The sequence below is a fragment of the Brassica napus genome, chromosome C2 (assembly GCF_020379485.1).
Source record: "Brassica napus cultivar Da-Ae chromosome C2, Da-Ae, whole genome shotgun sequence".
NCBI classification, from domain to species: domain Eukaryota; kingdom Viridiplantae; phylum Streptophyta; class Magnoliopsida; order Brassicales; family Brassicaceae; genus Brassica; species Brassica napus.
The window spans coordinates 52,721,019-52,981,024 of NC_063445.1; the positions used below are offsets into that span (position 1 = coordinate 52,721,019).

The 260,006-nt window shown below is 36.3% G+C and overlaps 36 protein-coding genes, 1 long non-coding RNA gene, 5 other non-coding genes and 2 pseudogenes across 48 annotated transcripts; 22 read left to right on the forward strand and 22 right to left on the reverse strand.

The window, feature by feature from the left end:
- Nucleotides 1-766: 766 nt before the first annotated feature.
- Nucleotides 767-6,427, reverse strand: LOC106378762 (protein SUPPRESSOR OF npr1-1, CONSTITUTIVE 1). The gene is made up of 6 exons (XM_048747022.1): nucleotides 5,743-6,427; nucleotides 4,584-5,664; nucleotides 4,166-4,480; nucleotides 2,783-3,337; nucleotides 1,092-2,225; nucleotides 767-989 (listed from the first exon to the last, which is right to left on the reverse strand). The coding sequence occupies exons 1-6, from the start codon at nucleotides 6,339-6,341 to the stop codon at nucleotides 957-959; spliced, it is 3,717 nt and encodes a 1,238-aa protein (XP_048602979.1). The 5' UTR covers nucleotides 6,342-6,427; the 3' UTR covers nucleotides 767-956.
- Nucleotides 6,428-8,044: 1,617 nt separating this feature from the next.
- On the forward strand, nucleotides 8,045-9,856 carry LOC106378764. The gene is made up of 3 exons (XM_013818843.1): nucleotides 8,045-8,705; nucleotides 8,967-9,352; nucleotides 9,521-9,856. Exons 1-3 carry the CDS (start codon nucleotides 8,045-8,047, stop codon nucleotides 9,854-9,856), a joined length of 1,383 nt encoding a protein of 460 aa, XP_013674297.1.
- Nucleotides 9,857-11,056: 1,200 nt separating this feature from the next.
- On the reverse strand, nucleotides 11,057-13,083 carry LOC106379891 (GTP cyclohydrolase 1-like). Its single transcript, XM_013819741.3, has 2 exons — nucleotides 12,420-13,083; nucleotides 11,057-12,337 (listed from the first exon to the last, which is right to left on the reverse strand). The coding sequence occupies exons 1-2, from the start codon at nucleotides 12,631-12,633 to the stop codon at nucleotides 11,274-11,276; spliced, it is 1,278 nt and encodes a 425-aa protein (XP_013675195.1). The 5' UTR covers nucleotides 12,634-13,083; the 3' UTR covers nucleotides 11,057-11,273.
- Nucleotides 13,084-20,960: 7,877 nt separating this feature from the next.
- Nucleotides 20,961-23,992, forward strand: LOC106378767 (chalcone synthase-like). Its single transcript, XM_048747023.1, has 3 exons — nucleotides 20,961-21,176; nucleotides 22,126-22,236; nucleotides 22,321-23,992. Exons 1-3 carry the CDS (start codon nucleotides 21,098-21,100, stop codon nucleotides 23,247-23,249), a joined length of 1,119 nt encoding a protein of 372 aa, XP_048602980.1. The 5' UTR covers nucleotides 20,961-21,097; the 3' UTR covers nucleotides 23,250-23,992.
- Nucleotides 23,993-28,208: 4,216 nt separating this feature from the next.
- LOC106382267 (chalcone synthase-like) lies at nucleotides 28,209-29,653 on the forward strand. Its single transcript, XM_013822267.3, has 2 exons — nucleotides 28,209-28,497; nucleotides 28,582-29,653. Exons 1-2 carry the CDS (start codon nucleotides 28,308-28,310, stop codon nucleotides 29,574-29,576), a joined length of 1,185 nt encoding a protein of 394 aa, XP_013677721.1. The 5' UTR covers nucleotides 28,209-28,307; the 3' UTR covers nucleotides 29,577-29,653.
- Nucleotides 29,654-32,195: 2,542 nt separating this feature from the next.
- On the forward strand, nucleotides 32,196-37,860 carry LOC106378769 (annotated as a pseudogene).
- On the reverse strand, nucleotides 37,705-39,556 carry LOC106382268 (cyclin-C1-2). The gene is made up of 9 exons (XM_013822268.3): nucleotides 39,307-39,556; nucleotides 39,073-39,179; nucleotides 38,936-38,975; nucleotides 38,797-38,841; nucleotides 38,593-38,711; nucleotides 38,396-38,510; nucleotides 38,287-38,337; nucleotides 38,054-38,201; nucleotides 37,705-37,969 (listed from the first exon to the last, which is right to left on the reverse strand). The coding sequence occupies exons 1-9, from the start codon at nucleotides 39,336-39,338 to the stop codon at nucleotides 37,865-37,867; spliced, it is 762 nt and encodes a 253-aa protein (XP_013677722.1). The 5' UTR covers nucleotides 39,339-39,556; the 3' UTR covers nucleotides 37,705-37,864.
- A 3,988-nt stretch (nucleotides 39,557-43,544) lies between these two features.
- On the reverse strand, nucleotides 43,545-43,651 carry LOC125582733. The gene has a single exon (XR_007320188.1). It is a non-coding gene; the product is annotated as a small nucleolar RNA R71 (small nucleolar RNA).
- A 21,912-nt stretch (nucleotides 43,652-65,563) lies between these two features.
- Nucleotides 65,564-66,529, reverse strand: LOC106378864. The gene has a single exon (XM_013818924.2). It carries the CDS (start codon nucleotides 66,527-66,529, stop codon nucleotides 65,564-65,566), a length of 966 nt encoding a protein of 321 aa, XP_013674378.2.
- A 323-nt stretch (nucleotides 66,530-66,852) lies between these two features.
- Nucleotides 66,853-68,934, reverse strand: LOC106382484 (cyclin-C1-1). Its single transcript, XM_013822509.3, has 9 exons — nucleotides 68,781-68,934; nucleotides 68,576-68,682; nucleotides 68,311-68,350; nucleotides 68,115-68,159; nucleotides 67,884-68,002; nucleotides 67,685-67,796; nucleotides 67,537-67,587; nucleotides 67,262-67,409; nucleotides 66,853-67,158 (listed from the first exon to the last, which is right to left on the reverse strand). The coding sequence occupies exons 1-9, from the start codon at nucleotides 68,810-68,812 to the stop codon at nucleotides 67,054-67,056; spliced, it is 759 nt and encodes a 252-aa protein (XP_013677963.1). The 5' UTR covers nucleotides 68,813-68,934; the 3' UTR covers nucleotides 66,853-67,053.
- Nucleotides 68,935-69,396: 462 nt separating this feature from the next.
- Nucleotides 69,397-71,001, reverse strand: LOC106382485 (E3 ubiquitin-protein ligase RNF4). 2 transcript variants are annotated; one of them, XM_013822510.3, is made up of 5 exons: nucleotides 70,741-71,001; nucleotides 70,296-70,540; nucleotides 70,149-70,206; nucleotides 69,739-70,079; nucleotides 69,397-69,651 (listed from the first exon to the last, which is right to left on the reverse strand). In XM_013822510.3, exons 2-4 carry the CDS (start codon nucleotides 70,533-70,535, stop codon nucleotides 69,772-69,774), a joined length of 606 nt encoding a protein of 201 aa, XP_013677964.1. In that variant the 5' UTR covers nucleotides 70,536-70,540; nucleotides 70,741-71,001; the 3' UTR covers nucleotides 69,397-69,651; nucleotides 69,739-69,771. The 2 variants fall into 2 exon arrangements, with proteins under 2 accessions (XP_013677964.1, XP_048602982.1); XM_048747025.1 differs by having other exon boundaries at nucleotides 70,296-70,639; nucleotides 70,741-70,952.
- A 201-nt stretch (nucleotides 71,002-71,202) lies between these two features.
- On the forward strand, nucleotides 71,203-72,711 carry BNACNNG49520D. Its single transcript, XM_013822508.3, has 2 exons — nucleotides 71,203-71,887; nucleotides 72,131-72,711. Exons 1-2 carry the CDS (start codon nucleotides 71,602-71,604, stop codon nucleotides 72,502-72,504), a joined length of 660 nt encoding a protein of 219 aa, XP_013677962.1. The 5' UTR covers nucleotides 71,203-71,601; the 3' UTR covers nucleotides 72,505-72,711.
- Nucleotides 72,712-72,810: 99 nt separating this feature from the next.
- Nucleotides 72,811-72,882, reverse strand: TRNAK-UUU. Its single transcript has one exon. It is a non-coding gene; the product is annotated as a tRNA-Lys (tRNA).
- A 7,213-nt stretch (nucleotides 72,883-80,095) lies between these two features.
- On the forward strand, nucleotides 80,096-82,176 carry LOC106379974 (protein XRI1). Of its 4 annotated transcripts, none has more exons than XM_013819813.3 (8): nucleotides 80,096-80,251; nucleotides 80,380-80,430; nucleotides 80,787-80,857; nucleotides 80,932-81,069; nucleotides 81,139-81,278; nucleotides 81,384-81,541; nucleotides 81,632-81,672; nucleotides 81,745-82,176. In XM_013819813.3, the coding sequence occupies exons 2-8, from the start codon at nucleotides 80,411-80,413 to the stop codon at nucleotides 82,086-82,088; spliced, it is 912 nt and encodes a 303-aa protein (XP_013675267.1). In that variant the 5' UTR covers nucleotides 80,096-80,251; nucleotides 80,380-80,410; the 3' UTR covers nucleotides 82,089-82,176. The 4 variants fall into 4 exon arrangements, with proteins under 4 accessions (XP_013675267.1, XP_013675269.1, XP_048602984.1 ...); XM_013819815.3 differs by having other exon boundaries at nucleotides 80,110-80,251; nucleotides 80,796-80,857; XM_048747027.1 differs by having other exon boundaries at nucleotides 80,118-80,251; nucleotides 80,397-80,430; nucleotides 80,796-80,857.
- A 4,024-nt stretch (nucleotides 82,177-86,200) lies between these two features.
- LOC106378863 lies at nucleotides 86,201-87,187 on the reverse strand. The gene has a single exon (XM_013818923.2). The coding sequence runs from the start codon at nucleotides 87,185-87,187 to the stop codon at nucleotides 86,201-86,203; it is 987 nt and encodes a 328-aa protein (XP_013674377.2).
- Nucleotides 87,188-90,549: 3,362 nt separating this feature from the next.
- Nucleotides 90,550-92,419, reverse strand: LOC106382482 (60S ribosomal protein L13a-4). The gene is made up of 4 exons (XM_013822507.3): nucleotides 92,105-92,419; nucleotides 91,296-91,412; nucleotides 91,123-91,210; nucleotides 90,550-90,921 (listed from the first exon to the last, which is right to left on the reverse strand). The coding sequence occupies exons 1-4, from the start codon at nucleotides 92,374-92,376 to the stop codon at nucleotides 90,778-90,780; spliced, it is 621 nt and encodes a 206-aa protein (XP_013677961.1). The 5' UTR covers nucleotides 92,377-92,419; the 3' UTR covers nucleotides 90,550-90,777.
- Nucleotides 92,420-102,953: 10,534 nt separating this feature from the next.
- On the reverse strand, nucleotides 102,954-105,279 carry LOC106379973 (flavonoid 3'-monooxygenase CYP75B137). The gene is made up of 2 exons (XM_048747028.1): nucleotides 104,062-105,279; nucleotides 102,954-103,770 (listed from the first exon to the last, which is right to left on the reverse strand). Exons 1-2 carry the CDS (start codon nucleotides 104,998-105,000, stop codon nucleotides 103,150-103,152), a joined length of 1,560 nt encoding a protein of 519 aa, XP_048602985.1. The 5' UTR covers nucleotides 105,001-105,279; the 3' UTR covers nucleotides 102,954-103,149.
- A 4,993-nt stretch (nucleotides 105,280-110,272) lies between these two features.
- On the reverse strand, nucleotides 110,273-111,973 carry LOC125581492 (the record flags this gene model as incomplete). Its single annotated transcript, XM_048747029.1, has 1 exon — nucleotides 110,273-111,973. A coding segment is annotated over exon 1 (858 nt), but the record flags the coding sequence as incomplete, so codon positions are not given.
- A 13,305-nt stretch (nucleotides 111,974-125,278) lies between these two features.
- LOC106379972 lies at nucleotides 125,279-126,670 on the forward strand. The gene is made up of 2 exons (XR_001276221.3): nucleotides 125,279-126,129; nucleotides 126,246-126,670. It is a non-coding gene; the product is annotated as an uncharacterized LOC106379972 (long non-coding RNA).
- A 3,556-nt stretch (nucleotides 126,671-130,226) lies between these two features.
- LOC106382481 lies at nucleotides 130,227-132,609 on the reverse strand. 2 transcript variants are annotated; one of them, XM_013822506.3, is made up of 7 exons: nucleotides 132,494-132,609; nucleotides 132,133-132,296; nucleotides 131,772-132,068; nucleotides 131,485-131,701; nucleotides 130,927-131,397; nucleotides 130,608-130,852; nucleotides 130,227-130,517 (listed from the first exon to the last, which is right to left on the reverse strand). In XM_013822506.3, the coding sequence occupies exons 2-7, from the start codon at nucleotides 132,234-132,236 to the stop codon at nucleotides 130,349-130,351; spliced, it is 1,503 nt and encodes a 500-aa protein (XP_013677960.1). In that variant the 5' UTR covers nucleotides 132,237-132,296; nucleotides 132,494-132,609; the 3' UTR covers nucleotides 130,227-130,348. The 2 variants fall into 2 exon arrangements, with proteins under 2 accessions (XP_013677960.1, XP_022567465.1); XM_022711744.2 differs by lacking the exon at nucleotides 132,494-132,609 and adding an exon at nucleotides 132,377-132,482.
- A 43-nt stretch (nucleotides 132,610-132,652) lies between these two features.
- On the forward strand, nucleotides 132,653-132,738 carry TRNAM-CAU. The gene is given in 2 exon segments: nucleotides 132,653-132,690; nucleotides 132,703-132,738. It is a non-coding gene; the product is annotated as a tRNA-Met (tRNA).
- Nucleotides 132,739-132,846: 108 nt separating this feature from the next.
- On the forward strand, nucleotides 132,847-132,968 carry LOC125582828. Its single transcript, XR_007320277.1, has one exon. It is a non-coding gene; the product is annotated as a U6atac minor spliceosomal RNA (small nuclear RNA).
- Nucleotides 132,969-133,336: 368 nt separating this feature from the next.
- Nucleotides 133,337-135,331, reverse strand: LOC111210937 (annotated as a pseudogene).
- Nucleotides 135,332-135,822: 491 nt separating this feature from the next.
- On the reverse strand, nucleotides 135,823-138,319 carry LOC106382480 (protein SULFUR DEFICIENCY-INDUCED 1). Its single transcript, XM_013822505.3, has 4 exons — nucleotides 138,076-138,319; nucleotides 137,070-137,282; nucleotides 136,769-136,924; nucleotides 135,823-136,372 (listed from the first exon to the last, which is right to left on the reverse strand). The coding sequence occupies exons 1-4, from the start codon at nucleotides 138,193-138,195 to the stop codon at nucleotides 135,956-135,958; spliced, it is 906 nt and encodes a 301-aa protein (XP_013677959.1). The 5' UTR covers nucleotides 138,196-138,319; the 3' UTR covers nucleotides 135,823-135,955.
- Nucleotides 138,320-141,906: 3,587 nt separating this feature from the next.
- On the forward strand, nucleotides 141,907-150,679 carry LOC111210939. Its single transcript, XM_048747031.1, has 2 exons — nucleotides 141,907-144,791; nucleotides 144,874-150,679. Exon 2 carries the CDS (start codon nucleotides 147,175-147,177, stop codon nucleotides 148,384-148,386), a length of 1,212 nt encoding a protein of 403 aa, XP_048602988.1. The 5' UTR covers nucleotides 141,907-144,791; nucleotides 144,874-147,174; the 3' UTR covers nucleotides 148,387-150,679.
- On the forward strand, nucleotides 145,518-146,237 carry LOC125582484 (glutathione S-transferase T3-like). The gene has a single exon (XM_048749227.1). The coding sequence runs from the start codon at nucleotides 145,518-145,520 to the stop codon at nucleotides 146,235-146,237; it is 720 nt and encodes a 239-aa protein (XP_048605184.1).
- Nucleotides 150,680-151,252: 573 nt separating the features above from the next.
- On the forward strand, nucleotides 151,253-152,687 carry LOC106382479 (sm-like protein LSM5). The gene is made up of 4 exons (XM_013822504.3): nucleotides 151,253-151,507; nucleotides 151,602-151,725; nucleotides 152,208-152,280; nucleotides 152,450-152,687. Exons 1-4 carry the CDS (start codon nucleotides 151,471-151,473, stop codon nucleotides 152,483-152,485), a joined length of 270 nt encoding a protein of 89 aa, XP_013677958.1. The 5' UTR covers nucleotides 151,253-151,470; the 3' UTR covers nucleotides 152,486-152,687.
- Nucleotides 152,519-156,083, reverse strand: LOC106382478 (3-ketoacyl-CoA thiolase 5, peroxisomal). Of its 2 annotated transcripts, none has more exons than XM_013822503.3 (12): nucleotides 155,903-156,083; nucleotides 154,760-154,824; nucleotides 154,604-154,688; nucleotides 154,402-154,528; nucleotides 154,214-154,312; nucleotides 153,990-154,063; nucleotides 153,800-153,907; nucleotides 153,650-153,727; nucleotides 153,446-153,578; nucleotides 153,272-153,368; nucleotides 152,964-153,196; nucleotides 152,519-152,878 (listed from the first exon to the last, which is right to left on the reverse strand). In XM_013822503.3, the coding sequence occupies exons 2-12, from the start codon at nucleotides 154,792-154,794 to the stop codon at nucleotides 152,700-152,702; spliced, it is 1,248 nt and encodes a 415-aa protein (XP_013677957.1). In that variant the 5' UTR covers nucleotides 154,795-154,824; nucleotides 155,903-156,083; the 3' UTR covers nucleotides 152,519-152,699. The 2 variants fall into 2 exon arrangements, with proteins under 2 accessions (XP_013677957.1, XP_013677956.1); XM_013822502.3 differs by lacking the exon at nucleotides 155,903-156,083 and adding an exon at nucleotides 154,947-155,700.
- An 805-nt stretch (nucleotides 156,084-156,888) lies between these two features.
- Nucleotides 156,889-157,934, forward strand: LOC106382477 (protein LATE FLOWERING). The gene is made up of 2 exons (XM_013822501.3): nucleotides 156,889-157,245; nucleotides 157,361-157,934. The coding sequence occupies exon 2, from the start codon at nucleotides 157,371-157,373 to the stop codon at nucleotides 157,869-157,871; it is 501 nt and encodes a 166-aa protein (XP_013677955.1). The 5' UTR covers nucleotides 156,889-157,245; nucleotides 157,361-157,370; the 3' UTR covers nucleotides 157,872-157,934.
- A 3,658-nt stretch (nucleotides 157,935-161,592) lies between these two features.
- Nucleotides 161,593-165,671, forward strand: LOC106382476 (probable pectate lyase 20). The gene is made up of 4 exons (XM_013822500.3): nucleotides 161,593-161,972; nucleotides 162,366-162,431; nucleotides 164,197-164,943; nucleotides 165,126-165,671. Exons 1-4 carry the CDS (start codon nucleotides 161,893-161,895, stop codon nucleotides 165,484-165,486), a joined length of 1,254 nt encoding a protein of 417 aa, XP_013677954.2. The 5' UTR covers nucleotides 161,593-161,892; the 3' UTR covers nucleotides 165,487-165,671.
- A 2,155-nt stretch (nucleotides 165,672-167,826) lies between these two features.
- On the forward strand, nucleotides 167,827-171,137 carry LOC106367035. The gene is made up of 5 exons (XM_048749228.1): nucleotides 167,827-169,186; nucleotides 169,304-169,780; nucleotides 169,975-170,497; nucleotides 170,572-170,671; nucleotides 170,754-171,137. Exons 1-5 carry the CDS (start codon nucleotides 167,827-167,829, stop codon nucleotides 171,135-171,137), a joined length of 2,844 nt encoding a protein of 947 aa, XP_048605185.1.
- Nucleotides 171,138-172,376: 1,239 nt separating this feature from the next.
- LOC106347575 lies at nucleotides 172,377-174,048 on the forward strand. Its single transcript, XM_013787147.2, has 5 exons — nucleotides 172,377-172,627; nucleotides 172,779-172,905; nucleotides 172,993-173,280; nucleotides 173,347-173,559; nucleotides 173,716-174,048. The coding sequence occupies exons 1-5, from the start codon at nucleotides 172,377-172,379 to the stop codon at nucleotides 174,046-174,048; spliced, it is 1,212 nt and encodes a 403-aa protein (XP_013642601.2).
- Nucleotides 174,049-174,718: 670 nt separating this feature from the next.
- LOC106367044 (probable pectate lyase 20) lies at nucleotides 174,719-176,316 on the forward strand. Its single transcript, XM_013818918.2, has 2 exons — nucleotides 174,719-174,864; nucleotides 175,037-176,316. Exons 1-2 carry the CDS (start codon nucleotides 174,719-174,721, stop codon nucleotides 175,395-175,397), a joined length of 507 nt encoding a protein of 168 aa, XP_013674372.1. The 3' UTR covers nucleotides 175,398-176,316.
- A 6,639-nt stretch (nucleotides 176,317-182,955) lies between these two features.
- Nucleotides 182,956-186,688, reverse strand: LOC106367055 (UPF0725 protein At1g23960-like). Its single transcript, XM_013806747.3, has 7 exons — nucleotides 186,591-186,688; nucleotides 186,305-186,451; nucleotides 185,992-186,214; nucleotides 185,788-185,887; nucleotides 185,745-185,751; nucleotides 185,630-185,704; nucleotides 182,956-185,550 (listed from the first exon to the last, which is right to left on the reverse strand). Exons 1-7 carry the CDS (start codon nucleotides 186,669-186,671, stop codon nucleotides 185,197-185,199), a joined length of 987 nt encoding a protein of 328 aa, XP_013662201.1. The 5' UTR covers nucleotides 186,672-186,688; the 3' UTR covers nucleotides 182,956-185,196.
- Nucleotides 186,689-189,316: 2,628 nt separating this feature from the next.
- LOC106367066 lies at nucleotides 189,317-189,844 on the forward strand. The gene has a single exon (XM_013806757.1). The coding sequence runs from the start codon at nucleotides 189,317-189,319 to the stop codon at nucleotides 189,842-189,844; it is 528 nt and encodes a 175-aa protein (XP_013662211.1).
- Nucleotides 189,845-194,554: 4,710 nt separating this feature from the next.
- LOC106367081 (meiosis-specific protein ASY2-like) lies at nucleotides 194,555-197,109 on the reverse strand. Its single transcript, XM_013806781.1, has 4 exons — nucleotides 196,290-197,109; nucleotides 196,090-196,224; nucleotides 195,157-196,010; nucleotides 194,555-195,085 (listed from the first exon to the last, which is right to left on the reverse strand). Exons 1-4 carry the CDS (start codon nucleotides 197,107-197,109, stop codon nucleotides 194,555-194,557), a joined length of 2,340 nt encoding a protein of 779 aa, XP_013662235.1.
- Nucleotides 197,110-215,270: 18,161 nt separating this feature from the next.
- LOC106347590 (UPF0725 protein At3g19520) lies at nucleotides 215,271-217,224 on the reverse strand. Its single transcript, XM_048747033.1, has 6 exons — nucleotides 217,079-217,224; nucleotides 216,770-216,916; nucleotides 216,438-216,669; nucleotides 216,263-216,342; nucleotides 216,084-216,170; nucleotides 215,271-216,003 (listed from the first exon to the last, which is right to left on the reverse strand). The coding sequence occupies exons 1-6, from the start codon at nucleotides 217,160-217,162 to the stop codon at nucleotides 215,659-215,661; spliced, it is 975 nt and encodes a 324-aa protein (XP_048602990.1). The 5' UTR covers nucleotides 217,163-217,224; the 3' UTR covers nucleotides 215,271-215,658.
- A 6,509-nt stretch (nucleotides 217,225-223,733) lies between these two features.
- LOC106347606 (5'-nucleotidase domain-containing protein 4) lies at nucleotides 223,734-227,609 on the forward strand. Its single transcript, XM_013787184.3, has 16 exons — nucleotides 223,734-224,153; nucleotides 224,612-224,706; nucleotides 224,793-224,912; nucleotides 224,992-225,081; nucleotides 225,177-225,292; nucleotides 225,379-225,478; nucleotides 225,573-225,644; nucleotides 225,717-225,764; nucleotides 225,852-225,929; nucleotides 226,005-226,230; nucleotides 226,318-226,481; nucleotides 226,571-226,705; nucleotides 226,802-226,932; nucleotides 227,018-227,080; nucleotides 227,169-227,247; nucleotides 227,347-227,609. The coding sequence occupies exons 1-16, from the start codon at nucleotides 223,898-223,900 to the stop codon at nucleotides 227,413-227,415; spliced, it is 1,842 nt and encodes a 613-aa protein (XP_013642638.1). The 5' UTR covers nucleotides 223,734-223,897; the 3' UTR covers nucleotides 227,416-227,609.
- Nucleotides 227,610-228,111: 502 nt separating this feature from the next.
- On the forward strand, nucleotides 228,112-231,532 carry LOC106347615 (probable histone-arginine methyltransferase 1.4). The gene is made up of 15 exons (XM_013787193.3): nucleotides 228,112-228,400; nucleotides 228,551-228,613; nucleotides 228,711-228,813; nucleotides 229,002-229,145; nucleotides 229,275-229,378; nucleotides 229,457-229,555; nucleotides 229,641-229,710; nucleotides 229,854-229,950; nucleotides 230,067-230,121; nucleotides 230,227-230,310; nucleotides 230,394-230,471; nucleotides 230,615-230,718; nucleotides 230,826-230,998; nucleotides 231,090-231,229; nucleotides 231,302-231,532. Exons 1-15 carry the CDS (start codon nucleotides 228,197-228,199, stop codon nucleotides 231,371-231,373), a joined length of 1,590 nt encoding a protein of 529 aa, XP_013642647.1. The 5' UTR covers nucleotides 228,112-228,196; the 3' UTR covers nucleotides 231,374-231,532.
- Nucleotides 231,533-231,854: 322 nt separating this feature from the next.
- On the reverse strand, nucleotides 231,855-239,457 carry LOC106347630 (isoleucine--tRNA ligase, chloroplastic/mitochondrial-like). The gene is made up of 22 exons (XM_048747034.1): nucleotides 239,176-239,457; nucleotides 238,290-238,476; nucleotides 238,066-238,220; nucleotides 237,890-237,991; nucleotides 237,732-237,801; nucleotides 237,499-237,611; nucleotides 237,286-237,354; nucleotides 237,051-237,158; nucleotides 236,598-236,742; nucleotides 236,166-236,397; nucleotides 235,790-236,076; nucleotides 235,567-235,703; nucleotides 235,173-235,320; nucleotides 234,922-235,053; nucleotides 234,701-234,829; nucleotides 234,464-234,591; nucleotides 234,202-234,366; nucleotides 233,940-234,065; nucleotides 233,378-233,451; nucleotides 233,025-233,274; nucleotides 232,626-232,805; nucleotides 231,855-232,229 (listed from the first exon to the last, which is right to left on the reverse strand). The coding sequence occupies exons 1-22, from the start codon at nucleotides 239,254-239,256 to the stop codon at nucleotides 231,984-231,986; spliced, it is 3,264 nt and encodes a 1,087-aa protein (XP_048602991.1). The 5' UTR covers nucleotides 239,257-239,457; the 3' UTR covers nucleotides 231,855-231,983.
- A 1,081-nt stretch (nucleotides 239,458-240,538) lies between these two features.
- BNAC02G38920D (universal stress protein PHOS34) lies at nucleotides 240,539-241,339 on the forward strand. The gene has a single exon (XM_013806805.3). The coding sequence runs from the start codon at nucleotides 240,647-240,649 to the stop codon at nucleotides 241,181-241,183; it is 537 nt and encodes a 178-aa protein (XP_013662259.2). The 5' UTR covers nucleotides 240,539-240,646; the 3' UTR covers nucleotides 241,184-241,339.
- A 383-nt stretch (nucleotides 241,340-241,722) lies between these two features.
- On the reverse strand, nucleotides 241,723-243,484 carry LOC106380100 (probable 3-ketoacyl-CoA synthase 21). Its single transcript, XM_013819920.3, has one exon. The coding sequence runs from the start codon at nucleotides 243,289-243,291 to the stop codon at nucleotides 241,918-241,920; it is 1,374 nt and encodes a 457-aa protein (XP_013675374.1). The 5' UTR covers nucleotides 243,292-243,484; the 3' UTR covers nucleotides 241,723-241,917.
- A 93-nt stretch (nucleotides 243,485-243,577) lies between these two features.
- LOC125582816 lies at nucleotides 243,578-243,700 on the forward strand. The gene has a single exon (XR_007320266.1). It is a non-coding gene; the product is annotated as a small nucleolar RNA snoR86 (small nucleolar RNA).
- A 14,088-nt stretch (nucleotides 243,701-257,788) lies between these two features.
- On the reverse strand, nucleotides 257,789-259,315 carry BNACNNG69290D. The gene has a single exon (XM_013787237.3). The coding sequence runs from the start codon at nucleotides 259,028-259,030 to the stop codon at nucleotides 257,981-257,983; it is 1,050 nt and encodes a 349-aa protein (XP_013642691.1). The 5' UTR covers nucleotides 259,031-259,315; the 3' UTR covers nucleotides 257,789-257,980.
- Between the last annotated feature and the right edge of the window lie 691 nt (nucleotides 259,316-260,006).

A 260,006-nucleotide genomic window follows, 5' to 3' on the forward strand; every position in this document is an offset into this window, starting at 1 on the left:
CTGTGCTGCCAATGTCTCCCCAATTTTAAGTGACTTGTGTTTTGTATTATAAAATATTCAACGAGAGAGGATGAAAAAATGAACAAAACCAAAATTCATAAATAATCATTGCATTGGTATAAATTTTCTTTTACATTTGAGTGACTGAAGCAAACTCCAGCAGTCATCAAATTTGTTTCTTTATGACGGAAATAAATATTTCATCTAGGTGAAAAAGTCTATAAGCTGTGGAGAAAATGAAGGATCCTCAGTCGGATGTACCTGTGTTTTGTTGCTCGATCATCAAGGGTTCAAAATGCAAAGATTCTCCGCCAAGACACGGGTGAAAAGAAGATGCTCCATCACCACAGAAATTCCTGGAAGGTGAGGGAACTTTGCTTCCAGAAAATACCTCACCATATGCTCCAGCCAACCCCAAGGAAAACTCCAAATTTGGAGCCACCGGTTTGGAATCCACTGCAGTTTGGATGGAAAGAGAGTTGAAATGTTCTTGAGATGTCAGAACCAGTGGCTAATCCTAGAAAAAATTTAAGTGGGGTCAAAAGAATAATAAAAGGGTCATTAAGGGTGTAGAACCCGGATTTGGAGGTTCACTTACATGTCCAACGGTGGATTGGACATGAGTATCTCAACTTTTTAAATAATGAAAAAATGGCAAAAGAGGAGAGAAAATGTTAGAAAGTATGTATGCAGGATATTTTAAGAACTCCATTAAAAACTACCTTGCCGAATGTCACTATATGATTAATCAGATTTCTGTTATCACTTAAAATTTAATTCAATAATTTATTTAAATCAAAATATTGTTATTATAATTTTTACATACCCATTTAAGTTTCCAAACCGTTGGACATGTTCTTACACCTTTTATAACCAAATATCCATCACATGTTATGTTAGTGCTTACACAAAAAAAAATTATAGTTATTTGTGGTGTCAAGTGACACCGCAATGATTCATGTGGCTCCGTCCCTGGTCAGAACTGTCATCTGCATAACAAAAAATCAAGTGAATATGATTTTTCTTTCTAGTTGAATCTGACAAAAGAGATAGCATTTGAAGTTTTCAGTTCAATATATGATAAAGCTAACCCGCATCTTCTTCTTGCTTCTGTTGCTCTCTTCATCACTTTCTTCGTCGTCTGTTTTTGAGATATTCATGACTCGTGCACCGCATCCTTTTATCTCTTCAAGGGTAGGATTTTGTTTGTGGCCGCCAAAGCTGCTGCCGCAGGAACACCCTTCATAATATCCATCATAATGGCTTTTATAAAACTCAAGTAGTAGAACGTTGTTGTTCGGTTCAGATGGCGAGTCATCCACTCGTTTTATTTGTAAATGTAAGATGAACAAAACCAGATGATCCATCTTGTACGTGCATGTGTCCACTAGAACATCACAAGGAATCTCTTCTTTTTGGCCTCGAAAGGACTGACGAACTGTTAATCTGGCGGGGTAGTGTCTTGAAGGTCCAACCACGATGCAAGTTTTAAGTAATATATATTCTTGAGAAAGAGAGCTCTCAGACAAAAGGATACTTAGGGAACTTCCACAAGCTCGATGCATGAAATACATAGGCACTTCTCCACCTGGTATAACGGCCATGTTTCGGTATGATTGTATAATGATTTCCTGTGCATCTTGATCCAAATTGAAGCAATTATGGAACTTGAAAGGAGCCACTTGCGGAAATCTGAAAGAAATATATGAAGACATATCAAAGACATCATTGTGTGGCCGTCCTGGTAAGTGGTCACAGATTGTTGTGATTCCTCCACAGTCTGAAAAGTCTGCCTTATCACATTCCAATTTAAAAATCTCTGCGGATATGTTCTTTAAATTCTTGCACCGACGCATCGTTAGTTTCTTGAGACGAGACATGTTCTTAATCCAGGAAGGAACTTCTTCAATCACAGTGTCATCTAGATAGAGAAGTACAATGCTGGTTGAAATCTGAGGAAAAATTCTCAGTTTTGAGCATCCGCTGAGATAGAGCTCTTTAAGAGTAACCAAGTTGATGTCGACTGGTAGAGCCTCGAGCATTGTGCATCCTTCCATGTTCAAGCGCTTGAGTTGGTAGAGATTCCTAATTGAAGAAGGAAGCATAACCAAGCTTTTACAATTTTTGAGTTCCAAATACCTAAGGCCGATGGCCATTGAAAGATCTGGAATTTCAACGAGGCTTTCACATCCTGACAAATGCATCCCCCAGAGTTTTCCAAGCGACTGAAAAATGAACAAGAAACATATCATGTCTTCGATTTAGAAAGGCTCTAGGTAAGAACACCAAATTATAACATTAACAAACTTTATACTAGTTAAAAGTGTGATGAGCACAAAGATATTAATAGAGAAAAAGACAAAAATAGCATTAAATCAAGTTTTTGTTCCCAAACTAGCACTCAAGGTCAAAAGTCACAAAAATAACACTTAATGTTTTATCAAAAGTCACAAACTTAGGGTTTAGAGTTAAAAGGTGGGGTTTAGGGTTTAGGGTTTAGGGTTTAGAGTTTAGAGTTTAGGGTTTAGGGTTTAGGGTTTAGGGTTTAGGGTTTAGGGTTTAGGGTTTAGGGTTTAGGGTTTAGGGTTGAGAGTTGAGAAATGAGGTTTTGGGGATAAGATTTCAAATTTTGAAAAATAAAAAAATTAAAATTTTCAAAGGATAAATTTAGAAATATGCTATTTTAGTCATTTTAGTTTTTGAGTGTTATTTTTGTGATATAAACTTAGAAAGGTACTATTTTGGAGATTTGTCATATTAATATGACACTAACAAAAGTTACCTTGACCCCTCCCCATAACTTCTTAAGCCTGCCACTACTCATAACAAGGTACTCCATATCTTCTGGGTTGAAATTAGGTGGCATACAACTCAGTGGTACATCATCCCAATAAAGTTCTTTAAGGTGAGGGATATTCTCAATCCAAGAACTATCTTCTTCTCCTTCTAATGCAGTTTCCTCTAAGTAAAGCGATGTAATGTTCCTTGATATACGAGGAAACGTTCTCAACTTTGAGCATCCGTTAAGATTGAGGACTTCAAGAGATTCCAAGTCGACATCAGCTGGCAGAAAGTTAAGGTTTGAGCATTTCGACATGTCCAATTCAGACAGTTTACTGAGATTCCCAATCGAGGAAGGTAATGTCACCAAAGATGTGCATCCCGAAAGCCTCAATCCATACATTTTACTGAGATTCCCAATTGAGGAATGAAGAGCCACCAAAGATGAGCATCCCCAAAGCTTCAATTCCTTGACATTTATGGCTTTTGAAAGATCTGGAATCTCTTTCAAATCTGCAGAATAACTCATATCCATCTCCTTCAGACTTCCAAGAAACTGACAAATAAAAGGGGGGAAATCAATACAAAATATATTCACTAATTGAAAAATGCAAAATTACAATTTTTTCCATGTTCTTTTTTTTTTATGTTGGATGTTGCATGCATCTAGATGCAAATGTTCTAATATTGTTTTTTTTGTGCACTATTACATTTGCATTTTGATGCAAAATCAAGAACATCTTAAAATTTAAATATTTGTATAGCTTGAATGCAGAAGAAGAATATCAAAATCCAAAATACTTAATACTCTTTAGTATAAATATAAAACAATTATTTTCTATCAATAATAATTATTTTTATTATATATAAAATTTTAAACAAAAAACATGTTTCCTCGCTAATATATATATATATATATATATATGTTTCTGCTAAAATTATAATATAATTTTTTTGTCAAAACTGCAGATCATGTTTTCCGGCAAATCGTAAAATAAAATTTTCCACCAGAATCACAAAATCAAGATTTTCCATAAAAATTTCTGATCAAAACCTGAAGCGCATTTTATTTAAATACATTAATTAATTTATAATTAGTAATATAAATTATGTACTTTTAATCTTATTACTAATAGCTTTTAAATGTTATTATAAAATCAAAAAGAGAACAATTTAGCATCATAATATTGTATCATGATGCAATTACTAACTACAGAAACAACTACATTTGGATGCAACATCCATATACTATATTAAGATGATGCATTTAGATGCTACATCCAAATACAAAACAAACATGATCTTTACTGTTTTAAAATGGAAAATTAATTGATCTTTTTTTTTGTGTTTCAAAAAAAAAAAAAGATCTTTTTAAAAGTAATACCTGAGTTCCTTCCCACAACTTCTCAAGCTTACTATACTCCATTCTAAGTTCAACCAGACTTTCCACTCTAAAGTGAGAAGGCATACACTTGGATGGATATTCATCCCAACGTAGAAATCTGAGTTTGCGTGGAAAATAATTCAGGCCTCGATCAGGTAAATACAGTCTGCCTTTTCCAGTCTCCCTTGACCACAAGGATTTGTAAAAGTTTAGAAGTTTCAGATTATGCATTCCGCGAAATGAATTTTTATCTATAAACAATTCCTCGTTGATTTCTGACATGTTCAAGTACATGGCTAGAGTATTCTTTGGGCCCTGGAAAAAAACAAAAACAAATATACTCATTGTACCGTAACAATCCCATATATTGATAAAACACCAAATAACAATCACAATACAAAGCCATGTAAAAACTCACAGTATTATCGGTAAGTACATCACATGTATCCTCAAGTTCCGTCAAGAACCTACGATTGTTGATGGTCTCTGCACGATCGATTTCTTTACCCAACATCTGTAACAAACTGTGCATTCCAACAAATTCTGTTGATTCCCAACGTATTAGGGACTTGTCATTCAGTATTTTGAGCCCAATTTCAGCACTATCTCCAAGCAAGTCTTTTAAGAAATTGACGTTACGACAATCGGATAAGCATGCAATCCAAAGGAACAATTCTTGCTCTTTGACATCTAACCTATCATAGCATACTTTTAGTGTATTCTTGATTTTACCATCCAAACTATTCAGGAGCCTGGGCCGCATCTTCACCCACTCCTCCTTGTTCATCCCTTTCAACGACGAACCCAAGACACTTAGACCTAAAGGGAGATTACTTGAATGCAGTACAACTTCCTCTGCGAGTTCTTCGAAACCATAAGGCGGAGAGTTTTTCCCAAACGCAGATCGACAGAACATCTGCATAGCCAGATCATACGATGGGAGCTCCACCTCATAAATAAGCTCAATCTTTTGAGACTTTAAAAGTTTCCTATCTGGAGTTATCACAACGATTCTGCTCCCGGATCCAACCAAACTAGTTTGATCCATCAAGGTCTTTAGCACTTCAACATCATCCACATCATCAACGATGATAAGAACTTTCTTATGCATTAGCGTTTGTTTTGCCACACCTGGATGACGTATCTTTACGTCCTTTTGACATGAAATTTCCGACAGAAGTCGTTCATCCAAACACAACTTCATTTTATTATCATCCCACTTTTTTTTACGCTTGTAAGAGACGAAGAAAGCATGTTTGTGGAATCGGCTAGAGAGTAGACTAAAAAGAGCACTTCCTATAGTACTCTTACCTACCCCTGAAGGCCCCCAAATTCCTAACTTCATAACCTCCTCAGACTCCAAACACAAAAGCGAATTCAACTTCTCAAAATGAGCTTCAATCCCCACAATGTCACTAAAATCATTTGATGGTATCATAAGTTTATTGAACACATCCTTTGCTATATGCTCAATCATTTTTGCTTCGCCTTCAACAGTCCTGAAAATTAATAGATTAGATGTCACTAACAGACACTTGAAATATATTCAAATCAAATTGATAAAGAAACAAACGTACCAATTCTTAGAATCCTCTCCGGCCAAATTTGCTACATCAGCAAGTGCTCGAATCCACCTTTCTCTGTCACCTTCTGTTTTGTCTTTGCATGTTTCTTTAAACCTCTCGCCGAATTCTCCAGTCTGCTTTCTAACCTCAGAGGGATCGACATGGTAAAAAATCGGTATGACCATCTGATCCAGATCCTTAAGGCAATTGTGGATCTCCACCAGTTCGTTCAAACACCATGTTGACGAGGCGTAGTTCTTAGAGAAGATGACGATTGAGATCCTAGAGTCTTTTATCGCCAGTAAAAGCTCAGGTCCGATAGGGCGGCTTCTGTCGATGCCATGGTCGATGAATGTAGTGATCAAGTTGCGTTCAAGTTCCATGAGAAGATGGCTGAGGAATGTGTTTCGGACATCTTCTCCACGAAAGCTCGGGAAAACATTGTACGTCCAGTTGCGAGAAGTAGTAGTAGAAGAAGAAGAAGCCATGGAAAAAGGATAGAGAAGAGAGCTGTTGTAATTATTGTGGTGAAGAACACAGGAAAGGGTGTATAGACATACGTAAGAGTAAAGGAAGCGAAGACCAAGACTTGTAGGATTCCATTTTTCCATTCAAACCACACAACAAATTTATCCCTAATTTGAAAGAAATGTGAAAAGCAATAATGGTCACATCCAACTTTAACTAAAAGAAAAGACAAAACTCATGGGCCATAGCCATAAATTGTTAATTAACCTGATGAGCCGATAAATTTACATAAAATTATAATCCTTTAACTATCAACAAAAAAAATATTTGATTAGTATTGCTATAGTTTTGTAATTGTTAATGCACACTTACAATTATTTTGACAAAATGTATATATTATACAAAATATAATATATAATTTGATGTATGTATATTTAGTTTATTTTTTATTAACATGATATATGTATATATATATATATATATATTTTTTTTTTAATGATGAGATGATATATAAGGTATATATGATGTATTAGTTATTAATATATTTCATAACATTTACCAAAAATAAATATTTATAAAAAATTATAACATTGATATAAGATTTATTAGTCATTACCATATTTGAAAAATTATACCAAAAAGTATAAATTTTATATAAAAATTATACATGTCATTATTAAATTGAAGCTATGTCATATTTTCGAAAGTCATGTAATATTTTTAGAGAGAATATGATGATTCTAGCTATACAAATCATTGCTTGAATAGTGGTTCTATTATTAAAATTTAATTTTATTTATAGTTATTAAATCATTTTTTATGGTTTTTAAAAATCTAAGTTTTGATAAATGTGGTATTTGTGTTTAGGCCTCAAAAGCAAAATATCATAAAGGTTTGTAGCAATTTAAAGGTTAGGATTTACGTGGCACTGGGCTTTACATGGCGCTAGGCTGTAGATCGTGCTTGTGAAGATGATTATGATCAAAGGAACGAAAATCATATGTAAAAACAACCACATTTCCTGCGTAATGGGTTTCCTGGCTAAGTACTAAATGAGGCGCGTAATGGGTTTCCTGGTTAAGTACTAAATGAGGCACGGCGTAAGGATGTTTTACGGCTGTTGATGTTGACCACGTGAATGTTTTTTTTCTTTTTTAACTTAAAAGGATTAAACCTGGGTACACCGACAAAACTATCAGATGAGAGGTGCAAATTACAGATAAACTCTCTCCCGAATATTCAAATGGGCCGAAATGCAATAGTTCATATCCATGTAAAATGACCAGGAAAATATGACTACAAGCTCCCGGTACAGATAAATCAAACCTGAAATGTGGTGACATCCCAACTCTTTTCTCTTACCACTTGACTACAAGCTCCCGGTCTTGACCAAGTGAATATTGTTCTCCTTGTTTACTTCACTGTGATACTGAATTTATAAAATGTTTAACATTTTCAATTTATTATTTAACCGTTGCTATATTTAGTAATCAATTAGTCATAATTATCTTATAAACGCACCAATTTCTAACTGATGTGCTAATCGTACAAATCATTTAATAACGTTTAAAATTGTTTTCAAAAAGTTTATTTGATTATGAATGTTTAATTAAATAATATAAAATTAATCAAATATGGTATTTTGTCATATTTTTGATTGCTAGATATACTACGTTTGTTTTGTCTTTGTGTTTATTTAGTTTTGCAATTGATCGTCAGAGTGAACTAAGCTTTTCATCTTTTAAGAAAACAGTGTTTGCTATTCATGGAGACAAAGCACCGGGGCCGGACGGTTTCTCAGCCAATTTTTACCAAGGTTTTTGGGACATTATAGGGGGGAGTTTGCATGGAGATCAGAGACTTCTTTGTCTCCGGCCAACTCCAAAGACGATTTAACGAGACTCATGTCCGTCTAATCCCAAAAATCAAAAGCCCGAAGACGGTTATGGACTACAGACCCATTGCACTCTGCTCCACGCATTATAAAGTTATCGCCAAGATTTTGTGCAAGCGGCTGAAACCTGTTCTTCCTACTCTTGTGTCCCCTCACCAGTCGGCGGCAGGCCGATCAATCTCGGATAATGTGTTAATAACCCATGAAATCCTCCACTACCTCCGAACCTCATCAGCTAAGAAGCATTGCTCAATGACCGTTAAAACGGACATGAGCAAGGCTTATGACAGATTAGAGTGGAGTTTCTTGCGAGATGTGATGACCCGGTTTGGCTTTCATCCGACTTGGGTTCACTGGATAATGGAATGTGTCAGCTCCGTATCGTACTCTTATCTCATTAATGGTAGTGCGAAAGGTTGCGTTAAGCCATCCCGAGGGATCCGCCAGGGAGATTCTCTCTCCCCATATCTATTTATTTTATGTTCGGAGGTGTTGTCAGGGCTCTGTGTGAAAGCACAAGAGCAGGGAATGTTACAGGGCATTAAGGTGGCCCGAAACTCTCCATCACTAAATCACCTCCTCTTCGCGGATGACACTATGTTTTTCTGCAAGAGTAAACCAGTTTCATGTCGAGAGTTAGTTAACATCCTGGAAAAGTATGAAATTGCCTCGGGCCAAAGCATCAACCACGTTCTCCTCCAAAACACCCGTCGAGTCAAAGCTACAATAAACATTATGGGAAAGGGGGGCATTGGAAAGTATCTTGGCCTACCATAGCATTTCACCCGAAAAAAGAAGGATGTATTTGCGGGCATAGTGGACCGCATTAGACAGAAGTCCCATAGTTGGACGTCACGATATCTTAATGGTGCAGGAAAGCAAGTTATGTTGAAAGATGTGTTATCGGCTATGCTGTCTTGCGCCATGTCGCGTTTCAAGTTACCTAAATGCCTTTGCCAACAGATACAGATAGTCCTCACCCGTTTTTGGTGGGACGCTAAACCGGATGTTAGGAAGTTGTCCTGGGTTGCCTGGAGTAAACTCACCTTACCGAAGAGAGAAGGAGGCTTAGGCTTTAGAGAAATTGAAAAGTTTAATGAGGAGTTACTCGCAAAGCTTGCTTGGAGAGTACTCAAGTTTCCCACCTCCTTGCTGTCTCAAGCACTGATCGGTAAATACTGCCACACTAACCATTTTCTCACCGCAGCAGCACCCAACTCTGCTTTGCATGGCTGGAGAGGTGTACTGGCAGGAAATGAGGTCCTCTTAAAAGGATTAGGATGGATCGTTGGCACCGGGCAGAATATTAACATCTGGTCTGATCCCTGGCTTTCGACATCCTATCCACTCTGCTCCATGGGACCTCCGACTGAAGCTAACAAAGATCTAAAAGTCTCTGATCTCTTAGAAGTGAATTTGATGGAATAGGACTTGAGTGCAATCAGACTGCATTTGCCTCAGTATGTGGATCTGATCAAGAAAGTGATTCCTAGTGAATACCAAATGGAAGATGAGATGGTTTGGTTACCAGAAAGGTCCAAAAACTACTCGACCAGAACGGGTTATGCTCTATGCAAAGTGAACCGAGATCAAGAGAATGGAGACCTCAACTGGTACCCTTGCATTTGGCAGGTTAAAACATCACCAAAGCTAAAACATTCTCTGGAAAATAAAAAGCAATGCTCTTCCGGTATGGGCAAACTTATTGAGAAGAGGGGTGGAGGTAGAAGGGCGTTGCAAAAGATGTGGACTTGTGGAAACTGAACGTCATGTCCTCTTCCAATGCCCTTTTGCAACTAGAGTTTGAGACTTAGTTCCCGCATTACAAAAACCTGACCCAACACTCGCCACTTCTACTGACTCCCTACTCCAAGCGAGCAGACGAATCCTCAACCTACCGCCGACGGGTTTCAGTGAAGCAGCTTAGTATCCTTGGATCTTTTGGTACCTGTGGGTTGGGAGAAATAAATTATTGTTTGAGAACAGGGAAGGATCAGAACAAGAGGTGGTTGTGGCAGCAATTAAAGAAGCCATAGTATGGCAAGCAGCTCAATAAGAGAAGGAAAAGACAATTCGGGAGAAACGAGTCCAGATCCCGATTGGTCGTACCAATTCATTGGAGACTCAGTGCTTTGTAGATGCAGCGTGAAATGCTGGCACCAGTGGTGGAGGATTTGGCTGCATCTTTAAAGACAAAAACGACAAGGTCCTCCATCAAGATTCATCAAACCGCAGCAATGTCGGCTCTGCGCTAGTTGCAGAAGCTCTTGCGGTTAAAGATGGCCTAAAGGCAGCTCGGTCTTGGGGTTTGTGTAACCTGATCATTCAATCAGATTCCAAGTCCCTTATTCTGGCCATCACGACAAAGGAAAAGATATTAGAAGTCCAAAGAGTTCTTTTCGATATTTTTCATTTGTGTAAGGTGTTTTCGTCTATTTGTTTTCGTCTATTTCTTTCTATTATGTACTCAGCGGAAATAATGCCGATGCAGATGCCTTAGCTAAGGCCGCTCTGCACAGGCTCTCTAACTTTGTGTGAGTTTTCTATTTAAGTAATGAAGGTTTGTTCAAAAAAAATATATGGTCAATCGTATTCGTATCAGATGCATTATTTGTATTCTGTCAAAACTTGGTCGAAGTCTATGTGAATAGCTAGATAAATGGAGTTTGGTGTATATTAAAGGACAAGTGTGTTGTCTTCTAGTTTGTACTGAAGTCCGTCCATGTGGTTAATAAAAATGTGTATAATGGGCTTACTTTTCTCCTATAAATCAACTTAAAAAGAGAGTGAGTGAGAGATCAACACTTCCTTTTCTTTATTTTTCACACTACATTTGTCTGTTCTTACAAGACATTGGGTTATGCTACACACCCTTTTGTCTGATCCTAATAGTTTTGAACCGTGGAGTAAGCCAAAAAACCTTGTAAGCTACCATTGCTCTCACTCACACTAGTACTATACGAATTTCAAGATGTAATTTATGTATCATAATCAGAAGAACGTAACAAATATATTTCAAAGCCAAACATACTTAGGCATGAGAAATCAGAACACAAAACAATGGTAGAAAACAGGAAACAAGTCAGAACCATAAGTAGACAACACAAACATGGAACACTGACTTATCTTGATCCCCAATTCTAAAGATCTATCTAATCCTGTGAGAGACAATATGCCTCTTCTAATCTGTTTTCTGAATACTCTCTAGGAACTTGGTTCTTACAGAAAGGTCACTCGAAAACCGACCTAAAACCGCAACTGTAGCTGTGCTACTCCCAAACTTCTCAATCCCCCTAGAGATCATACAAGTATGCTCAGCTTCCGCCACCACAATTATATCCCCACTAACCTGTGGTGACAATGTCTCCGCTATTTGCCGAGTCATGCTCTCTTGCACTTGCAGCTTAAACCCATAAAAGTTTACAACAGACTCCACCAACGACCTCTCAAGAGCTTTTGGTCCATCAGCACAGTAGCAGCCAATATGCACAACTCCATAGAAAGGAAGCAAATGGTGCTCACACATTGACCAAAACTGAATATTTGTCTCACAACTCAGTCTCCTCTCCTTGAGTTTCCAGTCAAATCTGCTCAGTTTCATCTCAAAGTTAACGTTCTGAAACTTCATCATCCATTTTAGAAACCTGGTTGGAGTGGAAACTAGCTCTTTCCTTGAGGGATCTTCTCCTAAAGCTTTCAGAATAGAGACTACAGCAGAAACCATTTCTAAGTCTGCTTCTTTGGATGAGTTCTCAATAACAAACGGGCACCAGTCTTTCACAGAGACATCTCTACGCAGTTTGAACTTCAAAAGACTCAGAAACTCACACCAAAGCTCAGAACTTTCATCCCCAAAACTCCCTGAACCGGAGGTAACCGTTGCCTCCACAAAACCGGGAAAGTGGGGATGCGAGCATTGGAGAACAACAGCGACTCCAGATGGTTCCACCCAATGCTGCAGACCCGAACATATCTCCTCAGCTAAACGCTGAGGCTCCTGGAGCCGCTTAGCAAAAACGTCGGCGACTCTAGAGAACTTGCTTAGTCCAAGAACGCGCCCCCCAGAAGGGACGTATCCTATATGACACTTGACTCGAAAAGGAAGCAAGCAGGATTCACAGTAAGAGTAATGGTCGAGGTCTCGGATCACAACAAGACCACCAACTCCTCCCGCTTGCCCATCGTCTAGTCCCGTCTCTGGAAACAGAGCACTCTGTACAAAGTCCTTTACTTTTTGCTTATAACCTGAGATAAAAGAACATTATTAATCAAAACCCACAAAGCAAAAACTAAACTTTAAGACAAATCAGATCCAATAGATATATACCTCTGGTTCCTTGTCGGAGAGCCTTGGCGACACGAAAGGGAGTCTTTTTAATGCCTTCACGGTTGATATCCTCGCCGAGACCTTTTAGTATAACTTTGACAGCTTCCTGGATCGCTATGGTCTCTGGTTGTAACTCGAAAGGAAGATCGAGGCAACCGTTTTTCATCCCATTCTCAATCTCCACATTGAAATGCTCTTCATCTAATAAGTTCATTGGCAAATCCGAATCTAATCTCTGGACAGAACACCACTTAAGTTTCCGAATCTCTAAAAAAGGAACCGACTTGATAAGACTCTAATTACAAAGAATCTCTTCTCTAAAGCTCTATATATTTTTGGATAATACGCGGAAGGTGTACAAGGGAGAGAGAAGGCGAGTGGTGGGGTCGACGTTTGATCCGTTCAGGAATGTGTGGATTCGTTAAGTCAGTTTGATGGATCTGAGAGGTTTAGCCTATCACCATCAGCAAAAAGAAAATTTCCTTTTTTGAACGTAATGGCGGCGAAGACCTTTCTTTGTCCCTCTCCCTTTATTCTTTTTTTTTCTCTTGCCCAACCCTACCCTAGTTCGAACACGAAACATTTACGCAATATGTCACATTACCTCTTATTTATTACATTCTAAGGCATTTAAGGCATTTTCTACTCTTGAAACACTTGAAACACTTTTTCTTGATTTTCTTTTGTTTCCTAACTAATCTAGTTACATCATTTGAGAAAATAGATATAAATAAACTTGCATTAATTAATAAAGTCACGTGAATTGCTGTAAGCCATTGATTCAATTACATATTGGATGGTCAAGATTTGTTCTCTCTCCCTTTCTTCTGTGAATCTCAGCCGCCGTCAAAACCATCACAGCCCTCGTTAAAACTCTCCGTCACGAATATGATAGAGTCACGAGCGCACGAGCTCGAATGCGGGTAACCCTAACCACGGTGAGGTTCTTCAACCGAGCCGCTGCACTCGTTGTCACCGTCAAGCTCCGGTCACAGAGAAGCTTCTGGTGCTCCTATGTACCTATTTTCCTTCTTCATCTTGTTTCATTTTACCACCGACAATCGCATCTAACAAATCAACATGAAATCAAAAGCAATAAGACCAAGTCAAATGATTTGAGGTTGTCTTTCATTTTGTTCCTACCAATGAGCTAAGAATCCCCAAATTTTCTGCAAAATTCGTAACCCTAAGGAACTGGGGAAAAAGATGAAATAATTACGATAATGCCATTAATGAATGAATTATTAAAAAAATTGTGCACACATAGACATGTGTACATTCTAAGTGTACATGTAGATGTTTGTGAAAACTATTAAAATCACCCATATATTATGTACACTACTTTATATTAGACGATTTTAGTTGATATTAGATGATATTGACCCTTAAAATATTCAAACTTGCAATTATATGTTAAAATCAAATAGATGTACCGATGAATTGGTGTACATGTGGAAAATAAAATACATGTGTACACGTTGACAATATAGACCTTTCAAATACTTAAATTTGTAAATGTATAAAATTTATACGGTGTATATAGAAATCATTGTATAACTGAACTTATGTACATGTGAATCATTGACCATGATATTGAACTTTTTGGTTTTTGATTAAAGAGAGATCTTACAATTTTTCTACATTGGTCATTACTTTGTACAATTTTAGCTTATATGTACACTACAAAAATACATATCAATGCGAAAAGTTTTACTTAGAATCAACAGTCATCTTGCTACTTTGCATTATGTGACCAAAACATCTAAAAATATTATAGTATCATGCAAAAAACATTCATCCTTCAACACCAACAAACATGTCAAAAATAAATCACTTATGTACACGCCCAAAATTGTACATATACTCGCTTACACATGTAAGCACTAGGTGTTGTACACATGTACATATTTGCTTGTACACATGCACACACTTGCTTGTACACAATTAACATAGGCTCAAATGCATCACCATCTCTCCACTCATGTTTTCTAAATTTGTGCCCAACCTTTCAGAAGCTCAACCATGTTGGCAACTTTATGATAAAAAAATTGACTATCAACCCCAACCATCCTCTTTGTCCTCCCCACACTCCACCATAGGTTGCACAGTCAGCAGCAAACATAGAAACACGGCAAACCAAAGCAAAATCAATACACACCTCAACCACAAACCATATAAGCATAGTATATAAAGTACACATGTACACATATGTACATCACATGTAATGTGTACAACCTTAAACGCTCGTACAAGTGTACAAATAGTTACCTGAGGAACATGCTCAGCCTCTTGCACCTCCGCCAAAACCAATCATAGGTTGACAGTCAGCAGCAAACATTGAAACACGGCAAACCAAAACAAAATCAATATACACCTCAACCGCAAACCATATAAGCATAGTATGCAAAGTACACATGTACACATATGTTCTTGTTGTACACATGTACATCACATGTAACGTGTACAACCTTAAACGTTCATCGTCTCCATCTCTTCAAATGCCTAAGCCAGGCCGGTATAGCTTCAAATGCCCACAACTGAAGCTTGTCGTCTCCATCTCTTCACTACATTCAAGCACAAATCCCAAAACTGAAACCCTTTGCTGCATCCCAAATTTTGAAACCAAAATCCCAAAACTCGGAATTCACAAAACACATCAACGATCTTAGATAACTCCCAAATTAGAGTCCTCTCGCGGACCAAACCCTAATCCGAAACTTAAACCTGAACGCATTCGAGACGAGAAAAAGATTTAACCTTTGTCTTTCTCCTTTGATGTCCGCGACGACATCGTCTTCTCCGTCAGTTTCCACCGTATAAACATATTCAGTCGTCACCTTCTCCGCCAGAACAGTCTCTCTGTTTCTCTCCCTGTGAAAACAATTTTACCAAATCAGATCTACTTTTTTACGGGTCCAAAGATAAAATATAAACATATTTCAACTTTATTTCGTGTCCACCATCCATTATCCAATATTTTTGAATTTTAAATTTCCTAACCAGCCTAACTAAAAATAAAATATTAATTTACCTAAATGTCCATCTCTGGTTTAGCTTTTCTGAGGCTAAATGGGTCTTCAACTACAATAAACTACCTCAGTAGCACATTGTGTTCTATGGTGTAATAAAAACACAAAATGTTTGTATTTCTGTTAATAACTCATGCCACTCCCTCTCTCAATGTTTGGATTAATACTGCGGAAGAAATTCCTTTAAAACATTTCATGAATTATAATAAGATTCTGGCCAAGGTAGAAGGTCTTGGTTTAGCTCAAAAACCGAAAAGATTGCAGATTAAGTTACGGTTGGAGTAAAACAAAGTTTCGGCTATAGAAGTGAAACACTCTAGATAATTGAGAGGGTTTGCATGGCGACCTAGGATATTTTCTTGTTCATTACGCTGCACATAATCCGGTTCAAATTTAATTAAATATTCGTTGATTAAAAATCTGATAAACCCAGTAAAAACCCAAAAACTCACTATTAACCCGCGATCTGAACCATTGATCTGATAAAACACACAAAATATCTGATAGTATTTTTTTTAAAAAAAAATTGATTAAACTACTCATATTTTTTTTAATATAACATAAATTTGTGATTCTTTAGAATATTATGAAATTTTATTATGTTATCCAAATAAAAAATGATAATATAAAAAATCTTATTGATATGACAATATTATTTTATTTTCTTTATTAATATTATAAGTTTGTATTTTTATTTCAAATTTAAAAATTGATTTTAAGATAATTTTTAAAATATTCTTAAACACTCGTAATTGCCTTATCATGTACAAAATGACATTATACACAGAAAATGATATTCAAATATGTATATGATATATGGTGTAGGATATAGGATATTGGTTTGTATTGAAAATCTGCATAATATTCGAATTATCTATTTTGAATATTGATACATAGATTTATGAAAATAATAGTGTTTGTTAATTTATTTATTGTTCATGATATATTTATACTTAGAATATTTATATTAAATTTAAAGTTAACATAAATATTTTAAGATATTTTTTAGAATCCATTTAGGTATATATGTATGCCCAGAAACAAAATATTTAAATGTTATTAATGAATTTTATTAATTTCTTATAAAAATAAAGATATTTTTGAGAAAACTACAATTTTTATTAAATATATAATTTGAGAATAATCCTCTTTTAATAGTATTGATTCAACATCATTAACAAGTGAATATTATCAGGACGAGGAACAAAAGAGATGAGTATGACAAAAAAGATCGAAAAATATACCTAAACAAAGGGTGGTCTCATTCAATTCAGACTGATTTCAGAATAACGTCTGAGAAGACTTTCTGTTTCGATTTGGGTGAAAACGTGAAGTATTATTAGATAAAAAGTTACATATCATAACTTATTAGGATATTTAAGATGAACATTTAATACAAAAATAATATATCAGTAATGCCAATAATTTGGAAATATTTTAAACCTGTTTATTAATAAAATGCTCATATTTTGTATAAAATAGTTTCAATTTTGGAAGTCGAATTTATTAAAATATTTTTTTTTTGCAAACAATTTTGAATTTATTAAAATATAATATGAACATTCGACGAAATTGTTAATAGTTGATGTTTATATATTGAACTGTGTTATTTAAAAATAATTTTTGTGATATATATAAAAGTTATGGAATTCAGATTTGGTACAATAACAATATTATATCATAAATATTTTGGTTTAATTATTGGATTCTTTAATTTTATTTAAAAGTATTTTTGCGTGATGGAAATATTTTATAAAATTTTATGATTATTAAATAAGATTAGGAAATACATTGTAGTAAATTTTGTTCATGGAAAATGCATATGAATGAAAATATACTTAAATTTATGGAAAATTTAAGGAAAAAACTTAATACTAACTCTTATAATATCACATAACTCTAAGTGATAATTATATTAGTAATAACAATTATTGCACCATATTAAAATTGCTAAAATAAAGCCAGAAAAATATTTGTTGAAAAATAAATAGAATACAGTTTTTTTTTTTGCTCTACCAAACTGTAAATTTTATTCAAATTGATTAAATTTTATATTCTTCAAAACTATGGTTGTGTTAATGAAGATGTAAGCAATATTTTAGTTGAAATATATTTTGTTAAGTATATATTTAGTTACATGATGAAAATCTCTTTTAGTTTGAAGTTGAGCGCTAAGTAATTTTGTTCTAGATCTTTTTTTGGTCGAATTTTTGTTCTTGATCTATAATGTTGATTTTGGATAGAGGTGAATTCAGTATTTCTTTCTCGAATTTTAAATTTGATTTTGGAGTGTTTAGTCTAACATAATACCATTTTTTAAAAATCACATGGTTTGTACAATTAAATATGTATTTATATATCTAGGATAAAAGAGTCATTTACCTCTTTAATTAAATCTATTTTGGTCATTTTCCTCGTTAGAAACTTTTTTGTGACAAAAACTTAAATAGTATATTTAAGAAAATTGCCCTTAGATCTTACCCTTAGTGAATTATCTAGTCAATATTTTAATTTTAATAATAATTATATTTTGATACGCATTTTCAAAGCGCATAAAAAATTTTCGATGAAAACTTTACATAATCACATTTTCTCTTTATTTAAAGCAGTTTTGAGCATAAAATTCGTAACCCAAAATCTGAATCGAACCCAAACTAAAAAACTCGATCTATACCCGGTCTGAAATGTAAAAAATACCAGAAATAGTCTTGTAGGATGGTACAAACATATCCTAAGCCAAAGTGTTATTAGCCAAACCCGTACATATAATCTGAAAATTTTAAAAATCCGAAAAAATCCAAAAATCAATCTGAATGTCTAAATTAATCATAAGTATAAACATTTGAATCTTTATGTACTTCAAATATTCAGTTCTATATTTATTTTGAAATGATATATAAAAATAAGTATTTAAATTTTAAATAAGTGTCTTAAATATCTTATTGTATATTAATAAATATTTACTTCTTATCTTTTGCTTTTAAATTTTGGATTAACTTCGGATATAATCCGCAAACAAAACTAATATAACCTGAATCCGAATGATATATGATAACTTTATGAGTTTTCTGATGTGATACAAATTATAACAAAAACTGATGTATTATAACCTAACATGATCCATGCTTATAATATGAAATTATGTTTTATATTTGTCAAAATTTATTTCACTAAAATATTAATTCAATTTTTATTATAATATAAGTTAATTATATAGCGTTGAACCCGTCTCATACTTGATAAATGTTTACATTTTTATGAAATAGTTGTAAGAAACTGTAATTGTAAATCATAATATATAATTCAATATACCATATAATCAAATAATATTAATGTCAACTAAATTTAGTATTGTATGTATCAAATTCAATTATTTAAATTATATTTTAATATTCTAATTCAATATTTTAAATATCTTATTTTAATATTTTGCAGTAATAAATTGAAGTATGTTGTAATCTGTATGAATATATGTTATTATGTATATGTAATTCTTTTTATTTATAACTTATAAAACAATCAGTAAATCGATTAAGTTATGTTATATATTATTTACTATAATAATTTAATAATGAATATGAATTATGTATATATAAATCTTAAAGAAATTTTGTTTCTTATCCAATAAATCAAAATGAATTAATATGCATATGTAATAAATGAAAATAATTACGAATTTTAGTTATTTAAAATAAATATTAAAACAATAAATATCTATATTTTAAATAAAAAGATATTAAAATATATTGTTAAATGCAATATTAGAAAAGATACTCAATAATATATTTTGATCTTATTTTGAAAATATTTAAATAATATATTAAGATTTTGTGTATATTTAATAATAACTAAGTTTGTTGTATTCAATAAAACTAAATAAATGAAATGGTTTAGCTTAGACTATTTGCAAGTAGATAAAATTTGCTTATGTTTTAATAGTATTAATTTTCGAAATGATACAATAAATAAATGTTATTTCTATATTATACCTAATAATAAAATATATATCTAATTTGATTGTATTATAATATTACGGTTCAGAGCCATGTATTATATAATATACTATATACAAATGTTATATACATGATGATTTATTATGGTAAATTCTTTACCATTTTGACATCTCATCTTTACTTTATCACTTATGAAAGCATGATAAATGTAGATGCAATATAACATGGTATAGAAATACATGACTGGATTACGATTGTTACTCAATTGGAATCACTAAATATAAAAAATTCGTACATAAGATAGAATCATTTTAGTCACTGATTTATAATAAATGTATTTATAATGCTCCAAATACTGTTACATATTTTGTTGGACCTAGGGGTGTTCAATCCGGATATCGGTTCGGTTTCGGTTCGGTTTTTTTCGGTTTTCGGTATTTCGGTTAGTAAAATATAACTACCATTCTAAATCCATATTTACTTCGGTTCGGTTCGGTTTATATACCGTCGGTTTTCGGTTTATTCGGTTTTATACCAAAAAACATAATTATTTAGTTTGAGATCATATAAAATGAATTTTAGAGTCATATTGTCAACACAATCATTTATTAAAAATATATTATATGTTCAAATAAATGAACAAAAACGTAAAAATGCTTCTACCATCAAATAAAATCATCAAATCTATAATTAAAACCAGAGCCTAATTAAATTTTGAAAATAAAAGTATGAAACAAAACAGAAACATGAAAGAAAAGTTTTTTCACTCTTTCATATTTGGTGTTCATTAAAGTCATGTTTTTTCGATTGAACACGAAACTCTGTTTGTTTATAGATAAGAAAAAAATTGTGAAAATTTTCCATTAATTATTTTTCATCAAATTTTTCATCTTCATATTAATTTAGTGAATACTAAAATAAAGCAAAAAGATATAAAAAAACTTAGAAAATAAGATGTCTAAATTGCGATGTATTGTTATTTAATTATAGTTCAAGTGTTTTACAAATTATATAAGGTTCTTTATTACTATAACATTATGGTAATAGTTATTAACACAAATTTAACTTATATAACAAATAGATTTTCATGTATTGTTATAAAATAGATATATATTTACATGTTTCTACTTTTAATCGGTTTTATTCGGTTTATTCGGTTTAATCGGTTATATACCAAACCATATCCAAATCCTACGGTTTTTATAAAATTATATCCATTCGGTTTATATGGTATATACCAAAACCAAACCATATTGTCTATTTCGGTTCGGTACGGTTCGGTTTTACCATATTGAACAGACCTAGTTGGACCATTTAAAATTTAAATGACAACCTTTTAATAATAAGTAAATAAAAAAGAAGAATCTAAATTAATAGAGTAGATCTTAAAATAAATCAATAAATAAGCAGAGATTTTGAATGTCTTTCGAATCTCTAGTCATAAATATTTCTTATGATTTTATTGAAATACTTCTAGATTTCAAACAGCAATAAACAGGCTTTTCTGCCCAAAAAGGAGTATAAATAAAACATAACAGTACCTACCTGACTCCCACCTTTTTTCATTTCTCTTTGTTAAATTTTCATAATCTCATGGTTTATTGTACAATTACTCCGCTTTCCACTATAAATATTGCATAGTACACAAAACCAAAACATCAAACTCCAATCAAACCAAACTGGTATCAGTATTACTATGGTGATGGGTGCATTGTCGTTGGATGAGATCAGAAAAGCACAAAGAGCTGATGGACCAGCAAGCATCTTGGCCATAGGCACCAGTGCCGTCCCGAATTTTTTTGTGGCCTAAAACATTTTTGTAAAAATGTGGCCTTAATAAAATAAAATAATAGAAGTTTTTGAAAATGTTAGAATTATAATATAACATATTCTTTTGTTATTTTTTTTTCATGTGACATTAATTCATTCAATTTTCTGTGGATCATGAACCTACATTAAGTATTTGAAAGTTTTATATGTAAAAAATTAACAAAGAAAAAACTAGAATAAGACATCTTTAAAACAATAACTATGTATGTAGTCAAATTCAAGTTAATTTTTCTTTTAATTGTGTTTTGATAAATACAACATAAAAATAGAAACGGATAAAAAGTTAAATTCCCTTCTAATATTGTTTTGGAAACTATAACATAAAAGTTGAAACTAGTTAAAGAGATGAACAAAGCACTCGAAGTTATGCTAAATTTCCTTTTAGGTTTATTTTGATAACTACAACATAAAAAAATGGAATCCGACAAAAATTAAATTCTCTTTTAATGCTGTTTTGAGAACTCTGTTTCACAATACTTGATTTTTTGTAGTAGTGCACAAAGATTAAGAAAATTACATTTATCTAAAAATGTATTTTAAAGATATAATTTTAAAATCAGTTAACCAATTATAAAAGAGACAGTAAAATCTAATTGATTGAATAGTTTCCAATAAAGTTAAAAACAACCTTAAAATCTCAAAACTTCATGTAAATTGAAACAAATTAATCTTTCTAAACATCATCTATATTGAAACGGATGGAGTATATCATAAAATTGAAACTAGTAAAAGAGATGAACAAAACATGTTGATTTGTTGTATAACTTGTATTGATCAAACCAAATAAAATGAAAATTATTGTACACAGAATAATAAAATCTGACCCAAATTTTTTTTTAAATGTGGCCTAAAGCATTAGCTTTAGTTGCCTTATGAGAGGCACGGACCTGATAGGCACTGCCAACCCTCCCAACCAAGTGACCCAAGCAGAGTATCCAGACTACTACTTCCGCATCACCAACAGTGAACATATGACCGATCTCAAGGAGAAGTTCAAGCGCATGTGTACGTCTTCATATTCATTCTGCCACACATTTATATTATATTCATTCACATTTACTCATAAACTTTATCTATTATCTATCATAGGCGACAAATCAGTGATAAGGAAACGTTACATGCACTTGACTGAAGAGTTTCTCAAGGACAACCCCAACATATGCGCCTTCATGGCTCCTTCCTTGGACGTTAGGCAGGACATCTTGGTGGCCGAGGTCCCTAAGCTTGGCAAAGAGGCTGCAGTGAAGGCTATCAAGGAGTGGGGCCAGCCCAAGTCCAAGATCACTCATCTAGTCTTCTGCACTACCTCTGGTGTGGCCATGCCTGGTGCTGACTACCAGCTCATCAAACTCCTTGGTCTGTGTCCTTCTGTTAAGCGTGTCATGATGTACCATCAAGGCTGCTACGCTGGTGGGACTGTCCTCCGTTTGGCCAAGGACATAGCTGAGAACAACCGTGGCGCTAGAGTACTTATTATTTGCGCTGAGATTACAGTAGTCACCTTCCGTGGGCCCTCTGAGACCCAACTGGATTCCCTTGTTGGACAGTCCTTTTTTGGCGACGGCACCGCTGCACTCATTGTGGGTTCAGACCCTGATACCTCTGTGGGAGAGAAACCAATCTTTGAGATGGTGTCTGCTGCACAGACCATTCTTCCTGACTCTCAAGGAGCCATAGAAGGACATCTGAAGGAGGTGGCACTCACATTCCATCTCTTGAAGACTGTCCCCGGTCTCATCTCAAAGAACATTGAGAAGTGTCTTGAAGAAGCGTTTAAACCGCTGGGGATAAGTGACTGGAACTCTCTCTTCTGGATAGCTCACCCTGGAGGTCCATCCATCTTAGACCACGTTGAGATAAAGCTAGGACTGAAGGCAGAGAAGATGAAGGCCACTCGTCATGTCCTCAGCGAGTATGGAAACATGTCCAGTGCCTGTATCATTCATCTCAGTGGACATTGGTTTTGGTTCAAGCATGTCTTGACTATGCACAATATACAATGGTGGCAAATTGGCTAAAATATGGAAATAATTGAGTTGCAAAAAATCAAAAACTCTTATCTTGTAGCAAGTTTGCACAAGATAGTTATCAAAAACATATTTTTCTCAAGAGGAACAAAAACATAATACAAATCAAAAACTCTTATCTTGTAGCAAGTTTGTTGAAGGCGGCTATTCTTCACCTGCAAAATGGTCAGAACATACCAAATGAATTATTTAAACAAGACCTTATGATCAAAGGTGCAGTTTTGAAAGCTTACAATGTTCATGTCCACAGAGAGCTCTTCAAACCATGTCCTTATGTCTTTCTCTTTGTAAACAGAAGCAATGTAAATGCAAGCGAGCGTGATGAGATAAAGTGGGTGTATAAGGATAAAGGATGAGGTCCATCCCTGTAAGTGTCGTTGACAAGACCCCTATAGTTTTCCACAAAACATTTTAAGCATCAAGAGACCATTTTAGCTTAACTAAAGGACAAAAGTTTTGGATACTTACCAAGTTAAATAGGTCATATATACTTGTGTCATTGAGTCCAGAATCCTGCAAGAACCTGTAAAGCAAAGAAAAAAAGAATCAAAACGAATGCATAGTGAGTGTCTAGTTGATTTGGAAGATCTCTTAACCAAAGATATGCAAAAGACTCACTCAGGGAGAGATCGGTATGGGTGGAATACAACAAGATAGAAGTTCAAAGCTTCCAAGATCTTCATCTCCATTTCCAACAAGATAAAATTTAATAATTAGTAACTAAAATTTTTTTTGACCAATCACTGGTTTACATGTTCTCCTTTCTTCTTTGTTCTCTTCTCAGATGTCCACAATTAACATCTACATTTGTTTATTACTTTGTTTATACTCTCATCATCAATTTATCTCTATTAATTTTTTCCAATGGTGTATCCAATTAGCCATTACTCCATGGAATCAAAAGATCAATTCCTTCCACCTTTTGTCTTCATGCTCTGTTTTGCTTATTAATTTGCAAGCAAGACTGGAACAAACACATTCTTAACTTGGACATGGGTTATTATGTAAATCTGGCGATGAAGAGTAATGGTGGTGGACCGATGAATGTGTGCCGTGTCGGGAAAAGATGAGTATATGTAGAAGATGACTCACAACTATACTATGTTTAGTGAAAAAGATATAACATAGCATTATTTGTGTAAATGTAACTATTTCCATAAAACTATTATACTATTTAATATATAGATTCCCGTTGTATTTCTATACTTTTCAATGAAATGGAACATGATGGCGTACCTTTTCTCTTCTTCGCAATATTCATTAATAAGTAATATAAAGTTTATTATGTTCTTTTTTATTTAATGATTGAGAAATATTATTCTTTTTCTCTCTTTAAACTACCAAATTATATAATTTACAACGCTCTCGTATTTCTGTACCATTTGCATCAAATGGAATTCCTTATTTTTCTTATTCACATATTCTTCGTATTATAACTATAGATTATATTTATATATAGTTTTAGGGTTAATGATTAAAGTTAAAGATTTAGATTTTATTGATTTAGACTTAGGGTTAAGTAGGGTTTACAATTATACTATATGTAGAATCTATATACTATTTATTTATTTATTAATTCAGTATCAGTTCTCTACTATCTTTATATGACGCTTACCTTTATTAATTTACGTATGCAAATGAAATAAATAATATATTATATACTATTTTAGAGGATCTATACTATATATCGTACATGAAAAATAAAGTCTTCAATTAATTATCCTTCATCGTTGTTCTTCTGTTTACGTCTTTTTCTTTCCTCTCATGTTTAAGAAATGAAGTTCATGTATGTGGTAATTAATTGAGTGATGTCGTGTTATATGCATGATTTAACTCGCCATTGTGTCATATGAGTAAAAATAAAAATGTTGATTAGCCGACTATACTATATTCAACGAGATGTAGTTTAGTATAATACAACCATGTTCTTTTCCTAGCCACATGTGTTAATCGTCAACGTCACCAACTTTCTTCTTTTGCCGAATACCTTCTATGTACAAGGTTAAAAAATCTGCATGAAACGGAAGAAAGTGTTATTCACTTAATAATGTCAAAATCATAGATATATTTTTGACTATGCTTCCAAAATTGTCTATTTGACAATAAGCCCTCATAACAGGTGAATCATAATTCTTCTTGTCGATGATGGGATGTCACTTTCCACTACCTTAAGCTTAAGAAGCTTTACCATCCTCTGAATTAAGATCTCAATTCTTTTCATCTGAAGTTTTATTAACTTTCTCTCAAATTTTTGTTTCTGATTTTTCTCTTTCTTTATATCCATGGCAACAAGAGTGGATATATACATTGACAAAAAGGAAAAAAGAGTGGAATTATACAAAATTTTCAGACGGAACCATGTGTCATCCTCGGAATTTCCGATGAATACTTGACAATGTTTTTAACTTTTTCTTTTTTTTTTCAATGTTTTTAACCTTATTCCAAATAAACTTAATATCTGCCAAATTTCCATCAAAATTTGCGACCACTCACGGAGACGATCGTGGCCTCGTAACGTTCCGAGAAAGTACCAACGAGAATTTCCGAGAACATTCTGACCAAACACTTTCACGAGAAAGTACCGACGAGAATTTTCAAAAACATTCTGACCAAACACTTTCATCGGAAATCTCTGGCAAGATGCCCAGAACAATTTCCTTTACTCGCTATAACGTCCCTAATCTGTCAATTATTTACCGATGACCTCTATTCTCAGAAGTAGTGGTCGGAGTTCGTGATGTTTCCTTGTAGCTGCAAGCGCTATGGAAATCAAAAGAGCCAGGTGTCCGGATTGGGAGAAAACCTAAAACGTGCTGGTAAAAGCTCATGGAGTCCTCCACAGATTGACATAGAAGAGATACGTGGTTCAGAGACTTGAGATGAAGGGTTTCCCGTATTTTTTTTCCATTATTCCCGACATGCAAATCAAAACCAAGAATGATCAAAAAGCAAAACATAACAGAACAGAAGAGTTTCCTTCTCTTGAAGATACGAACGACGACAACCTTTGAAAATTTAGCTCCTTATCCTTCTTCGACCATATCATCATCACGTTTTAGTTTACCACTTGAGATTCATAGAATAATGCATCCATGATGCCATACCGTCATTCAACTTTGGACCTACAACTTCTCAAATAATTCTACCATATAAACACATGTCCTTGTGAATTTCCGATAAAACAACAATTCAAATAAAACATTGTTTGCTTTCTCATTTATCATCACAAAAGTTTAATGTATCTATTTTCATAATACAAAAAATGTTGTTTGATCCAACGAAAGGAGGTGTTTTCATCCTAAACATTGCATTTGTTTTTAAGAAGTTGTCAAATGTCTAAGCATATTGGTCTTTTTATTTTTTAAAGTTGCTAGATTTTCAAGGACTTATTTTTCACGTAAGTATATGCTTTTTAAAAAATTGCATATATTTTAAAAGGATTGATAACATGTTTAAAGATGTGTCTTTTTATCCTATAAATTGCATAAGTTTATAAGCAATTGTCTTTTCGTTCATTTTCATATCAACTTCTATATACATTTAAAGAATCTTAATTTTGTTTAAAAATATTCATGTAACTTGATTTCATCAGTAATTTAATTATTTTATAATATTATATATTTATTAATTATTGCTATTTTTAGTGATGATATTTTTTTGTGATGAACCATTACAACTATGATAAACCATTGCAACTATTGGTAATGGTAGAGTCTACTTATGAACATTTACAATTTTTAGTGCTAATCCTTACAACTATTAGTAATGATAGGTTTTAGCGATGAACCATTGCAACTTTTGATGCTAATCGTTATATAACTTTTGGTTAACCATTGCAATCTTTGGTTGTTAACCATTGGAACTCTCAACTTTTATATAGAAGTTGTAGGTATTGACAAATAGTAATTAAAAACAAATAACTTGTAGAAATAAAGAGAGATATATCCATTTTTTCAAACCATTACCAAAGATTTTGAATAAACATATATAAACACAAGATATTTTATTTGTTATTTATGTTCTTAGCTTAAAATACGAAAAACTTTTTTTATCAAATACTTTTTGACTGTACATACATTTTATATGATTTCAAAAATATCATGAATATGTTACTAAACAAGATATCTTAATTTTATAATTTATATTATAAATTTAGAAATGATTAGACATATCTTATTTGGTCTTGATATAATTGTAATTTTACTACAACTAACTTATAAATAAAATATAGATTTTTAATATTATCAATAAAAAATATACAAAAAAAATATAGTTGTATACAAGATAAAATGTGGTATGTTTTTCTATAAAATGAGTTCATGTGTGATATCACACGTGTTCCTTACCTAGTTATATCTAATAATAAAAAATATATTATACCCTATACTATATACATATGTTATATACATGATGACTTATTATGGTAAATTCTTTACCTTTTTGACATCTCATCTTTACTTTTATCACTTATGAAATCATGAAAAATGTAGATGCAACATGGTATAGAAAAAAAACATGGTATAGAAATACATGAATGAATTACGATTGTTACTCAATTGGAATTACTAAATATAAAAAAAAAATCGTACATAACATAGAATCATTGTAGTAACTGATTTATAATAAATGTATTTATAATGCTCCAATTACGGTTACATATTTTGTTGGACCATTTAAAATTTAAATGACAACCTTTTAATAAGTAAATAAAACAGAAGAATGTAAATTAATAGAGTAGATCATAAAATAAATCAATAAATAAGCAGAGATTTTGAATTTCCATCGAATCTTTAATCATAAATATTTCTTATGATTTTATTGAAATACCTCTAGATTTCAAACAGCAATAAACAGGCTTTGCTGCCCAAAATATATATAAATAAAACATAACAGTTACCTGACTCACACCTTTCTCATTTCTCCTTATTAAATTTGCATAATCTCTAGGTTTATTATAGATTACTCCGCTTTCCACTACTATAAATATTGCATAGTACACATAACCAAAACATCAATCTCCAATCAAACCAAACTGGTATCAGTATTACAATGGTGATGGGTGCCTTGTCCTTGGATGAGATCAGAAAGGCACAAAGAGGTGATGGACCAGCAAGCATCTTGGCCATAGGCACTGCCAACCCTCCCAACCAAGTGATCCAAGCAGAGTATCCAGACTACTACTTCCGCATCACCAACAGTGAACACATGACCGACCTCAAGGAGAAGTTCAAGCGCATGTGTACGTCTTCATTTTCATTCTGCCACACACATATATTATATTCATTCACATTTACTCATGAACTTTATCTATTATATATAATAGGCGACAAATCAATGATAAGGAAACGTTACATGCACTTGACTGAAGAGTTTCTCAAGGACAACCCCAACATATGCGCCTTCATGGCTCCTTCCTTGGACGTTAGGCAGGACATTTTGGTGACCGAGGTCCCTAAGCTAGGCAAAGAGGCTGCAGTTAATGCTATCAAGGAGTGGGGCCAGCCCAAGTCCAAGATCACTCATCTTGTCTTCTGCACCACCTCTGGTGTGGACATGCCTGGTGCTGACTACCAGCTCATCAAGCTCCTCGGCCTCTCTCCTTTTGTTAAGCGTGTCATGATGTACCATCAAGGTTGCTACGCTGGTGGGACTGTCCTCCGTTTGGCCAAGGACATAGCTGAGAACAACCGCGGCGCTAGAGTACTTATTGTTTGCTCTGAGATTACTGTTGTTACCTTCCGTGGGCCCTCTGAGACCCACCTAGACTCCCTTGTTGGACAGTCTCTCTTCGGTGACGGTGCGGCTGCACTGATCGTTGGTTCAGACCCTGATACCTCTGCGGGAGAGAAACCAATCTTTGAGATGGTCTCTGCTGCACAGACCATCCTTCCTGACTCTAAAGGAGCCATAGAAGGACATCTGAAGGAGGTGGGACTCACCTTCCATCTCTTGAAGACTGTCCCCGGTCTCATCTCAAAGAACATTGAGAAGTGTCTACAGGAAGCGTTTAAACCGCTTGGGATAAGTGACTGGAACTCTCTCTTCTGGATAGCTCACCCTGGTGGCCCTGCCATCTTGGATCACGTTGAGATAAAGCTAGGACTAAAGGCAGCGAAGATGAAGGCCACTCGTCATGTCCTGAGCGAGTATGGAAACATGTCTAGTGCCTGTGTCTTCTTCATACTTGACGAGATGAGGAGGAGGGCAGTAGAGGATGGTGCAGAGACAACAGGAGAAGGGTTGGAGTGGGGTGTCTTGTTTGGTTTTGGACCTGGTCTCACTGTAGAGACAGTGGTCTTACACAGTGTTCCTCTCTGAACAGAACACTTTCTTCCTATATTACTGAGATGAATGATTCTATTATAATTTCTGTTTGCAATTCAATTACTTCTATATTTTAGCTAATTTGCCACCACTTTATATTGTGCATAGTCAAGACATGCTTGAACCAAAACCAATGTACAACACACGAAGTGATCTCATGACAGAATCTTCTGGCAAAACATATATTTTCTCAAAGGAACAAAAACATAAGACAAATCAAAACTCTTATGGACTTGTAGCAAGTTTGTTGAAGGCGGCGTGAACTCTCTCTTCAGTGAACATTCTGTGGTTTTCATAGATATCTAATATCTCTATTGCGATATTCTTCACCTGCAAAATGGTCAGAACATACCAAATGAATGATTTAAACAAGACCTTATGATCAAATGTGCAGTTTGGAAAGCTTACAATGTTCATGTCCACAGAGAGCTCTTCAAACCATGTCCATATGTATTTCTCTTTGTAAACAAAAGCAATGTAAATGCAAGCGAGCGTGATGAGATAAGGTGGGTGTGTAAGGATGAGGTCCATTCTGTAAGTGTCGTTGACAAGACCCCTATAGTTTTCCACAAAACATTTTAAGCATCAAGAGACCATTTTAGCTTAACTAAAGGACAAAAGTTTTGGATACTTACCAAGTCAAATGGGTCATACTTGTGTCATTGAGTCCAGAATCCTGCAAGAACCTGTAAAGCAAAGAAAAAAAATCAAAACGGATGCATAGTGAGTGTCTAGTTGATTTGAAAGATCTCTTAACCAAAGATATGCAAAAGACTCACTCAGGGAGAGATCGGTATGGGTGGAATACAACTAGATAGATTTGGATTTAGGGCTTAGTTTTTATAGGGTGTTTGGGGTTGGAGGTAGGATTTACAATTATACTATACTAGGTTAAGACCTGCGCCTTGCGCGGGATTAACATTATATATATAAATTATTTTATGTATTAAATATTTTTACATATTATGAAATAATAAATATATATTATATAATTAAAAATCAGTAACTATTATATATATAATTAAATTGATGCGAACATATAAATCAATTTTATTAATCCAAAAAATATATTTTTTTTTTTATATTTGATAGGATATGTTATTAAATTTAAATGATACTAATATAGATAATATATTTTAGTATATTTTTAATATTAATGTCTATTAAATGATGATTTCTACTCATATAGTTTTTTGATCATTTGTATCTTTTATAGAAAAAAAAATTAAATTACTGATAACAAAATTTTCATTGTGGGACTAATAGTTTTAGTAATTTATAATTTAAAAAAAAATAAGTTGTCAATGATTGTTCAAAATTTTTATCAAAAAAATTGTTCAAAATAAATTTTGAAACTAAAATATTGTATTTTATATGGTTTATAGTTTAATTTAAAATGATATATATATTAATCTTAATAATTAATTAAATTAGACTTTTTACTTATATAATTTTTGTAATCATTTGTATTTTGTCATAACAAAAATTTTAAACCATGGATCATAAAATTTGAATGTGAGACTTTTAACAGTTTTAGTAATTTATAGCCGTTTGTAAAAATTCAAAATATAACATATACATAAAAAAATAAATTTTTATTATATAGTTATTGTGGTTGTTTAATTTATTTAATAGTTTAAAATTAAACAAATATGATAGAAAATACACTATTTTTATCAAATCTTTATTATTCAAAATCATTAATTGTCATATATACTTTAGCCACATTAGACAATTCCGTAAATTTTTTTTGAGGAAATAATAAAGTACATTAATGATGAATTTATTGTTAGTTTAATAAAAAGCTTATTATATAATTAGATGGACCAACATATTTCTCTAATAATTCTAATAATCATTCTAGTGATGACATGTGGATACAAAAAGAAGTTGTAATGTTTCTCAAATAATATATAGGGGATTAGTCTATATACTATTTATTTATTAATTCACTATCAGTTCTCTACTATTTTTATATGACGCTTACCTTTATTAATTTACGTATGCAAATGGAATAAATCGTCCATTATATACTATTTTAGAGGATCTATTCTATATATCGTACATGAAAAATAAAGTCTTCAATTATTCATCTTCGTTGTTCTTCTGCTTACATTGTTTTCTTTCCTCTAATGTTTAAGAAATGAAGTTCATGTATGTGGTAATTAATTGAGTGATGTCGTGTTATATGCATGATTTAACTCGCCATTGTGTTATATGAGTAAAAATAAAAATGTTGATTAGCCGACTATTATACTATATATTCAACGAGATGTAGTTTAGTATAGTACAACCATGTTTTTTTCTTAGCCACATATGTTAATCGTCAACATCGTCATGAACCGGAAGAAAGTGTTACTCACGTAATAATGTTAAAATCATAGATATATTCTTAATTATGCTACCAAATTGGCTATTTGGCAAATAAGCCCTAATAACAATACCACATTGATACATTCCATTCTCGTTTCTCCTTGTTAATTTGTTTTATAATCTCTCAGTTTGTTTATACAAATCACTCATTTTCAACCTGCTTTCTAATATAAAATTTGCATAGTATACCAAAACCATAACATAAAACTCCAATCAAACCCAATTAGTATTATCATTACTATGGTGATGGGTGCATTGTCCAAGTCCTTGGATGAGATCAGAAAGACACAAAGAGCTGATGGACCAGCAAGAATCATGGCCATAGGCACTGCCTACCCTCCAAACCAAGTGTTCCAAGCAGAGTATCCAGACTACTACTTCCACATCACCAACAGTCAACACATGACCGACCTCAAGGAGAAATTCAGTCCTTGATACCTCTCTGGGAGAGGAGCCAATATTTGAGATGGTGTCTGCTGCGTAGACCCTCGTTCCTGACTCTAAAGGAGCCATAGATGGACATCTGAAGGAGGTGAGACTCACCTTCCATCTCTTGAAGACTGCCCCCGGACACATCTCTAAGAACATTGAGAAGTGTCTAGAAGAAGCGTTTAAACCTCTACGGATAAGTGACCGGAACTTTCTCCTGGATAGCTCACCCTGGAGGTCCTGCCATTCTGGACAAAATTGAGATAAAGCTAGGACTAAAGGCAGAGAAGATGAAGGCGACTCATCATGTTTTGAGCAGGTATGGAAACATGTCCAGTGCCTGTGTCTTCTTCATGCTTGATGAAATGAGGAAGGCAGTGGAGTATAGTGTAGCGACTGTTAGAATGAGAGAATTATTGAGAGTTTATTAATGGAGAATGAAGAACATGAAGAACATAGAGAGAGAGAGAGAGAAAGTAGATCTCAAGATGTAAGAGAAAGAAGGAGATAATAGTTTTCTTAATTTAATTGTGGATCTGGGTACAAGTATTTAAAGACAAGTTACCTCAGTACACAATATTAATAAAATATCTTCTTCTCTCTTCTTTTTCTCTTCAATAAAATCGAGCTTATAAAACCCTTATAAAGCCTTATAAAACCTTATAAAACTTTATAAGTCTGGCAGCTTAATTCTCAAGTCTGGCAGCTTAATTCTCAAGTCTGGCTGCTTAATTCTCAAGTCTAGCTGCTTAATTCTGCTTCATGTCAACACTCCCCCTCAAGCTTGACCATGTGGAACAAGTCAAGCTTGGAAGCCATGAAGTATTCCCTCATTAAAACCTCAACTAGGTAAAACCCTTTGGGAGAAAATCCAAGTCAAGAAAAAAGAGTAGAACACTTCATGAAGGAGAGATCATTGACATGATAGGTCTACGAGTCCCAATTTTGGATGAATGAACTCACATACCTTAGTGCTTGCTGCCTTGGTGAAGATATCAGCTAGCTGATCTTCACTCCTTGTGTAGCACGGCAATATGATCTTCTGCTCCACGGCTTGTCTCACTTTGTGGCAATCTACCTCTATATGTTTGGTCCTTTCATGGAAGACTGAGTTGCTAGCAATGTGTATAGCAGCCTGGTTATCAAATTGCATCGTGATTGGCGTTGTAACTTCAATTTCCAAGTCCTTAAGAAGTCCCTTGATCCAAATCAACTCGCTTGTGAGCTTCCTCATAGCTCTATATTCTGCCTCAACACTTGAACAAGACACCACCTTCTGCTTCTTGCTCTTCCATGTTACCAAATTGCCTCCAATGAAGGTACAATATCCAGTAGTTGATCTCCTATCAACTCGATCTCCTGCCCAATCCGCATCACAGTACCCAACAATCTCAGTGCTTCTATTGTATCCCATCCATACTCCTTGGCCTGGTGCCTCTCTTAGGTACCTGAGAATCCTCTCAACCATGTTTCAGTGGTGTACCTTGGGAGCTTGCATGTGTTGGCTTACTTGGTTTACTGCAAAGCATACATCTGGTCGGGTAATGGTAAGATAAATGAGTTTTCCCACCATTCTCCTATAATGCTTTACATCTTCATATGACTTGTCTTCAATCTCCCCCTCACGCATCACTTTGTATCATTCCTCTAGAGGTGTTTTGGCAGCTCTTCCACCAAGATCTCCAGCCTCATTTAGTAAGTCAAGGGTGTATTTCCTTTGAGATAGAAACAACCCTTCCTTAGACCTACACATCTCGATCCCTAGGAAGTATATGAGCTCTCCCAAGTTCTTGATATCAAATGAAGCCTTAAGGAACGCTTTGGTCGAGATGATCCCTTTTTTGTCACTGCCTGTGATGATAATGTCATCAACATAGATGAGAATGACAATGATTCCTTGCTGGCTAGTGAGGGTGAATAGGGTATGATCAGCTTCAGACTTGACAAAGCCTCTTCCATTGAGGGTGGTGCTCAACTTATGGTACCAAGCCCTTGGAGACTGCTTCAAGCCATAAATTGTCTTCTTTAATCTGAGAACATTTCCTGGCTTCCCCATGTTCTCAAGACCAGGAGGTGGTCTCATGTAGACTTCATCCTCCAATTCTCCTTGAAGAAAGGCATTCTTCACATCCATCTGCCATAAATCCCACTCAAGATTGACAGCAAGAGATAAGAGAATCCTTATAGTGTGAAGCTTGGCCACTGGTGCAAAAGTGTCTAGATAATCTTCACCATACACTTGAGTATATCCCCTTGCAACCAGTCTTGTCTTCTTTATTTCTGGTTTTCCATTGGCTCCATACTTGATAGTGTAGAGAAGCCGGCTTGTCACTGCCTTCTTTCCTTTTGGAAGTTCAGTCTCAAACCATTTATCATTCTTGATCATGGCTCCCATCTCATCTCCAACAGATTCTCTCCACTCCTTGTGTTGCATAGCTTCTTCATATGTTCTTGGAATGTATTCCTGATCCAATTCACTGATGAAGACTTGATGATCTTTTGGATATTGAGCAAGGGAGCATACTGCTCTTATTGGGTGAGCTACAGCTTCAGCATTGAAGTAAACTTCTGTGTTGATCCACTGTGAGGGTTTCCTGATCCTTGTACTCCTTCTCAAAAGTTGTATCTGCTCAGGTTCTGCTTCATTTCCTTCACTTGGCGCCTCTACTTGAGTCTCAACATCTGATTCTGATGGCATCTCATCTTGATCATGAGCTACAGAGCTCTCTTCAGGTTGAGCTTGTGTAGACTGCTCAACATTTCTACTGCCCCCCTCATGATTAGGATGAGTGCTCTCAACACTATCAGCTGCAATAGATGATAAATTTTCAGGGACAGGTTCCACACTTGTTAAAGAGGGCAGGCTCTCCATTACTCCCCTAAGGTTATTTGCTCTATCTGAGGCTGATTGAGAAAGATCTTTGAGCTCATCTCAACTCTTTCCATCATAATAGCCTCTAGATTCTGCAAACTTCACATCCCTCGAGACAAGAACCCTTCTTGACTCTGGATCATAGCACTTATACCCCTTCTGAGTTGGAGAGTAACCAATGAACATAGCTTTTGAGCTTTTAGCATCAAGCTTGTTCCTTAGCTCCCCAGGTATCATCACAAAACAGAGGCATCCAAACACACGCAAATGGTCCAAAGATGGTTTGGTCTTATTTAGAACCTCAAAAGGAGACATGTCGTTGAGGACTTTAGTTGGAGTTCTATTGATCAGATAAGTAGCAGACATCACAACATCACTCCAGAATCTTTTTGGAACATTGGTGTGGAACATCATTGATCTTGCTACCTCCATCAAATGTCTGTTCTTTCTCTCAGCAACTCCATTCTGTTGAGGAGTGTAAGGACAGCTTGTCTAGTGAGTAATCCCATGTTGAGCAAGATATTGCTTAAATGCATGACTTGTATACTCTCCACCATTATCTGACCTTAGAATTTTCATCTTGGCATTGAAATGGTTGCAGATATGGGTCTGGAAATTCTTGAAAGCATCCAACACCCTGTCCTTAGACGGAATCAGTGTCACCCAAGTGTATTTGGATTTCTCATCAATGAAGGTGACAAAGTATTTGTGGTTCTCTCTGGACACACATGGAGCAGTCCATACATCAGAGTGAACTAAGTCAAAACATCTTTCATAGATGGTGCTAGACTGTGAAAAGACTGTTCTACAATGCTTCCCCAATATGCAAGCTTCACAATCATCATTCTTGAAGACCACACCTGGAAGCATCAAGTTTAGGGCTCTTGTATGAGGATGTCCCAACCTAGCATGCCATAGTGTGCTATCAACCCTGCTGGATGTACTAGCCAAACACTGAGAAGTGGATGGTCTTGACATCTCTGTCTTCTGAAGATGATATAGTTCATTGTGAACGTGCCCCTTTCCAATCACTTGGCCTGTCTTTAAGTCTTGAAATTCAACCTCATCTGGTCTGAAGACAACCTGATAACTCAGATCAACAGTAGCCTTTCTCACAGATAGCAAGTTTGATGTAAACTGAGGCATATACAAGGCAGTAGATTCCCTATCAAACAACCTCAGGTTCCTTATCCCTTCTATCTTAATCTTATCACCATTTGCTATTTGAACATACCCTGAGGCAGGCTGGACATCACTCATCAAGTTTCTATCACTAATCATGTGATGGCTTGCTCTTGAATCTATAATGATAGGTTTAGGGTCAAGAGAGTGTGTACTAGCCTTCTTGAATGAGATAAAGGCTTGGATAAGGGAATGTAGGTCACTCATGGTTGCTGGACCATCAGTGTTGGCTGCACTATCAGTACTTCTCCATGTTCCTTCTTCATTTGAACCACCAATGACAGATGAATACATGGTTCGACCTTGAATCGATGGATGCTCAGACTCTTTGATTACATTCCTGGCTTGATTCAAGTCACTTCTTCTTGGCATATTGTGGTTCTTATGTTGTTCCTTAGCCTTCTTGTACTCTGGAAACAACACCATGTTGGAGTTCTCCCTCATGGAGAGATATGGACCAGTGGACAATAGATTGTTCCTACTGATTTTGAGATAAACTAGATTTTGAAGAAGTTTTTCCTGATATGGTTGAAGCTTTCTTGAGTTCCAGAGAATAGGGTACTCTATCTTGAGTTCTGGTGAGGTTCTTCCCTTTTGAAAGACCTTTGGACCAGTGGATTAAAGGATGTATCCAACAGATTTTGAAGATAATCTGAGAAAGAAAGAAAGAAATTTGCGGAAGCTTTTGTGAGTTTCAGGAGCTTAATGCTCTGATACCATGTTAGAATGAGAGAATTATTGAGAGTTTATTTATGGAGAATGAAGAACATGAAGAACATAGAGAGAGAGAGAAAGTAGATCTCAAGATGTAAGAGAAAGAATGAGAGAATAGTTTCCTTAATTTAATTGTGGATCTGGATACAAGTATTTAAAGACAAGTGACCTCAGTACACAATATAATAAAATATCTTCTTCTCTCTTCTTTTTCTCTTCAATAAAATCGAGGTTATAAAACCCTTATAAGCCTTATAAAACCTTATAAGTCTGGCAGCTTAATTTTCAAGTCTAACTGCTTAATTCTGCTTCATGTCAACAGCGACAACAGGAGAAGGGTTGGAGTGGGGTGTCTTGTTTGGTTTTGGACCAGGACTCACCGTAGAGACAGTTGTCTTGCACAGCGTCCCTCTCTAAGCAAAACTTCCTCTCTTGCCTTCCCCTTATGTGTGCTCTTCCTCCTCTTCTTCCCTTAGCCACCAATGTCATTTGCTCTCTTGATACTGAGATGAATGATTGTAATTTGTTTACTGCAATTTAACTAGTTCTCTCTTTTTGAAAATTTGCACACCACTTTATATTGTCCATATAGTCAAGACATGCTTGAACCAAGACTAGCAAAACCAATGTACAAATGATCTCACGACAGAAACTGCTGGCAAAACATATATAGTCTCAGGAGGAACAAAAACATAGACAAAACAAAAACTCTTTATGGACTTGTAGCAAGCTTGTTGAAGGCGGCATGAACTCTCTCTTCAGTGAACATTCTGTGATTCTCATAGAAATCTAATATCTCCATAGCGATATTCTTCACCTGCAAAATGTTTCACAACACAAACCAATGAATGATTAAAACAAAGACCTTATCACCAAAAATTTGCAGTTGACAAAAGCTTACAATGTTCATGTCCGCAGAGAGCTCTTCAAACCATGTCTTTATGTCTCTCTCTTTGTACACAGAAGCAACGTAAATGCAAGCGATCGTGATGAGATGAGGCGGGTGCGTAAGGATCAAGTCCATTTTGTAAGTGTCGTTGACAAGACCCCTATTAGTTCAATGAAGGACAAAAAGCTTTGTAACTGTTCTGGATACTTACCAAGTAAAGGACACAAGTTTTGTTGGATACTTACCAAGTTAAATGGGTCATGCTTGTGTCATTGAGTCCAGAGTCCTGCAAGTACCTGTAAAGCAATAGATTTAGTGTCTGGTTGATTTGGAAGATCTTAACCAAAGACTCACTCAGGGAGAGAACGGTATGGGTGGAAGACAACAAGATAGAAGTTCAAAGCTTCCAAGACCTTCATCTCCATCTCCAGAATATCCTTAATCTCATACCTAAACTTCTCATCAGCATCTGCCATGTGAGAAGCATCCAAATTCATCAGAAGCCAAGTAAAAGATAGAGCAAAATCAAAAGAAAGTTTGAAGCTAATTACACAATTTTTTGATGTAGAAGACAAGAATCTTGGCATGGACCACACTCTCCTCTGCTTTGCAAGCCAGGTACAAGCAGGTGGGAGCAACAAGCCTAGGCTCATACTCTGTCAAACTCTTTCTGCCAACAAACAACAACATTACACATAAACAAATCAATGACCAAGCCTTGTTGTCACAAGATTACTAATCATCAAAAGCCATACCTTGTGTAAACACGGCGCATATAGGTTACAGCAGTTGCAACAACTCTGAATCATATTAAAAACAAAAACAAAAAAACAAATCAGTCAGCATTGTACAAAGATAATCACAGAGTGGTTATCTCATCAAAAAAGACTTCACCTTTGCCTAATCTTAATGTGTTGTGCCAGCTTCGATATGTCTGAAACGAACAAAGAATGTGAATTTGACAATCCATACATACAGAACAAGATTCAAGACATAATAGATGATTAATGAGATCAAAACCAAAGACATACAGTTCGACATGTGAAGCTTAATGAGTCTGAAATCTTCGAGAGAGATTCCTCTCTGAGCATCAAGAGGATGAACAACATTAATCTCTTCTGGGTCCTTAAGCTCTTTGCTGTCCGAACAAAACCCGGAAAACAAAAAACAAAAAGATGTAAGGAAACATATGATTACAGAAACTGAAACAATTATCTCTAAAGAAGAACGATCTGTAATATCTGATTGAAAGTTTGAAACTTTACTAGTGCGTTGATGTCCAGAAATTGGAAGCCATTTTCTCTCCTTGATCCCCTCAACAAGCAGATACCATCAATAAAAAGGGCTTCCCTTTTTCTTTTCTTTTAATTTGTGGTGGAGTATGTAAAAGTTAGGTAACACAGAAGCTTAGCCAGACTCAACATTTCCGGCTTCTAAACCAGAATCAGAATCGGAAATTTGTAAAAGTTTCAGGAATTTTGATTTCAGTAAACTTCTAAAATGTTTTGAATCATCAATTTGGATGGTCCATAACCTACCCATACAAGTTCAACGCTAGAGTCCATTGGATTTACATCCAGCCACATGGTAGACCCATTCAATTTTATGTCTTTATGAGTTTGATCATGTCATTATGTAGAGTATCTTTGTAATCAATTCTCCCTTTGACACCACCTTGTATGAACCACTATATATAGTGATGTAAACAATAAGAAATAGACAACACATTCTCACAAATTTTCTCTCAAATCTTAAGACGTTATCAGCACGAGACTTTCTCCACCTAAGCAATCCCATCCGCCGGCGGTCATCTCTTTTCCGGCCATCTCTTCCGGCCCTCAGCTATGCTCCGCCGGCCAAGTCTATCCCTCTCACGGTTTTCCGGCCAGCTCCTCCACCTCTCTCTCAACCAGCTCATCCGCGGATTAGCTCTCTCTCACGGTGGTCCATTCAGATCAATTTGGTGTTTTCTAAAAAGATAAACTAATTTATCCATAAAATCTAAGAACACCACATATCTGAATCCTGATTATTAGATCTATTTGAATCATAAAACTTATAAGATCTAAAATTATCACAAATATTAATCTTGAATCTAAGATCTATATGAATCTTGATTCTACAATTATTTGAATCTCTAAAGATCTAAGAATCTCTAAAAACTTATAAAACTTATTAATAATCTAAGATCTATATGAATCTTGTTTCTAAGAACTATTTGAAATTATAAAAGATATTAGAGAAAATCATAAACCCCTTTTAGCTAGCAAGCCTTAAAATCGGTTCCCCTTTCTCCTATTTTGATCCGGCCATAAATCTGGATTGACTAAAGGATTGAAACTCATAATCTTTGTTTGGCCGTATTACCGGCTGTATAGCCGGATGAATAAGCTGGCCATCAAAATCTTAATCCCATTCGATGTGCTTACCGATCCAAATCGACCCTTATCCACATCAAAATCTCAAATCCCCTTGTTTGTTTTATAACCGGATATGTATCTTGATGGCCATTATCTAGAACCTTAATAACCTTATAACTTGGCGTCCCAAGCTATATGGTATGGTACATAGTTGTTCAGTTGGCCAGCCTTATATCTCAATGTTTGGAATGGTTTCCTTTAATAAAACTCAGATTTTATCTCATGCACCTTTCTTTCTTTCCGAAGTTCCTTAGAATTTATGGAACTTTATTTGGAACATTTATTTGGTCTATCTTATATAGATTTTGTAGCAACTTGGTTGTGTCTTTAAGACATCAAAACTGTGTGGTGCTAAGCTGAGATGACATAGTCATTCTTTCTCTTGGGTCAATGTGTCTGGCATTTTATTTTGCTATCATTGTAGCATATGGACGTCTATAAATTATTTTCTAGTCCGAAGATCTTTGCCAAGACATTGATGGTTGATACCAGATGGTAGATACCACTCTTTATCATTCTTTATACCAGCTTATTACTTTTCTCCTTTTATTGTTGGATATTCGTATTCATAAACCTTATGTAATCCTTGTTCTTTGGCCTATAATGAGATCACCCATTTTGGCTCAAAGTTTCTTTTAAACTTATGGAGAAAGTATATTCATAATACATATCCAACATATATTCCCAATCCTCTTTATGAGATTCTAAGATCACATGATCTTAGATGGCACATATATTTGTGGTGGATTCTTTCGTAATATCTTAAGATGATATATGTCTGGACTCATGACCCGTATCAGTCTGAGGTGGGAATATCTATGATCACTTATATTGCCTGATATAATTGCTATGGCCTGATGCAGGTTCATTCTTTTATAACTCATGGTGTCCCCAAGCATATGGACTTTTAGAATTTGAACCTTATAGGTAATGGTCTTTATATCAAATTCAACCAATATGTAATATGGTTGTGGACCATGTTTCACGGATTTTAGTATGGTCATGTGATATTCCGTGTTTTTAACGGTTTTAAACTCGTTTTGGAGCAATTAAATGGTCGGTTTTAATTAATGTTTTGGTCTATTTGATGCGTTTTGGTGTTCTTAAGTGTAATATGCAGGTTACTATATAGCTTGAAAGAAAAGAACGCATTCGGGATTTATTCAGAAGCAAGATGGACCGAACAATGGACCGAATGAAGTATTGATCGCACAGAGCACGAGATCGACCGATCCGGGCTACCTGGATCGACCGATCCCAGGCTTTCATACACGAGATCGACCGATCCGAGCCATGTGGATCGACCGATCTCAGGCGCTACGGGCTCCACACGCACAAACGAGCTTTTCACTCCTTTTTACCCACTCCCCTCAATAATTCACAGAAGAACTCGACCTTAGAGACTCAGAAAAGACCAGGGGCGACCAAGGAGGAGATTTAGAAGTTCTAGAGAGAAGATTTGAGTGTTTTGTACTTGTTTTGGTGTGATTTGTGAAGATTTGTAAAGGAGTCCATCTCAAAACCATTTGGAGAAGATCTTCTGAACCTTTACTCTGTTTTAATACAATCTTATCATGTTTTCTTCATCAAAATCGTTTTGTTCTTGCTTAGTTATGTGTGAGTAGTCATCTAGTTGGGTTTAGGGGTTCTCATAGGGGATTTCTTGATGTTTTGATCCATAAAACGTGTGTAGACTAAGGGATTACGTTTTGGTTCTTCATCTAATGGATTTCTTACTGCTTGAACTGAATTGATCACTTAGTTCATGATTTCAGATTGTTTGATGCACCGAAAGTGATTGTTTGAACTTCCGAAAATACTTTAGATGAGCAAAGTGTCCTTAACCCTCGGAAGTTGATGTTATTGCGCTTTGTGAACATATTGAACCTGTTCTTAATGCTTGTTTAGAAATTGAAACTCAGCGGAAGTTAGTGTGGAGATTTCTATAACATAGAGAATTAGCGCTACGGAAGTAGGTTAATTCTAATATCGTGTTTGAGTTCTAGACGGTTCTTAATATATCCCTGTGTCTTCCATTAATTGTATCTTGATTAAAAAGAAATCCCTGAGAATTCCCAATGCCCAACGTTTGTTTTAAAATAGTTTTCAAATCGTTTAAATCATCTTTTTACAGCTTGTTTATGTTTTGTGACACTAAGAAAATTAAATAAAAACCATCAAAAATATATCTTGATTCGCTGTAGCTATTAACTTGTCTGCAACTCTACGTGTGATCATCGGTCCCTGTGGATTCGATCCCGCATTACTACTGCGTACTTTACTGTGCACTTGCAGTTAGATAATCGGGTTAAAACTCGAGACATCAAGTTTTTGGCGCCGTTGCCGGGGACCATTTGGTCACCCTAGAGTTAATGATCAGTTTAAGACTATAGCATTTTCTTTATTTTGTCTAATGTTTCTGTCTTTCTCTTTCTGTTTGTGTTTTCAGGTGAATGAGCGGATTTCATACTAGAAGCAAAGGATCATCGAATTTAATACCTTTGGAGTTAGAGCTCGGCCGCCTAGAGAGACAAGTGAAAAAGAAAAGACTTGAGTCCGCTGAAGAGGTTGAAATGGCTGAACACCAAGAAGACCAATTTCAGGACAACCCGCAAAATCCAATTCCTGTAAATGAACGAGAAGGCAACAATGCTGGTGATAATCAGCAGGCTGGTGTAGCTGCAAGACAACAGGCTGGAGACTATGGCATGCCTAGGATGACGCTTGCACATTATGATACACCAGATGCATTCTATGCCGATCGTTCTGGGATTCGCCCACCTCCCATTGAGAGAAGAGACTTTGAGATCAAGACTGGTCTCATTAATTTGGTGGAGAAAAATCCGTTTCATGGAAACCCGTCTGAGGACCCGATGTATCACTTGGAGCATTTTGAGCGAGTCTGTGACACCAGCAGACATAATGGAGTTCCTCAAGGCGCTTTGAAATGCAGGTTGTTCCCGTTTTCCTTAGCTGATAAAGCTATCAGATGGTTAAAGTCCATCCCTCCAGGATCTCTTACTACATGGGAAGAGACAAGAGCTGCTTTTCTACAGCATTTCTTCACCAAGTCAAGGTCCACATATCTGAGAAGCAGAATTGGAAGCTTTCAGCAACTTGATTCAGAAAGCTTTCATGAGGCTTGGGAGCGTTTCAAGGAGTACACACAGGACTGCCCTCACCATGGCTACACTGATGTGAGTTTGCTGAACATTTTCTATAATGGAGTTCATGAAGAGAGTCAAGATGCCATGGACACAGCAAGTAATGGTGATTTCATGACCAAGACTGTTGAAGAAGCTTACACCTTGTTGAACAACCTGTCATCCAGCAAAGCAAACCGCAAGTCAAGGTTTGATACCAGCCAGAAGGGTGTTGGTTATGAATCCAAGAAGATAGATGAGTTGAATGCCAAGATTGAGATGCTTCTCAAGAGAGATCAGAAATCTGTGAAATTTGTGGAGGAGCAAGGCTATCGTTCCTCACAAGAAGCTGTTGGTGATGATTCAAGTGATATGCAGGCTGATGTGAACTACATTGGTGGTCAAGGAAACTACAACAGAGGCTACAATCAGAACCTTGGGTGGAATCAAAATCAGCAAAATAATCTGTCTTACCGGAGCAACAATGTGGAGAATCCACAACATCAGTCCTACCCTCAGGCAGGAAACAGGCAGAACCAGAATCAGAACCAGAGTGTGTTCAACCAAGGATTTCAGAACAGAAATCAATATCAGGGGAACAACTCGGGCAACTCAGGATTTCAGCAAAGGCAGCAGTACAACAACTATCAGAATCAAGGAAATGCCTCTTCGTCACAGCCTTCTCAGGATAACGAAATTAAGAAGATGCTGCAAATGGTGCTAGAAGGTCAGAAGAATAGCACTGCAGAGATAAACACCAAGGTGGATAACATGTATGGAGAGCTTAATGGGAAGTTCGAAGCTTTGAACACCCATTTGAAAGTTTTGGAAAAGCAAGTTGCTCAAACCGCCTCCAGCAGCAGAACAGCACCTGGATTTCTACCAGGGAAGTCAGAGACGAATCCCAAGGAGTTTGTGAATGCTATAACACTTAGGAGTGGAAAAACGATTGAGGAATCGAAAGAGAAAGAGATCGACCGATCTCAAGAACAGATCGACCGATCCAAGGGGAAGGAGATCGACCGATCCGGTCCATCTGGATCGACCGATCCCGTGTCGACGAAGCCAAATTCCTCTGAACCTGAAGAGGTGTATGTGGCGCCTCCTGCTTATGTTCCTAAGGCTCCATACCCATCCAGACCAAGGCAGAAGATCAAAGAACGTGAGTACGAGAAGCTAAAGAACCTTGTTGGGGAGTTACATGTGAGATTGCCATTTGTTGAAGCGGTGAAGATGGTACCTTCTCTTAAAAGGTACATGAAGGAGATTCTTACCGATAAGATGAGCCTAGAGCGGGGTGTGTTGATGCTCAATGAGGAGTGTAGCGCAGTTCTACAAAATGTCATGCCTAAAAAGCGTGAAGATCCCGGAGCATTTGTTCTACCATGCCGCATTGGATCACTTACTTTTGAGAAGAGTCTCTGCGATCTGGGTTCAGGAGTGAGCCTAATGCCTTTCTCTGTCTCTGAGAGGCTAGGCATGACGAACTACAAACCTACAAGGATCTCCTTGGTCCTTGCTGACCGATCAGTGCGAAGACCAGTCGGTGTACTAGAGAACATCCCTGTTGGTGTTGGAAAGGGATATGTGCTTACCGATTTTGTAGTTCTGGAGCTGGAAGAGGAACCTAAAGATCCTCTCATTTTGGGCAGACCGTTTTTAGCTACTGCTGGAGCCATGATTGATGTACAGAATGGGCATATAGACTTACGTCTAGGAGACATGGCGATGAGATACAATGTGGAGAAGGTGCTGAAAAATCCGACTATTGATGGACAGACTTTCTGGGTTGATACATTGACTGAACTGGTGGAGGAAATGGATGAAGAGTTGCACACTGATGATCCTCTACAAGTCGCATTGACCCAAAGGGAGAGTGAGTTCGGGTTCATGAACCAAGAAGTGGTTGGATTTTCTGAGATTTTGGATTCAGCCTCACCGATTGAGAAGCATGTCGCCTATGTCAGCCTTGAAGACTCAGGCACCGATAAAACCGTCAAACCGTCATCCTCCCAACCAGATTGGAGTGAGGAGAATGCTCCAAAGGTGGAACTTAAAGCCCTCCCAGCTGGGCTGAGGTATGCATTCTTGGGACCGAATTCCACATATCCTGTTATTATTTGTGCTAACCTGAATAATGTGGAGACCGCTTTGCTTCTTTCAAAATTGCGAAAGTATAGAAAAGCATTGGGGTACTCTTTGGATGATATTACAGGTATTTCTCCAGATCTTTGCATGCACAAGATTCACTTGGAGGATGAGTCAAAGACGTCCATAGAGCACCAGCGAAGACTGAATCCCAAACTGATGGAAGTTGTGAAAAAGGAGATTCTAAAGCTGTTGAGTGCAGGGGTGATCTACCCAATTTCAGACAGCACTTGGGTGAGCCCGGTTCATGTGGTTCCTAAGAAGGGTGGCATCACTGTCATCACAAATGAGAAGGATGAGCTGATTCCTACCAGAACAGTCACAGGGCATAGGATGTGCATTGACTACAGGAAGCTAAACTCAGCCACAAGGAAGGACCACTTCCCACTTCCTTTCATTGACCAGATGCTGGAAAGACTAGCCAACCACCCCTACTACTGTTTTCTCGATGGCTACTCCGGGTTCTTTCAGATACCCATTCATCCAGACGACCAAGAGAAGACAACATTCACCTGCCCATACGGTACTTTTGCCTACAGGAGAATGCCTTTCGGATTGTGCAATGCTCCTGCCACTTTCCAGAGATGCATGATGTCGATCTTTACTGATCTTATTGAGGACATTATGGAGGTTTTTATGGACGATTTCTCAGTCTACGGTTCTTCATTTAGCGACTGCCTTGCTAATCTGTGCAAGGTGCTGGAAAGATGTGAGGAGAAGAACTTGGTGTTAAATTGGGAGAAGTGTCATTTCATGGTGAAAGATGGCATTGTTTTGGGTCACAGGATATCAGAGCAGGGTATCGAGGTTGACAAAGCAAAGATTGAAGTTATGACCAGCCTACAGCCTCCCAGGACAGTGAGGGATATTCGGAGTTTTCTGGGACATGCCGGTTTCTACAGGAGGTTTATCAAAGACTTCTCTATGATAGCGAGGCCACTCACCCGTCTGCTGTGCAAAGAAGCGAAGTTTGTTTTTGATGCTGACTGCCTCGCTGCGTTTCAGATTCTCAAGAAGTCTCTAGTCAGTGCTCCCATTGTGCAGCCACCAGATTGGGACTTGCCATTTGAAATAATGTGTGACGCAAGTGATTACGCGATTGGAGCTGTTTTGGGGCAGAGAAAAGACAAGAAACTCCATGTGATCTATTATGCCAGCCGAACGCTTGATGATGCTCAAATCAAGTATGCTACCACTGAGAAGGAGTTGCTGGCAGTAGTTTATGCTTTCGAGAAGTTCAGGTCCTATTTGGTGGGCTCGAAAGTAATTGTGCACACAGATCATGCAGCCTTGAAGTACCTGATGACGAAAAAAGATGCTAAACCGAGACTCTTAAGGTGGATCTTACTGCTACAGGAGTTTGATATTGAGATCAGAGACAAGAGAGGAGCAGAAAATGGAGTGGCAGATCATCTTTCCCGAATGAGAGTGGAAGCTGAAACACCACTGGATGATACATTACCCGAGGAGAATGTCTATGTGATCACCTTGCTGGAGGATGAGTATTTGGATCAGGCTGATTGCTGTGCCATGAGACAAATTCAGGATGATCTCCCATGGTTTGCAGACTTTGCAAACTACCTATGTGCTGGAATTGAACCACCGAACCTGAAGGGATATGAGAGGAAGAAGTTCATGAGAGATGTGAACCACTATTACTGGGATGATCCCTTCCTCTACAAGAGATGCTCAGATGGTTTATTCAGGAGATGCGTTCTGGAGAATGAGATGCAAGGGATTCTTTTCCACTGCCACAGCTCAGAATACGCAGGCCATTTTGCAACATTCAAGACGGTTTCTAAGGTCCTGCAGGCTGGTTACTGGTGGCCTACACTTTTCAGAGACGCCCATGAGTTTGTCTCAAAGTGTGATGCATGTCAGCGGAAGGGTAACATCAGTAAGAGAAATGAGATGCCCCAAAATTTCATCCTTGAAGTTGAAGTTTTTGATGTATGGGGAATTGATTTTATGGGCCCTTTCCCATCTTCTTATGGAAATGAGTACATCTTGGTTGCGGTTGATTATGTCTCCAAGTGGGTGGAAGCAGTAGCCAGCAAGACAAATGACTCTAGTGTTGTCAAGAAAATGTTCAAGACAGTCATTTTTCCAAGATTCGGGATCCCGAGAGTGGTTATTAGTGATGGAGGCTCTCACTTCATCAACAAGACGTTCGATAAACTGCTGAAGAAACATGGAGTAAAGCATAAGGTAGCTACACCTTATCATCCTCAGACAAGTGGGCAGGTTGAAATATCGAACCGAGAAATCAAGGGAATTTTGGAGAAGGCTGTAGGCAAAACAAGGAAAGACTGGGCTGTGAAGCTTGATGACGCCTTATGGGCGTATAGAACCGCCTACAAGACTCCCTTGGGCACCACTCCTTTTAATCTGGTCTATGGAAAGTCTTGTCACCTACCTGTGGAATTGGAGTACAGTGGTTTTGGGCAACGAAGTTGATGAACTTCGACATTAAAACCGCTGCAGAAAGGAGGATGGTTCAGTTGAACGAGCTGGACGAGATTCGGTTGAACGCCTATGAGAACACCAAAATCTACAAGGAAAGAACTAAGGCGTGGCATGACAGAAAGATAATCCCGAGAGACTTCGCTGCTGGAGACAAAGTCCTTCTGTTCAACTCTAGACTCAAGCTATTTCCTGGAAAGCTTAAGTCTCGTTGGTCCGGACCTTTCACCATCACAGAGGTTAGACCTTATGGAGCTGTTGTCTTGGAAGACAATGGGAGGAAGTTCACAGTCAATGGGCAGAGGCTAAAACCTTACTTCACAGATGCAAAACCCGAAGAAGGAACCAACATTCCTTTATCGGAACCCGATCTCGCCTAAGGACAACAAAATAGTCAGGCTCGCGACTTTAAACAAGCGCTGAGTGGGAGGCAACCCACATGGTTTGATTTTCTTTCTCTTTTTGTGATTATGTTTTCTTGTGTGGATTGATTTTTGGTTGTGTTTTTAGATGATTTTTAGGCATGTATCACGATCAGGCATAGATCGATCCGAAAGAAACGAACGGCGATCCAGGTAAGCGATCGGTCGATCCGGCATACGCAGATCGGTCGATCCATGGAACGGATCGGTCGATCCTTACGCGTGAGATCGGTCGATCTCGGGTAAGTCTTGCCCGGTTTGATTTCACTCAATTTAAACCGGAAAACACCCACAAAAAAAATCCCACTCGCGAAAATCAGATCAAAACACTCATAATTTCATCTTCCTCTCTTCTCAAACTCTCTCAAACCTCTCAAGAACATGCAAATCGATTTTCATCATATCTCAACCGATTTTTGTAATTCTTGGTGCTAAACTCATTAGTTTTTCGAGCTCTATCCATTTCTACCATCAGTTTTCATCAAGACACAGGTATGACTCTCTAAATTGGGAATCAAAAATCGCCCTAGGGTTAGATTTAGGGGAATCTCCGAATTCTAAATGGAATAGCATCTAGGATGGTTTATTTGTGATGATTATACTCATGGGTTACCTAAATTGCCAATTTGTAGGATGAATTGCGAATTTGCCTAAAAAAAAAAAAAAAAAAAAAAAATTTAATTTTCGAGTTTAATTGAAAAACGAAAATTGGAATGGAGTGTGATGTGTTATTTTGTGTTTAGAGAAGAGATGTGTGCTAAATTTTTACATGTTTAGGATGTTGATCAGAAATGATTATATAAGAGTGTTTTTCTATATGTCTCTTACTTGGGTTTTGATGAATCAATTTTGCAGATAATGCCTAAGAGACAGAAGAAGCAGGGTGAGCGTGGGAGTTCCTCGGTACAGACTGCTAGGCTCAGCACAAAGGGCAGGTTCCGAAAGACGGATAGGTCTCATCCTGCGAATCGAGAGATAACCCAGCAGTGGGATATACATGATGATGATTTCTATGAGCAGATGAGGGGAGTGGAAATATGTCCGTCGCGCTTCGCTCACAGAGACACTACAGATGCATTGGGGATAACCGAGGATATTGAAGCCTTGTTCGAGAAGATTGGCCTGGGGTACATCTTCGATCTCCACTGTGATTGCTATGCTGATTTGACCAGGCAGTTCCTCGCATCAGCCCGCCTCTACCATCCTGACGAGGACAACCCGGTAGCTGATAAGGCGATGTTCTCCTTCATTGTGAACAGGCAGTTCCACTCCATGACCATCTTTCAGCTGTGCGACGTCTTTGGGTTCGGGAAAGGACGTCAATCTTGTGTTCCTGACTTCCCGGAACACAATGATTTCTGGACATTCATCGCTTCAGGAAACTTCATCTCTCGAGAGGCCAAGCAAGCTAGAATTCGTAGCCCTGTTCTGCGATATGCAGTGAGAGTGATCAGCAGTGTTATCTATGGGAAGACGGACCCCGCTGCAGTGACAAAAGATGAGCTAGCTCTTCTGTTCATCGGGGCTGGACACCTATGGCCTCAAGGCGCGGAAATTACCTATGTTAGCGGGAAGGACATAAACATAGGAGCTGTGATCGCGGAGAAGCTTGCGTACTTCAAAGTTTCAGATACGAAGAGATGTGGGTTTGGAGCGGTTATCACACAGATCTTAAGGCATTGTGGAGTGTTTCTTCCACCTGTTGACAGAGTGGTGGATAAGAAGGGGATGTATCAGAACTTTTTCGACATGAGAGCACTCATTAGCAGCCACTACCTCACCGGCCCTTGGCGAGGAAGCATCGACAAGTCCGCCCCTCATATCTACCAGTTCCAGAACCAACAAGGGAGAGAGCAATTTGTCAAGCTACCCGATACCGCCATCACCGAGCTGACTGATCCAGGTGCCCTCATATTTCTACCACCGCCTGCATCTCTCTGCACCAGACCCGCGACACTGAAGAAGAAAGGAGTCGCATCATCATCGACACACCAGCAGGCACCACATGATGATATAGAGGAGGAACCTGAAGATGAGGAAAGTCTTTTCCCCACGGATTTCACTCCGTATATGCTGCCACCAGCACCTCCCGCTACTGCATCCGCTGCTGAGATCAACGCTTGGTCCATCAAGAGCCATCAAACCAACAACTCCATACTGCTGAAGATGTGGAAGGGAATCTGCAACATTAAGAAGGGATGCGCATCACAGCCAGCTGTTTCTGGAGATAGCGATGACGACTCAGGCGCTCACGACACCGCTGCTGGACCTGAGGCAGCGGAGGACTCTGATGATGATGGAGCCTTGGAGAGGCGCTCCAAGAGGCGTACTGACCGCAACGCCTGATCGGTAATCTCTCTTGGAATTATTTTCACACCGAGACGGTGTGAAGTAAGTCTGGGGGAGGATGCTACTTATGTACCATATTGCTTTTATTTCTTTTATTTTCTTAGTTTATCGGATTTGATTGTTTTTAAAAAAAAAAAAAAAAAAAAAAAAAAAACTCTCTACGTATTTTTCTCAGACCCTGTGATGATTATTAGACTATTTCCTTGTGTGTTGTGCATTACATTTCATATTGACCATTTTTCAGGACTGTTAGCGCAGACAAACCGAGGAACCACTTGACCAAGCAACCTCTCCTTAAATCTTTTATCAAGTCTCGGTGAATTGTAATCGACTCAAATATTTTTGACCATTAATGAATTTAATTTCTTTTGACCAGGAATCAACATCAGGAAACGGTACACCATATACACATTCAGGATTTTCTTTACCACATTTTACCACTCTTTAATAATCCTGAATGGCCAGACTCATCAATAGTTTGGTACCACACCTACACCTTACCCTTTTATTTCATCTCCATGCATTCTTACACACTGATCATATGTGCATACATGTGCAAAAACAATGGAGAGATTAGGGTAGACATGGTTCATCCGACTGCTTAGGTAGGATCGGAACATTTAGGTGGTTAGACACGGACCTATGTGTCTAGAGGTGTAAATAGAAAAATTGGGTGTTGTAAGTGTGTGATTGCATCGCAGTGTATATATTCGATTTCGGTTTGTATAAGTTTTCGTTTAAAAAAAAAAAAAAAAATAATAATAATAATGAAAAAAAAAAAAAAAAAAAAGAGTTCATGTTTATATCTCATTCAATAGATTTGATTTAGACATTTTATTTTTATTTTGTGTACCAGAGATGATGCGTTGTTTAAATTTGGGGTTAGAGTTTGAGATTTGTTGGGTTTTGATCATTAGAAACTTGAGCAGTTCGAAAACGTGGTTATCAATATACTCGGTTTCTCCAGCGATTTTGCATAATGTTTTGCATTTTTTGTTATCGCTGATACCCACAAACACTTGAGCCTCACCTAATTAAACACTAAAACAGCCTCCCAAACACCGAGCCCGTTATACCTGATGGAGATATCTTTGGTGGAAAGGTCACGCCCTTTTTAATGAATGTAAAGAGTTGATTACTTGAAACTGAGACTTGCAGGTCTGAAATATGGAAAGGTTTGCGCGGTCTTGGTGGGGATTTGGAATGAATGCCTTGACAGTCTCTGATTTAAGTGGTTAGCGAAATCACAAGGTAAGGTCTACTGAGGGTTAGTGAGCTCCCAAATTTTAATCCTCTTTACTTGAGGACAAGCAAAGATTCAAGTCTGGGGGAGTTGATATTCCGTGTTTTTAACGGTTTTAAACTCGTTTTGGAGCAATTAAATGGTCGGTTTTAATTAATGTTTTGGTCTATTTGATGCGTTTTGGTGTTCTTAAGTGTAATATGCAGGTTACTAGATAGCTTGAAAGAAAAGAACGCATTCGGGATTTATTCAGAAGCAAGATGGACCGAACAATGGACCGAATGAAGTATTGATCGCACAGAGCACGAGATCGACCGATCCGGGCTACCTGGATCGACCGATCCCAGGCTTTCATACACGAGATCGACCGATCCGAGCCATGTGGATCGACCGATCTCAGGCGCTACGGGCTCCACACGCACAAACGAGCTTTTCACTCCTTTTTACCCACTCCCCTCAATAATTCACAGAAGAACTCGACCTTTGAGACTCAGAAAAGACCAGGGGCGACCAAGGAGGAGATTTACAAGTTCTAGAGAGAAGATTTGAGTGTTTTGTACTTGTTTTGGTGTGATTTGTGAAGATTTGTAAAGGAGTTCATCTCAAAACCATTTGGAGAAGATCTTCTGAACCTTTACTCTGTTTTAATACAATCTTATCATGTTTTCTTCATCAAAATCGTTTTGTTCTTGCTTAGTTATGTGTGAGTAGTCATCTAGTTGGGTTTAGGGGTTCTCATAGGGGATTTCTTGATGTTTTGATCCATAAAACGTGTGTAGACTAAGGGATTACGTTTTGGTTCTTCATCTAATGGATTTCTTACTGCTTGAACTGAATTGATCACTTAGTTCATGATTTCAGATTGTTTGATGCACCGAAAGTGATTGTTTGAACTTCCGAAAATACTTTAGATGAGCAAAGTGTCCTTAACCCTCGGAAGTTGATGTTATTGCGCTTTGTGAACATATTGAACCTGTTCTTAATGCTTGTTTAGAAATTGAAACTCAGCGGAAGTTAGTGTGGAGATTTCTATAACATAGAGAATTAGCGCTACGGAAGTAGGTTAATTCTAATATCGTGTTTGAGTTCTAGACGGTTCTTAATATATCCATGTGTCTTCCATTAATTGTATCTTGATTAAAAAGAAATCCCTGAGAATTCCCAATGCCCAACGTTTGTTTTAAAATAGTTTTCAAATCGTTTAAATCATCTTTTTCCAGCTCGTTTATGTTTTGTGACACCTAAGAAAATTAAATAAAAATCATCAAAAATATATCTTGATTCGCTGTAGCTATTAACTTGTCTGCAACTCTACGTGTGATCATCGGTCCCTGTGGATTCGATCCCGCATTACTACTGCGTACTTTACTGTGCACTTGCAGTTAGATAATCGGGTTAAAACTCGAGACATCATCATGTATCATGGGATTTGTCCTCACTCCCCCTCATGAACATACTCAAATTCGTGGTGCTTGGGAGAATAAATTCCCTTGTGCATAGATATATTGCACACACGTGAGATCTTATGGGATAACATTTGTGCCCTTTTAAATATTTGCATCATAATCCGAATGGCTAAGTATGGTAATGCCATCTAAGTGATAAATTTCGTGGGTTAATCAAACATGATTGCCCTGGCTATTTGCCTAATATCATATTAATCACTAGATCAATAGAGAATGTAGTCTCGACCACTTAGGCGATTTTAATTTAGGTACTCTTATTCCCTTTTGTCCATTGTTGGAAACCATTTTTTCTTCTTAATTCAATGGACCTTATAGGGTGAATATAATGTCATTTAGGCAAAGCCTTGGTCGAGCTTCTTTTCCTTTCTTTCAAGGAATGTCCAGTTGAGTTCAAGAGTATTTTATAACTGAGCCTGGATGGCAGAGCATGTCGTGCCATTTGTCAAAGGCTTCTTTGAACTCTTTGGAAAAGTGAGTTGGGGTATTAATCCTCAATCATATTTATCTTGGCACAATAAAGACATATAGATATAGTTTCTTATCAAACAACAGTTTGAATAAGATAATGATGAACTCAAAGTAATTCATTTTATTAATGAAGTCGTGTATAAAGCAAAGTATCAAAGCAATTCATGAAACATAAACTCAGGAAACATGAAAATGAGAATTTCAAAAGACAATTATATAATATGGCCTTCACAATGCATGTGTTGCCATATGGCGTTCAACTTCAGCTTCATCAGCAATAGGAGGCCTTATCTCATTATTCTTTAGCTCAATGTATCTTTTCTGAAGCTTGTCAAATCTGTTGATGGTATCTTTGATTTTCTGCTTTCTTTGTTCAGAAGCCAAAAGATATGACAAAAGCTCATTATAAGTAGTGAACTTATTAGTCGTGTGTAGCAACATCACATCCTTAGGATGGAATGTGGAGTAGGTCTTATATAATAAAGAATAATGTGTTATCCTTTCACCACATAGTTCAAGACTATAAGCAATATCCATCAGAGCATAATTATATTTGTCCACGGATTCAAAATCCTGGAATCTGAGGATCTCCCATTCATGGTTGGTCTTTTGCTACGATACCGGTTTGAACTTTTTCCTTAACTGTAACCAAAGGTCACAAGGATCCTCAACATGGAGATACAGGTCTCTTAATTCCTCAGTGAGATGATAACGAATAATCGTTATAGCTCTATGCCTTTCACTGTCAATGATATCATTGTACTCATTGATGCATTGTCCAAGTCCTCTGGATCTCAGGGCAACAAGAGTAGTCTTTACCCATTCTAGGTAATTATCTCCAGAGAGATTTAGGGAAGAGTAATCTGAGGGTTTAAATCTCAACATCTGAATATTTAACGAGTAATTCAAGCACTCAGAATTCTATGTAAGCAATAGAATAAATCAATGTATATGATTTCAATAAGGCTTTCCCCCAAATCATATAATCTATTTGCTTAAGCAATCTTAGTATGAGAATGATCAATTGATCATTGCATCTAGTAATCCTTTTAATTATAATTCAAATTGGATTGATTATATATATAGGGTATTAAGGACTTTTAGAATTTGAATAAGGATCAATCATCATTTTATTAAATGAGATCAAGCAAGATGGATGAAATCAAGCAAATGCATGGATCAAGAAATAGTTGAATGCATGTTCAGAACTAAGCATTGGACTTAAACAATCTATATGTGATTCCTAATGCATGAGGATATTTGGTTTTCAACGATCATAAAGCAAAAACCGATTCCTTCCCCCTTTTATAGGGTAAACCAAGACAAGAAAATTTTATAATTTTCAGGATATGTCTAGAACAAATTCAATTAGATTTTCAATCAATCGGTTTCAAAGCTGGTTTATGTTTTCAAATTAAACAAACATGCTTAACTTTAAAAATAACCGATTTAATCTAATTAGATGCAAGCAATATGAACCAATTTAGATTTTATTTTAAATGCCCCATGATTATAATGATCTATTATATGTATGCATGCTCAGTTTTAATAAAACTATATGACAAGCGGATGCATGGAAATGATCAGATATGTGTATGATCTAACAATTTACTAATCCATGTTTGATCTAATAGATGCTATCAGGTATGTATATATGATCAGTATATAATTCAATCATCACAAAATCAGTTTTCAAGGTTGGTTTTTAGATCAAGATAAATTTATATCATTTGTTCAAACTATAATGAACCGATTTCAAGGCCGGTTTAGATTTAGATAAATTTTGACAAACAACTATGTGATCAAATGATTTCAACTTAGTATTTATTTTAGCCTATGTCATAACTATTTAAATCAAGACTATATGTTATAATATTTTGATAAATACTACCTAGTCAAAGATATGCATTTAAAACAATCATAAAAGTTTTAAATTTTGATCAGTTACAATATAAAACATCAATGGTCAAAGATATGCATTGATTAGGATTTAAGTTTTGATATCTTTGGGTTTGACTGAAAGATTATGGCTGAAAAGATTGTGGCCGGAAAAGATCATGGCCGGAAAAATCATGGCCGGATTTGGATTTAGAGGTTCAGCCGATTATTGCTTAGAGTTTAGAGGATTGATAAAAATCAAGCAAAAAGGATTTAGAGAATTTATTTGTATAATGGCCATCAAGATACATATCCGGTTATAAAACAAACAAGGGGATTTGAGATTTTGATGTGGATAAGGGCCGATTTGGATTGGTAAGCACATCGAATGGGATTAAGATTTTGATGGCCAGCTTATTCATCCGGCTATACAGCCGGTAATACGGCCAAACAAAGATTATGGGTTTCAATCCTTTAGTCAATCCGGATTTATGGCCGGATCAAAATAGGAGAAAAGGGAACCGATTTTAAGGCTTGCTAGCTAAAAGGGGTTTATGATTTTCTCTAATATCTTTTATAATTTCAAATAGTTCTTAGAAACAAGATTCATATAGATCTTAGATTATTAATAAGTTTTATAAGTTTTTAGAGATTCTTAGATCTTTAGAGATTCAAATAATTTTAGAATCAAGATTCATATAGATCTTAGATTCAAGATTAATATTTGTGATAATTTTAGATCTATAGATTTTTATAAGTTTTATTATTCAAATAGATCTAATAATAAGGATTCAGATATATGGTGTTCTTAGATTTTATGGATAGATTAGTTTACCTTTTTAGAAAACACCAAATTGATCTGAATGGACCATCGTGAGAGAGAGAGCTAATCCGCGGATGAGCTGGTTGAGAGAGAGGTGGAGGAGCTGGCCCGAAAACCGTGAGAGGGATAGACTTGGCCGGCAGAGCAAGGCTGAGGGCCGGAAGAGATGGCCGGAAGAGATGGCCGGAAAAGAGATGATCGCCGGCGGATGGGATTTCTCAGGTGGAGAGAGTCTCGTGCTGATAACGTATTAAGATTTGAGAGAAGATTTGTGAGAATGTGTTATCTATTTCTTATTGCTTACACCACTATATATAGTGGTTCATACAAGGTGGAGTCAAAGGGAGAATTGATTACAAAGATACTCTACATAATGACATGGTCAAACTCATAAAGACATAAGGTTGAATGGGTCTTCCATGTGGCTGGATGTAAACCCCCAATGGACTCTAGTCTTGAACTTGTATGGTATAGGTTATGAACCATCCACTTTATGATTTAAAAATATTATTTTTAAAACATGTTGGAAGGTTATGCTAGTGTTAACAATTCACGCTTTCATTTAAAAAAAAACTCAATGTCATAGATTTGTAAAAATATAAAATTTAAAATTGATAGTACTAAAATATAGAAAATATTAAAAATATGAAAATATCAAAACTAATACTATAAATTATCATTGTGCATAATAATTTTTTTATAAGAGACTTTGCATATATAGTAAAATATATTGTGATAGATATTTGTGGAGAATGAGGCATAAGAATCCTCTTTATATGTTAGGTAAAGCTAGGTACCACAGAAGCTTAGTCAGACTGTGCATTTCCGGCTTCGAAACCGGAATCAGAATTCTGAAATTTGTGAAAGCTCTAAGAATTTTGCTTTCAATAAACACGTTGGAAAGTTATGCTACCGTTAAGGAATCATGCTTTCATTTAGATAAAATAAAAACTCAACGTCGTAGATTAGTAAAAATATAAAATTCAAAATGATGGTAATAAAAATATGCAAATATCAAAACTAATACTATAAATTATCATTGTGCATAATAATGTTCTTATAAGAGACTTTGCATATATATAGTAAAGTATATTGTGATAGATATTTTTGGAGAATGAGGCATAAGAATCCCCTTTATATGTTATGTAAAGCTAGGTACACCATAAGCATAGTCAGACTCTGCATTTCTGGCTTTCGATCCGCAATCAGAATTCGAAAATTTGTGAAAGCTCTAAGAATTTTTTTTTTAATAGACTTCCAAAAATATATTTTTAAAAACACTTTGGAAGGTTATGCTACCGTTAAGGAATCACGCTTTCATTAGAAAAAAATCTCAACGTCATGAATAAGTAAAAATATAAAATTCAAAATTGATAGTATTAAAATATATAAAATATTTAAAAGTATGCCAATATCAAAACTAATACTATAAATTATCAATGTGCATAATAATGTTCTTATAAGAGACTTTGCATATATAGTAAAATATATTGTGATAGATATTTTTGGAGAATGAGGCATAAGAATCCTCTTTATATGTTATGTAAAGCTAGGTACCACGTAAGCATAGTCAGACTCTGCATTTCCGGTTTTGGAACCAGAATCAGAATTCAAAAATTTGTGAAAACGCTAAGACTTTTGTTTTTAATAGACTTCCAAATATATATTAATAAAAGCACGTTGGAAGGTTATACTACCGTTAAGGAATCACGCTTTCACTTTTTTTTAAACTAAACGTCATGAATAAGTAAAAATATAAAATTCAAAATTGATAGTATTAAAATGTACAAAATATTTAAAAGTATGCAAATATCAAAACTAATACTATAAATTATCATTGTGCATAATAATTTTCTTATAAGAGACTTTGCATATATAGTAAAATATATTGTGATAGATATCTTTGGAGAATGAGGCATAAGAATCTTATTTATATGTTATGTAAAGCTATGTACCACATAAGCATAGTTAGACTCTGCATTTCCGGCTTCAGAACCGGAATCAAAATCGGAAATTTTTGAAACTCCCAGAATCATGCTTCTAATAAACTTCCGAAAATATATTTTATAAACAAGTTGGAAGCTTACGTTTCTGTTAGCGAACTTCCATTAAAAAACAACTCAATATCGTGAATAAGTGAATAAGTAAACATATAAAATTATATTTTTATTTTACATAAAATTCAAAATTAATAATATCAAAATATAGAAAATATAAAATACCAAAATATCAACATTAGTACTATAAATTATTTATGCATAATAATGTTTTTATAAGAGACTTTTCATTTATTAAAATAAATTGTGATAGATATTTGTGAACTACTAAAAATAATTAATTTGATAACATTTTTATAAGCTTAAACTAACATCTGTTAGTATTTTTATAATTAAAATATTAAGTCAGCTAACTGGAATAAAAAATATTATAACTGAATAAGTGATTTTTATTTGAATCATATATTGTTAGTCAAAAGTCTTATAAAAAACATTTTTGTCTTATATCCTTTATATACTAAAACACAAGTCACTTGGCTAATTAGAATTTGACACATGGATCCTATTTTATTTTTTTAAGATTACAAAATTATGCATAAAATAATAAAAGCAAAAATAAGAAAAGAAAAAAGGTGAAGAGAACGCACGATCTTTAACAATTGAATCCAATCCAGTAATCTCTTCCAACGGTTCTTCTTGCCCACACTCCACGATCACCATTCATATCAGTTTCTTATAACTACCTTCATTCCATCATTTATATTTCTGCAGTGTCATTCTATGTTCTCTCTTACTCAAATCCACACAACATTTCTTCTCTGAGATAAATTGGTATTTGGTATATCATCTCATATTGTTTTTTGTTGCCCAGTTTTTTGGGATCTCACTTTTCTCTCTACTTTTTCCATGACAGCATTTGTATAGGGAGCTTCGCTAAGATGCAAAATTTGTCTTAGAAGAACTCAGGTTTGAATCTGTTTTCTTCCCAAATATGTAAATCTGAGACAGAGGAAATGCAATAAAACGTTTTTTTATGTAAGTGTATACCTCTGCATCCAATAAAAACAGGAGAGAATAAGAACAAAGTATTGTTGGGTCAGTCTACAATCCAGCAAAAGAAAAGCCAAAACAAATGAATGAGTTTTCTCTGCAACAAACGGAATACAAGAATAGAACCACCCATAATCTGAAAACAAGTGGTATTTTTAATTTTCTCTGATTCTCTTTCTTATGTTTTTCTTTGAAAATCTCTATTTTATTTTTGTAACCTTTACATACTTGAAGAAATTCCATCGGCTACTAATATTAATGTGATGCAGCTTTCAGAAGATGGAAATGCAACAAAAAACCTAACACTACAGGGGAAAACAGTATCAACAACTTCGATGATGCAACAAGGTATTTACAAATTTTAAGTTAAAAAAAACCAAGGTATTTACAAATACGTGTGTTATGGTCTGAGTGCTTCACAAATCTTTTTTTTTTAATTATAATAGAGCAAATCGAATATATTATATACAAATTGAATACTCTAAATATATGGATTCTATTATGTTTAGTTTCGTTGTTTTATTATTTATTATATCAAATCTAAGGAGGTCTATTTTAAAGAAGACTTATTTACAAAAAAAAATATGAGTTCAAAAAATAACCGAATAGATCAAACGTAATATTTTAACTACATTTCTGCATGTATGTATGTACCTTAATTTTCAAACTCTTTGTTTGATTAATGCAGCCACGGCTAAATGGAGTACTGAGGTAATAATAAGTATATAGGACTCCCATTATATAATCACTCTCTTACTCTTTTCCATTATACAAATCTGTTTTTTTCTTCTTCTTTTTTTGACAAATGTTTTTTTCTTCTTCCCAATAGCTTATTCTTAGGAAACAAATGAACAAAATATTTGGCTGATCAGACCTTAATACTGGTTGGAAATATGAACGTAAATATTTTAACACTTTTCTTTCGGTTAACCATGGAATCTTCCAATGTTTTTTTGAGTTTTTTCAGCAAGAAGTGTATTGGTTTATAATGGTCAAATGATAGGCTAGGTCATCTTACCACCGAGGAACCTGAAATTGGCATATTGGCGCTGACTGAATTGATCAAATGCTATTTATTCCATTCCTATTATTTGAACTGATGAGTTGATTATAAATGTATTTGAAACCAGTTATTTGTTGTCTCTTATTTGATCAATATAATTCCAAAAAGTAACACTTAACTAAAATTGTTTATTACATTTTACTCAAAACATATTAAATTATATATAATTATTGATTTGTTTTTCTAATAAATAATATTTTTATTTTATTTTGCAATATGCCTAAAAAAATGAGTCAACCCGCGCTATTGCGCGAGCAAATATCTAGTATATATTAGGTGACTCATCCGTACCCATGCATGGGCATAAACCTTTTTAAGAAACCAAAATGTAATAATTTTGGGTAATTTTTATTAGTTTTTGTTATATTTGTTTGTGTATTTTCATGTTATTTTAATTAAATTTTTATTTATAAATTATTTAGCTACAGTGTTATAATTTTTTGTGCAATATATTCAACTTGGCCATAACATTTATTTTTTAAATTCTAAAATTTAGTGTACAAATGATCTTAAATGTGTTAATTATTTTGGATTCAACTTTTACCAATTTTTTCTCGAACTTCTTAACCAAGTCATTGCCTTTAGTTGTTGCATGAATACAGTTTCTTTTCTTCAATTTTGATTTTTATAATTATAGGATTAATAGAAATTGAAAGATGTGATTTTTAAAAATTATATCATCATCAATCAAAACCATCTCAATAGAAACAGGTTCTTTCAGATATTTTCTTTCCAAAAACCTCATAATGTTTATTTTAATCTTGCATATATCTAAAGTACAATTAAATTTTCGGATGGAAGTCATGGAAATTATTTTCCTACCAAGGAAAGACATATTTTATATGAATAAAAAATATATTCTGTGAACGATGAATAATTGACTGATATTTTATATTATTGTCGATAGTTTAATAGTTTATATTTATGAAAATCAGTTGTTTATTAATGATTTTTTAAGCATTTAAATATTATTAGGATTAAGACTTTATAATGTAAAAACAAATTGCAGAAATTGAGCTGGATATTTTTGTAGAAATAAAAAATTGTATAACTATCAAAAGGTATAATCACATAGTTTCCTTTTTTATTAAGAAAGAAGATATTTGAAATATATCAAACTTTTGCATTTTATGGTAAAAATATTTCCTTTTTCATAAAATATGGTTTTATTAATAAAAACTAATATAAAATGAAATATTTCTAGATATTGTCTTTTATATGAAATTACTTTTTATAAAAATTTAATTATAAAAGGAATGTATCAATAAAAATAAAATATTAATAATGATGGTTATAATAATAAAATCAATTAATAATAAACCATCGTAATACGGTTTTATTAATAAAATGAAAATAAAATAGAAATATTTATAGATATTTTATGAAATTTTTTTTTGATAACAATTTGGTTATAAAAGGAATGTATTAACGAAAAGAAAATATAAATAATGGCAATTATATAATAAACTCAATTCATTCAGGGTATCATGTAATAAACTACTGTGAGAGTTAACGTGAACGTGCCACATAGTAAAGTGACTTCTCAAATAATATTATAAAGATATAGCTTCCAACACGTACCTTCTTAATTTAAAAAAAAATTGCTTATACGCTTCCATACGATTTTGATTCCACGTACCTGCTTCCGATTCTATACAACATAGATATAAAGTAACCTAAGCAGACATGCCTCTTCATTTGGGATAAAAGGTCTGGTAATAACTGGGAACAAAGCCTATACTGTGGGCTTGGGATAATATTGGAGATTGATTAGGGTAGGCGTTAGGTTTTCCGTTCAGTTTCGATTCAGGTATTTCAATTTTTTGGATTTTTGGTTCTAGAAATTTAAGTACCATTCGGTTCAAATAACAAAGTTGGGAAACGACAATATCCGAAGAAGTTTTGGATCCAATCCGATTTTAGTTTTTGGATAATACCAGATATTATGGGTAAAAACGTCGGATAATTAAGGTTTTTCATGTTGTTCCGATAAAAATGTTAGGTAATTTGGATAATTTTATATATTTTGGGATAAAAAAATATTTGAATAATTCAGATTTTTTGGATAATTCGGTTTATAAATAGTATTTCAAGATATCTGGTTATTTAAAAACTAAATATAATATATACTTTTAGGTATATAATCTGTATTTTAAAGTTTTGGATACCCATTTGGTTTCAATTTTCCGGTTCCAGAAATATAAATCCGTCTGGGTATTTATGAAATTTGGTTCAATTTTGCTTATTTTAGTTAGGTATATAAGTCTAAAGATTGTATGAACTCGATATAAAGAAACTCTTCTTTACTAGCTTAAGAATTACTCAAAGCTTAAGCACACAAAAACACACAATCTCTAAAACTCTCTAAAAGGTATGCAACACTCTTGCAACTCTTTATATAGAGACTATATTTCCTAAACTCATTAGGAATACATATTTCCTTTTCTCCAATCCTATACTCATTAGGATTAATGGTGTAACTTAACTCCTAAGCTATCTTTATGTTTATCTCCAACATTCTCCCCCTTAAAATTAAAGTTAACTTCTTCAATATCTAGAACTCCAACAAGATCCTTTATTTCCTTGAACTTGATTCTTCCCAAAGCTTTAGTTAACATGTCTGCCTTTTGTTCTGCTCCTGGCACATGTTGGACGTCAACTTGCTCGTTCTCAATGCATTCTCGAATGAAGTGATAGCGCTTATGTATATGCTTACTCTGACCGTGGAAGACCGGATTCTTGGTGAGGGCAATAGCCGATTTGTTATCAAGCCGTACCACTATCTTTTGCCTTGGTTGACCCGTAACCTCTTCGAGCAAATCTTGAAGCCATATGGCTTGTTTTGCAGCTTCAGTTGCAGCCATAAACACAGCTTCACAAGATGATAGTGCTACTGTCTCTTGTTTTTGAGAACACCAAGTGATAGGACAATCATTCAAGTAAAAGATGTGGCCTGTAGTACTCCTACCATCATCATCATCAATATTATAGCTTGAATCACTAAAGCCTTGGATCTCCATTGTAGTCGCTTGCTTGTATACGAGGCCTAGTGTCGTTGATCCTTTAAGATACCTCAGAACGTGCTTTAACGCGGCTCCATAGGATCTTTTGGGATTGTGCATGTACCTGCTGAGTAGTCCTACACAGAACGCAAGGTCTGGGCGCGTGTGAAGTAAATAGCGAAGACATCCAATCTTTCGCCTATAATCCTTTTCATCAATACTCTCTTCTTCTTCATCCTTCGAGACCTTTAAACCGAACTCCATCGGTGTTTGTGTAGCATTACACTCGAACATACCTGTTTCAGTCAAGATTTTATTTGCATATCTTGACTGACACAAAGTTATTTTTTCTTTCTCTTGACAAACCTCAATTCCAAGGTAGTAAGTTAATAACCCGAGATCACTCATCTCAAAGTTACTTAACATCTCCTTTTTGAACTCACTTATCATGTCTTGGTCGGAGCCTGCAACCATCGTCAACGTATACGGCAACTAGGAGAAGGCGATTTTCCTGTTGCTTGCGGTACAAGGAAGGTTCTTTCGAGCACCGATTGAAGTTTAACTTCTCAAGAACCTTGTTTAGCTTCTCATTCCAAGCTCTTGGGGCTTGTCTTAGACCATATAGGGCTTTATTGAGTTTGTATACCTTATGCTCCTGACCTTTAACTTCGAAGCCTTCGGGTTGGCTTACAAATACTACTTCTTTTAGATCTCCATTAAGGAACGCGGTCTTGACATCTAAGTGGTGAATCTAAGTGGTGAATCTCCCATCCTCGTGAAGATGCTAGTGCAATGATAAACCTGACGGTTTCAATGCGTGCCACGGGCACGAATACTTCCTCGAAATCAATACCGTGTCGTTGAATATATCCTTTAGCCACCAGTCTTGATTTGTACTTGTTTATGCTCCCATCTGCGTTCCTCTTAATCTTAAATATCCATTTTAGACCAATAGGTTTAGCTCCTGGTGGTAGATCAACAAGATCCCAAGTTTTGTTCACCGTGCACGAGTTCTAGAACAGAAGATGCACGATAGGTGGTAGACGCTGGAAACGGCTGTCTTGTTTGCTTTGCACGTAAGCAAGAATCGCAAGTCTCCTTCTCGACTTTGATCTTGGGAAAACCGGTGACGAGCTCCTTCCCTACCATTGACTTCATTGCATCGGCTCCAAGATGTCCTAAGCGTGCATGCCAGCGCGAGTAATCATTCTTAATCTCAATTTGCAAGCACTTGCGTTCTTCTATCTCCATTATAACTTTATATAATTTGTTCCTGGACCTTGGTGCCTTCACGATCAAATTTCCATCCTTATCATGTAGAGTAAGGTAATCTTCTCTCATTCTTACATCACATCCCGATTATGTAGCTTGTCCGAGACTTATAATATTACTCTTCAACTCTGGAATAAAGTAGACGTCAGCAAGGATCTTTCTTCTTCCGTCTTGGCTTACAAACAACACAGAACCCTTTCCCTTAATGTCTATTCTCGAATCATCTCCGAAACGAACTTTTCCAGTGATTGTTTCATCAATCTCCTTAAAATAGCTTCTATTTCCAGTCATATGGTTACTCGCTCCGTTGTCTAACTACCATATTCTGTCACCATCAGTACTGGAATCAAACTCCTTGGGCTTTACGTTTCGCTCGTTGAGATAGACAATTTCATGCATCATAATCCCATCGGCTTCATGAGTATCATCTCCGTCCTTGCTTTCAGTTGTTTCTTGTAGCTTGAGTAGTCTATCTGGACATGTAGCAGCAAAGTGTCCCACTTTATCACATCGGTAACATGTGATCCTGGAGGCATCTCTATTTTCCCAATAAGACCTACCGCGTCCTCTTCCTCTGCCGTAGTATTGACCACCTCGACCACGTCCTCTATACTTTGTACCGCGATAAGTTTGTGTCTCTGTATTGCTATACATAAGCTTGCTCTGGCTTTCTTGTGTATCCTCTTCTTCTTCCGCAGAAATTCGTTCCCCGTATGCTTTCAAGCGACCGACAACGTCTTCGAAACCTGTGGTGTTTAAATCTAATAGTTGTTCAAGAGAAGCAACTATATGAATATACTTCTTGCGTGGTAAGCCTTGCAGGAATTTTTTCACAAGTTTAGCTTCCTCCATACTCTCTCCCAGCACAGCTGACTTCGATGATATCTCTGATAGCTTGCCCACAAAGTCATCGATCTTATCAGTTTCTTTCATCTTTAGTCGCTCGAACTCAGTCACGAGGGTTTGAAGTTGTGCCTCTCTCGCCCTATCAGCTCCCACATGGCGAGTTTTGATCGCTTCCCATACCTTCTTTGCAGTATCAAGTCCTCCCACTTGTAGGATCATGCTCTCCGGGATAGATTGAAACAAGAGTGCCGACGCCATATCATTCTTGTCGTCGTTGGTTGATTCTTGCTCGACCACTTCCCACACCTTATGAACCCTAAGCAACATCTTCATCCGTATTGCCCATACGGTGTAATTGGTTGCGGTTAACATCGGACACTTTATGGAAGACGTGCCTCCTTCCTTCTTAACTGTTGTGGTAACTAGAACACCCATGATTCTCAATCAGGTTTGGCTCTGATACCAAATATAAGTCTAAAGATTGTATGAACTCGATATAAAGAAACTCTTCTTTATCAGCTTAAGAATTACTCAAAGCTTAAGCACACAAAAACACACAATCTCTAAAACTCTCTAAAAGGTATGCAACACTCTTGCAACTCTTTATATAGAGACTATATTTCCTAACCTCATTAGGAATACATATTTCCTTTTCTCCAATCCTATACTCATTAGGATTGGTGTAATTTAACTCCTAAGCTATCTTTATGTTTATCTCCAACAAGGTACAATTTCTTTGTTCCGGATAAATGTTGCCATTGCGTAAGATTGATTATGATATCAGTTTAAGATTTATAAGTTTGGTAGTGTTTATCAACAATGTTACATGTCTGCCACAAAGGTAAGATGGTGGCAACTAATTTTGGTAGTGTTTATCAACAATGTTTAAGAAAGTCTTATCTTTTGTGTGAGATAGCATTAGATTAAACTTAGATAGAGAATATTCTCGGCTGCTGCTACTACGGCTTCAAAGCCAGTTTGCTGAACGCGGAGTTCACTTTCTCCTCCGTGATTGATCTGTAGTTTTCGTAGAAGTCCAGAATCTCCATGGCAATGTTCTTCACCTGCAAAGGTTTCAATGACAATGGTAAGTAAACCACATAAAGGAACAGCTTTTAGCTGGACAGTAAGTTGAATAAATGCAACACTTTTGTAAGTATGACTGACCAAGTTCATGTCCTCATGAAGATCTTCAAACCATGCAGTGATGTCTTTCTCTGTGTGGACACTTGCAATGTATATGCACGCTAGTGCTATGCGGTAGGGAGGGTGTACAAGAATGAGGTCCATCTTATAAGTATCGTTTACAATTCCCCTGAAACACAAAAACAAAAAATCTCAGTTTTTACAAGATTTTTACAAAGTTCTGAGATCTTAGATCGTAGTGTTGGAACTAGGAAATGAAGTATATAGCAAAACTTCTCAGACAGGAAGGCTTTTACCATGTAATCTGGTTCATATTTACATCGTTTATTGCAGCATCTTGCAAGAACCTGAGAAATCAAAAGAAAGAGTTATCACTTACACTTCCAATTACATATTAGATATGCTTCTGAAAGGCAGTAAAGAGAGAGAGGTAAGCACACATACTCAGATAAAGAGCGGTAAGGGTGAAACACAACAAGATAATAGTTGAGTGCTTCTAAGACCTTCATCTCCATGCCTAGTATATCTTTTAGTTCATATTTATATTCATCAGGATCTGCAAAGATATATGTTGGTATAAACTTCTATAGCAGAGTGAAAAGAGTCAAAAACATGAGAACAGAGTAGAAGATAAATATATTACACAATTTTCTGATGTAAAAAATGATATTCCTGGCCTGAACTATGCTTTCTTCAGCTTTAGATGCCAGGTACATGCATGCAAGAGCAACCAGACGGGGCTCAAACTCCACCATGCTCTTCCTGAGACAGTATAATAATAACAAAAAGAAATTTTTTAGCTATGATAAGACAAAATTAACTGCAAGAATTATTAAAGTCAAAGAGATGATAAAAGAAACAAGGGGTTGCATACCTGGTATAAACCCTTCTCATGTAGGTAACAGCGGTAGCCACAACCCTACATAAGTTGAAAACGAAGGCAAGGGATTCACATAATATTATAATACTCTCCAGGTTACAGACATAGGAGCCAGCTACTTCCACAGATGCAATAGTGGAATCTGTGATTTAAAAAAAAATTGGATCCAAAAATGCAAAAAAAGACAAACCTTTGCCTGACTTTAATGTGCTGAGCTAATTTAATCATATCTGAAACAACACAAAGATGCAGCATCAGCAAAGAATAAAATCCAGTCCCCTAGAAAACACTTTTGTTTTGATAAATCTCTAAACATTTCAGACACTCACGGTTAGCTGTGTAATAGCAGGAAAGTAAAATAATATATTTGATAAAATTGTGCAAACAGAGTCAACGCTATGTAACAGAAAAAGTCAAGTAGCGATTAAAAGAAAGAGAAGAGGTTGGTATGGTACGATTAGACATATGGAACTTGATGAGCTTGAAATCCTCAACGGAGATTCCACGTTCTTTGTCGAGAGGATGAACTACATCCACTTCTTCTTGTTCTATAAGCTGCTTGCTGCTCACACAAACCCCAAAAACAAAATTCGAAATTGTAACTAAAGTTTAACACAGACGAGAAGAAGTAATCAACGTAAGGGGTAAGAAGAATGTTACTGGTGAGACGAAGTCCAGAAATTGGCAGCCATGGAGAGAGAGAGGAGAAAAGTTCAATCTCTTCTCATTAGCTTTCAAAAGTTTCAATCTTTTTTCTTCTTTCTGTTATCTGTTTTCTCTTCTTCTTTTTTTTTTGTGCACACCTTTCTGTGACTCAGCCCATCTCGGCCCATACTCGGCCCACCACTTTCTCAATGACTCGAGACAATAGGATTGTGCAACTCTAATTCACCCAGTCTTTGTCACTGGTAGGTAAAATGTAAAACTCACTTTTTAACGCACATTTAGTTCGATAGGAGAATACTATTCTGGTTGCCTAAGCATTATGCACTAAGCATTCTTATGCCTCTGTGGTTAGTAGAACTCGAGAGCATCAATACTGGATCTTGTTTCTTCTTATTGCACAGGATAAAATCTGAAGTTTCAGCTGGCTCTTCAGCATCTCCAAAGCAGATACCCAAAGACAACCAACATCAACTGAGTTCAGATGTTTATAAAGAGCAGATACTGTTTTTGAGGCTGTCTGACGCTACTTAAGGCATTTATTTGTCAGTCATGTGAGATGAGAATTTGCATACAAATAAGATCAGGATGCACCTTTTTAGTTGACAGTCAGTATTATAAAGTTTTCCCATGTATAATTTTCATCTATAACAGAGAGGCATTGCCTGAGAGGTTTGCAGAGACCTATATTACATAAGACAGCAGCAACTAGGAAACAAAGAGTTGCTTATAAATTGACATTACCAATCATATCCAACTAAATGACAGGGCCTTCTTGAATAATCAACTTTGTCTTCCAACAAAGTGAAACATTCAAACAATGTCCCTTCCATGTTCCAACGCGATGAAGTCTGACAAACAATTAAACCTGTGACAAAACCATAGTCCTGTTTCATCAAAATCTAGTCATATGTATAATCGTTGATGAAAAAAACTTATCACCAGTTATCCTTACAAGGTGATGATTGGTAATGTCGATGTACCAAAATCATCTGGTGGTTGGAAGGAATACTCGAATCAGCTCTCTCGCAGTCACCTTTTTCCTACAAGTAGGGCACTTGCCTTGCTTAGATATCGCCATCTTTATACATCCCTTGCAGAAGATGTGGCCGCATTTGGTTGACATCTCCTCAGTAAACGGACACATACAAATTGGACATGAGAATTTAGGCTCCTCTGGCGGAGGAGGAGCCGGAGCTGGAGCCTTTGAGGTGTCGGGGACATTCTCACAGTCGATGACAGGTTGATTAGGAGGAACCCTTCTGCGTTTGTTGGGAGACAATCTAATCGTACCACCTGCACTTACCCGTACCAAGTAAGAAACAAGCACAAGAGTATAAAGTTCACAGCTTTTCATTATCTCACCTGACTCTACACCAACCGTCAAACGCCTCCGGCGTGAACCTGTTAATTTTCTTATAGCCTGGCATCAAAACCAAAACAAAACCGGTTAACCTTCTTACACAAACACAGCCGAGAACCATCACTACAATATGAAAAAGGATTATTTACTTCAGCAAAATCACTAGCGGATGACTCAACAACATCATCTTCAATAGCATCGACATCGATCATTGCCGGAACAGGCTGAGAAGGTAAAAACCTCGCTTGAAGGTTACCACCAATAATCACCGTAGGAGCTGCGTCTACGGAAGCAGAGTTCCCTTCTTGATCTCCGGGCGCCTCATTAAGATCAATCGAAGCTTTTCTCCGAAGAATGCCACGTGGTGCTCTCAACTCTTGTGCGTTCATCTTACCTGTTAAGTAGTGTCAAAAGGATTCAACTTTACAAACTCTATCGATGCTATCAAGGCAAATACAGTTGAAAGATTGAAAACAGATGACTGATTCGATTTCTAAAATCGAAAAATCAACAAGAAACGATTAGAAGAATCAGGTTTGAAAAATAGATGAAGGACCTCGTCGATTAAGACGATTCGAGGTTTGAGAGTCTCACCGTGACGCGAATTTTACTAGGAGAATATCGCCGGAGAGAATTGGGAAGCAAGTCACCTTTTGGTGAATCTAGGGTTTTTGAAAGTTGCAGGATCTTTTGAGGAGAAGAAGAGAAGCGGAGAAGATGATTCGAGTTTTTATAAAAGACCACGCGGTAGGTGAGTCAACGGGATCGTGACACGTGTCAGAGAAGAGGTCGTAGTCTTAAGTGTACCCCACAAGTACAAAACGGCACGGTTGTGTTCTGATCGCCTTTTTAACATCCGCACTTCGTGGTGTTTCCATCGTACGTACGATGATGTTTCCTCGAAGGAGCGTAAAGTGTCAACGTTAACAGACTGCGGATGATGAATATTAGCCCACTGGGCTTATGTTATCTTTATTCAGCCCTTTTGTTTTATAATAATTTGATTTATTTTCAACCTTTACTACGTCCATTACCAGACCGATTCCGATTCATTACAAAACCTATGTCTTTTTAGTGTTTTATACCAACTAGTACTTCTCTCTCTCTCTCTCTAGATTAGTAAACAGCTTTTCGACTTTTTATGCTTTCTACTGAAAGTCCTCTCAGATCCTGTCCTAGCTCTTCTTCAGATCAGTGAATCCTTTTTCGATTTCTTAAACTTTGATTTCTTCTAAGTCCTAACCATTATCATGAGTGCCATCAGGAATGAGTTGGTGATCTCTGTCTTTAAGCTAATGGCTTTCAGATGATTCGCTGCTTCCTTCTCTTCAACCTCCGATCTGGGTTTTGGTTTTAACTTTATACCCAAGTAAAAAGCTAGTAATTAGGGTTTAGAGGTTTACCCTCTTCTTCGTGAATCGTTGCAAAGGTACAAACTTTATAGAAAATTCGGACATGATTCAGCTACTGTTTGTAATTCTGTTCGTGGAGGGTGCTATTACATTCTTGTTGCTGATAAAGATTGGTCCTTTGAGGGAGCTTGTGATTAAAAGCCTCGACCAGATGAAGATGGGGAAAGGTCCCGCCACTGTGAAAACCATCGCTGGGACCATGGCTGTTATCCTCTTCTCCAATCTCATGAGCATTGTCAAGATCCAGAACAAAGGTGCGAAGCTCGGGACTATGTCTCCCATGGATCAGGTTCTTTGGCGAACCCACTTGCTTGAAGCCTCTCTAATGGGTCAGTTCAGTTTCTCTCTCTCTCTCTCTCTCTTTCTTTCTTGCTTCTACGCAGAACCATAGTTCAGTTGAGAATTTAGTTGTTGGGTTCTAAATTAGTTGTGGTTTGCTTATGTGGTAATTGAGGTTGATGCACTCTCTTATCAATACTTATTTTGGCTGTTTGATTTTTTTTTTTTTGTTTTGAAAATTGTTAGAGCTTTTGCAAAGTGGACATAATGAAACCGTAATGATCTCTTTGCAGGAGTGGTACTTTTTCTTGGCTTCGTGATTGACAGAATGCACCACTACATGAGAAAGCTGATCAACTTTAGAGGCAACGTTGGATCATCTAGAGAAGAACTTGAACAGCTCCAGAAAGAGAGGACCGAACTGAAGGAGAAAGAGGAGAAGGCGTCCAAGGAGATCAAGCAGCTTCAAGAAAAACTGTCATCTATGTCAGAGAGAGTTAAGAAAGCAGAGACGGAGTGTAAAGAGAAAGAAAAGAAGCTGGAAGCAGCTGAAACACATGTCGCTGCTCTCCAGAAACAGTCTGCAGAGCTGCTTCTTGAGTATGATAGTTTGCTAGAAGATAACCAAAAGCTCCAAAGTCAAATTTTGGGGAAAACTAAGAGCTAATGTAAGAATTGCTGGGTTTGTCATTTTACCAAGGTTGTTTTTTTTGGGAGTATTGTTAACAATGGTGATTGGGAAGAGAGTTTTTCTTAAATGAAGGGTTGCTGTTGAGTTCTTGCATCAGTCTTGTATTTGAGACTTTTGAGTATATGGTGGATGTTGAATGTCTGATTGCTGCAAAGATCAATTTAAATTTTAAATTACAGATGAGAGATAATGTTAAAGTTATTTTATTAAAGTTTACTAAGGAGAAGGATCATGATTAACACGGCACAATTCGGAGATTTGAAAAACAAAACTTAGAAAACACGCCGACTGTGGGTATCGAACCCACGGCCACGGGATTAAAAGTCACGCGCTCTACCACTGAGCTAAGTCGGCTGGTTATACATTGTGTTTCGTTTACTAATTTAGTTTAAGGAAAAAAACACGATTACTGATGTGTATTTCATTTTGTGCTTGTAACAAAAAGCTTGGTCTGTTATCATTTGTGAACTGTCCAGCTTCAGTCACGCGCTCTACCGATTGAATTATTTACCAACTGGAGCCAAGTTTACTTCTAACCTTGTGCCATTTTCCTATACAAGATTCCAACATTGGGTTTGGATCATTCAATATCAGTGACTCTCCTCCGTGTTAAAAAAGGTTACAAGTTTGCAACTGCTTTAGAGAGACGCAAGACTGATGATGCAGCTTCTGGTCTCCCCTCCGATCTTTGGCTGTCTTTCTTGGTAACAAATGCTTAAGCCCATTTTTGTTTGTTCCGTAAAATCAGAATAAAATGATGAAACTTGTGATGAGAATTTAGCCTCAAAAATTTTCACATAATATACTGATTGTTGTAAATAGAAGGTTTTGAGACTGAATATTTCTATGTTATTATTAATGAACAAAGGGGGTTCCTTATATAAGGATTACAAGATAGAGATAAAAGGAAAGAGTACAAATCTTAATCCAACAGGAAATAGGAAAACTACTAAAACATAGAAAAGGAAAACATCATAAGTTCTAAGTCGGCTAGGTCATTGGCCGACTCTCTCTCCTCCTTGCGGCCGTGGCTGGGCTTGATGTGGCCGACGGGCTTTCTCCTCTTGTCTTCTATGTATTGGGCCGGTCTTGGTTAATGGCAATCCACTCCATGATCTATAACACTCCTCCTTGGATGCCATAACCATACAGGATATGTAGTACGCTTCATGTTGCCTCATTAAAACCTTATCAGGAAAACCCAGTGGGACAAAACCATGATGAAGGAAAAAGAGTACAACACGCACTACTCCCCCTGATGTGAACCTCACTGTAGGTTCTAAATTCTACGCATCTTGGTGCGTGATATTTCTTGTATGTATAGGATGGGAGTAATCGGCCAGTTTCATTACTGAACCGTAATTAGACCACTTCGACTTCTTAGGTCGTTTCTCATGTCCTTTGACATCGAGTGTCCCGGTAAAGCATATGTGCTAAGCAATGTGAATCACATTGTCCTCGGAGATCACTATTGGGTCTTTGCAAATCATGTTTGCATATGTCCATAGTCTAGACGTGATCGTCTACTCTTAACTCTTTACTATGGTCGGATAAACCAAGTACTTATGGACAATGTACTAGACATGGTTATCATGAACCTATGTCTCGATCTGGCCGATCCATGTCTGGGTCATATACCTCGTCTATACATGTCCACTACTTGTCTCATGAGTGTTCAAGATCAATGATCTTTGCTGTGAGTTTATAATCTCTTATTATGGCTCTGCGGCCGAACACTCTCATGGATGTGGTCATCGATTTCTTTGCCTTTAGGAAGTACCATATCTATCTCGGACATCGTAGTCTCTTATCCATCTCTTGATGGTGTCTCATGACCTCCGTTGTTGTGGATTATATCACACACTAAAATATATATTATTAGGTCATGGATCTCGGCTCTCACAAGCTTATGGACTACAATACATTTGTATTCGGTTGATCTTTTGTCTCAACTAGCCCATGATCAAGAAGAAGGGCCAGACGTCTTTTAGTCTTAAAAGCCGGACGCGTCTAGTAGAAGAGCCAGACTTTCTTTGCTGAAGAGCCGGACCCCCTTAGACGGACAGAGTCCAACATCTTTAGTTTTGAAGGGCTGGGGACGGACGCTTTTGGTCGGACACCCATATAGATTTATTCTATGCATACTAACCTCTTTTAGGTTTAATATAATCACAAGGAATTTCAAATATATAGACTGTATTGGATTGTCTTTTATACAACTCCAAGATCAATGATCATGCGTGATCAATTTCTTTTACATACTATATGCAGCTGCTTCATGTTTAAGTCCATGAATCAGCTTAGGAACGAAGTTGTTCTTTCATCTTATCCAGTGATCCATATGTTGCTTACTACATCATTTGTATCTAATTTCTTTCTTATGACCAGACCATTGTCAATTTCGAAAATCTGTAGCAGCATCCACCACATAGGAGTTTATCTCCTTATAATCTGTTTCTTTGATCTATGTGATTACCTTGTGTAACAAGCTATAATCTAATGATGTTAAGTAGGAAGACATGAACACTCTTAGACCTTGTGATCATGTGCCTTCTCTCACGGTTTCTTTATCTCACAAGATCCATCTATTTCACTGGTTTATCAGATGACGTTTTTGTATATGTATATGGCCAATACGTCCATCTCTCTTTTAGATACTTTGAACCTCTACGTTTTATCTTTTCTAATTTCTATGATCTTTTATGATTGTATGAGTACTCATTCGTGGGTTCATGATCCTCGTTCATCTCTTTATGTTCAAGTGCTATAACTTTATGTATCTTTATACAAATGTGTGTGTGTGTCGACACTTTCATGTGGTTCCATTATGTTCCAGACATGATCTATAGATTTGAGATCTTATTATCTAGGACCTTTTTTACCTAGTAGCTTGGCGTCCCAAGACTACATGGTTTGGTACCTTAGATGTGTAGTTGCGCAACCTTTTCTCAATGTCTGGTATGGTTTCTCTTATAATCTCGGATCTGTATTCTTTGCACCATTCTTTTCTATCCGAGATTCCTTTATCTTATGGAATACTTGGTCTATCTTGTAAGACTCTATAGCAACTTGATTATGTCTCTTCTAAAACATTCATTTGGTGCTAAGCTAGTTAGTCATTTCTCGGGTCAGTGTCTGGCATTTCGATTAGCTTCTCAATTAGCTAGCTTTATATAACCTTTCTTTGGACGTCTTAAATTATAATCTCTAATCCGAGGATCTTTGCCAAGACAATGATGGTTAAAACCATTCGTAATTTTAACATTCTTTATCCAGCTTATAATCTTTCTCCTTTAATATTCGGATTCATTTGTTTCATGTAATCCGTACCTGGCCACTATTTGATCACCCATGTTTTGGCTCTCGGTCCTTTTAATTTTGTGGAGAAAGTCCTATTCTTATATATTCCCAATCCTCTTCTGAGGTTCCATCTTAGACGGCACATATATGTATGTGGTGGTTTATTCAAAATCTCTTAAGATGGTGTATGTCTGGTTTTATGACCCGTATCCAATCTGAGATAGGAATATCTATGCTCACTTATATGGCCTGATGCATATGATCATTCTATACATGTAAAACATAATGTCCCCAAGCTTATAGACTTTATAGTCTTATCCTTATAGGTAATGGCTTACATGGCCGATAACTTATAGGTAATAGCTTACTTGGCCGAACCTTTATAGGTAATGGAACGTGTGCGGCCAAGCCTGCACTATGCGGCCAAGTCACGACCAAGTCACGGCCGAGCCGTTTATTCTCATGGTCTCTTCAGCCGGGTAATGGCCTCTTTGGTTTGGCCGTTTGTATCATGGCCTCTACGGCCAAGGAATGGTCCTTTATGGCCAAGTAATGACCGAGCCATTTATAACATGGCCAAGTAATGGCCTTTATGGTTTGGTCGTTATAGTAGTACACGAACTTGTAGTATTGATCATGGGTTTATCCTCTCACTCCCTCATGACCATGCTATAAGGTCGTGGTGCTTGGGACAATTAAGCCTAATGAGTTTCCCTTTGTGTACATGTTTCACAACGTGAGATCTTTTACGGGATAACTCTGTGTCTTTTCAATCTTTGCATCAGGTTTAGACTTTAGGATGGCTAATCCTATCATGCCATATAGTGTAAAATTTCGTGGGATATATCAGTATAGTCACCACTTCTCTTGCCTCTTATCATACTGATCTTATAGCATAGTCTTAAATCAGTAGAGATCATAGGTATAGTCTCGACCACTTATAAGGTCTTAGGCATTTTATTTTTCTTAAAATCTAAAGGAACTTGTTTCCTTCCTTACCCATTGTTTCTACTTGGAAACCATACATTATAACTTCAATGGGTCACATGTTCTTTTGGGTGTGTATAATGCCTTTTAAGGCAATGCCTTTTAAGGCAATGCCTTAGCCATAGTTTCTTTACTATGCTTCCTATACCCCTTTCACGATTTCTTACTTGATATTGTGCCCTTTAGACAAAAATAGAATCATTCATATGTTCAAGTAAGATCAGGCAAGATAATAAATTCAAAATCAATTCTATTATATATATAAAATAGTGAAACATCAAATAGGTTTAAAAGCAAATCACAAAATCATAGACTTAAAATAAAATTATCATGTCGAGATCTTTCTTTAGTCAATGTATAAACCGGTCTCACAATCTATATTTTCCCACACGGCTTCCTTGGATTCATCCTGATCCAATGCCTCAGGATATCTCATCTCACTATTTCGTTACTCAATGTATCTTTTCTGAAGTTTCTCAAATCTGTTAATGGTATCTTATGTGAAACCCTTAGCCTTATGTGATAACAGTACATCCTTTGGATGGAATGTGGAGTATGTTTTATATAATAAATCATCATCTGTTACCACTTCACCACATAGTTCAAGACTATAGGTGATTTTCATTAGAGCAGAATTATATTCTTCCACGGATTCAAAATCCTGGAACTTGAGAATCTTCCAATCATTCATGGCTTTTCGCCATAATTCCATTGAGTATATGGATTTTAGCTTTATCCAAAGATCATAAGGATCCTCAATATTTTCATACTTATTTCTTAGTTCCTCAGTGAGATGATAGCGCATAATAGTTATGGCTATATGCTTTTCACTTTCAATTTCATCATTGCCTTCAATGATACATTTCCCGAGTCCTCTAGACTTCAGGGCAGTTGAAGTGTTCATTTCCCATTCTGGATAATATCTTCCAGATATATCTAGGGCAGCATAATCCGAAGGCTCAAATCTCGACATCTGAAATCATTAATCAATTCATGATTTAGAATTCTTGCAACCAATTTAAATAATCAGTGCACATGATTTCATAAGTCTATTTATGATGCTTAAGCCACACGGTTTTGCAATGTGATGCTTAGGCCATACAGCCATATTAGTGATACAACGATCTTAAGGATCGGATCATGATGCAATCCGGTTTATATAACCATCCGGATACTAGGCCACACGGTCACTTTGATATTCACTAAGCCACACGGCTTTTAATCAATCAAGGGCACAAGGCCGCAAGTGTGAGCAATGTATTAGGCCACACGGTCATATACAAAACGGGATCTAGATGCATTCAATCCTATTTTTTAGTTGCATATCTATTAGGTTTTAGAATTAAATAATCTAGCAACCTAACTCTCATTCAATATGTAAATTCTTTAAATCAATCTTTCAAGCTTTAAGTAATGAGAGATTTAAGGTTTCAATGCCTTTAGAAATATCAATCAAGATTAAGGGTTTCAAGGCCATTAGGAATTTTAAAATTCGAGATTAGAGTTTTAGTTTAAACAAGATTCAGATTCAAGTTTTAAAACAATCCTAATCATAGCTCTAGGCGATCAATCAAATACTCAAGTTTCAAATCAAAATTAAAAACCGATTTTCCAAAATTAGGGTTTTAGGAGATTTCGAAAACTTTGATCTTTGATCAAGGGGGTTTGATTTGAGATTCAAAAACCTTTAAGGTTCTGATTTTAATTGATCAATGGATCAATCCTGTTTTTAGGTTTTAGATCGAACTTATAGAGCTTCGATTTACTCATAGAGGATTGATCTATTTAACCCATGGCTTTTAGTTTTAGAGATTATCTTTTAGGGTTTCAATCTTTACAAAACAACCAGGGTAGATTCATGTTCTCAGAATTAGGATTACCTTTGTTTTGCAGATTGTAGAAACCGGACCTCCAAAGATGAACGGATGAACCTCGGTCGTGAGCTGCGACGTGGACGCGAGCTGTCTTCTTCCTATCGGGTCTCGAGTCGAGACGGACGCTTGCAGTCGGGTCGCGAGATGAGGCTGAGATGGACGCGTGCAGTCGGGGTCGCGAGATGAGGCTGAGACGGACGTGTGTTCTTCTTATCGAGTTCGCGAGCTGGTTGATAGGGAACTCAAGCTGGTTGTGATGCGAACTGGACTAGCTCTGTTGTGAACAGGAAGCTGTGAATGTCTAGGATCAGGAACACTTAAGGGCTTTAGCTGATCGGGTGTTTGCAAGCTGGAACGCAAGCAAGAACAATTTAGGGTTCTTCGGGATTAGGGTTCCAAAAGATCAATACGGCGCCGCGTATTATTTCTACAAGTGAAGGCGCGTCTGAGATCGGATCGACGAACGATTTGCGCTGATGGATTCGTCTCGTCGAGAGCTTCAAGATGATATGTGGCTCATCGTCTGGTTCCTCAGGGTTAGAGAGATCGATCAATTTTAAGTTGCGCCTGTTTTAGGGTTTATGTGTGACGGATTTTAGGTTAGGTTTTGTCTCAGGGTTTTGGAGTCTATCGTGCTGATAATGTGTTGAAATAGAAGGTTTTGAGACTGAATATTTCTATTTTATTATTAATGAACAAAGAGGGTTCCTTATATAAGGATTACAATATAGAGATAAAAGGAAAGAGTACAAATCTTAATCAAACAGGAAATAGGAAAACTACTAAAACATAGAAAATGAAAACATCCTAAGTTCTAAGTCGGCTAGGTCATTGGCCGACTCTCTCTCCTTCTTGCGGCCGTGGCTGGGCTTGATGTGGCCAACGAATTTTCTCCTCTTGTCTTCTATGTATTGAACCGGTCTTGGTTAATGGTAATCCACTCCATGATTTATAACACTGATATAGTAGACATTATATAACGTCCACATAATATAAAATATAAAATTATATTTTCAATAATTTTAATTTTATCTCCCTTTCGTGTATTTAAAGTTGGGCAGAAAACTAACGTTACAGTTGGCAGAAAATAATGAAAAAGCGAATATCGAAATATACAAAAATAAACAAAGAGATGAAGTGATAATCGGGTTATAAATAAATACTCCGTTAGAACAATTAAGGAGAAAAATCGCGAGAAAAGAGGATGCACGACATCGAAACTACAAAGCGTGCTTCGCACTGAATGGTCTTTTTTTTTCTTACACAGGAAAAAAAAAAGCTCTCTCTCTCTCTCTCTCTCTCTCTCTCTCTCTCTCTCTCTCTCTCTCTCTCTCTCTCTCTCTCTCTCTCTCTCTCTCTCTCTCTCTCTCTCTCTCTCTCTCTCTCTCTCTCTCTCTCTCTCTCTCTCTCTCTCTCTCTCTCTCTCTCTCTCTCTCTCTCTCTCTCTCTCTCTCACTCTCATAAACAGAGAAGAAGAGAGGATATAAATATTGACCACTAGAGAAAGAAACTCGCCGCTTGGTAGCAGTAAGCTGTAAGCACATATCTCGAGCCGCACTAAGGTCAGTGGAAACAACTGCTCTTTTAAGTATATATATGCTCTCAGTCTTCCATACCAGTCGTGCGTGTTTTTATATATATTTTACAATGGTGTTTGATTTATACAATTCATTTTCTGAGCAACGGTTAGTTATTCTGCGTGGGCAGTGGAAGAAGATACGATGGACTACGGAGAAGATCGGTATATTCTCTTATCCTTCTCGACTTTTCTGCTTTTTAGGCTCTGGATTTTACTGAAAATCGTTATGATTTGATGGTCATTTCTTGCTCAGTGCTGGGTTTTTGGGTCTGATTAGTTTCTGAGTTTAGTGTTAGGATGGAATCATTGTCGGATTTACTCTAAAAATGTGATGAAAAAATATTATGTTGTTATGTTTTGACTGACGTTGAAGTTGGAATATTATGTTACTATTTGCATAGTTAATATGTTTGATCATTTGGGAACTTACAAGATATGCTTAAGACTCTTCAGTCTTCGCAAAGCGCCTTAACATGTAAATGTACTATGGGTTTGATCATGTGATGTGATGTCTAAAGAATTTGCAGTAGCCCCTCATGGAATTGGCCAAGTCAGTACTGTAATAATCACCAGCCGCAGTCTAGTTTCTGTAAGTTCTTACATCACTTTTAAATCTTATAACATTTGTGATAAGCATATGACTAAATCGTTCTCTAACTCCAGCTGATGTGACGGAGTGCACGATGATTGAAGTCACATTAAACCAAGAAGATCACTCCTACATGTTCGAGGATGATGATGATGAATCCACCACCCCAGTGAAGGCCTGTAGCGAGTCCGGTTATCATCAGGTCACAACAGGTTGTTCTTTTTATCCCCATATATGCCAATTTCATAATGGTTTCTAAATCTAGTGAGTTTGTGCCTCAGATCAAACGATCATGAAGCCGGACGTCCCACGTGAGACACGTTCTGCTGTAAAGAGGCGTCGGATGTTACAGTTCGAAGACCAGCCTATGGAAACATCCCTTTTCAGAAGTGAAAGCCTCTCTTCAATCTTAAGATCAAGCGTGAGTCTACAAAATCTAAGCTGCATTTGATAGCTTAAGAAGTTGCATGAGATTCTAATACTATCTTTGATGCTCCTATTGATGTTCCTTCTATGAAATGTTCAGGCTAGAGAGGAAACATTTGATGAGCTTTTACCCAAAGGATCTCAGCTTATAGAAGATGCTTCTGCTTCAAGCATCGAGGGCCTTGATGATCTGTATGCTGACGAGTGGTATGTTGACTGCTTAAATGATCCTGAGGCTCCAACCCTACCTGATGACTTGTATGTTTAAATCTTTCTTTTCTTTTTTCACTTTAGTATATCCTATTTGCTTTCATTTAACTGATTACTATTGTTACTTTTCTCTCTCAGAAGCTTTGGTTCCCCTGATGATGTCCATGTAGATATTTCAGGTCAGCTGCTTTCTTTGTTTTAGTCTCTCTTCTTTAGCTTTTCTTGCTAAAGTCCTCTGTGTTTTGGTGCAGAGTATCTAAACCTCCCACCAGAAGCAGAAACCAGTGACGTTAAACGACCTGTGACTCGTTCTTCTCCAAATGTTATCTTCAAAGGTAGAAAATCTTTTTCAAGGCAAGCGTCTTCTGTCATCTATCCATTTTCATTCATCAAACCATGTGGGGTTCATGGTGACATGACTCTCAAGGACATAAACCAGAAAATTCTAACTCCACCAGCGAAACCAAAGGAAAACAAAGGAGAGACTCCGGTGATCCAAACCTCAGCGTTCTCTGGTAAACCTGTCGTTGGAAAGACTAAGATCCGCACAGAAGGTGGTAAAGGAAGCATCACGATAATGAGGACTAGAGGCTAAAGCTATAAGAAGTTGAGTAGTGTTACGAAAAGAACTTGAATTTTATTGTATCGCGGGAATTTAAGTAAAGCAAAATTTTATATCCGTAGAGAGAAGATAACACTGATATATGATAAATATGCGAGAGAGAATACTTGTTATAAAATGGGAGAAGAGAGATGAGGTGCGAGTTACAAATGATCGAAATCGATCGTTTATATAGAGAAGAAATTTACTGTGCAAATAGTGCAGCGGGCCCTACATCTTTTATATTTTTCAACGTTTTCGGCTGGCTGTCTTTCATAACACTCCCCCTTGGGGACCGGTGTCACTATCCACTCTCGCTTAACGTCTTTGTTGCCTCGTTAAAAACCTTTCCAGGAAAACCCATTGGAAAAAACCATAGTAAGGTAAAAAGGGTACAACTACGTAAGCTCCCCCTCGAATGAGTAGTCATAGATTCTTCTGAAGGCGCATTCCAATGTTATGAACATGTTTTCTGAATACCGAGGTAGGTAGTGATTTTGTGAAGAGGTCGGCTGCATTGTCGCATGATCGAACATATTTTACTTCGATCTCTTTATTCTTCTCGAGCTCTTGAATGTATGAGAAGAACTTCGGAGGTATATGTTTGGTTTTATCGCTTTTGACATATCATTCCTTCGTTTGAGCAACACATGTTGCGTTATCTTCATATAGAATAGTTGGCTCTGTATTTTCATCAATCCCACTGCTTGAACAGATGTGTCGGCTTATTGATTTTAGCCATACACATTCTCTACTTGCTTCATGAAGTGCAATGATCTCAACGTGATTTGAAGAAGTAGCAACAAGTGTCTGCTTCTGAGAACGCCAAGATATGGCAGTGCCTCCAATTGTAAAGACATATCCTGTCTGGGATCGAGCTTTGTGTGGATCTGACAAGTAACCTGCATCTGCAAAACCAATCATTTGACATTTCGAGTTTTTAGGATAAAACAAACCTAAATCAGTTGTTCCTTGAAGGTAAAGAAAGACATGTTTAATTCCATTCCAATGTCTTCGTGTAGGAGACGAACTGATTCTCGCTAAAAGATTAATGGCAAAAGATATGTTAGGTCGAGTACAATTTGCAAGATACATAAAAGCTCCAATTGCACTTAAATATGGAGTTTCAGGACCAAATATTTCTTTATTTTCCTCAGATGGTCGAAACGGATCATTTTCAACATTAAGTGATCTAACGACCATCGGGGTGCTAAGAAGAGTTGTTTTATCCATGTTAAAGCGTTTCAATACTCGTTTGGTATATGTAGACCGGTGTACAAATATACCCTTTTGAGAGTGCTCAATTTGTAATCCTAGACAATATTTTGTCTGCCCGAGATCTTTCATCTCAAATTCTCCTTTCAGATAGTTTGATGCCTTTTGGATTTCGTTTTGAGTTCCAATAATATTAAGATCATCAACGTACACTGCGATTATCACAAATCCGGATGTTGTTTTCTTTATGAAAACACAAGGGCATATAGGATCATTCGTGTATCCTTCTTTTGTTAAGTGTTCGCTGAGACGATTATACCACATTCGTCCAGATTGTTTTAACCCATATAGTGATCTTTGCAATTTTATTGCACATAACTCTTTAGGTTTGGAACTTAATGTTTCTGGCATTTTAAATCCATCAGGAACTTTCATGTAGATATCAGTATCTAATGATCCATATAGATAAGCTGTAACAACATCCATGAGACGCATCTCTAGATTTTTGTCAGCTCCTAGACTCATCAGGAATCTAAAAGTGATTGCATCCATAACTGGAGAATACGTTTCTTCATAATTGATTTCAGGTCTTTGAGAAAAACCTTGAGCCACTAGACGAGCTTTGTATCTCGTAACCTCATTTTTCTCATTTCGTTTTCGAACGAAAACTCATTTGTATCCAACTGGTTTCACAGCTTCAGGTGTGACTATAATAGGACCAAATACCTCTCGTTTGTTAAGTGAATCAAGTTCGACTTGTATTGCATCTTTCCATTTTATCCAATCATGTCTCTTTTGACATTCCAAAATAGATTTTGGTTCAGGGTCATCACTCTCTTCATCTATTTCCTTCGAAACAAAGTATGAGAAAAAATCATCAACACCATTCACTTTGTTTCGATTCCATATTTTTCTGTTATGAATGTAATTAATAGAAATCTCATGACTTTCTTCAGAGTCATGATGTTCAACATTTTCATCGACCTCATTGTTAATCACTTCCAACTTTTCTGCTATATTTTAAAGATTTTGTTTCTCTACATCCTTTCGTTTTCTAGGATTCTTATCCTTAGAACCAATAGGTCTACCATGCTTCAAGCGTATTTTAGACTCTCGTGTATTATCTTCTACTCCACGTTCATGTGGTATTTTTACACGAGCAGGGGAATTTGCAGCCGATATATGTGATTTTGTAACCAATTTGGTGTCTGCAAAAGCATCGGGTAGTTGATTTGCGATGCTTTGTAAATGCATAATTCGACGGAACTCTAATTCCGACTGTTTTGTAAGGGGATCAAGGTGTAGCAAAGATGGTACACACCATCTGATATCCTTTCCTACTTGTTTATTTTCTCTCCCTAGAACTGGGAATACTTTTTCATCAAAGTGGCAATCAGCAAAGCGTGCCGTAAATACGTCACCAGTTTGCGGTTCTAGGTATCGTATAATTGATGGAGAGTCACAACCAACATATATCCTTAACCTCATTTGGGGTCCCATCTTTGTACGTTCGGGAGGTACAATTGGCACATATACAGCACAACCAAAAATTCTTAAATGAGAAATATTTGGTTCTCGTCTAAATGCTAACTGTATTGGAGAGTATTTGTGATATGCACTTGGTCTCACCCGAATCAGTGCTTCTGCATGCAAAATAGCATGTCCCCACACGGAAATTGGGAGTTTAGATTTCATGATCAATGGGCTTGCAATCAGTTGCAGACGTTTAATTAATGATTCATCCAAACCATTTTGTGTATGAACATGAGCGACAGGGTGTTCAATATCAATTCCAGTTACCATACAATAATCATTGAATGCTTGATAGGTAAATTCACCAGCGTTGTCTAGTCTAACTCTCTTTATCGGATAATCAGGAAACTGAGCTCTTAGTTTGATTATCTGAGATAAAAATCTCGCAAATGCCAAATTCCGAGAGGACAATAGACAAACATGTGACCATCTACTCGACGCGTCGCTCATTACCATAAAATAATAGAATGGTCCACAAGGTAGATGTATAGGTTCACAAATATCGCCTTGAATTTGTTCAAGGAACTTTGGTAACTCTTTCTCTATTTTTGTTGGTGATGGTCTTATAATCAACTTTCCAATAGAACACGCAGTACATGTCATTTTATTCCCCTGATAAACTTCTTGGGGTTTCAGTGAATGACCATGTGATTTCTCGATGATTTTTCGCATCATTGTAGTGCCTGGATGACCAAGACGATCATGCCATAGTGTAAAATTATCAGAATTTTCCTTAATCACCAAATGTGATTCAATGACACTTATATATGTATGATGCAGACCAGAAGGGAGTTTTGGTAATTTTTCAAATACTTTTTGTTTTCCCGATTTCCCAAGAGTAATATACATATACTTCTTTTCATCCTCAGTTGCAGACTGAGTATCAAATCCTTGAAGATATATGTCTTTAAAACTCAACAAATTCCTTTTAGAATTTGGAGAAAATAGTGCATCATTTATCGAGAATTTTATCCCATTGGGTAATGTGAAATGGGCTTTACCAATCCCTTCAATCAAGTCTGCAGGACCCGATATTGTGTTAACAGTGATATTTTTCGGTTTTAGTTCAGAAAAATATTTTCTGTGTTTCAGAATAGTGTGCGTTGTTCCACTATCTGGTATACAAATATCTTTAGTATTGATCTTGGTTGATTGTCCATTTGTAATGTCCATTTCTGAGACAAACAAAAAGAAAGATAATATTATTCATAAAATATTATACATCATCAGGAAATATTAAACACACAATAATTATACATAAGAAGGTGAAAAGCACACAATAATTATACATTAATCTTCCACAAACAACAATTATTTATGGTATAATTGTGGAATTTCAAGAGTCACATGATGGGCACTTAAGCTTCCGTGATAGCGGTCTCCTCGAAATCATTCACAAAGTCAGACGCATCAAGGTGCGTTGTACCCTCAGAGTGTTCTGCAAAGTTTACTTTTTTTTCTTTCCCTTTGACGGACTCCTTGTATAGAGCGCAAAAGTGTGTAGGGGTACGACATAAACGAGACCAATGTCCCTTAGTACCGCATCTGAAACAAGCTTCTTCTCGCTTCTGGGAGGTATTTCCTTGGTGTTCTTTTCTCTTAGGGGTTTGTTCAGAGTGGACCCACTGGAATGACTTCCTATCTTGTGGATTGTACTTTCGTCGTCGTCCACGGTAGTTTTGACGACCGCGACCGCGAGCCCGAAAGGTATTATTTTCCTTGAGTGGTTTCTTCGCATCTAATGCGTTTGCTTCAGGAAACGGTTTAGAACCAGTTGGACGAGTCATGTGATTCTTGATCAGAAGCTCGTTGTTCTTTTCTGCTATGAGAAGCGCTACAATCAATTCCGAAAATTTGGTATATCCCCGCAACATGTACTGTTGTTGCAGGGTGATGTGGCTCTTGTGAAATGTGGTGTATGTCTTCTCAAGCATTTGAGACTCGGTGATCGTTTCACCACAGTATCTCAATTTGGCCACAATTCCTAACACAGCAGAATTGTAATTCATCACTTTGTCGAAATCTTGGAATCTCAGACTCTGCCATTCATCCCGAGCAAGTGGAAGTGTTATGTCTTTCTGATGATCAAAACGATCTTTCAGAGACTTCCATAGCTCTTTAGGGTCTCTCATGTTGGCATAGTCATAAATAATACTTTCATCAAGGTGTCTTCTAAGGAAGATCACCGATTTAGCCTTTTCCTGAAGCGTTGAAGTATTATTCTCTTTAATGGTCTGGGATAGACCAAGAGATTCAAGATGAAGTTCAACATTTGTAACCCATGAAATGTAGTTGGTACCGGTGATGTCTAAAGCGGGAAATTGGAGCTTCTCCACGTTTTCCATTTGTATTTCTAAGACACAAAATAATATATTTTATTAGAATTTCGTAATTTTAAAACGAACCATTTATATTAATAATACACGCAATTACAAGGAGAAACAATGTAAAGAAAAGTAAACCGATATTCATCTTAAATTCTCCCGGATCAAATTATCCAACGAATAAACCGCAAATAGAAACACAAATAAAAATTGCACATAAAATCAAAAATGTGCGGATCATCTTTCTTGAAATGAAAAAAAATCGGAGGAGAGCGATTTGAAATTTTTTTTTTCTTTTTTTTAAGAAGATGAAATGTTTTGGATGAGGAAATGGAGTGAAAATAAGTTGTATTTATAGATGAAAATCACTGTTCATGACCGTTGGGGAAAGAGAAAATTTTCTTTGTGACCGTTGGGGTTAAATCGAGTGCACCAAAAATCAGTCTGAAAATATCATATTAAACAATCAATCAAATTTATAAAATTTCATAAAATTAATAAAAGTAAAAAAAATATGGCAATGAAATATTTATGTTATGACAACAAATCATGCGACGGCCCAGTCGGTCAATGCAGAGTAATAAATAAATTATATGGCGGCTCGGCCGACCAATTAACAATAAATAGAATATAAGGCGGTTCGGCCAACCAATTAACAATAAATAGAATATAAGGCGGCTCGGCCGACCAATTAACAATAAATATAATATAAGGCGGCTCGGCCGACCAATTAACAATAAATATAATATAAGGCTGCTCGGCTAACCAATAAATTAATTAAATTACTAATAAATAATATAGACGGTATTCCGGTCATTATAACAGGGTATAAATGATACAAATAAATTTTATCAAATTGGAGAACGATCGTGCTGATAACGTGTTATGAAAAGAACTAGAATTTTATTGTATCGCGGGAATTTAAGTAGGGCAAAATTGTATACGCGTAGAGAGAAGATAACACTGGTATATAATAAATATGCGAGAAAAAATACTTGTTATAAAAGGGGAGAAGAGAGATGAAGTGCGAGTTACAAATGATCGAAATCGATCGTTTATATAGAGAAGAAATTCACTGTACAAATAGTGCAGCAGACTCCGTATCTTTTATATTTTTCAACGTTTTCGGCTGGCTGTCTTTCATAACAAGTAGAAAGTATTTTTTATGCTTTTTAAACATTTTGCCTTATTCTCAGAGGCCCTTCAATTATTTTTTTCGGGTATAGTTCCAGTCAATGGCCCTTTAATCAAGTACAGCGGTTAATACTTTTCAAGTATGAATCAATCATGTTCTTGTTTCATTTTGGTATATCTAGTAAGAAAGTGAAGTTAAGAATCTGTAGCCAATGCCATTGTGGCAGGATATCATTTCTTCCTGAGTGCATTTCCGAAAAGATTATCTATTATAGAGTTTTGCAAACTTTATATTAGAAGTTTAAGGTGTTTTTTTCCGAAAATAAAACTTTAAATTTAATTTTAAAATTATTTGTAATTTATACTATGCTCTTTATATTTGTCATAATTAATATAAATTCATAAAACTTTTATAGATAACTAATATTAATTAATCAAATCTTACACTAAAATATAAAGGTATAAATAGAAATATATAATTAAATATTAAAATACAAGCAAAATATCATATTATTATATAAAATTATTTTCTTAATGCTTCATTTTCGGTTACACAAAATTTGTTTGGACAATATTTAAAAGTTCCGGAGAAAATTTACTAGACTATTAGTGTTTTCTTTCTTATATAATTTTTATCTACAAATTTACTCTCTGTTTTTTCTTTAGTTTTCAGTTTTTCTCTATCCTCTCCACTACAAAAAAAAAACAACGGATCCTTTCATCTCTCTTAAATATCAATTTGATCTCGACCAGTTCCTTCATATCTACTTTATTTTTTCTCTACCAATTTGAAAATTTTATTACTCTTTTTTTTACTGATTAATCATTAAAAATTCATCATCAATAAGTTTTTTAGATTGATACGATGGATTGTGGCCTTCGTGAAAAGATTGATACTGGTACCTGATGTTGGAGGGTTTCAGAGGAGTGAGAAACTTTAAAGATTTTGTTGCAGGCATAATTTGCAGGTACTAATGGTGGTGTGTGTGTGTGATGAGTTCATACGAAACTTTTTGGCAAAAACAAAGTAAAAAATATAACATAAATATATGTATTGTTCAATTTTAAAAATATTCCAGTTTGCTTTAGACATGTATGAGAAAGAAAGTGATTTAGGTTTATTTAGACCTCTGCAACGAATATTAGATCTGTGAAGAGGCTTGTCAAATGTTAACAGAATAAACTATTGAACTATGCAGGGTTGATAGCATGCCTCTTGTGGAACATCGCGATAGTAAATGTAGCTTGGATCAAAGGATGAGGTTATTGTTTTTACCCGAGTGATTAGATTCAATTTGTTATTTCCACTGATCATGTCAATTCATCTGATTCTGATGCAATCAGGTCCCACTCTATAGTATGACAATCATTACTTAATTACTGGGGTCCATGGGGCGTAACTCTTATAGTATCATCCTCTTTACCGAGCTAGTCTTATGGTATCGTCCTCTTTACCGAGGTACATGTTTTTTTTATAATCCATGGGGCATAAGTTTGGAACATGTTTTTTTTGTTTCTTACGTGGTAAGATATATCTTTTGATTACATCCTCATTGATAGATTACTCTACATCAGAGTTCTTTCGCGAAGCCAAAATGTTTACACAAACCCTTCTCTAGGCCTCAATTTTTATGTTTGTTTGAATTACTTTATAAAGACATTCAACTACATGGAGACCTCAAGCCAAAATGTATGGTTCAAACTAAACTAAATTTGTAATTTTAATCTTAAAAATTGAACAAACTATCAAAAAAAGCAACTTAGGTTCATTTTGTTTAATTGTGTGTTTTTAAAAAGAAAAAAAAATATGTAACTAGCTAAAAATACAATAAAAATAGTAAATTTATAGATTCATTAAATCCAACTTTATATTAAGTTAAATCAAGTTTTTATAATTCTGTAAGAAATCATTGTCTAAAGTTATTGGTTCAAAGAAATTATTTTAAATATAGTTTGGTGTATAATTTCTTATGTACTTTTTGAAAAATACTACAAATATGCAAGCAGTTTAATACTCCATCCGTTTTAATTTTTGTTTCAAAATAAGTGTCGTTTTATAATTTCAATGCAAAATTTATTGATTTTATATTCTAATCTATTTTCTATTGGTTAAAATATGGTTAAGTGTATTGATAATGATGATTTTATTTTGAAAATATATAAAATTAATTGCTTTCTTAATCTGTATGCACAATTTTAAAACAACAATTAAAATGAAATGGAAAGAGAATTATGCGCGGATGTTCATATAATATTTTAAAATAATAAATTATTTTCATTGAAAGTTATGATAAAAGTAATTTTTGAAAAAGTAAACTGTCTCGTGCGTTAGCACGGGAGGTATACTGGTAGCAAATAAATTGGAATTCAAGAAAGAAAACATTAGGGCGAAATCTGATACAACACCTACGTAAAGGTAAAACAAAAGTATCATAGGTACGCTCAAAACTTGCATAAGACAAATCCTACTGATGATCTCAGTACTTGACTGGTGCAAGAATCTCGAGCTGTGCTCCAAGCTTCTCTTCAGCGACCTTCTCGGCCTTGGCTCTAAGTTTGTTAAGTTGCTTCTTCCTCTCGTAAACCACTTGAGATCTCTCCTTCCTCTTTGCCTCCAACTCCTATTACATTATTAGATCAAACGACGTTAATAACCAACGAAATCTCATAAGGTAGAGAGAGCTTTCCTTCTAACCAAAACGTATGCTTGCCTTATCTATTACATCTACGTAGGAACAAACAAAACTGGACACATTCTAGTAGCTAAATATAGGAACAGAACAGAACACAAGCTGGTGCAAGCAATCAAGGGCAATGCATACCTTGATGGTGTCATAGTGATTCCACCCAACTTCAGAAGAAAGACGACCCAACAGACAGTACTTGTGGCCAGCTTGCAGCCTCAGCACCCTGAAGTACAACAAAAAAAGATGATCATGATGACCCAAAAGCATATGAAACCAGAAAAAGAAGAGAAGAGTGTAAATGTACAAACTTGAGAGCATCAGGAATAACCATCCTCTTGACCTTGTCATATGGTGGAGGCACACCTTCAAAAACCTTCATGCGTGCAAGTGCAGCGGCTCCACGCTTTGTTTTGTGTGGAATCATACTGCAAAATCAAACCACACAGAAACATTCAGTCACCTAAAATCACTTCAAAACTTTGACTTGTAACAAATCCTACACTTCTAACATACACTCAAGATCTATCATGAAATCTCACAGCTACAAACATTAACTGAACCCATACAGATATTTCTAACATTGAGAACATGACTATAAGCAACAAAAATGTAATACCTTCCTTGTTACGTTACACTATTAACACACACACACAGAAACATTCCCTCAACCCTAATCACTTAAAAACCAAAACTTTCATTGTAATAAACCAAAACATTCACTCAAGATCAATCACTTAAAACGATATAAGAGAGCTAGATAGATTCAGAAACATTCACTCAGCTCTAATCACTTAAAAAAAAACAAAACTTTGACTGTAATAAACCAAAATATTCACTCAAGATCAATCGCTTAAACGATACAAGATTGCTAGATAGATTCAGAAACATTACACTGAGCTCTAATCACTTAAAAACCAAAACTTAAACTGTAACAAACCAAAACATTCACTAAAGATCCAACATTTAAACCACACAAGAGCGATAGACAGATTCAGACACATTTCACACATCTCTAATCACTTTAAAAAAACAAAATTTTGTCTGTAGCAAACCAAAACATTCACTAAAGATCAAACATTTAAACGACACAAGAGAGAGCTAGATTGATTTCACGAACCCGCGAACAGTACGCCAGAAGATCTTGGAGGGAGCACGGAAGTGAATGGGACCGTGCGAGGGCTTAGTGTTCATACGTTTGCGGAGGAACCTCATGTACTTCATTTTCTGACGCACGAGTCCACCGGAGAGGCAAATCTCCTCGCACCGCACGATGACGACCTTCTGGCCGTTGAGGAGCTCCTTGGCGACGATCGACGCCAGGCGACCAAGCATGTGGTGTCGCGCGTCGACGACCACGCGCTTCGAGCAGATACCTGACCCTGACACCATTTTTTCTGCTCTTCTTTGTGTGTTTGCGGCAGTGTGGTTCCCTCGCGAAATAAGTAGTTTTGACCTAGGGTTTTTGTGGGTATTTTGATAATGGGCCGAATATAGGCCCATTTGTAATTATACAGGTCCATAAAAAATATAATCAGACCCATATCACATGAAGCTGACCTCTCTGTCTACAAGTTTTCATATTCAAGATTCCATCAACTCATCTCCAAGATTGGAGTGACTATATAGAAACAAGATGATGTAAATATATTTTATTAAAACCTTACTTGTAATCTCCTATATATTGGGTCTGTTTTGTTTCACCATTTGTCATCCCCGTCCAGATGATTCATTTGTATAATCTATTCAGATGATCCATTCAGATTTTTGTGACTGTTTGTTTGTCCATCCAGAGAGTTCATCTAGATGAATCATCTAAATGGATCTTATGTTTGTTTCTTTATTTTCATTTCCATCCAAATGAGTTTAGTAAACAAATTACCAAAATACCCTTGTGTTGATTTAATAATATATTTGATATTAATTTTAACTATATTACATTTAATTATTTATTCTAATATATTTACACTATAATTATTTCAAAATTAACGGGTTTTTTGTGGTTTTGGCGGAAAAATAAGATTTTTTGGTTTTAGCGGGAAAACACATTTTTCGGTTTTGGCGGAAAATATTTTTTTTTGGTTTTGGGGGGAAAGCGCGTTTTCACGGTTTTGGCGGGAAAATATGTTTTGTGGTTTTCGCAGGAAAACACGTTTTTGCGGTTTCGCGGTTTTCGCAGGAAAATGAGATTTTTGATTTTGGTGGGAAAATGAGATTTTCGATTTTGGCGGGAAAACGAGATTTTGCGATTTTAGTGGGAAACGCGCGTTTTTGTGGTTTTGGTGGGAAAACGCGTTTTGGCGGGAAATTACTTTTTTGGTTTTGACGGGAAAATGAAAATTTCCTGTTTTGGCGGAAAAACGTGATTTTGCAATTTTGGCGGGAAAACGCATTTTGCGGTTTTTGCGGGAAAACGCGTTTTTGGGGTTTTGACCGGAAAAGAGATTTTGCAATTTTGGCGGGAAAACGAGATTTTGCAGTTTTGGCGGGAAAACACGTTTTTGCGATTTTGGCGGGAAAACATGTTTTTGTGTTTTGGCGGAAATTTGTGTTTTGGGTTTTCGGCGTGAAAACATGTTTTTTGTGATTTTGGCATGAAAACATGTTTTTGCGGTTTTTGCAATTTTGGTGAAAAAACACGTTTTTACAATTTTGGCGGGAAAATGCGTTTTTGGGGTTTTTGCGTGAAAAATTAGTTTTTAGATTTTTACGGGAAAACACATTTTTGTGGTTTTGTCAGTTTTCGTGTGTGACAAAATGATATTATGTTTAGATTTGTAATTTGTGAATTACATTAAGGGCATAATAGACATTATACTATTTTGAATGAACCATCTTCATTCAAATGAACCAAATTGGTTCAGCTGGATGGACTTTAAAATTAAGCCTAAATTTCCAAAAGTCATCCGGATGATCCATCTGAATGAGTTGCACTTTTATTGTCTAAACAAACAAAACTCTCATTTTCATCCAGATGGAACAAACGGGCCCATTGTGTAATGTTTTGTTCTAATAAATCATTTAATAATCATTAATCATATAGGAGTTTATGTCCCTTGTATTTCTTAGACCATGATTAATCCAGTCTCTTAACTGGGGTTTTTAGTTTCGGCTAAGAGACGGTTCTTAGCTTTTCTTAGATTTTAACTAAGAAAAGTTAAGAACCGTCTATTAAATAAGAGATATAAAAAATAATATATCAACCAATCACGGATCGCCACATGTCGTGGGGACCCGCAAATAGTGCAAGGATTCACTAAGAAATAATCCTTATTTAAGAATTTTAAGGATTGGATCTTTAGTTTTTGGTGGGGTCCACTAATTATTTAATTATTTTTTCTTTAAAGACTCTCATTTAAGGATTCTTATTGCCAATGCTCTAAGAACCGTCTCTTAGCCGAAAAGTGTAAAAAAAAAAAAAAAAAAAAAATATCAACTCATGAGTTAAGAACCCCGATTAAAAGACCGGGTTAGTCATACTCTTAGCTATCTCAAATTGCTTGTCCTCATTTGAACAAATCGCCATATACCTCTTATCGGTGGCAACACATCCTTTGTCTTCGTAACTACTTCTAAGTTAAAGGCGGATTTCTTAGATGGGCTCTTCTAAATCTTGAAATAGTTAACAAACAATAGACTTAACGCCCATTCACTTTAAGATTATAAGAGCATGATTAATTCGAGATTCTTAGGATATGATTCTTAGCGGAAGTTAAGAAACTGTTTTTTAAATTTTAACTAAAAAACCTAAGAGCCGGTTCTTAAATAAAGATTTTAAGAACCGGTTCTTAACTTTTTTAGTTAAAAATTAAAAAACAGTTTCTTAACTTACGTTAAGAACATCACTCGAAGAACCACAGGTTAATCATGGTCTAACCTCCACATAGTCGCGTGAGATCCTTATATTGCTTTACCTCCTATATATGTTGATTTTTTTTATCCTATAAAACCACTGCCTCACAACTTCCAATATCTACTCTTTTGTTTTGGTCTTTTTGGCTAGATCTTTATCAGATTTTTGGTGGTCCTCCTGATCCCATAAATCAATGCCTCATAACTTCTAATATCTACTCTTTTGTTTTGGTCTTTTTACCAGATTTTTAAAGATTTCTGGTGGGTTTACTAGGGTTTTTATCCAATCTTTAAGGCATATTCGACGCTGAGCAAAATTTCCCGCTTATACACCGGTTTGTTATCTTGTACAGCGGTATATACAAAGTCAGAAGACAATCGAGATTACTTCAGTTTTTCTTGCAAGCGAGAGTTGGATTTCGACATTACAACTAAATACCACTAAATTTCAGATATCCGACTTTGTCATGAATGCTTTACTGACGCATTTAAGATTTGTCTCGAATTCGCTGTCATGTGAATAAGTTCAATTTGGCATAATTTATTTTGTTATGATGTTTATGACCATTATCAAAGAGACAATTTCTTCTTATCCCTTATATATTAAAAGAGAAACATTGTAATAAATGTATTCACACTATAATATACACGTGGTAGCTTCACAATGATTTGATAATAAGTATGTTAACGCGTTCACACTATATTCATAAATGTGTTCACACTATGTACTTTGTGATTTTTTTAATATAAAACTCACATACATGGTTCCAATAAAACTCTGGATTTTTCGGTTCGAATAAAAATAGATAACGAATCAAAAGCCAAACTATATATATACTATTTTATTGTTTACGGATAAAGTTGAGCAAAATATTCATAAATTTTGATTCTATTTGTTATCCATTTTGATTTGAACCAAAAAATCTGGATATCCGTAACTCTACGAAACAAATCAAATACTAAAATACAAAATCCAAAAAATAAGCAAATCACAAATACCAATATTTATAAGAACAAATATCTAATTCGATATGTTATATGCATATATATACATATATGTAAAGAATTATATGTATACGTTATATATATTATACTTTATATCAGTTTTACAATATTTTTATGAATTAAATTTATTATATTATGTACTAGAATTAAAAAAGTTAAATGATGTTTTATTTTTGTAATAAAATGTTATTATTAAAATTTTCAATTATTTTTAAAATTTTATTTTATTTACGGATCAAATCAAATATTCTTTAAAATTCTAAAACATTTCGGATATCCGAGTCACCGAATATCTAGGTGGCTAAAGATCGAATCGACACGAATGCTTCCAAATACCCAGATATTCGATCTGTGTCCACCCCTATTTACGGATACAATTTTATTTTCTTTATATGTAAAAAATGACTAATGTCAAGGTCTTTTTTATTTTAAATTAATTTTAATTTTATCTTTCATGTATTATTTTGAACAAAAATGTCATTTAATATTAATTAACAATATCTTTATATATTTGTCAACTATTTTTATATACTTTTTACATATAAATACATGTGCACCTTAATGTGAACACCGTATAACTAAGTATTTACCACAACTGAAGTATCTAATTTTTTTTAAAGTTGAAATATTTTTTCTTAATGCTTCTTTCACTACCGACCAAATTGTAGTAAAATGATTTGTGTTAATAATTTTTTTTTCTTTTTCTTAGACTATTATCTGTTTAGAAACTATTGGTTCAACATGAAAATAGTGGTTCGACGGCTATCTAAAATTCATAACATGAAAATAAACAAATAATATTAATTTTTGTTTTTTACCGGAAAAAAACAAAAAAAATCAAACATTTTAACCAAATAAACTAAAATGAATATTAATTTAAAATAATATTTATATATTAGAAGATTAAAAAAAAAAACGAATCAATATCTAGATTAAACAGATTTAATGTCTTTTTATCAAAAATAATGAAACTAATAATCACATTCCGCACAAAGCGCGGGTTATTACCTAGTTATTGTTTAAAAGAGTAACTTAATAAAATTAAGATGTGTAGAGAAAGAAAACAAAAACACGCAACAAAGTAGGGCTTGTTATAAGATAAACTTTGAAATGATCCTCCACCCCTTTACCAACTCAAGCACTATGATCATCTACTCATCAAGCACTATGATCACCCACTCATTTACCAAATCAAGCACCATCTTTGATATTTTATGCATTGTTGTTCACTATAAATACCATCACTCATCTCACTCTTTTGTACACCAAAAAACAAGAACAAGAGTTTATAAGAAAAGAACCATTACATCTTCTTCTTACTTATAATAAACTCTCTCACTCATAGTAGTGTTATTTGCTTCCTACGGGTATTAAATTCTACTCTTATTTAAATTTCTCGATACTATAAATTATAAGTTATTTCATAACACGTTATCAGCATGATCATTCTGCGATTCGGTAAAATTTATTTGTATCATTTATACACTGTTATAATGGTCGGTATACCGCCTCTACTATTATTTATATCATGTTATAATGGCCGGAATACCGCCTATATTATTTACTAGTAATTTAATTTATTTATTGGTCAGCCGAGCCGCCTTATATCCTGTTTATTATTTATTGGTCGGTCGAGCCGCCTTATATCCTGTTTATTATTTATTGGTCGGCCGAGCCGCCTTATATCTTGTTTATTATTTATTGGTCGGCCGAGCCGCCTTATATCCTGTTTATTATTTATTGGTCGGCCGAGCCACCTTATATCCTGTTTATTATTTATTGGTCGGCCGAGCCGCCTTATATCCTGTTTATTATTTATTGGTCGGCTGAGCCACCTTATATTCTGTTTATTATTAATTGGTCGGCCGAGCCGCCGTATAATTTATTTATTATTCTGCATTGATCGGCTGAGCCGTCGCATGATTTGTTGTCATATAACATAAATATTTCATTGTCATAATTTTTCACTTTTATGAAATTTTATAGATTTGATTGACCGTTTTATACGATATTTTCAGACTAATTTTTGGTGCACTCGATTTAACCCAACGGTCACAAAGAAAATTTTTCAAAAATTTCCCCTTTCTCCAACGGTCATGAACAGTAATTTTCATCTATAAATACAACTCATTTTCACTTCATTTCATCATCCAAAACATTTCATCTTCTCTCAAAAATTTCAAATCGCTCTCCTCCGATTTTTCAAGAAAGATGATTCGCGCACTTTTGTTTTTATGTGCCATTTTATTTGTGTTTCTATTTATGGTTTATTCGATGGAGAATTTACTCCGAGTGAATTTAAGATGATTATCGGTTTAATTTTATTTACATCGCTTATCCTTGTAATTGCTTGTATGGTTAATGTAAACGGTTTTTAAATTATGAAGTTCTAATAAAATTATTATTTTGCGTTTTACAAATGGCAAACGTCGAGAAACTCCAGTTCCCGGCTCTGAAAATAACCGGCGAAAATTATGTCAGATGGGTCACAAATGTGAAACCTTATCTTGTAATAATAAAAAAAAATATAACCGAAGCGATAAAAGTCGGTAACAAATCGCCACCCGAGCATATAGCCGAAGCGATAATCTTCCTGAAGAAGCATTTAGATGAGAATCTAACTCACTACTATGGAGACGTTGAGGACCCAGCCGTATTATGGCAAGCCTTGAAAGACAGATTCGATAATCAGAAGGAAATCAATCTCCCTCACGCTCTTGAAGAGTGGAAATGTTACAAATGTGGATGTAAAGGACATTGGTCCCGTACCTGTCGTACTCCCTCACATTTGTGCAAGTTATATCAAGAATCCATAAAAGGAAAGGCTAAAGAGGTGAACCTCATGGAAAACGTTGAAGGGACCTTATACCTTGAATCCTCTAATTTCGCAAATGAGCTGGACTAGAATACTCTTGAAGAGTACAGAAATGTTTCTAATAAGACTGCTGAATAGTCCTCATTTGTAATATATAATAATTATGTTTTCAAAGAATAATGTTGTTTTAACAACAATATATGTATAATTATTGTGTGTTTTCTTTATATAATCAATGAATAAATTTCACGTTTCACTTTTATTTAATGTTTATGATAATTTCAGAAATGGATCAAAATACTAATGGAGCAAAATCCAAGAAACGGATTCGTGAAATATGCATACCAGATAGTGGAACAAAGCACACTATTCTGAGACAAAAGAGATACTTCTCTGATATAAAACCGACAAGAATTGTCGTCAATACAATATCAGGTCCTGCAGACGTGATTGAAGGAACTGGTAAAGCAAACTTTACTTTGCCGAATGGAACAAAATTTTCCATAAATAATGCTTTATATTCTCCGAGTTCTAAAAGGAATTTGTTGAGTTTTAAAGACATATATCTTCACGGATATGATACTCAGTCTGCAACTGAGGATGGAAAGAAATACATGTATGTAATTTCTGAAAAATGTGGCAGAAAACACATATTGGAAAAGTTTCCAGAACTTCCTTCGGGATTACATCATACTTATATCGATGAGATCGAATCAAATCTTGTAGTAAAACGGAACCCAGAAGAGTTCACGTTATGGCATGATAGTCTTGGCCACCCAGGCACTACAATGATGCGTAAAATCATAGAAAGTTCACATGGTCATCCATTAAAAAATCCAGGAGATTTCTCAAGGGAATAAAATGACATGTGTTGCATGTTCTCTAGGAAAATTGATCGTAAGGCCATCGCCAACCAAAATCGATAAAGAATCACCAAAGTTCCTTGAAAGAATTCAAGGTGATATATGTGGACCGATACATCCACCATGTGGACCATTCCACTATTTTATGGTATTAATTGACGCATCCAGTAGATGGTCACACGTTTGTCTATTATCATCTTGAAATGTGGCATTTGCGAGATTTCTAACTCAGATAATCAAACTGCGAGCACAGTTTCCTGATTATACTATTAAAAGAGTTAGACTAGACAACGCTGGTGAATTCACATCCCAAGCATTCAATGACTATTGTATGGTAATGGGAATTGAAGTTGAACATTCGGTTGCTCATGTTCATACGCAAAATGGTTTGGCTGAATCTTTAATTAAGCGTCTGCAATTGATTGCAAGACCATTGATCATGAGATCAAAACTTCCAACCTCTGTATGGGGACATGCCATTTTGCATGCAGAAGCACTCATTCGGATCAGACCGAGTGCATACCATAAGTATTCCCCACTACAGTTAGCGTTTGGTCGAGAACCAAACATTTCCCACTTTAGAATCTTTGGTTGTGCAGTATATGTGCCTGTAGCACCACCACAACGAACAAAGATGGAACCACAAAGAAGGTTGGGAATATATGTTGGTTGTGATTCTCCATCAATTATAAGATACCTAGAACCACAGACTGGTGACGTCTTTACAGCACGTTTTGCTGATTGTCATTTTGACAAAAATGTATTCCCAGTTCTAGGGGAGAAAACAAAAATGTTGGAAGTGATATAAAATGGAGTGTACCATCATTTTTATATCTTGATCCTCCTACTAAAGAGTCAGAACTAGAAGTTCGACGAATTATGCATTTACAGAGTATAGCTAACCAGCTACCTGATGCATTTGTAGATACCAAGACGGTAACTAAATCTCATATACCAGCTGCAAATGCTCCTGCTCGTATCAAAATGCCAAATGAACAAGAAAAGGAGGATGACACACGAGAGCCAAAAACACGCCTGAAGCGTGGTAGACCTGCTGGTTCTAAGGATAAGAATCCTAGGAAACAGAAGAAAGCTGAAATATATGATGCACCCAAAATAGCAGAAAATATTTTGGGAGAAATAAATGATAAGGACTCTGATGAATCAGAGCATCATGAATCGAAAGATAATCATGAGATTTCTATTAATTACATCCATAATAAAAGGATATGGAATAGAAATGAACAAAATGATCTTGATGATGCTTTCTCATATATCGTGTCAGGTGAGGTAAATGAAGATACCGATGATCCAGAACCGAAATCCATATATGAATGTCAAAAGAGACATGATTGGAATAAATGGAAAGAAGCAATACAAATCGAACTTGATTCGCTTAACAAACGAAAAGTGTTTGGATCTATTGTACTCACACCTGAAGATGTGAGACCAGTTGGGTACAGATGGATTTTCGTTCGAAAACGAAATGAGAAAAATGAGATTACAAGGTATAAAGCTCGCCTTGTAGCCCAAGGATTTTCTCAAAGACCTGGTATTGATTATGAGGAAACATATTCTCCTGTAATGGATGCGATCACATTTAGATTCCTGATGAGTCTAGCCGCTGATAAAAATCTTGAGATGCGTCTCATGGATGTTGTTACAGCTTATCTATACGGATCATTAGATACTGATATCTACATGAAAATCCCTGATGGATTTAAAATGCCAGAAGCATTAAGTTCCAAACCTAAAGAGTTATGTGCAATAAAATTGCAAAGATCATTATATGGGTTAAAACAATCTGGACGTATGTGGTACAATCGTCTCAGTGAACATTTAACAAAAGAAGGATATGTGAATGATCCTATATGCCCATGTGTTTTCATCAAGAAAACAACATCCGGATTTGTGATAATCGCGGTATATGTTGATGATCTAAATATTATTGGAACTCAAAAAGAAATACAAAAGGCATCAGACTATCTCAAAGGAGAATTTGAGATGAAAGATCTTGGACAGACACAGTATTGTCTTGGCCTACAAATAGAACATTCACAAAATGGTATATTTGTGCATCAATCCACATACACTAAAAGAGTGTTGAAACGATTTAACATGGATAAATCAACTCCTCTTAGCACCCCGATGGTCGTTAGATCACTTAACATTGAAAGTGATCCATTTCGACCACCTGAGGAAAAAGAAGAGATACTTGGTCCGGAAGTACCATATCTAAGTGCAATTGGAGCGTTGATGTACCTTGCAAATTGTACACGGCCTGATATATCATTCGCTGTTAATCTTCTAGCAAGATTTAGCTCATCTCCAACACGAAGACATTGGAATGGAATTAAACATGTCTTTCGTTACCTACAAGGGACTATTGATTTAGGCTTATTTTACCCTAAGGATTCAAATGGTCAAATGGTTGGTTTTGCAGATGCAGGATATCTTTCAGATCCACACAAAGCCCGATCGCAAACAGGATATGTTTTTACTATCGGAGGCACTGCTATATCTTGGCGTTCTCAGAAACAAACGCTTGTGGCTACCTCTTCAAATCATGCTGAGATCATCGCACTCCATGAAACAAGTAAAGAATGTGTATGGCTAAGATCTATAAGCCAACACATTTGTTCAAGTAGTGGGATTGACAAAAGTACGGGGCCAACTATTCTATATGAAGATAACGCGGCATGTGTTGCTCAAACGAAGGAAGGATATATCAAAAGCGATAGAACCAAACATATACCTCCGAAGTTCTTCTCATATACTCAAGAGCTCGAGAAGAATAAAGAGATTGAAGTAAGATATGTTCGATCATGCGACAATGCAGCCGACCTCTTCACAAAATCACTCTCTACTTCGGTATTCAGAAAACATGTCCATAACATTGGAATGCGTCATCAGAAGGATCTATGACTGCTCAATCGAGGGGGAGCTTACGTAGTTGTACTCTTTTTACCTAACTATGGTTTTTCCCATTGGGTTTTCCTAGAAAGGTTTTTAACGAGGCAACAAAGACGTTGAGCGAGAGCGGAGAGTGACACCGGTTCCCAAGGGGAGTGTTACGAAACTTAATTTAATACAAGATGGATGATCAAGGGGGAGTGTTATAAGATAAACTTTGAAATGATCCTCCACCCCTTTACCAACTCAAGCACTATGATTATCTACTCATCAAGCACTATGATCACCCACTCATTTACCAAATCAAGCACCATCTTTGATATTTTATGCATTGTTGTTCACTATAAATACCATCACTCATCTCACTCTTTTGTACACCAAAAAACAAGAACAAGAGTTTATAAGAAAAGAACCATTACATCTTCTTCTTACTTATAATAAACTCTCTCACTCATAGTAGTGTTATTTGCTTCCTACGGGTATTAAATTCTACTCTTATTTAAATTTTTCGATACTATAAATTATAAGTTATTTCATAACAGGGCTTTATTATTAGTTCACACAACACATATACCAGCGAAGGAAACTAAAAAGATAAAAAAAAAAACAGGACACTACAACAAACTTTGTCAACATGCGAAAGCCCTATAACATGTTCGGCTTTATTAGTTCACACAACACATATACTCATTTCTTCGCTTGTGTAAGAGTAAGACCCTAGAGATAAAGATTTGGATCAGCCAACCTTAGCGCGGGGGTCGTAACAAGTGGATTCTTCAGCTTCAAGGTGATCCCAGACTTCTCCTCGACCTTTACTCTCTCACCTTGAGGAAGTTTCCAGTCAAAAGAATGCAACAACGTAGCGATATTATAGAGAACAACTCTCTCGCCCATTGCCATTCCCACACATATTCTACGACCAGATCCAAACGGAATATAGTTGAAATCATTTCCGTTGAAGTCATAAGATTGGTCAAGAAACCGGCTGGGATCGAACTCAAGTGGGTTCTCCCATACACCTGGATTCCTATGGATCGCCCACACGTTAATGAAGATCTTTGAATCTTTAGGGATAGTGAAGCCGCTCACCACGGTGGTTTGAGATGGGCGGTGAGGATTAAGGAGTGGAGCAACCGTGTGAAGCCTCAGAGTTTCTTTCATAATAGCAAGAATGTATGGAAGTTTAGGGATGTGAGATTCTTCAACTATTTTGTCTTTGCCCACAACTTCGTCAAGTTCTTGTTGAGCTTTCTTCATGATCTCTGGGTTGTTTAATATCTCAGCCATCGCAAACTCTATGACATGTACTGATGTATCCGTACCACCGAGCACCATGTCCTTTTATATAATTGAGACAATTAATTATAAAAACATCTTGAAATTTATATGAAAACTAAAAGAAGCTGTATATTTTTAGTCAAATCTAAACCCATAGCTCCAGGTTGTTAACCATAAACTTGTAAGGTCCTAAATTCAATTCGATAGGGACCTAAATAATAAATCCTGATCACCCCTAACTAATTAAAGAAGCTGTATAATATTTTGAAGATCATCAATATCATTCCAAATATAAAGTAAACAAATCTTCTTGTCCAACACTCTCCATATTAGAGATAATGTTTTACGTACCATAAGCAACGCCTTCACATCGTTCATGTTGAGATTCGTCTTCTCATCATCTTCGTCCTTTATTTTTAGTAAGACCTCCAAAAAATCCTCACCCTTCCCTTCACTTCCCTTATCCATCCCCAGCCGTTGATTAATGACCCGGTCAAACAGCCGGTCCATCCTCTCAGCCAGTCCTTGCATACGCTTAGTCAAACCCTGAAGATCAAATCGGCTCAACACCGGGAAGAAGTCAGATAAATTGGGCACCAGCAGGAGGTCGTTCATCTCTTGAACTAATCCCGAGAACTCGGCTCCAACAAGCTCCCTATCCTCGTTCTGAACCGTAGCGCCCCACAACATCTGCGTCACGACATTTAGTATCATCAAGAATATTTGTTCTCCCAAGTTAACCGGTGACCCGGCCCGAGCAAGATCCGCCAAGTACCTAACCGTTCTCCGGGTCTCTCCGCGGCGTAGGTCAACAGATTTTTCCATCCTCGCGTTGCTCAGTATCCTATTAATACATAGTTTCCTCAGCATCCGTAGCCTCGGTCCATATGGTGACCAGGGGATATCAATACCACCGTACGAGCTAGCTAGAGCCACCGCGGGGACATCGTGGTTCGCGAAGATGACGTCGTTGGTCCTGAGAATCTCACGGGCCACCTCAGAGGAGGTGACCACGATCGCCAGCTTGGAGCCGAACCAGAGTTTGAAAACGGGACCGTGCTTTTTAGCCAGCTCTTGGAAGTAGGTATGAAGCTCTGGTTTGAGAAACGGGAGGTTTCCAACTATCGGAAGACCCCAAGGTCCCGGAGGCAAGGGAGAAGACTGAGGTTTGGATTTGGCGTAAAGCCAAAAATACCATAAAGCAGAGGATATAACGATCACGACTAGAACATAGTACTCCACATGGTCCCTGCAACTTAGAATCTTGAAGAGACTGGAAAGGCTTGTCATTTTCAGTCGAGTTGATGCACCAAACAGAATGGCTGTTTTAATGTATTTATAATGACTCAAGCAGGGTTGGGTCTTTTGTTAGTTCAATCTTTCTTTTCTATACATCAATAAAGATATACAGCCCGAACGAGTGATTTATTTATATTATATATTTATATATATACTATTAAAATTAGAGTACATTTTTGAGGTCCCCTTGATTTTTGATTGTATTTACAGGTGTGCCATTGACTTTTAAATTAAAACTACAATTAATAGAAACAATTATTCAACAGAAAATAGGTAATCTATACTATTAAAATTAGAGTACATTTTTGAGGTCCCCTTGATTTTTGATTGTATTTACAGGTGTGCCATTGACTTTTAAATTAAAACTACAATTAATAGAAATAATTATTCAGCAGAAAAATAGGTAAGGGAATTATTGACTAATGAATACGATTTTCCTTATATGAAAATATTTCCTAAAACTACTCTTTCATTTAGTTAATGATAATGTTATTTACATTTAGTTAATTCATATCTTATATATTAAAACAGAAGTCACAACATTGATTCATGTATGATTTTTTAAAAAATAGACATAATTGACCTATTACTAAAAAGTCATGTTACATTTAATCTCTAATCTTATCATTTAAATTTTGGGCCTACCAGAAATTTTTATTGGACTATCAATAATTAGAATTAAACAATAGATGATCCATTAGATTTATAGATAGTATAAATTAAATAGATATAATTTAATGTTCTAATATTATATCTCCATATGTTAATTATTTAAATATTTGTCAATGTTAACTTTTAAAATTATATAGATTTTTTTTTAAATAACAAAAATCATATTATCTAACAATGATTAATCTTTACTACCTTAAACCAATGAAAACAAGTTTAAAACTATATAGTTTATTTTAAAAATTAAACAAAAACTAAATGTTTGATTATTTACTCGATAATATAAATCTATGAAGCGAAAAGTTTAATTTTTTAAAAACTTTCTAAATTGGAGAAATGTTACAATATCTTTGAATATGACAATAAAACAATATTTTATTAATCTTTATATATATAGTTACGATTTTAATAATGAAATAATAATCCAAAAATATATATATATGGAAGAAGATACAAATACATGTGAAAGTTTGAAACAATCTATTCAATGAAAAAAATATACCGTAAACTTATTATGTTTTTAAAATTGATAAACACATATATATTATAACATATACCAATTTAAAATTGAAAACAAAATGTTTATATAAAAATAAATGAAAAAAAAAATTTTAAATAACAAAAATCATATTATCTAACAATGATTAATTTTTACTACCTTAAACCAATGAAAACAAATTTAAAACTAAAATTAAACAAAAACTAAATGTTTAATTATGTACTAGATAATATAAATATATGAAGCGAAAAGTTTAATTTTTTATAAACTTTCTAAATTTGTGAAATGTTACAATATCTTTGAATATGACAATAAAACAATATTTTACTAATCTTTATATATATAGTTACGATTTTAATAATAAATTAATAATCCAAAAAAATATATATGGATGAAGGTGCAAATGCATGTGAAAGTTTGAAACAATTTATTCAATGGAAAAAATATACCGTAAACTTATTATGTTTTAAAAATTGATAGAAACATATATATTATAACATGTACCAATTTAAAATTGAAAACAAAATGTTTATATAAAAATAAATGAAAATAAAAATCTTCGCGGTTGCGCGGATCGAGATCTACTATATATTATGTTTTATGTCGTTTCCATCTTAATCCTAACCAACGACGCAGCACGTTTACTTTTTAACATCCAACGCAGCACGTTGAAACTATGCTAAATCAGAACACAATTACAATTTACATAATGCATCTATTAAATAAATCAGGATGGATTAAAACAAAGTCCTATATTGGAAGTTACAAGAAATTATATCTATTGTAATCGACCAAACACAATGTTCTAACTTGCTATAGTCCACGATGTAATCGACCTAACACAAAACTTGATCCATTCTGATTGGTGACATGTCCTGTTCGAGAACTCGTTAGGCGCTAGTCGGGCGATTGGGTTGGGCCTAGCGCCTAACAAAAAAATCGGTGATTAATCGGAAATTACGCTGGGCGGAATTTTTAGACTTTTATTTAATTTATCAGTATGTATACTAGATAACTTGATAGAATTACCAAGAACCTAATGTGGTCTAGTGGCCAACGTTCTACTAATGCCCGAATTAGGGCCGGGTTTGAATCCCCCTTGCTCATTTTTGGTCGTTTTTTTAAATCCAGGTTTATTGAAGGGTAAAAAGGATATTTTCCTTTCATCTTCTTCCTTTCTTGTTACACGATCTCAAACCTTAAACATGGAGGCTACCTTTTTATCATTTTTACTGTGATTTCTTCGTTCTTTTGCTAGATCTGTACTAATTATTGATGAATCTATGAAATATTATTCGATTTGTAGAGTTTAAATGAAGAAAAACGAAGTTTTTTAAAAACACCCGATTTTTGGCCGATTACAGCCTACTCCCAGCGGCTCCGGCCCGCCCCGCGACTTTCCGGCGATTACGCGGCCCTTGACGCCGCGTTTTAGAACAAGGGTGACATGTATTATTGATTTTGAGGTGCATTATGTATTATAATTTGATAAAATTTACGGTAAAAATTATATAGTAAAAACTGTAAATTATCTGCTATATTTGTAGTAAAAACAAAAAATTATCATATTATTAAAACTGATGACTAGTAACATTTTTTTATATAAATTGTGGTATAGTTTTTAAAAAAATAATTAAAGATATAAACATATAGATAAAGGATAATTATTATAATTGTATGGATATTTTTCAATATTCATATTGAAGTTATGTTATTAGTTTACATTGTATTACACTGGAGTGATTGGTTGGGCTGCAACTGTAGAAAAATTTACTTTAAAATCTAATATGTAAGATTTTTTTATTTAGCTTTAACGAATGTAACTTTAAAATTTTCTATAGCTAAAAAGATGAGGTTTTAGAAAATAAGTTTTTTACGGTTGTTTTTTTTGCTGTAGTTTTAATTTTTTGGCTGTACCTTTAAAAATCAATATAAAGCATAATTAGTACTCCCTCCGTTTCAGATTACTTGTCGTTTTAGACTTCGGCACACAGATTAAGAAAACATTTAATTTTGTATATTTACTAGATAAAAACATCATTACCAATACACCTAACCACATTTTAACCAATTGAAAAATAGATTAAAATATAAAATCATTAAAATATAAAATCATAAAAGACGTAACTGTTCAAAATGAAGAAAAATGAAGTTTTTCAAAAACACCCGATTTTTTTGGCCGATTACAGCCTACTCCCGGCGGCTCCGGCCCGCCCCGCGACTTTCTGGCGATTACGCGGCCCTTGGCTCTGCGTTTTAGAACAAGGGTGACATGTATTATTGATTTTGAGGTGCATTATGTATTATAATTTGATGAAATTTACGGTAAAAATTATATAGTAAAAACTGTAAATTTATCTGCTATATTTGTAGTAAAAACAAAAATTATCATATTATTAAAACTGATGACTAGTAACATTTTTTTATATAAATTGTGGTATAGTTTTTAAAAAAATAATTAAAGATATAAACATATAGATAAAGGATAATTATTATAATTGTATGGATATTTTTCAATATTCATATTGAAGTTATGTTATTAGTTTACATTGTATTACACTGGGGTGATTGGTTGGGCTGCAACTGTAGAAAAATTTACTTTAAAATCTAATATGTAAGATTTTTTTATTTAGCTTTAACGAATGTAACTTTAAAATTTTCTACAGCTAAAAAGATGAGGTTTTAGAAAATAAGTTTTTTACGGTTGTTTTTTTTTGCTGTAGTTTTAATTTTTTGGTTGTACCTTTAAAAATCAATATAAAGCATAATTAGTACTCCCTCCGTTTCAGATTACTTGTCGTTTTAGACTTCGGCACACAGATTAAGAAAACATTTAATTTTGTATATTTACTAGATAAAAACATCATTACCAATACACCTAACCACATTTTAACCAATTGAAAAATATATTAAAATATAAAATCATTAAAATATAAAATCATTAAATTTTGCATTATTATAAAATGACACTTATTTTGAAACAAAAATTTTACCCTACAACGACAAGTAATTTGAAACGGAAGAAATATTTTTTAAAACTGTAGATAAAAATTAAATTTAAAGTCACCTCTTACGGCCCAACCAATCAACCTCTTATCCATTAAATTTGGCGATTTATACTTTTGTATATTACAATTTGAAAAAAAAAAATTTAACAAGGGGTAATAACAAATCGGGATCACCGATATATTATAATAAAAAATTGGATTTATGAACTCGTGCCACATGCAAAATAATTGGTTGATCAATTCTTACAAGCAACGGCTTTCATATCCACATCAAAAACGTAATCCATTTGACTTCAAATCTATTATATTAAGACGACGTGATATAACGTGTTCAACTTTATATGATATAACATTAAAATTATTTGAAACATCTATTTTCAATATAATATAAAGAAATAAAAAGGGAAAGAACAACTGTACATGCCAGGGGAAAATGTATTAGAGCATCCACAATGGCGGATTAGTCGAAGGAGTCCTTAGGATTAGTTTAATATATATTTTTTTTTGAATAGTTAAGGACTCTAATCAAAATATTGTGTCCAATGGTATTCTCCAATTAGGAGTTCTTAAGAATAAAAAATAATTTTTTTTTAAAGTGAAATTAAAATTTTATCTATTGCATGAATAAAAATAAAAATACAATAATTAAACTTAAAGATATTCTTAATTATTAATACTCATCACCAAATTTATTCCAAATATGCTCAATTAAATCTTTTTTCAATTGTTCATGTATACGTCTATCCCGAAGATCTTTCTGATTCTGATTGACAAACATGTTATTGAGATTTGTAGGCCTGTCGGTTTCGGTTTCCACCTGTGAACTTCTGGTGACGCTTCCTTCTTCCAATTCCGATATGTCGATACGAGTGTATCCATTGCGTTCATTTTCGACTATCATATTATGTATTATGATACATGCTCGCATAATCTTCCCTATCTTTTCTTTGTCCCAAGTAAGAGCTGGGTTTTTGACAATCGCAAATCGAGCTTGCAATACTCCAAAAGCCCGTTCTACATCTTTTCGGACTGCTTCTTGAGTTTTAGCAAATAACTCTGCTTTAGGACCTTGAGGAAGTGAGATAGATTGGACAAATGTTGACCATTTTGGATATATACCGTCTGTGAGGTAGTAAGCGAACTTATACTTGTGTCCATTGACCACGTATTCTAACCTTGGTGCTTGACCTTCTATAATGTCCTCAAAAACAGGAGACCGATCAAGGACATTAATATCGTTTAACGTACCTGGAGGACCCAAAAAAGCGTGCCATATCCAAAGATCTTGTGAAGCTACAGCCTCTAAAACAATTGTCGGTTTTGTTGATCCACGTGCGTACTGTCCTTTCCAAGAGGTTGGGCAATTTTTCCACTCCCAATGCATACAGTCAATGCTCCCAACCATCCCAGGAAACCCGCGTTTCTCTCCAATATCGAGTAGTCGTTGAAGATCTTCTGGCGTGGGTCTTCGTAGATACTCATTTCCAAATAACCGTATTATTCCGTCAGTGAAATTATGTAAACACGAAAGTGCCGTGCTCTCACCAAGTCGGAGATATTCGTCCACCGCGTCAGCCGCAAAACCATAAGCAAGCATACGAATTGCTGCCGTACATTTTTGTAGTGGAGAAAGACCAGACCTCCCGGTAGCATCTCTTCTTTGTTGAAAGAATGGAACGTTCACTGAGAGGCTATGGACAATATGCAAGAATAATTCCTTGTTCATACGGAAACGGCGTCTGAATAAATGTGATTCAAATGCGGGATTGTCGCTGAAGTGGTCATTCCATAGACGGTTGTGTCCTGCTTCACGGTTTCGTTCTATATAAGCACGTTTCCGTTGCTTATTGGTTTGGGCCTCGATGTTGTTGAAAGTATCTTCGCAGATTTCGTCGAAAATTTCGTCCAATCTTTCTTCCAAATCATTGGATGAAGATGACGACATCCTGGTTTAAAAACATATGTATAAGTTTTTTTTTTATCTCAATACACATGTATAGGTTATTCTTTTTTTTTTTGTTTATAATGTATAAGTTAATTTTTTAAACCTTAATACACATGCATAAATTATTCTTTTTTTTTATGAATAATGTATAAGTTAATTTTTAAAACCTTAATACACATGCATAAATTATTCTTTTTTTTTGAAGAATGTATAAGTTTATTTTCTTTAATCTCGCAACACATGTATAAATACTGTATAATGTATAAATTGAATTGAGATTAAAAAGAGAAAGAACTTGAGAAACACAACAACATAAGATAGACAAAGTGATAGTTGCATGAAGTTCAATGAAAAACTCAAGAGAGAAACTAACCATGAAGATACATGACCGCCAAACCTATTAGAACTAACCCATAGACCATTACGTAAACTTCCAATGCGAAGCCATGTATAACCTCTACTTCCTTCTTAGATAACTCCCCAACGGTCCTCTCTAGCATATCCAGCTTTGACGCATTCACATGACCTTCATCCTTAAGCTCTCTAAGCTGTCTCTGAAAGTCACTCATCTCTGATGTTGCGACAATAGGATCACCACCACCACCACAGCAAGGCGTCGGGATTCCATCATCAGCTACTCTCGGCTCCGGAGGTGAGTACTTAAACGGCTCTGCCGCATTGTAGCTACTCTCGCCTTCATCCGCGTACATTGCAGCTTCTGCTTCAAGCAGGGAAGTTATGTCGAACTCGTCAGATGAAGATGGCTGGCTGTACGAATAATCTTGTCCCATGCTTGGTTAACCTGAACAAACAAGAACAAATGAGAACAAAACATCAACGAGACAAACGATCGAGTTACCAAAGATTAAGAAGAAACCACAAGCTCCCCAAATCGTTTCAGTCGATTGTAACTCGGTTCTATAAACCCTAACTACACACGAAAAGATCCCCAAATCAATTCGAAACCCAAAACTTTTGATACCCTAACTTCATCCGAAAAATCCCCAAATCGATTGAAAACACAAATGTTTTGAAACCCTAACCGAGAACCCAACCCTAAATCGAGAGAAACATAACATCGAACCTAATCTAAATCCCAAAAACTCGAAGAGAGGGCTTCGATTTGCCTTCGTTCTAAAACCGATCGAATCGCCTGGAGGAGAGAGCTCTATTTTTTCTTGCGCTTCTTCCGTCGAAAATGTTTTTTTTTTTTGACAAAACCAAACACAAAAACTCGAGCAACGAATCACAGCGTGGCACGTCTCTAAGGATCAACCACGATAAATCCTTATTTACGTATTGATCCTTAGCTTATTTACCCTAAATAATATTATTCTACTCTAATTCCTCTAGGTTTCACCGCTAAGGACTTGCAACGTTTTCCCGTTGCAGATGCTCTTATCTGAGCTTGATTAGTAGGACATTAAAATAAACATTTATGTTTCTTATTATCCAATCAATCATTATTAAAAATCATTTATAATAGTATCTAGAAGATACAAATAGGCCTGGGACTTATTATCTGAGATCCGGATTCGATCCGAGATCCGCTCCGGATCCGCTCCGAAAATAGGATATCCGGGGTGCCCAGATCCGAATCCGGATAGTAAAATCTTGGATCCGTGCAAACCGAATCCGGATCCAGATATCTTAATTTTTAGGTCAGGATATCCGTATCCGGATCCGTATTTTTAAAATACATTACATTTTTAAATTTTATTAATATTTATATTTGATATATTAATATTTATACATGAATTAATCTTATAATATTATATTTTAGCTTTTACAATATTATAAACATATATAAATATAGAGAAAAAGACAAAAATAGCACTAAATCAAGTTTTTGTTCCCAAACTAGCGCTCAAGGTCAAAAGTCACAAAAATAGCACTTAATGTTTTATCAAAAGTCACAAACTTAGGGTTTAGAGTTAAAGGGTGGGGTTTAGGATTTAGGGTTTAGGGTTTAGAGTTTAGGGTTTAGGGTTTAGAGTTTAGGATTTAGGGTTTAGGGTTTAGGGTTTAGAATTTAGGGTTTAGAGTTTAAGATTTAGGGTTTAGGGTTTAGGGTTTAGGGTTTAGGGTTTAGAGTTTAGGGTTTAGGGTTTAGAGTTGAGAAATGAGGTTTTGGGGATAAGATTTCAAATTTTGAAAAATTAAAAAATTAAAATTTTCAAAGGATAAACTTAGAAATGTGCTATTTTGGTCATTTTAGTTTTTGAGTGATATTTTTGTGATATAAACTTAGAAATGTGCTATTTTGGAGATTTGCCCATAAATATATTTATAAATATTTAATTTATGTATTATATTAAAAAAAATAGTATTTTTTGTTAAAAAAATTATTTTTAATTATTTTGACGGATCCGGATCCGGATATCCGCGGATAATAGATTATCGAGACGAATATCCGAAACCCGGATATCCGGAAATCACGAATCCGGATCCAGATATTAAATCCACGGATCCGACGGATCCGGATCCGGATACCCTAAATTTTCCGGATATCCGGATCCGTCCCAGGGCTAGATACAAATGCTTTCATATAATTCTTTTTTTTCAATCACAGCGAGCAAGCAAGTCAAAATTAAAATCCTCACATTCATTAGGGTTAAAAAAATATTTCTAATAATCTAGCATTTGCATTAAGAATATATAAAAAATTAAAACAATTTAATATAAATATTGTATTTTATTTATTAATATAAAAAATAATATTTTTAAAAGTGAATAACATTTCACATTTAAAATATAATTAAAATATGATTTATTATTGTATATAAAAATATAAAATTAGTATATATAATAATTATAATTATATCTATATTATTTAGAATTAGCAAATTATATAGCATATACTAGCTAGTTTTATATAATAGTTTAATATCTGAATCATTTATTGCTTTACTAATCACTTTATTTAATATATTTACGAGAGTGTAAAGCGTTTACATCATACACCTTCTATAACATAATGCTACTGTTTTTTATCAGTACTAATTAAGGTTTACGTGGTGAATGCATGAATGTATAACCATAATATTGTTAAGCATTTTGATTTCTCCTAGCTAGATATATTTAGTTTTTAATACTCCATGAACCTTACATTTTTTTTTTATCATGTCGAAGTAGAAACCCATTCGACGTGTGCACTGATATGTTTGTTCTGATTTTTTGGATATTCATTTTATGTTTTAAAGATAGAACATAATTGGCTTAATAATTAAATCATAAAAATTAGCTGTTCACGGTTTATATGGCCTCTTCCAGTTAACCCCTAATATAATCCATAGGAATTTAATCATAAGTTTGTCAGGAAAATGATCAAATATATTAAAAGTTGTTTTACATGTGATATTGATATACTCAAATTTATCCTAGAGATATTTTACAATTTCAAAATGTGATATATATCACTTAAAGATCGAATCTACGAAGATTCAAATTCTCAAAAGATTTCAGTGTTCGAATTAAGATAGACAAGTGAAGAAAACCGTAGATATCAAAAAATTAAAACGAATTGTAAATGATAGAAGAAAGCGTTAGATCAAGCAACAAGTAATTTAGAATTATAGACAAATAATTTTTAAGGGTTTGTTAAGTACAGTTCTACCACTCAAATCACAGCAATCAACTCAATCAAATTTCATTACAAAAACTATCTATGTCTAGATTAAGAATGTCAAATTTCTTTGTGAAATTCAATCAATTTAGAAAATCATTAAATTCAACCATTCCAGACCATCATTGAATTCAAAATTGATAAGTCACAAAATTGATAGACTGTTGGTTAATTATTTGTGGTTTGGTAACCGGAATGGGTGTGAACTATATATTTGGATAATGATTGAATAGCCATGTTTTTTTTAAAGAGTATTTCGACCATATACCAAACCTTTGGGTTACACGAAATTCCTTTGTAGGATAAGACAATCAAAGTCTCATTCTTGTTCTAGGCTAAGATACAAGAATAACAAATAAAGCTTTAGTGCTTATATGTGTTTCTTCAAAGATCTTTGAACAATAAATCTTTTTTTTTCTCTTTCTTACCAACTATTAGTTTTTGATCTTCAATCTTGTTTTACAAGCTGTGATTCAAGTTGTTCTTTTCCATTGTCCACAGCTCCTTTTATAGAGTGCTAAGTCCTGCAATGGTTAGCACCAATAGTTACAATGGTTAGTGAAGAGTTACAATCATTAATACCATTATACCAATAGTTACATTGGTTAGACAAAAGTCACAATGGTTCATCACCAAAGGCTTTAATCACCAATGGTTACACTGGTTTATCATCAAAGGTTGCAACCATTTACCACTAATAGTTACAATCACAAACAGTTGCATTTGTTCATCTAAACAATTGCAATGCTTCATTTTAATGGTTGCAAGGATTCACTTAAATATCCAGCAATCCTCCCCCATTTAAGTGTAATCATAGATTCATTAAATAATTAATACATATATCAAACTCATGCATAAATGAAAATGTTACTAAGAATTGAATTTTCATCTTAGTGTATTACACATTCCAAATGCTCGAGAATCAGGATGTCCTACAGATTGAATCTCTTAACCCATTTTGAGCACATGAAGATAATACACACACGTGTTTCCACACTACTCTAAGTGTTTGTACTTGACACTATTATAAACCATGTGTCCCTATCCATTCATGAGCGCATACAAAGCCAAGTCCCAGCTTATTGAAGCGGCATCACTTCACACTCATATAGGTAAATACTTTCACTCATGCACCTGCAAATGCACTTTTTCAAAGTATTTATTAAGAATAAAATTTCAACCTAACCCTTTCTTGCAGGTCCAAGCACATACATACACTGGGATGATATATAGACATGTGCTACAATCTTTAAGTGTAGGCTTTCCACATTGAATTCAACCTCTAACATCGTATTAGAGAGGAATTGGGTATCCTACGATTAAAGATTTCAAATGGACTTTAAACTCATCCCTTTAACAGACTCAATTACCAAGTCTTTAGCTAATCATTTCGTCAAATGATATGCTATATTTCTTTCAGACCGAACAAACCCTTATGGTATTCACCCCGTGAGTGATCAGCTCATATAATGCGCTATATCTAACGCCAGGTGTCGCGACTTACCATTAATCACTTGATTATAAACCTTAACCAAGATTACTTCACTATCATAAATATAAACTGGTGATACTATTTTGGTCACAACAGAATTTCTTAAATTAAATTCCTTAGCCAATATGCCTATTAACCGGCATATGCTAATGCTAAAATAATTTATTCAATAGTCAAACTTTCATGCAAGTTTGCTTCTTGGAAGCCTATGAGATGGCACCTCCCCAAGCAAAATTACTCAACAACTTAATAGAATAATGTTCTTCTATATTGATAATCAAACTTGCATCTAAATACCCTTCTACTATCGAAGAAAATCTGACATATAACGAACCATAATTTATGGTTCCTTTCAAATATTCAAGTTGTGATACTTCTTTTCCTATATAAGGTACAAGCTTCACTCTCAAATGCATGGGAGACTTCATTGGAGAACAATCTCACAATTGAACTACTTAACAACTTTCTCAATATAATGAAACCGTGTTAACAATAGTTTTTTACTTATATGTAAAATTTTAACAATCACATCTACCTCCCCATGTCTTTCATTGATGTTACATTTGCACCTTATCGGTGATGATGCATTCACACCCTTTTGGTGACGATACATTCGAACCCATTTGGTCCCAAACCATTCGTACCCTTTCGGTCCCGAATTGTTCGCACCCTTTCGGTCCCGAACCGTTCGCACCCTTTCGGTCCCGAACCGTTCGCACCCTTTCGGTCCCGAACCGTTCGCACTCTTTAGGTCCCGACACATTCGCACCCTTTGGGTCCCGACACGTTCGCACCCTTTGGAACACAACCCGTTCGCATCCCTTGGATCATGATACGTTTGTACCCCTTGGATCATGATACGTTCGTACCTCTTGGATCACAATGCAATCGCATCCCTGGATCACGATGCACTCGCATCCCTTGGATCACGATGCACTCGCATCTCTTGGTTCACGATGCACTCGCATCCCTTGGATTACAATTTCGAAAGTCTATTCTCTCAAGCATTTAAAACTTTTCAAACTTTGATTTTATCTCTCGCACAAAATCATAAGTTCACAACGAGAATACTCTTTAAGATTGTTGGTCAATTATTTGTGGTTTGGTAACCGGAATGGGTGTGAACTATATACTTGGATAATGATTGAATCGTCATGCTTTACTTAAAGAGTATTTCGACTATATTCCAAGCCTTTGGGTTACACGAAATCCTTTTGTAGGATAAGACAATCAAAGTCTCATTCTTGTTCTAGGCTAATATACAAGAATAACAAATAAAGCTTTAGTGCTTATATGTGTTTCTTCAAAGATCTTTGATGATCTTTGAACAATGAATCTTTCTTTCTCTCTCTCTTACCAACTATTAGTTTTTGATCTTCAATCTTGTTTTACAAGTTGTGATTCAAGTTATTATTTTTCATTGCCCACAACACCTTTTATAGAGTACTAAGGGTTGCAATGGTTAGCACTAATAGTTACAATGGTTAATGAAGAGTTACAATCATTAATACCAATAGTTACATTGGTTAGACAAAAGTCACAATGGTTCATCACCAAAGGCTTTAATCACCAATGGTTACAATGGTTTATCATCAAAGGTTGCAACCATTTACCACTAATAGTTACAATCACAAACAGTTGCATTTGTTCATCTAAACAATTGCAATGCTTCATTTTAATGGTTGCAAGGATTCACTTAAATATCCAACAATCCTCCCCCCCATTTAAGTGTAATCATAGATTCATTAAATAATTAATACATATATCAAACTCATGCATAAATGAAAATGTTACTAAGAATTGAATTTTCATCTTAGTGTATTACACATTCCAAATGCTCGAGAATCAGGATGTCTTACAGATTGAATCCATTAACCCATTCTGAGCACATGAAGATAATACACACACGTGTTTCCACACTACTCTAAGTGTTTGTACTTGACACTATTATAAACCATGTGTCCCTATCCATTCATGAGCGCATACAAATCCAAGTCCCAGCTTATTGAAGCGGCATCACTTCACACTCATATAGGTAAATACTTTCACTCATGCACCTGCAAATGCACTTTTTCAAAGTATTTATTAAGAATAAAATTTCAACCTAACCCTTTCTTGCAGGTCCAAGCACATACATACACTGGGATGATATATAGACATGTGCTACAATCTTTAAGTGTAGGCTTTCCACATTGAATTCAACCTCTAACGTCGTATTAGAGAGGAATTTGGTATCCCACTATTAAAGATTTCAAATGGACTTTAAACTCATCCCTTTAACAGACTCAAATACCAAGTCTTTAACTAATCATTTAGTCAAATGATATGATATATTTCTTTCAGACCGAACAAACCCTTATGGTATTCACCCCGTGAGTGATCAGCTCATATAATGCGCTATATCTAACGCCAGGTATCGCGACTTACTATTAATCACTTGATTATAAACCTTAACCAAGATTACTTCACTATCATAAATATAAACTAGTGATACTATTTCAGTCACAACAGAATTTCTTAAATTAAATTCCTTAGCCAATATGCCTATTAACCGGCATATGCTAATGCTAAAATAATTTATTCAATAGTCAAACTTTCATGCAAGTTTGTTTCTTAGAAGCCCATGAGATGGCACCTCCCCAAGCAAAATTACTCAAGAACTTAATATAATAATGTTCTTCTATATTGATAATCAAACTTGCATCTAAATACCCTTCTACTATCGAAGAAAATCTGACATATAACGAACCATAATTTATGGTTCCTTTCAAATATTCAAGTTGTGATACTTCTTGTCCTATATAAGGTACAAGCTTCACTCTCACATGCATGGGAGACTTCATTGGAGAACAATCTCACAATTGAACTACTTAACAACTTTCTCAATATAATGAAATTGTGTTAACAATAGTTTTTTACTTATATGTACATCTACCTCCCCATGTCTTTCATTGATGTTACATTTGCACCTTATCGGTGATGATGCATTCACACCCTTTTGGTGACGATACATTCGAACCCTTTTGATCCCAAACCATTTGTACCCTTTCGGTCCCGAATTGTTCGCACCCTTTGGATCACGACCCATTCACATCCCTTGGATCATGATACGTTTGTACCCCTTGGACCATGATACATTCGTACCTCTGGATCACAATGCAATCGCATCCCTCGATCACGATGCACTCGCATCCCTTGGATCACGATGCACTCGCATCTCTTGGTTCACGATGCACTCGCATCCTTTGGATTACAATTTCGAAATTCTATTCTCTCAAGCATTTACAACTTTCCAAACTTTGATTTTATCTCTCGCACAAAATCATAAGTTCACAACGAGAATACTCTTTAAGATTGTTGGTTAATTATTTGTGGTTTGGTAACCGGAATGGGTGTTAACTATATACTTGGATAATGATTGAATCGTCATGCTTTACTTAAAGAGTATTTCGACCATATTCCAAGCCTTTGGGTTACACGAAATCCCTTTGTAGGATAAGACAATCAAAGTCTCATTCTTGTTCTAGGCTAAGATACAAGAATAACAAATAAAACTTTAGTGCTTATATGTGTTTCTTCAAAGATCTTTGATGATCTTTGAACAATGAATATTTCTTTCTCTCTCTTTTACCAACTATTAGTTTTTGATCTTCAATCTTGTTTTACAAGTTGTGATTCAAGTTGTTATTTTCCATTGCCCACAACTCTTTTTATAGAGTACTAAGAGTTGCAATGGTTAGCACTAATAGTTACAATGGTTAGTGAAGAGTTACAACCATTAATACCAATAGTTACATTGGTTAGACAAAAGTCACTATGGTTCATCACCAAAGGTTTTAATCACCAATGGTTACAATGGTTTATCATCAAAAGTTGCAACCATTTACCACTAATAGTTACATTCACAAACAGTTGCCTTTGTTCATGTAAACAATTGCCATGTTTCATTTTAATGGTTGCAAGGATTCACTTAAATATCCAACATACACCAGATTTCTTTACGGATAATTATTTAGCTCATCTCAAAGCAGGAAGCTCTGACGAGTGCATCAATATTGATCTCATTAAGAGCCAAAGCTTGCGAGAACAGTTTCTCAAAGCTTTAGTAGATGTCTCAAAGCTTTAGTAGATGTTTCCAAGCTCGGAACCTGATTAAATTAATCAGTCTAGGAGAATTCATGATCTTAGTCTCGTATTTCAGTAGACATCGAGACTTGTTTTCATGTCACATGGCCTTGGTAGCATTTAGCTTTTTGATCCTAGTGGCGCAAAGCCTGATCAGACGAGGAGATCGTCATAGCACTTCAAATGGTAGACGATCATTTAGTTTTGGTCGCTGGTTCCTGGTCTGCAGCAGCAAACCAGAGAAACGACATGTTGCAGTGGACATTTTGTTATTTTGTCGTCGAGGTTGGTGTGCCCTCTATGCTAGCTGCTAGAGGTTTCCCACTCCTATTTTTAGGGATTTACCGTTTGAAAAAGGGAATCCTCATTTATTACTCAAGATTCACCTTATCTTCTTGGTGACTTCTCCAAGAAGCACAACGACTATTTTAGGGCCTTTAAATGTCTGACCCTCGCGATCCTCCCGATCTTCTAGTTTCTTTTCTTCTCTTGTTGCAATCTCTTGGCGATTTTGCTTCCTTCATATCCCGGGTTTCGACGCTCCTTAAATCTTTTTGCTCAATCAAATATCTTTTCTTATGCTTTCTTTCTTCGAGATTCTAGGGTTTAGTCATGTCCTCTCCTTTTTTCGATTTTCCCTTAGATCCCTTGGATTTTTGGTTTCTGGTACTCAGCTTGTAGGATGGAAGGTAAACCTAGCCATTTTTGGGTTCTTCTTTGTCTATAGGCAGTAGGGTTAGGACTTGTAGGAACCAAATTTACTAGATAGGCAAATTTGATATGTAAAGCAAAAATTTACAAATAACATGAATAAAAAATAGAACAATATAATACCGTAGTTGGAAAAGAACTAGATTGAAGCAGAGTCGAGATTAAGATCTATTTCCTTAATCCTTTAAACTCCCGTAGTGTGCCGTTTTAATACGTTTAATAATCCCAGGGTACAACTAGCTATATCTTCAGTCTCACAGCACTTGAGAACCAAAGCCTGTCGAACGTATTTCTATGTTATACTCTCAGACACAAAACAAAAAAAGAAGTAGAAGATAGTGGCTTTGTTTGTATTGGATGTGTGTTTAGAATGAGAAGAGCATGGCCTTTATATAGAATATAAAGTTTAACGTGTGCTTTAACCAGCACTAAATGGAGATGACGTTTTTGATTCCTTCATAATGACTACTAAGAGGTGATTGATTTTCATATGTTACAAAAATCAATTCACAAAATCAACTTGACATTGGTCAAAGATTTAGTCAAGAAGTAATGAAGGGCCTTGGTAAAAAACGTGAGAATCATTCTCTACACCAAGAAATAATATGCTTGCATTATTTATTTAAATAATTAGCAAATGGATTTGGGCTAACAAGATTAATATTATTTGCTTAATTCCAAAACTTGCTCCAGCCCAAATATCTCTTTTTATAATACACCAAAGAGTCTACAAAGTTTTCTATGATTTTGTTATAAATTCTCCACTTTAAACACAAGAGGTTTCTTACCTCATAATTCTAATATAGATATTTTACAAATAATCTAATTTATACTTTCATTTCTCATTCAAACGAACTTCGTTTTTGACATATGATTACACTATATCATAGTGCTCATAACAATGAATCCAACGATTCCACAATCCGGTCATTTCGACATTCATATTGGCCATAGCCGTTTGTCCAAAAATCAGTTCCAACAATCCCCCACATGAATAGAAATGACTCTAGACACTTGACGACTCGATAGACTTGACATACTTGGCTACCTAAACAAGACTCGACAAGACTCAAAAAAGACTCGATAAAAATAACTTTTGAGAGTATAAACAAGAAATCCACTGCATGATGAGTTGGTAGCAATTTTTCAGCCTTGAACCAGTCATTGTTAATAACTATCGGATTTAATAACTATCGGATTTACTCGGCCAGGAGGTGGCCATGATGTCTTGAACCTCACGGGATTTGGTGTAAACCTAGACAATAGCCAAAACACAGCTTCATTTTTTCATAGATTAGGTTCTCTATTGTGTTCATTTTGGCCGTGAACAATCCTAGTAATCATGAGTTAACTTGAAGAATATAGCATTTCCTTCATTCTCCTAAAAACGGCCCCATTTCACACCCACAAGGTGATTTACCATTAGTTTTGTTTAGAGGAGTATCATGTACTACTCCATTTATATTTCAAAACAATGGACACAAATCATTAAAAGCTAATGCTTATCCTGTATTCCTTACATGTAGCACTGTTTAATCATCATAGGAACTGGGTATAAACCGAAGTCTTAGAGTGCTTTGGGAAGACTTAGTTTGACTTAGTTGTCTCATTGAACCTATTTCGTGGGATCTCCAGTCAGTTAGGTAGAGTTACTGTCAAACCTCATCTTAATTCACAAGCGACCTATTCCTTTTGATGACATAACAATTTGATCTCATGACACACCTTTAATAAAAGGATCCTAGGTTGTCATCATAGTGAACATAATCTCTTGAGATTAGTCGAGATCAATTGTTGGAAGCAGCCCATAACTTTTAAGTACATAACTCAATACTATAGTTATAGCTTTTCAATATTTATTAACTGAATTACTTGTGTGGTAAGATTTATTCACCCCCACATTTTCTGAATTAACTTAGAAATTATACTTTCCAAGTTTCGTATTTTGAACATATTTTAAAGCACACAAATTTATGTGACTTAATTCAAAAAAAAATCATTTTTTCTCCAAGAGAGGATGGGGGTTTTTTTTTTCTTTATACATTTGTTTATTTTTCATACACAATGTTTTTCCATGAACAAACAATTGTTGAAAAAATCAATTAAACAAGAAAAAACTGCATTATTCTTTATTGAATTGAAATGGGAAAACAAATGAAAAATATCCCTTACATATTTTAAGGTAGGACTGTCTTAACACACATTTTGACAAGTCCATCTTGAACAAACCCCTTTCCCAAGTAAACCCCATGTTTCTCGAGTACAACCTTATCAGAATCAAAAGTTATAGCAAATCCAGCTTTGCTCAAAAGTGAACCGGAAATCAGATTCTTCCGCATACCTGGTACATGCTTCACATTCTTAAGAGTTATCTCTTTTCCTGAGGTCATCTGAAGCTTCACTTCACCTTTGCCTTCAATCTTGGACGAGCCAGTGTTACCCATTAAAAGTCACTCCTCAACATTGCATTTTTGATAAGTAGAAAACATGTCCTTATCAATGCACACATGAATGGTGGCACCTGTGTCATACCACCAAGTTCTTGGGTTGTCCTCAACATTGTTGACTTCAGTGACCACAGCGCACATGTCATCTTCAGTCAAATTAGCTTGAGACTTCCCCTTGTCATAGCTTGGACCAGCCTTGCTTCGGCAAACATAAGCTTTATGCCCCACCTTGCCGCAGTACTTGCGACAAGTTCCAGTGAACTTCACATGTTCCGTTGGCTTTTCAAAGCTTGTGGTGCTTTTTGGAGGAACTTTTCCTTTTCCCTTATTCTTGTGCTCAGCCAAGTTTACATCATTCTTGCGAATGAGAACAGCATCGGCTTCACGTTTTCTGGATTCAACTCGCAGCTTGACAATCAAGTCCTCGAGGGAAATTGCCTTACGCTTATGAGTGAAATAGTTCTTGAAGTCCAACCAACTAGGAGGGAGCTTCTCAATGAAGGAATTGACTGTGAAAATTTCTCAAATCGACATCTTTTCAGCCGCTATCTCATGCGTAATCAATTGGAAGGCTTCAACTTGTTCCATGATGGGTTTTGAATCCACCATTTTGAAGTTGTGAAATTTTGCCGTAGCATATTTCTGACAGCCAACATCCCCAGACTTGTATTTCTTTGCCAAAGCAGTCCAAAGCTGCTTGGAAGTTTTCACCTCACAGTATACAACATACAGCGGGTCATCAAGCGGCTTAAAATCCAACCTTTGCACACAAAGTCCGATTGGTTCCACAAATCCACACTGGCAAAAACCATGGGATCCGTGTTTCTAGATGGGAGAATGGGTGGATCTTCTTTCAGACACTTATCCAAATTCAAATTGGTCAAAAAATGCATCTTTTGTTGCCAAGTTTTGAACCTATTCCCACCGAACTTTTCGGGCATCAGTTCTACGCCCGCAGCGCCAGGCACTGATTGGTTTTCATGTGACAGACCACTTTCAAACTGAGTTTGGTGAACCATTTTCATTAAGACCACCACCAACGGTTCCAGCATCGATCGCACTTTTGTTTTACCCATCGATCAAAGTTTGGTTGTTGTTAGTCGTATTGAATTTAAATCTGTTCACAAAAACAAAATGAATTAATATACTAATTTTAAACCAACAAATAGAAGTTCAGTTGCAATATAATAAATTATAAAAATAATTATATTAATTGCAAATCAGTATTAAAACTGAAACGGTACTATCCGGTAAATGCAAAGATAATATTAAAACATAATCAGTTACTAGAATCAAACGATATTAACGTTTATCAATACTTTTTCTAATAAATAGAAAACGTTAAAAAAAAATATTAAATGAGTCTAGCAAATATCAACCAGATTGAAACAAATTTACTAGTCAAACTAATCAACCTCACTAACGTTAGAATCAATTGAATAGACAAATCATATTTCCATATTTTAACGATCTATAAGAGTAAACAATTGCAAAGTGCGCACACACATGCGAGCCTCATTTCAACTGAGGTGTTATTGGTTTATATATTTTGAATGATTTAGAAATCTATATAGTATTTATAAATCCAAGTAAAATATGCAAATTCGGAGGTTTTCCCTCGGATTTGAGTCTTTGTATTTTTAACTAAAAAATCCAAATAAATTCATTCAAATCCATTATAAAATCAAATATATTAGCAAATCCGTACGATTGAATAACAGTTGATTTGATACAGAATTTATGAATTATTAAACCAATAACACATGATTTTAATACAGATTTGAAAATCATAGAACCAATAACACTAGATTTAGTTCGGATTTCCAAATCCATTAAAATACAACAACAAATAACCCCTACTTAATAATTCAACAATGCCGTATAACTCTATCCGATAAAAAACATACGAATTACTTTATAAATAATTAAACCAGAGATAACCAATAGCATGTGTTGACTAAAAACAAAAAAACCATTAACCGATAACAACCAAAGCAATATAAACCGAGTATTTAACCGGATCAAATAATAATCAAGCTTTTTGCAGAAAAAAACTAAAACCGTAAAGTTTGAAGCCGATTGCTTATTTAATTAGAGAATCAGATTCGGTAAATAATTAATTAAAAAACTGAAATACGTGTTGAACCCGAGTGAATTCGTACAACAATTACCAACCAAATCATTTTCTATAGATTAACTATTATCTAATGAAAACTTGTTTGAAATAACAGCAGCAAACGTAATAAATCAATACGGCAACATAACAAATGCATGAGCAAATTAATTCAAATCAGAAACACAAGTGGAAAACAATAAAAGAATCAGATTCTACGGAAAATCTTACGATACTAAAAATCAAATATGCTCAACAAAGAGAGGGTCCATGTCATCAATTAATTCAAGCCAATAAAAACGTTTTATTCTGCCACGTCATAACAACCTCAAGTCGATAAGTATGAAAATCTGATAACACCTTTGGGCTAATAATAATTTTCAGTGGCCCACTTGAACCTCATCTCAGAAAAACCTAAACTCTGATAACAGCAATAATTATCCATCAATTTTTCTTCTTCGTCGTTTGGAATCACTGCAATTCACAGTAATCACACACAACCCACACTCTCTCATTCAATTATGTTCTTAACTCATTCCTTGATGGTTTCGTTTCAACTTCCTCTGTTTCTCCTCCTTTATAATTAAATGACGGCGACGTAGTTCACCTTGAAGTAGGCCAGATTCTTCCGGATCCGTGACAAAGCGTCGGTGACGAGCTCTGCCCATGGGCGGCGTTGTGATAAGCCGTCGCGGATCGAGGTGGATAGGCGTGAGAAGAAGGTACGGAAGGCGGGAGTGTTGATTGGTGGCTGAGATTGAACAGCTTGCTGATTGGTGACTGGGAGCGGCGGTGGAGTGGACATGGCGGTGGCGCGTGAGGTTAGGTACGGCTGATTTGGGCGAGAGGTTTGGATCTTAAGATTGGATCAGATCCGAGCTCCGTGTTAGATATTTTGGGGCCTAATACATAAGGTTGCACCGGCCAATACCTTCAAGTCACGGTTTCGACATTTCCTCTTGCCCTTTTTTTGGAGATCCTTATGACAAAAATAACACTAAATCAAGTTTATGTTCCCAAACTATCAGTCAAAAGTCACAAAAATAACACTTAGTGTTTTATCAAAAGTCACAAACTTAAGTTTAGAGTTAAAGGGTGGGGTTTAGGATCTAGGGTTTAGGGTTTAGGGTTTAGGGTTTAGGGTTTAGGGTTTAGAGTTTAGGGTTTAGGGTTTAGATTTTAGGGTTTAGGGTTTAGGGTTTAGGGTTTAGGGTTTAGAGTTTAGGGTTTAGGGTTTAGGGTTTAGGGTTTAGGGTTTAGGGTTTAGGGTTTAGAGTTGAAAAATGAGGTTTTGGGGATAAGATTTCAAATTTTGAAAAATAAAAAAATTAAAATTTTCAAAGGATAAACTTAGAAATGTGCTATTTTGGTCATTTTAGTTTTTGAGTGCTATTTTTGTTATATAAACATAGAAAAGTGCTATTTTGGAGATTTACCTTTCCTTATACATGGATCAATTTTATTATTTTGTTAATCAAACTAGACATGGCAAATTAAAAACCAAACCAAATTACAAAAGTAAACCAAAAAGAAGAATAAATATTTTTATATTTCTAACATCGAAAATATTTGGGGTTAAAAATCAAATGAATACTAAAAAAATATAATTTATATTTTAAAACTAAAATATTTAATTTACCTATTTTTAAATTATTTGGTGTATTTAAAATAATTGAAATAATCTGATTTATCTCTCATTTTTATTTGAACAATTCAAACTATTCAATATTTATAAAATATATCAGATATATCTAAATTATTATCTATGAAGTGATTTTTAACATTCAAGCTCTCATGTTAAGCTAGAGTGACTAATGTCTATGTTACTCTTAATAAATAATTAATATTATCTATTCTGTTAGATATTGTCAAAAAATAAAAACATATTTTAAAAATAAAAATATAATTATTCTATATACTGTGTTATTATCAAGGCAATTTCTTTTTATCAAGAGCCCTCAACTACGTTCTGTTTTTAAGAATCCGGTTTTGGTTTCGCTGGGCTATATCTCTTTATGTGGATGCATTGTGAAATGGGGATTCATTCAAATTTTAAAGTTTTGGGCAAGCAAATCCATCTCTCTGAACCTGAAAGCAACAAGGTTAGATCCTCGTGTCCCTTCTTTCATAGATTAGTCAACGCATTCTATTGAAAGTGATGTAATCAACATTACAGTCTGAAGTACTTAGGAGTTGAATAAATCAGACTTTAATAAATTGTGTAGTTATGAGTTGGCTAAGCTATGATACCAACCAAAAGATGAACTCAACGCGAACTTAACCTACTCATCCGAATAAAACCATCAAGACAAATCAAAGCTATAGAGAAACAAAAAACTCTCCAAACATCTTTCTATTTTTTATTCCTGTCTTAATAACTTTTTATATTACGTCTTCAAATTAATTCTTCCGCCAATGTCTATCCTCATCAATTAATTCATAATTAAACTGGAAAAACCGGTGTACAACATATAATAAAATCTTAATTAAAATAAACAATGAAATTTGATATTTTCATAGCTAATCATCTAAAATTAAAATATTTAAAAGTACTATGCGCGGACAAAAACTCTAATACTATTAAGAATATAATATGCAAAACGCTCATGTCCTGGAAAACATAGTTGTTAAATCAAAGCATATCCAAAGCGTTAAGCTTCTCCACGGCACTGTTAAATTTAATTGCTTCACAATCAAATATTTCATTAGTGCAATAAGGCAATATGAAATTTTAAAGGATTAAGACTGTAGGCACCAAATTTACTAGATAGACAAATTTGTTATGTAAAGCAAAAATTTACAAATAACATGAATAAAAAATACAACAATATAATACCGTAGTTGGAAAAGAACTAGGTTGAAGCAGAGTCGAGATTAAGATCTCTTTCCTTACTCCTTTAAATGCTCGTAGTGTGCCGGTTTGATACGTTTAAGAATCCCGATACAACTGCATATATCTTCAGTCTCACAGCACTTGAGAACCAAAGCCTGTCGAACCTATTTCTATGTTATACTCCCAGAGACAAAACAAAAAAAAAGTAGGAGATAATGGCTTTGTTTGTATTGGATGTGTGTTTAGAATGAGAAGAGCATGGCCTTATATATAGAATATAAAGTTTAACGTGTGCTTTAACCAGCATTAAATGGAGATGACGTTTTTGATTCATTCGTAATGACTACTAAGAGAGGTGATTGATTTTCATATGTTACAAAAATCAATTCACAAAATCAACTTGACATTGTCAAAGATTTAGTCAAGAAGTAACGAAGGACCTTGGTAAAAAACGTGAGAATCATTCTCTACACCAAGAGATAATATGCTTGCATTATTTATTTAAATAATTAGCAAATAGATTTGGGCTAACGAGATTAATCTTATTTGCTTAATTCCAAAACTTGCTCCAGCCCAAATATCTCTTTTATAATACACCAAAGTGTCTACAAAGTTTTCTATGACTTTGTTATAAATTCTCCATTTTAAACACAAGAGGTTTCTTACCTCATAATTTTAATATAGATATTTTATAAATAATCTATTTTAGAATTTCATTTCTCATTCAAAAGAACTTCGTTTTTGACATATGATTACACTATACCATAGTGCTCATAACAATGAATCCAACGATTCCATAATTCGGTCATTTCGACAATCAAATTGCTCGAAAAATTCACTGGAATATTGGCCATAGCCATTTGTCCAAAAAACAGTTCCAAGAGGGCTTTCAACCTCTGCCATTAGATCGATATATAGAGAAACCCGAAAAGTCATGTCGGTAACTCAATATCGATTCTCCTAAAATCTGACATTTATAAACCTTAGCTACTTATGTAAACTAGAGCACTAATATCTCTTGAAAAGAGAAAGTATGTAAATGTCATGATATTAGTGTTACATAACTCCATTATTGGTAGCTTGTTTTGAAACCCAACATATTCTCCACAGATGGCTAGTATCTTTCATGGTAGTATCATTGTTCTTCCAGTATATTTTATGTACTACTACCCAAAAGCACCAGCGGCTCCGACTTTTGAAAGACCACAAGCTAACTGAAAAAAAAGGACTGAAAATGGTATATCCATGGTTCAAATTTAAAATGTTCAGATTAATGATAGATGACTCACACCTCTAGAGTCTAGACAAGAAAAACTTTTGGAAAAGTTTGGCGAAATTTAGTTTATATTATTAAGGCTGGAAGTCCATGTTTCCTTAGCTTCCCTGGAGAACCGGGCTATCCAAAAGAACCATGCTAGATTTATGTTTGTTTGTTAGGTCTTCATCACTGAGAATTTGGTAAATCTTGACACAATAAGTGACGAGGCCAGTGTTTGTTGTTTGACCTTGTCTCTGTTTGGATAAGCCAATGACGATTTCCTGTATGTTTGATCTGTGAAAAAAGATGAAACCCCTTTCATTTATCTCTTAAATTGTGAGGTTTTAGAGTCGGTAACGCATTGCATCACTCAAGTTTTTAGCTTTTTCAATTTTTGATAGTCCTATATAGGTCTATGATGTTACAAACAAGCATCCTATACACCACACATTTTTTTTTCCGAAAAATATCATTATTGTTGTTGAATCAATGTGCCAAAAACTGAAAGTTTTGTCTAAATGAATTATACCAACTTATCATCAGTTACCAAAACAAGAATCATCAAAAGGGCACACCAAGAAAATAAATTTACTAATCCCATGTTGTATGAGGTTTCATTTCCACCGGAGAGATTGTCTAATGCCAGTAAAAATGAGTCCAACTGATCTACCGATCAAGGTGACAAGAAAGAAGGATATGACGCTACTCACTTTATCCACCACCACTCTTATGATTGGCATCCCGATGTCTGATAACTCCAAAAAGAGACTGAAGTAGTACCTCCTGTACACACAAATCAAAACCCTTTCTCATGTTATTTAAGGTTCTTGTGTGATCCTGAGGCAAAAGTAAAAGAAGATACGAGGTTTTTACCATCCTGATAAAGCCTTAAGCTCCTTTGTTCGTTTAACAGGCAATGAGAAATCACTTATTACGGAGTATCGCAACGGTGATGATGAGGCAGCTTTAGCTTTTCTCCACCAACTATAGCTTTTTGTATCACCACCACCATCAGGGTTGTTGATCACCTGAGTTTGAAGAATGTAGAGGTCAAACCGATCCTCATACATAGACACAACCGCTTCCATGTTCTGATGTAACCACTGGTACAAAGCTACCTACCAAAGTAGGAAATGAAAATCTTTAACCCCTGAGAGATGAAAAGTAAAAGTGAAAATCAAATTTTTTTTACCTCGTTGCGTAGTTTTTGAAGTGCTCTGCTAGAGAGGCTACAGATATCTAACCCTCCTCCACCGTTCATCTCATCTGAAAACTTGCTGTCAACGGAAATGAGCTCTAGATAGATGCTGGCGACCCCATCTGCTAACGTTATCATCAAGTCTTCCAAAATAGCAACTCCGTGAGTACGAAACAAGCTCAGGTCGTAGCAGGAAGCTTTCCTTAAAGATCCAAATCTATGGAAGTACATAAACTCTGCAAACAGATCCCCCTTGCCTGATTTTCTTATTTTGTCAAAGATAGCTTCCTTTTCATTTAGCATTTTGATCAGCAAAGGAGTCATCGCAGTGTCAGAATCAGTGTCTTCCATACACAGTTCCCTCTTTAGCCAAGCTGTGCATGCTCCTTGATATGCTTCACTGACAATATCAGTAAAACTAACCATCCACTCATCCGAATTGATTGTGTTAGATATCTTATTTGTCTGCATAACACAAATACAATAGCTGATCACAAAGGTATAAAGAATCACAGCAAACACTAAGGCTGGAGAAAGGAGGTAGAAGCTGACCTCTTCTTCAAGTTTCTGGAAGCAAGACCAGAGCAAGTACAACTGTGGCCTTTCAGATATAGCATACAAGCTCAGCGGAGGCTTCCCTTGCGGAGGTTTGGGTTTCAGGACTCTGCTTCCAAGTGTACTCTCACGCTTGACGGCGTCTAAAGAATCTAAAAGCTTTCCTTTCACCACATCCCACACAGACTCCAAATCACCATCAAAACCTGTGTCCCTAAAAATGAAGAGTATAGAAACGTAAATTACACAACAGTTTGCATATATTCTCTATCATCTACTCTTACCTACCAGAAGACTCTGAAGCTCCAAGATCTGGACTCTCCTCCTCCACGGTGTTCTCTCTGGAAGAGTAACCAGAGTTTCGAAGAGGAAACACTCCAGCCATATACGTGAGGAAAACACTGGTCATCAAGAGAACTTGGTCACCGATAGGGACCCAACCGGAGCCAGCCACAGCGTCAAAGTCAGCGAGAGATGCCAAGCAAGTACATTTAGAACAAGAAGACTCTCCACGAGTAAGATAATCTCCAAGATTCAAGGAAGTAGAGACACAACGTTTCCGAGCTTCCCTTGATGGCTTCCTACACAAATAAAGGCATTGACTTTTGATCAAGAACAACAACAAAGTTAGCTTAAAGCATCAACCTTTGGGTGATGTTTACAGGAGGGTTCCTGGAAAGGCAGCTCCTTTTAGTGAAGTGAGCTTTGGGCATTCCCAGGTGAATGCAAGAAGATGAAGACACAGCCATTGGTAAAAACAATAGAACTCGAGACTACAACATGTTTGAGGAGATTCTTGAGGCCAATCTCTGCATCACAAGAAGACAAAAGAAAACAAATGAATTTCAAGAATCTGATTGTAAAGTAGAGATAAGTTTGAATCAACGACATGCAGTTTTGAGGTTCGAATCCAGTGTCAGATAACATGTAGACAAGGAAGCTTAATCTACATTTGAGATTGGAGAGTCAAATAGGAGCTTCAGGGAGAGAGAGATATAACACTTACGTTAGCAGAGGAACGAAGAGGGGAGAATTGAGAAAAGAGCAGAGAGAGAGGAAGAAGCGGATTGGGGTGGTGCGTATCTGAAAAGACTGAACAAAACAAGAACCAAAAGCAACATGTTTGTTATGTTAAATATATATGTTTGAAGGAAGAGAACAACATGGGGTGGTGGCGCAGTTGGCTAGCGCGTAGGTCTCATAGCTAACTGAGAAATCCTGAGGTCGAGAGTTCGAGCCTCTCTCACCCCATTTTTTCAATTTCATTGAAACGCTGAGTTTACTTAAACTCGTCCCACATCGGATATTTAGGTCCTCTTAGTTTCAATATATATAGAGCGAGTGAAGGACAAAGCTAATGTGTTCGTAGAAAGGAGAGATGGTTGGCATCTCCTCTGACAGAGACGGGATTGACCTTCGGGTCCTAAACACATATCCGGTTAAGGCTCTCCACCTTCGGGTGGATCTAACCCAATTTTTTTCCGGGCTTTTATTTTTTATTATTGAGCTTCTTTCTCAGATATGTTGTGTGTTTCTGCAAAGAGATTGTCAACAACAAATGATATAATTTTTGCATATTGTGATGTTTTTACTTTTTTGCTGTTGTAATGTTGTCGTTTAAGATAAATGGTTCTGCTATGGAAGCTGAGGGGCTGAACCATCATTGGCCGATGTTCAAAATGGAGGTAGAATGATTTCTACAGCTTTTCTTGTTTGGTACTTTTCTACGAAAAAGTATGGTCATAGCCAATCTGTGAAGTATAGTTAATTTTTTTTTTTTTTTTTGTTAAAATTATAGTTAATTTTTACTTTCGTAGAGAACAACAAAGTTAGGTCTAAAATCAAAACAGATGAAAGAGGTTACATTGGAGTTTGCAATATATCGTTAGTGCTACCAACCTGTTTATTTCAAACAAACATGGCAAAGCTGATATAGTTTACACCCATTCTCAACCTTCTTCTCTGTTTGCCAAACATGGCAAAGTGAAGGTCTAGACAGCGATATTGATGATCTCCATGCTGTATATGAGCCTAACTGTTCCAAATCAGGCAGCAAAACAAACCACTACTCCATTCTTTCTCTCTTCTACTCCTTCAAGAGTTTCTTGATCAACAATCTGCATTTTCACATTGATCATTGCTCGCAACAAAACTAAATGGTATGTGTTGAGAGACTTTTTCTCAAAACAGATTTGCTTAAAATCCAATTCATTTGCTGGTACAGCTACAGTATTAATTATCAAAGTAACTGATGTGATGCTTACCTCTACATAATTGATTCGTCCCTTCAGCTCCAACAAGTTCTGAAACGATCATATCCTTAAGCTCTGTACAACTGGTGTGCCCTTCGTTCAGCAGAAGCTTTAGCCATCGCCAGCGACGCAAAATGAGAGAGACATCAATCTAACTACTCAGCAACGTCAGGCTCAACGATATTAAAAAAAAGCTTGGTCACAATGGTAGCAACACCTCCAAACAAGACAGGCCTGCTCTTCCCACCCAAAAACCCACGTCTCAAGCCCTAAACCCACTCTCCTCCACACAGCTCACCACCTTCCCACCGCCGCCACCGCTTCCGTTTGTCTTCTTCCCTCCGCCACCGCAACCGCCACTGCCGTTTGTCTTCTTCCCACCGCCTCCACCGCCGCCATTTATCTTTTTCCTTCCGCCGCCGCCATTATTTGTCTTCTTCCCTCCGCCGCCACCGCCGCCATTATTTGTCTTCTTTCCTACGCCGCCGCCACCGCCGTTTGCTTTCTTCATCCCGCCGTCATAATCATAGAGGTTTCTTGGGTTGAATACGACAATGACATCGGAAACAGAGGAGGGAAGAGCTCGAGCTTGGCGAGATCGCCGGTGAAAGGATGGACGGACCAAACCAATCGTCTTCTCTTGCGATCTCACGCCTTTTGACCATCTTCTCATCGTTTCGTTGTCTCTTATAACCTCTGGTTCTCTGTTTTCCATTATCGGAGAATCTTGATCGACTGACGGATTTGAGGAAATTCCGACAGGATATGATGTCTGTACTGTGTTCGTCACTGTTCCCGAGCGGGAAAATGGCTTATTTCCGGCTTTTTCACCGATGAACTTTGAACGATAGAAAAATGACTTATTTCCTTATGAACTAGTTATTTCCGGCTATTTTATGCACAAACTTTTAAGTTATGCCAAAAACCACATGAACAACTCTATTTTTTGAATTACATGCACAAACTATCGATTTTAAACTAATTCCTATAAAACCGTAACAGTGTAATTTAAACGTTAATTTGGTTTATGATAGGTGGAGAAACAGTTTAATTTGGGTTGGTAAAAACAAAATACTACATCATTTTTTTCTTTTTCTTCTTCTTTTTATCAACTTCTCTTCTTCTTCATAAATCGTTTCTCTTCATCATCAATTGGAGATAAAATTTATTATCATGCAGAAAAATAAAATATTTTATATGATACATAAAGAATTAAAACCAGCAAATACTAATTTACCAATCTCCATGTATTGTCACAAGGAATTATAAAATTGACGTAGTTTAGGACGCTTGATTGGTTCCATAAGCGGTTGTTACTCTCAGGTTCCGGTCCTACAAGGATTTATATATTCTCCTCAATCCAGAAATTAATGTTATATGATCTCTTTATATGTTTTATGTCATATAACTCGAAAATATCTACCCAACCAGTTACTATGTCATATAACTCGAAAATGTATAATAAATTTTTTTATCCTCAATTGTTGATGAAGAGTAAAACGATTTTTGAAAAAGAAAAGCAGTTGACAAAAAAAAGAAGAACAAAACGACGTAGTATTCTATTTTTATCAACCTAAATAAAACAGACAATCTACCTATCATAAACCAAGTTAACGTTTAAACAACACCATTTACGGTTTTAGGGAAATTAGTTTAAAAATGATAGTTTATGTATGTAATTCAAAAAATAGAATTGTTCATGTGATTTTTGGCATGACTTAAAAGTTTGTGTGTGAAATAGCCGGAAACAACTAGTTCATAGGAGAATAAATTATTTTTCTGTTGTTCATGTGGTTTTTGACATGACTTAAAAGTTCGTGTGTGGAAAAACCGAAAGCAACTAGTTCATAGGGAAAGTTCGTGTGTGGAAAAGCCGGAGTCATAGGGAAATGAGACATTTTCCGGTTCCCGAGCAGATTACAGAAAAAACAATCGAAAACCAAACTTAACCAAGCAAAAATTGATTTAAACCGAACCAAATCGAACATACTCGGCCAGAACCTAACACGTCACCACTGACGTCAGCCATGACGCAACTAAAAGACATCATCAACATGACATTATTCGTGTTCAAAAAAAAAAGAAGTAAAATGACATTATTATTGTTGTTTGTATATACAAATTTACATAAGAAAACATAACACATGTATTTTCTAACCCATCAAGACTATTAAACATGAACTGTATGATACATAAGAAACATGAAATGCAAATCATTAGCAAACTAACTGATTTCTAAAAGAGGAGATCTGTTCAAAGATTGGGAGTCTCTTAGATCTATAATTACTGGCTGTCATCTCTTCAAGCCCGATGGCAATAACAAAGTCATCGTCTAAGATATTTCCAAAGACATCCTCCATCTCAGCATCTAGCCGACGAGGTAACGAAGCCTCTAGCTCACTCAGAAGCTCACCCGCTCGTTGCCTTGTTTTACAATCATCTGCACCCAAAACCCTAGAGGTAAATACATCGTCAAGAAGTGCTCTTGCCTCTTCAAACCTTCCTTGTTTGATAAGGCACATCGCCAGGTTGCATGATTTGCTAGCGTCTGGCTCAACCATCTGAGCTTTTCTGTATACCGCTTCTGCGGATAAGTACTTGGCTTGTTGCATATATGCCCACCCCAAGTTCCCCTGTATATTTATTCCAAGTAGACTAATCAGTCTATTGCGGTTCTATTATGCATATTTTACATAATCTCTTAATTGCCAAAAAAATATACTACTCTGTTCCAAAATACTTATGTTTTGGGTGTATGCACAAGAATAAAAATACTTGATGTTTTGGGTGTATGCACAAGAATTAAGGTATACACTCATTCGTAAAACGTAACATTAAAAATATATATCAAAATTAATTCAGTCAACCCTTAAGAATAAGAGTAAAATATCATTGGTCACACAGTTTTCAATAAGACTAAAATTAATATAAAATATCAAAATCTATTTTGAAACATCAAAAACTCTCCAAAACGTCATCTATTTTGAAACAGAGAAGTATTAAAATTAACTTAAAAGTATTATAATTACCAGTAGTCTTGCGATTTCTTGTTGAACGGTCACTTGAAACTTTTTGCCATGGGATCTAGCGGTCTTGGTAGGTTTACCATTGAAAGCCTCTCCTTGATAGATCTGCCTTAGCTTCCTCTTTAACAGCTCAACTTGCTCCTCCATTCTCCCGCACTTCTGTTCGTTGTAAGAAAACACTCCATGTGAGTGTTATGACAACAGAACATACAGTTCCTATGTGTTGATTCATGGTCTAGTTCCATATAGCAACGGCCAGTAGACTATTTACTTGCATGTTATATTAAAGTGCAAGTAGATAAACCTTGTATAGGTCGATGAGGACATTGTCTAGGGAATCTTGGGAGTTCTTGGAACAACGAGGACGAAAGGATTTGATGGCTTCGATGGCCTCTTCGGGACGGTCAAGTTGTTTCATTACAACAGCCATGTCCTTGAGAGCACTATCTACTCTGTCTCCTGTGTTTATGGCTTTCCAAAACCACACTATTGCCATCTCCGGGTTCTTCTCTATCAACTGCAACCAACAAGATTACACAGTCTTAGTTACTAGTAATCTCTTTCCATCTGAATATATAATCAAGTGTGTTAGAAAAAAATGCTTATCAAAAGTATGATATGATGGGCCAATATAAAATTGTTGAGAATAATATTCTTTGGGATGTAAAGACTTTTTTGCACCATTCTAAGGAAAAGTAAACGCGAATATTATTGCGAGAATCAGGACCGCTTGGTGCAACCTGTGACTCATATATGCACACCGCAATATCTGCTGCTTTTTATATATCGTAACATTATTATTTTGGTTTTATTGCATAATCAGCTAACAAACAAAATAAATTTAAAATAGGATTGGAATAAGCGTGCCAAATAATTTTGATTAAATTTAACAAACCTGCTTCTTTTTGCTTAATCGATCAAGTTGAGTTATATAAGTAATGATTTTTCTTAAAACGTTTTCGGCAGAACTAGTTAATACAAAAGTTAAGTTACAAGAAAAAACTAGTAAATACAAAAATTTTAGGCAGAGCTAAAAATATTAAAAAATATTATTTACAATTTCTCTCTTTTGTAAGAAATTTTAGGCAAACAATACATAAAAAATACAGCAACATCCAATCCAGATTACACCAAAATAAATTTACACTAAAAACGTGTATATATATATATACACTTATATTTTTACTAATTTCCATTAAAAATCGATTAAACAGTAAATGTAATTAGCATAAACTATCATCATATACATGAAAGATTGTTAAATATAATTCTCACAAAAAAAAAACTATCAGAAGAAGAAGAATATGTACCTGAGCATGTTTGGCTTTGACATAGGGAGTATCTCCACAAGGGACTTTGTGAATCACATGAAACAGTTCATTATCTTTCACCAGATTGCTTCTTGTTGTGTTGGTATTATTATTCTTCATCTTCTTCAAAAGCTTATCTTTATCTCTTTCTATCTCTCTCTCTGTGAATAATTAAGTGCAAATGTCTTTATAGACAGGCTGTGAGAGACAACTTCTGAACTATATGTTATATATGCGTACGTTTGGGACTGTAGCAAATGAATCGGGACGACATGTCGTCTCTGTTCATAGAATCTGCCACATCACCTGAAGACTTCTTACCACGTAGGTGAACGAGCTAAACGTGTGTCATTTACCATTGCCACACTCTCTCTATCTTTTATTTATATACCTTTTATTTTATGTTATTAACAGCCAAAAGATTATGTTTTTTTCGTTGCATCTATATCATCAATAACTATGTACAGTGTATATCTATCGATGTTCTTGGTAAGTTTTTTTTTTTTTTTGCTTAAAATGTTCTTGGTAAGTTGCCTCACGTTATTGTCGGTCTCCTCCGCTATACTCGCTTCCTTCCAATAACTTACAAGAAAGAGTATTTTTCTTTTTAAAGTACAAGCAAGAGTATTTATTTTTGTTTCTACAACAATATATGTTTTCTGTTAACTGTTTGCAACATTTAACACTTATTTTTAGCAAAAAAAACATTTAACACTTATACGTGAAGTTAAGTGTGTGTTTCTAATAGTACTACGCGTGTCGTTTTTATAATTTATTGGATTACCAACTTATGACATGTGTGATGTGTCAAATAAATTTTAATCAGATTTTTATACATTGTAATTCATATCAGAGTTTTACTGTATAAATTGACCAATTTCATAACGTCCAAAACACATATATAATGTCTAAATTTAGATGTGTATATCAAGTTTAAAAAAAAACAAAAAAAAATTAATGTAACACGTTCCTAATGTTTTATATATAATTGTCTACATGTTCGTATATAGCTAGCTTTTTAATAACTTCATGTGATTATTATCTTTGTCGATCATTGATTTCAGTGTTTAGGTTTTAGATTTCGTGTTTTTTTTTATAATGATTTCACTATTTCGTTAAGGTATGTATCGTAGTTAAATCACATAAATGTGTTATTGTAAGGACATATAGTACATTACTATAAGTTGATTCAATGCCGAGTGGTGCAAGGCATTTTCAATCTTCAATGGTATCATTTAACATAAATATTCCCAAAAAAATATATTAAAATTTTTCAATGATTCATCGTCATATGGACCATTGAAACACTTTAAAGGATAAATGATTAAAATATCTATTAAGTGGTTACCAAATCAGTGATATGTTATAATAAAATGAGAAGGGTAAATAATCACATCATCATCGGATCCCCATCATCATCACTCTCAGAAGTGTATGTAGAAGTTCAACGAACGTGGACAGTATGGGATTCAGTATACACTAGTTAACAAGAGTTGCCGCTAAGCCGCTTACACCAAACGAACCGCTGATCATACTGATATGACATGGGACCACAAACACTCAGCCATCACTCTTTTGGATTTTGTGAAATATAATTGTAACGATAATAACAATAAGGAAATATTTACCCAAACAAATCTTTTAACCTTTTTTTTTCCAAAAAAAAAAACAAATCTTTTAACCTAGAAAAATGCAAACATACCATCTAAGTAACTAATAACAATATATATACGTAGAGATGGTAATCAAGGACCTGGACCGCGGGCCTTGCCCGTAAAGGCTTGCTGCTGGGCGGGATTGGACCTCCATTTGGTAAGCCCGCAAAATTGTGGGCCTCGCGGGACGGGTTCAAAGCGGGACGGGTCGAAAGCGGGATGAGCTTAACCTGCGAGATTTTGAAGACCCGCAACCCTAAGTCCCCATTCTGTTTTCGCCTAAAACATTGAGAGAGAGAGAGAGAGAGAGAGAAAGAAGGCGATTCGACGTTATGTAGCTCCGGTGATGGTGGTTTCAGGGTCGATGATGCTTCCGGTCTCCCAAGCACCTTCGATCTGCACCGGTGGAGCTTCTTTGAGTTATTATAAGAAGTTTGAAAACTCACTTTCCACCGAATAAGAAGATCTAGTTCCCACCATGGGTTCTTCATAGTTTTGCCTATATGTATTTGTTCACAATATCATACATTTTGGAGTTTTAGGTTTCAATATATCTTTATTATTCTTATTTGCAGAAGATGAAGTTGATGGTGAAGAAGTGAAATTTCCATCTTTTTGTCGCTTGTTGGTGATAAAGATGAAGAACAAGAAGTGTGTTTGGTGTTTTTTATTTATTTATTTTTGGGATTAGTATCTTTGATTTGGTATTGGTTTTATTTAATTTTGGTTTCTGAAAACTAAATCATTTGTTATGAACTTATGAGTTATAATATTTGGATTCAGCAACTAATATTGTTTATTTTTAAAATGTTTGGAGTCTAACAAAAGTAAATAAACTAGTGTTTTGATCCAACAAAATCTTCAACTAACAAGTGTATTGCTTTATTCAGTCCAATCCTCGACTAAACTCACTTACTGATGCGTCATGAAACTGATAAAGCGTCATAAATCATGCAATGAAGCATTCATGAACCATATGTCCGTTTGTAATTCTATGTTCCGCGGGCCGATCCGCAAAGGCCTACATGTTTTGCGGTACGGGTTTGGCCAGCCATTTTGAGGACCGCAGCCCGTGCGGGCCTGACCCGCCGTGACCCGCTCGAAGACGAGCCCGCTGCGGTATGGAACGGGACGGATCAACCTGTTTGAAATCCCTATATATACGTAGCATCCTGTGTTTTGCTCAAAGATGTTTTTGCATATTTCTAATCAATGGAATTTAAACATGCAAAACACTGACAGGTAAGTTCTTATTTTTAATTACATTTAGTCTTCCCCTAATAATACTTGGTATTGAATATTATATATATGGATCCGAGAGTAGGGGAGAAATCACATGAATCTGGACTGTTTCTCAGCATGATTCAAGAATGATTTGGTTGCTTTTAGGTCTATTCAATTTCTGCATACTTAGCTATTAATTAATACTAGACTTTGATTCACGCGACCGCGCACGAGTATTTAATTTGTGTTTGTATTTAATGATATATTTGTTAATGTAAATGTTATATTTGTACTTGATTTTATATTTTAGCATTTTAGCGTAAAATGTATCATCGATATTAGGTATTATATAAAAATCTAACATTTATATAATAAGATTCATGTCTAAGATATATAGCTAACAATTTTTTTAAATAAAAAGTACAAAAATAGACAATTGTGAATTATCATGCTATTTATAAATGAAACATTAGTTATAATATTTGTAAGAAAATAAAATGATTGTTAAACTTCTATGAAATTTGGAACATATACAAATTAAGATTGAAAATAAAATGAAAATATAAATTTGATGTAACTGATAAGAAATTATAAATGGGTTTAAATTTGTGTACATTTAAACCACGACCTTGCAGATGTTTTCTTTTATTTTTGTAAATAAATATTTATTTTGTCTAAGTGAGAATATGTATTTTAAAATTTTACATGTGTTAAATAATTATTTAATAACATTTATAAGCATAATAATTTTATAGTTTATATTTTTTTTAATTTTATTTTATCTTGTAAACCGTGAATTGTATTACCACCATTTTTAAAATATGATCCTTGCATCTATACAAATGTTTTATTTTGTTTTTTTTGTGGATCAAAATTTTATGAGAATGTCTAATAAATTATTTTATATACATGGTAAGTTTGTTAACAATTATAATGGTGCATGTAATATATTTATATTGGTAAGAAGAAGAATTTGTTCAAAAAAAAAAGAAGAGTATGGTGAATTGTGAGGGAGAATGAGATAAAAATGTAACTTATATTGTTACATAAATATTTTGTGTATATTATTGATATTCATGAATGTTTATAATATTAATATGACATAAATAAGTTAAAAGATTTATATTTAATTGCTTGTAAATTTAATTTAGGAAATGTTTTATTAATTTTTAAAAAGACATGGAAATCATAAAATTATGAGTAATTATTAGTTCATTAATTTTGGAAAAGACAAAGATTACTTAAAATATTTTTATTTAATTATTTCAATGACATTAGACTGTAAATATTATGCAAGTTTAAGGGTTAGTCTCTATTTATACTTTTCTTTATGTAGATTAGATTATCTTTATCTTTGTTTTAAGAAACTCTGGCCCCTTCCTTACAATTAGAGTGTGGATGCTCGCATTTTAATACTTACAAACTTGTTTGATTCCTTGGGAAAAAAATATTCTTATTACCTTCTAGTTGAATTCCACCCAGAAAACTTAATTATAACCGAATTAATTAATCTGCAATACTATGTCTTATGATCTAGAATCGTATTTTTCTCATTCACGTTTAGTAGGGTAATTGTTTTTTCTTGTTTGTTAACAGACTTTATGTCCATAATTTTTTCACATGCTCGAAAACATCTTTTCGATATTTTAACTTAAATAATATATTTTTTTTATTTCACAAGTGATTTGAATTTATAATACCTTCAATGCTAAGATCTGATGGAGCATCTCAGATTTTTTTTAAAAGGTAAAATGCATGAGATTGAAGAGCAGCGGAATCTCATTTGAGAATTCTTGAAACACTTTTTAGAACGTATTAGTGCCATTTGTCAGTATTTAATTGATGTCACATTAAAAAGGAAAAAAACATAATTATCAAATAAAAACATATTAGTTTAAAAAAAACATATTACAATAAGAATATTTTGGACTGATACTCAATTTGAGTATGACACTGATCAAGTTGCTCTTAAAACACATTTTATACTATTACTATTTGGTAGGATTAAGTTTATGAATATAATTAACGCATTACATATGAATCAATACCAATTTGGCTAATTAATAAGACAATAGAGAAAGGCAGAAAGCTCGTCGTCGTCTTGTTGAAGTAAGCTCATCATGTGGCGCACAAAAACATACTGTCCTGGATCTCACTAATAACTGAGCTGAGTCTTGTATGTGTGTTTTCACGATTAGTTCAGGAATTGAAAAAAAAAAGAATCTGCTTTTGAGTATATGGAGAGTTAATTAAACGTGTTAGAAGGTTCGATTTTTTTACAAACTTGCACTTAAATTTGGTTTGGGTCCCGTCATTTTCTTTCAATAATTACTAAGTGGATTTTTTTATTTATTATATCAAGAAAGAATTTGATAGAGGTGGAAATAAAAATGGAGATGATGATGCCACATATCAGCTTTAATTTTTCTTTTACACTAATTTCTTATTATAATTATTATATAAACAAATCAATCGATTACTATACCTATTTTTCTTTATGAAAACTATGTCCGACGGTCTATCTTTTGAAGAATTTATGAACTTTTGTTGTTGTTAGTCAGTATAACTGATAATAAATCTCATTTTGAAATTAAATTATAAATTTTCTACTTCCGAATTTTTAATGAACTTTTAATCAAACTATTAGACCAATACGATTTATCTACACAAATGATTTAATCCATCTTACCTTTTAATCAAATAGTTGCATTTCAAGCAGTGGCTAGATAGCTTATAATTATATGTATCAGATGACTAGGGTTAGAGCATGTACATTGATGTATCATAAGAGGGTCATGGGCCTGGGTTCACAGGTTTTTAATTTGAAAAGAAAAAGGAAAATGGGTAATATTAAGTGAACCGGGCCGCTCTCGTGAACTTGTGTGAGACGAGTTCAACACACGTGGAGGCACCAGATTGGCTGGACGGAGTCGTGATGACGACACGGAAAGGAGGTGTTTCGCGTTATTCTCCTCATTTCCTCTTCTCTCCCAAATAGCTAGGGTTTGCGACTCGAGAGGCGATTCTTGTAGCTAGAGCGATCGAGAGGTCTTTTGTCCATAAAATCGAGGAGGTAGTGTCTCTTGATCGATCTCAGGTCTGTTTTCGAGTAGAGTTACGTTGTTAGGGTTTGTTTATACGGGTTTCATCGATTCGATCTGAAGTTGAATTGGGGGTTTCTCCTCCAATAGAGTCTGGAGGAGAGATCGATTACGAGGTTTGTAGTTAATCGATCTGTTTGTTAGGGTTCCATCGAGTCTGAGATTTGAAATCGAGGGTTTATTTGTTAGGGTTCCATCGAGTCTGAGATTTCTTTGTTAGGGTTCGATCGAGTCTGAGATTTGAAATCGATTAGAGGGTTTTTTTAATTTATGGTTGAATAGAGTCGATCTGAAATCGAATTGGGGGTTTATTTGTTTGGGTTCTTTGTTTGGGTTCGTTAAAGATTGGGTTGTGTTTCCGAGTAGATTTGAAATCGATTAGAGATTAGTGTTTCTCTTACTTAACTGTTTCTCTTACTTAGTTTAATCATATTGGGTTGTGTTTCATTGTTTGGGTTCTGTTCTTTGTTTCTCTTACCGGTTCGTTTAATCATATTATTTGTAGTTAGTATGTTCTAATCATTTCTTCTTTCTGGTGCAGATGGATCCCGCAGAAGAAATAAGTCATTCAAAGAAACAAAGGGACTACTGCAACATGTTATGGTTCGTCCAGGATTCACAGTACGGGATTCCAAGAAGGTGTGCTTGCGTTGGGAAAATCATTGACGAGGTCCGGGGGAAGGAAGACTACGACAGTCATCCTGGAAAGCGCTACTTCACGTGCATCAACTATGAAGTAAGTTTTATTTTCTTAATAATGTTCTTAAAATAAAAATAACAGGAACTGTCTATAATATTTGTTTTCTGTTGTCAACAAGGATGATGGGTTGCATTATAGTCATCCTTGGGTGGTTGGTGTCCAGGAGGAGATCAAAAGGCTGAGGAAGCGTCTGGAGGATGTTGAGGAGGAGATCAAGAAGGTGTGGAATCTCAAGTTCCAGATTCAGACCCTGCAGGTAAGTCTATTTCCCTGTTATTTTAGAAGTAGCCTTGTATGTAAGTCCTTAATGAGTAACTAACACTGTATTATTGTTGTTTCCATGTCCATGAACAGGTAAGAAGCCTCACTGTTCAGGTCGGTACCCTGGAGAAGGTGTGCTTTGACTGAAAATCAGAGGTAAATGTTTAAAACCCATCTTATGCTGTGATGTATTATCTTGTTTGGTTCCTCTGATTGTATTAATTATCTAAACTAGACCTAGAGCGAAAAGTACAGTCGAATTAAAGCTGTGTTGGTTGGTAGCTTGCTCTTAATGTTTGAAGTAGTTGATTGTATTAAGTAGTCGATTTGATGTGTCATTACTTCTCTCTGTGAAGTAGTTGCTTGCGCTATTAGCTTTTATATTCAATGTTTGGCAGGTAGAGTTTAATTTTTCACTTCTATCTAAGCTAAAACTAGTTTAAATAGAGAACCAAAACCCATTATCTAAGCTAAAACTAGTTTAAATAGAGCAGTCTAGCAATGGAATGCGAGTATGCTGAGGCTGTAGCGAACTCTCCTTGGTTAGTGAAACCGGTTTCAAAGAGAAAGTGGTCAACAAAAGAGGACCTTGTGCTCATCAGTGGTTGGCTGAACACGAGCAAGGACCCTATTGTCAGTAACGAGCAGAAGGTTACTTCCTTTTGGAAGAGAATTGAGGCGTATGTTAATTGTAGCCCTCTGCTCACTGGCTGCATTCCTAGAGAATGGAGTCAGTGTAAGCAGAGGTGGGGAAGGGTGAACGAGCAGGTCTGCAAGTTTGTGGAAAGTTATAAAGCGGCAATAAAGCACCAATCAAGTGGTCAAAATGAGGATGATGTCATGAAGGCTGCTCATGAGATCTTCTTCAATGATTATCAAGCGAAGTTCACCATGGAACACTGTTGGAGGGAACTGAGACATGATCAGAAGTGGAAGTCAGTTTTTAAGTCAAGAGATGGCGCCAAGGAGAAAAGGAAGGAAGCTGAGGAGGTGATACCTGAGGACGAGGTTAGACCGCCTGGTGTTAAGGCTTACAAAGCAGCCAAACACAAGAGGCACGGTCATGAAGCTGCTTTCGATCAAATTGAGAGTATCTTGGCTGAGAGAAAGAAAATTTCTCAGCAGAAACTCCTAGATCGTCTCCTTGCCAAAAAAGAAACTGATCTATCTCCTAACGAAATCACCCTCAAAAACAAACTCATTTCTGAACTCCTTGATTGAATTGGTTAACTTGCTTGCTGGAATCTCTATTTTTTTCTTTTGTTGAACTCAATATGTTTAGTTATTAACTTTGAGGTTGCCTTTTTCTTTTGCAGGTTGCTATGTCACGGGTTGCTATGTCTGTTGCTGGATCACTGGTTGCTATGTCTGGATCACGGGTTGCTATGTCTGTTGCGGGTTTAATAAGTCTGTTGTTGCTTTATTTGTACGGGATCAGTGTAGTATTTTGTTAGTTTCTACACTGATGTTGCTTTATGATGAACGGATGCAGTGGATTCTTTCTCACACTGCTACTATGTCCTTTTGTTTCACGGGTTGTACTATGTTTCGACACTAGTTTATTTAAGTCACGGGTCATGTAACAAAGGGTCATGTAACAAAGAAGCATATATAAATATGCTCTTGATGTATGTTTCTAAATCAGAACTCAACTACTTCTCTTTCTGTCTCTGTCTTTGAATTTCAAAATTTCAAGAACACAACTTCTGAAACACTTGATCACCTACTTCTCTTCCTTGATGTCTTTCTGAAACACTTGATCAACTACAAACGAAGAGGACAACTACGCTTCTACTGCCTCACCCAACCGAGAACAACACAACCAACGTAAGCTCTTCATTACATTATAATACTTAGGTTAAACGGGATCTACATGATCAGAAGTGGAACAATACTAGATTGTGAATACAAATTATAATGATGATCAATCATATTGATGGTCCAATACATGGCTAATATCCAACTTAGGCAATGTTAATTTAAAATTGATAAAATTCATAAATTATATATTTTTAATTTGTTATATTTTGGACTAGAGAATAAAATTTATAATTTGTTATATTTTGGAGTAGAGAATAAAATTGATAATTTTTATTTTTTTGAAAAAAGGAAGAATGTCAAGCTCCTCAAATGATGAAGTATATGAAGTTTTGAAGAAATGGTGGACCAACAAATCGATGATTTCATCGACTCTGTTCTAACCAAAGAGCCGAAGAGACGAGCATACATCGAAAGAGATAGGGAACAAGGACACAATCAACTATGGCAGGATTACTTCAGTGAAAATCCTACATACACACACGACATGTTTAGGCGGCGTTTTCGAATGAACAAGTCTTTGTTCCTTCGCATTGTCGAACGCCTAGGTAATGAAATTCCATACTTTCAGCAACGAAGAAATGGTCATGGAAGGAACGGCCTCTCTACACTTCAAAAATGCAGTTCAGCCATACGATCGTTGGCATACGGTCAAGCGGGAGATGTCAATGACGAATATCTCCGACTTGTGGCAAGTACTGCAATTTTATGTTTGGAGAATTTTGCGGAAGCGATAATACAATTGTTTGGAGATGAGTATCTAAGAAGACCTACAACAGAAGATCTTCAAAGACTACTTGACGTTGGAGAGGCACGCGGGTTTTCGGGGATGATAGGCAGCATCGATTGTATGCATTGGGAGTGGAAAAACTGCCCTACGGCTTGGAAATGTCAGTTCACACGTGGTTCAGGAAAGCCGACAATTGTCTTAGAAGCTGTGGCATCACAAGATCTTTGGATATGGCACTCATTTTTTGGATTACCAGGTACCCTAAACGATATCAATGTTCTTGATCGGTCACCAGTTTTTGATGACATTTTACAAGGTCGAGCACCTAAAGTGAAGTTCAAGGTCAACAACCACACTTATCGTATGACATACTATCTTACCGACGGAATTTATCCTAATTGGGCAACATTTATCCAATCCATCCCGCTTCCTCAAGGTCCTAAAGCCCATAAATTTGCAGAAAAGCAAGAATCCGTCAGAAAAGATGTCGAACGGGCATTTGGAGTCTTGCAATCGAGGTTTGCAATTGTAAAAAACCCTACTCTAAAATGGGACAAGGAAAAGATAGGAAAGATAATGAGAACGTGTGTCATATTGCACAATATGATAGTAGAGGACGAACGACACGGATACACTCTAGCTGATACATCTGAGTTCGAGTCAGGAGAATCTAGCCGAAGTGCCAAGGTGAAAACGAGAGAAAGTGTGAATGTCGATATGCTTAACATTCGCAATCAAATTCGGGATCCAGGCGTACATGAGCGTTTGAAAGCTGATTTAGTTGAAAATGTTTGGGAAAATTTTGGTAATCGTGATGAATAATCTTTGTATGTTCATGATTTTTCAATGTATTGAATAAAAACTTTTCATAAATAATGTAAAATATTTAGTAAGTTTCTTTAAAAATAATTTTTTTTAAATGAAAAATTATTTCTTTTTTTTAAAAAAAAATATTATTTTATTCTTATGAACCCGGATTTGAGGTTCATTGATGGAGGAGCACAATTGAGCCGGGTTCAACACTGTTCACGAGCCCACAATTAAATACATAAAAAATACATATGAACCCCAATAGGGGGTTCATTGATGTACATGCTCTTAGTGTTGGACAAATAAACCAAATCTGAATTAAATCCGATCCGATAAAAATGAATCCAAACCGAATTGAATCAAACATAAATACTGAATGAGTCTTATTCTATGGTATTTCAGATTATGAGTTTTACCCGAACCCAAATTAAATGGATATCTAAAAACACGAAAAATTCAAAATCTCAAAAATACTCATATCTAGCCAAGCTCAATCACAAATAAATATCCAAATATATATTTTGGTATTTGGTTAGTATTGCTATTTTTATGTTTTGACACTTGCATTTGAAGTTGAGTTATGAATATATTTGTTTTTGAAATTTTAAAAACGTTGTCTTATTTTGAAGTTTAAATAATGTTTTATTACGTTTATAGAGTTATTAGTTTTAACTTATATATGTATTTCTCCTCTTAACAACAAATTTGAATCATGCCACCAAGTTTTTATTAGTGTAAATTGTTTATATTTGCCCAGTTTGTAAACTAAAATGTGTATTTTTAAATAACAAACAAGTATTTGCATAACCGAAAGCCTGAAGTTGAAACATATTCATATGGGGTTATGATGTGTTACTATATCTGAACCGAACCTAAGAAAGTCCAAACAACCGAATTTTGAAATAGCGGAATATGGTCAAATTTCAAACTCCCAAAAACCGGAACTCGATTGAACTCAAGATCGAATCCGAATGGATTATCCGAATCCAACCTGCATATATGACCATAAATATTTTCGAAAGAGAATTACTTCTATTTATTAAAAAAAAAGTCTTATGAAATATTAAAAGTTTTAACTTATTGACCATTTGTAAAAGGTAGTTATTATCACATTGACCTCAGTAAAACAATAGGCTGCCGCTGGCGTCAAGGTGATTGCATACAATTAAATGGAAGGTTTAATATGATTCCATACTATATTTATCTTTATATTAAGAAACTTTGGTCCATTCTCTAGAGATGCTTCCATTTTAATACTTACAACTTGTTCGATTCCTTGGAAACATTTTTTATTCACCTTCTAGTTGAATAATCTTAGGGTTAATTATGAAGATAACACATTATTACATTATCAATCATACCAATTTCGATACAAAAATCTTGTAACACAATAATAGATAAAGCTCGTCAAAAAGACGTTTGTTGAAAGTGAGCTCACCATGTGGCGCGCCAACACATACAGATCCGTCACCCGGTTCTCACTCACTGAATCTGAGTCTGATAGATGTTTTCACAATTAATTCATTGTAAACGTTAGGAATTGAAAAAAGGATCTGCTTTCGAGCATCTTCAGACTTGTTAAACGTGTTAATAGGGTCAATTTTTAACAAACTTGCACTGAACTGGTTTGGGTCCCGTTATCTTCTTTCAATTATTACTTGGGATAGTTTTCATTTAGGGCCTTTCATTTATTATATCAAGAAAGAATTTGATCGACGTGGAAATAAAGTGTAGATGATGAAGAGTTGATCTATCTTTGTCCACAGATCAGCTTTATTTTTCTTTCAAAGTAACTTATTATCAAAATTATTATATCTACAAAATAATCAACAACTTTATCTACTTTTTTCAAAAAAAGAAATATATATTAAATATCATTATCTTCCCATAAAGGGAATCTGACGTCGACAAGAACGCTTCACCAGATCCTGCGTGAAATCCTAATCCCCGGTGGTCGACTTGCGAACCCGGCGACCCTCCATCGTCCTCAAAATAGAGTATGTCGGTCAAGAGTTTGACGAACCAGCCAGGGCTTCAAAGCTTATGTTGAAGTCTTCCGCACAAGGACTTTTCCGAATCACGAAGGGGGACAAGAAAGTGCATCCAGAGACACCAAAATCTATTTTATCTACTTTACTTTATCTACTTTGCATTATGAAGACTTGTGTACTCTGTCTTATTCGTACTACTAGATCAAACTGTTCTACGAAAATTCATATTTAACATTTTCTATTTTTATCATATTAAACAAAATTTATATGTAATCTCCTGTTAATTTTTATTGATAATAAATCATTTTCTGGAATTCAAATTTCATATATTTTATTTTAGAATCATAAATAAGACTTGAATCAAAGTATTGGACCAAAGATTTATATACACAAATTATTTTATCCATTTTATAGTTTAATGATATAGCTGCACTTCAAAGCAGTGATAGAAGTAGTTTCTCAGAGCAATTCCACTGCAAAAGTATCTAATGTAAGTATCTGAACTTAGAATATTTCAATATTAACTAATTTTAATTATGTATTTAATTTCTAATAGCTAATTTTTTTTTTGAAATATTTAAAAATTAACATATTATTATTATATAAAAGTAACTCAGGAGTATCTACAATTCTGTCTTTGAATGATTCGTCACTCTTTTTAAAAATTCTGAGATACTCATAAAATATTTTTTACTGGAAATGCTCTGACCTTTTTTTTTTAACAAAGGGAAATGCTCTAACTAGAAGAGTCTACATATGGATTTTCTTTTTCAAAAAAAAAAAAACTTGTATTTTTTTAATCTGATGAAACAAACTTTACATTGTTGTCATTTGTAAAATGTAGTTATTATCAAACTTGACCCCAGTAAAACAATACGTTGCCTCAATTAGATGGAAGGTTTAATTACAAAATTTATATAGTTAAAGGTCGATCTTGCAAAACAATAGATAGTTCGAGGGTCTTCTCGCGTATTTCTTGAAAGTAAAAACCACTATACGATCGTCGTCGTCGTCGTCTAACAATAACCCTAAAATCGAAAAGAGAAGAAGCAGAGCAAAATCGAAAACGCTTTCTTTCTCACTTTGCCGCACTACTCTCTTCGTAATGGCGAGCAACAATCCTTCGCAGCTTCTTCCATCAGGTATCCTTCCACTCTTTCTTGTCACTTTACACAGAGCCAAATCGAAGAACCGGATCTGAAGATTTTGGCCCCCAATTATTTGGTGTGGGTGCAGAGCTAATCGACAGGTGCATAGGGTCGAAGATAAGGGTGATAATGAAAGGAGACAAGGAGCTCGTCGGTGTTCTCAAAGGCTTCGACGTTTACGTCAACATGGTCCTTGAGGATGTCACCGAGTAGTATGTCTCTCTCTGTTTTAGGGTTTCATTACTGACGTTGAACTGAGTACAAAAGCATTATACTTTAATTAGTTTCCACTGAAAGTTCATTGCTTTGCTGAAGAATGACATTTTAAGAGGACTTGAAGATCAGATCTTTTTTGCTTTAGACTCATTTTAGGGTTTCTCCAGTGCTAAGTTTCTCAGTAGTTGTTTATATATATATATATATATATATCAGTTTCAAATTTCAATTTTACTTTTAACTGATTCCAAAACATTCTACTTTATCAATCTCCTTCAAAGTTCATTGCTTTGCTGAAGAATGAGACTTAAGATGACGTGAGGATCATATCTTCTTCTTTAGAGTGGAACATTTGTGTGTGTGTGTTAGTGATTTGATGCTTTAAGAACTTGCTGCTTTGTAGATATGAACTCAAAGATTCGTGGTGTTGCCATTTTCTTGACTAAGTATCTAACTAAGCATGTCTCACTCTGTGCAGTGAGATTACAGCTGAAGGAAGTCGGGTCACAAAGCTTGATCAGATTCTCCTCAACGGCAACAACATCGCCATTGTAAGTCTAAAAAGCTTCTTGTTTTGTATCTGCTTAGGATTTTGCAACAAATTGGTTACTCGTTTATGCTTTGACAATTCTTAAGACTTGTATGTAACTTTTGATGACATTAAAACCATTTGAATCGTCAAATGCTAAGAAACCTGTATTGAAAATTGTTGTGTTGCAGTTGGTGCCTGGTGGAGCTCCAGAAGATGTAGAGTGAGAGGATTGATTAGTATGTTAAAGACTTGTGTGGTGAAAGATGTAACTTTGCTTTTTAGATTTGACTCTTTGTTCACTCACAAGTTACTAGTTGATACATTTTAAACTCAGAATGACAAATTGTTCATTGTTCAACAATGTGAAAGAGCTGTTTAAGCTTCACACTTTTTTATTTGACTTAGTGCTTTCATTGCTTGTCCTTATTCAACCTTGTTCTAGTGACCGCTCCCATTAGTCTCCACACGCGCATTGGACAAGTCATCAACAGAGTCTCCTCTCTCAAACACAGCTGCGGCTCCCATACCAGTGCCTATGCACATTGAAATAACTCCAAAGCGGCAGTCTTTCCCTCTCCGTTTCATCTCATGCAACAATGTCGCAACACATCGAGCTCCTGAACATAGAGATAGACTCTGTTAGCTTGTATTCATGCTACATGTTAACAACTGGTAAGAGAAGCTTGTGGGAGTAGTAGTAACCTGTAGCACCAAGAGGATGGCCAATAGCAATGGCCCCTCCATTAACATTGACCTTTTCCACATCCAGCTCTAGCTTCTTGCAACAGTACACATACTGAGATGCAAATGCCTCATTGATCTCAAATAGATCGATATCGCTAACTTTGAGTCCTGCAAGGTTGGCTGCAGCGGGAATGGCGTAAGCTGGACCGATACCCATTACAGCTGGATCCACACCAGTAACAGCAAAGCTCCTGCATTGTTTTTGGCATCAGAACTTTTTCTTGAACTGTTAAAATGTTTGACAAGTTTGTCTATACTCATTTCACCTGAATATTCCAAGAATGGGAAGTCCCTTCTTCATCGCCAAGCTCCTCTTCATCAGCAGTACAGCTCCAGCACCATCACTAATCTGACTAGCATTGCCTACTCAACACACACAAATGGTTCAATCTATGATCAGACTTATGTCAGTGAAAGGTGGTAAGTACTTCTTTCTTCACCTGCTGTGGTTGAACCATTAGGTTTAAAGACTGTCTTCAGCTTTGCAAGATCAGCCATGTTTGAGTTTGGACGTACACCATCATCAACAGAAACAACAATTGGCTTCTCTGCTTTTGTATCAGGGTCAACAATCTGTCTCAAGAACAATTGTTTATAGAGAAAGCTCTAACCAAAAAAGGAAGTTTGGAGCTTCTTGTTTCTACCTTAGTCGCAACAGGAACTATCTCATCCTTTAGTTTACCAGACGCGTTTGCAGCTGCTGCACGCTTGTGAGACTCCACCTGTTTCTTTACTGAATCAGTATGAGAATATAAGAGACAAGAGTACGTAACAAGGGGGAAGGAAAAGCAAACCGCAGCCATGTCTTGATCTTCTCTTGTGACACAGTATCTTTCTGCTACGTTTTCAGAAGTTATGCCCATCGGAAGCAAGCAGTCACGAGCTCCACGAAACTCTTGTGCCTGTTCCCATCACAAAATCATCACCAAAACTCTGTTGTTGAGTTACTTTATAACACATTCATTGAGATAAAAGATAACGGACCCTCGGGTTTGTTGTGTGAAAGCCACCTCCAGCAGTGTGATCAATCGACATGGACTCAACTCCAGCACCAATACCTGTGCAGTTAACAACATAGACAAGGCTGAGAGAGAGAGAGAGAGAGAGAGAGAGAGAGAGAGAGAGAGAGAGAGAGAGAGAGAGAGAGAGAGAGAGAGAGAGAGAGAGAGTCAATCTGGTTAAGTCTGGTTACAGGTGTGTCTTCTTACCAATGTCGTAATATCCAGCTCTGATGGAAGCAGCAACATCAGCAACAGCTTGTAGTCCTGATGAGCATTGTCTGTTGACAGTTCTGATTGGCACAGAGTCTAGCTCGTAAAAGAAAGGTGAAACACAAGTTTAGTTATAATCAACAACAGATGTTTTTGCTGTAAGAAAGAATCTGTTTTAAGTTTACCAGGAAAGCCAGCAAAGTAAGCAGCTACTCTACACTCCATGGCTCTCTGAGAGCCAGGAGCTATAACGGTACCAACAACAATATCCCCAACTTCACTTGGATCCAAAGACGTCCTTTCCACCACAGCCTAATCAAAGAACAAAAAACATAAGAAACAAGATACTTACTCTCAAAGTACACTACAAGCAAGGTAAGGTTTTACCTTGAGAACAGAAGCAAGAAGATCATCTGGGAGAGTATCTTTGAACCCTCCACGTTTAGCTTTGCAGATGGCAGTGCGATACGCCCTGGAGAGAGGTCAAGGAAGAATCAAGAAAGTGAAGTAAAACTCAAAAGAGTTGGTTAGTTAGTGACTTACGCAACGATCACAACGTCGTCTCCGAAGGCAGCCATTGGGGAAAGCTCAGCAGCACAGTTCACAGCCTAAGTAACAAGTTCCACCAACAGTTTCAAAATCTAGTCTTTTTACTCATTAATGAAAAATGTCAACGCAATTTGAAGCTCGAAGGTCCACTGAAACTCGTGGTTAAAGAAACTAAACTTACGGAGAGAAGAGTAGGTTTATTATCATTAATGCTAGGAAGAGAAGGAGAAGAAGAAAGTGGATTGAGATGACGAATCAGAATCTTCTGCCTTTCAGTGGCTTTCTCCATCTTTTCTCACTGTTAAGCTTAATTCAAGAAAAAAAGGAGAAAACTTTCTGGGAAAATTCAACTGGGTTTGTTCTGTTTGAAATGAGGAAGACTCATTGTAAGTATATGAAGGCTTGAGGATCCTCAATATTCTCGATTGATCGTTTCTGCCCACTCTGTGTCTGATTGGCTGGTTGTTATTTTGCCAACCTTGTCTTGTCGTTTGGTAAAAAAAAGGAAGTTAACGGCGTTACAGTTAGGTCCGTCTCTTTTTTCATGTTTTTCTCCCCCACAGAACCTCTCGCCGTTACTGGTGAGACGGGATTAGACACGGCAATGAGCGCCAAACCAGCCACGTAGGAAAAAAAAGAACTACACGTCGTTTTGAGTTGAAAGAAGGCAACAACGTCATGCTTTTAGTAGATTCATTGACGAACACGTGGGAAAAGAAAAACTACAGGCCGTTTTGGATAGAAAGAAGGCAACAACGTCATGTTTTTAGTAGATTGCTTGAATATGGTTTGTTTAGGAAGAAAAAACTTATATAAAGAATATAAAATGGACTGACTCCAAGAAATAGCTTTACAAATAGAATATGCCATCTCATAACATGCATCAGTTTTGGGATACAAACAAAACGGAGTTTAGTCACGTAGCTTCCCATGATAGTGTGCAAAGATTGCATGATTCAAGAATTGTAATAACATAATAGAGAAAGAGGTGACGGCAAAAAAAAAAAATATATAGAGAAAGAGGTTTTCTAATTTGTAATCACATTTTGTAATACCTAAGCAGTTCATTTCTTTAAATGATATCTACATTCTTAGCAAGAAAAAATAAAATAATAAGAGAGAGCTTGAGAAAATTACCGGATGTGATGAGTGAGCTTAGTAAAAGACCCTTCTACTGTAATTAAGAGTCACAAAAGGTAGGTATATATGTAGAGAATGTTGAACATATATGCAAATGTTGAGAGAAGAGAAGATGGTAGCTAGCTAGTAGGCTAGCAGCTACCACACCAAATGTTCAAAATTAAATTTAACCAACAAACAAAAGAGAGACAGAGAAAGAAGTGACGTGGCTTTGGAGTTTAACACTACTCACATACTCTTTTGCTCCTCCACCACTCTTCTTACCTAACCTCCTCTTAAATGTCTTTTCATCGTCTCATGCTACCTACCCTTCCCTTTCTTTCTTGCTTCTAACGGTATTGTTACTTAACTTTTTTTTGTTATATCTATTACAAAGAAAAGTTTCATCAAATGTGTACAAGATTTCTACAAGTGTAACTTCAAGGTTTTGTCGCACTTGGACCTTGGTTTAGATTCATTGTTATTTACAAATGTCCGAATTCTAAAACTGGGGGAATGGAGAATATAAATAGGAGCAAAGCTAAATGGGCCGAGATAAATCCATAAACATAAAGCCCAATGGCTTACTACATTTTTGCCGTGTGAATGAGAAGTAGCCAACGAGGTGTGGAGACAAGTTGCAAGGGAAGTGGGCGGTGCTAACAGTCAGGCAGGCAGGCAGGACCCATCATCACAGTTTACCCATTTGCTTTCAAGTTATGGAGCATCCTTCCTTTTTTCTTACACATATTTTGGCATCAGGATTCTAGACTTCTAGTCCTTGTTTAAAAGATTAATGTCCTTGATGTATCTCAGTTACACGTGTTTAAAGGATATAATCATATGATCCTTATATGTGCCAAATTAAAAGACAAATGAAGAAGTCTTAAGTTCATTGAAGGCAATGTCGACATTGACATATGAGGAACGTTCTTATTATGCCAAGCAAGAGCTCCATTTAAAGAAGAAGTAAAGCAAACAAAATTGCTAATCTCAAGACCCAAGAAAAATAAGTTCCATTTCCCAATTCAAAAGTCTATTTCTTTCTCACCAATCATTCTTCTTCTTATCAACATGCACCATTCTCTTTATCTCTGACTCTCTCTTATCTTCTCTGTTCTCAAAGCCCATACAGGTAAAAGAACCTGCTCCCAAAGTTGGCTCTGCAACAGAACAGAACACTTAATAGTAACATCACTAATGAATCCACTCACAGATTCAGCTTCCTCATATTTTCCAACTCTCTTCAAACGCCATCTTAACTTGACTTCTCTTCTTTTCCCTTGCCCTTTTAAACTCATCTTCTCAAGTCCACACAACACACACACATTCTCTCTCTCTCTTAGTCTTCACTTCTCAAGGTATATACATTTTCATATCCTTTTCATCATTTCTCAGTTTAGGGTTGACTCTCCATATTGTTTTTACACTCATTGGAAGTTAATCTTATGTTTACTGCCTTTTTGTTGTGTATAGATAACAGACAATGGAAGATGATCATCATCACCATCAAGTAGAAGAAGGGGAGGAGGAAGAAGAAGAGAACAAGAGAGACGAAGACACATCTTCTAGAGTATTCCCCTGCCTCTTTTGTTCAAGAAAGTTTCAGAGTTCACAAGCCCTAGGAGGCCACCAGAACGCCCACAAGAAGGAGAGAACAGCTGCAAGAAGAGCCAAGAGGGCTTACGATTTCGTCAACAACAATGACTTTCTTCACACGCTACCTCTATTGTTATCTTCTCCTTCTCCTTCCCCACATCAATTGGCCATCTTAAGCTACCCATCTTCTACCTCCTTTGGCTGCTTTCCAGCTCCTCATCCTGACCATCCTATCTTCAGATCCAACGGTGCTCATGTCGCGTTAAGTAGATATGTCAAAGGAGAATATTTTGGTCAAAAACTTGTTCCAGATTTGGATCATAACTATAACGTGGTGACTAGTGAGAATGGTAACGATCAGTGTCTTGATCTATCCCTCCATTTGTAATGTAAGGGTTTATTGTTAGATCAGTGGGAAAAGATATCGAATGTGCCCACATTTCACAGAGTACATTGATGTTCTCACACTTGACACACTTCTAGTCGCATATATGTTTCTTACTCTGCATGAGAGTCGCCCTAACGTGGATGTATACAATTATAATGCCCACACGAAGAAGCTAATCTGCATTGAATAGAAGATGATATTTTTCATGTGGACGTTGGACTATGTAAGACCTATAAGTTGATGACTTTAACTGTCAATTATTATTATCCAGTAATTTACTATTGAATGAAGAAAGAAAATCACAAAATGTTATACAAGATAATTACCTTGTTCGTTTCATGACCGCTGCATCTAGCATCTGCGATCCAAAATTAACTTTTCATTACGTCAGAACAACACCGGTGAAGGTTAGCGCTAACCTATTTTCCAGACGCAGCGGCAATTAATAATGAGTGAAAGATACACTGAAATTAATGGCGTCAGTGGTGGTTCACTTTATGTTACACAGGCGTCTCACATTTGGAATCTCCGTTTTCTTGCCGCAGACGCTAGACGCAGCGGCCATGAAACTAACAGCGCTAATGAAAAACACTCACACATGACATAATCCGTTGTTGGGCGAATTCAATACTCCCTCCGTTTTTTAATATAAGTCGTTTTAGAATTATACGCATAGATTAAGAAAATCATTAATTTTTTATATTTTCTAAATAAAAACATCCTTAATTATTTACCTGACCACAAATCAACCAATAATAAAATAGAATTCATATTATTATTTGTCATATAACATTAACTGTTAATAAATTAAACCGAAAACATCATATAATTTGGAGCATAAAAATTTCTCTAAAACGATTTATATTAAAAAAAAACGGAGGGAGCATTGTTTCCATAATAGCATTAAACATTAATGTTGGTCAGTCTTGAAGCCTAATCATTGTCTTTGTCCAACATGTGGAAATTAATGAATTAACTGATTGTGTGAGCGTAAATTGGAGCTTATTTAGATATATATTGTATAGTTTTTAACATTTTCTGTATATTATTAGTGATATGATATTTAACCTTATAAAAATAAAACGATAAATATACCAGCCGCTGACTATAATTAAACTACTACTATTTGTTTTGTGTTTAAAACTAAAAGCTACTACTTGACTCGGTTCAAATTTAAGAAAATCTACAATGACCCCAAACCTACATATATGTTAATGTGCTAAGTTGCGTTAAACTTCTTAAGGATCGTTGGCAACAAAAAACTTGTCAGAGATTGTGATAATCATGCATTTCATTGGTTTCTGACACTATTCAATAATAGTGATCATATACAGCATTCTTACGATTTTTTATTTATACATCTAGTGCTGGAAGAGATCTGAAATCATCAAAACTGTGCTATAACTATTTAGATCCAAATTTGTGGATTCTCGATATATATACTTGGTATCGTACATGTTAATAGCCCATCCAAATTTCTTTCACGAAAATAAAATATAAACCAAAAATAAAAATATTTTCTATTAAATGTTAGATAAAACTTTTAAAAATAAATCTTATGCATTAAATTTAAATATTAAATATATAGTGTGTTATTTTACCAGAAAAATAACATACAATGAATAGATAAATCACTTTTAATATTTATATTACATTTCTTATATGTAGATATTCAAATCTAAAATTACAATATGTACATCCACATCACATTTTGACGAAACATGATATACTTTTCAGGCATCCAAATTTTTTGCATGGACCTTAATGGATATTGGACTCTCTTTTTTTTGTAACTTAATGGATATTGGACTTCACATAATAATTTTATACCATACCTTTTACATAACATTGTGCAATTCATTTATAATAGCAAATGTTGAAGTCCTTCAGTTCAGTTATGAAGTTTGACTAATAGAAGAAACCATTTTTAGCATATTAATGGTTGCAAGTTTTCTCAAGATCTTTAATGCGGTGCAAATATAGTCTTTTTTTTTATCAAACAAGATTTTATAGATAACTAATCTCCATCAGAAGAAGAATTGTTTACAAAGATGATAACAAAGCCATACTTGCTAACAAATTTGCTGCAACAAAAGACAAGCAGAAACACAAAGATAGAAGTAATCATTATACATAAACAACTAACATTGCAGAGACGTCCTCGTATCTCGACAACACTAGGTTTAAGCAGTGGAATGACGCCATAGACAACAAAGAACACACTCAGTGATCTAATGTTTGTGATTGGTAGTGCAACTAGTGCATGAATAACAATCGTAACAGTGTCTACAATAGCAAGGTCGCTGTGACACTAAGATGCTGAGCCTTTGAATTGTACAGAGAGCGAATCATCTGTAGAGTAATCTTCCAATCCAAAGTCTGACCGTGCAACACATGAGCAGCAACAATACAAAAACCATGGTAATAAGGAAGTTGGAGTTGGTTTCAAAAGAGTGGTGATAATCAAGATCTGAAACCAGTAAATAGTAGGCAAACACTCTATAGCAGAGTAAAGAGGAGTAATCAAGATCTGAAACCAGCAAATATAGTCATCCACCACAATTTCGTGAATTAAAGATAAAAAATACTTCTTGTGGATATAATACTCGTAAAACTGTTTAGCATGGATTTTTTGGGTGCAAATAAGTAATATATTTTAGAATTGGTTATAAAGTTGTTTATCCTAACTTCAATTGTTATAATTTCTTTGTCGACAATCAGTATAATAAAATGTATATAATATACAGTGACAAAATGTATACTATTTTATATAATTGTGACATATTAACATATTATTTTAGCTGTTGATAAAACTCTTCCTTTAATTTGTTTAACTTTTCTTTATTGGCATCATACTAAACTGTGGCCGAGTTTTAATGTGTTCTTTAAAAAACGTTAGCAAATATATACAAACGATGATGATTTTCAAGGTATTCACGCAACCTTGATTGGTTAGTTTGTGTAATCTGCCACATTGAGCTCATCACCGGCGTGTTTTCCGGACATTCGCCGCCGACGAACAGATATATACATTTATTATACGTTAAACAATGACGTGGAGACTTTTATGAGAAGAACGTGTATGAATGACAAGCCGCTCGGCACGTGATCCACCTGGCCTACCGCACGTGATAGAGAGAGGGAGATGCCCAGTGAGAATATTTAAAGCAGTTGGAGATGAAAGATGCAAAGTAGAAAAAAGCGAGATTTGTTCTGTTCAGTAAAAATTTGGATAAGATTAGCCTAATCTGATTAGGCATTGAACAAAAAAAAAAGTGGTTCATGTGCAATTATTTGTATAATCAAATTATGGAGTTTCTGATTTAAAAATCGTGATTTTTGATAAATAAATCACTAGTACCACAGATTCAGGAAACAATATATGTACCAATAGTTCTAAATAATCAGTTTGTTTGGCAGTTTTTTATTATTTTAAATTTGTTTCTCAACATCTGAACTCTAATTGCAGAGTTTTGAGCCCATCATCTAACGGTGTGAAGTAGGATAAACCACTAAACCTTTTAACATGTTCGTAGTTTTCTGACAATAGAACAAGATACATTGTGTTAATTCTGAAATGTATGTTATGTAAAACATATATTGTTTTCTTAGCAAGTACAGAATATAAAAAATGTGAAATATTTGCATGTATAGTATTGATTCTCATTAGAATTGCAGCTTTTATTGAAAAAAGAACGAGTTTGTACAACCTATTTTCTTGTTTGTATAGTTTGTCTCTTGTCGCATCACCTACATTTTCAACCTTGAGCGTTATAAATGTGAAACAATAACTCTTAACACTATGGTGAAAAATTTATGTCATTATCCAGCTATTTTGAGTTTTATGTTCTAAATAATTAATTAAGCCATGTCACTCCCGATTTCTCTTATATAATAACTCCTCCCACTAAAGCCCATTCTTAAACGCTTCTCATACTTCTTCTTCTTTCAACAAAATAGACTGACAAAAGCCTCTGGCTCGGACAGAGACAAAGAAACATCACAAAACAGAGCAAGAACAATGGCTACCACGCAAGTACTTGTCCTCTTTGCTTTAGCATTACTCCTAACAATGCTCTTTGCTGGCGTCGATTCCACCAGGTATCATCGATTAATTGCTTATTACATATAATGTTCTTAGCTCAGTTTGGGGTCAACTGTTTTACGTGATCTGCTTCATAGAAAATAGCATTGAAGCTCCAAAGAATCCATATTTTTTTCTTTGAACTACTGATCAGTATAGCTTCATTTTGTATTACAGATCTAAAAATTCTTGTAGTTTACGATCTTTTTATTGACCATGAACAGATCCGTGTGCTCAAACAAAAGTGTGTTGTTATTATTGGTAAATGCAACACGCCAAGACTTCTATATTAGTAGTGGTTCTCGAGGCTTGAGTATATTGCTTTTATGCTATTGAGTTGTTTCATTTCGGGTTTAGAGATAGTAATTATAGTTTTGTTTAATATAGTGAACTATTTAATTGTGTTTCAGGTCCAATGAAACATGGCATGAACATGCAGTTGAGAATCCAGACGAAGTAGCTGCCATGGTGGACATGTGAGTATTTATGTTGCTTTCAATTTTTAATTCTAGCTTTATTAGAATAGTGTGATAATGTAATGTATGTTTGCTAATTAAACAGTAATCATCTGTTTGATCTATTGCGTTCTGTTTGATCTATTGCGATTGGGTAGTTGGTAAAACAATAAGTTAAAGTTTAACTCTTAAAGGACCAGCATCTCGTGACGTCTGGTTGGATAGATTCCTGTGATCTTCTTTTGTAAATAATTAAGAAATAAATAAAAAGAATTAAAAAAACAGGTAACTTGTATTTATGTGGAGCAGAGCTCACATGGTGCTTGTGTAAGAATTTTTATACATTCTGGTCAAAGGGTTCAATCCATAGGGCCAACCAATAGACCACGATTCTTTTTTTTTCCTACTTTCTCTTTATCCTTTTTTTTGACAAATCTTTTTTACTTTATCTATTTCTTCATTCATACAAAAGATAAAGATTTCTATTTATGCAATTTAACTGTTATTAACTAGAACAATTTTTCAAAAAAATGGAAGAGTTTTAATTTTCCGTAAAATATTTTAATTTTCCATAAAATATTTTAATTTTCGGGTTTTTTTCGGTCAAATATTTCACAAATGCTATAATACAATTAACTGTTTTTAACTAGAATACTTTGCTTTGTAGTATAGTAGTTTTTGTATAAGTATTTTCATATGAAAAACTAGAAGTAGTTTCTTGGTTCCCATTCACAGGAGAAAACGAACGTAATATGATCATAGTAGAACCTCTATAAATTAATAATGTTGGGATTTTGAAATTTTATTAATTTATAGAAATATTAATTTACAAAAAGTTCTTTATTTAGATTTCTTATTTTAAGATATATTTATTCTAATATAAGAAAAATATTTGATTTTAATGTATAGACATTAATTGTTATTTTTAAAATTTGACATTTATATTAATTTTAGTATATTATTTGGCGTATATAATAAATATTGTATAGAACTTTAATGTGGTTTTAGATATAATATTACTAAATCTATCAAACATATATTAAGTGTAAAGAAAATATAAAGATAATTCTATTGTGGATATAAAACAAACAATATAATAATATGTTATTGCTTATGTAAAAAATATATATATATATATATATATATATATATATATATACTTTAGTAGTTAATATAAATTCTTTATGCTTATTCTTACTGAGCGTTTCAGACTTCTCTGGGTGGACCACAACATCAACCCATCATGTAGTTGAGTTGGATTTAGATGCTATTTTCTCATTAAATGCAATGCTCCATATCATATAGTTGAAAAATATAAATAAAATATAACGGTAAATATAAAAAACACATGTAGTAAATATAATTGCTTGCGAAAATCTTATGGAATTATAAGACACATTGGTCCAGAAGAACATATGTAATGTTTTTGCTATGAAACCGAAAACATGTGTAAATGTTCCAACAAACGCCTAATCTTTAGGAGCAGCGAATTGCGACAAGCCCATGCATATGCCTCGTGTATTGTTCTCCCAGTTCTTTCATGATAACTGTACTCAGAATAACAATAGTTTCAGTCTTATCTCGTTACAAAATAACCAATAATGTGAAACTTATTAAACGATTATTTACATCATATATTTAAAATCAACGAATGTGCCCACCGACGCAGATATTCTATAGTTTGATGTTATGTGGCCCATCCAAAAACATTGCCCCGGTTTTGTTTAATTTAATGGTTACGTTGAGATAATTTTGGTTCGATTAAACCGGTTTTGATTTGTTTCAGGACCATTCGGAACAGTACCGTGCGGAGAAGGTTAGGTTACTTCTCTTGCTCCACCGGGAATCCCATCGACGATTGCTGGCGTTGTGATCGGAAATGGCAACTCCGGCGTAAACACCTCGCCACCTGCTCAATCGGTTTCGGACGCAACGCAATAGGCGGCAGAGACGGACGTTACTACGTAGTAAGCGACCCTAACGACGATAACCCGGTTAACCCTAAACCGGGTACACTCCGTCACGCCGTGATCCAAGAAGAGCCTCTCTGGATCGTCTTCAAACGCGACATGGTCATAACACTGAAGCAAGAACTCATCATGAACAGCTTCAAGACGATAGATGGTCGTGGCGTCAACGTCCACATAGCTAACGGTGCATGCATCACGATACAATACGTGACGAACATTATCATACATGGGATACATATTCATGACTGTAAACCTACTGGTAACGCTATGGTGAGAAGCTCTCCGTCACATTATGGGTGGAGGACGATGGCTGATGGTGATGGGATCTCGATCTTTGGGTCGAGTCATATTTGGATTGATCACAACTCGCTCTCTAGTTGCGCTGATGGGCTCATTGATGCTGTTATGGCTTCCACGGCTATTACTATCTCTAACAATTACTTCACGCACCATAACGAAGTTATGTTGTTGGGGCATAGTGATACTTACACAAGGGACAAGGTGATGCAGGTTACTATTGCTTATAACCATTTTGGTAGAGGTCTTATTCAGAGGATGCCAAGGTAAATATACTTGTTGGAACTCATCTATACAAATCGTTTTTTTCTTTTATATTGTATCGATTTATTTATGCAAATGCTTTTTAATTATTCAGTTTGCTCTATTGTAGAATTTGTGTTTCTACAATACTTTGAATGATTTATCATCTTAATCGTCAAAAGGATGAAACGTTTTTTTACTGTAGGTGTAGGCATGGATACTTCCATGTAGTGAACAATGACTACACACACTGGGAGATGTATGCAATTGGTGGCAGTGCTAGTCCCACCATCAATAGCCAAGGAAACAGATATCTTGCTCCGAGAAACCGCTTTGCTAAAGAGGTGACAAAGAGAGACTATGCAGGGCACTGGCAATGGAAGCATTGGAACTGGAGATCAGAAGGAGACCTTTTTCTAAACGGTGCTTTCTTCACACGTTCTGGATCAGGACGTGGAGCCAGCTACGCTAGAGCTTCAAGTTTGGCAGCCAAATCGTCATCCCTTGTTGGCGTCATTACCTCTAATGCTGGTGCTCTTAATTGCAGAGGTGGTCGCCGGTGTTAATACTTGCTCATTAGTCTTCTTTTGGGTTCTTGCATTTTATACATGGCAATCGCACTATTGGAGTGTTGAGGCTTCATTTAAAAACTGCCTCAACTGTAGTATAAAAGTTGTATGATTACATTCTTGTTTAACCACTCTCTTATATTTGATGTATCTATAAAGGCAAACAAAAGTTGGGACTCCTCTTTTACTATCTTAATTTCTTCTTACATCGTGGATAAGAGAATTAAGTACTAGACAAAACATATAGAACTTTCTATGAAATATATATGTTTCTATCTTAATTTCTTCTCCCGTTTATCATTTTTCCTCTTAAATAAGAACTAAATTTTATTTAGTCTCTAAAATAGTCTTTTTCTATTTTTATTTTAAATATAGAAAATGCTATTTCTACTAACAATAGAAATAAATTTTGTTCCAAAGTATATTTTAAAATAGCAATTTTCTATTTTTATTTTGAATATAGAATATTGTTGTTTCTTCCTCAAAAGACATACACTAGAGTAAGAAATATATGTTAGTTGAATAAAAAAATTATATCATAACATTTAGAATGCTATAGTAAAAAGATTTAGTCAATAAACTCAACATATATTTCAATACATAAGAGATTTATAACAACTCAGTTTGATTTAATATACGATTGTAGTTGATAAAAGAAAAAAATCAACATGACTTTGAACTGAGGTACTATTCTGATATAAAAATCTATTAATGTTCAACTAAATAAAGTAATATAGCATTTCCAACTAACATTTATTTATTTCTCTAAATGCTATTATATATAAAATACAATCTACTTTGATTCATTTCTATTTTTCTGTAAATAGAAAGTGTTATTTTTTCCATAGAAGAAAAATATTAAGAAATAAAAGAATGAAAGTTTAGAAACATATATTGGCATGAATTTTACATCTTTTATAACTCTTTTAGTTTAGATGAAAATAATAAAATACATTGAAGACGATTTCATAATATCAATACCTTAAACCAAAAAATAATAGAATAATAATAATAATAATAATAATAATAATCTTTAACTTACTAGTTAAAATTATTTTGTATCATCAAAACATGACTGCCAAAAAAGCAATTCACCATCACACACATCCTAAGGTTTGAAGGAATCCGTAAAGATAATACCTTGGAACAAAAAAGCAATTCACACACATCCCAAAAGACATATTATGATCCAATTGAAGGAAATGAAGACTTCTGGGGTATCATTCAGTTATCATCAAGACTATTATATTGGATCATCAAGACTATATTATATTGAATCAGAGAAAATTGATGAGGAGACAAGAGTCAAAAAGAAAAAAGAAGATGTTTTACTTGATCGATCTACGAACATTGCCCCGGTTTTGTTTAATTTAATAGTTACGTTGAGATAAGTTTGGTTCGATTAAACCGGTTTTGATTTGTTTCAGGACCATTCGGAACAGTACCATGCGGAGAAGGTTAGGTTACTTCTCTTGCTCCACCGGTAACCGGATAGACGATTGCTGGCGTTGTGACAGAAAATGGCAACTCCGGCGAGAACACCTCGCCGTCTGCGCAATCAGATTCGGGTGCAACGCAATAGGCGGCAGAGACGGACGTTACTACGTAGTAAGCGACCCTAACGACGATAACCCGGTTAACCCTAAACCGGGTACACTCCGTCACGCCGTGATCCAAGAAGAGCCTCTCTGGATCGTCTTCAAACGCGACATGGTCATAACACTGAAGCAAGAACTCATCATGAACAGCTTCAAGACGAACATTATCATACATGGGATACATATTCATGACTGTAAACCTACTGGTAACGCTATGGTGAGAAGCTCTCCGTCACATTATGGGTGCACTAGTAAAAATCTATCGCATAGCCACTGTAGTGCCACTTAAAAACCGTGGCTATTTAAAAGAAGCCACGAAACCGCCACGTAAAAGCCACGAGACGTAAAAAGCCACGGTAAAATTAAAAACGCCACGATCAAGTCACGAAACAAAGCGCGGCAGGTGAAAGCCACGGAAGCGCTACGAAATTTTCGTGGCTGTATAACTTAGCCACGAATTTGCCACTAATAAAACGTGGCACCATTTTGTTTTTTTGTGCCGACATCAAAAAGAAAGTGTTACGTCCAATCGTTTGACGAAATGGGATATAGCCACGGTTATTTCATGGCTGTTTCGTGGCTATACATGCTTTTTGAGTAAGGGAGCCACGAATATTTCGTGGCATTGTCGTGGCTATTTCGCATCATATATACGCTTCATACCGTGACATTTAGAACTTTTGTTCTTCTCTCAAATTTTCAGAACAAAATGTCTTTCTACTTTCAATCTAGAAAATGGATGGATCAAAGAATTGATTCTGAGAGTAATCAGGTTTCTGAAATATTTCTTGGAGGTGTTGATGCATTTATTCAATTTGCGTGTAATCAAGAAGATTACAAAGAAAGAGAAACTTTGTTGTGTCCGTGTGCTCGATGCAAAAATGTGAAGCAACGTGAAGCAAGAGTTGTCGCACGACATCTATTCTTGTACGGTTTCAAGGGAAATTATTATTTTTGGACGAGTCATGGAGAGAAATTCAACAATGTTGGTGAGAGTTCCGGGGCGAATCATTCGACGGGTGAAGAAGAAATGTTAGAGACTCCTATTTGGAATGCTTATGAAGATCACCAGCAGAATATTCCAGAGGTACCCGCAGACATTGCGCCAGCTTACATGCCGGAAGCTATAGAAGAGACAGACATAGCACAGCCCTATCATGATAGTGTTTTTGAAGCATTTGAAGCAGCGACTCAACCTCTCTACGAAGGATGTGCAGAAGGAATTTCTCAGTTGTCTCTTGCTTCGCGGATGATGAAAGTGAAGACAGATTATAATCTACCAGAAGCTTGTGTAGATGAGATATCTGAAGTATTTAAAAACATACTTCCGCAGCCAAATAAAGCTCCAACAACATATTACGAGACAAAGAAACTGACACGGTCGCTTGGGTTACCCTTACAGAAGATTGACGTATGTGTGAAGAACTGTATGTTATTTTGGAAGGGAGACGATGCGAAGTTGGTCAGTTGTTGGTTTTGTGGAGAAGATCGCTACTACCCGAAGAACGGAAAAGGTAAAAACAAACCGAAACAGAGAATGTTTTACCTCCCAATAGCAGATCGTCTGAAACGTCTATACCAACTTGAGGCGACAACTTCCAATATGCGGTGGCATAAGAAACATGTAACTTCGGAAGGAGAAATACATCATCCATCTGATGCCATAGCGTGGAAACACTTCATTGAGTTATATCCTGGATTTGCTGCTGAAAGCCGGAACATTTATCTATGCTTATCAACGGATGGGTTTAATCCGATTGGTATGAATGGCGAAGCACATTCCCTTTTGCCAGTTATTGTAACTCCATACAATTTGCCTCCGAGAATGTGTATGAAAAGAGAATTCTTATACCTTTCGGTGCTAATTCCCGGACCCAAACATCCAAGAAAAAGCTTAGATATTTACCTTCAGCCGCTGATTGAAGAGTTACAGAGTTTATGGAAAGATGGTGTGGAGGCATATGATATTTCAAGGAAAGAAAGATTCATAATGCGAGCAGTGTTGATGTGGACGATAAGCGATTTTCCAGCGTATGGGATGCTTTCAGGTTGGATGACACATGGTCGGCTATCGTGTCCATATTGTCAAGATGAGACAGGTGCGTTCTAGTTACGTAATGGACGGAAACATAGTTGGTTTGATTGCCACAGAAGGTTTTTAGATGAAGATCATCCTTACAGGAGAAACACTCAAGCATTTACACGGGGAAAAACAGTTGTGGATCCTCCTCCACCATGGTTGACCGGAGAAGAAATATTGCGTGAGAGGATAAATAATATAAAAGGTTTATCAAAGTCCGTTGAATGTGGAGGGAATGGACATGATAATCCATCCAAGACAATATCTGAATACGGAGTTACTCACAATTGGGTTAAGAAGAGTATTTTCTGGGAGTTACCGTATTGGGAAACTCATCTTCTTCGGCATAACCTTGATTTCATGCACATTGAGAAAAACTTCTTCGATAACCTCACGAACACATTGTTAAATGCTCCTGGAAAGACAAAAGACAACGTCAAAAGCAGATTGGATCTTCCAGGTCTATGCAAAAGGCGTGATTTAGAGATGAAAGAGGATGGAACGATGCCCGCGCCAATATTCAGGCTGTCAAATGCGGCTAAGCGAGAATTCCTTCTGTGGCTGAAAAATGATATAAAATTCCCCGATGGATATTCCTCCAAATTTAGTCGATGTATTGATGAAAGCAATTTAAAGCTACATGGACTGAAAAGTCATGATTGTCATGTCATTATGCAACGACTCTATCCATTTGCATTCGCGGAACTTCTTCCAAAAATGTTCATACGGCAATTAGAGGTATTTATTTTTTATGTTATCTTAATAATTACTATGATTGATGTTATAACTTTAATGTTTTGTTTACAGATATTGCCCTCTTTTTCCGAGATATCTCTTCGAGGATTTTGAAAGAATCAGATATTGGTCTTTTAAAGGCAAATATCGGTGTGAAGCTTTGTAACTTGGAAAAGATTTTTCCTCCATCGTTCTTTGATGCTATGCAACATCTTCTTGTGCACCTTCCAGATGAGGTAGCCTTAGGTGGGCCCGTCCATTTTAGGTGGATGTATGTATTTGAAAGATACATGTACCATTTGAAGAAGATGGTCAGAAACAAAGCACGCATTGCGGGTTCGATAGTTGCACAATGGATAAACGAGGAGATTTCAAGAGCATCCTCAAATTATTTTGGTCATCCTGAGATCATGAGCATTCCAGAAGGTCCAAATGATATTCGTTTCTCATACAATTATCCGGATGTACCACCTTTGTTTTACCACGAAGGGAGAATCAGTGGTCAATGCTCAACTGGTTGGTTAAATGATAAAGATAACACCGTTCTTCAGACATTTATGATGCTCAACTGTGAAACATTTGCTCCATATGAAAGGTACCTTAATATTATGAAAATATAATATAAATACATATTTCTAGTTACATAATTAATATTTTAAATGTGTGCAGGATGTTTGAAGAATATATGACACGGAGTATTCCTGATATTACTCCAGTTGCAATGCAAAAAGCGAAAGACACCAACTTTGCAGAGTGGTGCAAAGACTATGTGAGTTTTTGTTTTAATATTATCAAGTTCCACAATTTATTTATTTTATGATGTAATTTATAACAATGTTATTCTATTGCAGATTAACGATGCGACTCAGTTTTACACATTTCCTATGTGGATGTTGGATTTTGTACAAGGTCCTAGGCGCAATTATAGGTCTTGGCCAATATATCACACCCGGGGATACACTTTCCACACACATAACCACGGTCAAAATAGAAAAACTCAACATTATGGTGTTTGTGTTCCTGGAACCAATGAAACAGACTACTATGGCCTCATACAGGAGATTATGATGGTGGAGTATCATGGTGATGTTGGCTTGAGGGTCATGATTTTTAAATGTTCGTGGTTTGACACCACGGAAAATCGCGGTATGAGAATACATCCATCTGGTCTTGTTGATGTCTCACCACGAAGACAATATGCAAAATATGATCCTTTTGTATTACCTGGTAAGTGAAATATATATGTGCTTGAGATTTAATGTTTGATGAAAAGCCATAATTTTAAACTTCGATGTTATTGTATCATGACCAGGTAATTGTGATCAAGCATGTTTTATTTCTTATCCACGGGTACGTCGACATTCTGCCGATGATTGGTGGGCATGCGCAAAAATTATTCCTCGAGGAATCCAAGAAACGTCCGAAATTGCTTTAACTGCGTGGCAGGATGATAGACGTGACCAAGTTGCAGAAAGTTCATTGTTACGGGTGGAAACACATGTTGTTGACGATGTTTCTGATTATGATCTTGCCCCGGTGAATCCTCCAAACGATGTATGTAAAATATGTTGTGAGATTGTTGGAAAAATTATATTATGTAAAATATATGAATGTATGAAGGGTTTGAATTGTAGTTGTTGTATGGGTATAAGGTTTGATGGAAAAGAGTTTGGGTTTTAGGGATTGTGCTTTAGGGGTTGGGTGTTTGTGGTTACGCGTTTTTAGATAGAGCCACGGTTTATTAGTGGCTGTTTCGTGGCTATAAGGAAAATAGAGAAAACAAATTGGTTTGGCTCGAATTTTTTTTGGTTTCCCGTGAGATATTACATATTGCCACTGTAATTGCGTGGCTAAATCGTGGCTAGTCCAAAATTTTGGTAAACCAATTGGATTGAGTCCAATTGATTTGGTTTTGGCTCCAATTGATTTGGTTTTGGCTCCAATTGTTTTTAATTTCGCGGTTCAGTGCCACGGTTTAGCCACTGATATTTCGTGGCTTTAGAAAAAGGTTTAATAATTCAGTTTTCTTCTTTCTTCTCAACACTTAGAGAAAAAAAGACAAACTCTCTCTCTCGACTCGCGACGGAACGGTTCTTCTCCTCTCCGTTTCTTGTGTCGCCGTCTCCGGTTCAATCTCGCCGTCTCCGATTCCATCTCCCACCTCTCATGGTAACCCTCTCTGTTTCTCTTCTCCTTTCTCGGAGATGAAACCCTTCGATTCTCGATTCGATATGATGTTTTAGGGTTTTCGATCTAGGGTTTCGATTTCTCTCTGTCTTGTTTGATTGGTTGTTACATGTCTACTTTCTGTTTCGATCTAGGGTTTTGTTTATTTTAGAGTATCGATTAGGGGTTTTGTCTGTCTACTTTCTGTTTCGATTAGGGGTTTTGTCTGTCTACTTTCTGTTCTTCGTTTAGATTTGTCTTTCTCTCTTTCTTGACTCTAAAGATGTGTTCTTGTTGGTTTTGTACGTATGAACTCAACAAGAGCACCTGGAACACAAGCTGCATCTCCTCCTATGCCTCCGGGTGCTACTGGACCCGCTGTTTACCATGCTGGGTCTCCTCCTATGCCTCCTGGTGCTACTGGAGCCGCTCCAAACCATGCTGCTTCCTCATCTCGTTCCAACAGCTACCAGCAGATGACCCTTAATGCGATGCTCAACTTACCTGCTAGGCTCTCACAGCCACATCTCCATCATGATAAGCCGAATGGAGCTTTATGGTAAGATCACTTCCTCATCTTTGAATGTTTCTGTTATTTGAATTGGGTCTTTGATTGGTTAGGATTGTTTCTGTTAGGATTGTTTTGTGAAATTTTAGGTAGGATTTTGTCATAGTCTTGTTTCAGTTACTGATGTTTGTTATCATCTTAGGTTTGGTATTAACCCATGTATCCATGCTTTCATCCGTGCAACTTGGCAAGGATACTACATGGGTCCTTGGAAGAGTTGGAATAAGGTGCCTGAGGAAAGGAATGATTCCTGGTGGCAAACGTTTGTGGTAATCAAAAATTACATTTTTTTTTAAATCTCTTACTGTTATTATTTCCTGTTTCTAAACCTCTTATTGTTTTGTTTTTTGTTGTAGCAAAATTTCTACTGGGAGCCTCAATTTAATGATTTGGTCTACGGTCTGTGGAAGAAGGAAACGATGACATCCGTTGGTGAAAGGATTAGCAAGAAGAAGAGGCAACACAAGAAGCCAAAGTACATCAATGATAGCGACTGGACACTGCTTCTGGAGTATTGGGCGACTGATGAGGCTAAAAAGAAAAGCAAGAAGGCTGCTAAAAGCCGCAAGGCTGATCCTGTGGGTAAAGGGTGCCACAAGCATAATGCAGGCCCTAGGTGTTTTGCAAGGATAGCGTATAACATGGTATCTTCCATGTCTGTACTATAATCTGTCTTTCTAATCTGTCTTCCTAATTTCTTTTTTTTGCAGACGCAAGCCTCTGGTGAACCACCATCCTACACTGCCCTTGTCAGGGAGACACACTCCCGACCAGATGGGACTTTTGTGGAATATCGGGCTGAAGAACTGGTAACTCAGGCCGAGATGGAAGCCACACAGCTCTCTAACACTGAAGGATCACCAGGGAGTCCAAGTGCATCATCTGCTCCTTCTCGCCTCATGTTAAACAAGGCTTATCTGAAGGTATGATAGCTTAACATTTTTATTCTCGGACACTTTTAATCTTCTGTTCTGTTTGACAATTGCATTACATGTGTTACCTGAGTTGATCAAATAGCCTTATGTTAGTTTCTGTTTGGTCTTGCTTGGTTTTGAATATTTTTCCATTTCTCTTGACAGAATGCTAAGAGTAGGAGGGGATATGTTTACGGACTGGGCAGTGAACAATTCAGGGAGCATGCGCCTTCTTCACGCGTCCCCAATGGTATTGCCCGCAACCTGGACCTGGAGATGCGTGTGGGCGGTCTTGAGACAACCCTCCAAAGTGTCACTTCTGATGTTGCTGGGGTGAAACAGGACGTCTCAGACATGAGGCAGGACTTTGCAGCAACAAGGGAAACAATCAATCAGCTCCTCCAAACACTTAGGCCCCCGCAAGCACCTACTGGACAGACTTCTGATCATCAGGCTCAAGCACCAACTGGTCAGCCTAATCCTCCCAATGGCATTTAGAAGTTGGTACTTTATCTTATAACCTCTTTTGTAACAAGGTCTTTTGATAGTCTTCTTAGACTCAAAACTTTTAACCTTTTCTTATGTAACTTTTTATGAATGTTGAACCTTGACTATCTTGTATATTAAGTTCTGTGTTTATTGAATGTGCAATTTTAATAATTTGAATGAATCTCTAATATGAAAATTGGCTAATTAAATCTCTAATTTTGAATGTTTTTCAAAACAGTGGATACTATAAATGTTGAATCTTAGTAGCTAAATCGTGGCTATAATAGCCACTGAAAAATAGTTTTAAACTGTGGCTAATAGTGCCACGTCGAATAAGTGGCAGTATCGTGGCTATTATAGCCACTAGCAATAGCCACGTCTTAATATTATATCGTGGCTATTATAGCCACGAAAATGCGCGTGGTAATAACGTGGCTCTTAGCCACGAAAAGCCACGCTTATTTCTAGCCACGAGGCTATAGCCACGCTACTTTTCGGACATCTAAGCGTGGCTGATTTCTTTTATAGCCACAATAATTTGCTCTATAGCCACAACTTTGTAGTGGCTATGCGTTGGATTTTTACTAGTGGTGGAGGACGATGGCTGATGGTGATGGGATCTCGATCTTTGGGTCGAGTCATATTTGGATTGATCACAACTCGCTCTCTAGTTGCGCTGATGGGCTTATTGATACTTAACTACTTTACGCACCATAACGAGGTTATGTTGTTGGGGCATAGTGATACTTACACAAGGGACAAGGTGATGCAGGTTACTTTTGCTTATAACCATTTTGGTAGAGGTCTTATTCAGAGGATGCCAAGGTACATACTTGTTAGAACTCGTCTCTACAAATTATTTTATATTTTATCAATTTATTTATGCAAATGCTTTTTAATTATTCAGTTTGCTCTATTGTATAATTTGTGTTTCTACAATACTTTGAATAATTTATCATCTTAATCTTCAAAAGGATGAAACGTTTTTTGATTGTAGGTGTAGGCATGGATACTTCCATGTAGTGAACAATGACTACACACACTGGGAAATGTATGCAATTGGTGGCAGTGCTAGTCCCACCATCAATAGCCAAGGAAACAGATATCTTGCTCCGAGAAACCGGTTTGCTAAAGAGGTGACAAAGAGAGACTATGCAGGGCACTGGCAATGGAAGCATTGGAACTGGAGATCAGAAGGAGACCTTTTCCTAAACGGTGCTTTCTTCACACGTTCTGGATCAGGACGTGGAGCTAGCTACGCTCGAGCTTCAAGTTTGGAAGCCAAATCGTCATCCCTTGTTGGCGTCATTACCTCTAATGCTGGTGCTCTTAATTGCAGAGGTGGTCGCCGGTGTTAATACTTGTTCATTAGTCTGCTTTTGGGTTCTTACATTTATGCATGGCAATAGCACTATTGAAATGTTGAGGCTTGATTTAAAAACTGCCTCAACTGTAGTATAAAAGTTGTATGATTACATTCTTGTTTTACCACTCTCTTATATTTGATGTATCTATAAAAGCAAACAAAGTTGGGACTCCTCCTTTACTATCTTAATTTCTTATTACATCGTGGATAAGAGAATCTTGAAACCCACCAATTCATTGGTTAAGTGCTAGACAAAACATAGACTCATAGAGCACTTTCTATGAAATATATTTTGATATCTTAATTTCTTCTCCCGTTTATCATTTTCACATATTCTTTCAAATGTATTTTGCTATTTTCTTCTTAAATAAGCACTAAAATTTGTTTGGTCTCTAAAATAGTCTTTTCTATTTCTTATTCTATATAGAAGATGGCTATTTTTACCAAAAAAAAATAAAATAAATTTTGTTCTAATCTATTATTTAAAATAGCATTTTCTATTTCTTACTATAAATATATAATATTGTTGTTTCTTCCTCAAAAGACACTAATTAGAGTAAGAAATATATGTTAGTTGAATAAACAAATTGCTGAAATATTGGAGATCTTTTCCTTTGCTAACTCTCCCAGATTATTTGTAATTTCTATCTGATCTGACCAATTGCTGAAATATTGGAGATCTTACTTTCTCAAGTTAGTTACAGTGGTGACTATGTTCGTGTAGCTTATTAGATTTGGCTCTTAAATTTACGAGTATTAATTAGTTCTGCAAAGATTAGGGTGCTATTTTTTGGATAATTCAGTGTTAATATTGGGTGTGTAAAATCCCGTCAATTTTAAATAGGGACTAAAATAATATATTTAAATGTAGCATTACTAACTCAAACACTTGAAAAGTATTTTGTTTCTCAATTATGACCAAAAATTAGTTATTTGTTTTAATCTTTTATGACGAAACCAGAAATTAGCGGTTTTCATTTTTTTCATAGACTTCCAAGAAATTTATTTTCATAGACTTCCAAGAAATTTATTAGCTAGTCTAAATCAATTATAGTTTCCCCAAACAAAGTATCAAAATTGGGTTTCGAAAGTTGAAATCGCATTTTAAAAAAATGATGAACATAAGAGCTTGAATCTCCACCAGGCACCAATACTTTAGTTAAGTAGAAAAACATACACATACTCTCATAATTTGGTGATCGTTTATTTGACGAATAAAATAAAGGATGTTAATTATCTTTAGAGTAAAATGCTGAACATAAGAGCAATGGTTTACTCCTTTTCTTCTTATATATTGGAGATATCTCCGCTTTACTTTAACAATTTGCTTTTCTTCCGTAACAGCCATCACAGTCTTATTAAATTACAAAATATTAACTTACTAAATATAATCAAATTGAAAAAAATATTTGACGACTTCAAATGTGATAAACCCGCCAAAAATGATATATGTATTTGACGAGTTCAAATCTTAATTGGTATTAGAAGGCAAATCAACTGCGGCATCAGAATATATGGCAAACTCTCTTCCTGGAGTGTCAAGAATGGAGTGAAGTCCACCACCAACAGCAATCTGGAAGTATAAATTTCACATCTACATCAACAGTGTGAGTGTCTAACCTGCATACAAACAAACATAAACCAAGTTCTAAATCCATATTCAACCAAGAATACATAGAAGTGCATATCAAACATAGAAAGATAACTGAATATATAAATTCTGAGCTTCAACTTACCTTTCCATGACCTTAATGAACTTGACATTAGCATTATTCATTATGTTCTTAGAGATACCCGTCAGCTCTGCAGCTCAGCGTTCTTGTTGGCAATCAATATGCTCTAATCATGAGAAAGGTCAGTATCGTATCGACAACCAAATCTAGAAACGTCTTCAAACTCGTGAGTGTATTTGGATGCATTCAAAAGTAACTTCTTGGAACACATCCACTGAGTACACACATGTCGATTAACCAATATGAGTTCACTCATTCATTTAAGTCTAACACTGAACATAATATGACATTTCTCTAGCAGATGTATCAAAACAATCAAAAGGAAAGAACTTACTTTCGTTCCTCCGACATTGTTGGTGTGCTATGCAGCCACTCATACACATTTATAAATGGACTAACAAACCAGTGATCCTGATGAAAATCATGAAGACGGCACTTAGACAACAAAGCCCTCAAAATATAATTGGTGATGTTCTTAATTCTCAATAGAAATGAAATGGATGAATAAAAACGTCCGGAGCTTTCAGATCCTTGCTCTCTCCTCTAGCCTATCCGGTAACTTGCAGTTGGAAGACGGTGATGGGAATCCAATATCGTCTATGGTGGAATCTAATTGCCAAGTGATATTGTTAATCTCCTTTCAAACTATGCTTACTCCTTGATCGACATGATATGTCTTGGTCAAGACAGTGTCTTGAAGTAGGGGTTCTGATCAAAGAAAAACTCAAGCTTGAACCATTTTGGCTCTTCAGCCCCGTTCTAGTTGATATCCTTAAGATACTTGAGACCACCTTCATCTGGCTCAGTTATCTAGAATTATGGGAAACAAAAACATGAATATGAAGAGAATTACTTTTTCTTAAAAAACAAAAACAAAAGAAGAGTATCCCTTACAAACTTCCTCAGTTGTAATTTCATTGTTCTTCAGTTAAATAAACCCAAATCCAGTACTCTTTCGCTGCATAAGGAAAAACAGATGTTCATAACAGTTAAAAACATGATTTTGCCATCATCGGAAGCTAAAAACATAACCAAAAATTAATGTAAGTGATTTGCCATCAGCAGTTTTATCTTCTCCCTATTATTTTTTTATAACCTCTTCAGGTGCACGGTGCACCTTCAACTAAAACAAAAGATCATTGCTCTCACATCAAATCAGCAAAAAAACACAAATTGCTAGTAAAGGTTAAGAAAACATTCAGAAGTGAAATAACAATCGAAGTAAATATTCAGAGACAATCCTCAGGGTAATATCCATGGGGACGAATCAAATTAGTCAAATTATTACAGAAAAAAAAAATCCCTAAAGTACACCAAAAATCTCATTTTTGTCTAAGTAAAACTGATCATGAGAGCATCCGCAATGCCTGCTTGATCCTCCTCGTTAAGAAGTACAAAGCAAACCATAAAGGATTAATATTTTTCAATAAATCAATATGAAAACAAAGGAAGCATACACGTTCTTAAGAGATATACATGATAAAATAGGAATATACCTGCGGTGAGATCGGTCACATTGATTTTGTTTGGCTACCTGAGACTGAATATTGTCCACAACCTCCTTCAAAGGTGAAATTGTTGGGTACTTAGCTTCATCCTATACTAACCTTAATGCCAATCAAAAAAAAGTTTGGTTCTTTACATCACAGTCACCACAAAATCACTAATAAACTCTTTGTGAATATTTAAATAAAAAGCAGATACCTTGTGAGATAAGAATCAACAGGAACTCCATCAACAGTAAGAGTGGTACTCTCCACACCAGAGATCCTCTCCAATTCTTCGATCTGTCTTCTGATCTTCTGCAAAACTCCTTCCACAATCTATTTGACTGCACAAATATGAAGAGATCATCAATACAAAGGAATACGCAAAAGATCGCAATTTGTGATCAGATGAGTTACCTTTAGCAGATCATCGCCTAGAGCTAGCAGAGAATATAATGTTCTAACGCGAAGATTAGGAATGTTGAACGGCGAAATTGAAATCGACAATCCACCAAGTTAGATCATAAATAACATTAAAATCAACACACAACAATCAATTACAAATATCATTAAAAAACAAAAAAAATAAAAATTAAATGTGAGTCCCACTTAAATGAGGAGGTGCTGATGTGCACTAGCAAGCCATATACGCATGTGCTTCCGGCCATTTTTATAATATGTATTATTTCGGTCTTAAAATTTCAAAATCTCTAGTATCCAAGTTGGTTTAGTAGTAGATTTAGTCTGTTCTAGGTGTCTGGTTCGAACTTCTTTTGCTATCTCCTTATTTTCTTTTTTTTTAATTGTTTATGATTACTAAATAATAGCCCAAATTTTTTTTTTTTTGCTTCCAGCCCTTAAATTTTCCGACCGGACCTGCTGATATGGACAGACTTAGGAAATAGCAAAATTCTCCTACTAGACTAATAACAATGGGGGAGGGTGTTGAATCATTCTAATAACAATGGGGGAGGGTGTTGAATCATTTTTTCAACCGTTGAATACCATACAATGGTATAGTTGAAAAAGAAAAAAAATCTGATGTGGATTCATCATAGTTGAAAGTGTTGAATACTCATAAGCGGGGTCTATTTTTTCACTTTTCTTGTTTTTTATATCTTATCTTAAACATTTAAGGTAATTTATTATGTAACAGATTATATTTTTTTTGTAAAAAAAAGTTTTATATTAAAATTTATAATCTTTTGTGTTTTATAAATAGAAATTTGCTTCATTTGATTTGGATAAAGAAAAAATATTTATTTTATTAAATAAATGTTAGATTAAATGGTGGGGTAGAGTGTGTAAGTTTATTAAACAAAATTATGGTAGAGAAAAATATTGAAAGTGTGTTGGAATAATGTGGAAAAAAGGATGTGTCATGTTAAAAGTTGTAAATTAGGGTGTTGAATCATTTTTTTTTCCATTGTACATAGTGTTATAATATAGATTTAGAGTCAAATATAGATGTGGACTGAAAATACTATAGTAAAAAAGATTTAGTCAATAAACTCAACATATATTTCAATACTAAAATATTCATAATGATTCAGTTTGATTTAATATACGATTGTAGTTAAAAAAAAACGATTGTAGTTGATAAAAGAAAAAATCATCATGACTTTGAACTGAAGTGCTATTATGATATAAAAATTTATCAATGTTCAACTTAATGAATTAATATAGAGCATCTCCAACTCACAGGAATATATTTTTTTCTAAATGCTATTATATCTAAAATAAAATCTACATTGATTCACTTATATTTTCTGTAAAATAGAGATTGTTATTTTTTCATAGAAGATAAATATTAAGAAATAAAAGAATGACAGTTTAGAAACATATATTGGAGTTTTTACTTCTTTTTATATATATATATTTTTTAATTAGGTGAAATAGTAAAATACTTTAGAGATAATCTCTTAATATCAATATCCTTAAAAGGATAATAATAATAATACTTCTTAAAATGCATCTTAACCTTACTAGTAAAAATCATTTTGTATCATCAAAACATGACTGCCGAAAAGGCAATCCACCATCACACACATCCTAAGGTTTGAAAAAATCCCTGAAGATAATACATGTGAACATTATTGTTATTAGAGAACAATCTAACACAGTTTGTCCATCATTTAAAAAAAAAATTGACCAATATTTGCATTTTGGTATAAAATATATGTTTATTTTGATCTCATTGCATATTCTCAGTTGTTTGAAGTGAAGAAAATGTAGATGTCATTGCATATCCCAAATGACATATTATGATCCAATTGAAGAAAATGTAGACTAGGGGGTATCATTAAAGATATTGTACATGTCATATTTGCTTTAATTGTCGTCTTGATCTTCTTAAACCTCATGCTGATAATTTCTGCTATGGTTATATTGTGGAGGCTGACTTGCGACACATCCATGAAGATGGAGTTTCACAAGAAGTCACTTCTTTGTATTCTTGCTAGCATAAACCACCAAGTCTGATCTACTATACACCACAACTCAACAGGAATTGGATTCGCTCTGTTGAGCCTACAACAACGTTACAAGACGCGTTGTATCATTTGCGTAGTCACCTAATAGGGGCTGATATCATTGCATATTCTCTGTTTCGAATGAGAAATATTATATACTATGGTCCAAGAGCTGAAGGTGTGGATTTCTTGGTGTATCATGCAGTGATCACCGAATCTGTTATGTTATATCGAGGAGAATATGTGGCTTATTGTAGGATGTCTAATGGAGTGGATGCTGGTGATGATGGATATGTATATGTGTCTTTAAACAAAGTGTTCTTGTTTGTGGGATGGGTTAGTAGGTTCAACTAGTTTAGCCAACAAAAGAACCACAACATCTCCTCATCAATTTTGTTTTCCTAGACATGTGGAAGCCATAACACTTTGCCAGCAGCTCCACAGGTATGACGATGATAATCTTCTAGCATTTATATATTTATTTTATGGCATGTTTATGCAATCTTTCTTTCTGTTTACTGTAAGATTTTAAAATCTTAAATCAATCATCAACAACTTGTAGAAGAGAGTAATGGTGTAGATTCACCCCATTAAAAACACATCCATATTGCACCTTTATTACGTGGCACATCAGCAACATCGAGTCTTATACAACTGAAATTCCATGTTCCATCTATCAATGTTTTGAACCCATTACCAAATCTTTATGTAATTCACTATGAGCCAATGATTCAAGCTACAGTACTTACAATTTTTCATTGTACATTTTTAATGCATTTCATTTTTCTTATTCATAAGAGCAACAAAACCACAATGATGAAGCTTACCTAAAATGAAAGAATAACACTAGAGGGGAATAAGAAATCAAAAGCACTAAAAAGGTACAATAATAAACTGTAAAGAAATTGATGAACATACTCAAACAAAGACTAGTCTTTTATATATATGATGATACATATTGCAACAATAAAGACACAGTATAACATATATATTGGATAAACACGATTAAAATATATAATCATCTAATTTGACAATCAAAAGACATCAGTCCACACAAGTACCTTATGGTGTTGAGATACTCTCAGTATCAAAGCTATATGTTGTATATGACTAATAGGCAAACAAAAAAAATTAGTAAGCAACACTAGAAGCAAATTCATTCATGTGTTAATCTTATTTTGTGTGATGGAAATATGCAATATTTACCTCAATTCCTTTACTTAATTTCAATACTTCATATGTTCATTGATGAACTTGTAGCTATCTTCAATATGAAATGTCATATTCTATGAATGTTTTTTTTTTGTTGATCAATTGTGGACGATGCTTGTACTGTTTCTTTATTCAATGATTTATTCTCTTTACAATTATAATTATTTATTTTATACATGAATTATGGCGCCAATAACACATAAATCCTAAACCTTAGCTTTATTAGAATAGGAAACATCATTACCGAAATAAGATTTTATACAATTTCAATAGTATCAAATAAATGTTCAATATTCTCTCTAAGTCGGATCATGAAAATTTTGGTAACTCAATTTCAGTATTATTAAAAAAGTAGCAAAGAAAAAGTGTTGGAGATAGCCAAAAGATCAAATGTTGCTGTCGAAGTTGTTAGATTCATGGAAACTTACAAGGGTAAGGCGTAATCTTGGAAGGAGTTTGAGTCGGGGGGGGGGGGGGGGGGGGGAGGGGTATGTAGTGACGTTGTAAATCCATATAAAGCGGTCTCGAACCAGCTCTTTTCAATTGATAAAGGAAACAAAAACAAGGAGGTTTGTCTTGCAAAACTTGATCATGCTATAGTTTGTTCATTAACATTTTTATGCATTTTAAAGCTTTTTTTTTTTTTGTAAATCGTAGATTATACCTATATATATATACAGTAACAATGTGTATTTCATGTGCATCCTTTGGTGAAAAACGTAAATTTAAAAACTTGATGGAAAAGAGAATTTCTTGTTGCATCAAGATCCCATATGCATACCATATGTCCACATGGTTGCTGCTATATTTGCTCTCCAATTATTAGCATTCACCCTTTCTTTAGTACCATTATGAACATCATCATCCATGTTCTCATATTCACCTATTTCTTGATTGATTGCATCTACTAGTAACCTCAATAACAACTTGTGTCAGGTTCAGACCATGAATGGTATTAAGTATTAACCTTTACCTTTTACATCTTTTGGATCTCCCATTGTTTGAAAAGAAACTAGTTATATAACACCATAAGGATTATAAGAACCAAGATAACTAATCTATAGTCTTTTTAAAACCATTTCTATAATAATGGATTAACAAGTTTTATATTGATCGTCAAAAGACTCAACCCCATAAAAGGAACAATATTCAAAGACAAACGTCATCCAAATTCATGAAAACTAAACAAAATGATGAAACCAATATAAAACTACACATTCCAATAAGCAAAAGTAATGAAAAAGAACACTCACTTTGACAAATAAAAGAGATGATTGATGCATGTATCCAATCAGTTTTGTAAGCTCTTCCCCATGTTACTGATCTTATATATAGATATATGCATACGTATCTAACCCTAATTAAACAACTAAACATAAAAGAAGCCCACAATATTATTTGATTTTCGAAGGAGCAGCCCATAAAGATATCAGCAAGATATATATTTTATCCAAAACAAAAATAAAAATTAGCATTGCTAGCTCGTGTACCTTACATGTTACATCCAGAGATCTCCTGGCTTTTATGGTGGAAGGACAAAACCAAAGCTCTGAACTTCTACCTTAGCTTGCATATTTGGAGCAAGTAGTCTCATAGAAGAGATGATTGATGCATGTATGCATGTTACTGATCTTATATATAGATATATGCATACGTATCTAACCCTAATTAAACAACTAAACATAAAAGAAGCCCACCATATTATTTGATTTTCGAAGGAGCAGCCCATAAAGATATCAGCAAGATATATATTTTATCCAAAACAAAAATAAAAATTAGCATTGCTAGCTCGTGTACCTTACATGTTACATCCAGAGATCTCCTGGCTTTTATGGTGGAAGGACAAAACCAAAGCTCTGAACTTCTACCTTAGCTTGCATATTTGGAGCAAGTAGTCTCATAGAAGAATACTTCCTCAAGCTTTTGAGTTTTGAGAGTCGAAGCAATGTACCTGTTTCAACTGCACTTGACAAATAGCTTATTTGGGTGAACCAAACCTCTAATTTCTTATAGCTTTTTCTCTCTCAAGAGGCAAGGATTTATGCAAATAGGTTTAACTCATGTAAATAAGTTTGTTAGATATCCTGCAACAAAAAGAAACAGAGAAACAGTGATTCCAACAATACAAAGCAAAGACCTGCCATCAACACAGAGACCTGCCATCAACACTGCCCCACCACAAACTCCTTTAGCCTTCATTGTCAGTGCCATCGAAATAAAAGAGACATGAAAAGAGTGATCTTAAAACTCTTGTATGTTAACAAGATCAGAAGCACCATATCTTCTGGTAATACAACGAGTGATAGCCCGTAGATATGGCACAATAACAAATCTGCTACATAAACATTACTCGGACTAGGTGTAATCATATTGAGAAGTATTGAATCTTACACTAGCTCCATTGTAGACAGAATTAGGGAGCACGAGCGACGACGTCACCTTGTTGAACACCCAAATCACCATGAATCCTGGCCACCTTTGATTTTGGAGAGACGGTGGCGAAGTAACAAGTATAGAGGTGTGAGCTTCATCGTCACCATTGTGTTCAGGGATATGGATCGTTTTGCTTTGGCCAATTTTTAATATTGAATTTGGGTCTTTCCAAATAAGAGGCACAAAGGTGAGATTTGAGTTACCATAGTTTTGACTGAAAATAATAAAAAAGTTTGCTTCAAATCCTTTTCATAGTTTTTTCTTTTCAAAAGTGTTTATCTTTGAATAACAATAGATTTGATTTTGTTTTTGTAAATTATTAATTGAATAAGAGTGGATTACATGTGTATTGAATCTTGGATTTTAAATGTTTGGGTTTTGTTTTTAAATCCTCAGTTATTCAACTGATGATTATTATTATGATGATAGCAGAGAGACCTGTAGAGGTCAATGATCTAGCTTTTCCACCAATCAGCAATGGGGATGGCTGGGCACGGGGGAGTCGTAGGGTACAGCCTCTTCTGCTCAGCACAAAATTCATCAGTGCTCCGGAGGCGAGTCATAGGGCGATGACTGGTGTCTTCGCCGACCGAGAACCCAAACCCACCCATGAGAGTGAAGTATCCGGTAGACAGATCCACATACCTTCTAATTATGACTCTGCGCTCAACATGCTCACCATCCTCACCAACCCGAGCCACGGGCAAGCCTTTAAACGTTATGTAGAAAATGGTACTTGTGGCATCCACATGCTCAATAGGTGATCTTTCCCTTGCAACTCTCACAATCTGTAGCTTGGAGAGATGGCTCTGCAAAGAAAAGAAAAAAAAAAAACATTAGCTAACATTCATTTGTTGTTGGCTATATGGAAGAAAAGAAGAAACTTACTTCGGGAATGTTCCTATCATTTGAACAAAGAGCAATTTCCAAGTATAGACGAATCCAGTCCTCTGATTCCTTCAGCTGCAAAAGCAATAAATCATATCAATGACGGACAAAAGGCCAATACACTTTATAAAAAAAAGAGAAGAAGTGATATTGTGTACCAGTAGAAACGTGTTGTATCCTCAAAATCGGTTGGCCAGAAAGGTAATCCCTTGTCATCACATGCATCCTCATCCGGTCTCAAGGGATAAATGGTGGAACCTTTGATAATAAACAAGTGAGAGAGAGAGAGAGAGAGAGAGAGAGAGAGAGGATTTTATACAAGACATTAATAATTTTAAGAAAGAGAGAAGGAATTTAGTTACCAATTGGCCTAATTGGTTCTGGGAAGGGAGGCTTATCAGCTTGAGGTCTAGCAATGAAGACCATCAAATTCAGACTAGCATATACTTCCTCAGAGACTCCAACCAAAAAGGTTATCAGCGAACTGGTCGCTGGATCATAAGCGACCAAAGTGATGCGGTACGAGGAGATACAATTCATAATCATGTTGAACTTCTTCAGGTGGTGGAACTCTAAATTTGTTCCCTAGCATACAAAATACATCAATGATCATAATCAAGAAAGAAAGAAAGAAATTGATCAAAAAATGGAGAAGAAACTGAGATTATTATTTACCTTAGAGAGGTTGTAACGATGGAGACCGAGTCTAGCGTAAAGATTGACCAACACACGTTTAGGATACCTCATCCTCTTGTTTTCACAATCGTAAGGCACGAGTCCGCGTGTATTTTGAGGTACTGAGATATGTTCGATATCAAAACCCTATATATATGAAACAAAAAGATTCAAAAGTCTCAGCCGAATATGATCATATATCCAAACAAAAAAAACCACTTCCACTGATTCCTAATGAAACTGTGTTCACACATATAAATTGAAGAAGAAGAAGAAGAAGATTTACCCCTGATTCCCTCACTTGCTCCCAGTAATTCATCTGGGTAAGGATGAAGCCATCCTCAATACGAAGAATAGGAGAAGACATGATTGATCGATCCTGCTCCGCTGAAATCGAAAGATTTTTAAATTTCTGTGAAACTGTTACAAAATTTGATTTAAACATAGATCGCACAAATCAACGGACTACATACACAGAGACATAGTTCTCACAAATCAACGGACTGCATACACAGAAACTCAAACATAGAGAGTTTAGGAGATGGATTACATCCCTCCACAAGGCCCATCAAATAACAGGCCCTAGCCCGGCAAGCTCGGCTGAGTTTAGTCGGCTTAGCGGCTAAAGACGTCGGCTCGACCCCAAAGTACTTTTAGCCGATTAACTAAGCCGATTAAATGTACCCGGCTTAGAGAGAACAGTACCGAGGCCCGTGTACTCGGCCTTTCATGACAAGGCCCAAAGGACGACGCTATTAGGGCATCAAGGACAAAGGCATTATAAGAGGGGATGAGAAGACAAGAAGATGGGAACTTACACACACTAAGCGGCCAGATCTAGGGTTTCCTAATCATCTCTTTGATTCTGTTGCTTAAAACTTTGATCTTGTCTCCTTATTTCCCGTCAATCTTGTAACCTCTTGTTTTATTCTAATAAAAGCGTCTTTAGTCACCTCATTCCTAAGTTCATCATTCTAATCAACCGAATCCTGTACAAACAATTGGCGCCCACCGTGGGGCTGACTAAAGTAACGTTCTAGATCTACATGGTTCAAAACGACGCCACCTTCGGCGCTCCGGGCGGTGAACCAACCCCAACGCCCGAAGCCGCGCCGCCCATCACCGCAGATTTCATGAGCTCTATCATGGCTCGACTTGCTCATCAAGACGAAGTCTAAAAGACGACCAACGACCAGTTAGCTGCTCTGGTCGCGGCCCTCACAGCTCCCGACGGCCAAACAAGCCGTCCCCAGCAGATACGCCGTCGCCTCTTTAACACCAACCCGACGGCGACCATATCTCAGACGACTCTGAGCCTAACGAAACCCTTCTCGCCGACCACCCCCCAGTAGGTTCTGATCTCGCAACCATACGCGAGCTCGCCGAGCTCAAACTCAGCTTCCAACAAATGAGCGAGAAGATCCATCAAGTAACCAGCGCGGCCCCGCAAATCGAGAGCGTCCTCGCCGCAACATCACGAACTCCGTTTACTAGCGCTCTGACCAGTGTCCAACTCGGAAAGATAGAAAAACTGCGCCTACCCGAGTACAAACCCGGCGGAGACCCAGTGGAACACATGACAGCTTTCAACATTGCGATGGCACGGGCTCGACTCCCAGACGAAGAAAGGGACGCAGGCTACTGCCAACTGTTCGTCGAAACTCTCCACGAGCAAGCCCTAACCTGGTTTTCCCAGTTAGAAGAAAACTCCATCGGGAGCTTCCGCGACTTGTCAGCAGCTTTTCTTAAGACTTACATTATGTTCACCAAGCGCAGCGCTACTGCCTCTAGCTTGTGGAACCTCAACCAAACCAAAGACCAGAGCCTTCGCGACTACATGGAGAAGTTCAAAGCCGTAGTCTCGAGGATTGAAATTCCAGACGGTATCGCCATTGACGCCTTGCGGAACACTTTGTGGGTTCATTCTAAATTCCGAGAGGATTTATACCAAAACCCAACTACGTCGCTCCACGACGCTATCGCGCGATCTGACAATTTCATCCGAATGGAAGAAGATACTAACGCCATTCTCAGCAAGATGAACGCACCAAAAGCTCCAGCGGCTAAAAACGCCAACACGCGACAAGAACCGCGCCAGCATGCTCCAACCGACAAAAACGGCCACAAAGACGGATACATGTATGTCGTTAACGAGAACAACGTGTCGGTTTCAACTCTCGTAGTCCGCGGAGAGGGATGGAACAAGTGGGTAAGGGAGCTCGATTCGTCTGACAAACCAGTCGACGCCGTTTGCTCGACCCAAACTACAAGAGCAGCAGGACCTTCCAGAACCGTCGATCTCACCAAACACTGTAAGTATCACGATGTCAAAGGGCACGATACGACAGAATGCAAATCACTCTACGCGCATTATCTCTCGTCCCTTGCGAGCAGTGAATTTAAGTTCGAACCCTTGAAAGCTAAACCAAAGAATGGCAAGAGCTGGAGCAAGAACAAGGAAAGAAGAGCCCAGCGCAAAGCCACCGGCAAAGGTCGACAAAACGACGCTCAACGACCAGACGACGAGGAGGAAACCCCGAATGATAATTGTGAGGGAGACTCCTCAGCCGACGAAGAGCATCCTGCTAATCGAAGACGCATCGAGGTTATACTCTCTCAACAATCTTTGTCGTCCGACGACGATAACGACGATGCGCCTGTACTCGGAGATCTGAGAGACGTCCTGAAATGGAAGTTCGAGTCCGAAAATGATAGCAGTCCCAAGCACAGAGATCTCCGGACGATGCTGGATACACGGAAGTCTCGACATATCTCGACAAGCGACACTAACAACAACAAAGAGCCAATTAGCGACCTCCGAGATAAACTCAACGCTGGCGCATGCGACCTTCGCATACAGCTCAACCGTTCAAAACCAACGGACTTACGACGACAGTTGGAGCGAGCTAACGGTCATTCTCAACCTACAGCGCATGACACCAGCATATCCTAGACCTCCGCACCTTGCTAGACTCTAAGCGAGTACAAACGGGACAGTCGTTGAATGTCATCATGGGAGGCTCCCCTCCTAGCGGAGACTCTGTCCGTTCTGTAAAAGACTATCGTCGACAAGTCGCGACTTCCCAGAAGTGGCCGACTAAACCGACAAGTCATCCTCCGATAACCTTCTCACCGGACGACGCTGAAGGAGTTCACGCTCCCCATAATGATCCTCTTCTCGTCGTCCTTGGAATTGGAGAGTATGATGTCACCAAGATCCTCATTGACACCGGAAATTCCGTCAACCTCATCTTCCTAGGAACTCTGCAGAAGATGGGAGTTGATCTTGACGACATAAAAGCGTCCTCCAGAACGTTAATCGGATTCAATGGATCCTCTGAAACTATCTTGGGAACGATCCGTCTCCCGGTACGCGCGTGTGGCGTTACTCGAACGGTTAAGTTTGCCATTGTAAGCACAAAAGCTCCGTATCACGCTATACTTGGCACCCCTTGGCTACACTCGATGCAAGCCGTTCTTTCCACCTACCACCAGTGCGTCAAGTTCCCTGGTACGGACGGAAGGATAAAAACGTTGTGAGGGGATCAAAAGGCCGCTAGGGATCTCCTAGTCGCCACAGTCAAACTCCAACGGTCATCTCTACCCGTTAATTCTGTGTCTCCCCCAACCTCAAAAGTCTGTTCCCAGAAAAGCGAGGTTCTCGAGTTATCTATTGACGACGCCGATCAAAGTCGAACCGTAAGGGTTGGTGCATACCTTTCTGAGGAAATGCAGCAGTCAATTCTGGATTTCCTCAGGAAGAACGTGTCTACATTCGCTTGGTCTATGGCAGACATGAAGGGCATTGACCCGACTATAACGACTCACGAACTAAACGTTGACCCAACATTCAAACCTATCCGCCAGAAGAAACGTAAGATCGGCCCTGACAGGTCGAAGGCCGTAAACGAAGAAGTTGACAAGCTACTCGGCGCAGGTTCGATCGCTGAGGTCCGCTACCCCGAATGGTTGGCAAATCCGGTAGTCGTCAAAAAGAAAAATGGCAAGTGGCGCGTCTGGGTCGACTTCACCGATCTGAATAAAGCCTGCCCAAAGGATAGTTACCCTCTTCCCAACATCGACCGTTTAGTCGAGTCTACGGCCGGAAACGAGATGCTAACCTTCATGGACGCCTTCTCTGGATACAATCAAATAATGATGCACCCGGATGATCGCGAGAAGACGGCCTTCATCACAGACAGGGGAACCTACTGCTATAAGGTCATGCCGTTCGGTTTGAAGAACGCCGGAGCAACCTATCAACGACTTGTGAACAAGATGTTCGTAGACAAGCTGGGCATCACCATGGAAATGTACATCGATGACATGCTGGTTAAGTCACTCCATGCCACTGACCACCTCCGTCATCTGCAAGAATGCTTTGAAACTCTCAACAAACACGGCATGAAGCTGAACCCAGCAAAATGCACGTTCGGAGTCTCTTCAGGCGAGTTCCTCGGCTACATTGTCACACAGCGAGGAATCGAGGCAAACCCGAAGCAAATATCCGCTGTCCTGAACCTCCCGAGTCCAAAAAATAGTAGAGAAGTACAACGGCTCATGGGCAGGATAGCTGCTCTAAATCGTTTCATCTCCAGATCCACCGACAAGTGCCTGCCCTTTTACGATCTCTTACGAGGAAACAAGAGGTTCATTTGGGACGAGAAGGGCGAGGATGCATTTACCCAACTCAAGCAGTACCTGACAACACCTCCAGTACTCGCTAAGCCGGACGTCGGTGATGTTCTATCTCTTTATGTCGCAGTGTCACAAGCTGCAGTCAGCAGCGTTCTGATAAAGGAAGACTGCGGCGAACAAAAGCCCATCTTCTACACGAGCAGGCGCATGACCGGACCAGAGACGCGATACCCAACCCTGGAGAAGATGGCTTTAGCAGTCGTCGAAGCAGCGAGAAAGCTTCAACCATATTTCCAGTCACATTCAGTGGAGGTACTGACTGACCAGCCTCTCCGAACGATACTCCAAAACACCAACAGATCGGGCAGACTCACGAAGTGGGCCATCGAACTCGGTGAGCTCGATATCACCTACAAGAACCGCACAGCGGCGAAATCCCAAGTCCTTGCGGACTTCCTGGTCGAGTTGGCCCCAGAATTGGAGCAAGATCTCACACTCCCAAGCTCAAACTGGACGCTGCACGTCGATGGATCGTCGACCAACAAGGGAGCGGGTGCCGGAGTCCAACTACAGTCCCCGACCGGCGAACTAATCAGACAGTATTTCAGTTTTGGCTTTCCCACATCAAACAACGAAGCAGAGTACAAATCTCTGATCGCTGGACTCCGCCAAGCAAAAGCCGTAAAAGCTAAACGACTAAGCGCCTATTGCGACTCCCAGTTAGTCCCCAGTCAATTCAGTGGCGATTACGATGCCCGAAATGACCGAATGGACGCCTAACTCAAAATAGTGCAAAGCCTGGCAGCAGAGTTCGAGTTCTTTGAACTCATCAAAGTTCCCAGAGGCGAAAACGTCTGCGCCGACGCCCTCGCGGCCCTCGGCAGCAAGCTTCGTGATCAAGTTAAATTAACCATCCCGATACATCGTATCGAGAAACCAAGCATCGATATACCAACCGACCAAACCCTCGTTGCCCCGGTCATCGAACCCGCTACTCCAGACGACGACGGATTTGGTCCAGATTGGAGAACTGAGTTCATCGACTACCTCTCAAAGGGAGAACTCCCAACAGAAAAATGGGCAGCTCGCCGACTAAAAACACGCAGCGCCCATTACGTGTTCTCGACGATGAACTACACCGATGGACCGCGGGTAAAGTGCTCCTAAAATGCATCCATGGCGACGAGACAGCAAGGGTTATGGCAGAGACGCACGAAGGCGCTGGCGGAAATCATTCGGGCGGACGTGCATTAGCGATCAAAGTAAGGAGCTTGGGATTCTTCTGGCCAACAATGAACGCAGACTGCGAGTCTTACGCGAGAAGCTGCGACAAGTGCCAACGTCACGCACCTAGCATCCATTGTCCAACCGAAATGTTGCGAACAACCACCGCCCCATACCCGTTCATGCGATGGGCAATGGACATCATAGGACCCCTGTTCCCGCCAAAGACGCTTCATCCTCGTCCTCACCGACTACTTCACCAAATGGATCGAAGCTGAAGCATACGCTCTAGTCACAGACAAAGAAGTCCGCGGTTTCGTCTGGAAAAACATTATTTGCCACCACGGTTTGCCTTATGAGATCGTTACTGATAACGGATCGCAGTTCATGTCAGACAACTTCAAGGAGTTCTGTGGCAAATGAAACATTCGACTAAGCCCCTCCACTCCTCGTTACCCGCAAGGTAATGGCCAGGCAGAATCCTCAAATAAACTCATCATCGATGGCATTAAAAAGCGTCTGGACCTGAAAAAGGGTCACTGGGCTGACGAGCTCGACGGAGTCCTATGGAGCCATCGCACAACGCCGCGAGGATAGACTAAATCGACACCTTTCTCCCTCGCCTACGGCGTAGAAGCCATGGCTCCCGCTGAAGTCAACGTTTCAAGCCTCCGACGCTCCAAGATGCCTCAATACGTCGAACTCAACAAGGAAATGCTACTCGACGCCCTTGATGAGATAGAAGAACGACGAGATCAAGCTCTGCTGCGCATCCAGAACTATCAACACCAGATTGAGAGTTACTACAACAAAAGGAGCTAAACGCCGGTAAACTCGGCGCCAGGTGAGAGGGACCTTTCAAAATCATCAAAGTCGTCAAACCTGGAGTATACCGACTTCAAACTTCACGTGGCGAAGAAGTCCCTCGATCATGGAACTCAATGCATCTACGACGCTTCTACCCGTAGGCGCAAAAAAAAAAAAAAAAAAAAAAAAAAACCCCGAGTAGAAGCACCCCCGTGGTCACTTCTACTTGGCCGAGTAAATGCGCCAACAACGGCCACTTTTACTCGGGAAAACACGAACTACGAATGGCTTGATCCTCAACCGAGGTACGTAGGCAGATTAAACAGGTCCAGCTATAACAAAACCAAAGTCAAAACCTTATCTAGGCCTCAATCGAGTAAATGATGACTTTCATATCCAACGGTTCCCGTGCCTCCAGCAGAGGACACGCGGACACTCACGTTCCTTTTTCCTGCTGCTATGTCCTGATCAGACACTTAGCTTCGGGACCCAACAGTCGCGAATCACCTATGCTCAAAGCATTGAACCGACTAAATAGAGAGAATCTTTGCCTTTTCTCGACTGAAACGTAACGGCTTAGCTACCCGGTTACTTAATTGTCACTGAGGAAACGGACGGAAGAACCTTCCACTCTTATATTCAGCTCTTTGTCTTCGAAATTGAATGACTTACTTAGACATAACTTCAATCGAAACACGACAACAGCTGAATAACACCCATTAGCGGTTTATTCTCAATTTTCTATTTTGCAAAAGACTAAGGATCAGGAGTCTAATGTTTCAAAACGAGAACACCGTGAAACACTACAGATAACTGAAACTTACTTAGAAAAAGTTGCAAATACCGATAAGAAACACAAAGAGAGAGTCATAAAAATACAACAACAAGGTCTATCAAGACCACGAGTGATAGCATCCGAATAATAAATACAACAAGAAAAAGATCAAGCGACCGTGTCGTGGTCGTCCTTCTTCGACACAACCGGGTCAAGCGACTCCACGGTTTCTTCAGCGACTTGAGCGTTGAGGCCTTCAATCTGCGCAGGAGGGTCCGAGGCTGACGGGTTCAGAGCCGCTTCTTCGATAAGCGCCGGAGACGACCTGTTCTCCTCCTGGTCGCCCCCCTCGTCGTCTTCCCGTTCTTCAGACGAGGAAACCAAGACCGGATCTTCAGCGGCTACGTTCCCTGTTTCCTTTTGAATCGCGTTGCCGCCTACCTCGGGATCGTTCTTGTCAGGACACTCCTCGACCGCAGTTCCTTCAGGGTAGGTGATGCGCTTTGACAAAGCAGAAGTAATATCAATCATTGGCTCGTCAGTCGGATCTTCGGCGGCCTCACGAGAAGTAATCAGTTGGGAAGCCGATTCATGGCCAATCAGACCAACATTCGATCCGTACGGATCAAGCGTTCCCATCAATTCCTCGCTTACGAACCGAGAAGGGAGGTTGAGTGGAGAGAGGGCAAAATCTGCTTCTGAGAACGGATCGAGGCGATGTTTAGCGACCTCGGCCTCGTGCAACTTCTCTTGCTCCGAGAAGATGTCTATCATTTCCTGCGGAATCTCCGTCCCGCTATCTCTTATCACCTCAAGACACTTCTTGGTTCCTGAAGCTTCCCATATAAACTCTTGGCTTTCTCCAACGCGTTAAGACGGTCCAGATAGTCCTTTACTCGACCAAAGCAGCGAGTAGACTTGTCTGCCATAGCTGTCTGGACATTGACCCTTTCGCGAGTGTCCTCCTGAATCCTAGAGTTTCTCAAGCGTTCCCTCTCCTTGACCAGCATTCCAACGACGGCATCCCTCTCCCCCTCTAACTCGGCTTTCTCCTTCTCAAGAGAAACGACCAACCGCTCTAAACGAGCCTTCTCGCGCAGAGCATCCCTTTTTGCAAGACGATCAGACTTTAACTTGTCTTCTAGCTCTGCAAATTTGACCCGGAGGACTTCCTTCTCTTTGGATGCTTTGTCGCTAGCCTTTTTGTTCTCCGCGCGCAACCTCTCTATCACGCCTAGCCGGGTTCGCACAAGTTTTTCCGACGCGCCCAGCTGGATCATCGTCTGCTTTAGAGTACTATCGTACTTCTCGACGAGATAGTTCATACTCCCGTCACTCTGCATAAAACAATAAAGACTTAGAAATTTTATGAGAAAGGAAAAGGGGAAACAAGGGAAGGCGAAGTTACCCGTTTGCTCGCCATAGCCGCATCAATGTACTCCTTCTTAAAGCACAAGTCATCGATCGGTGGCAACTCTTTTGTCCCACCACGGATCTGACGGGCTAGTTCCGCGCATCGAAGCGGATTTAGTACCAACGGAGTCGTCTCGTCGTACAAGAACTCTACGCGATCCGGGAATCCTTTTCCCGCCTTCTGCGGAAGCGAACCTCCACTTTCAACACCCTTCTTCCTCGCGGAATGAGAAAGGGCTCCCTTACTCAACGGAGATTCATCCCGAGGACCATCTCCGGTTTCAGTAGCCTGTCCCCCACTTTTAGAAGGGACCTCAGGAGCAGGAGTCCCATCATCCTCTGCGGTCGTCTTCTTCAACTTCTTCTTGGGACGTTCTTCAGACGATCCCCGAGTAGAATCAGTTGGATCGTGTTTTCCCGCATCATCATCCCCTGCGGCCGTTGAGGTCTTTAGAGGCTCAACAGAAGCCTCCTCACGAGACCTTTTCTTGTTGTCCTTCTTCTTCTTCTTCTTTTTAGCCGCGACTTCAGAGGCATCAGCGGAGGATGGGGCCTCCTCCAATGGAACACTCCTTTTCTTGGCCTTACTGGCCTTCTTCTTCTGGGAACTCTGAGCTGGCGGCTCAGAGTTCACATCTCCATCTGTGGGAACAGGCCTGACCTCTGAGGCACCGGCAGAGGACGACTTCGATGAGAGCATTTGAAGCTTCCCTTTTAGCAGGGCACTCAAGTCAGGAATTCCCTCCATATCTCTGGCCTTGTTGAGAAGCTTTTTTTGTTTCCGAGTAAACAAGGAGAGGCGTGATTTGCGAGGACCGAGTACACAAGGAAGTCTCGATTCCCAGTCAACTGTAAAAGCAAAAAGAAATCCGACATGAGAGCTACGAAAAGGCTCAAAGTATCTCCCTAAGGTGAACAGCAACTTTACCTCTAGCAATCCTAGCTTGTTGACGACGTATCCACTCCCGACTAAGATCTGGCCAACGGAGATGACTGTGCGTCGCGAACAATTGGGCGCATTCAAAGAACTTTTCAGGATAGGCGATCGTATTAGGATGACGAACTGCAAAAGAAAAGGGAAGCATTAGAACCATCAACCGGAGTACGAGTAAACAGACAAATCTCTACCGAGTTGCTGATTCCATAAAACGCGATAATCGTCCCCCGGCGGCTCCTCGAAGGCGTGCTCATCAGATTTGACGTAGAAGTATGGTCGTTGCCAATCCTGCGTCTTGTTTGGGTGACCCGTCAAGACATTGTAACTCGCTCGCATCTTTACTGAAAAGATCCCGTTTGGCTCCGCCTTCGTGAAAGTCAGTTCTTCGAACACTCTCACGCTCATCAAAACATCCATTTCCGCGACCATAACCATTAGCATGATGGCTATGCGCAGCGACCCGTTCAGCAGCTGAGATATGGCGATGTCCCGACGAAACGCGTAAGACGTGATCAATCTCGGGATTGGGAACCAGAGCTTAGTCTGATCCTTGAAGTAGGACTCGTATATGCATTGGTAACCGACTGGTGGTGACCTTGGGCGCTGCTCGGTAGACGGAATGAGGTAAGTGACGCCGGCGCCACCATTCTCCCTTAGCAAATTCTTCACAGTCTCGTCGGAAGAACATGAACTGAACACGTTTCCCCACGATTGAACTCGCGGATCACGTAACACTTCGGGAGGGAGCGAAGGTAGTTCTTCGAAGATCCCACCAGGATGGTATACCACAGGACGGCAGTCTATCTCGTCGAAGCGGATACTCCTTGGTGCGGGAAGACGGTCTGACTGGTCGAAACGAGCTCCCCGTTGAGCCCGCCTTCTGGGCCTTACGGCTTGGCTAGGCGCTTCAGAGCCACTTGCCTCTCCACCCTCACCCTCAGCGTTTTCTTCGGCTTCTTCGCGAAATTGCCTGTGGGCGTCAGCGACCAAAAGACGCTGGGAAAGACTCATGTTCTCCGTATCCCGCAGAGCGTCACGATGGATTATGTCGAACTAATCCAACGGACCGCCGTCCGCATCCCTAGCCGGGCTCGACGAGGCAGCAATATCCTTTCCTTTTTCCTCACGCGATAATCGATTCCCTGAAGCCATATCCTTTCTACTCGGGGGGACGACTAAACCAGCTAGGTCCTAAGCGGAAAACTCTATACTACAGAAGGCTTATCTAGAGAGAGAAAATAAAAGTAGAGAGAAGGGAGAGAAAGTGGAATACCTGAGTCTGCAGAGAAGAATGACGAAAGCAAAGGAGAGACGCCTATTTATAGCAAAAACGAGGGCACACTCTCCGAAGCGTAATCATTAAGTCTACAAAGGCCTAAATGGGCTTCAAAGGCCGCCTAAATGCCCAAAATCTTACTCGCGACGGTTCAGTTTCTCGCTTGAACCGGTTTACAATCGGGAAATTCAACCGAAATCAATCCCCGGTTTCGATCCGAACCGGTTCACCAGAGTTAACCGTCAAAAAACCACCCGAGCTCTTAGTTCGAGAAGTTCACCTCCCGAGTAAAACATGCTATCATGACAGAAATGGGGGCAAAACACAACGCATCACGAAAGTCACAGCTTGGAGCGACTAGATGCAGCGCACGACTAAAATCAGATACCGACGAGACAAGCTGTCGCCTACATTAGGACCTGTTATACGAACGAACCTGACCCACAAATTCACTGAGACCGATAAGCCGCTCACAAGTGAACTGGGGGGGGGGACTTATTGTAGGAGATGGATTACATCCCTCCACAAGACCCATCAAATAACAAGCACTAGCCCGGCAAGCTCGACTGAGTTTAGTCGGTTTAGCGGCTAAAGACGTCGGCTCGACCCAAGAGTACTTTTAGCCGATTAACTAAGCCGATTAAATGTACCCGGCTTAGAGAGAACAGTACCGAGGCCCGTGTACTCGGCCTTTCATGACAAAGCCCAAAGGACGACGCTATTAGGGCATCAAGGACAAAGGCATTATAAGAGGGGATGAGAAGACAAGAAGATGGGAACTTACACACATTAAGCGGTTAGATCTAGGATTTCCTAATCATCTCTTTGATTCTGTTGCTTAAACCTTTGATCTTGTCTTTTTATTTCCCGTCAATCTTGTAACCTCTTGTTTGATTCTAATAAAAGCGTCTTTAGTCACCCCATTCCTAAGTTCATCATTCTAATCAACCGAATCCTGTACAAAGAAAGAGAGAAAGTGATGTACTTACCAGAGAGAAATGATCGGAAGCGTTGAAGAGGATCGTTCAGAGAAGAAAGACGATTCGTAACTGCGACTTAAGCGGATGAATCACCACAAAGAAGGGAGCTTTTACGATAAGGTCGCAATCGGGTCTGTTTGAAACGTAATTATATATATATATATATTTTTTTTTTTTTTTTCATTTCTTACGACAAATTTCCATTATATCTTAATACATAATAGCGTTTTTTATGAATAAAAAGAAAATCGAAAATGCTTCTTGTAGCAGGTAAAAATATTCTAAGCAAATATTTTTTTAAGTAAAATGTAGAACCTCTAGTGCATTTTTTTTCTTTTAAAGATGATAATACTGAGTAAGTATGGATGTTCCAGAGACCTCTCAAATTCGGTTCGTTTGGTTCAGATTTTTGATACTTAATTTTTGGTATAGTTCTTTCCAAAAGTTTAGTTCGGATCTAATTAAGTGTTTATAACCAGTGTTTGAAATCTCCAAAAATATTTTTTTTTTTAAACTTTAAAATTAATTTAAAAAATACTCAAAATATACCGACTATTCAAAAATCTAATTTAAAACTAATTAAACTACCTAAACTAATTAAAATATTCAAAATAACAAATAAAATAAACTACAAAAATCTTTATAACTAGGTTTTTCCTACGCCATGCACAGACATAATAACTTTAAAATATATTTTATTACATTAACATTTAATTAATTAATTTTATTCAATATTTAAAAATATAAAATAACATTTGTGATTGATATTCTATTTAGTTTATGAAATTTTTAATCTACACTGGCATTTAATTTTAATAAATACAATATATTTTGTTTTTTCTGAAATAATAATTTTCATACATCTTCTTACTGTTGTACTATAATGATCAATAGATATATCAAAAATTTTAAAAATAATTTATATCATCATTTTCTTCTTGTAGTGATTTTAGACTTAATCAATTAATTGGTAAATAATAGATATAATATTATTTAAAATAAATGATATAATTATTTAAAAGCAATAGTATATATTTAAAACTATTTTTTGATAGGAGTAATTTAAAAACTATACGTTCCCATGCATATATATATATCCTCGTTATTTACCATAGTATATATGAAATTACTCTTGTATTAATTGTTCTCTTCCTTGGAATTATGCATGGGAACGCACTACAAGAAAACACAGTTTTAGCAAGGAAATTTAACGAGGAAAACTATTCCTCGTGAAATTACGATGACTTAACGATGAAATTGCGAGGAAATAAAGTTTCCTCGTAATGGCCTTGTAAAATACCGAGTAAAGCTTTTCCTCGTAGAATCGTCGTAAGTTGACGTGGTTTTTCCGAGAAAAATGTGTTTCGTCGCAAATTCGTCGTAATTTTAGCATGATTTTTACGAGGAAATAACTTACGAGGAAAGAACGAGAAATCCACCAACTTAACACGTTTTTTTTGCCACCAACCTAATTTTTCGTCGTAAATTCCTAGCAAAATTCAACTACCAGATTCGAAAATTTTCTATATATATGGAGGTTTGAACATAATTTTAAGCACACCAACAAGAAAAAAAACGTGAAAAAATGTCGGGCTTGGGAAATATTTTCGAGTTGCGGAGGTGGATGTATATGCATAGAGATGCTAACGGGAGAGTGACGAAAGAATATCTTGCTGGGTTGGAGCGTTTTATGCATCAAGCAGATTCTACACCGCTCGCCCAAGAAAGCGGTAAAATATTCTGTCCTTGTAGGAAATGTAACAATTCAAAGTTGGCAAATCGTGAAAATGTTTGGAAGCATTTAGTAAATAGAGGTTTCACGCCAAATTATTATATCTGGTTTCAACATGGAGAAGGTTATAGTTATGATCAGAATGAAGCTAGTAGTAGTAATAGCAACTTTCAAGAAGAACCGGTTGATCATCAATTGCATAATGCACATAGTTACCATCAGGAGGATCAGCCGATGGTAGATTATGATAGGGTTCATGATATGGTAACTGATGCATTCGTAGCTCATGATGATGAAGATGAAGAACCTAACATAGATTCAAAAAAGTTTTATGAAATGTTAGATGCGGCAAATCAACCACTTTACAGTGGTTGTAGAGAAGGTCTCTCTAAATTGTCATTGGCTGCTAGAATGATGAATATTAAAACTGATCACAATCTACCTGAAAGTTGCATGAACGAATGGGCAGATTTATTTAAAGAGTATTTGCCGGAAGACAATGAGTCTGCTGATTCTTATTATGAGATTCAGAAACTGGTTTATAGTCTTGGGTTGCCTTCGGAGATGATAGATGTTTGCATCGACAACTGCATGATCTACTGGGGAGATGATGAGAAGTTGGAAGAATGTCGATTCTGCAAGAAACCACGATTCAAGCCGCAAGGAAGGGGACGTAATAGGGTACCGTACCAAAGGATGTGGTACCTACCAATTACAGATAGATTGAAAAGATTGTACCAATCGGAGCAGACTGCTGGAAAGATGAGGTGGCATGCCGAGCATACTCAGACGGATGGTGAGATGACTCATCCATCAGATGCAAGAGCCTGGAAACATTTTAACAAAGTACATCCGAATTTCGCTAGCAATAGCCGGAATGTGTACCTCGGATTATGCACAGATGGATTTAGTCCATTTGGAATGTCAGGGAGACAATATTCATTGTGGCCTGTCTTTCTTACGCCATACAACCTGCCACCGGAGATGTGCATGCAACAGGAGTTTTTATTCTTGACCATATTAATACCCGGTCCGAAGCATCCAAAAAGGTCACTTGATGTTTTCCTACAACCACTGATAAAAGAGTTGAAGGATTTGTGGTCAACAGGGGTGAGGACGTATGACTGCTCAACGAAGAAGAATTTTACGATGCGAGCTATGCTTTTGTGGACCATAAGTGACTTTCCTGCCTATGGGATGTTGTCTGGATGGACTACACATGGGAGATTAGCTTGTCCATATTGTAATGGAACGACAGATGCATTTCAACTGAAGAATGGTAGAAAGACAAGTTGGTTCGATTGTCACCGTCGATTTCTTCCAGTTGGCCATCCGTACCGAAGAAACAAGAATTTGTTTAGGCACAAAAAGGTTGTGAGAGACACTCCTCCTCCATATCTAACTGGAGAACAAATTGAAGCGCAAATCGACTACTACGGAGCTAACGAAACAGTTCGCTGGGGTGGTAATTGGCATGTCCCTCGTAATATGCCTGATTCTTACGGTGTTCATCACAACTGGCACAAGAAGAGTATATTTTGGGAGTTACCATATTGGAAGGATCTTCTTCTGCGCCACAACCTTGATGTGATGCATATAGAGAAGAATTTCTTTGAGAACATCATGAATACAATATTGAATGTCCCAGGGAAGACAAAAGACAACATAAAATCGAGGTTGGACTTGCCGGATATTTGCTCAAGAAGTGAGTTACATATAAAAAGCAATGGCCAAGTTCCCGTTCCAATTTTTAGATTGTCTTCAGAAAAAAAGTCGGTTTTGTTCAATTGGGTGGCATCAGAAGTGAAGTTCCCTGATGGGTATGTTTCAAATCTTTCAAGATGTGTTGAAAAGGGTCAAAAGTTCTCCGGGATGAAGAGTCATGATTGTCATGTCTTTATGCAACGACTTCTGCCATTTGCATTTGCGGAGCTACTTGCAACAAACGTACATGAAGCACTTGCAGGTAGTTTACAATAGGACAATAATATTAAATTGGTTTAGTTTACAATAATAGTATTTGACTAACAATGTGTTTAATTGTTTTTGGAATAGGCATTGGAGCATTTTTCAGGGATTTGAGCACACGCACTCTTAAAGAAGAAGTCGTAGAACAGCTTCAGGAGAACATTCCTATCTTATTGTGCAACTTGGAGAAGATATTTCCTCCAGGCTTTTTTGACGTGATGGAGCATCTAGCTATCCACCTCCCATATGAGGCATTGCTTCGTGGACCGGTACATTACGGATGGATGTATCAGTACGAGCGAGCCATGAAATATTTGAAGGGAAAAGCAAAGAACCTCGCCAAAGTTGAAGGTTCTATAATTGCTGGAAGTTTGACAGAAGAAGTTTCTCACTTCACATCGTACTACTTTGCGTCAAAAGTACGTACCCGAAGAAGAGCTCCAAGAAGATATGATGATGGTGGCGTTGCGCCCACATATGCAGTTGTTGGTGTTCCAGAAATCTTTAGCCAGATTGGACGACTTGGTGGGAAATCAAAACAGGTTTGGTGGTCGAGTGAAGAAGACGCTCATAGTGCACACACCTATATTCTACTCAATTGCGAGGATCCATTGATGCGTTATTTTGAAAGGTAACTTAAATTGAGTATACATTATATAATTGAGAGAGATTAATTCATGTAAAATGTGAATTTACAGCATGTTTGTTTCACAAGTCAAAGAAACATTTCCTGGTATATCCACAAGTGACGTAGACAAAAGAAAAGATCAACACTTTGTTAAGTGGTTGAAGAATCAGGTATTAATCAAATACTTTTAAAATTTTCATACATGAATGATTTGTATTTCAACGTTCTTTTTATTTTTAAATAGGTTGATTATGACGACGATGCAGATTATCCTAAGTGGTTACACGAAGTAATTCAATCTCCACTTGTAAAGGTCACCACATCACAGATGTATTTCACACGAGGCTATACTTTTCACACATATGAGTATGGTAAACAGCGGGCAACCAGTAACTATGGAATTTGTGTGAAAGGAGAAACAGATTTCTACGGAATCTTGACGGAGATTATTGAAGTCGAATTCCCAGGGATATTGAAGCTAAAATGCGTCCTCTTCAAGTGTGAATGGTTCGACCCCGTCGTCAATAGAGGTGTTCGGTTGAACAAATTCGGTGTAGTAGATGTCAACGGTGGCCGGAGGTACAACAAATTCGAGCCCTTCATCTTAGCTTCACAAGCAGACCAAGTTAGCTTCCTTCCATACCCACGGATGAGAGAGTCGGGTATAAATTGGTTAGCCGTGATCAAAGTTACACCTCGAGGACGAATCATCGTAGGAGAAGAACCACCATTGCAAGAAGAACAAATAAATGAAGTTCATGAACCTGAACAAGAAATTGATGACATCCTTCTCATTGATCCGCATAATCACGAGTATGAAGATCTTACCGAAGATCCCACGGAGGAAGCTGTTGAAGACGAGTTTCATGTAAATGATGATGTTTCAAGTGATGACGAGAATGTCGATGAATCCGATTAATGTATTTCATATTTGTATGAGTTTGATTTATTATATATAATTAAAGATAATGGGAGTTTATTTATAAATAAGATATCGACATTAATTATAAGTAAAGGAATTGTGTTTTTATAATTTTCGGTTTGGATTAGAATGAATTGCTTGAGGTTAAAGGATAGAAGTGTTTGATATATGAAGTAGAAGATAAAGAAGATGTGGTTTGGGATTTGGGGTTTCGTTTTAGGGGTTTAGAGACAGTCGTCGTACTTTCCACGTTATCTCACGGGAATTTTACGACGATTAATAATACATTACCTCGCATATTCCACGGTAACAGTAAACGTCGTAAGAGCCTCGTAACTTACGTGGACTAAGCGACGATTTATAATTAAAAAAGCGGACCTCGCTTATTCCACGTAAGACCAAAACGTCGTAAGAGCCTCGTTAACTTACGTGGAATGAGCGAGGTTAGCTTTTTTATTTTACTTTTCGTCGTTAATTCGTCGGTAAATATAAACCCTAAACTAAAATGAAACCCAAATCCCTAAACCCCAAATGTGCAAACCCTAAAACTCCCCATCCTACTTCATATAAACTAAAAAAAAATTAATTTTCAATTTTATATAAACTTAAAAAAAAAGAGAAGAAAGATATTGGAAACACATATGACGAGATACGTAAGTGTAGCCCACATAAATCTACATCATTTGTATTCAAATATCTTCTTCTCTTTTTTTTTTGTTTTTAAACCTTTCATATATGATTTGTAGCGTGTGTTTGATTTGTTGTGTGATACGTCAAATTCAAAATTTGTAAAATTGTTTTCCAACGTATTAAACCTTTCAAATTCAAAAAAATATATATATTGAAGTTAAAGGGTTAGAAATATATGAAGTATTAGATAAGAAATATAAGAAATATAGGGTTTGAGGTTTGGAGATAAGAAATATAGGGTTTGAGGTTTAGGGTTTAAGATTTTAGGGGTTAGCAAAAAAAGCCTCGCTATTTGCACGTAAAATCGATGATAAAAACAAAAATCGTCGCAAGAACGACGTTAAATAAAACACGGGCCTCTGTATATCCTCGTTAATTTGCTTGGGCCTTGCGACGAAACGAAAGACGGGCCCACGTAAAATCGATGATAAAACAAAAATCATCGCAAGAACGACGTTAAAAAAGACGGGCCTCTGTATATCCTCGTTAATTTGCTTGGGTCTTGCGACAAAACGAAAGACGGGCCTCTGTCTTTCCTCGTTATTTTGCGACGAATTTTCGACGAACACTAATCCTATATATAGGCGAAACCGCAGCCCTCTTCATTTCCTCTCTAATTCCTCTCTACAGCCTCTCCATTTCCTCTCAACATGGTAACTCTCTTTCCTCTCTAAATAGTTTAGGGAATTTAGATTAGGTGGTTAGTTTAGGGAATTTAGTTTACGAAATTAGTTTACAAAATTTAGGTTTCCTCATTTTATTAATTACGTAGTTAATACTGTTCATAATTTTTTATTTACTCTTGATTTTAATTTAGAAATTTAAATTTTGCAGACTATTCGTAGACACCAGCGTAGTGCTCACTACTCGCAGATGTTCGGTCCACCGGGTAGTCGGTTAGACCCGCCTTCACTTCCCGGTTCTTCTTCAGCTCCCGGTTCTTCGGGTCAGCAGGAGACCGTCCCCGAGACTCAATCTTCTCAGAGAGTCTCGCCTTCTTCTACGGCATCGCCATCAGTTCCTCATGTGCCTCCTCCGGTAGCTCCTCCTCCGATGCCAGCTCCTCATGTGCCTCCTCAGATGCCCGCCCATCAGGTTCATGCTGATTTGATGGTGCCAGCGAGTTGTCCTTACTCTCAGTACACTGTTGAGGACATTCTCGGTTTGCCAGGCAGAGAAGGCTTACCGATCATAGACCCCGACCGACCTGAAGGAACACTTTGGTATGTATGTTACATTTATTTTTTAAAATTCATTTGTGACTTTAATAAATATTTAAAACTTTGAATTTGTTTTTTTTTTCAGGTTTGGGGTTGATAACTGCCTTGCAACAGAAGTAACCGAGACGATTAAAGGTTACTTCTCCATGGCACATCCCAACTGGAAATCCACTCCGATCTACATCAGAAGGACGTGGTTCAAGATTTACGCTGTAAGTTTTTACAATTTATTCCTGATTTATATTTTTTTAAATTTTATTTTTCTAAACTAATTATTAATATTTTTTTTTTTGCAGCAAAAATTTAATTGGTCCATGGGGGTCACTGAGAAGGTGCGGAAAGAGTTTATCGACAAGGCGAAGAAACGTTTGTTGGACACGGTCTCCAACTGGAAGGGTGACTGGATCGTGAAGGGCTATGAGCGGGGCAAACCCACAACCATCACCACGGACGTGTGGGATGGCCTCATCCGTTACTGGAGGGATCCTGATGCCATGAGAGTCGCCCAGTCTTGCTCCGCCTCCCGTAACTCGGTAGATGAGCACGGCCACAGGGCGATGCAACATAGTACGGGCCAAAAGCCACACGCCCGCGTCCGTTTGGAAATGGTACGTAATTTAAATATTTAACTTTTTGATTTTTAATATATATATATATATATATATATAATAAAAACTTTCTTAACTATTTTTAGGCCAAGGAGTTGGGACGTTTACCGACTCTTATGGAACTTTTCGATCGGACCCACAAGAACAAGGCGGGCGCATTTGTAGATGAGAAGTCTGAGAAGATCTACAATGATGTGGCAGCTCGTATTGACGAGCGTGAGACCCAGCTGGCGCAGGAGTCCGCCGACGGATCACCCGTCGTCTTATCCACAATAGAAGTGGATAGAATTTACGAGGAGGTAAATTTTATATAAATTTTTTATTAATTCCATTTTACTTTAAAATTTAAATTTTAATATATATTTTATTGTTTTTTAAGGTCGCTCCCAAGAAAAAGGGACGTGTGTTGGGGATTGGTTCCGTCAACGATGTTCCGAGAGCGACTTCCTCTTATGGCCAGAGACGGGATGATGAAGTCTCTCAGCTGCGCGACGTGTTGGAGACGACACAACATCAGCTGTCGTCGACACAAAACGAGTTGGCCTCGACAAAATCGTCGTTCACAGCTCGTATGACTGGTCTCGAGAACTTCTTGGACGTCATAGCGGCCACAAATCCGGAATGGGAGGCCATGTTCAGGACCATGAGACAACAAAACCCCATTCCAGGCGAGACATCCGTGCAAGTCAACGAGGAAGATCTCTCGAGAAGGAGCGAGGAATTCTACGACGCGGCAATGCAGCATTAGTTTTTTTTTTTGTTATTGTATTTTAAAATTCAAAACTTATTTATATATTATATAATTTCATTTTAATTCGGCCAAAAAAAATTTTCTATTCGATTTAATTTCAATTAAAATTTTATTAATAAATTAAATAAATATAATTTTTATTTATAAATTCAGTAAAGAAAACAAAGTAATTGCGTCGCTAATTCCCGATGTATTAACGAGGAAAATTAACGACGAAATATCGAGGAAAATTAACGAGGATTTTACGTGGATTTAGTTACGATTCTATTACGACAAATTGTTTTCGTGTTCCTTTCGTTGTTATTACGACGAATTTATTTAGAGGTTTTTGCAGGTATTTTACGACGAATCATTTACGAGTTTCTTACGAGGAACCACAACGACCGCGTTACGTGGAAACCCCACGTGGTCTTTACGACGAAAACTTAATTCTTCTTTACGAGGAAAATATAACCTCGCTAATTAACGAGGAAATGGCGACGAATCTTCTCTTACGACAATCATATAACGACGAAACGCCTTTCATCGCCATTTCCTCGTAAGTCTTCTTTTCCGAGGAAATAACGACGATTTTGGCCGTCGTTAAATTTGTGTTTTCTTGTAGTGACGACGTATAGGTTTATAATTTATATAACCGTGGAAAGAAATGGGAACCAATATTTTTTGCTGCATGAAGTCAGTTCAGCCTCAGCAAACAAATTCGATTCTCGTAAAATGCCAACCAGTCAGGAAAATAAATAAACTAAAAAGGAAAAATCGCCAAAAACATTATTTCATTTGTTTTCTTTTAATTAGTAACATGCATGTTTTTTTTTTTTTGTGCACCAATGTTTTCATTAATAGAACTAAGCGATTACAATATTAAAAGCATCATCATACAAACCAAGACGTGCGAGCCTATAGGCTAAAACCCCGACATAAAGTTCAAGGGAATACAAAGATAGATACACAAACTTGAAAAAGTTTGATACAACGTTATGCAAAATATCAAAATTGCCACTTACGATCCAATCTAAGAAAGACTCAAACCGCACTTTAAAATCTTCAAACGAACGATTAGTCACAAAACAATGTGACGTCGCAACACCATCCAAAACCTCGACTCTCATTTGACTGAGAATCGTTGCATCTACCGATCCCAAGTGGACCATTACATAAGATAGCAAACAGTTAGAAAATTGATAATTTTTCCGGATTTTGATTACTAGAGGAAAGTCATCTCTAACAAAGAGGGAAGTTGGTGGATAAATTCTCTCCTTTGGAAAGGAGAAATAGGGAAAGATCTCTCTCGTCCCTGACGAGAGGAATTTTGAGTAACCATTACCAAAGTGGTTGAGGTTACTGGCCAGTTTGAATCAAGCTTTTTTCTTTCCGGAGTATGAACCATTGGAGTTCTTAAGCTTGTGATTTCTATGGCAATCGGAGGTTTTATGATGAGCGCTATGCAGTCTGTCCAAACATTATCAAAGACACCATGAGACTTCGCTTGTACTCCTTTGATCAATAGCAAAATACATACTTTGTTTCTTTTAGACAGGCCAACCGAAATTACCATCCCCATGAAATTTTGTTGCTTGACTGAACCATATCGGAGATGTTGGAGCTGACATGGGAAGAAGCAGCACCAACTGAAGTCTGCCTTGAGTGGGATCCATGAAGAGACCACTAGAGCGGAAGAGAAACGGCACCGAAACGGCAAAATCTTGTAAGATTAAGCTTAGACCCAGTACATGAGGTTGGAAAGTAACACTCTCAGCTAGGCAGAGACCTGACACAAGGTTAGGGGAGTCTGGTGGCTCTGGCGGTGGAAGTGGCTCCGGAATGGACAGATCCCAGATGAGACGAACATTTGTTGTTGGCACCGACGGGAACAAAAGCATGAGAAGTGGAGGAGACAAGCCCATCGGTGATCTGAGACTGGAACCCATAAACGGAGTAAGATTCAGAGTTTTGGTTACAGATCTTCCCGACAGAGGAGAGGGTTCTTCGAAACCATAAAGAAATCTAAAAGGAACAACACCAGTGGGGCGCATGAGCCCGGATGCGCTGGAGAGTAACAGCAACATGACACCAATTCTGGAGCATAAGATTATAGATCCGGCGGTTGTGAAGTATCTGAGCTTGAGATCCGGTTGCGCTGGTGAAGAGAGATTGCTCGGCTGCAACAATTGACACTTCTCATGGAAGAGAGAGCACAAAATTGTCGGGGACACTAGATAGAACGATGAGCACATGAGCAGGTGAACATACTTGCTTGAGGAAGCCATGAAAGCGAAGCTGTGATGGTGGAAAAGATCTCGACGGCGCAGAAAGCCACCGTCGGAAGAAGAAACACAAATTCTCGGTAAAGCTGGAAACGAGCAGAGATGATGAAGCGTTCCATCAGATTTGAACTCAGATGATATGTTACATATGTATAATACTCATGTTTATTTTATGTTATATAATCCTACACTTTCATCTAAGATTTTGTGGTATTATGTTAGTGCATGAAAAACTATTTAATTCTTAAATGTCACGTAATTAGTAAATATTTAATGCAGGAATTAGTGGACCAAGTTCGATGAACTTTTAAATATAGGAACAAGACAATAAACATTTAATGCAAGGAATTAGCGAACCAACAACTTCGATAAAGATCTTAATTCTCAACATGTTTAAGGAAACATTAGTCAGACAGAAGGAAGGTTACTTCACAGCGGTGGGTGTGTAATTCTCAGTGTAACCACTTTTGTTATTTCGGGCACTGCTCCTGCGAGAAGCTAACATAAAAAAAAAAGACAACATTTTGAAGAACAGAAAGAAACGGTTCGGTATCTCTTCGACTATCTTCAGCTACATTGGTGTCTGATTCTGTTTGAGGTTGGCATTTTTGAAATTTCTTATTTACACATTTTAGAAAAATTTCCCGCTTTTGATTTCTAATCGAGATGCGGATGTTCAGCGTTACTTCATCTTCTTCCACTCTTTGATTTTGCTTACAACGTATCTCTCTTCGATTATGTATGTTCTGGTAACTGTCCACACGATTTTTTTAGGTTTTCCATCCTCGTATTCCCGATTGTTTTTCTGTTTTTTTTGTTTGTTAACGTCAAAATCTCTGCTTTTTCACTTTATTTTTAATGGGTCTGTGTGTTCCTTTGGCTTTCTTCGTCTCTCTCTTTAAGATTCATGCTACTTTCTCTTTACGTCACCGTTTCTTTCTTCGTAACTGTTAGGTGTTATTCTCTCTATTCTGGCTCATGTCTTGTCTTGTGTGCGTTTCAGCTTCAATTAAAACTGATTTTCTGCATGTGTATTACTTGGTTTTGTTTCGACCTTAGCTTGTGCTTATACGAAATGTGTTCTTTCTTATGCATGTTTCTGTTTATGTAGCAATTGTCTATTTAAAAAAGCTGGGAAAGACTCCGAGTCCATTTGTGTGCTTACCCTTTTTACTTTCTTTCTCTCAGGCGATCAGAGATGGACGACCCAATGGATGTTGATCCTCCACTTCCAGAGCAGTCTCAGGAAACACTAGCGTATGCCGGAATCACTACAAGAAAACACGCCGAATTCCGACGGAGGTTCCGACGGACTTCAATGTGGTCGGACGTTTGTGACGGATTTCCGACCAATTTCCGACGAAAACCAAAAATTTGAAGTCGTCGGAATTCCGTCGGCCATTTCCGACGGAATTTCGACGAAACATGGCTCGTCGGAATTTTCCGACGACTTTTCGACGACATTCCGATAAAACATGTAACCGTTGTAGTCGTCGAAAATTCGTCGGAATATACCGACGAACTTCCGACGACATTCCGATTAACAGATATAACCGTTACCGTCGTCGGTATTCCATCGGAATTTTCCGACGAATTTCCGACGAACCATGTGACCGTTGCCGACAAATATATATGACCGTTGTATAGCCGTTTGAGATTGGAAAATACCGACGGTATTCCGACGGACTGCTTTACATCCGTCGGAAATTTCGTCGGAAAGTCGTCGGATGGCCATAAGCAATTTCCTATAAATACAACCCCTCCTCATTCAACTCATTCACACTTCATTCTCTTTTCATTCTTTTTAGTCATAACAATTCCCTGAAAATCATGTCTTCAGGAGTTTATTATCGTTCGTGGATGGATAAACCTCATTTGGATCCCAACACCAATTTGCTTACGAAAGAATACATTCAAGGGATTAGAGAATTCATGAGGCTTGTTCAACAGCAACCAGATGCAAAAAGTGGTATGTTAAGATGTCCCTGCTCTACTTGCAATAATAATAAGGTTATAAAAGAATTTGATGTTTGGACTCATTTGTATATGAAAGGGTTTTCACGTAATTATAAAGTTTGGTACCTTCATAGGGAAACTGGTTATGAATATGGTAGTACTAGCGAACATCAGCCTGTTAGTGAACTTCAGCCTGATATTAGGTTAGAAGAATCTAGAACGGATATAGATTATGGCGTAGGTACTGAGCAGATGGTACATGATCATTATAGAGGGGAAGAACCAAATCCCGAATCTAGGAGATTTTTTGACATGTTGGATGCAGGAAAACAGCCTTTGTATCAAAATTGTAGGATGGTCATTCAGCCTTATCATCTGCAACTAGATTAATGGGTATTAAGACAGACTATAATTTGCCTGAAGAATGTATGGATGCGATTACTGATTTTGTCAAAGGTATTCTACCTGAGGATAACCTTGCACCGGGTTCATACTACGAGGTTCAGAAACTTGTTGCCGGTCTTCAACTACCGTACGAAGTGATAGATGTATGTATTGACAACTGCATGATCTACTGGAGAGCGGATGAGACACAGAATGTATGCAAATTTTGTGGGAAACCTCGTTATCAGGAGACGAGGGGAAGAGTTCCGATCCCGTTCAAAAGAATGTGGTATTTGCCTTTGACGGAAAGATTGAAGAGGTTGTATCAGTGTGAGCGCACAGCAAAAGCAATGAGATGGCATGCAGAGCATTCCACAAATGGTGAGATTAGACATCCTTCAGATGTGAAGGCTTGGAAACATATCCAGTCAACATATCCTGAATTTGCGGAAGAGAGAAGAAATGTTTATCTTGGATTATCTACTGATGGTTTCAGCCCATTTGGAAAGCATGGAAGACAGTATTCTCTATGGCCAGTTATTGTGACACCGTACAACTTACGGCCGAGCTTGTGCATGCGACGAGAGTTTTTGTTTCTCTCAATTCTCGTCCCCGGGCCAGATCATCCTTAAAGATCACTAGATGTGTTTCTTCAACCACTAATATATGAGTTGCAACAACTATGGACGCATGGTTTTGAGACATACGATGTTTCGTGCAAAGAAAACTTTCAGATGCGGGCAGTACTTATGTGGACAATAAGTGACTTTCCAGCATAGGTATGTTATCTGGATGGACAACACATGGGAGGCTATCATGTCCATATTGTCAAGATGACACAGATGCTTTCCAACTAAATAACGGAAGGAAAATGTGTTGGTTTGACTGTCACAGACGATTTCTACCACCTGATTATCCATACCGCATGAGTAAGACTTCGTTTACGAAGAACAAGCAGGTGTTTGATGGTCCACCTGAGGAAGTTAGTGGGAAATATTTGTTGAAGCAGTTTAGGTATTTTGATGCAGAAAGGACGCCAGATGTAGGTGGACATGAAAACATTCGAGTCAGTGCGGTTGGAGAGCTACATAACTGGCACAAAAAGAGTATTTTCTGGGATCTGCCATATTGGGAGAGTCATCTATTGCGGCATAATTTAGATGTCATGCATATTGAGGAGAACTTCTTCGACAATCTGATGAACACAATCCTTAACATCCAAGGTAAAACGAAGGATAATTTGAAGTCAAGATTGGATTTAGTCGATATCTGTGATCGTTTTGAACTTCACGTTGATGAGAACGGTACGGTCATTTTTCCCATTTATCGGCTGGATGGTGCTAGAAAAGAAGAGTTCTTTGATTGGATTACAGATAAAGTGAAATTTCCTGACGGATATGCATCAAATTTGGGTATGTCAATCTATTCATAATTTTTGGTTCGCAAGCTGATCACGTATGTCAATTCGCGGCGAAAACTTCAATATTATGATCCCTTCATTCTTGGTTCGCAAGTTGATTAGGTATGTCAATCTATTCATAATTTTTTACCAATATAATTAATTAATGTTATATATTTTACTAATAGTTGTATAATTGATATGTATATGTGTGCTACATCAGTTACCCTCGGGTGACGTACAGAGACGATCCATGGGTTACTGTAACACAAATCAGTCCAAGAGGACGAGTGGATGGAACTTCTGATGATGATGAACCATTGCAACCAGAGTCTACCAGCAACGCCCAGGGAGATGAAGATTTGGCAAACTGTCCACACGATATTTTAGGTTTTCTATCCTCGTATTCCCGATTGTTTCTCTGTTTTTTTGTTTGTTAACGTCAAAATCTCTGCTTTTTCACTTTATTTTTAATGGGTCTGTGTGTTCCTTTGGCTTTCTTCGTCTCTCTCTTTAAGATTCATCCAGAGGGAAGGAGTTCCAGCAGAACTCACTTCTGTGTATTCTTTCCTGCAGAAACCACCATCTCTGATCTACAGCTACGCACCACAACCCAACAGGCATCGGATACGCTCTGTTCAGCCTATTGCAACGCTACAAGAAGCGTTGTATCATCTGCGTAGTCACCCAATTGGGGCTGATCTCATCGCATATTCTCAGCTATTTGAAATGGGAAACGACATCTACTATGGTCCAAGAGCAGGAGGTGCGGAATACTTGGAGTATCATGCAGTGATCGTAGAATCGGTTATGCTGTATCGAGGAGAATACGTAGCTTACTGCAGGATGTCCAATGGAGTTCAGGCCGGTGATGGTGGATATGTGTATGTCTCCTTGAACACTATGTTCTTTTTTGTGGGATGGGTTAGTAGAGTAAACGGTTCAGTTCGGACAACACAAGAACCTCAACATCTCCTCACCAATTTTGTTTCCTAGACATGTGGAAACCAGAGGATTTGGCCAGCCGCTCGACAGGTATGACACGATGATTATCTTCTAGCATTTTTTTTTCTTTCTAATGGCAATGTCTGTGCAATCTCCCTTTCTGTTTAGGTTCTGGAGACACCCAAGTACCTACAAACAAGCAAGAAGAGATGACTGGTACACCGCTTTGTGAGGTACACTTCTTGTTCTTTATTTTCCAGGCGGCAAGATGTGTTCTCGTTTATATATTGCTTTAAATTATTGGTTTTCGTTTACTTATTATTCTCAGGAGATGCCAGAGAGTCACAACTTGGATGCTCGTGATCAACAGAATCCGCAGGAACAGATACAAAGTGATGCTCATCAGGTTACCAACTGAACCATCATGTTGTCTCAATGGTTAGGATTGTAAATCCGAACACTTGTTTTTGTGTGTTAAGGATTGCAACATATTTATCTGAATTGGTTACTCGTTTATACTTTATACTTTGCCAACTCAGAGTATTTTAACTGTGATGTCAGTTATTTCCACCATTTGAATCGTCAAATGCTAAGACACTTGTATTGAAAATGTTGTGATGCAGTTTGTGCCTGGTGGAACTCCAGAAGATGCAGAATGAGATTTGCGAAGAGTGGTTGGTATGTGAAGGACTTGACCTGAGGAAAGATCTATGTTTATTTTGGTTTTAGATTTGACTCTTTGTTCACAAACAAGTAGTAATAGTTGATAATTTCAAACTCAAAAAGACAAGTTTATCATTGTGGAGAAACTTTAAGCTTCATGCTTTTTCTTTTTAATATATATATATATTTATAATTAAGACTCAATGCTTCATTGCTTCTGCTTATTCAATCTCGTTATGATGTTCTAACGAACCGATCCCATTAGCTCTCTCTCAAAAACAGATGGAGCTCCCATACCAGGTTGTTATGTTGTTACTGACCTTGAAGTTGGAATATTACGTTTTCAATGTGGTATTATTTGCAGTTTGAGTTTTTGGTCAAAGTGCTTGTTCACCATGCGCATCTAAACTTGTTTGATCATTGGGAACTCACAAGATATGATAAAGACTCTTCAGTCTTCACAAACCTTCCAAGTAGATTAGACTCTTAACATGTATAATCGTTAAACTTCACACAATTCTCAGGATCCAGTTTGTGTTATGTTGTCAAATGTCATTGTTTGCACTTTGCAATGTGCTACCATTGGCATGGTCTGAGTTTTTGGTTAATGTTTGATCATGATGCATCTGAAAGCGTAGAATTTGTTTGATCACTGGGAACTAACAGGATATGTTTAAGATTCTACAGTCTTCACAAAGCTTCCAAGTAGATTAGACTCTTTAACATGTAAATATACTATGGGTTTTGATTATGTGATGTTTAAAAAAATTGCAGTGGCTCCTCATGGAATTGGCAAAGTTTCAATTAAAATTTTAAACTAAAAATAGAAATACATAAATATCTTACAAACGCATTAATTTCTAACCGAACACTAAAAAAAAGAATTAACTCTTGATCCAAATTGTAAGCAGCCTCAGACACCAAATATAGCCGGACTTACAGTAAGCTCAAGCAGCAACAAGAGAGGCAACTACAGAGATTGCCATAGGAAATAACCACAAAGAACCTTTACTCCCAACAGAACAGAAGAAGACTCTTAAACGGAGAACTCCGAGAATGGAATCCAAGGAAGAAGTAATACAACAGCCAAAGATGAAATTAAAGAACTACGTAAACTTCAATCAGAAGCAGCCCAGCCCAATTCACTCGTGTTATGATAGTAGAGGTTAATAATCTAGCTTTTCCACCAATCAGCAATGGGGATGGCTGGACATGGGCGAGTCGTAGGGTGCAGCCTCAGGTCAGCGCGAATTTCCTTGATGCTCCGGAGGCGAGTCATAGGGCCCTCACTAGCGACTTCTCCGACCGAAAACCCAAACCCACCCTTGAGAGTGAAGTATCCGGTAGAAAGATCCACAAACCTTCTGACAATGACTTTGCGCTCAACATTCTCACCATCCTCACCAACCTGAGCCACAGGCAAGCCTTTAAACGTTATGTAGAAATTGACATTTGAGACAACCACATATTGAATAGTTTCCACTGCAACTCTCACAATCTGTAGCTGGGATACATGCCACTGCAAGAAAACAAAAACATTAGATAACATTGATTCGTTGCTGGTCTATATATATATATGGAAGAAAAGAAGAAACATACTTCGGGAATGTTCCTATCATTTGAACAAAGAGCAAGTTCCAAGTATAGACGAATCCAATCGTTGCCTTGTATCTCTGGATCCTTCAGCTGCAAAAGCAATAAATCATATCAAAGGCCAATAAATCAAAATTCTTAAAAATAATAATAAGCAAATCACTGATATTGTGTGATAATCTCACCAGGTAGAATCGTTCTGTATCATCAAAATCTGTCGGCCAGAAAGGGGATCCCTTGTCATAATATGCGTCATTGGTGATACCTTTGCAACATTAGTAACAATCAAGTGAGATTTTTTATAAAACATTAATAATAATTATAGAAAAAAAAGAGAAGGATTTAGTTTTTTTTCTTTACCAAGTTGTGGCCAAACAGCTTCTTTAAAGAGAGGACTTGGACTATTAGCTTGAGGTCTAGCAATGAAGACCATCAAATTCAAACGACCATATATTTGCTCAGAGACTCCGACCAGAAAGGTTACTAGCGAATTGGTAGCTGGATCATAAGCAACCAAAGTGATGCGGTACGAGGAGATCAAAGTCATACTCGTGTTGAATTTCTTCAAGTGGTGAAACTCTAAATTTGTTCCCTGACATACAAAATACATCAATGATCTTAATCAAGAAAGAAAGAAATTGATCAAAATATTGAAAAGAAACTGAGACTAGTTTTTTTTTCAAAATATTTACCTCAGAGAGGTTGTAACGATGGAGACCGAGTCTAGCGTAAAGATTGACCAACACACGATTAGGATACCTAATACTCTCGTCTTCACAATCGTAAGGCATGAGTCCGCATGTATTTTGAGGTGCTGTGATATGTTCGATATCAAAACCCTATATATAAAACAAAAAGATTCAAAGTCTCAGCCGAATATGATCATATTGAAACAAACAGACAAACAAACAAACCACTTCCATTGATTCCTAATGAAACTGACACACATATATATATATATATATATATAACTCCACTTAAAATTGAAGAAGAAGATTTACCCCTGATTCCCTCACTTGATCCCAATAATTCAGTGGCCCAATGATGAACTGCTGGCTATCTTGAACAGGAATACCAGAAAACATCGTGCTCGATTTAGGTTAGTTTTCAACTCTCTCTCTTTATTATCTATATATATATATGAATGAATACCGGTATGTTCTATTGTTGACTTCTTCCTTTTTTATTTTCCTTATTTCCCAAAATATTTTTATATATTTCCTTTTCTACTTCGAATTTCCATTATGCACATGAATGGGTTTTACGCTACCATTGCCTGACTCAGCCCAAAATTATTCAATTAAAATTTTAAACTAAAATTTTTGTTGATCAATTGTGGATGATGCTTGTACAGTTTCTTTATTCAATGATTTATTCTCTTTACAATTATAATTATTTATTTTATACATGAATTATGGTGCCAATAATACATATCCTAAACCTTAGCTTTATTAGAATAGGAAACATCATTACCGAAATAAGATTTTATACAATTTCAATAGTATCAAATAAATGTTCAATATTCTCTCTACGTCGGATCATGAAAATTTTGGTAACTCAATTTCAGTATTATTAAAAAAGTAGCAAAGAAAAAGTGTTGGAGATAGCCAAAAGATCAAATGTTGCTGTCGAAGTTGTTAGATTCATGGAAACTTACAAGGGTAAGGCGTAATCTTGGAAGGAGTTTGAGCCGGGGGGGGGGGGGGGGGGGGGGGGGGGGGGGGGGGGGGGGAGAAGGAAACAAAAACAAGGAGGTTTGTCTTGCAAAACTTGATCATGCTATAGTTTGTTCATTAACATTTTTATGCATTTTAAAGCTTATTTTTTTTTTTTGTAAATCGTAGATTATACCTATATATATATACAGTAACAATGTGTATTTCATGTGCATCCTTTGGTGAAAAACGTAAATTTAAAAACTTGATGGAAAAGAGAATTTCTTGTTGCATCAAGATCCCATATGCATACCATATGTCCACATGGTTGCTGCTATATTTGCTCTCCAATTATTAGCATTCACCCTTTCTTTAGTACCATTATGAACATCATCATCCATGTTCTCATATTCACCTATTTCTTGATTGATTTCATCCACTAGTAACCTCAATAACAATTTGTGTCAGGTTCAGACCATGAATGGTATTAAGTATTAACCTTTACCTTTTACATCTTTTGGATCTCCCATTGTTTGAAAAGAAACTAGTTATATAACACCATAAGGATTATAAGAACCAAGATAACTAATCTATAGTCTTTTTAAAACCATTTCTATAATAATGGATTAACAAGTTTTATATTGATCGTCAAAAGACTCAACCCCATAAAAGGAACAATATTCAAAGACAAACGTCATCCAAATTCATGAAAACTAAACAAAATGATGAAACCAATATAAAACTACACATTCCAATAAGCAAAAGTAATGAAAAAGAACACTCACTTTGACAAATAAAAGAGATGATTGATGCATGTATCCTATCAGTTTTGTAAGCTCTTCCCCATGTTACTGATCTTATATATAGATATATGCATACGTATCTAACCCTAATTAAACAACTAAACATAAAAGAAGCCCACCATATTATTTGATTTTCGAAGGAGCAGCCCATAAAGATATCAGCAAGATATATATTTTATCCAAAACAAAAATAAAAATCAGCATTGCTAGCTCGTGTACCTTACATGTTACATCCAGAGATCTCCTGGCTTTTATGGTGGAAGGACAAAACCAAAGCTCTGAACTTCTACCTTAGCTTGCATATTTGGAGCAAGTAGTCTCATAGAAGAATACTTCCTCAAGCTTTTGAGTTTTGAGAGTTGAAGCAATGTACGTGTTTCAACTGCACTTGACAAATAGCTTATTTGGGTGAACCAAACCTCTAATTTCTTATAGCTTTTTCTCTCTCAAGAGGCAAGGATTTATGCAAATAGGTTTAACTCATGTAAATAAGTTTGTTAGATATCCTGCAACAAAAAGAAACAGAGAAACAGTGATTCCAACAATACAAAGCAAAGACCTGCCATCAACACAAAATACAATTGATTAGAAAATCATATAAATAAAAGTCTTATTTAATTATTCATTAAAATTTAAAATATATATATCATTCTAAATTAAACTATAAACCATATTGAATAAATAAATATATTAATTTCAACATTTACTTTGAATAATTTTTTTGATAAAAGTTTTGAACTAACATTGATAAATGTTTTTAAATTATATATTACTAAAATTATTAATCTCAGAATGAAAATTTTGTTATCAGTAATTTAAAGTTTTTGCTATTAAAGATACACATGATCAAAAAAACATATAAGTAGAAAACATCATTTAATAGACATTAATATTAAAAATATATTATGTATGTTAATATCATTTAAATTTAATTACATATCCTATCAAATTTTTTAAAAAAGTGTTTGGATTAATAAAATTGATTTATACGTTCGCACCAATTTAATTATATATATAATAGTTACTGATTTTTAATTATTCAATATATATTTATTATTACATAATATGTAAGAACATATAATATATAAAATAATTTATATATATAATGTTTATTCCGCTCAAGGCGCGGATCTTAATCTAGTATACTAGTATTACTGCATAGACACATTTTATTTTTAATATAAAAGGTTAGTACAAAAAATAAGAAAACGCTTTTTAAATTTATGAGTATATGTTTTTATTGATATATAAATATAAGTGTTACTTATGAGGATTCTTTAAGTATAAAATCTTTTATCAAATATGATTAGATAATTAAATATAAAATATATTTTTAAAATTTAAAAGATATTTTAAAAGATATTTTTTACAAAAAGGCATAAACATTTTTTAAGAATCACAATTTTTTTTATTATTTACCCAATTTACTTCATATATTAGGCAAATATATGTTAATTTTATGGCATAGATCAAAGAGTATATATTCCCTCAAAAATCTTGCTCAAAAGTCACATCACATACCCGCAAACTAGTTAAGAAATCTAAACAAAATATAGTTGAATATTTAACCAAATAAATATAAAAACATGCACCATAATTAACAATATTTGCTACTTTTTTAAGATATAAAAGATATGCACCCATAATCAATACTATTAATTTTTATATTTTTCCTTGATTTCCTTTGAATATTAATTTTTATGCATTTCCTATAAGATTTATGGTTAACAACTTTAATTATTTTAAACCAAAATATCTTTAAAAACTATCCAAATTGTTTATAGTATTACCGAACGGGTAGGAGGGTAACACCGAAAAAATCTTACCAAATTGTCATTGATTGAATTATGTCAAAATCAATATCATATGCTTAATAGGTAATGAGAAATTGTTCAGTCCATCAATTTTTGACAAGTACTTCAAACTGCAAGTACTCGTTTTTAGCAAACCAAGTATAAATCCAAAATTTTACTACTAGTATAAGCCAAGTCGAGTACTAAGTCTATCGAAAATATCAAGTACTCGACTTGTACCCACCCTTGAAGAAAAAATCTTACCAAATTGTCATGGATTGAATTATGTCAAAATCATTAACATATGCTTAATATGTAATGTCACTAGACAGACAAAACACGATGACAACACACAGAAAAGAAACAACAACAAAGAAGAAACTAAACACACAAACTAAACATGCTAAGCACACTAACAACTATAATAGGCTAGATGAACAAACAAGATAATTGAAAGCTGCAAAGGAACCTGCAAAGAGAACGGTAAGGACCACAACCACAAAGGCTGTCAAGTGACAGAATCAATGCGTTGGGAAGTTGAACTTCAAAGCAAGCTGTCTTCGAGACCAATCAAATGCATGACCAAGCGGAAAGACCGAGACCTCACCATGCTCAGCCTCTCAGAACCAGAGTGATGCAACACTCTGTTTTCACTATTTCTATATACGGCACTAGCTTTTTATACAATAGCACATGTGGTAGCTTAGCTCAAACAAATGGAATGAAATGAGAATTGATGGTAATCTTTATAAAGGGCTTGAATTGTTTTTCTTGTAACAAGTTAAGTAGCGCACATATACTTCAAAGACAAGCCAATAAGAGTTGATCAAGTGCAACAAGAAATTGAGATGAAAAGGGGGTTAGGACTTTGACTGTTTACCGTACGAGTTTTAAATCCTCAATCAATCCTCAACAACTTGTAGGAAAGAGTAAGAGTGTAGATTCACCCCACCAAAAACGCATCCATATTGCACCTTTATTACGTGGTACATCAGCAGCATCGAGTCTCATACAACTGATATTCCCTGTTCAAATTTATCAATGTTCTGAACCCATTACCAAATTTTTATGTAATTCACCGTGAGCCAATTATTCAAGCTATACTACTTACAATTTTTCATTGTACCTTTTTTAATGCATTTCATTTTTCTTATTCATAGGAGTAGGAAAACCATAATGATGAAGCTTACCTAAAATGAAAGAATAACGTTAGAGGGGAATAAGAAAGAGAAAAAAACAAAAATAGCACTAAATCAAGTTTATGTTCCCAAACTAGCACTCAAGGTCAAAAGTCACAAAAATAGCACTTAATGTTTTATCAAAAGTCACAAACTTAGGGTTTAGAGTTAAAGGGTGGGGTTTAGGATTTAAGGTTTAGGGTTTAGAGTTTAGAGTTTAGGGTTTAGGGTTTAGATTTTAGGGTTTAAGATTTAAGGTTTAGGATTTAGGGTTTAGGGTTTAGAGTTTAGGGTTTAAGGTTTATGGTTTAGGGTTTAGGGTTTATGGTTTAGGGTTTAGGGTTTAGAGCTGAGAAATGAGGTTTTGGGGATAAGATTTCAAATTTTGAAAAATAAAAAAATTAAAATTTTCAAAGGATAAACTTAGAAATGTGCTATTTTGGTCATTTTAGTTTTTGAGTGCTATTTTTGTGATATAAACTTAGAAATGTGCTATTTTGGAGATTTGTCCAATAAAAAATCAAATGCACTAAAAAAGATACAATGATAAACTGTAAAGAAATTGATGAACATATTCAAACAAAGACTAGTCTTTTATATATCTGATACATATTGCAACAATAAAGACACAGTATAACATATATATTGGATAAACACTATTAAAATATATAATCATCTCAATTCGACAATCAAAAGACATCAGTCCACACAAGTACCTTGTGGTGTTGAGATACTCTCAATATCAAAGCCATATATATGACTAATAGGCAAACAAAAAAAAATTAGTAAACAACACTAGAAGCAAATTCATTCACGTGTGATGGAAATATGTAATATTTACCTCAATTCGTTCACTTAATTTCAATACTCCATCTGCTCATTGATGAACTTCTAGCTTTCTTCAATATGAAATGTCATATTCTATGTATGTTTTTTTGTTGTTGATCAATTGTGGATGATGCTTGTACAATTTCTTTATTCAATGATTTATTCTCTTTACAATTATAATTATTTATTTTATACATGAATTAAGGCACTAATAATACATAAATCCTAAACCTTAGCTTTATTAGAATAGGAAATCCATATAAAGTGGCCTCGAACCAACTCTTTTCAGTTGATAAAGGAAACAAAAACAAGGTTGTTTGTCTTGCAAAAATTGATCATGCTATAGTTCGTTCATTAACATTTTATGCATTTTAAAGCTTAATTTTTTTTTTGTAAATCGTAGATTATATCTAAATATATACTGTAACAATGTGTATTTCATGTGTATCCTTTGGTGTATTTCAACAATGTGAACTGTGTATTCCATGAATCCTTTGGCACCTATTGATAGCGAGAAACAATGTGTATTTCAAAGCCATTAAGGCAGCCCGGGAATGGAATACCAGCCAGTACACGGAGCCCTCAAACAAACACAAATTGTCCATCAATGCTACCATCTCCAACGATGCAACTCTGGAACTGATGCAGGAATGAATCCTTGTTACTTGCAGGATTAGGATATGGACAGTGGGGTCCGGAAGTCAGAAGATGAAATTTGCAGTCACAACTGCACTTCAAAAATGCAGAAACTTGAATATACGCAGAGTGAGATGCGAGTCAAACTCTTTCCAGCTAGTTAAAGCGCTGTCATCGGAGACCCATGAGCATAGAAATATATGGAATTGTGGCAGACATCTTCGGCTTAGCACTATCTTTTGATTTGATCACTTTTCATTGGATCTCTTGTGAGAGAAACAAAGAAGCTGATTTTCTGGCTAAACAGATCTTATCGTTTGAGCAATCAATGTATGCATTAAACTCTGTCAACAAACTTTTAAAAGAGTAATGAATGTTCTGTGTGGTTTAAAAAAAAAATACAACCTTATGATAACTACATATAGTACCATATTGCATATCTCTGTATTATTATTTTCAGTGTCATTTAAGAAAATGAACTTGATTGTGTAAAGCCATCGGCAAAAGATCCGCTAATGACCCACTAGTAGAAGACGACATTGCTTGATTCGTTTAAGATGGTTACATGTGATGCTTGGAGCTTGGTGATACGTTTAGGTACATAAGTTTAATTCATTTCGATTAATCTTTGTAATACTAAGTTGTGTTCTGCGCGAATAGATTCTAATGCCAAATTTGGATTGCGTCCCACATTAAAATTCGCACATGTTCCTCCTCCTTTTTGTCGCGTCTATAAAATGAGAGGGGAGGGGAGCATCTTTCATCTTTAAGAGGCTAAAACATCACGCCGTTTCCACACTTCAAACGTCGATGCTCTGCTGTCTTTTCCTTGTAGTGAAGCCTAATTTTTCAGTTAACGTTCCCCAACTGCGAAAGCGAAGCCAAAAGTGAAAGATCAATCTCAGCGCCGATCAAGTGTTCGACAGAATGCTCCTGTGCGGAGATATGGCGACCAAGTTCGCTTCTCCTGTCTTGATGGCGAAATCAACCGAATTGAGTAAAAGAAACAAGAGGAGATCTATAAGGATGTTCAAGTGCAGAGCCGCTGGAGCTGACGGCGGACGCGTGGCCGTCGGAGACGACGTGTTTTCCGTCACGACTTCTTCCAAGTACGAAGTGGACTATCTGGGTCAAAGCACCAAGGGAGATTTGAATCTCAAGCTTGACCCTCTCCACTCATTTGGTACAACACTTCCTTTTGCTTGTAGCTAGTTTTAGGGAATTTTCGGACAAGGCTTCGGTGTCTGGTCAGAGAAATTGAGTTAGGCTCTTGTTCTGTTTTTTGGGATGAATAAGAGGTAAAGGTTGAACCTTTTTTTCTTGTGGGTGTCTCCTTGACTCAAAAGATTACATTTTGTTGCTTTGTTATATAAAAATGTAGTTTCGTTATTAGAAAAAATGTTAACTTTTCCTTTCTCTACTTTTCAGAATTGAAATTTGAGTTTTTATGGAATCTTAGGACAAAGCTTCGGGTGTCTGGTTCTGTTTATTGAGATGAATAATAATAGCTAAAGGTTGAACCTTTTTATGATGGACTCGTCTCGCTGTAGGAGCAGATGCAAAGTTGACTTTTCTCCTCTGTTTGTTTGTATAGTATAGTGTGATGATTGAAAAATGTTGACTTTGTGTATACCCATGTAGGAAATGGGCAGGCTACGTTGGAGGGTCCCATTGAGGAGGTAGCGAGAACAGAGGCTCAAGCTGCTGAGAATTTGATTAGAGAACTGGGTATCCAAGTTCGTTTTCTAATCCTTGTATTTTGTGCGGACTTTCTGATGATCGATCATTCACTGGTTTCACACATTCATGCTTGATATTGTAGGGTCCTTTCTCTGCTCAACACTCTCCTCGGGGCATATTCTGTAGTCGTACATTGAATCTACGGTCTATTAGTGCAATTGGATATGATATGGATTATACTCTGATGCACTATAATGTCATGGTGAGTTCTTCTTTTCTCTCATACATAAGTAGGAAAAGATACACTAATACTTGATGTGAATTTGTGGGCTTGTTCTCAGGCTTGGGAAGGAAGGGCTTATGACTATTGCATGGAAAATCTAAAGAACATGGGTTTCCCTGTTGATGGACTTTCTTTTGACCCTGAACTGGTGATTGTCTTTATTCTTTTGAAAGGTTCCACATTGTCAGTATCATCTCTAGTTTCTTTAGTGCTAAGCACCAGATATGTCATCGCTTGTTATAGGTTATCAGGGGGCTCATGATTGACAAAGAGAAAGGAAACTTAGTCAAGGCTGATAGATTTGGGTATGTGAAGAGAGCCATGCACGGTACAGAGATGTTATCAAATAAAGCTGTCAGGTATATGGTTAGCCATGTGAAAAACTTGTCTTTGTTCTCTGTTTGAAGTCCGTCTTATTCTCTTGTTGCCTTTGTATGGATTAAAGTGATATCTATGGAAGGGAGTTAGTTGATCTCCGGAACCAGAGTCGATGGGAGTTTCTCAATACATTTTTTTCTGTTTCAGAGGCTCTGGCTTATGCACAGGTAACCTGTGTTTCTTCACCCTATGGAACACTCTTACTTCAAAACTTCACACATGGGTTTCTACTAAGAAATTATAGTTTTCAAATCGTTTCAGATGGTTGATCGATTGGATGATGGATCCATCTCGGCAGATCTTGGCATTCTTGATTACAGAGGACTGTACAAGGTACTTTACTTCCAGCAACCATCATTAAATTGAAAGCTTTGCATATTATTTATCTCTATTCAATGTTTTCAGGCTGTTGCAAAAGCTCTCTTCAGAGCACATGTTGAAGGACAACTTAAGGTGTTTGATAGTTTCTCCATTCTACAATTAGTTTCTTTAAAAAAATGAGTTTCCCAGGTCTCTAATTAATAACAATTATCATTGCAGAGTGAGATAATGTCCAAGCCGGAACTATTTGTCGAGCCAGACCCAGAGTTGCCTTTAGCACTTTTGGATCAAAAGGAGGTAATGTTTCTGTCTTCCTAGAAATATGTTTGATTATGATGGTGCATTTGTTAATGTGGTACTGTTTCCTCACAGGCTGGTAAAAAGCTCTTGCTTATCACAAACTCAGATTATCACTACACGGACAAGATGATGAAGCATTCATTTAATAAGTTCCTTCCCAATGACATGGACTGGAGGGATCTTTTTGACATGGTGATAGTTTCTGCGAGGAAACCAGAGTTCTTCCAGATGTCACACCCATTGTACGAGGTTGTGACTGGAGAGGGTTTAATGCGTCCATGCTTCAAGGCTGAAACAGGTAACTTCTCATTTTTTTTTTCCTACTGAATGTAAGCTGAGTGTGAAGAAAGCTAAGGTTAACTTTTTTGCCTTTGATCTCCTAAAGGAGGTTTGTACTCAGGAGGAAGTGCTCAGATGGTGGAGAGCTCACTCAACGTTCATGGAGATGAGATTTTGTATGTTGGTGACCATATATACACTGACGTCAGCGTATCCAAAGTCCATCTCAGGTGGCGAACTGCACTGATTTGCCGTGAACTGGAGGAAGAGGTAATGGATAACTTATGTTCTGAACTATAATCAAACAATGACAGAAGTTGGAGTGGCTTAAATCGGTTCTGTCTTTGTTTATTTTGCAGTATATGGCTTTAATTGGTAGTCGTGGTCACCGAGAAGAGCTAATAGAGCTTATAAATCAAAAAGAGGTTGTTGGGGATCTCTTTAACCAGCTTCGGCTTGCTCTGCAAAGAAGAAGCAAAGGTCGTCCTGCTCAGGTTTGTTCCTGTTCTCTCCTGTGCTGGATACAGTTGGTAGTTTGATCAGATAAGAGAATCGCATAAAGGTATCTCTTTTTATCTCTTTTTTTGTAGACTCTCGCTGCTACCAACTTGGCTGATCAAGAACTGACAGAGACCATGCAGAAGCTTCTCATTGTAATGCAAAGACTAGATGACAAGATTGGTCTAATGCTTGAATCAGACGGCGAGCTCTTCAACAAAAGGTTTTTACTTCTAAGAGGGACAAACTACACAAGTATCCAGGATACCTCTTCTGTCTTACTCTAGTTTTTGGGGTTGTTTGACCAGGTGGGGCTTCCTTTCACGTGCTGGTTTGTGGGACAAAAGCCACTTGATGAGACAAATCGAAAAGTATGGACACACCTCTTCTCTGCATCTCTGAGCAATCATATTTGTAATCTCCTCACACTTACTTCCCTCACTCAAAATTTGGTTGCAGGTATGCTGACATATACACATCAAGAGTCTCCAACTTCCTCAACTACACACCCTTCATGTATTTCCGCTCGCAGGAGCAGGTAAAAAGCTTTATATCAGATTGTTAGAATAAGTAGAATAGAAATCTGAGGCCTTATATTAATTAAAATCTCCATTGATGTTGTTTATCTCCTCTGCAGTCATTGGCTCACGATTCTCCACTTCCTAATGCGGCTGTGGAAATTCCTGATGCGGCTATGGAAAACTAGCGGTGATTGTGTTGTAATCTTGTTTTATAAAAAAAAAAAGTGTGGATAGAAGTGTAACAGTAGACATTCTGAAGCTCACTCTTTTTATGTATAAATGTGTAATATTTATATTCTCTGAACTAAGTTGAAGCTAGCTGGCCTTGGTGTAATGCTATTCTTTTGATTTTTTGTGTTATCTTGTATGATGCTTCTCAGTTTCTGCTTCTCAGTTTCTGCTTCTCAGTTTCTGCTTCACAGTCTTTTGACATCAGAAGCAGTTTGTGCAAAAGACTATTTGTAGAAAGCATTTGGTGAATATTTGAAGCAAGGCTCTTATGATTAGTCTCTATTGATGACATGGGAACCATGATAATATATATTTTTCTTATAATGCCACATCAGAAATCCATGGTTAGTTAAAATATTGTGATTATATCATCTATCTCACTTTTCAAAAACTTTGTAAAAAAAGATTACAAGTTCAATTAGATAGGAGAAGATTACTTTTCTAATTTATCTTGGGATTGAAAAAGATGTTAAAGTCATAACTTTAAGCCCAAAATTAAAATGGGCCTCACTAAACAAGCCCAAAGTATACGAAGATGAGCAGAGAGGGACTCCAGCCGACATCTAAAGAAAAATAAAATATAAATCTAAAATTACGAAATTACCAAACGGTGTCGTTTCATCCGTACCTCTCGGGCTTTGGCGGCTCTCCTCCTTACTTCTTCTCCTTGTCGTGTTTCGTCGGAACCTAAAACCCTTTTTACACATTCGCTTAGTCTCTCTCAAAAGTCAAATCATGGAGGCTCCTCCTCCTCCTTCTACGAATAAGCTTCAACAGCAAGAGTTCACTCTAGCCTCAGTCACTGATCTCACCTCCTCCTCATCTCCTTCCCCCTCCTCTGCTGTAGCTACGTTTTCCTGCGTTAATGAAGTCAGTGAGCTTCGATTTCAGGAATCTGAATCGGCCCATGGCTTCACTTTCGATCTTAGCTCCACTCAGGTAGCTCTCGATTCGCTTTAAAATCATCTTTTTGAATATAAAGTTGGAAACTTTTTCTATGCTTTAATTGAGTAATGCAACTAATGTTCATTACTATGGAACTGTTGCTGATAAGTATATTTTTTTTAAAAATCTGTTGTGTTTGTTCAGTTGTTCAAATTGGGACCGCTTCAGTTCATCTGTGTTTCTGATTGTTCGGATTCTGTAAAAGAGGTACGTGAAGCCTCCCGAGGAGTTGTATGTACTTTTATGATTTATTTAATCGTTTACCTCTTTGTGTCTGATATGTACTTTTATGATTTTTAACCAGACTTCATTCTCTCGAGGAGTTGTAATAAAGTTTAGTGATGAGAAGGAAAGCAAGGTTTTTTCTGATTCATTCGAGGAGTGGACAAAAGATGCTGCTAGAAAAGGTGCCTCTTTATACATGTTTATGTTTTTTTTTTTCTGTTGGTTCTTTCAGAAAAAAGAAAAAAAGGTTTTTGCTGTTGGTATAGAGTATCTGCCTCTCTGCCTTTATAGTTCACCAAATTCCAATTCTATTATTCATGACTGTTGCTTGTAATCATTTTTTGATGCCTTCTCATTCTTTCGTTTCTAGGATCATCCTTGCCCAACGGAACAGTTTCAGATGGTAATAGCAAGTTCGACAATAAGATAGAAGCTGCTTCAGCCAAAATGTATTTTCATTATTATGGACAGCTTCTACATCAGCAAAACATGCTGCAGGATTATGTGAGGACTGGTATGATGTCTGGCCTCTATCTCATTGGGAGGATGAGTATCACATTGGAGGAGAACTTTCTTTAGTTTTCTTCACACAGCTATTTGTTGACTCATGGTACCTCTTTTTATGCCATATTACTGTCTTCAGGTACTTATCATGCAGCAGTCATGGAGAATCGTTCAGATTTTTCTGGGCGTGTTGTTGTCGATGTGGGTGCTGGAAGTGGCATCTTGTCAATGTTTGCTGCACTGGTATGCAATTATTTAAAGACTTTTTGTGCCAAAAGGTTCTAGAATTACTCAATATTAACTATTTTCCCCCTAATATAGGCTGGTGCCAAGCATGTGTACGCGGTGGAAGCGTCAGAAATGGCTGATTATGCACGTAAGCTTATCGCTGGGAATCCATTGCTTGCTGAACGGATCACAGTAAGACCTGTACTCCTGTTTTGTTAGTTTCATTTTTCCATGTATATCCATTTCTCTGATGTTCTTCAATGTGGCACATGGGTAGGTGATCAAGGGAAAAATTGAGGATATTGAGTTGCCTGAGAAGGCAGATGTTTTGATCTCTGAACCAATGGGTATGTCATGTGTTCCAGAGATGGATTCTTTTTCACATTCTCTTCGTGAAAATCAGAATCTTTCAGAAGGCAAACATCAATTGATATGTCTTAGTGATTTGTTTGAATGCTATGTCTTATAATTAAATTATATGTGCATCTAGGCACTCTATTGGTCAATGAGAGGATGTTGGAAACATATGTTATTGCTAGAGACCGTTTTCTATCTCCAAACGGAAAAATGTTTCCTACTGTTGGAAGGTAAAGTTGATCTTTGATTTTTTTTTTTTAATCAACTAAAAGTTGATCTTTGATAGTTTTACTTGTCTTGTCTATTGCATAAACCTCTTCTTTCTCATGTTACTTTCTTAATGTAGGATCCACATGGCACCTTTCTCTGATGAATTCTTATTTGTTGAAATGGCAAATAAGGTACATATATTTTCTGAAGTTTCTTATAACATTCATAAAAGGAAATGGCTTGTTTAATTATGTGATGTTAAGCTTTCGCTAAAAATGTTTTTTACCTCTATGTAGGCTTTGTTTTGGCAGCAACAGAACTATTATGGAGTTGATTTGACACCTCTATATGCATCAGCACACCAGGGTTACTTTTCTCAGGTATATCCATTTACAACTAGTTGATCATTTGTTAGTTTGTCTTGTCCTCCTTTTTAAATGACTCGCATCAATTGATTTTGTAGCCCGTTGTTGATGCATTTGATCCGAGGTTATTGGTGGCTCCCCCGATGTTTCATGTGATAGATTTCACTCAGATGAAGGTATAGCTATTCAATTCCGAAGTGTTTCCTTAACACTGAGGACACTATCCAGTCATACTGTTTCATGTATGTGGAATATCTATATGCAGTTTTGGTGAATGGCATGATACCAAACTCACTCAGCTGTCAAATTATTTTCACAGGAAGAGCAATTTTACGAGATCGATGTCCCCTTGAAGTTCACAGCGTCTGTGTGTGGTAGAGTGCATGGCCTTGCGTGCTGGTTTGACGTTCTCTTTGACGGCAGGTATTAAGCCGGAACATATATGTGTTATCTTGTACTTCAAATTTAATATTCATTTGCTGTCATACAAATGAATACAATAAACCTGATCCGCTCGGTATGTCCAACAGCACGGTGCAAAGGTGGTTCACGACTGCTCCTGGTGCACCGACAACCCATTGGTACCAAATAAGATGTGTGCTCTCGCAGCCTATTCATGTCATGGCAGGGCAAGAGCTCACCGGTAGACTTCATTTGGTTGCCCACAGTACTCAGAGTTACACTATAAATCTTACTCTCTCAGGTCAATTTTGCTTGCTCGCCTGCATCCCTCCTTTTGAATCATATCAGCTTATTTCTTACTTTGTTTCCAATTTGCTTTTTTTTTCAAACAGCTAAAATGTGGGGGCCGGGTGCCAATCAAGGTGGAATCCTCCAGACATCATCGTGCAAATTCGATCTGAAGGAACCTTATTATAGAATGTCTCAGCCACAGGTATACCCAGTTGCACAAGAAACACCAGCACAACCGCAAGTAAGCGTTTGTTATTGCCTTGATTAGACAACTAGGATACGATCAACATGTGTTTACATTTTCTCGGTTCAGGACATACAAATACAGAGCGATGACTTGGAAGAGATAGAGTTACTACAACAGAACGCCAACGCTCAGCTCTAGAATGCAAGATTCTCTGCACTGCTTCCATCTATGCCATGTCTGTGTACTTTTGTGGTTGGTTAACTTGGTTTTAGCTCGAACCCTTTAACTTCAGACATTAAACCTTACGTATATTGGGTCCGAGTCCATTTAAGATATGCATTACCACATGATTTTTTATACTCTCGTATACACTAGTTTAATTGAGTTTTTGGTGCGCAAGAGCATGATTATTGGAGGTTCTTAGGGTGAGGTTCTTAGCGGAATATAAGAATCCGTCTCTTAACTTTTAACTAAAAAAGCTAAGAACCGATTCTTAAATAAGAGTTTTAAAAGTTGTTCTTAACTTTTTTAGTTAAAAGTTAAGAGAGAGTTCTTATATTCCGCTAAGAACCCCACTCTAAGAACCCCTAGTAATCATGCTCTCACTCTAAAAATTGAAATTTACTGATCTGATAGTTATGGAACCTTTTCATTTATAGAAAAAAATAAAGAGATTAAGTGGGAACCAAACGAAAAATAATTCGTTTTAGAGCTTATATATTACAATTGAGTTTACTGAAACAAAAATGAAATGAAGGATGTACAAAGAGTGCATTGAGCAAATGAATATATAGAGTAAATTTTACGCTCAGCTGATTACGGCTGCAACCGCAGGCTGAGGCGGATTAGCAACAATGACATTGAAACACCGTCCACAGAGAGTAGGATGGTCAGAAAACGATCCGACCTGCCCCGAGTAGTTCCAGCACCTCTCACACTTGGATCCCTCGGCTCGTGACACACCAATCCACACTTTGTTTTCTCCCTCCCCATACTCTCCAGTGTGCTGCACATTACTCACCATCTCCTTCTCTATTGACGACAGTAACTCAACCTGCATACATCCACAACAGTTTAATGGCTAAACTCTCATAGAAATGTACTCACTATCTATCATCAAATCTCGACTTTAGTCTAAAATTGTGTGGACCCTGGACACACATTTCATCAAAAGGGCTTCAGTGGGTTTATGAGGTTTTCTGGGATGTATTCTCTTACATCTAATCACAAAACGTCCCTACTGCTATAAGCCTATAGATTACTCTTCCTTTCACCTCTAACTACTAGGCTTTTCTCCTCTACATTTCCAAGATCTGGGTAGAAAGAACCAGACTGGATCCCATTTTGGTACATGTATTAATTAGTTCTTCTATAACGAATCTTATGGAGTGGCTATTATGATGTCAATTGAGCACAAGTTTCTAACCCCCCTAGAGATTTTGGTGCTTACCTGTGATGTTATGAATATGCGTTGCAGTGTGTCAGCTTCATTCTGAGCTTCACACATCTTTAATAACTTTGAGGCCATGCCTGCATCTGGGGTATGGAGATACACCTTCGCTTCTAAACTGGAACCGATTAATTTGCCATTACGTGCGAGCTCCAGCACTTTGTTCACCTCGGTTCTCAACTGTTACATAAACACCATAAGCCGTTTTAAACATAGCAGGCATCAAGAAACAGATGTCTATAGGAAGAAGAAGGAAACAAAGATTAAAACTAAACTGTCATCACACAGATTCTTAACTTCATCTCCACTAAGCTAAGGAGCTCTAATTCTTAACTATAACATGTGTAGCTGAGGAAAATGCTTAGTTTATCCGCTATGATATTAGGAGATTTGTTATACCTCGAGAAGCCTTTCCCAGAAGAGAATATCTTCAGCAGGAAATGAAAGCCATTGTTCGTTCAACGTAGGCCATTTAAGCTCAAAGACAAATTTTGCTGCAGAGCCATCTCCATTTCTGTACTCAAATGGCAGATTTTGCCAGACATCTTCTGCTAGATGAGGTACTATCGGCGCGATCACTCTCAGTATGGATAAAAGATGTGTTGAAAGAACGGTTTGACAGCTTCTTCGGGTAAAACTCGAAGTTCCCCTGAGATTACATTGAATAGCACAGAGGTATTGCAATCAAGGATTAGTAAGCAAAGGTCTACATAGGTTACAGTAAATATCAACCTAGAGAATGATAAACTTACCCAGTATACAGTCTATCTTTAGCAATATCGAAGTAGAAGTTTGACAGGTCGACAATTGTGAATCGTTGTATGATCTGAAAGAAAGAAAGCCCACTTAATAACACGGATCATCTAAAACATGAAACTAAATGGCAAAACACAAGACACAACACACAAAACAAATAAAAGAGGAAGCTGCAAGATGCGTTGCATCACGAGGTTCAGTGTCGATCTGAAAATACATTAATACACCAAATTCGCCTCCACCTCAATGGATAGAGATCCAATTGGTCAAATCTGAATTATGGTTTCTTATATATATTCGAGCTTCCAATAAATAAACTAAGTTTTCTACTGGTAATCTATCTATGTCCACCATCACAGGCAAATGAAAACATATGTGGATGAAGTTAGATCATTCAATGGGTTTTACAGTTTTTAGTTGTTCCCTCACTGCGGCCTCACATTTAAGCAGATAAAAGAAAATTGGCAGAGTCATAAAATGTTACACGTTTAAAGAGACTACTTTGTAGCGCTATTGATCAGTTCAACTGTATCAAAATAAAATGGTGAGATTTAGTACCTGGAATATTTTGAAAAACTGGTAGTTCTCGTAACACTCTTTTATGTTCTTTACAACATTCTCAAGCTGGAAGAGAGCATGCTGATCAATGATGGGTAAATCCTGGTACGGAACAGCATTATCAACCTGCAAACGCTCATAACTTATATTTAAAATATTGTCGCCCACGCCAAAATACACAATATAGAAGCAACAAATCTTGGATGGTGGGGCAAGAAGAAAAAAAAACTACTCTATATAAAGCTTAGAGTTAGAGACATACTCTCCAATCATGAAGATTCCCCAAGAGATATCTCAAAGTTCCTCTCAACTTTCTATATATATCAGACATTTGCCGAAGAATCTGTGGGCCTACAAGTACATCCCCTGTGTAATCTACACTAGAAACCCAGAGACGCATAACATCAGCCCCATAAGCAGGTGCGTCCTGGCATAAGAAGACAAGCCCTTGTCAGGAAATAGATTCTATGGGTAATAAAGATGTCTTAACGCAATGAGCACGGTTGTTTATTCAACTGGCGAACCTTTGAATTCTTCCCTCCTTCAATGACCATAAGTGGGTCAACCACATTACCCAAAGACTTGCTCATTTTCATACCCTTCTCATCCAGTACAAAACCATGTGTGATGACGGAAGAATAGGGGGCCTTGCCTATATACAACAATACAAAATGTGAAAAGGTCAACTTACACCAAGAAAGCTAAAATCTGTATAAAATATCAATTTATGTAGCCAAGTTATCATGGGGTGCATTTATCACCTTTTGTTGCGATGCTTGTTAACAAAGAACTCTGGAACCATCCACGATGCTGATCTGTACCTTCTAGATACACATCTGCAGGGAAAGTAAGACCCTCACGTTTCCCCAACACACCAGCCCAAGAGGAACCTAACATACATATGGGAAAGAAAGTGATGAAAAAATAGTTGTGTGGTGCTTTGTACTATTTTCTTTTAGTGAACATTGTTTTATTTTAGTACCTGAGTCAAACCAGACATCCATTGTATCAGTCCCTTTTTCATAATCAGCTGCTTTATCACGATATTTCTCAGGAAGTAGGTCTTCCACCGACATATACCACCATGCATCACTACCCTTTTGGGAAATTATAGCTGCCGGAGAGGGTTTTCACATAAGGTCAGAAAATCCATAGCTACTACGCCGAAAAGGAATATAACAGAACACAGCCAGTAAGGCAGTAAACCAAGAAAGAGACAGCATAGGGACTTACATTTAACATGGTCAACTGTCTCTTCATTCATGAGAGGTTCTTTTGTCTGAACATGATAAAAGACAGGAATAGGGACACCCCATGTCCTTTGTCTCGAGATGCACCAATCGGATCGACTTGAAGTCATGGCAGTTATTCTGTTTACTGCCTGGATGACAATTGCCGAAAGATACCAAATCAAACTCCAAAAAATATAACATGCAACTCTAAGAAAGATAATATAAGGAAAAACGCTATATCAAGAAGAGAGCAAGCGGTACGATATCATCCCAACAATGAGATCCGAGACCAAGATGGACCAGATCATGTGGTTCATGTTCTGTGAGTCTCCTTTTACAGCTAATATCCACACATGGTGCATTCATATAAACTCAACATGTAGTTAACTTGGTACCTGATGTGGTATCCATTTAACATTGTTGATTGCCTCCATAGTGGCCTTGCGAAACCCTTCAACCGATGCAAACCATTGCTCGGTCGCTCTAAATATCGTAGGTTTCTTAGTTCTCCAATCATATGGGTACTTATGAGCTGCATGAAAAAGGAAACTAAATCATGAGACTCTGAAGCAAACGTTCTCAAATGGTTGGTCCAAAAAGCACCTGAAACAAACTAACCATAAGATTCTTCCATGAGCAGAGACATATTTTCATCCAGGTAACTAACAACAGCAATATTCCCTTCTCCAAGGACAGAGAGTCCTCTAAACTGTCCAGCTTCTTCACTGAAGTTTCCTCCATCATCCACAGGAGAGACAATAGGTAGCCCATACTTCAGGCCAGTTGCATAATCCTCCTGACCATGACCAGGGGCAGTGTGAACCAACCCTGTTCCTGATTCCGTAGTTATGTAATCACCCCCTATAACGACTGGACAGTCCCTCTTGTCAACTGGATGTGTGTACCTGCAACCATGATGACACACTATAAACCAAAGGGTTCAAGTTGTAGCATCAAATGGGATTTCTTTTAATTTTTAAAATTGAAATGAAACCTGAAGCCTTCAAGATATGAACCCAGGAATGTTTTAGTAATGATAAGCTTCACACCCCATTTCGCTTCTAATGCTGGCACAAGGTCCGTCGCTACAATCACGAAAAGCTTTTGTTGATTCTTCAGAACTGTCCCCACCATTTTCTTTTTGTTGCTTGTAGACGCAGATTCATCTTCTGAGGATGACTGCACTTCAACAACAGAATACTGAAGCTTTGCATTCACCGCAACAGCTGAAAGTTGTACAAGAAGAAAAGGAAGAAGAGTCACTAAATGCCTATATAGCATTCAAATACGAAAACCACACAAAGAAACGTACTTATCCTAGCATCTAAGTGGACAAGAGAGGTGGGGAAGAACGGAAACAAAGGTAGGATGCATTTCGGCAGTTGAGAGTAACATTACGAATGCATTTTTTTAATGCGACACTTACCAGCATTAGCAGGAATAGTCCATGGCGTAGTTGTCCATACTGCCAAGCATATATTAGGCATAAACTCTTCTAGAAGGCTTGTTTTCACTCCGCCAACCAATTTGAAAATAGCATATATGCTTCTTGAGATATGACCCTCCGGATACTACATGTAAAGGAAGATACAGGTGGGACTTATATAAGACAACCACGGTAAAGTGTGGAATCTTCTAAACATTAAGCGGCATGCATTACGAAGAGAAATAGATAAATGCATTTAATCAAAGTTTATCGAGGATTTATAAAGCAATACTCTGGGTTTAATGTACTACAGAGTACATAATGTCAAATTGTCAAAAGAAGGGAGAAAAGGAATAGCAAGCCTAGGATGATTTTAATTGACTTTAGAATTGCTTTGAGCACATAATTTATTTTCTTCTTATAGATCATTTGAGATAAAAAAGGGAATTTTACCTCTAATTCAGCTTCTGCAAGAGCAGTACGAGATGAAGGGCTCCAGTGAACTGGTTTCCTACCCCTATAGATATACCCTTGCAAGGCCATTTGGCCAAATACTTCAATCTACAAATATATGATAAAAAGATATATAGACCTCGTCAGGCTTTTGAAACCTTACAGAACACTAATAATAATCATCTCCTGGAAGGTTATTTCGTCCAGTACATAATGTCGGAGGTGAGACCATTACCTGGGCCGCTTCATATTCCGGATCAAGAGTGAGATAAGGATTGTTCCAGTCTGCCCATACTCCAAACCGCTGTAAACACCAAGTATTATGAGATAATGTCAACTGAATGACTAAGTAAAATATCTCTCATAACTAAAATGCCCTGTGAGATCTCATAATGGCTGTTCCATTCAAAATGAGAACTCATGTACGGGATTGAAGCTTGATAGCCACCTTAAATGATTCCATTTGTGTTTTGACTGTTGCTTTTGCAAATTTCGCTGCCTTTGCCCTCAACTTTAGTGGTGTGAGTTCCTTTCTCACTTCCTGATCCATGGACTGCAGAACTGAAATGTTGACAGTTACAGCTAAATTACTCAGGCAATTAACAAACTGGAAGATAACAAATGCAGAATTACTTTCATATTGTAATGTTCTCAAAGGTCCATAACCTATTAGTTACTTGCCTTTCAACTCAATTGGAAGACCATGGCAATCCCACCCAGGAACGTACTGAACTTTATAGTTTTGAAGCAGCTAGTCGAAGAAGGAGACAATTTGATGAGAAGAAACTCCATTATTGGATGTAAGGAAATGCATCTCCAAGTAAGCAAAGGCGAAATACCTTATAGCGATTAATGATATCCTTCAGTATCTTGTTAAGAGCATGACCCATATGTAGGTCACCATTGGCATAAGGAGGACCATCATGAAGAACGAAACTCCCCTGCAAATCCAACTAACGATCTCAGACACCAGTTTTGAAGCAAAGTTTCCGTGATAGAATTTCGAGAAACTCACTCCATTGTTACTATCTGAAACTCTCTTGAAGACCTGGTTCTCGTCCCACAACTTCTGGAGTTCAGGCTCCCTCGTCAGAGCATTCGCTCTCATACCAAAACCAGTCTTCGGCAAATCAACGGTGTGCTTGTACTTCCCTTCTTCTTGCTTTTCCCCTAACCAAACACAATAGCAGGTGAGTGCCACGCTGCTTACGAAAGAAGTAAAAGCAGAGAGATGCAAACCTTCAGATGCTTTCTTTGCCGCCATAACAGGCCCACGAGACCGTCGCTTTGATGAATGACCAAACTCGTTGTTTGGTTGAGTCGAAAACATGAAAGAAAACGCCTTGACGGGAGACCTACCCTTGGCAAGAAAGGAATCCAACGGTGTGTTTTTCCTTAAATTCGAACAACTTCTACCTGACAGTACCTGAACGGGCCACAAAGCACAATCTCAAAACTATTTTTCACTACAGAAAAATACAAGAATTTGTCAAAATGACGGGGTGAAGTGTTCTTTTCCAAGAAAGTTCCTGATACGAGCCTGTAAGTTTGCCTTAGATCTCAGCAAACCGGAGCCGTGATTAGAATAGAGAAAAAAGATAACTCGCTTCCTTTTTAAAGCAGCTCTCTTGGAGATTTAAGGTTAATTGTTTAAAGATGATTTATTATTAATTCCTTGAGATTCTTTTATCAGCCAAGATACATAATAAGATCCTACAGTGATTTAGGGAAAGATCCTAAACTTAAATAAAAATTAAAAAAAAACACCAAAAAAAAAAGAAGCCTAATTTGGAAACCTCTTTGCAATGTCGGTCATATTTAATACCCTAGCGTGTATCAGTTCCTTAGACAACACGTTTTCTATAACAAAATCGAATTAGTTACAAATTTGGTTATCTGTGGCTCTCTCCAAGTATTTATTTTTATATGAGATGCTCAGAGATCCATAACTCTAAGTGAACTAATTCGAATTTTATCGAACAACTGGTGTGCAATAAGTACTAAAAACCTCAACTACTGTTTTCTGAGAAAAAAAAGGCGATCACTTTCCTCCCATTACCAAAAACAAATGGAGTAAATGGAGATTTACAGATTCGAAGGAATCTTTATAACTTTTTTCACATACTCTGTAAGATGATGCCTGCACCATTGCCATTGCAGCTGCTTCCCTGGGATTTCCCGCAAAAGATTTGAACAAGGAAGACATCTTCTATACACAATTATCTCTCTCTCTCTCTCTCTCTCTCTCTCTCTATTTTTCGCTTTCGATTTCTCAGCTCATTTTCATCTCACGGGTCATTCGCTATAAGCTAAAGAAGGGAGAAGAGAAACGTCGACGACAAACTCAGAAACCCTTATGTCTGTGTGGATAAACTGAACTTTGACACTATAACCAAACCTCAAACTCGCTTCACTTTTGGAGTTCTTTATTCCTTCATCCCTATATTTCCTGTATTTTCCACAAAAATCCCTTTATCTAATAAAATACAAGATATCATAAATTATTATTTAGAACATATTAAAATAATAAAAAGGTATACTGAAATAGAAATAATTTTTTATATTAATATTTTTTTATTCACAGCTAAAAAAATTAATATTTTTATATAGTTACTTATAAATATAATTTTAGGATTTTATGGATTTTGGAACTGGATTTAGATCACTATCGCAATTTAGATCACTATCGCAATTTAGATAATCAGCTGTATACGATTAATAAATAAACTTGATCCAAAAATAAGAGTCAAACTCATAATTATGTTTCTCTAACCACGGCTCCGGTTTTATAAAAAAGTTCGAATTTGAAAACATATAATCTATTCTAATCACGGCTCCGGTTTGGTGGCCTGAAGCTTGGTGGCCGGAAGCTTTGTAGAAGGGCAGCCCTCTGTGTTGTATTCGGATTGGTATGTCTCAGATATTCATGATTATGATAATTTAATGGGCAATTCTACTAAATAAACAATTTTCAAGTTTTTGTCACAAAAATAGTTCACAAGTAGAAAAATGACAAAAATATTTCATTTAATAGGTAATAATACCCTAATAAAAAAAATTATAGTTTTAGATTATATTTTTCAAATTTGAAATTTTTTATAAAAAAAAAATTTCAAATTTTTTTTTTGTAATTCGAAAATACTTTTTGAAACTATTTTTAAAATTTTTATTTTCAAATTTTTAATATTTATTTTTTATTTTATAAAATTTTAAACTTCAATCCCAAATCTCCACTCCTTAACTATAAACCTTAAAGTTTGGATTAGTTAATCCTAGGAGTATAAATGTCTATTTACCTTTCTAATAAAACATTTTGGTCATTTTGATCTTTAGATCTATACCTGTGACAAAAACATGTTTTAGTGCTATGATGGGGGTATTTCTCTAATTTAATCAGTTGAGTCGAAAAGACTGAGATAATCGGAAAAACATGCATGCCTATTTAAAGTGTTCGTTAACAGAAAACACACTATTAAAACAAACTCTTCTTAGTTGGAACAAGAGGTCTCGCGTGAGTATAGATCCCAGCAACAACGCTCGACCACACCGTACCTGCCCACTTAACCATTCAAATAGACAACACCTTCCCTTAATTCATGATCATCAAAAAGACAAAAAAAAAGATCGAAATGGCTAGTGGAAGTGAGCGTGTGGTGGTCGTAGGAGTCGATGATTCAACTCATAGCTACCACGCACTAGAGACAGCTCTCGATCTCTTCTTCACACCTTTCAAATCAAACCCACAATTCAAACTCGTCGTCCTTCACGCCAGACTCCCCGCTACCTCCGTCCTCGGCTTTGCAGGACCTGGAACGGTCGATATAATACCACTGGTGGAACAAGATTTAGACAAGACTGCAGACTTGGTTAAGAAGAAGTGTACCGATGTGTGCTCGGCTAAATCCGTTGAGATCACATCGTTGGAGGTTATAGAAGGAGATCCCAGGAACATAATGCTGGAAGCAGCGGAGAGACACCATGCATCTGTTCTTGTTCTTGGGAGTCATGGTTATGGAGCTATCAAGAGGGTGTTTTTGGGGAGCGTGAGTGACTATTTAGCTCATCATGCTCATTGCTCCGTTATGATCGTCAAGAAGCCTAAGGCTAAACATGCTTCTAACAATAAACACTAATGAGAGAAAACAAGATCTCTCTTCTGTTTAATATGTTATGTAACATTTTTTTATTTGTTGAATAACTTTAAAACTTGTATACTCTTCCCTAACGTCAATATGGTTAATGTATCTCTTCGCTGTATTCATTAAATTAACTGGTTCTTGTTTGTTTTATTCTCTTTGATTTGCTTCGATATGATCAAAGCTCTAATGATGACTTTACCGGTAAAAAAGTTTGGTTCAAGAATGTATATTATGAAGTTTCAAAAAAAAGAAAGAATGTATATTATGCCAACAATTCAAATACAGTTGTTGCTTCTAGATTATGAAATTTCAGGGATGATTTGAAGAGTAACATCAACAAACTTCGTTATCGTAGAAGGTCAAAACAGAACCATCTTTTATCATGTGCATATGGAACAGTAGAACATAATCATATTTTCTTTTTAGCTTTTCAATAATTGTACAAATCAAAATTTAATTTTTAATTTTAATCATGCTTCTAAATTTAGTGTTTATAATTTCAAAAGAAAAACTAAACATATATAAAAAGTTACTAATTTTTAAAACTATACTATTACTTTTAAAATATATATATCGTTAATATTTTTTGAACATGGTCTAAAAATAATTTGATACATAGCTGGGTGAAAATGAGAACCAAATAATAATCCAAAACCTCTGAATGAACTGAACAAATTACTCAGAGCCTTACTGCCTTATATTCGTCAAGGTTACATTACTTGCACGTGCTAGCATGGTCTGATACTTATAGAGTCAGGTACATCTACTGGATACGATTCAATAAAATCGAGCCATTTGTTGTCTGTGTCAGGCTCCACTTCTCTGATGCATCTCCAGACCGCACTGTTACACTTAAACCCACTTCCAAAAGCAATTTGCAACACCTTATCTCCTCTTTTCACTCTCCGTTTTGCTTCCAAGTAAGAGAGTGCGTACCAAACAGACGAAGAAGAAGTATTCCCAAACCTATGAAGAGTCATCTTTGATGGCTCGATGTCTTCTTCCGTCAAGTTCAAGTTCATCTCCATGGCTTGAATCACAGCTCTTCCTCCAGTATGAATGCAGAAATGCTCAAACGCTTTCTTGAAGTTCGGTCTATAAGAAGAACTCGGCTTATAGATCTTGCGGATCACATATTGAAATAGCTCTATGTAAGGTAACACCAAAGGACCTAGCGTAGTTAGGTTCATCTTCAACACATCTCCAGCTACGGTGATTACATCTTTGGTTATCGACACTCCTTGCTTTAACTCGGAGTCTGTGTCTTGATAGATACATCGGTAAGCTCGATCGTCTTTAGCTTTGTTTGTCCTAACAACATGCAAGAGCTCATACTTTGCGTTTCCTCTGTCTTGATCATTGCTAGACATCAACACCGCAGCTGCTCCCATTCTAAAGAGACAGTTTGTAAGAAGCATAGATCTGTCTTTACCGATATACCAATGCGTGTTCAGCGCTTCTGTGCTGACAATAAGAGCCAAGGAGCCTTTGTGAACTTTTAGCAAGTCGTTAGCCAAAGAGACTGATAGAATCCCAGCTGCACAGCCCATCCCTGAGAGGTTAAAGCTCTTGATATTGCTTCTCATGTGGAACTTGTTGATCACCATTGCACTAAGAGAAGGTGTAGGCGCATGTAAACTACAGTTTGTTATTAGTATGTCTATGCTTCTTGGGCTTAGTTTGTTTTTCTTGAGGAGATCATCAACGGAGGTGAAGATAGTGGTCATGGTTTCGGTTTGGACCGAGGTGAGACTTTTCTTGAGGGGTATTTCGGTCAGAGAAGGGGGAATGCTGGTTTGGTTGCTTAACCAGGACCTCTCGAGAATCCTGGCTTGGAAATCGATACTCTCTTGATCAATCTGGTTAGCTAAGTAGATGGTCTCGAGGAGGGTAGACATTGGGAGGCGGTTTGAGTCAGGGGCACGGTAACAAGTGAAGTCAAGTAAGTAGACTTTGACTCTTCTCCCAAGTCTTTGGTAGATCAAATGCAATACTAGCAAACTAATGAAGATTTCAAAGATAAAACCACTTGAGCTGAGAAGTGTTGTAAGCTCTGACATGGTTAAGGAGATTGGTGAAGCTTTGTGTATGGTTTGGTTCATTTCACTTTATTCTTTTAGAGATTAGTTTTTTGTCATGGATTATTGATTAGACCACTGTAGTTGTTTCCATTAAGACATAAGAGAAAAATGAAATTATCATGTGGAAGTTGTTGCAGAGGATTTCACTGCGTTAGGTAATGCTATTTTGTTCAGCATTATTTGTGTGTGACTTTGTAACAATTATTCTCAACACGTCTTCTTGCTTGTCTGATCAGTTAGGTTATAATTAACTAGGGTGGTGGGGTAAAGGTTTAGGTTTAACCAGCCATGCGTTGATTAGTCGTCTGAAAGATTTTACTACAAAATTTTGTGTAATTTCCTTGAAGGTTGGCAATAACACAATAAGCGGACTTTCCGTGCCTATCAAGTTTCTTATACATGGCCTCATGCAGATGCAAGTCGCTACATCCATTAGCTTTTATCATCAAAGAAAATCACTACTATATAAAAGGGGCTAAATTTGAGCTTCCTAAAGCATGCCACATAGGCACAAATATTCAGCACCAATCAATATGCCATGTCATCCCGGATTGGGCTTAAATTAAAAAAAAGTTTGTCACATTTGCGGCCCATTTGATCCATTAAACCCATACCAGTCTTGAGCCTCTCTTGATTTGGTATTGGTCGAAGCCCATTAAACCCAGCACCCTCTATTGCACTTCACCTCCGGCGACTGCTGATATTGTTCCGCCGCAGCTTGAGCTTAGTCTTGGCGGCAGGGGAGACGCGTGTTACCAGATCCCGATGGCGTGTCCTATATATTATTTAGACCTTATGGGAATCGGAGACGGAAGTCGTGCTGTTCTGCTTCCGATGTCGTTGGCGTGTAGTTCGTCGGTGATGCATGTTGCGGCGAAGATGGCATGTGGGGGCTAAAGCGATTCTGATTCGTCTTCGGTCGTTGATGGTGGGATAGAGAAGACTGCTCAGCTGTTGGAGCTAGACCTAAACTTCCCTCCTCCGTCGGAACAGGCCTGAACTGTTGCATGTTGGCTGTGTGGTTTCATCTCGAACGCTCATGCGTTTTTTTTTTTGTTTTGGAGCTGAGAGAATTCGTTTACTTTTCACAGTTTTTCTTCTCTCACACTCTAAAATAAAGATCGGTTTTTAAATGGAGATAGACAAAAATATAATGATAGCTGACATGGATCGTTATGTACATATTATTACATAACCGGAGATCTGAACTTTTGTTGTGTGTGTTTTTTTGCGACTTGGTTTCAACCATGTTGTTCCTATATGTAGGTTCTTTTTTGTATTGTTCTTCCAAATTTCAATTAATAATTTGGCAATTTTAGAATTAAGATGTTCATGTTAATATTCAAGATTTAATTATCACTACTTTAAAGTATTATTATTACTAGGTCCGTGTCCGCGCTACGCGCGGATTATCTGATTAAAGAATTTTTAATTTAAATATATAATATCTTTTATAACTTTTTCATAAAGCACATCCAAAGTTTGAGCTTGGAAATAGTTTGAGTTAGGAAAATTTCAGCCTTTTCTATCAAGTGTTCTGAAGTTTATGCGTATAATTTGATAATGTAAAACCCCCCCAAATTTCGATGTAATCATTGTGTTCGACCGTTCTTTTATGGAGATGTAGATGTGGATCCATTCAAAATATAAAAATAACTGGTGTAGTATTTTGAAATAGTTAGGTGAAGATTAAATCTACTTAAAATAGATGAAATGTGCTAAAGATAAACAAACATGAATTAGTTTTAGTGAATCTAAATATAATATAAATAAAATATGTAAAAAAAAGTTCTAATGAAATAAAGATGAGTGAAAAGGTAAAAATTGTTTTTTTGGTAAAAATTGTTATTGTCTACAAATACTACGTATAATTTTTAAAAGGGTTGATCTTGAATAGGATGTTCATAGTCATAGTTCTCACATTTCTAAAAAAAAAATTACTATTTAGAAGTTGGATGCATATCCGTGATATGAAGGGCAAATTAAGAATGTTTAACTTTAAAGTTGGAATTCAGGTTGACTTCAGTGGTTACAATTCTATTTTGTATGTTGAACTATACTTTTTAATCTAACCAAATTCGACTACTATTGTGGTGTTGTAGGATTTAGCATTTTTTATCAGACAACGATTATGTTAATAGGGAGACGTAATTATGATACCAGTTTAAACGTGTATTTAAAACTGCAAAGCAAAATGCTGTTGGCAAAAAAAATCCTGCCAAACTGTTTGTATTGAAAAATTAAAGCCTAACAAAAGGTGGAAGATAAGAAAAAAAAGATAAAGAAGGTAACAACTTAGAGATAGATAATGATTCTATCAAGCAACCATGGTTTGGGTTCCTCGATTGTGGCTGGTTTAGCGATGTCTTGTACTTAGATTTCTCCTGTACGACACTCTCCTTGCTAGATGCACTTGGCTCAGCTAAAGACCATGTGCTGCAAGTTCCACCTATGGCAGTGTTGCAGACGTTTACTGCTCCAGGAGTGCTGCTACGACTCTTATAAGTGGAAGAACAGAAGGACAAACACCATTTGTCACATTTATGGTTTGTCTCGTTGCTAAAAAGTTCTAGCTGGAGACTGAATTTGTGTGTTTGAACAGTTGTATCCATACATTGTGGAGCTGGCATCTCATGGTTAGCACCCATGTCGCCATTACCCTGCCATTTCAAAATGCTTCAGTCAGTTTATATTGTTTGGGAGGTGAAATATAAGATGAATATGAGTAACCTCACTGTAGTTGTCAAAAAGCTCTGACGCCTGCCTCCCAATTAGCTCAGGACCAGCATTACCAAGGAGCACAAAAGTTCCCTTCTCGCCATAGTCGTAGGCGGAGATCTCAGCACCGACACGGTACCTGTTACAAAGGAAAACCATACGTGAACACACATGCTAAGCTAAAGTGAAAGATAAGTGTTGTGTAATGTACATTGCAACTCCAGTGACGTTGAAGTTTCCACATTTTTTGGAAACATAAATGAAGTTGGCCATCTGTTAGCCTGAGTATGACAGTCACTGCAGGCGATGTAATACCACCCCTTGTTCTGGTCGACGCACCTATTGTTGCGATAAAATCAAAAGAGACCACCTACAATTGGTCAAACGTTGTTGTTTAATGTACTTATGATGTATGGTTACATGAACTGGTTCTTGTTTCAGAAAGGCAAAGATCTCTCCAATAGTAAGGATCTCCCTCCATCTTGGTTACTTCCGTTACAGTTTCAACAATGTGTGGATTTGCCGCCAATCTTGAACATGTTTCATGAATCAAATGCGCTCAGAAATATTAATTGTATTGCATATAAATACTTACCATGTTCAGTAGTCTATGGTAGGAGCCAACTCATTGTCGAAGAATACCTGAGGACATTGAGTTGAAAGAAAGGTTTATTAAAAATGATTGCAACGGCCAGAATCACAAAAATGGGAACTTAGTTTGCTGTGTAAAGGTGGTATAAGCTCGTGCAGGAAAAAAAATGTTGTTCATAACCAAAATGTGGAGACGTTTAAGACATAGATGGGATCTTAGGTTCATGCCTTTGGCCAACTAAAAATTGCAATAAAATCGTGCATGATAAATCAAGATGTTCTTGACTAAATCATGGAAACTTTATACCTCCAATATGTTTAGTGTTCACTGTGGTTACTAACAGAGCAGCAGGTGCGGCGAGACTTTCGTTGAACTTGCTATAGAACTCCTTAGCAGCGTGGTCCCAGAGCTAGACGTTATCCCCTAAGATTGCAAATTATAATTGTGGGACAGTTACAGACATATACATACTAAGGCTGGTGGTAATATGTAATCGTATCTTCTCACTCTTTAGGATATAGGTGAAATAAAACTCACCGAGTGCTGCCAACCACCGTCTACTCCATCCAAGACCGCATGTTCGTTGAGAGAGTGTGCATTGATGACCTCATATCTGCAACACAGTTAAAGAAATTAGTCAAGTTGAGGTGGGTTACTTCTAGGATAAATGTTTCCATAAAATCAACAATTAGTTGTATGTTAGCACCAGAAAGTCAGTTTCCCACACAAATCACCTTGAAGATCACAATTAGCTTCAAACTCTTGGAATGAGTGAAACCTGAACCTGTCTCTCTGAATCACAACTGGGTTGTCTTGAAGCTCCGAGAGGACTGAACTGTGAGTGAAATGGATGGTAAGGTTGTCATCAACAACCCTGTAGATAGATGTATTAGCTTTTGTTGCAAAGAAATTCATGAGTTGATAGATTGTTCCACAGTTGAGATTCCCTTGGTGTCGTACAACCCAATTTGATGAGATGAATCCCTGACCAACTGTAGCTTGTGTTCAATTTCATTACTGAGAGGGATTGAAGATAGAGAGAGAATTAATAGTTGTAGATAATCGTCCATACTTGTTCATCAATCATAAGCAGCTCCAAACCAATTAAACGAAAACGGAACTCAGATTCAGATAAGCCAGCGGAGACATCGTCAAAATTGAGCAACATGATCACCCCAGTAGATTTCACCGACCATCAACGGAGGAGCTTGTATGTCTTTTAGGATTTCGAGTGAGAATGAGAATTTATATAAGCTCTAAAATGAGGGAGTTTGAAGGGTACCATGTTTGTCAAATAAAAGTATAATGAAAGTTTAGTGGATAGATCTGACATTACTAAAGAGAATTGAGAGGCTGAAATCGCAACCGTCTTTCAGATAACAACAAAGAATAAGAAATCCATGAGACGTGAATTATTTTACGTGAGTGAGCTAAGATTCAATATGATGTGGCAGTAAAATAAAATGTATGACATGTAACTTTCATTGGCTCTAAATATTTGTGATGATGTGTACATCTTGAAAGAGCTTAAAAATAGTTCCTTTTATATAGTGGGATATAAATAAAAAATATTCAATTCCAAAAAGGAATAATGACTAAAGTTATTCCATTTATGAAGTATGATTGGAGTTTACTCCAAAATGATGTTTGGAATAGAAAATGAAGTAGAGTTGCAGATTCTCTAACAATTAGGACAAAAAAAAAATCATCAACAACTACTTTATTAGGTAGAATTCTTCTGTTGTGGGTAAAAAAAAGATCTCTAACTATTTCTCAAGCTCAAATTTATAGATCTTTAGGATAAAGTTACTAAAGAGTGTCATATATTTGTGCTAATTTTTTTAAAAAAGTTATATAACCATATAATCCGCGCGTAGCGCGGACACGAACCTAGTGTAAATAAAATGGTCTAAAACCCTCAGGTTCAACTACTATGGAAAGCAGAACAATATAACATCCAAGTGATTTATAGTGAAAGGGTTAAAAAAGTTGATTTGGCTATTATGTTATTAGAATTAGGTCTCGGACTTATTATCCGAGATCCGGATTCGATCCGAGATCCGCTCCGGATTCGCTCCGAAAATAGGATATCCGGGGTGCCCGGATTCGAATCCGGATAGTAAAATCTTGGATCCGTGCAAACCGAATCCGGATCCGGATATCATAATTTTAAAGTCCGGATATCCGGATCCGGATCCGTATTTTTAAAATACATTAATTTTTTAAATTTTATTAATATTTATATTTGATATATTAATATTTATACATGAATTAATCTTATAATATTATATTTTAGTTTTTATAATATTATAAACATATATAAATATATTTATAAATATTTAATTTATGTATTATATTAAAAAAATTAGTATTTTTGTTAAAAAAATTATTTTTAATTATTTTGACAGATCCGGATCCGGATAGAATATCGAGACGGATATCCGAAACCCGGATATCCGGAAACTACGAATCCAGATCCAGATATTAAATCCACGGATCCGACGGATCCGGATCCGGATACCCTAAATTTTCCGGATATCCGGATCCGTCCCGGGGCTAATTAGAATGCACTTATTTTTAGGGCACACATCCAGAAAAAAAAAACTATAGAATTAAATTCAGTTGAGCGGAGTTGTAGAAAGATTAGTAATTTATCAGAAATCGATTATATTGTGCGAGTTTGACTAAAACACAGAAAAGGTCATATATTGCATGGTCAATAAATTAATATTACGAGCTTCCCAGATATCAACACGGTCCATGGAACGGATGGAACTTACCAGCCGAAGTAAACAGGCCTAAAAGACCCATTAGCTGTGGTCGGCGCATTACAATCATGCTTTTCAGGCGCTTGGCCGTCATTAAATGACACAATTACAGATATTTTAGATTTTTTGGTTAGCTTTGGCAATAACTATGAAAGTGAAAGACCTAACACATGAGCATGAAGACGTAGAGTATTAATTGATGGGTTTGACTTATCATGCACAGGTGTTTACTCAGATCCACAGCATAACCTGAATGAATCAGCTGGGCGGGCAACACCATTAAATTCTCTGGGGTAGAGTGATCAAATCTATCACTACAAGAAAACAGCGGTCTTCTGACGGACGTTCCGACGGAAAATGAAATCCTCGGAATTTCCTCGGAATTTCCTCGGAATATACCGACGGAATTCCGAGGAAACATCAATCCGTCAGAATATTCCGAGGAAATTCCGAGGAAAAATGTGTTCCTCGGAAAAAACCGATGAATTCCGAAGAAATATTATAGGGATTTTACAAAATTCCGAGGAAATTCCGACGAACTAGTGATCGATCGATGCGTTTTTGGACATATACCCATCGATCGATCACATTGTTACGCTTTGGTCCATATTAGTGATCGATCGATGCGTTTTTGGACATAAATCCATCGATCGATCCGTTTATAAGAAACATTCGAGATTTTGAAACCCCAAACACTAGTTCCTCGGAATTTCCTCGGAATATTCCGAGGAAATTCCGAGGAACACTTGATATCCTCGATCGATCGATGGGATAATCTAATCAATCGATCACATTGTTACGCTTTGGTCCATCTTAGTGATCGATCGATGCGTTTTTGGACATATATCCATCGATCTATCCGTTTAAAAAAAATGACGTTTTGAAACCCCAAACACTAGTTCCTCGGAATTTCCTCGGAATATTCCGAGGGAATTCCGAGGAAATAGGGTTTTTAAACCGAAAACAACGTTTTGCGGTTTGAATAACACCTATATAACCCTTATTAAGTGTCTTACGTTCATTATGAAGTCAAAAATTTGTTCCTTACCCTATAATTAACACTTTTCCGATTGTATGAATGAAATCCCACAACATAAGAGAAACACTTATACACTTTAATGAACGGTAAAGGGAATACTTTCAATTCGTTTTGAAATTTGTTATTTCATGGTTTATACTCATCTATACAAAGAATCCTCAATGGTATGCATTACAATTGTATAAGAAATGAAATACGGCAAAAAAAATTGATGTTTTCAAACCCCAAACACTAGTTCCTCGGTATTTCCTCGAACAATATAAATTAATAGAAATACATGCACGGGATATTTTTTTCCTCGAATTAATGAAAATATTCCGAGGAAATTCGGACGGATATTTAAGTGGCCGTCGGAATTTCCTTGGAATATTTTCATTTAATCGGGCAAACAAGCCGCCAAATATTTCGCAAAAATTGAAATTGAAACTACTGAGGGAATTCCGACGGAAAATATCCGTCGGACCCAAGGTTTTATAACCTCGAAACGCATCTTCTTCCCCATTCCTCTCTTCTTCCTCTCCGGCGATCTCTCTCTCCTTCCGGCGTTCTCCACCTTCTCTCGCGACGATCTCTCCGGTGAATCCTTTCCATTCCCTTACAAATCATGTAAGGACCATATCCCACTCTCTTAGGTCCTATTTGTTAGGTTTTTAAGTAGATTTGATGATTTTAGAAGTTTTTTGATAGATTTTTTTTTTTGATGACTCTGGTGTCCGGATGACCCGTAGGACTCCGACTAGCGCCCAAAGACCGTCCGGTGAACCCCCGTAGGAGCCGCCGGAGCACGCCGAGGGTCATCCAGAGGTGCTGGCCAGCCACATGTAATTGGACCAGTGGTCGCACGCGTGTGAAGTGTCCGTATTGGGCCCGAAGACCCTCAAGAGCAACATCTGCCAGCGGTGGCCCTCGAACCCTTGACCTCCCGAAGAAGGGGCAGAGAGCGAGATAGTTCAACCACCACTGGACCACTAACGCGCGGTTTTTTTTTTTAGGGTGATTGGGTAAGATTGTGATAGATTTTTGTTAGGGTGATTGGGTAAGATTGTGATTTGTTGTGTAATAGGTTTAGAATTGTGATTTGGTTGTGTTGAATTGATTTAGAACTTTTTTTTATAAATTGTTTAGTATTTTTGTATTTACAAAACGTTTTTTCTATATAAATTCGATTTTACAAAACGTTTTTTGTATATAAATTCGATTTTTGGATTTATAAAAGATGATTTCATATTTATAAAAATATTTATATTTATTAAAACTAATTTTGTATTTATAAAACATTTTTTTGATTTATACACACTTTTTTTTTATTTTTTTATTTATAAAAACTATTTTTAAATATACAAAACGTTCTTTGTATATAAATTCGATTTTTGGATTTATAAAAGATGATTTCATATTTTAAAATTAATTTTGTATTTATAAAACATTTTTTGATTTATAAACATTATTTTATTATTTTTTTGTATTTATAAAAACTATTTTGTATTTATAAAAAGATGATTTCATATTTATAAAAATATTTATATTTATTAAAACTAATTTTGTATTTATAAAACATTTTTTTATTTATAAAAACTATTTTATTATTTTTTGTATTTTAAATATGTTTTCTTTTTCAATTTTAAACACTATTTATAAACACTATTTTATTATTTTTTTGTATTTATAAAAACTATTTGTATTTATAAAAAGATGATTTCATATTTATAAAAATATTTATATTTATTAAAACTAATTTTGTATTTATAAAACATTTTTTTATTTATAAAAACTATTTTATTATTTTTTGTATTTTAAACATGTTTTCTATTTCAATTTTAATTTTATATTTTCGAATTTCAATTTAAAAAAATAAATTTATAATTTTTTTTTTAATTTTGGAAATATTCCGAGGAAGTTTATCCCTCGGAATATTCCGACGACATCTTCCTCGGAATATTCCGAAGAATTTCCGACGAACTTGTGGTCCTCGGAATTTCTTCGGAAATTCATTTCCTCGGAATTCCGTCGGAAATTTCCGAGGTATTTCCGAGGAAAGATGAATTTCCGAAGAGTTATTTACGAGGACTTTTTTCGTCGGTATGTCGTCGGAATAGCGTTATTCTGACGACATATCGACGATTTTTTCCCTCGGTATGCCGCTGTTTTCTTGTAGTGTATGGATTTGAAATACTTTGAAGTTGATATTTTGACTTGGATGCATTCATCTTCGTAGTATTAATCATTCTAGAGAGTGTCGACGAGTGGACCGTGATTCGTTCAGACAACGACTTATACTGTTTGGTCACTCTGTTTTGTCTGTTACGTATCATATATTCAATGTTCAGCCTGGTTATAGAATGATTTATTCTACCAAGATGAATGTAACCAACCAATATAAGAAACTTTAGATTTTGTGGTTAGCTTTGGCAATAACTATGAAATGAAAAAAACAAAAAAAAAAAAAAAAACTATGAAATGAAAAGACGAAACTCACAACGCAACACATGACCATGAAGTCGTAGAGGGGATGTATTAAATGGATGGCTTTGACCCATTTTGAACAGTGTTTATATAGACCCAACGTGTTATTGTCACACAACATGATTGAATGAGTTGGGTCGGCAAAACCATGGGGTAGAATGATCAAATCGATGGACTTGAACTACGTTGTGAGTTTATTATTTTGAGTTGATTACATTCATATTCGTAGTATTAATCATTCTAGAGAGTGTCGACTAGATGACCGTGATTCGTTCAGACAACGACTTGTACTGTTTGGTTACTCTGTTTTTGTTTGTTACATTATATAACATTTTGTAATAAATGTTTTTTTTCTATATAAAATTGCTACTTTTTGTGATGTTAACACTTACGTCTATTATTTGTTATAGTAAAGAGCCAAAAGCAAAAGTCCCTACTGCTTACAAGTAGTAGATCAAATTTTAATTATTCTAATCTAATTTTCATGCAAGTGTGTGGCGATTCCTAGGCTTTAAACGATGAACAAAGTTAAGAACATGCCTAGTAATTTTATTGAGATCTTGATCTTTTGAAAAATCCTGCTAAATTCATATAATGGCACATGATCAGCTTTTTAATAATCAGTAGTATATACATAGTTTTGTTCTTTGGAACATGTATAAGTCCACATGGAAAAATACAAAAAAAATGAAACTGAGTAAATGAGTGGGAGGCCCTTTTTCCCCTGTCTCTTTGGCTTCGCATAATCATTCATATCATCATATGTAGTTTCATCTCATGGACCCCTTTGTGTCCTCTTCTACACGTTATATAATAAAAAAATCTTCTGATTTTTATGTCGTTGATCCACTTAACAATATCAATGTGAAACCAAGTTTGCACTGTTTTGATTTATACACTACAAGAAAACAGCGGCATACCGAGAGAAAAAATCGTCGGTATGTCATCGGAATAACGCTATTCCGACGACATACCGACGAAAAAAGACCACGGAAATAACTCCTCGGAAATTCATCTTTCCTCGGAAATCTCTCGGAAATTTCCGACGGAATTCCGAGGAAATGAATTTCCGAGGACCACAAGTTCGTCGGAAATTCCTCGGAATATTCCGAGGAAAATGTCGTCGGAATATCCCGAAGGATAAACTTCCTCGGAATATTTCCAAAATCAAAAAAAAAAATTATAAATTTATTTTTTAAATTGAAATTCGAAAATATAAAATTAAAATTGAAATAGAAAACATATTTAAAATAAAAAAAATAAAAAAATAGTTTTTTATAAATAAAAAAATGTTTTATAAATACAAAATTAGTTTTAATAAATATAAATATTTTTATAAATATGAAATCATCATTTTATAAATACAATTTAGTTTTTATAAATACAAAAAATAATAAAATAGTGTTTATAAATCAAAAAATGTTTTATGAATACAAAATTAGTTTTATAAATATAAATATTTTTATAGATATGAAATCATCTTTTTATAAATACAAAATATTTTTTATAAATACAAAAAAATAATAAAATAGTGTTTATAAATCAAAAAAATATTTTATAAATACAAAATTAATTTTAAAATATGAAATCATCTTTTATAAATCCAAAAATCAAATTTATATACAAAGAGCGGTTTGTATATTTAAAAATAGTTTTTATAAATAAAAAAATAAAAAAAATAGTGTTTATAAATCAAAAAAAATGTTTTATAAATACAAAATTAGTTTTAATAAATATAAATATTTTTATAAATATGAAATCATCTTATATAAATCCAAAAATTGAATTTATATACAAAAAACATTTTGTAAAATCGAATTATATAGAAAAAACGTTTTGTAAATACAATAATAATAAACAATTTATAAAAAAAGTTCTAAATCAATTCAACACAACCAAATCACAATTATAAGCCTATTACACAACAAATCACAATCCTACCCAATCACCCTAACAAAAATCTATCAAAAAACTTCTAAAATCATCAAATCTACTTAAAAACCTAACAAATAGGACCTAAGAGAGTGAGATAGGGTCCTTACATGATTTGTAAGGGAATGGAAAGGATTCGCCGGAGAGATCGTCGCGAGAGAAGGTGGAGAACGCCGGAAGGAGAGAGAGATCGCCGGAGAGGAAGAAGAGAGAAATGGGGAAGAAGATGAGTTTCGAGTTTATAAAACCTTGGGTCTGACGGATATTTTCCGTCGGAATTCCCTCAGTATTTTCAATTTCAATTTTCGCGAAATATTTGGCGGCTTGTTTGCCCGGTTAAATGAAAATATTCCGAGGAAATTCCGACGGCCACTTAAATATCCGTCGGAATTTCCTCGGAATATTTTCATTAATTCGAGGAAAAAGAATCTCCTGTGCATGTATTTCTATTAATTTATATTGTTCCTCGGAATTTCCTCGGAATATTCTAAGAAAATATCGAGGAACTAGTGTTTGGGGTTTGAAAACATCAATTTTTTTTGCCGTATTTCATTTCTTATACAATTGTAATGCATACCATTGAGGATTCTTTGTATAGATGAGCATAAACCATGAAATAACAAATTTTAAAACTAATTGAAAGTATTCTCTTTACCGTTCATTAAAAGGTATAAGTGTTTCTCTTATGTTGTGGGATTTCGTCATACAATCGGAAAAGTGTTAATTATACGGTAAGCTGAATGAATTTTTGACTTCATAATGAACGTAAGACACTTAATAAGGGTTATATAGGTGTTATTCAAACCGCAAAACGTTTTTTTGGGTTTAAAAACCCTATTTCCTCGGAATTTCCTCGGAATATTCCGAGGACATTCCGAGGAAACCCTTTCCTTCCTCGGAATTCCGTCGGAATATTCCGAGGAAATTCCGAGGAACTAGTGTTTGGGGTTTCAATACGTCAATTTTTTTTAACAGATCGATCGATGAATATATGTAGAAAAACGCATCGATCGATAGAGTATATCAGGTGTTCCTCGGAATTTCCTCGGAATATTTTGAGACTTTTCCGAGGAAACAGGGTTTGGGGTAACAAAATCTCGAACGTTTTTTTATAAATGGATCGATCGATGGATATATGTCCAAAAACGCATCGATCGATCACTAAGATGGACCAAAGCGTAACAATGTGATCGATCGATTAGATTATTCCATCGATCGGTCGAGAATCTCAAGTGTTCCTCGGAATGTCCTCGAAAAATCTCGAACGGTTTTTTATAAACGGATCGATCGATGGATAAATGTCCAAAAACGCATCGATCGATCACTAAGATGGACCAAAGCTTAACAATGTGATCGATCGATTAGATTATTCCATCGATCGGTCGAGAATCTCAAGTGTTCCTCGGAATTTCTTCGGAAAATCTCGAACGGTTTTTTATAAACGGATCGATCGATGGATAAATGTCCAAAAACGCATCGATCGATCACTAAGATGGACCAAAGCGTAACAATGTGATCGATCGATTAGATTATCCCATCGATCGATCGAGAATATTAAGTGTTCCTCGGAATTTCTTCGGAATTTTGTAAAATCCCCCAACGGCTCTCCAACGGCTATAATATTTCCTCGGAATTCATCGGTTTTTTCCGAGGAACACATTTTTCCTCGGAATTTCCTCGGAATATTCCGACGGATTGATATTTCCTCGGAATTCCGTCGGTATATTCCGAGGAAATTCCGAGGAAACCAAATTTTGTGTTTCCTCGGAATTCCCTCGGAAATTCCTCGGGATATTCTGAGGATTTCATTTTCCGTCGGAATGTCCGTGAGAATATCGCTGTTTTCTTGTAGTGATAGAAGAATCAGGTGATCACTATCATCAGTGATGTATTAACAGTACAACCGTTGTTATTGCCTTCCTTGTGTGGGCTACAAGATATAAAAACAAAACAAAAAATGAAGTTTTCTTGGGGACCATGGAATTATATTGCATGTGCATTTGATTCACTCATTTAACACAAAATTCACACTTAAAAAGCTAGTCAAACCCTCCAACATCTCCTATTTGACTGGCTTTTCCAGTTGGGTTTTTGTTAATTTGATTAGTACTTCTTTTTTTGAGCAACACATCATAAAGCAAAATAGATGGTCCTTCTAACTAGATATTATAGACACAAATTAAAGATTAAAATATAATGTAACCACAAGAAAAAGACAAACAAACAGAAGAAAGTAGCCCAAGTATCATAAGTTTCTCTCCCTGTAGTTGACTTAAATATTAATAATTGACATAGAAGAGCAGTGTGACATTACAATACTTTTCCAATTAGGTTTTGTATACTAATATAATTAATACTTCTAAGAAACACATCATAATCACAACATAAAGCAAGACAGATGGTCTTTCTCACTAAAGATTACATACACAAATTAAGGATTAGAATATAAAGTAACCAAGAGCAAAAGACAAACAAACAGAAGAAAGTAGCCCAAGTATCATAAGTTTCTCTCCCTGTATTAGATTAAATATTAATAATTGACTTAGAAGAGCAGTGTGACATTACAATACTTTTCCAGTTAGGTTTTTGTTACTAATTTACTTAATACTCGTAAGAAACATATCATAATCACAACATAAAGCAAGAAGATGGTCCTTCTCAGTAAAGATTATATACGCAAATTAAGGATTAGAGTATAATGTAACTAAGAGAAAAAAAAACAAACAAACAGAAGAAAGTAGCCCAAGTATCATAAGTTTCTCTCCCTGTATTAGACTAAATGCTAGTAATTGACATAGAAGAGCACTGTGACTAGGATTACAATACTTTTCCAGTTAGGTTTTTGTTACTAATTTACTTCATACTTGTAAGAAACACATCATAATCACAACTTAAAGCAGGACAGATGGTCCCTCTAAGTAGAGGTTATAGACACAAATTAAGGATTAAAATATAAGAAGAGTAACCAAGAGCAAAAGACAAACAAACAGAAGAAAATAGCCCAAGTATCCTAAGCTCCTCTCTCTTTATTAGACAACACATGATAATTAACATAGTAGAGTATAGTGTAACATTGCAATACTATTAGGATAATGAAAAAGATCAGCAACCAACGTTCAAGAACACCAAAAATGATGAAACTAGCTTTAATTATTTTTATTGTTCGAGATAAAGACACTTATTGCAAATCTTTTTAATTCAGCTTCTGACGGTTAACAATGAAGGAATCGCATCCAAGTTTGGAGTTGTGTTCTTGCTTGTAGAATCTGAAATGGTACGGCCTCTTTTACCAGAGGAAGAATAACTGAAAGCTCTCATTGGACTTGCAAATGCCCATCCCCAGCTCCTGTTCCTTCCACCATGACCTTGATGATGTTGTTGTTCAGCTGATGACGATGATGATACCCATGATGATGATGACGAGGAAGATGACGATGGAGTCATTATCATAAACCCACCAAAGATCCCACCACATCTCACAATCTCCCTCACACCAACATTACTACTATTAACTTTAGCTTTGCTGTTGTTGTTGTTACCTTCTCTCTGTGACTCAACTCTTCTCAAAGTACAATCTCCAAACCCATGAGTGATCCTCTCAAAGAACTCCCCAGAGAAGCTTCTGCTTCCACACCCGACAGATCTGGATCTCGACACTCTCCTCTCGCTCTGTGTCACTGTCGCTGTAACCACATCAACGCCGCTTCTCTTACTACTTCCACCTCCGTTCACTCTCTCCGTCGTCGTTGTCTCTGTTTCCGACAAAGTGTTTTCGGTATGTTTTGTCCGAAAGTTTCCGACTTTCTTGCTGCTGCTGTGGTGTTTGTAAGAGTGGAGATGTAGAAAAGACCAAAACCCGTTCCGCTTTCTCGGGGTGAGATCGGAACCACCGTAGGCCGCCGCCGCCGCCGTTGAGTGGCTTCTCTTGAAGACGATATTCGCCATCTTCTTCTTCTTGTTCGCCAGCAAAAACGGAAGCTTCTTGTTGTTGTTGTCAGTGACATTACTGGTGGAAAGGGAGAGAGAGGCGGCGGTGGTGGTGGAGCTACGTACGGAGTCAGATCTGAAGGAAGGAGAGGAAGTGGAAGAAGAGGAAGAGAGGTGTTTGGGGAGAGGGAAAGCGGAAGTGACGAGCTTTCCGAGCTTTTCTTGGAGACAGAGAGGACAGATCCCACCTGGGTTCTTTGTGAAGGGATGGTTTATGCATTGCATCCCATCACCCATGTCTTGATCCTTTGCTTCCACCATTAGTTCTTCAACTTCTCTTTAGTTTCTCTCTGTCTTTTAGTGGATGATGTTTCTCTGTTTCTCTGTGTGTGAGATTAAAGGAATCTAAATGAAGGAGAAGTAATCAGCTTTCAGTTGTTCTCTTCTTTTGAGAGAGAGAGAGATTGCTTGGGAATGAAAATAGAGTAGAGACTGGAGAGAAGAGAGGGGTCGAGTTCCCAGGTGCACGTGGTATACTGACTTCTTCGTGTCCTCTCTCCTATCTATCTACCTTTCTTTCTCTCTCTCTTTTTTATTTTGTTTTTGTATAAAAAAAATATCAGCTCTTCGACTCTACCAAAAGGTCATCGCGTCTAAACTCTAAATAAATACCCAATTTTTTTTTTCTCGGTGTAATCACATTTACTATGGACTAAAAAGGCTTATGGTCCATCATTATCGACGGCGGCTCATTTTATTATTTCCATAACCATTGCTAAAATGCCTAAACCCGGACGTTTGTTGCTTTTAAAGCCGTTGGATCGATAAGAGGAGGAGCCGTGGAGCCTCACATGCACATCCTTCAGCTATTTTGTTTTGTCTTTATTCTGAGACAGAGAGAGAGAGAGAGAGAGAGAGAGAGAGTAAAGAGATGGGAAAGAAGTCACGCCACGTTGATAGCACACCACCTACGAACTACTGTATTTTCTAATTTTATTTTGTAGTTGGGTTTTCTGGGCTTGACCGATCAACAAAATTAGTAGATAGAAAAAAAAACAAAAAAAAAGAGAAGTTACAAATAGTGTAACGCGATAGAGAGACAGAGATGAATTATAAATAATTTAGCTGTCTACTACATTAAAGGCTAACTTGCATGGACAGGCTCGCAAAAGCCTGAACTCGCTCGCCCATGCATCACCGCCACTCTTGACTCTTCATCTGTTTTTTTAGTACTTAAAAGGTATTCACAGTTGTCAAGAAGGAAAAAAAAGTTCTTGATGATTTTATTACTTGTTCA

Excerpts from the sequence above, each read along its gene's own strand:
- LOC106378863 (XM_013818923.2), bottom strand. The coding sequence starts at position 87,187 with ATGGAAAACGTGGAGAAGCTCCAATTTCCCGCTTTAGACATCACCGGT.
- LOC125582484 (XM_048749227.1), top strand. The coding sequence starts at position 145,518 with ATGGAATGCGAGTATGCTGAGGCTGTAGCGAACTCTCCTTGGTTAGTG.
- LOC106379973 (XM_048747028.1), bottom strand. The coding sequence starts at position 105,000 with ATGACAAGCCTTTCCAGTCTCTTCAAGATTCTAAGTTGCAGGGACCAT. Across the intron at positions 103,771-104,061 it reads ATGTGAAGGCGTTGCTTATG|GACATGGTGCTCGGTGGTAC; the intron begins GTACGTAAAACA and ends ATTATATAAAAG.
- LOC106347630 (XM_048747034.1), bottom strand. The coding sequence starts at position 239,256 with ATGTCTTCCTTGTTCAAATCTTTTGCGGGAAATCCCAGGGAAGCAGCT. Across the intron at positions 234,367-234,463 it reads AAGGAGGGAAGAATTCAAAG|GACGCACCTGCTTATGGGGC; the intron begins GTTCGCCAGTTG and ends TTCTTATGCCAG. Across the intron at positions 232,806-233,024 it reads TCTGGGAAAGGCTTCTCGAG|TTGAGAACCGAGGTGAACAA; the intron begins GTATAACAAATC and ends TTTATGTAACAG.
- BNACNNG49520D (XM_013822508.3), top strand. The coding sequence starts at position 71,602 with ATGATTCAGCTACTGTTTGTAATTCTGTTCGTGGAGGGTGCTATTACA. Across the intron at positions 71,888-72,130 it reads GCTTGAAGCCTCTCTAATGG|GAGTGGTACTTTTTCTTGGC; the intron begins GTCAGTTCAGTT and ends ATCTCTTTGCAG.
- LOC106379891 (XM_013819741.3), bottom strand. The coding sequence starts at position 12,633 with ATGAACTTATTAGATGAAGAGCATTTCAATGTGGAGATTGAGAATGGG. Across the intron at positions 12,338-12,419 it reads TCTCCGACAAGGAACCAGAG|GTTATAAGCAAAAAGTAAAG; the intron begins GTATATATCTAT and ends CTTTTATCTCAG.
- LOC106382268 (XM_013822268.3), bottom strand. The coding sequence starts at position 39,338 with ATGGCTTCCAATTTCTGGACATCAACGCACTA. Across the intron at positions 38,712-38,796 it reads ATGCGCCGTGTTTACACAAG|AAAGAGTTTGACAGAGTATG; the intron begins GTATGGCTTTTG and ends GTTTGTTGGCAG. Across the intron at positions 38,338-38,395 it reads CCATACCGTTCTCTCCCTGA|GTACTTGCAGGACTCTGGAC; the intron begins GTGAGTCTTTGG and ends ATTGCTTTACAG.
- BNAC02G38920D (XM_013806805.3), top strand. The coding sequence starts at position 240,647 with ATGATCATCAAAAAGACAAAAAAAAAGATCGAAATGGCTAGTGGAAGT.
- LOC106382478 (XM_013822502.3), bottom strand. The coding sequence starts at position 155,054 with ATGGAGAAAGCCACTGAAAGGCAGAAGATTCTGATTCGTCATCTCAAT. Across the intron at positions 154,064-154,213 it reads AGCTGGATATTACGACATTG|GTATTGGTGCTGGAGTTGAG; the intron begins GTAAGAAGACAC and ends TTAACTGCACAG. Across the intron at positions 153,908-153,989 it reads TTCACACAACAAACCCGAGG|GCACAAGAGTTTCGTGGAGC; the intron begins GTCCGTTATCTT and ends TGATGGGAACAG.
- LOC106347615 (XM_013787193.3), top strand. The coding sequence starts at position 228,197 with ATGGAGGCTCCTCCTCCTCCTTCTACGAATAAGCTTCAACAGCAAGAG. Across the intron at positions 229,146-229,274 it reads GCAGGATTATGTGAGGACTG|GTACTTATCATGCAGCAGTC; the intron begins GTATGATGTCTG and ends TACTGTCTTCAG. Across the intron at positions 230,311-230,393 it reads ACCAGGGTTACTTTTCTCAG|CCCGTTGTTGATGCATTTGA; the intron begins GTATATCCATTT and ends TTGATTTTGTAG.
- LOC106382481 (XM_013822506.3), bottom strand. The coding sequence starts at position 132,236 with ATGGCTGTGTCTTCATCTTCTTGCATTCACCTGGGAATGCCCAAAGCT. Across the intron at positions 132,069-132,132 it reads CCTGTAAACATCACCCAAAG|GAAGCCATCAAGGGAAGCTC; the intron begins GTTGATGCTTTA and ends TTATTTGTGTAG. Across the intron at positions 131,702-131,771 it reads GCTTCAGAGTCTTCTGGTAG|GGACACAGGTTTTGATGGTG; the intron begins GTAAGAGTAGAT and ends CTTCATTTTTAG.
- LOC106382477 (XM_013822501.3), top strand. The coding sequence starts at position 157,371 with ATGGAAGATGATCATCATCACCATCAAGTAGAAGAAGGGGAGGAGGAA.
- LOC106380100 (XM_013819920.3), bottom strand. The coding sequence starts at position 243,291 with ATGAACCAAACCATACACAAAGCTTCACCAATCTCCTTAACCATGTCA.
- LOC106378764 (XM_013818843.1), top strand. The coding sequence starts at position 8,045 with ATGGAGATCAGAGACTTCTTTGTCTCCGGCCAACTCCAAAGACGATTT. Across the intron at positions 8,706-8,966 it reads CACTATGTTTTTCTGCAAGA|GAAAGCAAGTTATGTTGAAA; the intron begins GTAAACCAGTTT and ends TTAATGGTGCAG. Across the intron at positions 9,353-9,520 it reads GTGTACTGGCAGGAAATGAG|GACTTGAGTGCAATCAGACT; the intron begins GTCCTCTTAAAA and ends TTGATGGAATAG.
- LOC106347575 (XM_013787147.2), top strand. The coding sequence starts at position 172,377 with ATGAACTCAACAAGAGCACCTGGAACACAAGCTGCATCTCCTCCTATG. Across the intron at positions 172,906-172,992 it reads CCTGGTGGCAAACGTTTGTG|CAAAATTTCTACTGGGAGCC; the intron begins GTAATCAAAAAT and ends TTTTTGTTGTAG. Across the intron at positions 173,560-173,715 it reads TAAACAAGGCTTATCTGAAG|AATGCTAAGAGTAGGAGGGG; the intron begins GTATGATAGCTT and ends TTCTCTTGACAG.
- LOC106382476 (XM_013822500.3), top strand. The coding sequence starts at position 161,893 with ATGGCTACCACGCAAGTACTTGTCCTCTTTGCTTTAGCATTACTCCTA. Across the intron at positions 161,973-162,365 it reads GCTGGCGTCGATTCCACCAG|GTCCAATGAAACATGGCATG; the intron begins GTATCATCGATT and ends ATTGTGTTTCAG. Across the intron at positions 162,432-164,196 it reads GTAGCTGCCATGGTGGACAT|GACCATTCGGAACAGTACCG; the intron begins GTGAGTATTTAT and ends GATTTGTTTCAG.
- LOC106367035 (XM_048749228.1), top strand. The coding sequence starts at position 167,827 with ATGGATCAAAGAATTGATTCTGAGAGTAATCAGGTTTCTGAAATATTT. Across the intron at positions 169,187-169,303 it reads ATATTGTCAAGATGAGACAG|TTGTGGATCCTCCTCCACCA; the intron begins GTGCGTTCTAGT and ends GGGGAAAAACAG. Across the intron at positions 170,498-170,571 it reads ACATTTGCTCCATATGAAAG|GATGTTTGAAGAATATATGA; the intron begins GTACCTTAATAT and ends AAATGTGTGCAG.
- LOC106382484 (XM_013822509.3), bottom strand. The coding sequence starts at position 68,812 with ATGGCTGCCAATTTCTGGACTTCGTCTCACCA. Across the intron at positions 68,683-68,780 it reads TTCTGGACTTCGTCTCACCA|CAAGCAGCTTATAGAACAAG; the intron begins GTAACATTCTTC and ends TTGTGTGAGCAG. Across the intron at positions 67,588-67,684 it reads CCTTACCGCTCTTTATCTGA|GTTCTTGCAAGATGCTGCAA; the intron begins GTATGTGTGCTT and ends TTGATTTCTCAG.
- LOC106379974 (XM_013819813.3), top strand. The coding sequence starts at position 80,411 with ATGGACTACGGAGAAGATCG. Across the intron at positions 81,070-81,138 it reads TTATCATCAGGTCACAACAG|ATCAAACGATCATGAAGCCG; the intron begins GTTGTTCTTTTT and ends TTTGTGCCTCAG. Across the intron at positions 81,542-81,631 it reads CCAACCCTACCTGATGACTT|AAGCTTTGGTTCCCCTGATG; the intron begins GTATGTTTAAAT and ends TTTCTCTCTCAG.
- LOC106382267 (XM_013822267.3), top strand. The coding sequence starts at position 28,308 with ATGGTGATGGGTGCCTTGTCCTTGGATGAGATCAGAAAGGCACAAAGA. Across the intron at positions 28,498-28,581 it reads GGAGAAGTTCAAGCGCATGT|GCGACAAATCAATGATAAGG; the intron begins GTACGTCTTCAT and ends TATATATAATAG.
- LOC106382482 (XM_013822507.3), bottom strand. The coding sequence starts at position 92,376 with ATGGTGTCAGGGTCAGGTATCTGCTCGAAGCGCGTGGTCGTCGACGCG. Across the intron at positions 91,211-91,295 it reads GTTATTCCTGATGCTCTCAA|GGTGCTGAGGCTGCAAGCTG; the intron begins GTTTGTACATTT and ends GTTGTACTTCAG. Across the intron at positions 90,922-91,122 it reads ATCACTATGACACCATCAAG|GAGTTGGAGGCAAAGAGGAA; the intron begins GTATGCATTGCC and ends ATAATGTAATAG.
- LOC106382479 (XM_013822504.3), top strand. The coding sequence starts at position 151,471 with ATGGCGAGCAACAATCCTTCGCAGCTTCTTCCATCAG. Across the intron at positions 151,508-151,601 it reads TTCGCAGCTTCTTCCATCAG|AGCTAATCGACAGGTGCATA; the intron begins GTATCCTTCCAC and ends GTGTGGGTGCAG. Across the intron at positions 151,726-152,207 it reads CTTGAGGATGTCACCGAGTA|TGAGATTACAGCTGAAGGAA; the intron begins GTATGTCTCTCT and ends CACTCTGTGCAG.
- LOC106347606 (XM_013787184.3), top strand. The coding sequence starts at position 223,898 with ATGCTCCTGTGCGGAGATATGGCGACCAAGTTCGCTTCTCCTGTCTTG. Across the intron at positions 224,154-224,611 it reads TGACCCTCTCCACTCATTTG|GAAATGGGCAGGCTACGTTG; the intron begins GTACAACACTTC and ends ATACCCATGTAG. Across the intron at positions 227,081-227,168 it reads TTGATGAGACAAATCGAAAA|GTATGCTGACATATACACAT; the intron begins GTATGGACACAC and ends ATTTGGTTGCAG.
- LOC106378762 (XM_048747022.1), bottom strand. The coding sequence starts at position 6,341 with ATGGAAAAATGGAATCCTACAAGTCTTGGTCTTCGCTTCCTTTACTCT. Across the intron at positions 5,665-5,742 it reads GGAGAGGATTCTAAGAATTG|GACTGTTGAAGGCGAAGCAA; the intron begins GTACGTTTGTTT and ends ATTAATTTTCAG. Across the intron at positions 2,226-2,782 it reads AGTTATGGGGAGGGGTCAAG|TCGCTTGGAAAACTCTGGGG; the intron begins GTAACTTTTGTT and ends TTCATTTTTCAG.
- LOC106367081 (XM_013806781.1), bottom strand. The coding sequence starts at position 197,109 with ATGAGTCTTTCCCAGCGTCTTTTGGTCGCTGACGCCCACAGGCAATTT. Across the intron at positions 196,011-196,089 it reads ACAAGCTAGGATTGCTAGAG|TTGACTGGGAATCGAGACTT; the intron begins GTAAAGTTGCTG and ends TTGCTTTTACAG. Across the intron at positions 195,086-195,156 it reads CGGCTATGGCGAGCAAACGG|AGTGACGGGAGTATGAACTA; the intron begins GTAACTTCGCCT and ends TGTTTTATGCAG.
- LOC106367055 (XM_013806747.3), bottom strand. The coding sequence starts at position 186,671 with ATGTCTTCTCCTATTCTTCGTATTGAGGATGGCTTCATCCTTACCCAG. Across the intron at positions 186,452-186,590 it reads AGCAAGTGAGGGAATCAGGG|GGTTTTGATATCGAACATAT; the intron begins GTAAATCTTCTT and ends TCATATATATAG. Across the intron at positions 185,888-185,991 it reads AGAACCAATTAGGCCAATTG|GTTCCACCATTTATCCCTTG; the intron begins GTAACTAAATTC and ends TTATTATCAAAG.
- LOC106382485 (XM_013822510.3), bottom strand. The coding sequence starts at position 70,535 with ATGAACGCACAAGAGTTGAGAGCACCACGTGGCATTCTTCGGAGAAAA. Across the intron at positions 70,207-70,295 it reads CCGCTAGTGATTTTGCTGAA|GCTATAAGAAAATTAACAGG; the intron begins GTAAATAATCCT and ends TTTTGATGCCAG. Across the intron at positions 70,080-70,148 it reads GACGGTTGGTGTAGAGTCAG|GTGGTACGATTAGATTGTCT; the intron begins GTGAGATAATGA and ends GGGTAAGTGCAG.
- BNACNNG69290D (XM_013787237.3), bottom strand. The coding sequence starts at position 259,030 with ATGGTGGAAGCAAAGGATCAAGACATGGGTGATGGGATGCAATGCATA.
- LOC106367044 (XM_013818918.2), top strand. The coding sequence starts at position 174,719 with ATGGGCTTATTGATACTTAACTACTTTACGCACCATAACGAGGTTATG. Across the intron at positions 174,865-175,036 it reads CTTATTCAGAGGATGCCAAG|GTGTAGGCATGGATACTTCC; the intron begins GTACATACTTGT and ends TTTTGATTGTAG.
- LOC106382480 (XM_013822505.3), bottom strand. The coding sequence starts at position 138,195 with ATGAAGAATAATAATACCAACACAACAAGAAGCAATCTGGTGAAAGAT. Across the intron at positions 136,925-137,069 it reads TCCTCATCGACCTATACAAG|AAGTGCGGGAGAATGGAGGA; the intron begins GTTTATCTACTT and ends TACAACGAACAG. Across the intron at positions 136,373-136,768 it reads AAGAAATCGCAAGACTACTG|GGGAACTTGGGGTGGGCATA; the intron begins GTAATTATAATA and ends ATAAATATACAG.
- LOC111210939 (XM_048747031.1), top strand. The coding sequence starts at position 147,175 with ATGGTGGACCAACAAATCGATGATTTCATCGACTCTGTTCTAACCAAA.
- LOC106347590 (XM_048747033.1), bottom strand. The coding sequence starts at position 217,162 with ATGTTTTCTGGTATTCCTGTTCAAGATAGCCAGCAGTTCATCATTGGG. Across the intron at positions 216,670-216,769 it reads ATCGTTACAACCTCTCTGAG|GGAACAAATTTAGAGTTTCA; the intron begins GTAAATATTTTG and ends TTTGTATGTCAG. Across the intron at positions 216,343-216,437 it reads AGCTGTTTGGCCACAACTTG|GTATCACCAATGACGCATAT; the intron begins GTAAAGAAAAAA and ends AATGTTGCAAAG.
- LOC106378864 (XM_013818924.2), bottom strand. The coding sequence starts at position 66,529 with ATGGGTGTTCTAGTTACCACAACAGTTAAGAAGGAAGGAGGCACGTCT.
- LOC106367066 (XM_013806757.1), top strand. The coding sequence starts at position 189,317 with ATGGGAGGCTCCCCTCCTAGCGGAGACTCTGTCCGTTCTGTAAAAGAC.
- LOC106378767 (XM_048747023.1), top strand. The coding sequence starts at position 21,098 with ATGGTGATGGGTGCATTGTCGTTGGATGAGATCAGAAAAGCACAAAGA. Across the intron at positions 21,177-22,125 it reads AGCAAGCATCTTGGCCATAG|GCACTGCCAACCCTCCCAAC; the intron begins GCACCAGTGCCG and ends CGGACCTGATAG. Across the intron at positions 22,237-22,320 it reads GGAGAAGTTCAAGCGCATGT|GCGACAAATCAGTGATAAGG; the intron begins GTACGTCTTCAT and ends TATCTATCATAG.